The 288,358-nt window shown below is 57.3% G+C and overlaps 1 long non-coding RNA gene across 1 annotated transcript; it reads left to right on the top strand.

Annotated features, from left to right (window-relative positions):
- The first annotated feature begins 82,344 nt into the window (after positions 1-82,344).
- On the top strand, positions 82,345-254,751 carry LOC308199706. The gene is made up of 3 exons (XR_013954882.1): positions 82,345-83,361; positions 96,144-96,406; positions 254,347-254,751. It is a non-coding gene; the product is annotated as an uncharacterized lncRNA (long non-coding RNA).
- The last annotated feature ends 33,607 nt before the right edge of the window (positions 254,752-288,358 follow it).

Raw genomic sequence — 288,358 nt, 5'->3', positions numbered from 1 at the left:
CAGTGGTGCCAGTGCACTCTCTGGACTCACTGCAGTGCATCCCCAGTGGTGCCAGTGCACTCTCAGGACTCACTGCACTGCATCCCCAGTGGGGCCAGTGCACTCTCTGGACTCACTGCACTGCATCCCCAGTAGTGACAGTGCACTCTCTGGACTCACTGCACTGCATCCCCAGTGGTGCCAGTGCAGTCTCTGGAGTAACTGCAGTGCATTCCCACTGGTGCCAAAGCACTCTCTGGACTCACTGCACTGCATCCCCAGAGGTGCCAGTGCACTCTCTGGACTCACTGAAGTGCATTCTCAGTGGTGCCAGTGCACTCTCTGGACTCACTGCAGTGCATCCCCAGTGGTGCCAGTACACTCACTGGACTCACTGCACTGCATCCCCAGTGCTGCCAGTGCACTCTCTGGACTCACTAAACTGCATCACCAGTGGTGCCTCTGCACTCTCTGGACTCACTGCACTGCTTCCCCTGTGGTGCCAGTGCACTCACTGGACTCACTGCAGTGCATCCCCACTGGTGCCAGTGCACTCTCTGGGCTCACTGCAGTGCATCCCCAGTGGTGCCAGTGCACTCTCTGGACTCACTGCACTGCATCCCCAGTGGTGCCTGTGCGCTCTCTGGAGTCACAGCACTGCATCCCCAGTGGTGCCAGTGCAATCTCTGGACTCACTGCACTGCATCCCCAGTGGTGCCAGTGCACTCTCTGGACTCACTGAAGTGCATTCTCAGTGGTGCCAGTGCACTCTCTGGACTCACTGCACTGCATCCCCAGTGGTGCCAGTGCACTCTCTGGACTCACTGCACTGCATCCCCAGTGCTGCCAGTGCACTCTCTGGACTCACTGCACTGCATCCCTAGTGGTGACAGTGCACTCTCTGGACTCACTGCACTGCTTCCCCAGTGGTGCCAGTGCACTCTCTGGACTCACTGCACTGCATCCCCAGTGGTGCCAGTGCACTCACTGGACTCACTGCAGTGCATCCCCACTGGTGCCAGTGCACTCTCTGGACTCACTGCACTGCATCCCCAGTGGTGCCAGTGCACTCTCTGGACTCACTGCACTGCATCCCCAGTGGTTCCAGCGCACTCTCTGGACTCACTGCACTGCATCCCCAGTGGTGCCAGTACACTCTCTGGACTCACTGCAGTGCATCCCCAGTGGTGCCAGTGCACTCTCTGGACTCACTGCAGTGCATCCCCAGTGCAGCCAGTGCACTCTCTGGACTCACTGCAGTGCATCCGCAGTGGTGCCAGTGCACTCTCTGGACTCACTGCACTGCATCTCCAGTGGTGCCAGTGCACTCTCTGGACTCACTGCACTGCATCCCCAGTGGTGCCAGTGCACTCTCTTGAGACACTGCACTGCATCCCCTGTGGTGCAAGAGCACTCTCTGGACTCACAGCAGTGCATCACCAGTGGTGCCAGTGCACTCTCTGGACTCACTGCACTGCATCCCCAGTGGTGCCAGTGCACTCTCTGGACTCACTGAAGTGCATCCCCAGTGGTGCCTGTGCGCTCTCTGGAGTCACAGCACTGCATCCCAAGTAGTGCCAGTGCACTCTCTGGACTCACTGCACTGCATCCCCAGTGGTGCCAGTGCACTCTCTGGACTCACTGAAGTGCATTCTCAGTGGTGCCAGTGCACTCTCTGGACTCACTGCACTGCATCCCCAGTGGTGCCAGTGCACTCTCAGGACTCACTGAACTGCATCACCAGTGGTGCCAGTGCACTCTCTGGACTCACTGCACTGCATCCCCACTGCTGCCAGTGCACTCTCTGGACTCACTGCACTGCATCCCTAGTGGTGCCACTGCACTCTCTGGACTCACTGCACCGCTTCCCCAGTGGTGCCAGTGCACTCTCTGGACTCACTGCACTGCATCCCCAGTGGTGCCAGTGCACTCACTGGACTCACTGCAGTGCATCCCCACTGGTGCCAGTGCACTCTGTGGACTCACTGCAGTGCATCCCCAGTGGTGCCAGTGCACTCTCTGGACTCACTGAAGTGCATTCTCAGTGGTGCCAGTGCACTATCGGGACACACTTCAGTGCATCCCCAGTGGTGCCAGTACACTCTCTGGACTCACTGCAGTGCATCCCCAGTGGTGCCAGTGCACTCTCTGGACTCACTGCAGTGCATCCCCAGTGCAGCCAGTGCACTCTCTGGAGTAACTGCAGTGCATCCGCAGTGGTGCCATTGCACTCTCTGGACTCACTGCACTGCATCTCCAGTGGTGCCAGTGCACTCTCTGGACTCACTGCACTGCATCCCCAGTGCTGCCAGTGCACTCTCTTGAGTCACTGCACTGCATCCCCTGTGGTGCAAGAGCACTCTCTGGACTCACAGCAGTGCATCACCAGTGGTGCCAGTGCACTCTCTGGACTCACTGCACTGCATCCCCAGTGCTGCCAGTGCACTCTCTGGACTCACTGCACTGCATCCCTAGTGGTGCCACTGCACTCTCTGGACTCACTGCACCGCTTCCCCAGTGGTGCCAGTGCACTCTCTGGACTCACTGCACTGCATCCCCAGTGGTGCCAGTGCACTCAATGGACTCACTGCAGTGCATCCCCACTGGTGCCAGTGCACTCTGTGGACTCACTGCACTGCATCCCCAGTGGTGCCAGTGCACTCTCTGGACTCACTGAAGTGCATTCTCAGTGGTGCCAGTGCACTATCGGGACACACTTCAGTGCATCACCAGTGGTGCCAGTCCACTCTCTGGACTCACTGCAGTGCATCCAGTGTGGTGCCAGTGCACTCTCTGGACTCACTGCAGTGCATCCCCAGTGCAGCCAGTGCACTCTCTGGAGTAACTGCAGTGCATCCGCAGTGGTGCCATTGCACTCTCTGGACTCACTGCACTGCATCTCCAGTGGTGCCAGTGCACTCTCTGGACTCACTGCACTGCATCCCCAGTGCTGCCAGTGCACTCTCTTGAGTCACTGCACTGCATCCCCAGTGGTGCCAGTGCACTCTCAGGACTCACTGCACTGCATCCCCAGTGGGGCCAGTGCACTCTCTGGACTTACTGCACTGCATTCCCAGTAGTGACAGTGCACTCTCTGGACTCACTGCAGTGCATCCCCAGTGGTGCCAGTGCACTCTCTGGACTCACTGCACTGCATCCCCAGTAGTGCCAGTGCACTCTCTGGACTCACTGCACTGCATCCCCAGTGGTGCCACTGCACTCTCTGGACTCACTAAACTGCATCACCAGTGGTGCCTCTGCACTCTCTGGACTCACTGCACTGCTTCCCCAGTGGTGCCAGCGCACTCACTGGACTCACTGCAGTGCATCCCCACTGGTGCCAATGCACTCTCTGGGCTCACTGCAGTGCATCCCCAGTGGTGCCAGTGCACTCTCTGGACTCACTGCACTGCATCCCCAGTGGTGCCTGTGCGCTCTCTGGAGTCACAGCCCTGCATCCCCAGTGGTGCCAGTGCACTCTCTGGACTCACTGCAGTGCATCCCCAGTGGTGCCAGTGCACTCTCTGGACTCACTGAAGTGCATTCTCAGTGGTGCCAGTGCACTCTCTGGACTCACTGCACTGCATCCCCAGTGGTGCCAGTGCACTCTCTGGACTCACTGCACTGCATCCCCAGTGGTGCCAGTGCACTCTCTGGACTCACTGCAGTGCATCCCCAGTGCTGCCAGTGCACTCTCTGGACTCACTGCACTGCATCCCTAGTGGTGCCACTGCACTCTCTGGACTCACTGCACTGCTTCCCCAGTGGTGCCAGTGCACTCTCTGGACTCACTGCACTGCATCCCCAGTGGTGCCAGTGCACTCACTGGACTCACTGCAGTGCATCCCCACTGGTGCCAGTGCACTCTCTGGACTCACTGCACTGCATCCCCAGTGGTGCCAGTGCACTCTCTGGACTCACTGCACTGCATCCCCAGTGGATCCAGCGCACTCTCTGGACTCACTGCACTGCATCCCCAGTGGTGCTAGTGCACTCTGTGGACTCACTGCAGTGCATCCCCAGTGGTGCCAGTGCACTCTCTGGACTCACTGCAGTGCATCCCCAGTGCAGCCAGTGCACTCTCTCGACTCACTGCAGTGCATCCGCAGTGGTGCCATTGCACTCTCTGGACTCACTGCACTGCATCTCCAGTGGTGCCAGTGCACTCTCTGGACTCACTGCACTGCATCCCCAGTGCTGCCAGTGCACTCTCTTGAGTCACTGCACTGCATCCCCAGTGGTGCAAATGCACTCTCTGGACTCACAGCAGTGCATCACCAGTGGTGCCAGTGCACTCACTGGATTCACTGCACTGCATCCCCAGTGGTGCCAGTGCACTCTCTGGACTCACTGCACTGCATCCCCAGTGGTGCCAGTGCACTCTGTGGACTCACTGTACTGCATCCCCAGTGGTGACAGTGCACTCTCTGGACTCACTGCAGTGCATCCCCAGTGGTGCCAGTGCACTCTCTGGACTCACTGCAGTGCATCCCCAATGGTGCCAGTGCACTCTCTGGACTCACTGCAGTGCATCCCCAGTGGTGCCAGTGCAGTCTCTGGAGTAACTGGCGTGCATCCCCACTGGTGCCAAAGCACTCTCTGGACTCACTGCAGTGCATCCCCAGTGGTGCCACTGCACTCTCTGGACTCACTGCAGTGCATCCCCAGTGGTGCCAGTGCACTCTCTGGACTCATTGAAGTGCATTCTCAGTGGTGCCAGTGCACTCTCTGGACTCACTGCAGTGCATCCCCAGTGGTGCCAGTACACTCACTGGACTCACTGCACTGCATCCCCAGTGGTGCCAGTGCACTCTCTGGACTCACTAAACTGCATCCCCAGTGGTGCCACTGCACTCTCTGGACTCACTGCACTGCTTCCCCAGTGGTGCCAGTGCACTCACTGGACTCACTGCAGTGCATCCCCACTGGTGCCAGTGCACTCTCTGGGCTCACTGCAGTGCATCCCCAGTGGTGCCAGTGCACTCTCTGGACTCACTGCACTGCATCCCCAGTGGTGCCAGTTCAATCTCTGGACTCACTGCAGTGCATCCCCAGTGGTGCCAGTGCACTCTCTGGACTCACTGCACTGCATCCCCGGTGGTGCCAGTGCAGTCTCTGGAGTAACTGCACTGCATCCCCAGTGGTGCCAAAGCACTCTCTGGACTCCCAGCACCGCATCCCCAGTGGTGCCAGTGCACTCTCTGGACTCACTGCACTGCATCACCAGTGGTGCCACTGCACTCTCTGGACTCACTGCACTGCTTCCCCAGTGGTGCCAGTGCACTCTCTGGACTCACTGCACTGCATCCCCAGTGGTGCCTATGCGCTCTCTGGAGTCACAGCACTGCATCCCCAGTTGTGCCAGTGCACTCTCTGGACTCACTGCACTGCATCCCCAGTGGTGCCAGTGCACTCTCTGGACTCACTGAACTGCATCCCCAGTGGTGCCAGTGCACTCTCTGGACTCACTGCACTGCATCCCCTGTGCTGCCAGTGCACTCTCTGGACTCACTGCACTGCATCCCCAGTGGTGCCACTGCACTCTCTGGACTCACTGCACTGCTTCCCCAGTGGTGCCAGTGCACTCTCTGGACTCACTGCACTGCATCCCCAGTGGTGCCAGTGCACTCACTGGACTCACTGCAGTGCATCCCCAGTGGTGCCAGTGCACTCTCTGGAGTCACTGCACTGCATCCCCAGTGGTGCCAGTGCACTCTCTGGACTCACTGCACTGCATCCCCAGTGGTGCCAGTGCACTCTCTGGACTCAATGCACTGCATCCCCAGTGGTGCTAGTGCACTGTGTGGACTCACTGTACTGCATCCCCAGTGGTGCCAGTGCAATCTCTGGACTCACTGCAGTGCATCCCCAGTGGTGCCAGTGCACTCTCAGGACTCACTGCACTGCATCCCCAGTGGGGCCAGTGCACTCTCTGGACTCACTGCACTGCATCCCCCGTAGTGACAGTGCACTCTCTGGACTCACTGTAGTGCATCCCCAGTGGTGCCAGTGCACTCTCTGGACTCACTGCACGGCATCCCCAGTAGTGCCAGTGCACTCTCTGGACTCACTGCACTGCTTCCCCAGTGGTGCCAGTGCACTCTCTGGACTCACTGCAGTGCATCCCCAGTGGTGCCAGTGCACTCTCTGGAGTCACTGCACTGCATCCCCAGTGGTGCCAGTGCACTCTCTGGACTCACTGCACTGCATCCCCAGTGGTTCCAGCGCACTCTCTGGACTCACTGCACTGCATCCCCAGTAGTGCTAGTGCACTCTGTGGACTCACTGCACTGCATCCCCAGTGGTTCCAGTGCACTCTCTGGACTCACTGAAGTGCATTCTCAGTGGTGCCAGTGCACTCTCTGGACTCACTTCAGTGCATCGCCAGTGGTTCCAGCGCACTCTCTGGACTCACTGCACTGCATCCCCAGTGGTGCTAGTGCACTCTGTGGACTCACTGCAGTGCATCCCCAGTGGTGCCAGTGCACTCTCTGGACTCACTTCAGTGCATCCCCAGTGGTGCCAGTACACTCTCTGGACTCACTGCAGTGCATCCCCAGTGCAGCCAGTGCACTCTCTGGACTCACTGCAGTGCATCCGCAGTGGTGCTAGTGCACTCTCTGGACTCACTGCACTGCATCTCCAGTGGTGCCAGTGCACTCTCTGACTCACTGCACTGCATCCCCAGTGCTGCCAGTGCACTCTCTTGAGTCACTGCACTGCATCCCCTGTGGTGCAAGAGCACTCTCTGGACTCACTGCAGTGCATCACCAGTGGTGCCAGTGCACTCTCTGGACTCACTGCACTGCATCCCCAGTGGTGCCAGTGCACTCTCTGGACTCAATGCACTGCATCCCCAGTGGTGCTAGTGCACTGTGTGGACTCACTGTACTGCATCCCCAGTGGTGCCAGTGCAATCTCTGGACTCACTGCAGTGCATCCCCAGTGGTGCCAGTGCACTCTCAGGACTCACTGCACTGCATCCCCAGTGGGGCCAGTGCACTCTCTGGACTCACTGCACTGCATCCCCCGTAGTGACAGTGCACTCTCTGGACTCACTGCAGTGCATCCCCAGTGGTGCCAGTGCACTCTCTGGACTCACTGCACTGCATCCCCAGTGGTGCCAGTGCACTCTCTGGACTCACTGCAGGGCATCCCCAGTGGTGCCAGTGCACTCTCTGGACTCACTGCACTGCATCCCCAGTGGTGCCACTGCACTCTCTGGACTCACTGCACTGCATCCCCAGTGGTGCCAGTGCACTCTCTGGACTCACTGCACTGCATCCCCAGTGGTGCCAGTGCACTCACTGGACTCACTGCAGTGCATCCCCACTGGTGCCAGTGCACTCTCTGGACTCACTGCACTGCATCCCCAGTGGATCCAGCGCACTCTCTGGACTCACTGCACTGCATCCCCAGTGGATCCAGCGCACTCTCTGGACTCACTGCACTGCATCCCCAGTGGTGCTAGTGCACTCTGTGGACTCACTGCAGTGCATCCCCAGTGGTGCCAGTGCACTCTCTGGACTCACTGCAGTGCATCCCCAGTGCAGCCAGTGCACTCTCTCGACTCACTGCAGTGCATCCGCAGTGGTGCCATTGCACTCTCTGGACTCACTGCACTGCATCTCCAGTGGTGCCAGTGCACTCTCTGGACTCACTGCACTGCATCCCCAGTGCTGCCAGTGCACTCTCTTGAGTCACTGCACTGCATCCCCAGTGGTGCAAATGCACTCTCTGGACTCACAGCAGTGCATCACCAGTGGTGCCAGTGCACTCACTGGATTCACTGCACTGCATCCCCAGTGGTGCCAGTGCACTCTCTGGACTCACTGCACTGCATCCCCAGTGGTGCCAGTGCACTCTGTGGACTCACTGTACTGCATCCCCAGTGGTGACAGTGCACTCTCTGGACTCACTGCAGTGCATCCCCAGTGGTGCCAGTGCACTCTCTGGACTCACTGCAGTGCATCCCCAATGGTGCCAGTGCACTCTCTGGACTCACTGCAGTGCATCCCCAGTGGTGCCAGTGCAGTCTCTGGAGTAACTGGCGTGCATCCCCACTGGTGCCAAAGCACTCTCTGGACTCACTGCAGTGCATCCCCAGTGGTGCCACTGCACTCTCTGGACTCACTGCAGTGCATCCCCAGTGGTGCCAGTGCACTCTCTGGACTCATTGAAGTGCATTCTCAGTGGTGCCAGTGCACTCTCTGGACTCACTGCAGTGCATCCCCAGTGGTGCCAGTACACTCACTGGACTCACTGCACTGCATCCCCAGTGGTGCCAGTGCACTCTCTGGACTCACTAAACTGCATCCCCAGTGGTGCCACTGCACTCTCTGGACTCACTGCACTGCTTCCCCAGTGGTGCCAGTGCACTCACTGGACTCACTGCAGTGCATCCCCACTGGTGCCAGTGCACTCTCTGGGCTCACTGCAGTGCATCCCCAGTGGTGCCAGTGCACTCTCTGGACTCACTGCACTGCATCCCCAGTGGTGCCAGTTCAATCTCTGGACTCACTGCAGTGCATCCCCAGTGGTGCCAGTGCACTCTCTGGACTCACTGCACTGCATCCCCGGTGGTGCCAGTGCAGTCTCTGGAGTAACTGCACTGCATCCCCAGTGGTGCCAAAGCACTCTCTGGACTCCCAGCACCGCATCCCCAGTGGTGCCAGTGCACTCTCTGGACTCACTGCACTGCATCCCCAGTGGTGCCTATGCGCTCTCTGGAGTCACAGCACTGCATCCCCAGTTGTGCCAGTGCACTCTCTGGACTCACTGCACTGCATCCCCAGTGGTGCCAGTGCACTCTCTGGACTCACTGAACTGCATCCCCAGTGGTGCCAGTGCACTCTCTGGACTCACTGCACTGCATCCCCTGTGCTGCCAGTGCACTCTCTGGACTCACTGCACTGCATCCCCAGTGGTGCCACTGCACTCTCTGGACTCACTGCACTGCTTCCCCAGTGGTGCCAGTGCACTCTCTGGACTCACTGCACTGCATCCCCAGTGGTGCCAGTGCACTCACTGGACTCACTGCAGTGCATCCCCAGTGGTGCCAGTGCATTCTCTGGAGTCACTGCACTGCATCCCCAGTGGTGCCAGTGCACTCTCTGGACTCACTGCACTGCATCCCCAGTGGTGCCAGTGCACTCTCTGGACTCAATGCACTGCATCCCCAGTGGTGCTAGTGCACTGTGTGGACTCACTGTACTGCATCCCCAGTGGTGCCAGTGCAATCTCTGGACTCACTGCAGTGCATCCCCAGTGGTGCCAGTGCACTCTCAGGACTCACTGCACTGCATCCCCAGTGGGGCCAGTGCACTCTCTGGACTCACTGCACTGCATCCCCCGTAGTGACAGTGCACTCTCTGGACTCACTGTAGTGCATCCCCAGTGGTGCCAGTGCACTCTCTGGACTCACTGCACGGCATCCCCAGTAGTGCCAGTGCACTCTCTGGACTCACTGCACTGCTTCCCCAGTGGTGCCAGTGCACTCTCTGGACTCACTGCAGTGCATCCCCAGTGGTGCCAGTGCACTCTCTGGAGTCACTGCACTGCATCCCCAGTGGTGCCAGTGCACTCTCTGGACTCACTGCACTGCATCCCCAGTGGTTCCAGCGCACTCTCTGGACTCACTGCACTGCATCCCCAGTAGTGCTAGTGCACTCTGTGGACTCACTGCACTGCATCCCCAGTGGTTCCAGTGCACTCTCTGGACTCACTGAAGTGCATTCTCAGTGGTGCCAGTGCACTCTCTGGACTCACTTCAGTGCATCGCCAGTGGTTCCAGCGCACTCTCTGGACTCACTGCACTGCATCCCCAGTGGTGCTAGTGCACTCTGTGGACTCACTGCAGTGCATCCCCAGTGGTGCCAGTGCACTCTCTGGACTCACTTCAGTGCATCCCCAGTGGTGCCAGTACACTCTCTGGACTCACTGCAGTGCATCCCCAGTGCAGCCAGTGCACTCTCTGGACTCACTGCAGTGCATCCGCAGTGGTGCTAGTGCACTCTCTGGACTCACTGCACTGCATCTCCAGTGGTGCCAGTGCACTCTCTGACTCACTGCACTGCATCCCCAGTGCTGCCAGTGCACTCTCTTGAGTCACTGCACTGCATCCCCTGTGGTGCAAGAGCACTCTCTGGACTCACTGCAGTGCATCACCAGTGGTGCCAGTGCACTCTCTGGACTCACTGCACTGCATCCCCAGTGGTGCCAGTGCACTCTCTGGACTCAATGCACTGCATCCCCAGTGGTGCTAGTGCACTGTGTGGACTCACTGTACTGCATCCCCAGTGGTGCCAGTGCAATCTCTGGACTCACTGCAGTGCATCCCCAGTGGTGCCAGTGCACTCTCAGGACTCACTGCACTGCATCCCCAGTGGGGCCAGTGCACTCTCTGGACTCACTGCACTGCATCCCCCGTAGTGACAGTGCACTCTCTGGACTCACTGCAGTGCATCCCCAGTGGTGCCAGTGCACTCTCTGGACTCACTGCACTGCATCCCCAGTGGTGCCAGTGCACTCTCTGGACTCACTGACGTGCATCCCCAGTGGTGCCAGTGCACTCTCTGGACTCACTGCACTGCATCCCCAGTCCTGCCAGTGCACTCTCTGGACTCACTGCACTGCATCCCCAGTGGTGCCAGTGCACTCTCTGGACTCACTGCACTGCATCCCCAGTGGTGCCAGTGCACTCTCTGGACTCACTGCAGTGCATCCCCAGTAGTGCCATTGCACTCTCTGCACTCACTTCACTGCATCGCCAGTGGTGCCAGTGCACTCTCTGGACTCACTGCACTGCATTCCCAGTGGTTACAGTGAAGTCTTTGGACTCACTGCACTCCATCCCCACTGGTGCCTTTGCACTCCCTGGACTCACTGCACTGCTCCAGCCGCGGCAGCCGCTCCAGCCGCGGTAGCCCTCCAGCCGTGGCAGCCGCTCCACTCGGTAGCGGCTGGAGCGGCTGCCGCGCCTGGAGCGGCTGGAGCGGCTGCCGCGGCTGGAGCGGCTGCCGCGGTTGGAGCGGCTGCCGCGGCTGGAGCGGCTGGAGCAGATGCCGCGGCTGGAGCGGCTGGAGCGGCTGCCGCGGCTGGAGCGGCTGGCGCGGCTGGAGGAGCTACCGCGGCTGGAGCGGTTAACGCGGCTGGAGCGGATGCCGAGGCTGGAGCGGATGCCGCGGCTGGTGCGGCTGGAGAGGCTGCCGCGGCTGGAGCAGTGCAGTGAGTCCAGAGAGTGCACTGGCACCACTGGGGATGCCCTGCAGTGAGTCCAGAGAGTGCACTGGCACCACTGGGGATGCAGTGCAGTGAGTCCAGAGAGTGCACTGGCAGCACTGGGGATGCACTGCAGTGAGTCCAGAGAGTGCACTGGCACCACAGGTGATGCACTCCAGTGAGTCCAGAGAGTGCACTTGCACCACGGGGGATGCACTGCAGTGAGTCCAGAGAGCGCACTGGCACCACTGGGGATGCACTGCAGTGAGTCCAGAGAGTGCACTGGCACCACTGGGGATGCACTGCAGTGAGTCCACAGAGTGCACTGGCACCACTGGGGATGCACTGCAGTGAGTCCAGAGAGTGCACTGGCACCACTGGGGATGCAGTGCAGTGAGTCCAGAGAGTGCACTGGCACCACTGAAAATGCACTTCAGTGTGTCCAGAGAGTGCACTGGCACCACTGGGGATGCAGTGCAGTGAGTCCAGAGAGTGCACTGGCAGCACTGGGGATGCAGTGCAGTGAGTCCAGAGAGTGCACTGGCACCACTGGGGATGCCCTGCAGTGAGTCCAGAGAGCGCACTGGCACCACTGGGGATGCCCTGCAGTGAGTCCAGAGAGTGCACTGGCACCACTGGGGATGCAGTGCGGTGAGTCCAGAGAGTGCACTGGCAGCACTGGGGATGCACTGCAGTGAGTCCAGAGAGTGCACTGGCACCACAGGTGATGCACTCCAGTGAGTCCAGAGAGTGCACTTGCACCACGGGGGATGCACTGCAGTGAGTCCAGAGAGCGCACTGGCACCACTGGGGATGCACTGCAGTGAGTCCAGAGAGTGCACTGGCACCACTGGGGATGCACTGCAGTGAGTCCACAGAGTGCACTGGCACCACTGGGGATGCACTGCAGTGAGTCCAGAGAGTGCACTGGCACCACTGAAAATGCACTTCAGTGTGTCCAGAGAGTGCACTGGCACCAGTGGGGATGCACTGCAGTGAGTCCAGAGAGTGCACTAGCGCCACTGGGGATGCAGTGCAGTGAGTCCAGAGAGTGCACTGGCACCACTGGGGATGCAGTGCAGTGAGTCCAGTGAGTGCACTGGCACCACTGGTGATGCAGTGCAGTGAGTCCAGAGAGTGCACTGGCACCACTGGTGATGCAGTGCAGTGAGTCCAGAGAGTGGCGCTCCAGCCTCGGTTTCCGATCCAGCCTCGTCAACCGCTCCAGCCGCGGTAGCACCTCCAGCCGCGGCAGACGCTCTAGACGCTCCAACCGCGTCAGCCTCTCAAGCCGCGTTAGCCCCTCCAGCCGCGGCAGCCGCTCCAGCCGCGGCAGCCGCTCCAGCCGCTCCAGCCGCGGTAACCGCTCCAAACGCGGCAGGAGCTCCAGCCGCTACCGAGTGGAGCGGCTGCCACGGCTGGAGCGGTTGCCGCGGTTGGAGCGCCTGCCGCGTTTGGAGCGGCTGCCGCGTGTGCCGCGGACGGAGCGGCTGCCGCGGCTGGAGCGGCTACCGCGGCTGCCGCGGCTGCCGAGGCTGGAGGGCTACCGCGGCTGGAGCGACTGCCGCGGCTGGAGTAGTGCAGTGAGTCCAGAGAGTGCACTGGCACCACTGGGGATGCACTGCAGTGAGTCCAGAGAGTGCACTGTCACCTTTGGAGATGAACTGCAGTGTCTGCAGAGAGTGCCCTGGCACCACTAGGGATGCAGTGCAGTGAGTCCAGAGAGTGCACTGGCACCACTGGGGATGCAGTGCAGTGAGTCCAGAGAGTTCACTGGCACCACTGGAGATGCACTTCAGTGAGTGTAGAGACTGCACTGGCACCACTGGGGATGCAGTGCAGTGAGTCCAGTGAGTGTACTGGCACCACTGGGGATGCAGTGCAGTGAGTCCAGAGAGTGCACTGGCACCACTGGTGATGCACTGCAGTGAGTCCAGTGAGTGCACTGGCACCACTGTGGATGCAGTGCAGTGGGTCCAGAGAGCGCACTGGCACCACTGGGGATGCACTGCAGTGAGTCCAGAGAGTGCACTGGCACCACTGGGGATGCACTGCAGTGAGTCCACAGAGTGCACTGGCACCACTGGGGATGCACTGCAGTGAGTCCAGAGAGTGCACTGGCACCACTGGGGATGCAGTGCAGTGAGTCCAGAGAGTGCACTGGCACCACTGAAAATGCACTTCAGTGTGTCCAGAGAGTGCACTGGCACCAGTGGGGATGCACTGCAGTGAGTCCAGAGAGTGCACTAGCGCCACTGGGGATGCAGTGCAGTGAGTCCAGAGAGTGCACTGGCACCACTGGGGATGCAGTGCAGTGAGTCCAGTGAGTGCACTGGCACCACTGGTGATGCAGTGCAGTGAGTCCAGAGAGTGCACTGGCACCACTGGTGATGCAGTGCAGTGAGTCCAGAGAGTGGCGCTCCAGCCTCGGTTTCCGATCCAGCCGCGTCAACCGCTCCAGCCGCGGTAGCACCTCCAGCCTCGGCAGACGCTCTAGACGCTCCAACCGCGTCAGCCTCTCCAGCCGCGTTAGCCCCTCCAGCCGCGGCAGCCGCTCCAGCCGCGGCAGCCGCTCCAGCCGCTCCAGCCGCGGTAACCGCTCCAAACGCGGCAGGAGCTCCAGCCGCTACCGAGTGGAGCGGCTGCCACGGCTGGAGCGGTTGCCGCGGTTGGAGCGCCTGCCGCGTTTGGAGCGGCTGCCGCGTGTGCCGCGGCTGCCGAGGCTGGAGGGCTACCGCGGCTGGAGCGACTGCCGCGGCTGGAGTAGTGCAGTGAGTCCAGAGAGTGCACTGGCACCACTGGGGATGCACTGCAGTGAGTCCAGAGAGTGCACTGTCACCTTTGGGGATGAACTGCAGTGTCTGCAGAGAGTGCCCTGGCACCACTAGGGATGCAGTGCAGTGAGTCCAGAGAGTGCACTCGCACCACTGGGGATGCAGTGCAGTGAGTCCAGAGAGTTCACTGGCACCACTGGAGATGCACTTCAGTGAGTGTAGAGACTGCACTGGCACCACTGGGGATGCAGTGCAGTGAGTCCAGTGAGTGTACTGGCACCACTGGGGATGCAGTGCAGTGAGTCCAGAGAGTGCACTGGCACCACTGAGAATGCACTTCAGTGTGTCCAGAGAGTGCACTGGCACCACTGGTGATGCACTGCAGTGAGTCCAGTGAGTGCACTGGCACCACTGTGGATGCAGTGCAGTGGGTCCAGAGAGAGCACTGGCAGCACTGGGGATGCAGTGCAGTGAGTCCAGAGAGTGCACTGGCACCACTAGGGTTGCACTGCAGTGAGTCCAGAGAGTGCACTGGCACCACTCGGAGTGCAGTGCAGTGAGTCCAGAGAGTGCATTAGCACCACTGGGGATGCATTGACGCGAGTCCAGAGAGTGCTCTGGCACCACTGGGGATGCACTGCAGTCACTCCAGAGAGTGCACTGGCACCACCGGGGATGCGGTGCACTGAGTCCAGAGAGTGCACTGGCACCACTGGGGATGCAGTGCAGTGAGTCCAGAGAGTGAACTGGAACCACTGGGGATGCACTTCAGTGAGTCCAGAGAGTGCTTTGGCACCACTGGGGATGCAGTACAGTGAGTCCAGAGAGTGCACTGGCACCACTGGGGATGCAGTGCAGTGACTCTAGAGAGTGCACTGGCACCACTGGGGATGCGGTGCAGTGAGTCCAGAGAGTGCACTGGCACCACTCAGGGTGCAGTGCGGTGAGTCCAGAGAGTGCACTGGCACCACTGGGGATGCAGTATAGTGAGTCCAGAGAGTGCACTGGCACCACTGGGGATGCAGTGCAGTGAGTCCAGAGAGTGCACTGGCACCACTGGGGATGCACTGCAGTGAGTCCAGAGTGCACTAGCACCACTGGGCATGCACTGCAGTGAGTCCAGAGAGTGCACTGGCACCACCGGGAATACACTGCAGTGAGTCCAGAGAGTGCACTGGCACCACTGGGGATGCAGTACAGTGAGTCCAGAGAGTGCACTGGCACCACTGCGGATGCAGAGACGCGAGTCCAGAGAGTGCACTGGCTCCACTGGGGATGCAATGACGCGAGTCCAGAGAGTGCACTGGCACCACTGGGGATGCACTGCAGTCACTCCAGAGAGTGCACTGGCACCACTGGGGATGCACTGCAGTGAGTCCAGAGAGTGCACTGGCACAACTGGGGATGCAGCGCAGTGACTCTAGAGAGTGCACAGGCACCACTGCGGATGCGGTGCAGTGAGTCCAGAGAGTGCACTGGCACCACAGGTGATGCAGTGCAGTGAGTCCAGAGAGTGCACTGGCAGCTCTGGGGATGCAGTGCAGTGAGTCCAGAGAGTGCACTGGCACCACAGGTGATGCACTCCAGTGAGTCCAGAGAGTGCACTTGCACCACGGGGGATGCAGTGCAGTGACGCCAGAGAGTGCACTGGCACCACTGGGGATGCAGTGCAGTGAGTCCAGAGAGTGCACTGGCACCACTGGGGTTGCACTACAGTGAGTCCTGAGAGTACACTGGCTCCACCGGGGATGCCCTGCAGTGAGTCCAGAGAGTGCACTGGCAGCACTGGGGATGCAGTGCAGTGAGTCCAGAGAGTGCACTGGCACCACTGGGGATGCAGCGCAGTGAGTCCAAAGAGTGCACTGGCACCACTGGGGATGCCCTGCAGTGAGTCCAGAGAGTGCACTGGCACCACTGGGGTTGCACTACAGTGAGTCCAGGGGTAGCACTGGCACCACTGGGGATGCAGTGCAGTGAGTCCATAGAGTGCTCTGGCACCACTGGGGATGCACTTCAGTGAGTCCAGAGAGTGCACTGGCACCACTGGGGATGCACTGCAGTGAGTCGAGAGAGTGCACTGGCACCATTGGAGATGCAGTGCAGTGAGTCCAGAGAGTGCACTGGCACCACTGGGGATGCAGTGCAGTGAGTCCAGAGAGTGCACTGGCACCACTGGGGATGCAGTGCAGTGAGTCCAGAGACTGCACTGGCACCACTGGGGATGCAGTGCAGTGAGTCCAGTGAGTGTACTGGCACCACTGGGGATGCACTGCAGTGAGTCCAGAGAGTGCATTGGCACCACTTGGGATGCACTGCAGTGAGTCCAGAGAGTGCACTTGCACCACTGGGGATGCAGTGCAGTGAGTCCAGAGAGTGCACTGGCACCACTGGGGATGCACTGCAGTGAGTCCAGAGAGTGCACTGGCACCAATGGGGATGCACTTCAGTGAGTCCACAGAGTGCACTGGCACCACTGGGGATGCAGTGCAGTGAGTCCAGAGAGTGCACTGGCACCATTGGAAATGCAGTGCAGTGAGTCCAGAGAGTGCACTGGCACCACTGGGGATGCACTGCAGTGAGTCCAGAGAGTGCACTGGCACCACTGGGGATGCAGTGCAGTGAGTCCAGAGAGTGCACTGGCACCACTGGGGATGCACTGCAGTGAGTGCAGAGAGTTCACTGGCACCACTGGGGATGCACAGCAGTGAGTCCACAGAGTGCACTGGCACCACTGGGGATGCAGTACAGTGAGTCCAGAGAGTGCACTGGCACCACTGGGGATGCACTGCAGTGAGTCCAGAGAGTGCACTGGCACCACTGGCGATGCAGTGCAGTGAGTCCAGAGAGTGCACTAGCACCACTGGGGATGCAGTGCAGTCAGTCCAGTGAGTGTACTGGCACCACTGGGGATGCACTGCAGTGAGTCCAGAGAGTGCACTGGCACCACTGAGAATGCACTTCAGTGAGTCCAGAGAGTGCACTGGCACCACTGGGGATGCAGTGCAGTGAGTCCACAGAGTGCACTGGCACCACTGGGGATGCAGTGCAGTGAGTCTAGAGAGTGCACTGGCACCACTGGGGATGCACTTCACTGAGTCCAGAGAGTGCACGGGCTCCACTGGGATGCAGTGCAGTGAGTCCACAGAGTGCACTGGCACCACTGGGGATGCAGTGCAGTGAGTCCAGAGAGTGCACTGGCTCCACTGGGGATGCAGTGCAGTGAGTCCAGAGAGTGCTCTGGCACCACTGGGGATGCAGTGCAGTGAGTCCACAGAGTGCACTAGCACCACTGGGGATGCAGTGCAGTGAGTCCAGAGAGTGCACTGGCAACACTGGGGATGCACTGCAGTGAGTCCAGAGAGTGCACTGGCACCACTGGGGATGCAGTGCAGTGAGTCCAGAGTGTGCACTGGCACCACTGGGAATGCAGTGCAGTGAGTCCAGAGATCGCACTGGCACCACGGGGGATGCACTTCAGTGAGTCCAGAGAGTGCACTGGCACCACTGGGGATGCACTGCAGTGAGTCCAGAGAGTGCACTGGCACCACTGGGGATGCACTGCAGTGAGTCCAGAGAGTGCACTGGCACCACTGGGGATGCAGTGCAGTGAGTCCAGAGAGTGCACTGGCACCAGAGGGAATGCACTGCAGTGAGTCCAGTGAGTGCACTGGCACCACTGGGGATGCAGTGCAGTGAGTGCAGGGAGTGCACTGGCACCACTGGGGATGCAGTGCAGTGAGTCCAGAGAGTGCAGTGGCACCACTGGGGATGCAGTGCAGTGAGTCCAGACAGTGCACAGGCAGCACTGGGGATGCAGTGCAGTGAGTCCACAGAGTGCTCTGGCACCACTGGAGATGCAGTGCAGTGAGTCCAGAGAGTGCACTAGCACCACTGGGGATGCACTGCAGTGAGTCCAGAGAGTGCACTGGCACCACTGGGGATGCGGTGCGGTGAGTCCAGAGAGTGCACTGGCTCCACTGGTGATGCACTGCAGTGAGTCCAGAGAGTGCACTGGCACCACTGAGAATGCCCTTCAGTGAGTCCAGAGAGTGCACTGGCACCACTGGGGATGCACTGCAGTGAGTCCACAGAGTGCACTAGCACCACTGGGGATGCATTGACGCGAGTCCAGAGAGTGCACTGGCACCACTGGGGATGCACTGCAGTCACTCCAGAGAGTGCACTGGCACCAACGGGGATGCGGTGCACTGAGTCCAGAGAGTGCACTGGCACCAGTGGGGATGCAGTGCAGTGAGTCCAGAGAGTGAACGGGAACCACTGGGGATGCGGTGGCGGGAGTCCAGAGAGTGCTTTGGCACCACTGGGGATGCAGTACAGTGAGTCCAGAGAGTGCACTGGCACCACTGGGGATGCAGTGCAGTGACTCTAGAGAGTGCACTGGCACCACTGGGGATGCGGTGCAGTGAGTCCAGAGAGTGCACTGGCACCACTCAGGGTGCAGTGCGGTGAGTCCAGAGAGTGCACTGGCACCACTGGGGATGCAGTATAGTGAGTCCAGAGAGTGCACTGGCACCACTGGGGATGCAGTGCAGTGAGTCCAGAGAGTGCACTGGCACCACTGGGGATGCACTGCAGTGAGTCCAGAGTGCACTAGCACCACTGGGCATGCACTGCAGTGAGTCCAGAGAGTGCACTGGCACCACCGGGAATACACTGCAGTGAGTCCAGAGAGTGCACTGGCACCACTGGGGATGCAGTACAGTGAGTCCAGAGAGTGCACTGGCACCACTGCGGATGCAGTGACGCGAGTCCAGAGAGTGCACTGGCTCCACTGGGGATGCAGTGACGCGAGTCCAGAGAGTGCACTGGCACCACTGGGGATGCACTGCAGTCACTCCAGAGAGTGCACTGGCACCACTGGGGATGCACTGCAGTGAGTCCAGAGAGTGCACTGGCACAACTGGGGATGCAGCGCAGTGACTCTAGAGAGTGCACAGGCACCACTGCGGATGCGGTGCAGTGAGTCCAGAGAGTGCACTGGCACCACAGGTGATGCAGTGCAGTGAGTCCAGAGAGTGCACTGGCAGCTCTGGGGATGCAGTGCAGTGAGTCCAGAGAGTGCACTGGCACCACAGGTGATGCACTCCAGTGAGTCCAGAGAGTGCACTTGCACCACGGGGGATGCAGTGCAGTGACGCCAGAGAGTGCACTGGCACCACTGGGGATGCAGTGCAGTGAGTCCAGAGAGTGCACTGGCACCACTGGGGTTGCACTACAGTGAGTCCTGAGAGTACACTGGCTCCACCGGGGATGCCCTGCAGTGAGTCCAGAGAGTGCACTGGCAGCACTGGGGATGCAGTGCAGTGAGTCCAGAGAGTGCACTGGCACCACTGGGGATGCAGCGCAGTGAGTCCAAAGAGTGCACTGGCACCACTGGGGATGCCCTGCAGTGAGTCCAGAGAGTGCACTGGCACCACTGGGGTTGCACTACAGTGAGTCCAGGGGTAGCACTGGCACCACTGGGGATGCAGTGCAGTGAGTCCATAGAGTGCTCTGGCACCACTGGGGATGCACTTCAGTGAGTCCAGAGAGTGCACTGGCACCACTGGGGATGCACTGCAGTGAGTCCAGAGAGTGCACTGGCACCATTGGAGATGCAGTGCAGTGAGTCCAGAGAGTGCACTGGCACCACTGGGGATGCAGTGCAGTGAGTCCAGAGAGTGCACTGGCACCACTGGGGATGCAGTGCAGTGAGTCCAGAGACTGCACTGGCACCACTGGGGATGCAGTGCAGTGAGTCCAGTGAGTGTACTGGCACCACTGGGGATGCACTGCAGTGAGTCCAGAGAGTGCATTGGCACCACTTGGGATGCACTGCAGTGAGTCCAGAGAGTGCACTTGCACCACTGGGGATGCAGTGCAGTGAGTCCAGAGAGTGCACTGGCACCACTGGGGATGCACTGCAGTGAGTCCAGAGAGTGCACTGGCACCAATGGGGATGCACTTCAGTGAGTCCACAGAGTGCACTGGCACCACTGGGGATGCAGTGCAGTGAGTCCAGAGAGTGCACTGGCACCATTGGAGATGCAGTGCAGTGAGTCCAGAGAGTGCACTGGCACCACTGGGGATGCACTGCAGTGAGTCCAGAGAGTGCACTGGCACCACTGGGGATGCAGTGCAGTGAGTCCAGAGAGTGCACTGGCACCACTGGGGATGCACTGCAGTGAGTGCAGAGAGTTCACTGGCACCACTGGGGATGCACTTCAGTGAGAGCAGAGACTGCACTGGCACCACTGGGGATGCAGTGCAGTGAGTCCAGTGAGTGTACTGGCACCACTGGGGATGCAGTGCAGTGAGTCCAGAGAGTGCACTGGCACCACTTGGGATGCACTGCAGTGAGTCCACAGAGTGCACTGGCACCAATGGGGATGCACAGCAGTGAGTCCACAGAGTGCACTGGCACCACTGGGGATGCAGTACAGTGAGTCCAGAGAGTGCACTGGCACCACTGGGGATGCACTGCAGTGAGTCCAGAGAGTGCACTGGCACCACTGGCGATGCAGTGCAGTGAGTCCAGAGAGTGCACTAGCACCACTGGGGATGCAGTGCAGTCAGTCCAGTGAGTGTACTGGCACCACTGGGGATGCACTGCAGTGAGTCCAGAGAGTGCACTGGCACCACTGAGAATGCACTTCAGTGAGTCCAGAGAGTGCACTGGCACCACTGGGGATGCACTGCAGTGAGTCCACAGAGTGCACTGGCACCACTGGGGATGCAGTGCAGTGAGTCTAGAGAGTGCACTGGCACCACTGGGGATGCACTTCACTGAGTCCAGAGAGTGCACGGGCTCCACTGGGATGCAGTGCAGTGAGTCCACAGAGTGCACTGGCACCACTGGGGATGCAGTGCAGTGAGTCCAGAGAGTGCACTGGCTCCACTGGGGATGCAGTGCAGTGAGTCCAGAGAGTGCTCTGGCACCACTGGGGATGCAGTGCAGTGAGTCCACAGAGTGCACTAGCACCACTGGGGATGCAGTGCAGTGAGTCCAGAGAGTGCACTGGCAACACTGGGGATGCACTGCAGTGAGTCCAGAGAGTGCACTGGCACCACTGGGGATGCAGTGCAGTGAGTCCAGAGTGTGCACTGGCACCACTGGGAATGCAGTGCAGTGAGTCCAGAGATCGCACTGGCACCACGGGGGATGCACTTCAGTGAGTCCAGAGAGTGCACTGGCACCACTGGGGATGCACTGCAGTGAGTCCAGAGAGTGCACTGGCACCACTGGGGATGCACTGCAGTGAGTCCAGAGAGTGCACTGGCACCACTGGGGATGCAGTGCAGTGAGTCCAGAGAGTGCACTGGCACCAGAGGGAATGCACTGCAGTGAGTCCAGTGAGTGCACTGGCACCACTGGGGATGCAGTGCAGTGAGTGCAGGGAGTGCACTGGCACCACTGGGGATGCAGTGCAGTGAGTCCAGAGAGTGCAGTGGCACCACTGGGGATGCAGTGCAGTGAGTCCAGACAGTGCACAGGCAGCACTGGGGATGCAGTGCAGTGAGTCCACAGAGTGCTCTGGCACCACTGGAGATGCAGTGCAGTGAGTCCAAAGAGTGCACTAGCACCACTGGGGATGCACTGCAGTGAGTCCAGAGAGTGCACTGGCACCACTGGGGATGCGGTGCGGTGAGTCCAGAGAGTGCACTGGCTCCACTGGTGATGCACTGCAGTGAGTCCAGAGAGTGCACTGGCACCACTGAGAATGCCCTTCAGTGAGTCCAGAGAGTGCACTGGCACCACTGGGGATGCACTGCAGTGAGTCCACAGAGTGCACTAGCACCACTGGGGATGCATTGACGCGAGTCCAGAGAGTGCACTGGCACCACTGGGGATGCACTGCAGTCACTCCAGAGAGTGCACTGGCACCACTGGGGATGCGGTGCACTGAGTCCAGAGAGTGCACTGGCACCAGTGGGGATGCAGTGCAGTGAGTCCAGAGAGTGAACTGGAACCACTGGGGATGCGGTGGCGGGAGTCCAGAGAGTGCTTTGGCACCACTGGGGATGCAGTACAGTGAGTCCAGAGAGTGCACTGGCACCACTGGGGATGCAGTGCAGTGACTCTAGAGAGTGCACTGGCACCACTGGGGATGCGGTGCAGTGAGTCCAGAGAGTGCACTGGCACCACTCAGGGTGCAGTGCGGTGAGTCCAGAGAGTGCACTGGCACCACTGGGGATGCAGTATAGTGAGTCCAGAGAGTGCACTGGCACCACTGGGGATGCAGTGCAGTGAGTCCAGAGAGTGCACTGGCACCACTGGGGATGCACTGCAGTGAGTCCAGAGTGCACTAGCACCACTGGGGATGCACTGCAGTGAGTCCAGAGAGTGCACTGGCACCACCGGGAATACACTGCAGTGAGTCCAGAGAGTGCACTGGCACCACTGGGGATGCACTTCAGTGAGTCCAGAGAGTGCACTGGCACCACTGCGGATGCAGTGACGCGAGTCCAGAGAGTGCACTGGCTCCACTGGGGATGCAGTGACGCGAGTCCAGAGAGTGCACTGGCACCACTGAGGATGCACTGCAGTCACTCCAGAGAGTGCACTGGCACCACTGGGGATGCACTGCAGTGAGTCCAGAGAGTGCACTGGCACAACTGGGGATGCAGCGCAGTGACTCTAGAGAGTGCACAGGCACCACTGCGGATGCGGTGCAGTGAGTCCAGAGAGTGCACTGGCACCACAGGTGATGCAGTGCAGTGAGTCCAGAGAGTGCACTGGCAGCACTGGGGATGCAGTGCAGTGAGTCCAGAGAGTGCACTGGCACCACAGGTGATGCACTCCAGTGAGTCCAGAGAGTGCACTTGCACCACGGGGGATGCAGTGCAGTGACGCCAGAGAGTGCACTGGCACCACTGGGGATGCAGTGCAGTGAGTCCAGAGAGTGCACTGGCACCACTGGGGTTGCACTACAGTGAGTCCTGAGAGTACACTGGCTCCACCGGAGATGCCCTGCAGTGAGTCCAGAGAGTGCACTGGCACCACTGGGGATGCAGTGCAGTGAGTCCAGAGAGTGCACTGGCACCACTGGGGATGCAGTGCAGTGAGTCCAGAGAGTGCACTGGCACCAGAGGGAATGCACTGCAGTGAGTCCAGTGAGTGCACTGGCACCACTGGGGATGCAGTGCAGTGAGTGCAGGGAGTGCACTGGCACCACTGGGGATGCAGTGCAGTGAGTCCAGAGAGTGCAGTGGCACCACTGGGGATGCAGTGCAGTGAGTCCAGACAGTGCACAGGCAGCACTGGGGATGCAGTGCAGTGAGTCCACAGAGTGCTCTGGCACCACTGGAGATGCAGTGCAGTGAGTCCAGAGAGTGCACTAGCACCACTGGGGATGCACTGCAGTGAGTCCAGAGAGTGCACTGGCACCACTGGGGATGCACTGCAGTGAGTCCAGAGAGTGCACTGTCACCTTTGGGGATGAACTGCAGTGTCTGCAGAGAGTGCCCTGGCACCACTAGGGATGCAGTGCAGTGAGTCCAGAGAGTGCACTCGCACCACTGGGGATGCAGTGCAGTGAGTCCAGAGAGTTCACTGGCACCACTGGAGATGCACTTCAGTGAGTGTAGAGACTGCACTGGCACCACTGGGGATGCAGTGCAGTGAGTCCAGTGAGTGTACTGGCACCACTGGGGATGCAGTGCAGTGAGTCCAGAGAGTGCACTGGCACCACTGAGAATGCACTTCAGTGTGTCCAGAGAGTGCACTGGCACCACTGGTGATGCACTGCAGTGAGTCCAGTGAGTGCACTGGCACCACTGTGGATGCAGTGCAGTGGGTCCAGAGAGAGCACTGGCAGCACTGGGGATGCAGTGCAGTGAGTCCAGAGAGTGCACTGGCACCACTAGGGTTGCACTGCAGTGAGTCCAGAGAGTGCACTGGCACCACTCGGAGTGCAGTGCAGTGAGTCCAGAGAGTGCATTAGCACCACTGGGGATGCATTGACGCGAGTCCAGAGAGTGCTCTGGCACCACTGGGGATGCACTGCAGTCACTCCAGAGAGTGCACTGGCACCACCGGGGATGCGGTGCACTGAGTCCAGAGAGTGCACTGGCACCACTGGGGATGCAGTGCAGTGAGTCCAGAGAGTGAACTGGAACCACTGGGGATGCACTTCAGTGAGTCCAGAGAGTGCTTTGGCACCACTGGGGATGCAGTACAGTGAGTCCAGAGAGTGCACTGGCACCACTGGGGATGCAGTGCAGTGACTCTAGAGAGTGCACTGGCACCACTGGGGATGCGGTGCAGTGAGTCCAGAGAGTGCACTGGCACCACTCAGGGTGCAGTGCGGTGAGTCCAGAGAGTGCACTGGCACCACTGGGGATGCAGTATAGTGAGTCCAGAGAGTGCACTGGCACCACTGGGGATGCAGTGCAGTGAGTCCAGAGAGTGCACTGGCACCACTGGGGATGCACTGCAGTGAGTCCAGAGTGCACTAGCACCACTGGGCATGCACTGCAGTGAGTCCAGAGAGTGCACTGGCACCACCGGGAATACACTGCAGTGAGTCCAGAGAGTGCACTGGCACCACTGGGGATGCAGTACAGTGAGTCCAGAGAGTGCACTGGCACCACTGCGGATGCAGAGACGCGAGTCCAGAGAGTGCACTGGCTCCACTGGGGATGCAATGACGCGAGTCCAGAGAGTGCACTGGCACCACTGGGGATGCACTGCAGTCACTCCAGAGAGTGCACTGGCACCACTGGGGATGCACTGCAGTGAGTCCAGAGAGTGCACTGGCACAACTGGGGATGCAGCGCAGTGACTCTAGAGAGTGCACAGGCACCACTGCGGATGCGGTGCAGTGAGTCCAGAGAGTGCACTGGCACCACAGGTGATGCAGTGCAGTGAGTCCAGAGAGTGCACTGGCAGCTCTGGGGATGCAGTGCAGTGAGTCCAGAGAGTGCACTGGCACCACAGGTGATGCACTCCAGTGAGTCCAGAGAGTGCACTTGCACCACGGGGGATGCAGTGCAGTGACGCCAGAGAGTGCACTGGCACCACTGGGGATGCAGTGCAGTGAGTCCAGAGAGTGCACTGGCACCACTGGGGTTGCACTACAGTGAGTCCTGAGAGTACACTGGCTCCACCGGGGATGCCCTGCAGTGAGTCCAGAGAGTGCACTGGCAGCACTGGGGATGCAGTGCAGTGAGTCCAGAGAGTGCACTGGCACCACTGGGGATGCAGCGCAGTGAGTCCAAAGAGTGCACTGGCACCACTGGGGATGCCCTGCAGTGAGTCCAGAGAGTGCACTGGCACCACTGGGGTTGCACTACAGTGAGTCCAGGGGTAGCACTGGCACCACTGGGGATGCAGTGCAGTGAGTCCATAGAGTGCTCTGGCACCACTGGGGATGCACTTCAGTGAGTCCAGAGAGTGCACTGGCACCACTGGGGATGCACTGCAGTGAGTCGAGAGAGTGCACTGGCACCATTGGAGATGCAGTGCAGTGAGTCCAGAGAGTGCACTGGCACCACTGGGGATGCAGTGCAGTGAGTCCAGAGAGTGCACTGGCACCACTGGGGATGCAGTGCAGTGAGTCCAGAGACTGCACTGGCACCACTGGGGATGCAGTGCAGTGAGTCCAGTGAGTGTACTGGCACCACTGGGGATGCACTGCAGTGAGTCCAGAGAGTGCATTGGCACCACTTGGGATGCACTGCAGTGAGTCCAGAGAGTGCACTTGCACCACTGGGGATGCAGTGCAGTGAGTCCAGAGAGTGCACTGGCACCACTGGGGATGCACTGCAGTGAGTCCAGAGAGTGCACTGGCACCAATGGGGATGCACTTCAGTGAGTCCACAGAGTGCACTGGCACCACTGGGGATGCAGTGCAGTGAGTCCAGAGAGTGCACTGGCACCATTGGAAATGCAGTGCAGTGAGTCCAGAGAGTGCACTGGCACCACTGGGGATGCACTGCAGTGAGTCCAGAGAGTGCACTGGCACCACTGGGGATGCAGTGCAGTGAGTCCAGAGAGTGCACTGGCACCACTGGGGATGCACTGCAGTGAGTGCAGAGAGTTCACTGGCACCACTGGGGATGCACAGCAGTGAGTCCACAGAGTGCACTGGCACCACTGGGGATGCAGTACAGTGAGTCCAGAGAGTGCACTGGCACCACTGGGGATGCACTGCAGTGAGTCCAGAGAGTGCACTGGCACCACTGGCGATGCAGTGCAGTGAGTCCAGAGAGTGCACTAGCACCACTGGGGATGCAGTGCAGTCAGTCCAGTGAGTGTACTGGCACCACTGGGGATGCACTGCAGTGAGTCCAGAGAGTGCACTGGCACCACTGAGAATGCACTTCAGTGAGTCCAGAGAGTGCACTGGCACCACTGGGGATGCAGTGCAGTGAGTCCACAGAGTGCACTGGCACCACTGGGGATGCAGTGCAGTGAGTCTAGAGAGTGCACTGGCACCACTGGGGATGCACTTCACTGAGTCCAGAGAGTGCACGGGCTCCACTGGGATGCAGTGCAGTGAGTCCACAGAGTGCACTGGCACCACTGGGGATGCAGTGCAGTGAGTCCAGAGAGTGCACTGGCTCCACTGGGGATGCAGTGCAGTGAGTCCAGAGAGTGCTCTGGCACCACTGGGGATGCAGTGCAGTGAGTCCACAGAGTGCACTAGCACCACTGGGGATGCAGTGCAGTGAGTCCAGAGAGTGCACTGGCAACACTGGGGATGCACTGCAGTGAGTCCAGAGAGTGCACTGGCACCACTGGGGATGCAGTGCAGTGAGTCCAGAGTGTGCACTGGCACCACTGGGAATGCAGTGCAGTGAGTCCAGAGATCGCACTGGCACCACGGGGGATGCACTTCAGTGAGTCCAGAGAGTGCACTGGCACCACTGGGGATGCACTGCAGTGAGTCCAGAGAGTGCACTGGCACCACTGGGGATGCACTGCAGTGAGTCCAGAGAGTGCACTGGCACCACTGGGGATGCAGTGCAGTGAGTCCAGAGAGTGCACTGGCACCAGAGGGAATGCACTGCAGTGAGTCCAGTGAGTGCACTGGCACCACTGGGGATGCAGTGCAGTGAGTGCAGGGAGTGCACTGGCACCACTGGGGATGCAGTGCAGTGAGTCCAGAGAGTGCAGTGGCACCACTGGGGATGCAGTGCAGTGAGTCCAGACAGTGCACAGGCAGCACTGGGGATGCAGTGCAGTGAGTCCACAGAGTGCTCTGGCACCACTGGAGATGCAGTGCAGTGAGTCCAGAGAGTGCACTAGCACCACTGGGGATGCACTGCAGTGAGTCCAGAGAGTGCACTGGCACCACTGGGGATGCGGTGCGGTGAGTCCAGAGAGTGCACTGGCTCCACTGGTGATGCACTGCAGTGAGTCCAGAGAGTGCACTGGCACCACTGAGAATGCCCTTCAGTGAGTCCAGAGAGTGCACTGGCACCACTGGGGATGCACTGCAGTGAGTCCACAGAGTGCACTAGCACCACTGGGGATGCATTGACGCGAGTCCAGAGAGTGCACTGGCACCACTGGGGATGCACTGCAGTCACTCCAGAGAGTGCACTGGCACCAACGGGGATGCGGTGCACTGAGTCCAGAGAGTGCACTGGCACCAGTGGGGATGCAGTGCAGTGAGTCCAGAGAGTGAACGGGAACCACTGGGGATGCGGTGGCGGGAGTCCAGAGAGTGCTTTGGCACCACTGGGGATGCAGTACAGTGAGTCCAGAGAGTGCACTGGCACCACTGGGGATGCAGTGCAGTGACTCTAGAGAGTGCACTGGCACCACTGGGGATGCGGTGCAGTGAGTCCAGAGAGTGCACTGGCACCACTCAGGGTGCAGTGCGGTGAGTCCAGAGAGTGCACTGGCACCACTGGGGATGCAGTATAGTGAGTCCAGAGAGTGCACTGGCACCACTGGGGATGCAGTGCAGTGAGTCCAGAGAGTGCACTGGCACCACTGGGGATGCACTGCAGTGAGTCCAGAGTGCACTAGCACCACTGGGCATGCACTGCAGTGAGTCCAGAGAGTGCACTGGCACCACCGGGAATACACTGCAGTGAGTCCAGAGAGTGCACTGGCACCACTGGGGATGCAGTACAGTGAGTCCAGAGAGTGCACTGGCACCACTGCGGATGCAGTGACGCGAGTCCAGAGAGTGCACTGGCTCCACTGGGGATGCAGTGACGCGAGTCCAGAGAGTGCACTGGCACCACTGGGGATGCACTGCAGTCACTCCAGAGAGTGCACTGGCACCACTGGGGATGCACTGCAGTGAGTCCAGAGAGTGCACTGGCACAACTGGGGATGCAGCGCAGTGACTCTAGAGAGTGCACAGGCACCACTGCGGATGCGGTGCAGTGAGTCCAGAGAGTGCACTGGCACCACAGGTGATGCAGTGCAGTGAGTCCAGAGAGTGCACTGGCAGCTCTGGGGATGCAGTGCAGTGAGTCCAGAGAGTGCACTGGCACCACAGGTGATGCACTCCAGTGAGTCCAGAGAGTGCACTTGCACCACGGGGGATGCAGTGCAGTGACGCCAGAGAGTGCACTGGCACCACTGGGGATGCAGTGCAGTGAGTCCAGAGAGTGCACTGGCACCACTGGGGTTGCACTACAGTGAGTCCTGAGAGTACACTGGCTCCACCGGGGATGCCCTGCAGTGAGTCCAGAGAGTGCACTGGCAGCACTGGGGATGCAGTGCAGTGAGTCCAGAGAGTGCACTGGCACCACTGGGGATGCAGCGCAGTGAGTCCAAAGAGTGCACTGGCACCACTGGGGATGCCCTGCAGTGAGTCCAGAGAGTGCACTGGCACCACTGGGGTTGCACTACAGTGAGTCCAGGGGTAGCACTGGCACCACTGGGGATGCAGTGCAGTGAGTCCATAGAGTGCTCTGGCACCACTGGGGATGCACTTCAGTGAGTCCAGAGAGTGCACTGGCACCACTGGGGATGCACTGCAGTGAGTCCAGAGAGTGCACTGGCACCATTGGAGATGCAGTGCAGTGAGTCCAGAGAGTGCACTGGCACCACTGGGGATGCAGTGCAGTGAGTCCAGAGAGTGCACTGGCACCACTGGGGATGCAGTGCAGTGAGTCCAGAGACTGCACTGGCACCACTGGGGATGCAGTGCAGTGAGTCCAGTGAGTGTACTGGCACCACTGGGGATGCACTGCAGTGAGTCCAGAGAGTGCATTGGCACCACTTGGGATGCACTGCAGTGAGTCCAGAGAGTGCACTTGCACCACTGGGGATGCAGTGCAGTGAGTCCAGAGAGTGCACTGGCACCACTGGGGATGCACTGCAGTGAGTCCAGAGAGTGCACTGGCACCAATGGGGATGCACTTCAGTGAGTCCACAGAGTGCACTGGCACCACTGGGGATGCAGTGCAGTGAGTCCAGAGAGTGCACTGGCACCATTGGAGATGCAGTGCAGTGAGTCCAGAGAGTGCACTGGCACCACTGGGGATGCACTGCAGTGAGTCCAGAGAGTGCACTGGCACCACTGGGGATGCAGTGCAGTGAGTCCAGAGAGTGCACTGGCACCACTGGGGATGCACTGCAGTGAGTGCAGAGAGTTCACTGGCACCACTGGGGATGCACTTCAGTGAGAGCAGAGACTGCACTGGCACCACTGGGGATGCAGTGCAGTGAGTCCAGTGAGTGTACTGGCACCACTGGGGATGCAGTGCAGTGAGTCCAGAGAGTGCACTGGCACCACTTGGGATGCACTGCAGTGAGTCCACAGAGTGCACTGGCACCAATGGGGATGCACAGCAGTGAGTCCACAGAGTGCACTGGCACCACTGGGGATGCAGTACAGTGAGTCCAGAGAGTGCACTGGCACCACTGGGGATGCACTGCAGTGAGTCCAGAGAGTGCACTGGCACCACTGGCGATGCAGTGCAGTGAGTCCAGAGAGTGCACTAGCACCACTGGGGATGCAGTGCAGTCAGTCCAGTGAGTGTACTGGCACCACTGGGGATGCACTGCAGTGAGTCCAGAGAGTGCACTGGCACCACTGAGAATGCACTTCAGTGAGTCCAGAGAGTGCACTGGCACCACTGGGGATGCACTGCAGTGAGTCCACAGAGTGCACTGGCACCACTGGGGATGCAGTGCAGTGAGTCTAGAGAGTGCACTGGCACCACTGGGGATGCACTTCACTGAGTCCAGAGAGTGCACGGGCTCCACTGGGATGCAGTGCAGTGAGTCCACAGAGTGCACTGGCACCACTGGGGATGCAGTGCAGTGAGTCCAGAGAGTGCACTGGCTCCACTGGGGATGCAGTGCAGTGAGTCCAGAGAGTGCTCTGGCACCACTGGGGATGCAGTGCAGTGAGTCCACAGAGTGCACTAGCACCACTGGGGATGCAGTGCAGTGAGTCCAGAGAGTGCACTGGCAACACTGGGGATGCACTGCAGTGAGTCCAGAGAGTGCACTGGCACCACTGGGGATGCAGTGCAGTGAGTCCAGAGTGTGCACTGGCACCACTGGGAATGCAGTGCAGTGAGTCCAGAGATCGCACTGGCACCACGGGGGATGCACTTCAGTGAGTCCAGAGAGTGCACTGGCACCACTGGGGATGCACTGCAGTGAGTCCAGAGAGTGCACTGGCACCACTGGGGATGCACTGCAGTGAGTCCAGAGAGTGCACTGGCACCACTGGGGATGCAGTGCAGTGAGTCCAGAGAGTGCACTGGCACCAGAGGGAATGCACTGCAGTGAGTCCAGTGAGTGCACTGGCACCACTGGGGATGCAGTGCAGTGAGTGCAGGGAGTGCACTGGCACCACTGGGGATGCAGTGCAGTGAGTCCAGAGAGTGCAGTGGCACCACTGGGGATGCAGTGCAGTGAGTCCAGACAGTGCACAGGCAGCACTGGGGATGCAGTGCAGTGAGTCCACAGAGTGCTCTGGCACCACTGGAGATGCAGTGCAGTGAGTCCAAAGAGTGCACTAGCACCACTGGGGATGCACTGCAGTGAGTCCAGAGAGTGCACTGGCACCACTGGGGATGCGGTGCGGTGAGTCCAGAGAGTGCACTGGCTCCACTGGTGATGCACTGCAGTGAGTCCAGAGAGTGCACTGGCACCACTGAGAATGCCCTTCAGTGAGTCCAGAGAGTGCACTGGCACCACTGGGGATGCACTGCAGTGAGTCCACAGAGTGCACTAGCACCACTGGGGATGCATTGACGCGAGTCCAGAGAGTGCACTGGCACCACTGGGGATGCACTGCAGTCACTCCAGAGAGTGCACTGGCACCACTGGGGATGCGGTGCACTGAGTCCAGAGAGTGCACTGGCACCAGTGGGGATGCAGTGCAGTGAGTCCAGAGAGTGAACTGGAACCACTGGGGATGCGGTGGCGGGAGTCCAGAGAGTGCTTTGGCACCACTGGGGATGCAGTACAGTGAGTCCAGAGAGTGCACTGGCACCACTGGGGATGCAGTGCAGTGACTCTAGAGAGTGCACTGGCACCACTGGGGATGCGGTGCAGTGAGTCCAGAGAGTGCACTGGCACCACTCAGGGTGCAGTGCGGTGAGTCCAGAGAGTGCACTGGCACCACTGGGGATGCAGTATAGTGAGTCCAGAGAGTGCACTGGCACCACTGGGGATGCAGTGCAGTGAGTCCAGAGAGTGCACTGGCACCACTGGGGATGCACTGCAGTGAGTCCAGAGTGCACTAGCACCACTGGGGATGCACTGCAGTGAGTCCAGAGAGTGCACTGGCACCACCGGGAATACACTGCAGTGAGTCCAGAGAGTGCACTGGCACCACTGGGGATGCACTTCAGTGAGTCCAGAGAGTGCACTGGCACCACTGCGGATGCAGTGACGCGAGTCCAGAGAGTGCACTGGCTCCACTGGGGATGCAGTGACGCGAGTCCAGAGAGTGCACTGGCACCACTGAGGATGCACTGCAGTCACTCCAGAGAGTGCACTGGCACCACTGGGGATGCACTGCAGTGAGTCCAGAGAGTGCACTGGCACAACTGGGGATGCAGCGCAGTGACTCTAGAGAGTGCACAGGCACCACTGCGGATGCGGTGCAGTGAGTCCAGAGAGTGCACTGGCACCACAGGTGATGCAGTGCAGTGAGTCCAGAGAGTGCACTGGCAGCACTGGGGATGCAGTGCAGTGAGTCCAGAGAGTGCACTGGCACCACAGGTGATGCACTCCAGTGAGTCCAGAGAGTGCACTTGCACCACGGGGGATGCAGTGCAGTGACGCCAGAGAGTGCACTGGCACCACTGGGGATGCAGTGCAGTGAGTCCAGAGAGTGCACTGGCACCACTGGGGTTGCACTACAGTGAGTCCTGAGAGTACACTGGCTCCACCGGAGATGCCCTGCAGTGAGTCCAGAGAGTGCACTGGCACCACTGGGGATGCAGTGCAGTGAGTCCAGAGAGTGCACTGGCACCACTGGGGATGCAGTGCAGTGAGTCCAGAGAGTGCACTGGCACCAGAGGGAATGCACTGCAGTGAGTCCAGTGAGTGCACTGGCACCACTGGGGATGCAGTGCAGTGAGTGCAGGGAGTGCACTGGCACCACTGGGGATGCAGTGCAGTGAGTCCAGAGAGTGCAGTGGCACCACTGGGGATGCAGTGCAGTGAGTCCAGACAGTGCACAGGCAGCACTGGGGATGCAGTGCAGTGAGTCCACAGAGTGCTCTGGCACCACTGGAGATGCAGTGCAGTGAGTCCAGAGAGTGCACTAGCACCACTGGGGATGCACTGCAGTGAGTCCAGAGAGTGCACTGGCACCACTGGGGATGCGGTGCGGTGAGTCCAGAGAGTGCACTGGCACCACTGGTGATGCACTGCAGTGAGTCCAGAGAGTGCACTGGCACCACTGAGAATGCCCTTCAGTGAGTCCAGAGAGTGCACTGGCACCACTGGGGATGCACTGCAGTGAGTCCACAGAGTGCACTAGCACCACTGGGGATGCATTGACGCGAGTCCAGAGAGTGCACTGGCACCACTGGGGATGCACTGCAGTCACTCCAGAGAGTGCACTGGCACCACCGGGGATGCGGTGCACTGAGTCCAGAGAGTGCACTGGCACCAGTGGGGATGCAGTGCAGTGAGTCCAGAGAGTGCACTGGCACCACTGGGGATGCAGTGCAGTGAGTCCAGAGAGTGCACTGGCACCACTGGGGATGCACTGCAGTGAGTCCAGAGAGTTCACTGGCACCACTGGAGATGCACTTCAGTGAGTGCAGAGACTGCACTGGCACCACTGGGGATGCAGTGCAGTGAGTCCAGTGAGTGTACTGGCACCACTGGGGATTCACTGCAGTGAGTCCAGAGAGTGCATTGGCACCACTTGGGATGCACTGCAGTGAGTCCAGAGAGTGCACTTGCACCACTGGGGATGCAGTGCAGTGAGTCCAGAGAGTGCACTGGCACCACTGGGGATGCACTGCAGTGAGTCCAGAGAGTGCACTGGCACCAATGGGGATGCACTTCAGTGAGTCCACAGAGTGCACTGGCACCACTGGGGATGCAGTGCAGTGAGTCCAGAGAGTGCACTGGCACCATTGGAGATGCAGTGCAGTGAGTCCAGAGAGTGCACTGGCACCACTGGGGATGCAGTGCAGTGAGTCCAGAGAGTGCACTGGCACCACTGGGGATGCAGTGCAGTGAGTCCAGAGAGTGCACTGGCACCACTGGGGATGCACTGCAGTGAGTCCAGAGAGTTCACTGGCACCACGGGGGATGCACTTCAGTGAGAGCAGAGACTGCACTGGCACCACTGGGGATGCACTGCAGTGAGTCCACAGAGTGCACTGGCACCACTGGGGATGCAGTGCAGTGAGTCTAGAGAGTGCACTGGCACCACTGGGGATGCACTTCACTGAGTCCAGAGAGTGCACGGGCTCCACTGGGGATGCACTGCAGTGAGTCCACAGAGTGCACTGGCACCACTGGGGATGCAGTGCAGTGAGTCCAGAGAGTGCACTGGCTCCACTGGGGATGCAGTGCAGTGAGTCCAGAGAGTGCTCTGGCACCACTGGGGATGCAGTGCAGTGAGTCCACAGAGTGCACTAGCACCACTGGGGATGCAGTGCAGTGAGTCCAGAGAGTGCACTGGCAACACTGGGGATGCACTGCAGTGAGTCCAGAGAGTGCACTGGCACCACTGGGGATGCAGTGCAGTGAGTCCAGAGTGTGCACTGGCACCACTGGGAATGCAGTGCAGTGAGTCCAGAGATCGCACTGGCACCACGGGGGATGCACTTCAGTGAGTCCAGAGAGTGCACTGGCACCACTGGGGATGCACTGCAGTGAGTCCAGAGAGTGCACTGGCACCACTGGGGATGCACTGCAGTGAGTCCAGAGAGTGCACTGGCACCACTGGGGATGCAGTGCAGTGAGTCCAGAGAGTGCACTGGCACCACTGGGGATGCACTTCAGTGAGTCCAGAGAGTGCACGCGCTCCACTGGGGATGCAGTACAGTGAGTACAGAGAGTGCACTGGCACCACTGGGGATGCAGTGCAGTGAGTCCAGAGAGTGCTCTGGCAGCACAGAGGATGCAGTGCAGTGAGTCCAGAGAGTGCTCTGGCACCACTGGGGATGCAGTGCAGTGAGTCCAGAGAGTGCACTGGCACCACTGGGGATGCAGTGCAGTGAGTCCAGAGAGTGCACTGGCACCACTGGGGATGCACTTCAGTGAGTCCAGAGAGTGCACTGGCACCACTGGTGATGCACTGCAGTGAGTCCAGAGAGTGCACTGGCACCACTGGGGATGCACTGCAGTGAGTCCAGAGAGTGCACTGCCACCACTCGGGATGCACTGCAGTGAGTCCAGAGAGTGCACTGGCTCCAGAGGGAATGCACTGCAGTGAGTCCAGTGAGTGCACTGGCACCACTGGGGATGCAGTGCAGTGAGTGCAGAGAGTGCACTGGCACCACTGGACGTGCAGTGCAGTGAGTCCAGAGAGTGCAGTGGCACCACTGGGGATGCAGTGCAGTGAGTCCAGAGAGTGCACTGGCAGCACTGGGGATGCAGTGCAGTGAGTCCAGAGAGTGCACTGGCAATACTGGGGATGCAGTGCAGTGAGTCCAGAGAGTGCACTGGCACCACTGGGGATGCAGTGCAGTGAGTCCAGAGAGTGCACTGGCACCACTGGGGATGCAGTGCAGTGAGTCCAGAGAGTGCTCTGGCACCACTGGGGATGCACTGAAGTGAGTCCAGAGAGTGCACTGGCACCACTGGGGATGCAGTGCAGTGAGTCCAGAGAGTGTACGGGCACCACTGGGGTTGCAGTGCAGTGAGTCCAGAGAGTGCACTGGCACCACTGGGGATGCAGTGCAGTGAGTCCAGAGAGTGCACTGGCACCACTGGGGATGCAGTGCAGTGAGTCCAGAGATTGCACTGGCACCACTGGGGATGCACTTCAGTGAGTCCAGAGAGTGCACTGGCACCACAGGTGATGCACTGCAGTGAGTCCAGAGAGTGCACTGGCACCACTGGGGATGCAGTGCAGTGAGTCCAGAGAGTGCACTGGCACCACTGGGGATGCACTGCAGTGAGTCCAGAGAGTGCACAGGCACCAGAGGGAATGCACTCCAGTGAGTCCAGTGAGTGCACTGGCACCACTGGGTATGCAGTGCAGTGAGTGCAGAGAGTGCACTGGCACCACTGGGGATGCAGTGCAGTGAGTCCAGAGAGTGCAGTGACACCACTGGGGATGCACTGCAGTGAGTCCAGAGAGTGCACAGGCAGCACTGGGGATGCAGTGCAGTGAGTCCAGAGAGTGCACTGGCACCACTGGGGATGCAGTGCAGTGAGTCCAGAGAGTGCACTGGCACCACTGGGGATGCAGTGCAGTGAGTCCAGTGAGTGTACTGGCACCACTGGGGATGCACTGCAGTGAGTCCAGAGAGTGCACTGGCACCACTGAGAATGCACTTCAGTGAGTCCAGAGAGTGCCCTGGCACCACTGGGGATGCAGTGCAGTGAGTCCAGAGAGTGCACAGGCACCACTGAGAATGCACTTCAGTGAGTCCAAAGAGTGCACTGGCACCACTGGGGATGCAGTACAGTGAGTCCAGAGAGTGCAGTGGCACCACTGGGGATGCACTGCAGTGAGTCCAGAGAGTGCACTGGCACCACTGGGGATGTAGTGCAGTGACTCGAGAGAGTGCACTGGCACCACTGGGGATGCAGTGCAGTGAGTCCAGAGAGTGCACTGGTACCACTTGGGATGCAGTGCAGTGAGTCCAGTGAGTGCACTGGCACCACTGGGGATGCAGTGCAGTGAGTCCAGAGAGTGCATTGGCACCACTGGGGATGCAGTGCAGTGAGTCCAGAGAGTGCACTGGCACCACTGGGGATGCAGTGCAGTCACTCCAGAGAGTGCACTGGCACCACTGGGGATGCGGTGCAGTGAGTCCAGAGAGTGCACTGGCACCACTGGGGATGCAGTGCAGTGAGTACAGAGAGTGCACTGGCACCATTGGAGATGCAGTGCAGTGAGTCCAGAGAGTGCATTGGCACCACTGGGGATGCAGTGCAGTGAGTACAGAGAGTGCACTGGCACCATTGGAGATGCAGTGCAGTGAGTCCAGAGAGTGCACTGGCACCACTGGGGATGCAGTGCAGTGAGTGCAGAGACTGCACTGGCACCACTGGGGATGCAGTGCAGTGAGTCCAGTGAGTGTACTGGCACCACTGGGGATGCACTGCAGTGAGTCCAGAGAGTGCATTGGCACCACTGGGGATGCACTGCAGTGAGTCCACAGAGTGCACTTGCACCACTGGGGATGCAGTGCAGTGAGTCCAGAGAGTGCACTGACACCACTGGGGATGCAGTGCAGTGAGTCCAGAGAGTGCACTGGCACCAATGGGGATGCACAGCAGTGAGTCCAGAGAGTGCACTGGCACCACTGGGGATGCAGTGCAGTGAGTCCAGAGAGTGCACTGGCACCACTGGGGATGCAGTACAGTGAGTCCAGAGAGTGCACAGGCACCACTGGGGATGCACAGCAGTGAGTCCAGAGAGTGCATTGGCACCACTGGGGATGCAGTGCAGTGAGTCCAGAGAGTGCACTGGCACCATTGGAGATGCAGTGCAGTGAGTCCAGAGAGTGCCCTGGCACCACTGGGGATGCAGTGCAGTGAGTCCAGAGAGTGCACTGGCACCACTGGGGCTGCTGTGCAGTGAGTCCAGAGAGTGCACTGGCACCACTGGGGATGCACTGCAGTGAGTCCAGAGAGTTCACTGGCACCACTGGAGATGCACTTCAGTGAGTGCAGAGAGTGCACTGGCACCACTGGGGATGCAGTGCAGTGAGTCCAGTGAGTGTACTGGCACCACTGGGGATGCACTGCAGTGAGTCCAGAGAGTGCATTGGCACCACTTGGGATGCACTGCAGTGAGTCCAGAGAGTGCACTTGCACCACTGGGGATGCAGTGCAGTGAGTCCAGAGAGCGCACTGGCACCACTGGGGATGCAGTGCAGTGAGTCCAGAGAGTGCACTGGCACCAATCGGGATGCACTTCAGTGAGTCCACAGAGTGCACTGGCACCACTGGGGATGCAGTGCAGTGAGTCCAGAGAGTGCACTGGCACCATTGGAGATGCAGTGCAGTGAGTCCAGAGAGTGCACTGGCACCACTGGGGATGCAGTGCAGTGAGTCCAGAGAGTGCACTGGCACCACTGGGTATGCAGTGCAGTGAGTCCAGTGAGTGTACTGGCACCACTGAGGATGCACTGCAGTGAGTCCAGAGAGTGCACTGGCACCACTGAGAATGCACTTCAGTGAGTCCAGAGAGTGCCCTGGCACCACTGGGGATGCAGTGCAGTGAGTCCAGAGAGTGCACAGGCACCACTGAGAATGCACTTCAGTGAGTCCAAAGAGTGCACTGGCACCACTGGGGATGCACTAGAGTGAGTCAAGAGAGTGCACTAGCACCACTGGGAATGCAGTACATTGAGTCCAGTGAGTGCACTGGCACCACTGGGGATGTAGTGCAGTGACTCGAGAGAGTGCACTGGCACCACTGGGGATGCAGTGCAGTGAGTCCAGAGAGTGCACTGGTACCACTTGGGATGCAGTGCAGTGAGACCAGTGAGTGCACTGGCACCACTGGGGATGCAGTGCAGTGAGTCCAGAGAGTGCATTGGCACCACTGGGGATGCAGTGCAGTGAGTCCAGAGAGTGCACTGGCACCACTGGGGATGCAGTGCAGTCACTCCAGAGAGTGCACTGGCACCACTGGGGATGCGGTGCAGTGAGTCCAGAGAGTGCACTGGCACCACTGGGGATGCAGTACAGTGAGTCCAGAGAGTGCACTGGCACCACTGGGGATGCACAGCAGTGAGTCCAGAGAGTGCATTGGCACCACTGGGGATGCAGTGCAGTGAGTACAGAGAGTGCACTGGCACCATTGGAGATGCAGTGCAGTGAGTCCAGAGAGTGCACTGGCACCACTGGGGATGCAGTGCAGTGAGTCCAGAGAGTGCACTGGCACCACTGGGGATGCAGTGCAGTGAGTCCAGAGAGTGCACTGGCACCACTGGGGATGCACTGCAGTGAGTCCAGAGAGTTCACTGGCACCACTGGAGATGCACTTCAGTGAGTGCAGAGACTGCACTGGCACCACTGGGGATGCACTTCAGTGAGTCCAGTGAGTGTACTGGCACCACTGGGGATGCACTGCAGTGAGTCCAGAGAGTGCATTGGCACCACTGGGGATGCACTGCAGTGAGTCCAGAGAGTGCACTTGCACCACTGGGGATGCAGTGCAGTGAGTCCAGAGAGTGCACTGACACCACTGGGGATGCAGTGCAGTGAGTCCAGAGAGTGCACTGGCACCAATGGGGATGCACAGCAGTGAGTCCACAGAGTGCACTGGCACCACTGGGGATGCAGTGCAGTGAGTCCAGAGAGTGCACTGGCACCACTGGGGATGCAGTACAGTGAGTCCAGAGAGTGCACTGGCACCACTGGGGATGCAGTGCAGTGAGTCCAGAGAGTGCATTGGCACCACTGGGGATGCAGTGCAGTGAGTCCAGAGAGTGCACTGGCACCATTGGAGATGCAGTGCAGTGAGTCCAGATAGTGCCCTGGCACCACTGGGGATGCAGTGCAGTGAGTCCAGAGAGTGCACTGGCAACACTGGGGCTGCAGTGCAGTGAGTCCAGAGAGTGCACTGGCACCACTGGGGATGCACTGCAGTGAGTCCAGAGAGTTCACTGGCACCACTGGAGATGCACTTCAGTGAGTGCAGAGAGTGCACTGGCACCACTGGGGATGCAGTGCAGTGAGTCCAGTGAGTGTACTGGCACCACTGGGGATACAGTGCAGTGACTCCAGAGAGTGCATTGGCACCACTTGGGATGCACTGCAGTGAGTCCAGAGAGTGCACTTGCACCACTGGGGATGCAGTGCAGTGAGTCCAGAGAGTGCACTGGCACCACTGGGGATGCAGTGCAGTGAGTCCAGAGAGTGCACTGCCACCAATCGGGATGCACTTCAGTGAGTCCACAGAGTGCACTGGCACCACTGGGGATGCAGTGCAGTGAGTCCAGAGAGTGCACTGGCACCATTGGAGATGCAGTGCAGTGAGTCCAGAGAGTGCACTGGCACCACTGGGGATGCAGTGCAGTGAGTCCAGAGAGTGCACTGGCACCACTGGGGATGCAGTGCAGTGAGTCCAGAGAGTGCACTGGCACCACTGGGGATGCACTGCAGTGAGTCCAGAGAGTTCACTGGCACCACTGGGGATGCACTTCAGTGAGTGCAGAGACTGCACTGGCACCACTGGGGATGCAGTGCAGTGAGTCCAGTGAGTGTACTGGCACCACTGGGGATGCACTGCAGTGAGTCCAGAGAGTGCATTGGCACCACTTGGGATGCACTGCAGTGAGTCCAGAGAGTGCACTTGCACCACTGGGGATGCAGTGCAGTGAGTCCAGAGAGTGCACTGGCACCACTGGGGATGCAGTGCAGTGAGTCCAGAGAGTGCACTGGCACCAATGGGGATGCACAGCAGTGAGTCCACAGAGTGCACTGGCACCACTGGTGATGCAATACAGTGAGTCCAGAGAGTGCACTGGCACCACTGGGGATGCACTGCAGTGAGTCCAGAGAGTGCTCTTGCACCACTGGCGATGCAGTGCAGTGAGTCCAGAGAGTGCACTAGCACCACTGGGGATGCAGTGCAGTCAGTCCAGTGAGTGTACTGGCACCACTGGGGATGCACTGCAGTGAGTCCAGAGAGTGCACTGGCACCACTGAGAATGCACTTCAGTGAGTCCAGAGAGTGCACTGGCACCACTGGGGATGCAGTGCAGTGAGTCCAGAGAGTGCACTGGCACCACTGGGGATGCAGTGCAGTGAGTCCAGAGAGTGCACTGGCACCATTGGAGATGCAGTGCAGTGAGTCCAGAGAGTGCCCTGGCACCACTGGGGATGCAGTGCAGTGAGTCCAGAGAGTGCACTGGCACCACTGGGGATGCAGTGCTGTGAGTCCAGAGAGTGCACTGGCACCAATCGGGATGCACATCAGTGAGTCCACAGAGTGCACTGGCACCACTGGGGATGCAGTGCAGTGAGTCCAGAGAGTGCACTGGCACCATTGGAGATGCAGTGCAGTGAGTCCAGAGAGTGCACTGGCACCACTGGGGATGCAGTGCAGTGAGTCCAGAGAGTGCACTGGCACCACTGGGGATGCAGTGCAGTGAGTCCAGAGAGTGCACTGGCACCACTGGGGATGCACTGCAGTGAGTCCAGAGAGTTCACTGGCACCACTGGGGATGCACTTCAGTGAGTGCAGAGACTGCACTGGCACCACTGGGGATGTAGTGCAGTGAGTCCAGTGAGTGTACTGGCACCACTGGGGATGCACTGCAGTGAGTCCAGAGAGTGCATTGGCACCACTTGGGATGCACTGCAGTGAGTCCAGAGAGTGCACTTGCACCACTGGGGATGCATTGCAGTGAGTCCAGAGAGTGCACTGGCACCACTGGGGATGCAGTGCAGTGAGTCCAGAGAGTGCACTGGCACCAATGGGGATGCACAGCAGTGAGTCCACAGAGTGCACTGGCACCACTGGGGATGCAGTACAGTGAGTCCAGAGAGTGCACTGGCACCACTGGGGATGCACTGCAGTGAGTCCAGAGAGTGCTCTTGCACCACTGGCGATGCAGTGCAGTGAGTCCAGAGAGTGCACTTGCACCACTGGGGATGCAGTGCAGTCAGTCCAGTGAGTGTACTGGCACCACTGGGGATGCACTGCAGTGAGTCCAGAGAGTGCACTGGCTCCACTGAGAATGCACTTCAGTGAGTCCAGAGAGTGCACTGGCACCACTGGGGATGCAGTGCAGTGAGTCCAGAGAGTGCACTGGCACCACTGGGGATGCAGTGCAGTGAGTCCAGAGAGTGCACTGGCACCATTGGAGATGCAGTGCAGTGAGTCCAGAGAGTGCCCTGGCACCACTGGGGATGCAGTGCAGTGAGTCCAGAGAGTGCACTGGCACCACTGGGGATGCAGTGCAGTGAGTCCAGAGAGTGCACTGGCACCACTGGGGATGCACTGCAGTGAGTCCAGAGAGTTCACTGGCACCACTGGAGATGCACTTCAGTGAGTGCAGAGACTGCACTGGCACCACTGGGGATGCAGTGCAGTGAGTCCAGAGAGTGCACTGGCACCAATCGGGATGCACTTCAGTGAGTCCACAGAGTGCACTGGCACCACTGGGTATGCAGTGCAGTGAGTCCAGAGAATGCACTGGCACCACTGGGGATGCAGTGCAGTGAGTCCAGAGAGTGCACTGGCACCAATCGGGATGCACTTCAGTGAGTCCACAGAGTGCACTGGCACCACTGGGTATGCAGTGCAGTGAGTCCAGAGAGTGCACTGGCACCATTGGAGATGCAGTGCAGTGAGTCCAGAGAGTGCACTGGCACCACTGGGGATGCAGTGCAGTGAGTCCAGAGAGTGCACTGGCACCACTGGGGATGCAGTGCAGTGAGTCCAGAGAGTGCACTGGCACCACTGGGGATGCACTGCAGTGAGTCCAGAGAGTTCACTGGCACCACTGGGGATGCACTTCAGTGAGTGCAGAGACTGTACTGGCACCACTGGGGATGCAGTGCAGTGAGTCCAGTGAGTGTACTGGCACCACTGGGGATGCACTGCAGTGAGTCCAGAGAGTGCATTGGCACCACTTGGGATGCACTGCAGTGAGTCCAGAGAGTGCACTTGCACCACTGGGGATGCAGTGCAGTGAGTCCAGAGAGTGCACTGGCACCACTGGGGATGCACTGCAGTGAGTCCAGAGAGTGCACTGGCACCAATGGGGATGCACAGCAGTGAGTCCACAGAGTGCACTGGCACCACTGGGGATGCAGTACAGTGAGTCCAGAGAGTGCACTGGCACCACTGGGGATGCACTGCAGTGAGTCCAGAGAGTGCTCTTGCACCACTGGCGATGCAGTGCAGTGAGTCCAGAGAGTGCACTAGCACCACTGGGGATGCAGTGCAGTGAGTCCAGAGTGTGCACTGGCACCACTGGGAATGCAGTGCAGTGAGTCCAGAGATCGCACTGGCACCACGGGGGATGCACTTCAGTGAGTCCAGAGAGCGCACTGGCAGCACTGGGGATGCAGTGCAGTGAGTCCAGAGAGTGCACTGGCACGACTGGGGATGCACTGCAGTGAGTCCAGAGAGTGCACTGGCACCACTGGGGATGCAGTGCAGTGAGTCCAGAGAGTGCACTGGCACCAGAGGGAATGCACTGCAGTGAGTCCAGTGAGTGCACTGGCACCACTGGGGATGCAGTGCAGTGAGTGCCGGGAGTGCACTGGCACCACTGGGGATGCAGTGCAGTGAGTCCAGAGAGTGCTCTGGCACCACTGGAGATGCAGTGCAGTGAGTCCAGAGAGTGCACTGGCACCACTGGGGATGCATTGCAGTTACTCCAGAGAGTGCACTGGCACCACTGGGGATGCGGTGCGGTGAGTCCAGAGAGTGCAGTGACACCACTGGAGATGCAGTGCAGTGAGTCCAGAGAGTGCACTGGCACCACTGAGAATGCCCTTCAGTGAGTCCAGAGAGTGCACTGGCACCACTGGGGATGCACTGCAGTGAGTCCACAGAGTGCACTAGCACCACTGGGGATGCAGTGCAGTGAGTCCAGAGAGTGTACTGGCACCACTGAGAATGCACTTCAGTGAATCCAGTGAGTGCACTGGCACTAGTGGGGATGCAATGCAGTGAGTCCAGAGAGTGCACTGGCACCACTGGGGATGCACTGCAGTGAGCCCAGAGAGTGCACTGGCACCACTGGAGATGCAGTACAGTGAGTCCAGTGAATGCACTGTCACCACTGGGGATGCAGTGCAGTGAGTCCAGAGAGTGCACTGGCACCACTGGTGATGCAGTATAGTGAGTCCAGAGAGTGCACTGGCACCACTGGGGATGCAGTGCAGTGAGTCCAGAGAGTGCACTGCCACCACTGGGGATGCACTGCAGTGAGTCCAGAGAGTGCACTGGCACCACTGATGATGCAGTACAGTGAGTCCAGAGAGTGCACTGGCACCACTGGGGATGTAGTGCAGTGACTCGAGAGAGTGCACTGGCACCACTGGGGATGCAGTGCAGTGACTCCAGAGAGTGCACTGGCACCACTGGGGATGCAGTGCAGTGAGTCCAGAGAGTGCACTGGCACCACTGGGGATGCAGTGCAGTGAGTCCAGAGAGTGCATTGGCACCACTGGGGATGCAGTGCAGTGAGTCCAGAGAGTGCACTGACACCACTGGGGATGCAGTGCAGTGAGTCCAGAGAGTGCACTGGCACCACTGGGGATGCAGTGCAGTGAGTCCAGAGAGTGCACTGGCACCATTGGAGATGCAGTGCAGTGAGTCCAGATAGTGCCCTGGCACCACTGGGGATGCAGTGCAGTGAGTCCAGAGAGTGCACTGGCAACACTGGGGCTGCAGTGCAGTGAGTCCAGAGAGTGCACTGGCACCACTGGGGATGCACTGCAGTGAGTCCAGAGAGTTCACTGGCACCACTGGAGATGCACTTCAGTGAGTGCAGAGAGTGCACTGGCACCACTGGGGATGCAGTGCAGTGAGTCCAGTGAGTGTACTGGCACCACTGGGGATGCAGTGCAGTGAGTCCAGAGAGTGCATTGGCACCACTTGGGATGCACTGCAGTGAGTCCAGAGAGTGCACTTGCACCACTGGGGATGCAGTGCAGTGAGTCCAGAGAGTGCACTGGCACCACTGGGGATGCAGTGCAGTGAGTCCAGAGAGTGCACTGCCACCAATCGGGATGCACTTCAGTGAGTCCACAGAGTGCACTGGCACCACTGGGGATGCAGTGCAGTGAGTCCAGAGAGTGCACTGGCACCATTGGAGATGCAGTGCAGTGAGTCCAGAGAGTGCACTGGCACCACTGGGGATGCAGTGCAGTGAGTCCAGAGAGTGCACTGGCACCACTGGGGATGCAGTGCAGTGAGTCCAGAGAGTGCACTGGCACCACTGGGGATGCACTGCAGTGAGTCCAGAGAGTTCACTGGCACCACTGGGGATGCACTTCAGTGAGTGCAGAGACTGCACTGGCACCACTGGGGATGCAGTGCAGTGAGTCCAGTGAGTGTACTGGCACCACTGGGGATGCACTGCAGTGAGTCCAGAGAGTGCATTGGCACCACTTGGGATGCACTGCAGTGAGTCCAGAGAGTGCACTTGCACCACTGGGGATGCAGTGCAGTGAGTCCAGAGAGTGCACTGGCACCACTGGGGATGCAGTGCAGTGAGTCCAGAGAGTGCACTGGCACCAATGGGGATGCACAGCAGTGAGTCCACAGAGTGCACTGGCACCACTGGTGATGCAATACAGTGAGTCCAGAGAGTGCACTGGCACCACTGGGGATGCACTGCAGTGAGTCCAGAGAGTGCTCTTGCACCACTGGCGATGCAGTGCAGTGAGTCCAGAGAGTGCACTAGCACCACTGGGGATGCAGTGCAGTCAGTCCAGTGAGTGTACTGGCACCACTGGGGATGCACTGCAGTGAGTCCAGAGAGTGCACTGGCACCACTGAGAATGCACATCAGTGAGTCCAGAGAGTGCACTGGCACCACTGGGGATGCAGTGCAGTGAGTCCAGAGAGTGCACTGGCACCACTGGGGATGCAGTGCAGTGAGTCCAGAGAGTGCACTGGCACCATTGGAGATGCAGTGCAGTGAGTCCAGAGAGTGCCCTGGCACCACTGGGGATGCAGTGCAGTGAGTCCAGAGAGTGCACTGGCACCACTGGGGATGCAGTGCTGTGAGTCCAGAGAGTGCACTGGCACCAATCGGGATGCACATCAGTGAGTCCACAGAGTGCACTGGCACCACTGGGGATGCAGTGCAGTGAGTCCAGAGAGTGCACTGGCACCATTGGAGATGCAGTGCAGTGAGTCCAGAGAGTGCACTGGCACCACTGGGGATGCAGTGCAGTGAGTCCAGAGAGTGCACTGGCACCACTGGGGATGCAGTGCAGTGAGTCCAGAGAGTGCACTGGCACCACTGGGGATGCACTGCAGTGAGTCCAGAGAGTTCACTGGCACCACTGGGGATGCACTTCAGTGAGTGCAGAGACTGCACTGGCACCACTGGGGATGCAGTGCAGTGAGTCCAGTGAGTGTACTGGCACCACTGGGGATGCACTGCAGTGAGTCCAGAGAGTGCATTGGCACCACTTGGGATGCACTGCAGTGAGTCCAGAGAGTGCACTTGCACCACTGGGGATGCAGTGCAGTGAGTCCAGAGAGTGCACTGGCACCACTGGGGATGCAGTGCAGTGAGTCCAGAGAGTGCACTGGCACCAATGGGGATGCACAGCAGTGAGTCCACAGAGTGCACTGGCACCACTGGGGATGCAGTACAGTGAGTCCAGAGAGTGCACTGGCACCACTGGGGATGCACTGCAGTGAGTCCAGAGAGTGCTCTTGCACCACTGGCGATGCAGTGCAGTGAGTCCAGAGAGTGCACTAGCACCACTGGGGATGCAGTGCAGTCAGTCCAGTGAGTGTACTGGCACCACTGGGGATGCACTGCAGTGAGTCCAGAGAGTGCACTGGCTCCACTGAGAATGCACTTCAGTGAGTCCAGAGAGTGCACTGGCACCACTGGGGATGCAGTGCAGTGAGTCCAGAGAGTGCACTGGCACCACTGGGGATGCAGTGCAGTGAGTCCAGAGAGTGCACTGGCACCATTGGAGATGCAGTGCAGTGAGTCCAGAGAGTGCCCTGGCACCACTGGGGATGCAGTGCAGTGAGTCCAGAGAGTGCACTGGCACCACTGGGGATGCAGTGCAGTGAGTCCAGAGAGTGCACTGGCACCACTGGGGATGCACTGCAGTGAGTCCAGAGAGTTCACTGGCACCACTGGAGATGCACTTCAGTGAGTGCAGAGACTGCACTGGCACCACTGGGGATGCAGTGCAGTGAGTCCAGAGAGTGCACTGGCACCAATCGGGATGCACTTCAGTGAGTCCACAGAGTGCACTGGCACCACTGGGTATGCAGTGCAGTGAGTCCAGAGAATGCACTGGCACCACTGGGGATGCAGTGCAGTGAGTCCAGAGAGTGCACTGGCACCAATCGGGATGCACTTCAGTGAGTCCACAGAGTGCACTGGCACCACTGGGTATGCAGTGCAGTGAGTCCAGAGAGTGCACTGGCACCATTGGAGATGCAGTGCAGTGAGTCCAGAGAGTGCACTGGCACCACTGGGGATGCAGTGCAGTGAGTCCAGAGAGTGCACTGGCACCACTGGGGATGCAGTGCAGTGAGTCCAGAGAGTGCACTGGCACCACTGGGGATGCACTGCAGTGAGTCCAGAGAGTTCACTGGCACCACTGGGGATGCACTTCAGTGAGTGCAGAGACTGTACTGGCACCACTGGGGATGCAGTGCAGTGAGTCCAGTGAGTGTACTGGCACCACTGGGGATGCACTGCAGTGAGTCCAGAGAGTGCATTGGCACCACTTGGGATGCACTGCAGTGAGTCCAGAGAGTGCACTTGCACCACTGGGGATGCAGTGCAGTGAGTCCAGAGAGTGCACTGGCACCACTGGGGATGCACTGCAGTGAGTCCAGAGAGTGCACTGGCACCAATGGGGATGCACAGCAGTGAGTCCACAGAGTGCACTGGCACCACTGGGGATGCAGTACAGTGAGTCCAGAGAGTGCACTGGCACCACTGGGGATGCACTGCAGTGAGTCGAGAGAGTGCTCTTGCACCACTGGCGATGCAGTGCAGTGAGTCCAGAGAGTGCACTAGCACCACTGGGGATGCAGTGCAGTGAGTCCAGAGTGTGCACTGGCACCACTGGGAATGCAGTGCAGTGAGTCCAGAGATCGCACTGGCACCACGGGGGATGCACTTCAGTGAGTCCAGAGAGTGCACTGGCACCACTGGGAATGCACTGCAGTGAGTCCAGAGAGTGCACTGGCACGACTGGGGATGCACTGCAGTGAGTCCAGAGAGTGCACTGGCACCACTGGGGATGCAGTGCAGTGAGTCCAGAGAGTGCACTGGCACCAGAGGGAATGCACTGCAGTGAGTCCAGTGAGTGCACTGGCACCACTGGGGATGCAGTGCAGTGAGTGCCGGGAGTGCACTGGCACCACTGGGGATGCAGTGCAGTGAGTCCAGAGAGTGCTCTGGCACCACTGGAGATGCAGTGCAGTGAGTCCAGAGAGTGCACTGGCACCACTTGGGATGCATTGCAGTTACTCCAGAGAGTGCACTGGCACCACTGGGGATGCGGTGCGGTGAGTCCAGAGAGTGCAGTGACACCACTGGGGATGCAGTGCAGTGAGTCCAGAGAGTGCACTGGCACCACTGAGAATGCCCTTCAGTGAGTCCAGAGAGTGCACTGGCACCACTGGGGATGCACTGCAGTGAGTCCACAGAGTGCACTAGCACCACTGGGGATGCAGTGCAGTGAGTCCAGAGAGTGTACTGGCACCACTGAGAATGCACTTCAGTGAATCCAGTGAGTGCACTGGCACTAGTGGGGATGCAATGCAGTGAGTCCAGAGAGTGCACTGGCACCACTGGGGATGCACTGCAGTGAGCCCAGAGAGTGCACTGGCACCACTGGGGATGCAGTACAGTGAGTCCAGTGAATGCACTGGCAACACTGGGGATGCAGTGCAGTGAGTCCAGAGAGTGCACTGGCACCACTGGTGATGCAGTATAGTGAGTCCAGAGAGTGCACTGGCACCACTGGGGATGCAGTGCAGTGAGTCCAGAGAGTGCACTGCCACCACTGGGGATGCACTGCAGTGAGTCCAGAGAGTGCACTGGCACCACTGATGATGCAGTACAGTGAGTCCAGTGTGTGCACTGGCACCACTGGGGATGTAGTGCAGTGACTCGAGAGAGTGCACTGGCACCACTGGGGATGCAGTGCAGTGACTCCAGAGAGTGCACTGGCACCACTGGGGATGCAGTGCAGTGAGTCCAGAGAGTGCACTGGCACCACTGGGGATGCAGTGCAGTGAGTCCAGAGAGTGCATTGGCACCACATGGGGATGCAGTGCAGTGAGTCCAGAGAGTGCACTGACACCACTGGGGATGCAGTGCAGTGAGTCCAGAGAGTGCATTGGCACCACTTGGGATGCACTGCTGTGAGTCCAGAGAGTGCACTTGCACCACTGGGGATGCAGTGCAGTGAGTCCAGAGAGTGCACTGGCACCACTGGGGATGCAGTGCAGTGAGTCCAGAGAGTGCACTGGCACCAATGGGGATGCACTTCAGTGAGTCCACAGAGTGCACTGGCACCACTGGGGATGCAGTGCAGTGAGTCCAGAGAGTGCACTGGCACCATTGGAGATGCAGTGCAGTGAGTCCAGAGAGTGCACTGGCACCACTGGGGATGCAGTGCAGTGAGTCCAGAGAGTGCACTGGCACCACTGGGGATGCAGTACAGTGAGTCCAGAGAGTGCAGTGGCACCACTGGGGATGCACTGCAGTGAGTCCAGAGAGTGCTCTTGCACCACTGGCGATGCAGTGCAGTGAGTCCAGAGAGTGCACTAGCACCACTGGGGATGCAGTGCAGTCAGTCCAGTGAGTGTACTGGCACCACTGGGGATGCACTGCAGTGAGTCCAGAGAGTGCACTGGCACCACTGAGAATGCACTTCAGTGAGTCCAGAGAGTGCACTGGCACCACTGGGGATGCACTGCAGTGAGTCCACAGAGTGCTCTGGCAGCACTGGGGATGCAGTGCAGTGAGTCCAGAGAGTGCACTGGCACCACTGGGGATGCACTTCACTGATTCCAGAGAGTGCACGGGCTCCACTGGGGATGCACTGCAGTGAGTCCAGAGAGTGCACTGGCACCACTGGGGATGCAGTGCAGTGAGTCCAGAGAGTGCACTGGCTCCACTGGGGATGCAGTGCAGTGAGTCCAGAGAGTGCTCTGGCACCACTGGGGATGCAGTGCAGTGAGTCCACAGAGTGCACTAGCACCACTGGGGATGCAGTGCAGTGAGTCCAGAGAGTGCACTGGCAACACTGGGGATGCACTGCAGTGAGTCCAGAGAGTGCACTGGCACCACTGGGGATGCAGTGCAGTGAGTCCAGAGTGTGCACTGGCACCACTGGGAATGCAGTGCAGTGAGTCCAGAGATCGCACTGGCACCACGGGGGATGCAGTGCAGTGAGTCCAGAGAGTGCACTGGCACCACTGGGGATGCACTGCAGTGAGTCCAGAGAGTGCACTGGCACCACTGGGGATGCACTGCAGTGAGTCCAGAGAGTGCACTGGCACCACTGGGGATGCAGTGCAGTGAGTCCAGAGAGTGCACTGGCACCACCGGGAATGCACTGCAGTGAGTCCAGTGAGTGCACTGGCACCACTGGGGATGCAGTGCAGTGAGTGCAGGGAGTGCACTGGCACCACTGGGGATGCAGTGCAGTTAGTCCAGAGAGTGCAGTGGCACCACTGGGGATGCAGTGCAGTGAGTCCAGACAGTGCACAGGCAGCACTGGGGATGCAGTGCAGTGAGTCCAGAGAGTGCTCTGGCACCACTGGAGATGCAGTGCAGTGAGTCCAGAGAGTGCACTAGCACCACTGGGGATGCAGTGCAGTGAGTCCAGAGAGCGCACTGGCACCACTGGTGATGCACTGCAGTTACTCCAGAGAGTGCACTGGCACCACTGGGGATGCGGTGCGGTGAGTCCAGAGAGTGCACTGGCACCACTGGTGATGCACTGCAGTGAGTCCAGAGAGTGCACTGGCACCACTGAGAACGCCCTTCAGTGAGTCCAGAGAGTGCACTGGCACCACTGGGGATGCACTGCAGTGAGTCCACAGAGTGCACTAGCACCACTGGGGATGCAGTGCAGTGAGTCCAGAGAGTGTACTGGCACCACTGGGGATGCACTTCAGTGAGTCCAGAGAGCGCACTGGCACCACTGGCGATGCAGTGCAGTGAGTCCAGAGAGTGCACTGGCACCACTGAGAATGCACTTCAGTGAGTCCAAAGAGTGCACTGGCACCACGGGGGATGCACTGCAGTGAGTCCAGAGAGTGCACTAGCACCACTGGGAATGTAGTGCAGTGAATCCAGTGAGTGCACTGGCACCAGTGTGGATGCAGTGCAGTGAGTCCAGAGAGTGCACTGGCACCACTGGGGATGCACTGCAGTGAGCCCAGAGAGTGCACTGGCACCACTGGAGATGCAGTACAGTGAGTCCAGTGAATGCACTGGCAACACTGGGGATGCAGTGCAGTGAGTCCAGAGAGTGCACTGGCACCACTGGTGATGCAGTATAGTGAGTCCAGTGAGTGCACTGGCACCACTGGGGATGCAGTGCAGTGAGTCCAGAGAGTGCACTGCCACCACTGGGGATGCACTGCAGTGAGTCCAGAGAGTGCACTGGCACCACTGATGATGCAGTACAGTGAGTCCAGTGAGTGCACTGGCACCACTGGGGATGTAGTGCAGTGACTCGAGAGAGTGCACTGGCACCACTGGGGATGCAGTGCAGTGAGTCCAGAGAGTGCACTGGCACCACTTGGGATGCAGTGCAGTGAGTCCAGAGAGTGCACTGGCACCACTGGGGATGCAGTGCAGTGAGTCCAGAGAGTGCATTGGCACCACTGGGGATGCAGTGCAGTGAGTCCAGAGAGTGCACTGGCACCACTGGGGATGCACTGCAGTGAGTCCACAGACTGCACTGGTACCACTGGGGATGCAGTGCAGTGAGTCCAGAGAGTGCACTGGCACCACTGGGGATGCACTGCAGTGAGTCCAGAGAGTGCACTGGCACCACTGGGGATGCACTGCAGTGAGTCCAGAGAGTGCACTGGCACCACTGGGGATGCAGTGCAGTGAGTCCAGAGAGTGCACTGGCAGCACTGGGGATGCAGTGCAGTGAGTCCAGAGAGTGCACTGGCACCACTGGGGATGCACTGCAGTGAGTCCAGAGAGCGCACTGGCACCACTGGGGATGCACTGCAGTGAGTCCACAGAGTGCATTGGCACCACTGAGAATGCACTTCAGTGAGTCCAGAGAGTGCACTGGTACCACTGGGGATGCACTGCAGTGAGTCCAGAGAGTGCACTAGCACCACTGGGGATGCAGTGCAGTGAATCCAGTGAGTGCACTGGCACCACTGGGGATGCAGTGCAGTGAGTCAAGAGAGTGCACTGGCACCACTGGGGATGCACTGCAGTGAGCCCAGAGAGTGCACTGGCACCACTGGGGATGCGGTGCCGGGAGTCCAGAGAGTGCACTGGCACCACTGGGGATGCAGTGTAGTGAGTGCAGGGAGTGCACTGGCACCACTGGGGATGCAGTGCAGTGAGTCCAGAGAGTGCACTGGCACCACTGGGCATGCAATGCAGTGAGTCCAGAGAGTGCTCTGGCACCACTGGGGATGCACTGCAGTGAGTCCAGAGAGTGCACTGGCACCACTGGTGATGCATTGCAGTGAGTCCAGAGAGTGCACTGGCACCACTGGTGATGCACTGTAGTTACTCCAGAGAGTGCACTGGCACCACTGGGGTTGCGGTGCGGTGAGTCCAGAGAGTGCACTGGCACCACTGGGGATGCAGTGCAGTCAGTCTAGTGAGTGTACTGGCACCACTGGGGATGCACTGCAGTGAGTCCAGAGAGTGCACTGGCACCACTGAGAATGCCCTTCAGTGAGTCCAGAGAGTGCACTGGCACCACTGGGGATGCACTGCAGTGAGTCCACAGAGTGCACTAGCACCACTGGGGATGCAGTGCAGTGACTCCAGAGAGTGCATTGGCACCACTGGGGATGCAGTGCAGTGAGTGCAGAGAGTGCACTGGCACCACTGGGGATGCACTGCAGTGAGTCCACAGAGTGCACTGGTACCACTGGGGATGCACTGCAGTGAGTCCACAGAGTGCACTAGCACCACTGGGGATGCAGTGCAGTGAGTCCAGAGAGTGCACTGGCACCACTGGGGATGCAGTGCAGTGAGTCCAGAGAGTGCACTGGCACCACTGGGGATGCACTTCAGTGAGTCCAGAGAGTGCACTGGCACCACTGGTGATGCACTGCAGTGAGTCCAGAGAGTGCACTGGCACCACTGGGGATGCACTTCAGTGAGTCCAGAGAGTGCACTGGCACCACTGGGGATGCAGTGCAGTGAGTCCAGAGAGTGCATTGGCACCACTGGGGATGCAGTGCAGTGAGTCCAGAGAGTGCACTGGCACCACTGGGGATGCACTGCAGTGAGTCCACAGAGTGCACTCGTACCACTGGGGATGCAGTGCAGTGAGTCCAGAGAGTGCACTGGCACCACTGGGGATGCACTGCAGTGAGTCCAGAGAGTGCACTGGCACCACTGGGGATGCACTGCAGTGAGTCCAGAGAGTGCACTGGCAGCACTGGGGATGCAGTGCAGTGAGTCCAGAGAGTGCACTGGCACCACTGGGGATGCACTGCAGTGAGTCCAGAGAGTGCACTGGCACCACTGGGGATGCACTGCAGTGAGTCCAGAGAGCGCACTGGCAGCACTGGGGATGCAGTGCAGTGAGTCCAGAGAGTGCACTGGCATCACTGGGGATGCACTGCAGTGAGTCCAGAGAGCGCACTGGCGCCACTGGGGATGCACTGCAGTGAGTCCACAGAGTGCACTGGCACCACTGAGAATGCACTTCAGTGAGTCCAGAGAGTGCACTGGTACCACTGGGGATGCACTGCAGTGAGTCCAGAGAGTGCACTAGCACCACTGGGGATGTAGTGTAGTGAATCCAGTGAGTGCACTGGCACCACTGGGGATGCAGTGCAGTGAGTCCAGAGAGTGCACTGGCACCACTGGGGATGCACTGCAGTGAGCCCAGAGAGTGCACTGGCACCACTGGGGATGCGGTGCCGGGAGTCAAGATAGTGCACTGGCACCACTGGGGATGCACTGCAGTGAGTCCAGAGAGTGCACTGGCACCACTGGGGATGCAGTGCAGTGAGTCCAGAGAGTGCACTGGCACCACTGGGGATGCACTGCAGTGAGTCCAGAGAGTGCTCTGGCACCACTGGGGCTGCAGTGCGGTGAGTCCAGAGAGTGCACTGGCACCACTGGGGATGCAGTGCAGTCAGTCCAGTGAGTGTACTGGCACCACTGGGGAAACACTGCAGTGAGTCCAGAGAGTGCACTGGCACCACTGAGAATGCCCTTCAGTGAGTCCAGAGAGTGCACTGGCACCACTGGGGATGCACTGCAGTGAGTCCAAAGAGTGCACTAGCACCACTGGGGATGCAGTGCAGTGAGTCCAGAGAGTGCACTGGCACCACTGGGGATGCACTTCAGTGAGTCCAGAGAGTGCACGCGCTCCACTGGGGATGCAGTACAGTGAGTACAGAGAGTGCACTGGCACCACTGGGGATGCAGTGCAGTGAGTCCAGAGAGTGCACTGGCAGCACAGAGGATGCAGTGCAGTGAGTCCGGAGAGTGCTCTGGCACCACTGGGGATGCACTTCAGTGAGTCCAGAGAGTGCACTGGCACCACTGGTGATGCACTGCAGTGAGTCCAGAGAGTGCACTGGCACCACTGGGGATGCACTGCAGTGAGTCCAGAGAGTGCACTGCCACCACTCGGGATGCACTGCAGTGAGTCCAGAGAGTGCACTGGCTCCAGAGGGAATGCACTGCAGTGAGTCCAGTGAGTGCACTGGCACCACTGGGGATGCAGTGCAGTGAGTGCAGAGAGTACACTGGCACCACTGGACATGCAGTGCAGTGAGTCCAGAGAGTGCAGTGGCACCACTGGGGATGCAGTGCAGTGAGTCCAGAGAGTGCACTGATAGCACTGGGGATGCACTGCAGTGAGTCCAGAGAGTGCACTGGCAATACTGGGGATGCAGTGCAGTGAGTCCAGAGTGTGCACTGGCACGACTGGGAATGCAGTGCAGTGAGTCCAGAGAGTGCACTGGCACCACTGGGGATGCACTTCAGTGAGTCCAGAGAGTGCACTGGCACCACAGGTGATGCACTGCAGTGAGTCCAGAGAGTGCACTGGCACCACTGGGGATGCAGTGCAGTGAGTCCAGAGAGTGCACTGGCACCACTGGGGATGCACTGCAGTGAGTCCAGAGAGTGCACTGGCACCAGAGGGAATGCACTGCAGTGAGTCCAGTGAGTGCACTGGCACCACTGGGTACGCAGTGCAGTGAGTCCAGAGAGTGCACTGGCACAACTGGGGATGCAGTGCAGTGAGTCCAGAGAGTGCAGTGACACCACTGGGGATGCAGTGCAGTTACTCGAGAGAGTGCACTGGCACCACTGGGGATGCAGTGCAGTGAGTCCAGAGAGTGCACTGGTACCACTTGGGATGCAGTGCAGTGAGTCCAGTGAGTGCACTGGCACCACTGGGGATGCAGTGCAGTGAGTCCAGAGAGTGCATTGGCACCACTGGAGATGCAGTGCAGTGAGTCCAGAGAGTGCACTGGCACCACTGGGGATGCACTGCAGTCACTCCAGAGAGTGCACTGGCACCACTGATGATGCAGTACAGTGAGTCCAGTGAGCGCACTGGCACCACTGGGGATGTAGTGCAGTGACTCGAGAGAGTGCACTGGCACCACTGGGGATGCAGTGCAGTGAGTCCAGAGAGTGCACTGGCTCCACTTGGGATGCAGTGCAGTGAGTCCAGAGAGTGCACTGGCACCACTGGGGATGCAGTGCAGTGAGTCCAGAGAGTGCATTGGCACCACTGGGGATGCAGTGCAGTGAGTCCAGAGAGTGCACTGGCACCACTGGGGATGCACTGCTGTGAGTCCAGAGAGTGCACTGGCAGCAGTGGGGATGCACTGCAGTGAGTCCAGAGAGTGCACTGGCACCACTGGGGATGTACTGCAGTGAGTCCAGAGAGTGCAGTGGCACCACTGGGGATGCAGTGCAGTGAGTTCAGAGAGTGCACTGGCACCACTGGGGATGCACTGCAGTGAGTCCAGAGAGTGCACTGGCACCACTGGGGATGCAGTGCAGTGAGTCCAGAGAGTGCACTGGCAGCACTGGGGATGCAGTGCAGTGAGTCCAGAGAGTGCACTGGCACCACTGGGGATGCACTGCAGTGAGTCCAGAGAGCGCACTGGCACCACTGGGGATGCACTGCAGTGAGTCCACAGAGTGCACTGGAACCACTGAGAATGCACTGCAGTGAGTCCAGAGAGTGCACTAACACCACTGGGGAATGCAGTGCAGTGAGTCCAGTGAGTACACTGGCACCACTGCGGATGCAGTGCAGTGAGTCAAGAGAGTGCACTGGCACCACTGGGGATGCACTGCAGTGAGCCCAGAGAGTGCACTGGCACCACTGGGGATGCGGTGCCGGGAGTCCAGAGAGTGCTTTGGCACCACTGGGGATGCACTGCAGTTACTCCAGAGAGTGCACTGGCAACACTGGGGATGCAGTACAGTGAGTCCAGAGAGTGCACGGGCTCCACTGGGGATGCAGTGCAGTGAGTCCAGAGAGTGCACTGGCACCAGTGGGGATGGAGTGCAGTGAGTCCAGAGAGTGCACTGACACCACTGGGGATGCAGTGCAGTGAGTCCACAGAGTGCACTGGCACCACTGGGTATGCAGTGCAGTGAGTCCAGAGAGTGCACTGGCACCACTGGGGATGCAGTGTAGTGAGTGCAGAGAGTGCACTGTGAACACTGGGGATGCAGTGCAGTGAGTCCAGAGAGTGCACTGGCACCACTGGGGATGCAGTGCAGTGAGTCCAGAGTGTGCACTGGCACCACTGGGGATGCACTGCAGTGAGTCCAGAGATTGCACTGGCACCACTGGGGATGCACTGCAGTGAGTCCAGAGAATGCACTGGCACCACTGGGGATGCAGTGCAGTGAGTCCAGAGAGTGCACTGGCACCACTGGGGATGCAGAGCAGTGAGTCCAGAGAGTGCACTGGCACCAGAGGGAATGCACTGCAGTGAGTCCAGTGAGTGCACTGGCACCACTGTGGATTCACTGCAGTGAGTCCAGAGAGTGCACTGTCACCACTGGGGATGCACTTCAGTGACTCCAGAGAGTGCACTGGCACCACTGGGGATGCAGTGCAGTGAGTCCAAAGACTTCACTGGCAAAACTGGAGATGCAGTGCAGTGAGTCCAGAGAGTGCACTGGCACCACTGGGGATGCACTGCAGTGAGTCCAGAGAGTGCACTGGCACCACTGGGGATGCAGTGCAGTGAGTCCAGAGAGTGCACTGGCACCACTGGGGATGCACTGCAGTGAGTCCAGAGAGTGCACTGGCACCAGAGGGAATGCACTGCAGTGAGTCCAGTGAGTGCACTGGCACCACTGGGTATGCAGTGCAGTCAGTGCAGAGAGTGCACTGGCACAACTGGGGATGCAGTGCAGTGAGTCCAGAGAGTGCAGTGACACCACTGGGCATGCAGTGCAGTGAGTCCAGAGAGTGCACAGGCAGCACTGGGGATGCAGTGCAGTGAGTCCAGAGAGTGCACTGGCACCACTGGGGATGCAGTGCAGTGAGTCCAGAGAGTGCACTGGCACCACTGGGGATGCAGTGCAGTGAGTCCAGTGAGTGTACTGGCACCACTGGGGATGCACTGCAGTGAGTCCAGAGAGTGCACTGGCACCACTGAGAATGCACTTCAGTGAGTCCAGAGAGTGCACTGGCACCACTGGGGATGCAGTGCAGTGAGTCCAGAGAGTGCACAGGCACCACTGAGAATGCACTTCAGTGAGTCCAAAGAGTGCACTGGCACCACTGGGGATGCACTGCAGTGAGTCCAGAGAGTGCACTAGCACCACTGGGAATGCAGTACAGTGAGTCCAGTGAGTGCACTGGCACCACTGGGGATGTAGTGCAGTGACTCGAGAGAGTGCACTGGCACCACTGGGGATGCAGTGCAGTGAGTCCAGAGAGTGCACTGGTACCACTTGGGATGCAGTGCAGTGAGTCCAGTGAGTGCACTGGCACCACTGGGGATGCAGTGCAGTGAGTGCAGAGAGTGCACTGGCACCACTGGGGATGCAGTGCAGTGAGTCCAGAGAGTGCTCTGGCACCACTGGGGCTGCAGTGCAGTGAGTCCAGAGAGTGCACTGGCACCACTGGGGATGCACTGCAGTTACTCCAGAGAGTGCACTGGCACCACTGGGGATGCGGTGCGGTGAGTCCAGAGAGTGCACTGGCACCACTGGGGCTGCACTGCAGTGAGTCCAGTGAGTGTACTGGCACCACTGGGGAAACACTGCAGTGAGTCCAGAGACTGCACTGGCACCACAGAGAATGCCCTTCAGTGAGTCCAGAGAGTGCACTGGCACCACTGGGGATGCACTGCAGTGAGTCCACAGAGTGCACTAGCACCACTGGGGATGCAGTGCAGTGAGTCCAGAGAGTGCACTGGCACCACTGGGGATGCACTTCAGTGAGTCCAGAGAGTGCACGCGCTCCACTGGGGATGCAGTACAGTGAGTACAGAGAGTGCACTGGCACCACTGGGGATGCAGTGCAGTGACTCGAGAGAGTGCACTGGCACCACTTTGGATGCAGTGCAGTGAGTCCAGAGAGTGCACTGGCACTACTGGGGATGCAGTGCAGTGAGTCCAGAGAGTGCACTGGCACCACTGGGGATGCAGTGCAGTGAGTCCAGAGAGTGCACTGGCACCACTGGGGATGCAGTGCAGTGAGTCCAGAGAGTGCATTGGCACCACTGGAGATGCAGTGCAGTGAGTCCTGAGAGTGCACTGGCACCACTGGGGATGCACTGCTGTGAGTCCAGAGAGTGCACTGGCAGCAGTGGGGATGCACTGCAGTGAGTCCAGAGAGTGCACTGGCACCACTGGGGATGCACTGCAGTGAGTCCAGAGAGTGCAGTGGCACCACTGGGGATGCAGTGCAGTGAGTCCAGAGAGTGCACTGGCACCAGTGGGGATGCACTGCAGTGAGTCCAGAGAGTGCACTGGCACCACTGGGGATGCAGTGCAGTGAGTCCAGAGAGTGCACTGGCACCACTGGGGATGCAGTGTAGTGAGTGCAGAGAGTGCACTGTGAACACTGGGGATACAGTGCAGTGAGTCCAGAGAGTGCACTGGCACCACTGGGGATGCAGTGCAGTGAGTCCAGAGTGTGCACTGGCACCACTGGGGATGCAGTGCAGTGAGTCCAGAGAGTGCACTGGCACCACTGGGGATGCACTGCAGTGAGTCCAGAGAGTGCACTGGCACCAGAGGGAATGCACTGCAGTGAGTCCAGTGAGTGCACTGGCACCACTGGGTATGCAGTGCAGTGAGTGCAGAGAGTGCACTGGCACAACTGGGGATGCAGTGCAGTGAGTCCAGAGAGTGCAGTGACACCACTGGGGATGCAGTGCAGTGAGTCCAGAGAGTGCACAGGCAGCACTGGGGATGCAGTGCAGTGAGTCCAGAGAGTGCACTGGCACCACTGGGGATGCAGTGCAGTGAGTCCAGAGAGTGCACTGGCACCACTGGGGATGCAGTGCAGTGAGTCCAGTGAGTGTACTGGCACCACTGGGGATGCACTGCAGTGAGTCCAGAGAGTGCACTGGCACCACTGAGAATGCACTTCAGTGAGTCCAGAGAGTGCACTGGCACCACTGGGGATGCAGTGCAGTGAGTCCAGTGAGTGCACTGGCACCACTGAGAATGCACTTCAGTGAGTCCAAAGAGTGCACTGGCACCACTGGGGATGCACTGCAGTGAGTCCAGAGAGTGCACTAGCACCACTGGGAATGCAGTGCAGTGAGTCCAGTGAGTGCATTGGCACCACTGGGGATGCAGTGCAGTGAGTCCAGACAGTGCACTGGCACCACTGGGGATGCAGTGCAGTCACTCCAGAGAGTGCACTGGCACCACTGATGATGCAGTACAGTGAGTCCAGTGAGCGCACTGGCACCACTGGGGATGTAGTGCAGTGACTCGAGAGAGTGCACTGGCACCACTGGGGATGCAGGGCAGTGAGTCCAGAGAGTGCACTGGCACCACTTGGGATGCAGTGCAGTGAGTCCAGAGAGTGTACTGGCACCACTGGGGATGCAGTGCAGTGAGTCCAGAGAGTGCATTGGCACCACTGGGGATGCAGTGCAGTAAGTCCAGAGAGTGCACTGGCACCACTGGGGATGCACTGCTGTGAGTCCAGAGAGTGCACTGGCAGCAGTGGGGATGCACTGCAGTGAGTCAAGAGAGTGCACTGGCACCACTGGGGATGCACTGCAGTGAGTCCAGAGAGTGCAGTGGCACCACTGGGGATGCAGTGCAGTGAGTCCAGAGAGTGCACTGGCACCACTGGGGATGCACTGCAGTGAGTGCAGAGAGTGCACTGGCACCACTGGGGATGCAGTGCATTGAGTCCAGAGAGTGCACTGGCACCACTGGGGATGCACTGCAGTGAGTCCAGAGAGTGCACTAACACCACTGGGGAATGCAGTGCAGTGAGTCCAGTGAGTACACTGGCACCACTGGGGATGCAGTGCAGTGAGTCAAGAGAGTGCACTGGCACCACTGGGGATTCACTGCAGTGAGCCCAGAGAGTGCACTGGCACCACTGGGGATGCGGTGCCGGGAGTCCAGAGAGTGCTTTGGCACCACTGGGGATGCACTGCAGTTACTCCAGAGAGTGCACTGGCAACACTGGGGATGCGGTGCAGTGAGTCCAGAGAGTGCACGGGCTCCACTGGGGATGCAGTGCAGTGAGTCCAGAGAGTGCACTGGCACCACTGGGGATGCAGTGCAGTGAGTCCAGAGAGTGCACTGGCACCAATGGGGATGCAGTGCAGTGAGTCCACAGAGTGCACTGGCACCACTGGGGATGCAGTGCAGTGAGTCCAGAGAGTGCACTGGCACCACTGGGGATGCAGTGCAGTGAGTCCAGAGAGTGCACTGGCACCACTGGGGATGCAGTGCAGTGAGTCCAGAGTGTGCACTGGCACCACTGGGGATGCAGTGCAGTGAGTCCAGAGAGTGCACTGGCACCACTAGGGATGCACTGCAGTGAGTCCAGAGAGTGCACTGGCACCAGAGGGAATGCACTGCAGTGAGTCCAGTGAGTGCACTGGCACCACTGGGTGTGCAGTGCAGTGAGTGCAGAGAGTGCACTGGCACAACTGGGGATGCAGTGCAGTGAGTCCAGAGAGTGCAGTGACACCACTGGGGATGCAGTGCAGTGAGTCCAGAGAGTGCACAGGCAGCACTGGGGATGCAGTGCAGTGAGTCCAGAGAGTGCACTGGCACCACTGGGGATGCAGTGCAGTGAGTCCAGAGAGTGCACTGGCACCACTGGGGATGCAGTGCAGTGAGTCCAGTGAGTGTACTGGCACCACTGGGGATGCACTGCAGTGAGTCCAGAGAGTGCACTGGCACCACTGAGAATGCACTTCAGTGAGTCCAGAGAGTGCACTGGCACCACTGGGGATGCAGTGCAGTGAGTCCAGAGAGTGCACTGGCACCACTGAGAATGCACTTCAGTGAGTCCAAAGAGTGCACTGGCACCACTGGGGATGCACTGCAGTGAGTCCAGAGAGTGCACTAGCACCACTGGGAATGCAGTGCAGTGAGTCCAGTGAGTGCATTGGCACCACTGGGGATGCAGTGCAGTGAGTCCAGACAGTGCACTGGCACCACTGGGGATGCAGTGCAGTCACTCCAGAGAGTGCACTGGCACCACTGATGATGCAGTACAGTGAGTCCAGTGAGCGCACTGGCACCACTGGGGATGTAGTGCAGTGACTCGAGAGAGTGCACTGGCACCACTGGGGATGCAGGGCAGTGAGTCCAGAGAGTGCACTGGCACCACTTGGGATGCAGTGCAGTGAGTCCAGAGAGTGTACTGGCACCACTGGGGATGCAGTGCAGTGAGTCCAGAGAGTGCATTGGCACCACTGGGGATGCAGTGCAGTAAGTCCAGAGAGTGCACTGGCAGCAGTGGGGATGCACTGCAGTGAGTCAAGAGAGTGCACTGGCACCACTGGGGATGCACTGCAGTGAGTCCAGAGAGTGCAGTGGCACCACTGGGGATGCAGTGCAGTGAGTCCAGAGAGTGCACTAACACCACTGGGGAATGCAGTGCAGTGAGTCCAGTGAGTACACTGGCACCACTGGGGATGCAGTGCAGTGAGTCAAGAGAGTGCACTGGCACCACTGGGGATTCACTGCAGTGAGCCCAGAGAGTGCACTGGCACCACTGGGGATGCGGTGCCGGGAGTCCAGAGAGTGCTTTGGCACCACTGGGGATGCACTGCAGTTACTCCAGAGAGTGCACTGGCAACACTGGGGATGCAGTACAGTGAGTCCAGAGAGTGCACGGGCTCCACTGGGGATGCAGTGCAGTGAGTCCAGAGAGTGCACTGGCACCACTGGGGATGCAGTGCAGTGAGTCCAGAGAGTGCACTGGCACCAATGGGGATGCAGTGCAGTGAGTCCACAGAGTGCACTGGCACCACTGGGGATGCAGTGCAGTGAGTCCAGAGAGTGCACTGGCACCACTGGGGATGCAGTGTAGTGAGTGCAGAGAGTGCACTGTGAACACTGGGGATGCAGTGCAGTGAGTCCAGAGAGTGCACTGGCACCACTGGGGATGCAGTGCAGTGAGTCCAGAGTGTGCACTGGCACCACTGGGGATGCACTGCAGTGAGTCCAGAGATTGCACTGGCACCACTGGGGATGCACTGCAGTGAGTCCAGAGAATGCACTGGCACCACTGGGGATGCAGTGCAGTGAGTCCAGAGAGTGCACTGGCACCAGAGGGAATGCACTGCAGTGAGTCCAGTGAGTGCACTGGCACCACTGTGGTTGCACTGCAGTGAGTCCAGAGAGTGCACTGTCACCACTGGGGATGCAGTACAGTGAGTCCATAGAGTGCACTGGTACCAGTGGGGATGCAGTACAGTGAGTCCAGAGAGTGCACTGGCACCACTGGGCATGCAGTGCAGTGAGTCCAGAGAGTGCACTGGCACCACTGGGGATGCACTTCAGTGACTCCAGAGAGTGCACTGGCACCACTGGGGATGCAGTGCAGTGAGTCCAAAGACTTCACTGGCACCACTGGGGATGCAGTGCAGTGAGTCCAGAGAGTGCACTGGCACCACTGGGGATGCACTGCAGTGAGTCCAGAGAGTGCACTGGCACCAGAGGGAATGCACTGCAGTGAGTCCAGAGAGTGCACGGGCTCCACTGGGGATGCACTGCAGTGAGTCCACAGAGTGCACTGGCACCACTGGGGATGCAGTGCAGTGAGTCCAGAGAGTGCTCTGGCACCACTGGGGATGCAGTGCAGTGAGTCCAGAGAGTGCACTGGCACCACTGGGGATGCAGTGCAGTGAGTCCAGAGAGTGCACTGGCAACACTGGGGATGCACTGCAGTGAGTCCAGAGAGTGCACTGGCACCACTGGGGATGCAGTGCAATGAGTCCAGAGTGTGCACTGACACCACTTGGAATGCAGTGCAGTGAGTCCAGAGATCGCACTGGCACCACGGGGGATGCACTTCAGTGAGTCCAGAGAGTGCACTGGCACCACTGGGGATGCACTGCAGTGAGTCCAGAGAGTGCACTGGCACCACTGGGGATGCACTGCAGTGAGTCCACAGAGTGCACTGGCACCACTGGGGATGCAGTGCAGTGAGTGCAGGGAGTGCACTGGCACCACTGGGGATGCAGTGCAGTGAGTCCAGAGAGTGCAGTGGCACCACTGGGGATGCAGTGCAGTGAGTCCAGAGAGTGCACAGGCAGCACTGGGGATGCAGTGCAGTGAGTCCAGAGAGTGCTCTGGCACCACTGGAGATGCAGTGCAGTGAGTCCAGAGAGTGCACTAGCACCACTGGGGATGCAGTGCAGTGAGTCCAGAGAGTGCACTGGCACCACTGGTGATGCACTGCAGTTACTCCAGAGAGTGCACTGGCACCACTGGGGATGCGGTGCAGTGAGTCCAGAGAGTGCACTGGCACCACTGGTGATGCACTGCAGTGAGTCCAGAGAGTGCACTGGCACCACTGAGAATGCCCTTCAGTGAGTCCAGAGAGCGCACTGGCACCACTGGGGATGCAGTGCAGTGAGTCCAGACAGTGCACTGGCACCACTGGGGATGCACTGCAGTCACTCCAGAGAGTGCACTGGCACCACTGATGATGCAGTACAGTGAGTCCAGTGAGCGCACTGGCACCACTGGGGATGCAGTGCAGTGAGTCAAGAGAATGCACTGGCACCACTGGGGATTCACTGCAGTGAGCCCAGAGAGTGCACTGGCACCACTGGGGATGCGGTGCCGGGAGTCCAGAGAGTTCTTTGGCACCACTGGGGATGCACTGCAGTTACTCCAGAGAGTGCACTGGCAACACTGGGGATGCGGTGCAGTGAGTCCAGAGAGTGCACGGGCTCCACTGGGGATGCAGTGCAGTGAGTCCAGAGAGTGCACTGGCACCACTGGGGATGCAGTGCAGTGAGTCCAGAGAGTGCACTGGCACCAATGGGGATGCAGTGCAGTGAGTCCACAGAGTGCACTGGCACCACTGGGGATGCAGTGCAGTGAGTCCAGAGAGTGCACTGGCACCACTGGGGATGCAGTGCAGTGAGTCCAGAGAGTGCACTGGCACCACTGGGGATGCAGTGCAGTGAGTCCAGAGTGTGCACTGGCACCACTGGGGATGCAGTGCAGTGAGTCCAGAGAGTGCACTGGCACCACTGGGGATGCACTGCAGTGAGTCCAGAGAGTGCACTGGCACCAGAGGGAATGCACTGCAGTGAGTCCAGTGAGTGCACTGGCACCACTGGGTATGCAGTGCAGTGAGTGCAGAGAGTGCACTGGCACAACTGGGGATGCAGTGCAGTGAGTCCAGAGAGTGCAGTGACACCACTGGGGATGCAGTGCAGTGAGTCCAGAGAGTGCACAGGCAGCACTGGGGATGCAGTGCAGTGAGTCCAGAGAGTGCACTGGCACCACTGGGGATGCAGTGCAGTGAGTCCAGAGAGTGCACTGGCACCACTGGGGATGCAGTGCAGTGAGTCCAGTGAGTGTACTGGCACCACTGGGGATGCACTGCAGTGAGTCCAGAGAGTGCACTGGCACCACTGAGAATGCACTGCAGTGAGTCCAGAGAGTGCACTGGCACCACTGGGGATGCAGTGCAGTGAGTCCAGAGAGTGCACTGGCACCACTGAGAATGCACTTCAGTGAGTCCAAAGAGTGCACTGGCACCACTGGGGATGCACTGCAGTGAGTCCAGAGAGTGCACTAGCACCACTGGGAATGCAGTGCAGTGAGTCCAGACAGTGCACTGGCACCACTGGGGATGCAGTGCAGTCACTCCAGAGAGTGCACTGGCACCACTGATGATGCAGTACAGTGAGTCCAGTGAGCGCACTGGCACCACTGGGGATGTAGTGCAGTGACTCGAGAGAGTGCACTGGCACCACTGGGGATGCAGGGCAGTGAGTCCAGAGAGTGCACTGGCACCACTTGGGATGCAGTGCAGTGAGTCCAGAGAGTGTACTGGCACCACTGGGGATGCAGTGCAGTGAGTCCAGAGAGTGCATTGGCACCACTGGGGATGCAGTGCAGTAAGTCCAGAGAGTGCACTGGCACCACTGGGGATGCACTGCTGTGAGTCCAGAGAGTGCACTGGCAGCAGTGGGGATGCACTGCAGTGCGTCAAGAGAGTGCACTGTCACCACTGGGGATGCACTGCAGTGAGTCCAGAGAGTGCAGTGGCACCACTGGGGATGCAGTGCAGTGAGTCCAGAGAGTGCACTGGCACCACTGGGGATGCACTGCAGTGAGTGCAGAGAGTGCACTGGCACCACTGGGGATGCAGTGCATTGAGTCCAGAGAGTGCACTGGCACCACTGGGGATGCACTGCAGTGAGTCCAGAGAGTGCACTAACACCACTGGGGAATGCAGTGCAGTGAGTCCAGTGAGTACACTGGCACCACTGGGGATGCAGTGCAGTGAGTCAAGAGAGTGCACTGGCACCACTGGGGATTCACTGCAGTGAGCCCAGAGAGTGCACTGGCACCACTGGGGATGCGGTGCCGGGAGTCCAGAGAGTGCTTTGGCACCACTGGGGATGCACTGCAGTTACTCCAGAGAGTGCACTGGCAACACTGGGGATGCAGTACAGTGAGTCCAGAGAGTGCACGGGCTCCACTGGGGATGCAGTGCAGTGAGTCCAGAGAGTGCACTGGCACCACTGGGGATGCAGTGCAGTGAGTCCAGAGAGTGCACTGGCACCAATGGGGATGCAGTGCAGTGAGTCCACAGAGTGCACTGGCACCACTGGGGATGCAGTGCAGTGAGTCCAGAGAGTGCACTGGCACCACTGGGGATGCAGTGCAGTGAGTGCAGAGAGTGCACTGTGAACACTGGGGATGCAGTGCAGTGAGTCCAGAGAGTGCACTGGCACCACTGGGGATGCAGTGCAGTGAGTCCAGAGTGTGCACTGGCACCACTGGGGATGCACTGCAGTGAGTCCAGAGATTGCACTGGCACCACTGGGGATGCACTGCAGTGAGTCCAGAGAATGCACTGGCACCACTGGGGATGCAGTGCAGTGAGTCCAGAGAGTGCACTGGCACCAGAGGGAATGCACTGCAGTGAGTCCAGTGAGTGCACTGGCACCACTGTGGTTGCACTGCAGTGAGTCCAGAGAGTGCACTGTCACCACTGGGGATGCAGTACAGTGAGTCCATAGAGTGCACTGGTACCAGTGGGGATGCAGTACAGTGAGTCCAGAGAGTGCACTGGCACCACTGGGCATGCAGTGCAGTGAGTCCAGAGAGTGCACTGGCACCACTGGGGATGCACTTCAGTGACTCCAGAGAGTGCACTGGCACCACTGGGGATGCAGTGCAGTGAGTCCAAAGACTTCACTGGCACCACTGGGGATGCACTGCAGTGAGTCCAGAGAGTGCACTGGCACCAGAGGGAATGCACTGCAGTGAGTCCAGAGAGTGCACGGGCTCCACTGGGGATGCACTGCAGTGAGTCCACAGAGTGCACTGGCACCACTGGGGATGCAGTGCAGTGAGTCCAGAGAGTGCACTGGCTCCACTGGGGATGCAGTGCAGTGAGTCCAGAGAGTGCTCTGGCACCACTGGGGATGCAGTGCAGTGAGTCCAGAGAGTGCACTGGCACCACTGGGGATGCAGTGCAGTGAGTCCAGAGAGTGCACTGGCAACACTGGGGATGCACTGCAGTGAGTCCAGAGAGTGCACTGGCACCACTGGGGATGCAGTGCAATGAGTCCAGAGTGTGCACTGACACCACTGGGAATGCAGTGCAGTGAGTCCAGAGATCGCACTGGCACCACGGGGGATGCACTTCAGTGAGTCCAGAGAGTGCACTGGCACCACTGGGGATGCAGTGCAATGAGTCCAGAGTGTGCACTGACACCACTGGGAATGCAGTGCAGTGAGTCCACAGAGTGCACTGGCACCACTGGGGATGCAGTGCAGTGAGTGCAGGGAGTGCACTGGCACCACTGGGGATGCAGTGCAGTGAGTCCAGAGAGTGCAGTGGCACCACTGCGGATGCAGTGCAGTGAGTCCAGACAGTGCACAGGCAGCACTGGGGATGCAGTGCAGTGAGTCCAGAGAGTGCTCTGGCACCACTGGAGATGCAGTGCAGTGAGTCCAGAGAGTGCACTAGCACCACTGGGGATGCAGTGCAGTGAGTCCAGAGAGTGCACTGGCACCACTGGTGATGCACTGCAGTTACTCCAGAGAGTGCACTGGCACCACTGGGGATGCGGTGCGGTGAGTCCAGAGAGTGCACTGGCACCACTGGTGATGCACTGCAGTGAGTCCAGAGAGTGCACTGGCACCACTGAGAATGCCCTTCAGTGAGTCCAGAGAGCGCACTGGCACCACTGGGGATGCAGTGCAGTGAGTCCAGAGAGTGCACTGGCACCACTGGGGATGCACTGCAGTCACTCCAGAGAGTGCACTGGCACCACTGATGATGCAGTACAGTGAGTCCAGTGAGCGCACTGGCACCACTGGGGATGTAGTGCAGTGACTCGAGAGAGTGCACTGGCACCACTGGGGATGCAGGGCAGTGAGTCCAGAGAGTGCACTGGCACCACTTGGGATGCAGTGCAGTGAGTCCAGAGAGTGTACTGGCACCACTGGGGATGCAGTGCAGTGAGTCCAGAGAGTGCATTGGCACCACTGGGGATGCAGTGCAGTAAGTCCAGAGAGTGCACTGGCACCACTGGGGATGCACTGCTGTGAGTCCAGAGAGTGCACTGGCAGCAGTGGGGATGCACTGCAGTGAGTCAAGAGAGTGCACTGGCACCACTGGGGATGCACTGCAGTGAGTCCAGAGAGTGCAGTGGCACCACTGGGGATGCAGTGCAGTGAGTCCAGAGAGTGCACTGGCACCACTGGGGATGCACTGCAGTGAGTGCAGAGAGTGCACTGGCACCACTGGGGATGCAGTGCAGTGAGTCCAGAGAGTGCACTGGCAGCACTGGGGATGCAGTGCAGTGAGTCCAGAGAGTGCACTGGCACCACTGGGGATGCACTGCAGTGAGTCCAGAGAGTGCACTAACACCACTGGGGAATGCAGTGCAGTGAGTCCAGTGAGTACACTGGCACCAGTGGGGATGCAGTGCAGTGAGTCAAGAGAGTGCACTGGCACCACTGGGGATGCACTGCAGTGAGCCCAGAGAGTGCACTGGCACCACTGGGGATGCGGTGCCGGGAGTCCAGAGAGTGCTTTGGCACCACTGGGGATGCACTGCAGTTACTCCAGAGAGTGCACTGGCAACACTGGGGATGCAGTACAGTGAGTCCAGAGAGTGCACGGGCTCCACTGGGGATGCAGTGCAGTGAGTCCAGAGAGTGTACTGGCACCACTGGGGATGCAGTGCAGTGAGTCCAGAGAGTGCACTGGCACCAATGGGGATGCAGTGCAGTGAGTCCACAGAGTGCACTGGCACCACTGGGGATGCAGTGCAGTGAGTCCAGAGAGTGCACTGGCACCACTGGGGATGCAGTGTAGTGAGTGCAGAGAGTGCACTGTGAACACTGGGGATGCAGTGCAGTGAGTCCAGAGAGTGCACTGGCACCACTGGGGATGCAGTGCAGTGAGTCCAGAGTGTGCACTGGCACCACTGGGGATGCACTGCAGTGAGTCCAGAGATTGCACTGGCACCACTGGGGATGCACTGCAGTGAGTCCAGAGAATGCACTGGCACCACTGGGGATGCAGTGCAGTGAGTCCAGAGAGTGCACTGGCACCACTGGGGATGCAGTGCAGTGAGTCCAGAGAGTGCACTGGCACCAGAGGGAATGCACTGCAGTGAGTCCAGTGAGTGCACTGGCACCACTGGGGATGCAGTACAGTGAGTCCATAGACTGCACTAGTACCAGTGGGGATGCAGTACAGTGAGTCCAGAGAGTGCACTGGCACCAGAGGGAATGCACTGCAGTGAGTCCAGAGAGTGTACGGGCACCACTGGGGATGCACTGAAGTGAGTCCAGAGAGTGCACTGGCACCACTGGGGATGCAGTGCAGTGAGTCCAGAGAGTGCACTGGCACCACGGGGGATGCACTTCAGTGAGTCCAGAGAGTGCACTGGCACCACTGGGGATGCACTGCAGTGAGTCCAGAGAGTGCACTGGCACCACTGGGGATGCACTGCAGTGAGTCCACAGAGTGCACTGGCACCACTGGGGATGCAGTGCAGTGAGTGCAGGGAGTGCACTGGCACCACTGGGGATGCAGTGCAGTGAGTCCAGAGAGTGCAGTGGCACCACTGGGGATGCAGTGCAGTGAGTCCAGACAGTGCACAGGCAGCACTGGGGATGCAGTGCAGTGAGTCCAGAGAGTGCTCTGGCACCACTGGAGATGCAGTGCAGTGAGTCCAGAGAGTGCACTAGCACCACTGGGGATGCAGTGCAGTGAGTCCAGAGAGTGCACTGGCACCACTGGTGATGCACTGCAGTTACTCCAGAGAGTGCACTGGCACCACTGGGGATGCGGTGCGGTGAGTCCAGAGAGTGCACTGGCACCACTGGTGATGCACTGCAGTGAGTCCAGAGAGTGCACTGGCACCACTGAGAATGCCCTTCAGTGAGTCCAGAGAGCGCACTGGCACCACTGGGGATGCAGTGCAGTGAGTCCAGAGAGTGCACTGGCACCACTGGGGATGCACTGCAGTCACTCCAGAGAGTGCACTGGCACCACTGATGATGCAGTACAGTGAGTCCAGTGAGCGCACTGGCACCACTGGGGATGTAGTGCAGTGACTCGAGAGAGTGCACTGGCACCACTGGGGATGCAGGGCAGTGAGTCCAGAGAGTGCACTGGCACCACTTGGGATGCAGTGCAGTGAGTCCAGAGAGTGTACTGGCACCACTGGGGATGCAGTGCAGTGAGTCCAGAGAGTGCATTGGCACCACTGGGGATGCAGTGCAGTAAGTCCAGAGAGTGCACTGGCACCACTGGGGATGCACTGCTGTGAGTCCAGAGAGTGCACTGGCAGCAGTGGGGATGCACTGCAGTGAGTCAAGAGAGTGCACTGGCACCACTGGGGATGCACTGCAGTGAGTCCAGAGAGTGCAGTGGCACCACTGGGGATGCAGTGCAGTGAGTCCAGAGAGTGCACTGGCACCACTGGGGATGCACTGCAGTGAGTGCAGAGAGTGCACTGGCACCACTGGGGATGCAGTGCAGTGAGTCCAGAGAGTGCACTGGCAGCACTGGGGATGCAGTGCAGTGAGTCCAGAGAGTGCACTGGCACCACTGGGGATGCACTGCAGTGAGTCCAGAGAGTGCACTAACACCAATGGGGAATGCAGTGCAGTGAGTCCAGTGAGTACACTGGCACCAGTGGGGATGCAGTGCAGTGAGTCAAGAGAGTGCACTGGCACCACTGGGGATGCACTGCAGTGAGCCCAGAGAGTGCACTGGCACCACTGGGGATGCGGTGCCGGGAGTCCAGAGAGTGCTTTGGCACCACTGGGGATGCACTGCAGTTACTCCAGAGAGTGCACTGGCAACACTGGGGATGCAGTACAGTGAGTCCAGAGAGTGCACGGGCTCCACTGGGGATGCAGTGCAGTGAGTCCAGAGAGTGTACTGGCACCACTGGGGATGCAGTGCAGTGAGTCCAGAGAGTGCACTGGCACCAATGGGGATGCAGTGCAGTGAGTCCACAGAGTGCACTGGCACCACTGGGGATGCAGTGCAGTGAGTCCAGAGAGTGCACTGGCACCACTGGGGATGCAGTGTAGTGAGTGCAGAGAGTGCACTGTGAACACTGGGGATGCAGTGCAGTGAGTCCAGAGAGTGCACTGGCACCACTGGGGATGCAGTGAAGTGAGTCCAGAGTGTGCACTGGCACCACTGGGGATGCACTGCAGTGAGTCCAGAGATTGCACTGGCACCACTGGGGATGCACTGCAGTGAGTCCAGAGAATGCACTGGCACCACTGGTGATGCAGTGCAGTGAGTCCAGAGAGTGCACTGGCACCACTGGGGATGCAGTGCAGTGAGTCCAGAGAGTGCACTGGCACCAGAGGGAATGCACTGCAGTGAGTCCAGTGAGTGCACTGGCACCACTGTGGTTGCACTGCAGTGAGTCCAGAGAGTGCACTGTCACCACTGGGGATGCAGTACAGTGAGTCCATAGAGTGCACTGGTACCAGTGGGGATGCAGTACAGTGAGTCCAGAGAGTGCACTGGCACCAGAGGGAATGCACTGCAGTGAGTCCAGAGAGTGCACGGGCTCCACTGGGGATGCACTACAGTGAGTCCACAGAGTGCACTGGCACCACTGGGGATGCAGTGCAGTGAGTCCAGAGAGTGCACTGGCTCCACTGGGGATGCAGTGCAGTGAGTCCAGAGAGTGCTCTGGCACCACTGGGGATGCAGTGCAGTGAGTCCAGAGAGTGCACTGGCACCACAGGGGATGCAGTGCAGTGAGTCCAGAGAGTGCACTGGCAACACTGGGGATGCACTGCAGTGAGTCCAGAGAGTGCACTGGCACCACTGGGGATGCAGTGCAATGAGTCCAGAGTGTGCACTGACACCACTGGGAATGCAGTGCAGTGAGTCCAGAGATCGCACTGGCTCCACGGGGGATGCACTTCAGTGAGTCCAGAGAGTGCACTGGCACCACTGGGGATGCACTGCAGTGAGTCCAGAGAGTGCACTGGCACCACTGGGGATGCACTGCAGTGAGTCCAGAGAGTGCACTGGCACCAGAGTGAATGCACTGCAGTGAGTCCACAGAGTGCACTGGCACCACTGGGGATGCAGTGCAGTGAGTGCAGGGAGTGCACTGGCACCACTGGGGATGCAGTGCAGTGAGTCCAGAGAGTGCAGTGGCTCCACTGGGGATGCAGTGCAGTGAGTCCAGACAGTGCACAGGCAGCACTGGGGATGCAGTGCAGTGAGTCCAGAGAGTGCTCTGGCACCACTGGAGATGCAGTGCAGTGAGTCCAGAGAGTGCACTAGCACCACTGGGGATGCAGTGCAGTGAGTCCAGAGAGTGCACTGGCACCACTGGTGATGCACTGCAGTTACTCCAGAGAGTGCACTGGCACCACTGGGGATGCGGTGCGGTGAGTCCAGAGAGTGCACTGGCACCACTGGTGATGCACTGCAGTGAGTCCAGAGAGTGCACTGGCACCACTGAGAATGCCCTTCAGTGAGTCCAGAGAGCGCACTGGCACCACTGGGGATGCAGTGCAGTGAGTCCAGAGAGTGCACTGGCACCACTGAGAATGCACTTCAGTGAGTCCAAAGAGTGCACTGGCACCACTGGGGATGCACTGCAGTGAGTCCAGAGAGTGCACTAGCACCACTGGGAATGTAGTGCAGTGAATCCATTGAGTGCACTGGCACCAGTGGGGATGCACTGCAGTGAGTCCAGAGAGTGCACTGGCACCACTGGGGATGCACTGCAGTGAGCCCAGAGAGTGCACTGGCACCACTGGAGATGCAGTACAGTGAGTCCAGTGAATGCACTGGCAACACTGGGGATGCAGTGCAGTGAGTCCAGAGAGTGCACTGGCACCACTGGTGATGCAGTATAGTGAGTCCAGTGAGTGCACTGGCACCACTGGGGATGCAGTGCAGTGAGTCCAGAGAGTGCACTGCCACCACTGGGGATGCACTGCAGTGAGTCCAGAGAGTGCACTGGCACCACTGATGATGCAGTACAGTGAGTCCAGTGAGTGCACTGGCACCACTGGGGATGTAGTGCAGTGACTCGAGAGAGTGCACTGGCACCACTGGGGATGCAGTGCAGTGACTCCAGAGAGTGCACTGGCACCACTTGGGATGCAGTGCAGTGAGTCCAGAGAGTGCACTGTCACCACTGGGGATGCAGTGCAGTGAGTCCAGAGAGTGCATTGGCACCACTGGGGATGCAGTGCAGTGAGTCAAGAGAGTGCACTGGCACCACTGGGGATGCACTGCAGTGAGCCCAGAGAGTACACTGGCACCACTGGGGATGCGGTGCCGGGAGTCCGGAGAGTGTACTGGCACCACTGGGGATGCAGTGCAGTGAGTCCAGAGAGTGCACTGGCACCACTGGGGATGCAGTGCAGTGAGTCCAGAGAGTGCACTGGCACCACTGGGGATGCACTGCAGTGAGTCCAGAGAGTGCTCTGGCACCACTGGAGATGCACTGCAGTGAGTCCACAGAGTGCACTAGCACCACTGGGGATGCAGTGCAGTGACTCCAGAGAGTGCACTGGCACCACTGGGGATGCACTTCAGTGAGTCCAGAGAGTGCACTGGCACCACTGGGGATGCAGTGCAGTGAGTCCAGAGAGTGCATTGGCACCACTGGGGATGCAGTGCAGTGAGTCCAGAGAGTGCACTGGCACCACTGGGGATGCACTGCAGTGAGTCCACAGAGTGCACTGGTACCACTGGGGATGCACTGCAGTGAGTCCACAGAGTGCACTAGCACCACTGGGGATGCAGTGCAGTGAGTCCAGAGAGTGCACTGGCACCACTGGGGATGCAGTGCAGTGAGTCCAGAGAGTGCACTGGCACCACTGGGGATGCACTTCAGTGAGTCCAGAGAGTGCACTGGCACCACTGGGGATGCAGTGCAGTGAGTCCAGAGAGTGCACTGGAGGCACAGAGGATGCAGTGTAGTGAGTCCAGAGAGTGCTCTGGCACCACTGGGGATGCAGTGCAGTGAGTCCAGAGAGTGCACTGGCACCACTGGGGATGCAGTGCAGTGAGTCCACAGAGTGCACTGCCACCACTGGGGATGCACTGCAGTGAGTCCAGAGAGTGCACGCGCTCCACTGGGGATGCAGTACAGTGAGTACAGAGAGTGCACTGGCACCACTGGGGATGCAGTGCAGTGAGTCCAGAGAGTGCACTGGCACCACTGGGGATGCAGTGCAGTGAGTCCAGAGAGTGCACTGGCAGCACTGGGGATGCAGTGCAGTGAGTCCAGAGAGTGCACTGGCAATACTGGGGATGCAGTGCAGTGAGCCCAGAGAGTGCACTGGCACCACTGGGGCTGCAGTGCAGTGAGTCCAGAGAGTGCACTGGCACCACTGGGGATGCAGTGCAGTGAGTCCAGAGAGTGCTCTGGCACCACTGGGGATGCACTGAAGTGAGTCCAGAGAGTGCACTGGCACCACTGGGGATGCAGTGCAGTGAGTCCAGAGAGTGCACTGGCAACACTGGGGTTGCAGTGCAGTGAGTCCAGAGAGTGCACTGGCACCACTGGGGATGCGGTGCAGTGAGTCCAGAGTGTGCACTGGCACGACTGGGAATGCAGTGCAGTGAGTCCCGAGATTGCACTGGCACCACTGGGGATGCACTTCAGTGAGTCCAGAGAGTGCACTGTCACCACAGGTGATGCACTGCAGTGAGTCCAGAGAGTGCACTGGCACCACTGGGGATGCAGTGCAGTGAGTCCAGAGAGTGCACTGGCACCACTGGGGATGCACTGCAGTGAGTCCAGAGAGTGCACTGGCACCAGAGGGAATGCACTGCAGTGAGTCCAGTGAGTGCACTGGCACCACTGGGGATGTAGTGCAGTGACTCGAGAGAGTGCACTGGCACCACTGGGGATGCAGTGCAGTGAGTCCAGAGAGTGCACTGGTACCACTTGGGATGCAGTGCAGTGAGTCCAGTGAGTGCACTGGCACCACTGGGGATGCAGTGCAGTGAGTCCAGAGAGTGCATTGGCACCACTGGGGATGCAGTGCAGTGAGTCCAGAGGGTGCACTGGCACCACTGGGGATGCACTGCAGTCACTCCAGAGAGTGCACTGGCACCACTGATGATGCAGTACAGTGAGTCCAGTGAGCGCACTGGCACCACTGGGGATGTAGTGCAGTGACTCGAGAGAGTGCACTGGCACCACTGGGGATGCAGTGCAGTGAGTCCAGAGAGTGCACTGGCACCACTTGGGATGCAGTGCAGTGAGTCCAGAGAGTGCACTGGCACCACTGGGGATGCAGTGCAGTGAGTCCAGAGAGTGCATTGGCACCACTGGGGATGCAGTGCAGTGAGTCCAGAGAGTGCACTGGCACCACTGGGGATGCACTGCTGTGAGTCCAGAGAGTGCACTGGCAGCAGTGGGGATGCACTGCAGTGAGTCCAGAGAGTGCACTGGCACCACTGGGGATGCACTGCAGTGAGTCCAGAGAGTGCAGTGGCACCACTGGGGATGCAGTGCAGTGAGTCCAGAGAGTGCACTGGCACCACTGGGAATGCACTGCAGTGAGTCCAGAGAGTGCACTGGCACCACTGGGGATGCAGTGCAGTGAGTCCAGAGAGTGCACTGGCAGCACTGGGGATGCAGTGCAGTGAGTCCAGAGAGTGCACTGGCACCACTGGGGATGCACTGCAGTGAGTCCAGAGAGCGCACTGGCACCACTGGGGATGCACTGCAGTGAGTCCACACAGTGCACTGGAACCACTGAGAATGCACTTCAGTGAGTCCAGAGAGTGCACTGGCACCACTGGGGATGCACTGCAGTGAGTCCAGAGAGTGCACTAACACCACTGGGGAATGCAGTGCAGTGAGTCCAGTGAGTACACTGGCACCACTGGGGATGCAGTGCAGTGTCAAGAGAGTGCACAGGCACCACTGGGGATGCACTGCAGTGAGCCCAGAGAGTGCACTGGCACCACTAGGGATGCGGTGCCGGGAGTCCAGAGAGTGCTTTGGCACCACTGGGGATGCAGTGCAGTGAGTCCAGAGAGTGCACTGGCAACACTGGGGATGCAGTACAGTGAGTCCAGAGAGTGCACTGGCACCACTGGGGATGCAGTGCAGTGAGTCCAGAGAGTGCACTGACACCACTGGGGATGCAGTGCAGTGAGTCCACAGAGTGCACTGGCACCACTGGGGATGCAGTGCAGTGAGTCCAGAGAGTGCACTGGCACCACTGGGGATGCAGTGTAGTGAGTGCAGAGAGTGCACTGTGAACACTGGGGATGCAGTGCAGTGAGTCCAGAGAGTGCACTGGCACCACTGGGGATGCAGTGCAGTGAGTCCAGAGTGTGCACTGGCACCACTGGGGATGCACTGCAGTGAGTCCAGAGATTGCAGTGGCACCACTGGGGATGCACTGCAGTGAGTCCAGAGAATGCACTGGCACCACTTGGGATGCAGTGCAGTGAGTCCAGAGAGTGCACTGGCACCACTGGGGATGCAGTGCAGTGAGTCCAGAGAGTGCACTGGCACCAGAGGGAATGCACTGCAGTGAGTCCAGTGAGTGCATTGGCACCACTGGGGATGCACTGCAGTGAGTCCAGAGAGTGCACTGTCACCACTGGGGATGCAGTGCAGTGAGTCCAGAGAGTGCACTGGGACCACTGGGGATGCAGTGCAGTGAGTCCAGAGAGTGCTCTGGCACCACTGGGGATGCACTGCAGTGAGTCCAGAGAGTACACTGGCACCACTGGGGATGCAGTGCAGTGAGTCCAGAGAGTTCACTGGCACCACTGGGGATGCAGTCCACTGAGTCCAGTGAGTGCACTGGCACCACACGGGATGCAGTGCAGTGAGTGCAGAGAGTACACTGGCACCACCGGGGATTCACTGCAGTGAGTCCAGAGAGTGCACTGGCACCACCTGTGATGCAGTGCAGTGAGTCCAGTGAGTGCACTGGCACCACTGGGGATGCAGTGCTGTGACTCCAGAGAGCGCACTGGCACCACTGGGGATGCAGTGCAGTCAGTCCAGTGAGTGCACTGGCACCACTGGGGGTGCAGTACAGTGAGTCCAGAGAGTGCACTGACACCACTGGGGATGCACTGCAGTGAGTCCAGACAGTGCACTGGCACCACTGGGGATGCACTGCAGTTAGTCCAGAGAGTGCACTGGCACCACTGGGGATGCACTGCAGTTAGTCCAGAGAGTGCACTGTCACCACTGGGGATGCAGTACAGTGAGTCCAGAGAGTGCACTGGCACCAGTGGGGATGCAGTACAGTGAGTCCAGAGAGTGCACTGGCACCACTGGACATGCAGTGCAGTGAGTCCAGAGAGTGCACTGGCACCACTGGGGATGCACTTGAGTGACTCCACAGAGTGCACTGGCAACACTGGGGATGCAGTGCAGTGAGTCCAAAGACTTCACTGGCACCACTGTGGATGCAGTGCAGAGAGTCCAGAGAGTGCACTGGCACCACTGGGGATGCAGTGAAGTGAGTGCAGAGAGTGCACTGGCACCACTGGGGATGCACTGCAGTGAGTCCAGAGAGTGCACTGGCACCACTGGGGATGCACTACAGTGAGTCCAGAGAGTGCACTGGCACCACTGAGAATGCACTTCAATGAGTCCAGAGAGTGCACTGGCACCACTGGGGATGCAGTGCAGTGAGTCCAGTGAGTGTACTGGCACCACTGGGGATGCGCTTCAGTGAGCCCAGAGAGTGCACTGGCACCACTGAGAATGCACTTCAGTGAGTCCAGAGAGTGCACTGGCACCACTGGGGATGCACTGCAGTGAGTCCAGAGAGTGCACTAGCACCACTGGGGATGCAGTGCAGTGAATCCTGTGAGTACACTGGCACCACTGGGGATGCAGAGCAGTGAGTCCAGAGAGCTCACTGGCACCACTGGGGATGCAGTGCAGTGAGTCCAGTGAGTGCACTGGCACCACTGGAGATGCAGTACAGTGAGTCCAGTGAATGCACTGGAACCACTGGGGATGCAGTGCAGTGAGTCCAGAGAGTGCACTGGCACCACTGGTGATGCAGTACAGTGAGTCCAGTGAGTGCACTGGTACCACTGGGCCTGCAGTGCAGTGAGTCCAGAGAGTGCACTGGCACCACTGGGGATGCAGTGAAGTGAGTCCAGAGAGTGCACTGGCACCACCAATGATGCAGTACAGTGAGTCCAGTGAGTGCACTGGCACTACTGGGGTTGTAGTGCAGTGACTCGAGAGAGTGCACTGGCACCACTGGGGATGCAGTGCAGTGAGTCCAGAGACTTCACTGGCACCACTGGGAATGCAGTGCATTGAGTGCAGAGAGTGCACTGGCACCACTGGGGATGCAGTGCAGTGAGTCCAGAGAGTGCACTGGCACCACTGGGGATGCAGTGCAGTGAGTCCAGAGAGTGCACTGGCACCACTGGGGATGCACTGCAGTGAGTCCAGAGAGTGCACTGGCACCACTGGGGATGCACTACAGTGAGTCCAGAGATTGCACTGGCACCACTGGGGATGCAGTGCAGTGAGTCCAGAGAGTGCACTGGCACCACTGGTGATGCAGTTTAGTGAGTTCAGAGAGTGCACTGGCACCACTGGGGATGCACTTCAGTGAGTCCAGAGAGTGTACTGACACCACTGGGGATGCGGTGCAGTGAGTCCAGAGAGTGTACTGGCACCACTGGGGATGCAGTGCAGTGAGTCCAGAGAGTGCTCTGGCACCACTGGGGATGCACTGCACTTAGTCCAGAGAGTGCACTGGCACCACTGGGGATGCAGTGCAGTGAGTCCAGAGAGTGCACTGGCACCACTGGGGATGCAGTGCAGTGAGTCCAGAGAGTGCACTGGCACCACTGGTGATGCAGTCCAGTGAGTCCAGTGAATGTACTGGCACCACTGGGGATGCTGTGCAGTGAGTGCAGAGAGTGCACTGGCACCACCTGTGATGCAGTACAGTGTGTCCAGTGAGTGCACTGGCACCACTGGGGGTGCAGTGCTGTGACTCCGGAGAGCGCACTGGCACCACTGGGGATGCAGTGCAGTCAGTCCAGTGAGTGCACTGGCACCACTGGGTATGCAGTGCAGTGAGTGCAGAGAGTGCAATGGCACCAATGGGGATGCACTTCAGTGAGTCCAGAGAGTGCACTGGCACCACTGGGGATGCACTTCAGTGAGTCCAGAGAGTGCACTGGCACCACTGGGGATGCAGTGCAGTGAGTCCAGAGAGTGCACTGGCACCACTGGGGATGCAGTGCTGTGACTCCAGAGAGTGCACTGGCACCAGTGGGGATGGAGTGCAGTGAGTCCAGAGAGTGCACTGGCACCACTGGGTATGCACTGCAGTGAGTCCAGAGAGTGCACTGGCACCACTGGGGCTGCAGTGCAGTGAGTCCAGAGAGTGCACTGGCACCACTGGGGATGCACTGCAGTGAGTCCAGAGATTGCACTGGCACCACTGGGGATGCAGTGCAGTGAGTGCAGAGAGTGCACTGGCACCACTGGGGATGCACTTCAGTGAGTTCAGAGAGTGCACTTGCACCACTGGGGATGGGTTTCAAGCCAACTGCATTAACCGCTCATGCTTCTTTCTTATGAGACGTTAGTAAACCAATTACATAGCCTTGTCAAGACTAAATCACAGGTAAAAATCCTGTACATCTCATGTGGCCAACCACTCCCAACTAGGATTCCAAGAACCAGGAGGTTCGGTGAAAATAGGGCTAGTGCTATTAGAGGGGTGATTATTAGGGTAAGCCCTAAGCTGTCTTTAATGGAGAAGTATGGGTGGAATGGGATTTTGTCGCAGTCTGATACGATTCCTAGTGGGTTATTTGAGCCTGATTCGTGTAGGAAGGTTAGGTGGACTAGGGTGATTCCTGCAATTAGGAAGGGCAGTAGGAAGTGGATGGCGAAGAATCGGGTTAAGGTTGGATTGTCTACTGAGAATCCTCCTCAGGCTCATTCTACTAGAGTTTGCCCAATGTACGGGATGGCTGAGAATAGGTTGGTGATTACGGTGGCCCCTCAGAATGACATTTGTCCTCATGGTAGGACATACCCTACGAAGGCAGTTGCTATTAGGGTGAGTAGGAGGATTACTCCTGTGTTTCAGGTTTCTTTGTATAGGTAGGAGCCGTAGTAGAGGCCTCGTCCGATGTGTAAGTAGATGCAGATAAAGAAGAGCGAAGCACCGTTGGCGTGGAGGTTGCGGATGAGCCATCCGTACTGGACGTCTCGGCATGTGTGAGCTACTGAGGAGAAGGCGAGTGAAGTGTCTGCGGTGTAGTGTATGGCTAGTAGCAGGCCTGTTAGGATTTGTGTGGCTAAGCAGATGGCTAGAAGGGAGCCGAAGTTTCATCAGGCAGAGATGTTGGAGGGGGCGGGTAGGTCGATTAGGGAGTTGTTGATTATTTTTAGTAGGGGATGGGATTTGCGGATGTTAGGGGCCATTAGTGAGTCTGTGTGTTATTAGGATTATTACCAGGATGGAGAGGGCGAAGGATCCTAGGTAGGCCTTAATTAGCCCTGTGTGTATTGAGGTTGCGGCTTTGCTTGCGGCTACTTGTAGTTCAGCAAGGCCCTCTGGCCCTATTTTTTTGAGTCAGGAGAGGTCGATCAAGTGTAGGGCAATGTTTTGTCCCTTTTCTAGTAGGTTTTTGGAGAAGAATCGGTGTACTAGGGGGTTGAAGTACCCTAATGCAGAGGAGAAGTTTATGAGGGGGTTTGGTTTGGGGTGAGTGAGGGTGTGTGTTATGTTCGATAGTTCTAGGGCTAGGATGATTCCTAGGATTGTTATGAGGATGGCAGCGGTTTTGGTGATAAGGGGTATGGTTATTGGGGGGGTTTTGGTTGGTGTGATGAAAGAGGTAATGATTATTCCTGCTGTAATGCTGCCTAGGGCGAGTCGGGTTAGGGGGGCGGTGATTAGTGGGTTGTTTTCGTTTATTGATACTATTGGGGGGATTCGGGTTTGTCCAGCTTGGACTAGGATGGTTATGCGGATGCTGTAGGTTGCGGTGAATGCTGTGGCTATAAGGGTTAGGAGTAGGGCTCAAGTATTTAGGTATGATGTGTTTAAGCTTTCGATGATGAGGTCTTTTGAGTAGAATCCGGCTAGGAATGGGGTTCCTATCAGCGCCAGGTTTCCGATGGTTAGGCAGGAAGTAGTGACTGGGAGTATTTTCTGTAGGCCTCCTATCTTTCGGATATCTTGTTCTCCGTTTAGGTTGTGGATGATAGACCCTGAGCATAGGAATAGTATGGCTTTAAAGAAGGCATGGGTTGAGATGTGTAGGAAGGCTAGTTGTGGGAGGTTTAGTCCGATAGTGACTATTATTAGTCCTAGTTGGCCGGATGTTGAGAAAGCAATGATTTTTTTGATGTCATTTTGGGTTAGGGCGCATGTGGCAGCGAATAGGGTTGATAGAGCACCTAGGCATAGGCAGGCAGTTAGGGCTGTCTGGTTGGTGGCTAGCAGGGGGTGCATGCGGATGAGCAGGAAGATTCCGGCTACTACTATGGTACTGGAGTGCAGTAGGGCTGATACTGGGGTGGGGCCTTCTATTGCTGCGGGCAGTCATGGGTGGAGTCCAAATTGGGCGGATTTTCCTGCGGCTGCGAGGATTAATCCTATGAGGGGGAGGATTGGGGTTTGGTGGGGGTGTACGGCTTGTTGGATCTCTCAGGTGTTGAATGTTGAAGCTAGTCATGCTATGCTCAGGATCAGTCCGACGTCTCCGATTCGGTTGTAGATTACGGCTCGTAGGGCGGCGGTGTTGGCATCTGCTCGGCCTTGTCATCAGCCGATGAGAAGGAAGGACATGATTCGTACTCCTTCCCAGCCTACGAATAGGAGGAATATGTTGTTTGCGGTTGTTAGGAGGAGTATGGCGACTAGGAATGTCAGTAGGTAGGTGAAAAATTTTGTTACGTATGGCTCTGAGGCCATGTATCATATGGCGAATTGTAGGATTGATCATGTTACAAATAGGGCGATTGGAAGAAATGTTATTGAGTATTGGTCTATTTTTAGGCTCAGGGGGATTTTAAAGTTTATAATGAATTTTCACTCCCAGTGGCAGGTGACAGATTCTACTCCCGAGTAGATGAATGCGGTTGTAGGGGCTAGGCTAATTAGGAATGCGGTTTTAACAGCGCGGGTGGTGGCTTGTGGGGTGTTTTTAAAGTTTTTAAATAGAAATGGCAGGATGATTGGGGTTAGGAGGATTGTCAGCGTGAGTAGTGTGAGGGAGTTGATTAGTAGTGTGGGGTTCACTCCTTTTACTTGGATTTGCACCAAGATGGGTGGTTCCTAAGACCAGTGGATTGCTGTTATCCTTTAAAAGTAAGGGGGCTGAGGTTTTAGGCTCAGATGTAAGAGTTAGCAGCTCTTGTTGGTTAAACCCTCCCCTCGGCAGGTAAGAAGGTTTGAACTTCTATTCTTAGAATCACAGTCTAATGTTTGGTTTAAACTATACTTGCATGAGGGGATTCCGGAGATCAGTTCGGGTTTGAGGATTAGGAGGAATATTGGGATAATGTGGAGTGTTATGAGCAGGTGTTCTCGCGTGGTTGAGTTTTGCATAGATGTGATGTGGGAGGGGATTGAGCCTCGTTGGGTCATTAGTAGTATGAATAAGGTGTAGGAGGCGGTTAGTAGGGTTGCGATTCCTGTTAGGATGATCGTGAAGGCAGATCAGTTGAATAAGGTGATTATAATGGTTAGCTCTGCTATGAGGTTTGTTGTTGGGGCTATGTTTGTTAGATTGGCCAGCAATCATCAGGTAGCTATGAGTGGTAGGAGAGGTTGTAGGCCTCGTGTGAGTAGTAGAATTCGGCTGTGCGTACGTTCATAGTTTGTGTTGGCTAGGCAGAATAGTATGGAGGAAGTTAGTCCATGGGAAATTATTAGGATCATTGCCCCTGAGAATGATCAGTGGGTTTGGATTATTCCTGCGGCGATAACTAGGCCTATGTGGCTAACGGATGAATAAGCGATTAGTGATTTTAGGTCTGTCTGTCGTAGGCAGATTGAGCTAGTCATTAGGGCGCCTCATAGGGCCAGGGTTAGGAAGGGGTAGTGCAGGAGGTTGGACAGTGGGCCCATAAATAGAGTGACTCGTATAATTCCGTATCCTCCTAGCTTTAGTAGTAGGGCGGCGAGGAGTATTGAGCCTGCGATGGGTGCTTCTACGTGGGCTTTTGGCAGTCAGAGGTGTAGGCCGTATAGTGGGGCTTTTACTATGAATGCTATGAGCAGTGCTAGACCTGATAGTATTCCTGTCCATGAGGTGGATAGGGTTGGGTGGGTTAGTTGTAGGGTTGGCAGGTGCAGGGTGCCAATTTTCACGTATAGGTGTATGATTGTGATTAGCAGGGGTAGAGAGCTTACTAGCGTGTAGAATAGCAGGTAGATGCCAGCGCTTAGGCGTTCTGGTTGGTTCCCCCATCGGGTGATTAAGATTAGGGTGGGAATGAGGGTTGCTTCAAATGAGATGTAAAATAGTGCTAGTTCTGTGGTGGAAAAGGCTAGTAGGATGAATGGCTGGACTGCGACTAAGGTTGAGATAAAGATTCGTTTGCGTTGTAGGGGTTCTTGTTGCAGGTGGTTTTGGCTTGCTATGATTATGAGTGGGAGTAGTCAGCAGGATAGTACTAGGAGGGGGGATGAGATTTGGTCAATTCCTGTTCAGTTGGATAAAAATTTGTAGGGGTAGTAGGTTGGGATTAATCACTGTAGGCTTAGGGCAGCGATTAGGAGGCTGTATAAGGTGGTGTTAGTCCATAGAAATTTTGGTGGAGACAGCAGGGCTGTTGGAAGAAGTATGATTGTGGGTAGGATGATTTTTAGCATTGCAGGAGGTTTAGGTTGTGTAGATGGTCGGAGCCATGTGTGCGGGTGGAGGCTACTAGGATGGCCAGGCCTGTGCCCGCCTCACACGCTGAGAAGGTTAGCATGAGAATTGGTACCATGGTGAATGAGGAGACTTGGTTTTCGATGGATCATATTGATAGGCCTACGAATATCGATAATATTATGCTTTCAAGGCATAGTAGGGCGGATACTAGGTGGGTTCGGTGGAAGGCTAGTCCTAGTCCGCTGAAAATGAAGGCTGAGTAGAAGCTTAAATGTAGGGGCGACATAAGAAAGTTACAGGGTTGGCTGTAATCTGCTGGGTCGAAACCAGCTATCTTTTTGGTTAGACTAACTTTCTGTTATTCTGCTCATTCTAGGCCCCCTTGAATTCACTCGTAGGCCAGTCCGAGTGTTAGGAGAAGGAGGATCACTACAGTTCAGGTGAGGGTCATTAGGGGGGATTGGAGTTGGACGGCTCATGGCAGGGGGAGTAGGAGGGCGATTTCTAGGTCGAATAGGATGAACAGGATGGCTACTGAGGAAGAATCGGACTGAGAATGGTAATCGAGCAGATCCAAGTGGGTCGAATCCACATTCGTACAGTGAGAGTTTCTCTGAGTCGGGGTTTATTTGGGCGAGTCAGAAGTTTAATGCGGTTAGGGCGGCGCTTAGGATTGATGATAGGGCGAATATGAACATGAGTGCGTTCATTGCTCTCCTCTGGGTTTATACCAGATTCTAGAGATTGGAAGTCAATTGTAATTAATATACTAGAAGAGCAAGATCCTCATCAGTAGATGGTTATGTAGAGGAATAGTCAGATGACGTCTACGAAGTGTCAGTATCAGGCTGCTGCCTCGAATCCGAAGTGGTGGTCTGATGTAAAGTGGAACTTGATCAGTCGGAAGAGGCAGACGGTCAGGAAGGAGGATCCGATGATTACGTGGAGTCCGTGGAATCCAGTGGCAACGAAGAAGGTAGATCCGTAGACGCTATCGGCGATTGAGAATGGGGCTTCGTGGTATTCTATTGCTTGTAGGGCTGTGAAGTAGAATCCCAGGAGGATCGTTAGGGTTAGGGCGTGGATGGCGTGTTTTCGGTTTCCTTCTGTGATGCTGTGATGGGCTCACGTTACGGTAACGCCTGAGGCTAGTAGGATGGCTGTGTTTAGTAGGGGGACTTCTATCGGGTTGAGTGGTTTAATTCCTGTTGGGGGTCATTGGCCTCCTAGTTCTGGGGTTGGGGCCAGGCTCGAGTGGAAGAACGCTCAGAAGAACCCTAAGAAGAAGAATGCTTCGGATGTGATGAAAAGGATTATGCCGTATCGTAGGCCTTTTTGGACTGTGGGAGTGTGATGGCCTTGGAAGGTGCTTTCTCGTACAATGTCTCGTCATCATTGGAGTATTACTAGGAGTATTGAGATGAGGCCTAGGGTTAGTAGTATGGATGAGTTGTAGTGGAATCACATGATTAATCCTGAGGTTGTGAGTAGGGCGGCGGCTGCCCCGAAGATTGGTCAAGGGCTTGGGTCAACTATGTGGTATGAGTGTGCTTGGTGTGCCATTAGATGTTTTCTTGTAAGTATAGGCTTAGAAGGAGCACGAAGACGTAGGCCTGGATTATGGCTACTGCTACTTCTAGGATGGTTAGGAGTAGTAGGATGATTATTGTTAGGATGGATACTGCAGGAAGGGTGGGTATTAATGCAATGGAGGCTGTAGAGATGAGTTGGATGAGTAAGTGTCCTGCTGTAAGGTTGGCTGTAAGGCGGACTCCGAGGGCTAGGGGGCGGATTAGTAGGCTGGTTGTTTCGATCAGGATTAGTGCGGGGATTAGGGGTGTAGGGGTACCTTCGGGTAATAGGTGGGCTAAAGAGGCTGATGGTTGGTTTCGTAGGCCTGTTAGTAGTGTGGCGAGCCATAGTGGGAAGGCTAGGGCTATGTTCATAGATAGTTGGGTGGTTGGGGTGAATGTATATGGAAGGAGGCCTAGAAGGTTGATTGTAAGAAGTATGATTATTAGGGATGTAAATATTATGGCTCATTTGTGGCCATTTTTGTTGAGTGGGACTATTAGTTGTTTTGTGATTAGGTGAAGGAGTCATGTTTGGATAGTAGAAAGGCGGTTGTTGATTCATCGGTTGTTTGGGGACGGGAATAGTAGGGCTGGGAAGAGTAGGGATAGTAGGATTAAGGGGATGCCAAATAGATTGGGGCTGGAAAATTGGTCAAAGAAGCTTAGGTTCATGGTCAGGATCATGGTGTGGGTTTGGTAGTGAGGGAGGTCTTATTTGATGGGGGGTTGGTTGTGGTGAAGGCTAGTAGTTTTGGTTGGATGAGGAGTGCTAGGGTTAATCAGGTTATAATTATGATTGAAAATCATGGTGCGGGGTTAAGCTGTGGCATATCATTAAGGAGGGGGAAGTCCCTCTTTGGCTAGCTTAAAAGGCTAGTGCTGTTGCATAGCTTCTTAATGATTAGGATGATGATAGAAGGGACGATCAGGCCTCGAAATGTGGGAGTGGGGTTGATTCTACTACAATGGGTATGTAGCTGTGATTAGCCCCGCAAATTTCTGAGCATTGTCCGTAAAAAATCCCAGGCCGGGTGGTAATGAATGAAGTTTGGTTTAGTCGGCCTGGGATTGCGTCTGTTTTAACTCCGAGCGTTGGGACTGCTCAGGAGTGGAGTACGTCTCCTGCAGTAATGATCACGCGGATGGGGGATTCTATTGGGATAACTACGCGGTGGTCAACTTCTAGCAGTCGGAAGTGGCCGTTGGGTAAGTCTGGGGTGGGCACTATGTAGGAGTCGAATGATAGGTCTTTGAAGTCTGTGTATTCGTAGCTTCAGTATCATTGGTGGCCGATGGCTTTTAGGGTGAGGTCTGGTTCGTCGATTTTGTCCATTATGTAGAGGATTTGTAGGGATGGGAGGGCGAGGAGTACCAGGACGATAGCAGGTAGGATTGTCCAGATCAGCTCTACTTCTTGGGCGTCTACAGCATTGGACGAGAGTTTTTCTGTTAGTATGTGGGCTAAAAGGTAGAGAACTAGGCTGCAGATAGCTAGGGCAACGATTAGGGCGTGGTCGTGGAATTCAACGAGTTCTTCTATGATGGGTGATGAGGCGTCTTGGAATCCTAGTTGGGAGTGGTTGGCCACATGAGATGTACAGGATTTTTACCTGTGATTTAGTCTTGACAAGGCTATGTAATTGGTTTACTAACGTCTCATAAGAAAGAAGCATGAGCGGTTAATGCAGTTGGCTTGAAACCAGCATGTGAGGGTTCGATTCCTTCCTTTCTTGTACTTGGACGAAGGCCGGTTCCTCGAAAGTATGGTATGGGGGAGGGCAGCCGTGGATTCATTCAACGTTTGTGGTAGTTAGTTCTGGTTGTAGGACTTTTCGTTTGGCCGGAAAGGCTTCTCAGATGATGAATATTAGTATGATTACGGCTACTATTGAGATTAGGGAGCCGATGGAGGAAATGGTGTTTCATAGTGTGTAGGCGTCGGGATAGTCCGAGTATCGTCGGGGTATTCCTGCTAGGCCTAGGAAGTGCTGGGGGAAGAACGTTAGGTTTACTCTTGTAAATATTACCCCGAAGTGGGCTTTTGCTCATGTTTGGTGTAGGGTAAACCCAGTGAGTAGTGGGAATCAGTGAGTAAATCCTGCTAGAATGGCAAAGACGGCGCCTATGGATAGGACGTAGTGGAAGTGGGCAACTACGTAGTACGTGTCGTGCAGGGCGATGTCTAGGGAAGAGTTTGCAAGAACGATTCCTGTTAATCCTCCGATGGTAAATAGGAAGATAAATCCTAGAGCTCATAGTATTGGGGGGGTCTCACTTGATTGTTCCTCCGTGCAGGGTGGCTAGTCAGCTAAATACTTTGATTCCGGTAGGGATGGCAATGATTATAGTGGCTGATGTAAAGTAGGCTCGGGTATCAACGTCTATTCCTACTGTAAACATGTGGTGAGCTCAGACGATGAATCCTAGGAAGCCGATGGATAGTATGGCTCAGACTATTCCCATGTAGCCGAAGGGCTCCTTTTTGCCTGAGTAGTACGTGACTACGTGTGAGATGATTCCGAACCCCGGTAGGATCAGAATATAGACTTCTGGGTGTCCGAAGAATCAGAATAGGTGTTGGTACAGGATTGGGTCTCCTCCTCCAGCGGGGTCGAAGAATGTGTTGTTTAGGTTTCGATCAGTTAGTAATATTGTAATAACGGCGGCGAGTACGGGGAGTGATAGAAGGAGTAGGATGGCGGTAATTAGTACGGATCAGACAAATAGTGGGGTTTGGTATTGTGAGAGTGCGGGGGGTTTTATGTTGATGGCTGTGGTGATAAAGTTGATGGCCCCAAGGATGGAGGAGATACCGGCTAAGTGGAGTGAGAAGATAGCCAGGTCTACTGAAGCTCCGGCGTGGGCAAGGTTACCTGCTAGGGGAGGGTAGACAGTTCAGCCTGTGCCGGCGCCAGCTTCTACAGTGGATGAGACTAGTAGTAGGAGGAATGATGGGGGGAGGAGTCAAAAGCTTATGTTGTTTATTCGCGGGAATGCTATGTCGGGGGCACCGATTATGAGGGGGACTAATCAGTTGCCGAATCCTCCGATCATGAGCGGATGCAGTGCAGTGAGTCCAGAGAGTGCACTGGCACCACAGGGCATGCAGTGCAGTGAGTCCAGAGAGTGCACTGGCACCACTGGGGATGCACTTCAGTGACTCCAGAGAGTGCACTGGCACCACTGGGGATGCAGTGCAGTGAGTCCAAAGACTTCACTGGCAAAACTGGGGATGCAGTGCAGTGAGTCCAGAGAGTGCACTGGCACCACTGGGGATGCACTGCAGTGAGTCCAGAGAGTGCACTGGCACCACTGGTGATGCAGTACAGTGAGTCCAGAGAGTGCACTGGCACCACTGGGGATGCACTGCAGTGAGTCCAGAGAGTGCACTGGCACCACTGGGGATGCACTACAGTGAGTCCAGAGATTGCACTGGCACCACTGGGGATGCAGTGCATTGAGTCCAGAGAGTGCACTGGCACAACTGGGGATGCACTTCAGTGAGTCCAGAGAGTGCACTGACATGACTGGGGATGCAGTGCAGTGAGTCCAGAGAGTGCACTGGCACCACTGGGGAAACACTGCAGTGAGTCCAGAGAGTGCTCTGGCACCACTGGGGATGCAGTGCAGTGAGTCCAGAGAGTGCACTGGCACCACTGGGGATGCAGTGCAGTGAGTCCAGAGAGTGCACTGGCACCACTGGGGATGCAGTCCAGTGAGTCCAGTGAGTGCACTGGCACCACTGGGGATGCAGCGCAGTGACTGCAGAGAGTACACTGGCACCACCGGGGATTCACTGCAGTGAGTCCAGAGAGTGCACTGACACCACCTGTGATGCAGTGCAGTGAGTCCAGTGAGTGCACTGGCACCACTGGGGATGCAGTGCTGTGATTCCAGAGAGCGCACTGGCACCACTGGGGATGCAGTGCAGTCAGTCCAGTGAGGGCACTGGCACCACTGGGGGTGCAGTACAGTAAGTCCAGAGAGTGCACTGACACCACTGGGGATGCAGTGCAGTGAGTCCAGACAGTGCACTGGCACCACTGGGGATGCAGTGCAGTGAGTCCAGAGAGTGCACTGGCACCACTGGGGCTTCAGTGCAGTGAGACCAGAGAGTGCACTGGCACCACTGGGGATGCAGTGCAGTGAGTCCAGAGAGTGCACTGGCACCACTGGGGATGCACTGCAGTTAGTCCAGAGAGTACACTGTCACCACTGGGGATGCAGTACAGTGAGTCCAGAGAGTGCACTGGCACCAGTGGGGATGCAGTACAGTGAGTCCACAGAGTGCACTGGCACCACTGGACATGCAGTGCAGTGAGTCCAGAGAGTGCACTGGCACCACTGGGGATGCACATCAGTGACTCCAGAGAGTGCACTGGCACCACTGGGGATGCAGTGCAGTGAGTCCAAAGACTTCACTGGCACCACTGGGGATGCAGTGCAGTGAGTCCAGTGAGTGTACTGGCACCACTGGGGATGCACTTCAATGAGCCCAGAGAGTGCACTGGCACCACTGAGAATGCACTTCGTCAGTCCAGAGAGTGCACTGGCACCACTGGGGATGCACTGCAGTGAGTCCAGAGAGTGCACTAGCACCACTGGGGATGCAGTGCAGTGAATCCTGTGAGTACACTGGCACCACTGGGGATGCAGTGCAGTGAGTCCAGAGAGCTCACTGGCACCACTGGGGATGCAGTGCAGTGAGTCCAGAGAGTGCACTGGCACCACTGGAGATGCAGTACAGTGAGTCCAGAGACTTCACTGGCACCACTGGGGATGCAGTGCAGTGAGTCCAGAGAGTGCACTGGCACCACTGGGGATGCAGTGCAGTGAGTCCAGAGACTTCACTGGCACCACTGGGGATGCAGTGCAGTGAGTCCAGAGAGTGCATTGGCTCCACTGGGGATGCAGTGCAGTGAGTCCAGAGAGTGCACTGGCACCACTGGGGATGCACTGCTGTGAGTCCAGAGAGTGCACTGGCACCACTGGTGATGCAGTACAGTGAGTCCAGAGAGTGCACTGGCACCACTGGGGATGCACTGCAGTGAGTCCAGAGAGTGCACTGACACCACTGGGGATGCACTACAGTGAGTCCAGAGATTGCACTGGCACCACTGGGGATGCAGTGCAGTGAGTCCAGAGAGTGCACTGGCACCACTGGGGATGCACTGCAGTGAGTCCAGAGAGTGCACTGGCACCACTGGGGATGCACTTCAGTGAGTACAGAGAGTGCACTGACACCACTGCGGATACAGTGCAGTGAGTCCAGAGAGTGCACTGGCACCACTGGGGATGCAGTGCAGTGAGTCCAGAGAGTGCTCTGGCACCACTGGGGATGCAGTGCAGTGAGTCCAGAGAGTACACTGGCACCACTGGGGATGCAGTGCAGTGAGTCCAGAGAGTGCACTGGCACCACAGGGGATGTAGTGCATTGAGTCCAGAGAGTGCACTGGCACCACTGGTGATGCAGTCCAGTGAGTCCAGTGAATGCACTGGCACCACTGGGGATGCTGTGCAGTGAGTGCAGAGAGTGCACTGGCACCACCTGTGTTGCAGTACAGTGTGTCCAGTGAGTGCACTGGCACCACTGGGGATGCAGTGCTGTGACTCCGGAGAGCGTACTGGCACCACTGGGGATGCAGTGCAGTCAGTCCAAAGAGTGCACTGGCACCACTGGGGATGCAGTGCAGTGAGTGCAGAGAGTGCAATGGCACCACTGGTGATGCACTTCAGTGAGTCCAGAGAGTGCACTGGCACCACTGGGGATGCAGTGCAGTGAGTCCAGAGATTGCACTGGCACCACTGGGGATGCAGTGCTGTGACTCCAGAGAGCGCACTGGCACCACTGTGGATGCAGTGCAGTGAGTGCAGAGAGTGCACTGGCACCACTGGGGATGCACTTCAGTGAGTCCAGAGAGTGCACTGGCACCACTGGGGATGCAGTGCAGTGAGTCCAGAGAGTGCACTGGCACCACTGGGGATGCAGTGCAGTGAGTCCAGAGAGTGCACTGGCACCACTGGTGATGCAGTGCAGTGAGTCCAGAGAGTGCACTGGCACCACTGGGGATGCACTGCAGTGAGTCCAGCGAGTGCACTGGCACCACTGGGGATGCAGTGCAGTGAGTCCAGTGAATGCACTGGCACCACTGGGGATGCTGTGCAGTGAGTGCAGAGAGTGCACTGGCACCACCTGTGTTGCAGTGCAGTGAGTCCAGAGAGTGCACTGGCACCACTGGGGATGCACTGCATTGAGTCCAGAGAGTGCACTGGCACCACTGGTGATGCAGTCCAGTGAGTCCAGTGAATGCACTGGCACCACTGGGGATGCTGTGCAGTGAGTGCAGAGAGTGCACTGGCACCACCTGTGTTGCAGTACAGTGTGTCCAGTGAGTGCACTGGCACCACTGGGGATGCAGTGCTGTGACTCCGGAGAGCGCACTGGCACCACTGGGGATGCAGTGCAGTCAGTCCAAAGAGTGCACTGGCACCACTGGGGATGCAGTGCAGTGAGTGCAGAGAGTGCAATGGCACCACTGGTGATGCACTTCAGTGAGTCCAGAGAGTGCACTGGCACCACTGGGGATGCAGTGCAGTGAGTCCAGAGATTGCACTGGCACCACTTGGGATGCAGTGCTGTGACTCCAGAGAGCGCACTGGCACCACTGTGGATGCAGTGCAGTGAGTGCAGAGAGTGCACTGGCACCACTGGGGATGCACTTCAGTGAGTCCAGAGAGTGCACTGGCACCACTGGGGATGCACTGCAGTGAGTCCAGAGAGTGCACTGGCACCACTGGGGATGCAGTGCAGTGAGTCCAGAGAGTGCACTGGCACCACTGGGGATGCAGTGCAGTGAGTCCAGAGAGTGCACTGGCACCACTGGGGATGCACTGCAGTGAGTCCAGAGATTGCACTGGCACCACTGGGGATGCAGTGCTGTGACTCCAGAGAGCGCACTGGCACCACTGGGGATGCAGTGCAGTGAGTGCAGAGAGTGCACTGGCACCACTGGGGATGCACTTCAGTGAGTTCAGAGAGTGCACTGGCACCACTGGGGATGGGTTTCAAGCCAACTGCATTAACCGCTCATGCTTCTTTCTTATGAGACGTTAGTAAACCAATTACATAGCCTTGTCAAGACTAAATCACAGGTAAAAATCCTGTACATCTCATGTGGCCAACCACTCCCAACTAGGATTCCAAGAACCAGGAGGTTCGGTGAAAATAGGGCTAGTGCTATTAGAGGGGTGATTATTAGGGTAAGCCCTAAGCTGTCTTTAATGGAGAAGTATGGGTGGAATGGGATTTTGTCGCAGTCTGATACGATTCCTAGTGGGTTATTTGAGCCTGATTCGTGTAGGAAGGTTAGGTGGACTAGGGTGATTCCTGCAATTAGGAAGGGCAGTAGGAAGTGGATGGCGAAGAATCGGGTTAAGGTTGGATTGTCTACTGAGAATCCTCCTCAGGCTCATTCTACTAGAGTTTGCCCAATGTACGGGATGGCTGAGAATAGGTTGGTGATTACGGTGGCCCCTCAGAATGACATTTGTCCTCATGGTAGGACATACCCTACGAAGGCAGTTGCTATTAGGGTGAGTAGGAGGATTACTCCTGTGTTTCAGGTTTCTTTGTATAGGTAGGAGCCGTAGTAGAGGCCTCGTCCGATGTGTAAGTAGATGCAGATAAAGAAGAGCGAAGCACCGTTGGCGTGGAGGTTGCGGATGAGCCATCCGTACTGGACGTCTCGGCATGTGTGAGCTACTGAGGAGAAGGCGAGTGAAGTGTCTGCGGTGTAGTGTATGGCTAGTAGCAGGCCTGTTAGGATTTGTGTGGCTAAGCAGATGGCTAGAAGGGAGCCGAAGTTTCATCAGGCAGAGATGTTGGAGGGGGCGGGTAGGTCGATTAGGGAGTTGTTGATTATTTTTAGTAGGGGATGGGATTTGCGGATGTTAGGGGCCATTAGTGAGTCTGTGTGTTATTAGGATTATTACCAGGATGGAGAGGGCGAAGGATCCTAGGTAGGCCTTAATTAGCCCTGTGTGTATTGAGGTTGCGGCTTTGCTTGCGGCTACTTGTAGTTCAGCAAGGCCCTCTGGCCCTATTTTTTTGAGTCAGGAGAGGTCGATCAAGTGTAGGGCAATGTTTTGTCCCTTTTCTAGTAGGTTTTTGGAGAAGAATCGGTGTACTAGGGGGTTGAAGTACCCTAATGCAGAGGAGAAGTTTATGAGGGGGTTTGGTTTGGGGTGAGTGAGGGTGTGTGTTATGTTCGATAGTTCTAGGGCTAGGATGATTCCTAGGATTGTTATGAGGATGGCAGCGGTTTTGGTGATAAGGGGTATGGTTATTGGGGGGGTTTTGGTTGGTGTGATGAAAGAGGTAATGATTATTCCTGCTGTAATGCTGCCTAGGGCGAGTCGGGTTAGGGGGGCGGTGATTAGTGGGTTGTTTTCGTTTATTGATACTATTGGGGGGATTCGGGTTTGTCCAGCTTGGACTAGGATGGTTATGCGGATGCTGTAGGTTGCGGTGAATGCTGTGGCTATAAGGGTTAGGAGTAGGGCTCAAGTATTTAGGTATGATGTGTTTAAGCTTTCGATGATGAGGTCTTTTGAGTAGAATCCGGCTAGGAATGGGGTTCCTATCAGCGCCAGGTTTCCGATGGTTAGGCAGGAAGTAGTGACTGGGAGTATTTTCTGTAGGCCTCCTATCTTTCGGATATCTTGTTCTCCGTTTAGGTTGTGGATGATAGACCCTGAGCATAGGAATAGTATGGCTTTAAAGAAGGCATGGGTTGAGATGTGTAGGAAGGCTAGTTGTGGGAGGTTTAGTCCGATAGTGACTATTATTAGTCCTAGTTGGCCGGATGTTGAGAAAGCAATGATTTTTTTGATGTCATTTTGGGTTAGGGCGCATGTGGCAGCGAATAGGGTTGATAGAGCACCTAGGCATAGGCAGGCAGTTAGGGCTGTCTGGTTGGTGGCTAGCAGGGGGTGCATGCGGATGAGCAGGAAGATTCCGGCTACTACTATGGTACTGGAGTGCAGTAGGGCTGATACTGGGGTGGGGCCTTCTATTGCTGCGGGCAGTCATGGGTGGAGTCCAAATTGGGCGGATTTTCCTGCGGCTGCGAGGATTAATCCTATGAGGGGGAGGATTGGGGTTTGGTGGGGGTGTACGGCTTGTTGGATCTCTCAGGTGTTGAATGTTGAAGCTAGTCATGCTATGCTCAGGATCAGTCCGACGTCTCCGATTCGGTTGTAGATTACGGCTCGTAGGGCGGCGGTGTTGGCATCTGCTCGGCCTTGTCATCAGCCGATGAGAAGGAAGGACATGATTCGTACTCCTTCCCAGCCTACGAATAGGAGGAATATGTTGTTTGCGGTTGTTAGGAGGAGTATGGCGACTAGGAATGTCAGTAGGTAGGTGAAAAATTTTGTTACGTATGGCTCTGAGGCCATGTATCATATGGCGAATTGTAGGATTGATCATGTTACAAATAGGGCGATTGGAAGAAATGTTATTGAGTATTGGTCTATTTTTAGGCTCAGGGGGATTTTAAAGTTTATAATGAATTTTCACTCCCAGTGGCAGGTGACAGATTCTACTCCCGAGTAGATGAATGCGGTTGTAGGGGCTAGGCTAATTAGGAATGCGGTTTTAACAGCGCGGGTGGTGGCTTGTGGGGTGTTTTTAAAGTTTTTAAATAGAAATGGCAGGATGATTGGGGTTAGGAGGATTGTCAGCGTGAGTAGTGTGAGGGAGTTGATTAGTAGTGTGGGGTTCACTCCTTTTACTTGGATTTGCACCAAGATGGGTGGTTCCTAAGACCAGTGGATTGCTGTTATCCTTTAAAAGTAAGGGGGCTGAGGTTTTAGGCTCAGATGTAAGAGTTAGCAGCTCTTGTTGGTTAAACCCTCCCCTCGGCAGGTAAGAAGGTTTGAACTTCTATTCTTAGAATCACAGTCTAATGTTTGGTTTAAACTATACTTGCATGAGGGGATTCCGGAGATCAGTTCGGGTTTGAGGATTAGGAGGAATATTGGGATAATGTGGAGTGTTATGAGCAGGTGTTCTCGCGTGGTTGAGTTTTGCATAGATGTGATGTGGGAGGGGATTGAGCCTCGTTGGGTCATTAGTAGTATGAATAAGGTGTAGGAGGCGGTTAGTAGGGTTGCGATTCCTGTTAGGATGATCGTGAAGGCAGATCAGTTGAATAAGGTGATTATAATGGTTAGCTCTGCTATGAGGTTTGTTGTTGGGGGTAAGGCTATGTTTGTTAGATTGGCCAGCAATCATCAGGTAGCTATGAGTGGTAGGAGAGGTTGTAGGCCTCGTGTGAGTAGTAGAATTCGGCTGTGCGTACGTTCATAGTTTGTGTTGGCTAGGCAGAATAGTATGGAGGAAGTTAGTCCATGGGAAATTATTAGGATCATTGCCCCTGAGAATGATCAGTGGGTTTGGATTATTCCTGCGGCGATAACTAGGCCTATGTGGCTAACGGATGAATAAGCGATTAGTGATTTTAGGTCTGTCTGTCGTAGGCAGATTGAGCTAGTCATTAGGGCGCCTCATAGGGCCAGGGTTAGGAAGGGGTAGTGCAGGAGGTTGGACAGTGGGCCCATAAATAGAGTGACTCGTATAATTCCGTATCCTCCTAGCTTTAGTAGTAGGGCGGCGAGGAGTATTGAGCCTGCGATGGGTGCTTCTACGTGGGCTTTTGGCAGTCAGAGGTGTAGGCCGTATAGTGGGGCTTTTACTATGAATGCTATGAGCAGTGCTAGACCTGATAGTATTCCTGTCCATGAGGTGGATAGGGTTGGGTGGGTTAGTTGTAGGGTTGGCAGGTGCAGGGTGCCAATTTTCACGTATAGGTGTATGATTGTGATTAGCAGGGGTAGAGAGCTTACTGGCGTGTAGAATAGCAGGTAGATGCCAGCGCTTAGGCGTTCTGGTTGGTTCCCCCATCGGGTGATTAAGATTAGGGTGGGAATGAGGGTTGCTTCAAATGAGATGTAAAATAGTGCTAGTTCTGTGGTGGAAAAGGCTAGTAGGATGAATGGCTGGACTGCGACTAAGGTTGAGATAAAGATTCGTTTGCGTTGTAGGGGTTCTTGTTGCAGGTGGTTTTGGCTTGCTATGATTATGAGTGGGAGTAGTCAGCAGGATAGTACTAGGAGGGGGGATGAGATTTGGTCAATTCCTGTTCAGTTGGATAAAAATTTGTAGGGGTAGTAGGTTGGGATTAATCACTGTAGGCTTAGGGCAGCGATTAGGAGGCTGTATAAGGTGGTGTTAGTCCATAGAAATTTTGGTGGAGACAGCAGGGCTGTTGGAAGAAGTATGATTGTGGGTAGGATGATTTTTAGCATTGCAGGAGGTTTAGGTTGTGTAGATGGTCGGAGCCATGTGTGCGGGTGGAGGCTACTAGGATGGCCAGGCCTGTGCCCGCCTCACACGCTGAGAAGGTTAGCATGAGAATTGGTACCATGGTGAATGAGGAGACTTGGTTTTCGATGGATCATATTGATAGGCCTACGAATATCGATAATATTATGCTTTCAAGGCATAGTAGGGCGGATACTAGGTGGGTTCGGTGGAAGGCTAGTCCTAGTCCGCTGAAAATGAAGGCTGAGTAGAAGCTTAAATGTAGGGGCGACATAAGAAAGTTACAGGGTTGGCTGTAATCTGCTGGGTCGAAACCAGCTATCTTTTTGGTTAGACTAACTTTCTGTTATTCTGCTCATTCTAGGCCCCCTTGAATTCACTCGTAGGCCAGTCCGAGTGTTAGGAGAAGGAGGATCGCTACAGTTCAGGTGAGGGTCATTAGGGGGGATTGGAGTTGGACGGCTCATGGCAGGGGGAGTAGGAGGGCGATTTCTAGGTCGAATAGGATGAACAGGATGGCTACTGAGGAAGAATCGGACTGAGAATGGTAATCGAGCAGATCCAAGTGGGTCGAATCCACATTCGTACGGTGAGAGTTTCTCTGAGTCGGGGTTTATTTGGGCGAGTCAGAAGTTTAATGCGGTTAGGGCGGCGCTTAGGATTGATGATAGGGCGAATATGAACATGAGTGCGTTCATTGCTCTCCTCTGGGTTTATACCAGATTCTAGAGATTGGAAGTCAATTGTAATTAATATACTAGAAGAGCAAGATCCTCATCAGTAGATGGTTATGTAGAGGAATAGTCAGATGACGTCTACGAAGTGTCAGTATCAGGCTGCTGCCTCGAATCCGAAGTGGTGGTCTGATGTAAAGTGGAACTTGATCAGTCGGAAGAGGCAGACGGTCAGGAAGGAGGATCCGATGATTACGTGGAGTCCGTGGAATCCAGTGGCAACGAAGAAGGTAGATCCGTAGACGCTATCGGCGATTGAGAATGGGGCTTCGTGGTATTCTATTGCTTGTAGGGCTGTGAAGTAGAATCCCAGGAGGATCGTTAGGGTTAGGGCGTGGATGGCGTGTTTTCGGTTTCCTTCTGTGATGCTGTGATGGGCTCACGTTACGGTAACGCCTGAGGCTAGTAGGATGGCTGTGTTTAGTAGGGGGACTTCTATCGGGTTGAGTGGTTTAATTCCTGTTGGGGGTCATTGGCCTCCTAGTTCTGGGGTTGGGGCCAGGCTCGAGTGGAAGAACGCTCAGAAGAACCCTAAGAAGAAGAATGCTTCGGATGTGATGAAAAGGATGATGCCGTATCGTAGGCCTTTTTGGACTGTGGGAGTGTGATGGCCTTGGAAGGTGCTTTCTCGTACAATGTCTCGTCATCATTGGAGTATTACTAGGAGTATTGAGATGAGGCCTAGGGTTAGTAGTATGGATGAGTTGTAGTGGAATCACATGATTAATCCTGAGGTTGTGAGTAGGGCGGCGGCTGCCCCGAAGATTGGTCAAGGGCTTGGGTCAACTATGTGGTATGAGTGTGCTTGGTGTGCCATTAGATGTTTTCTTGTAAGTATAGGCTTAGAAGGAGCACGAAGACGTAGGCCTGGATTATGGCTACTGCTACTTCTAGGATGGTTAGGAGTAGTAGGATGATTATTGTTAGGATGGATACTGCAGGAAGGGTGGGTATTAATGCAATGGAGGCTGTAGAGATGAGTTGGATGAGTAAGTGTCCTGCTGTAAGGTTGGCTGTAAGGCGGACTCCGAGGGCTAGGGGGCGGATTAGTAGGCTGGTTGTTTCGATCAGGATTAGTGCGGGGATTAGGGGTGTAGGGGTACCTTCGGGTAATAGGTGGGCTAAAGAGGCTGATGGTTGGTTTCGTAGGCCTGTTAGTAGTGTGGCGAGCCATAGTGGGAAGGCTAGGGCTATGTTCATAGATAGTTGGGTGGTTGGGGTGAATGTATATGGAAGGAGGCCTAGAAGGTTGATTGTAAGAAGTATGATTATTAGGGATGTAAATATTATGGCTCATTTGTGGCCATTTTTGTTGAGTGGGACTATTAGTTGTTTTGTGATTAGGTGAAGGAGTCATGTTTGGATAGTAGAAAGGCGGTTGTTGATTCATCGGTTGTTTGGGGACGGGAATAGTAGGGCTGGGAAGAGTAGGGATAGTAGGATTAAGGGGATGCCAAATAGATTGGGGCTGGAAAATTGGTCAAAGAAGCTTAGGTTCATGGTCAGGATCATGGTGTGGGTTTGGTAGTGAGGGAGGTCTTATTTGATGGGGGGTTGGTTGTGGTGAAGGCTAGTAGTTTTGGTTGGATGAGGAGTGCTAGGGTTAATCAGGTTATAATTATGATTGAAAATCATGGTGCGGGGTTAAGCTGTGGCATATCATTAAGGAGGGGGAAGTCCCTCTTTGGCTAGCTTAAAAGGCTAGTGCTGTTGCATAGCTTCTTAATGATTAGGATGATGATAGAAGGGACGATCAGGCCTCGAAATGTGGGAGTGGGGTTGATTCTACTACAATGGGTATGTAGCTGTGATTAGCCCCGCAAATTTCTGAGCATTGTCCGTAAAAAATCCCAGGCCGGGTGGTAATGAATGAAGTTTGGTTTAGTCGGCCTGGGATTGCGTCTGTTTTAACTCCGAGCGTTGGGACTGCTCAGGAGTGGAGTACGTCTCCTGCAGTAATGATCACGCGGATGGGGGATTCTATTGGGATAACTACGCGGTGGTCAACTTCTAGCAGTCGGAAGTGGCCGTTGGGTAAGTCTGGGGTGGGCACTATGTAGGAGTCGAATGATAGGTCTTTGAAGTCTGTGTATTCGTAGCTTCAGTATCATTGGTGGCCGATGGCTTTTAGGGTGAGGTCTGGTTCATCGATTTTGTCCATTATGTAGAGGATTTGTAGGGATGGGAGGGCGAGGAGTACCAGGACGATAGCAGGTAGGATTGTCCAGATCAGCTCTACTTCTTGGGCGTCTACAGCATTGGACGAGAGTTTTTCTGTTAGTATGTGGGCTAAAAGGTAGAGAACTAGGCTGCAGATAGCTAGGGCAACGATTAGGGCGTGGTCGTGGAATTCAACGAGTTCTTCTATGATGGGTGATGAGGCGTCTTGGAATCCTAGTTGGGAGTGGTTGGCCACATGAGATGTACAGGATTTTTACCTGTGATTTAGTCTTGACAAGGCTATGTAATTGGTTTACTAACGTCTCATAAGAAAGAAGCATGAGCGGTTAATGCAGTTGGCTTGAAACCAGCATGTGAGGGTTCGATTCCTTCCTTTCTTGTACTTGGACGAAGGCCGGTTCCTCGAAAGTATGGTATGGGGGAGGGCAGCCGTGGATTCATTCAACGTTTGTGGTAGTTAGTTCTGGTTGTAGGACTTTTCGTTTGGCCGGAAAGGCTTCTCAGATGATGAATATTAGTATGATTACGGCTACTATTGAGATTAGGGAGCCGATGGAGGAAATGGTGTTTCATAGTGTGTAGGCGTCGGGATAGTCCGAGTATCGTCGGGGTATTCCTGCTAGGCCTAGGAAGTGCTGGGGGAAGAACGTTAGGTTTACTCCTGTAAATATTACCCCGAAGTGGGCTTTTGCTCATGTTTGGTGTAGGGTAAACCCAGTGAGTAGTGGGAATCAGTGAGTAAATCCTGCTAGAATGGCAAAGACGGCGCCTATGGATAGGACGTAGTGGAAGTGGGCAACTACGTAGTACGTGTCGTGCAGGGCGATGTCTAGGGAAGAGTTTGCAAGAACGATTCCTGTTAATCCTCCGATGGTAAATAGGAAGATAAATCCTAGAGCTCATAGTATTGGGGGGGTCTCATTTGATTGTTCCTCCGTGCAGGGTGGCTAGTCAGCTAAATACTTTGATTCCGGTAGGGATGGCAATGATTATAGTGGCTGATGTAAAGTAGGCTCGGGTATCAACGTCTATTCCTACTGTAAACATGTGGTGAGCTCAGACGATGAATCCTAGGAAGCCGATGGATAGTATGGCTCAGACTATTCCCATGTAGCCGAAGGGCTCCTTTTTGCCTGAGTAGTACGTGACTACGTGTGAGATGATTCCGAACCCCGGTAGGATCAGAATATAGACTTCTGGGTGTCCGAAGAATCAGAATAGGTGTTGGTACAGGATTGGGTCTCCTCCTCCAGCGGGGTCGAAGAATGTGGTGTTTAGGTTTCGATCAGTTAGTAATATTGTAATACCGGTGGCGAGTACGGGGAGTGATAGAAGGAGTAGGATGGCGGTAATTAGTACGGATCAGACAAATAGTGTCCACTTCCACTACGTCCTATCCATAGGCGCCGTCTTTGCCATTCTAGCAGGATTTACTCACTGATTCCCACTACTCACTGGGTTTACCCTACACCAAACATGAGCAAAAGCCCACTTCGGGGTAATATTTACAGGAGTAAACCTAACGTTCTTCCCCCAGCACTTCCTAGGCCTAGCAGGAATACCCCGACGATACTCAGACTATCCCGACGCCTACACACTATGAAACACCATTTCCTCCTAGTCCTAGGACTTAGAGAAACTCCAGTACTAAAAATAGTAAACACAAGCAATAATTTCATATACTTCACTCTCACTCACCACTCAACTATCAGCTAACCACACCCCCGTCCACATAGCTTAACACAAAGCATGGCACTGAAGTTGCCAAGATGGCATAAAACATGCCTGCGGACAAAAGACTTAGTCCTAACCTTACGGTTGGTTTTTGCTAAATATATACATGCAAGTATCCGCGCCCCAGTGTAAACGCCCTCGACCACCTACCCCCATACAGGCCTTGAGGAGCGGGTATCAGGCACACCCAAGTAGTAGCCCAAGACGCCTCGCTAAGCCACGCCCCCACGGGTATTCAGCAGTAATTAACATTAAGCAATGAGTGCAAACTTGACTTAGTTATAGCAACAGCCTAACTTCAAGGGTTGGTAAATCTTGTGCCAGCCACCGCGGTCATACAAGAAACCCAAATCAACCGTCCTATTGACACGGCGTAAAGAGTGGTAAAATGCCTATCCTAGCTAACTAAGATCAAAATGCAACTGAGCTGTCATAAGCCCAAGATGCACCTAAACACACCATTAAGATGATCTTAGGAACTAACGACTGATTTAAACCCACGAAAGCCAGGGCCCAAACTGGGATTAGATACCCCACTATGCCTGGCCCTAAATCTTGATACTTACTTTACCGAAGTATCCGCCAGAGAACTACGAGCACAAACACTTAAAACTCTAAGGACTTGGCGGTGCCCCAAACCCACCTAGAGGAGCCTGTTCTACAATCGATAATCCCCGATTAACCCAACCACCCCTTGCCAACACAGCCTACATACCGCCGTCGCCAGCCCACCTCGAATGAGAGCACAACAGTGGACACAATAGCACCCCGCTAATAAGACAGGTCAAGGTATAGCCTATGGAGTGGAAGAAATGGGCTACATTCCCTATTCATAGGGCACACGGAAAGAAGCGTGAAACCACTTCTGGAAGGCGGATTTAGCAGTAAAGTGGGACAATAGAGCCTACTTTAAGCCGGCCCTGGGGCACGTACATACCGCCCGTCACCCTCCTCAAAAGCCACATCCCACATAACTAATACCATAAATACGCTGAAGATGAGGTAAGTCGTAACAAGGTAAGTGTACCGGAAGGTGTACTTAGAATATCAAGACGTAGCTATAACACCAAAGCACTCAGCTTACACCTGAAAGATATCTACTAGACCGGATCGTCTTGAAGCCCCCCCTCTAGCTCAACCACACAAATAGTACACCAAAACTAAAGAATTTACTAAACTAATTAAACTAAAGCATTTTACAGTCTTAGTATAGGCGATAGAAAAGACACTTAGACGCGATAGAGACCCCAGTACCGTAAGGGAAAGATGAAATAGCAGTGAAACAATCAAAGCGACAGACAGCAAAGATCAACCCTTGTACCTTTTGCATCATGGTTTAGCGAGAACAACCAAGCAAAGTGAACTAAAGTTTGCCCCCCCGAAACCCAAGCGAGCTACTTTCAAGCAGTTAAAGAGAGCGAACCCGTCTCTGTTGCAAAAGAGTGGGATGACTTGTCAGTAGAGGTGAAAAGCCAACCGAGCTGGGTGATAGCTGGTTACCTGTGAAACGAATCTAAGTTCCCCCTTAATCCTCCCTACCGGACATCCTGAACCCTAATGAGATGATTAAGAGCTATTTAATGGAGGGAAAGCTCCATTAAAAAAGGACACAACCTCGACTAGCGGATAATTCTTACTACTGATCCTACCGTGGGCCCTAAAGCAGCCATCAAAAAAGAGTGCGTCAAAGCTCCACCACCTAAAAATACCAAAATAAGATGATTCCCTTATCACAAACAGGTCAACCTATGAATATAGGAGAATTAATGCTAAAATAAGTAACTCAGGGCCACACCCCTCTAACGGCGCAAGCTTACATAGAAACATTATTAACAGACCTAGACAGATACAAAAACCCCTACAAGACCACGTATTAACTAACCCTGTTAACCCGACTCAGGAGCGCCTATAAGAGCGATTAAAATCTGTGAAAGGAACTCGGCAAATTAATAAGGCCCGACTGTTTACCAAAAACATAGCCTTCAGCAAATTAAACAAGTATTGAAGGTGATGCCTGCCCGGTGACTTAGGTTTAACGGCCGCGGTATCCTAACCGTGCAAAGGTAGCGCAATCAATTGTCCCATAAATCGAGACTTGTATGAATGGCTAAACGAGGTCTTAACTGTCTCTCACAGATAATCAGTGAAATTGATCTCCCCGTGCAAAAGCGGGGATGTGAACATAAGACGAGAAGACCCTGTGGAACTTAAAAATCAACGACCACCGCGAATCCTCAATCAACCCCACTGGGGCCACTACCATCACAGAGCCTGGTCGATATTTTTCGGTTGGGGCGACCTTGGAGGAGAACAAATCCTCCAAAAACAAGACCATACCTCTTTACCTAGAGCTACCCCTCAAAGTGCTAACAGTGACCAGACCCAATATAATTGATTAATGGACCAAGCTACCCCAGGGATAACAGCGCAATCCCCCTCAAGAGCCCATATCGACAGGGGGGTTTACGACCTCGATGTTGGATCAGGACATCCTAATGGTGCAGCCGCTATTAAGGGTTCGTTTGTTCAACGATTAACAGTCCTACGTGATCTGAGTTCAGACCGGAGCAATCCAGGTCGGTTTCTATCTATGACACACTCTCCCCAGTACGAAAGGACCGGGAAAGTGGGGCCAATACCACAAGCACGCCCCCCCCCTCTAAGCAGTGAAACCAACTAAACCGTGAAGAGGGCCTTCCCCCACCACTTTCAATCCTAGAAAAGGACCAGCTAGAGTGGCAGAGCCCGGCAAGTGCAGAAGGCTTAAGCCCTTTCCCCAGAGGTTCAAATCCTCTCCCTAGCTTCACCCATGATTCAAATAACAACACTAAGCTGCCTCGTTATATCCCTCCTATACATCATCCCAATCCTGATTGCCGTAGCCTTCCTAACCCTAGTAGAACGGAAAATCCTAAGCTACATACAATCCCGCAAAGGCCCTAACGTTGTCGGGCCTTTTGGCCTACTTCAACCATTTGCGGACGGACTGAAACTATTTACCAAAGAGCCCATCCGACCCTCTACCTCTTCCCCACTTCTATTCATTCTGATACCAATACTAGCCCTTGTCCTAGCCCTCACCACTTGAGCACCACTACCACTCCCATTTCCCCTAGCAGATCTAAACCTCGGAGTTCTCTTCCTAATAGCCATGTCAAGCCTAGCCGTCTACTCAGTCCTATGATCAGGCTGAGCCTCGAACTCAAAATACGCACTAATCGGAGCCCTACGGGCAGTAGCACAGACCATTTCATACGAAGTGACACTGGCCATAATCCTGCTATCAATAATCATACTAAGCGGAAGCTACACACTCAGCTCCTTTGCCGTCGCACAGGAGCCTCTATACTTCATTTTCTCCTCATGACCCCTAGCAATAATATGATACGTATCCACCCTAGCAGAGACAAACCGAGCTCCTTTTGACCTCACAGAGGGTGAATCTGAGCTAGTCTCACGGTTTAACGTTGAATACGCCGCAGGACCCTTCGCCTTATTCTTCCTAGCTGAATATGCGAACATTATGCTAATAAATACACTTACAGCCATCATATTCCTAAACCCAAGCGCCCTAGGGCCACCCACAGAACTATTCCCCGTCATCCTAGCCACAAAAGTCCTCCTACTATCTTCTGGTTTCTTATGGGTCCGAGCTTCATACCCACGATTCCGATATGACCAACTAATGCACCTACTATGAAAAAACTTCCTACCCCTCACACTAGCTCTGTGCCTCTGACACATCAGCATACCTATCTGCTATGCAGGCCTACCTCCTTACATAAGGAAATGTGCCTGAACTACAAAGGGTCACTATGATAAAGTGAACATAGAGGTATAACAGCCCTCTCATTTCCTGTTGACCTTAGAAAAGTAGGAATTGAACCCACACAAGAGAAATCAAAATTCTCCATACTTCCCTTATATTCTTTTCTAGTAGAGTCAGCTAATCAAGCTATCGGGCCCATACCCCGAAAATGATGGTTTAACCCCCTCCTCTACTAATGAACCCTTACGCGACCCCAATCATAACCTTCAGCCTCATCTTGGGCACCACAATCACAATTTCCAGCAACCACTGAGTTCTGGCCTGGACAGGACTGGAGATCAACGCACTAGCCATCATTCCCCTAATTGCCAAATCCCACCACCCACGAGCAGTAGAAGCCGCAACGAAATACTTCCTAACCCAAGCAGCTGCTTCCGCCCTGGTCCTATTCTCTAGCATAACCAATGCCTGAGTCACCGGCCAATGAGACATCACACAAATAAACCACCCAACCTCCTGTCTACTACTGACAGCAGCAATCGCTATTAAACTGGGCCTAGTGCCATTTCACTTCTGATTCCCAGAAGTACTACAAGGATCGCCACTAATAACAGCCCTGCTACTCTCGACCCTCATAAAATTCCCCCCACTAACCCTGCTCCTACTAACATCCAAATCCCTCGACCCAGCTCTACTCACCGCCATGGCCCTAGCCTCAACAGCACTAGGAGGCTGAATAGGACTGAACCAAACACAAACACGCAAAATCCTAGCCTTCTCGTCCATCTCCCACTTAGGCTGAATCGCCATCATCCTAGTTTACAGCCCCAAATTGGCCTTACTTACCTTCTACCTATACACAATCATAACATCAGCCGTATTCCTAGCCCTTAACAAAATCAAAGCCCTTAACCTATCCATGATCACAACCTCATGAACAAAAACCCCAGTGCTAAACGCCACCCTAATACTAGTACTTTTATCCCTAGCAGGCCTCCCCCCATTAACAGGCTTTATACCAAAGTGACTTATCATCCAAGAACTAACTAAACAGGAAATAACACCAGCAGCCATGGCAATTGCCATGCTATCACTGCTCAGCCTCTTCTTCTACCTACGCCTCGCATACCACTCAACAATTACCCTTCCCCCCAACTCCTCTAACCACATAAAACAATGATACACTAGCAAAGCCCCAAGCACACCTACTGCGGTCCTTGCCTCACTATCAATCCTCTTACTTCCCCTGTCCCCAATAATACATGCCATTGTCTAGAAACTTAGGATAACACCCCAAACCGAAGGCCTTCAAAGCCTTAAATAAGAGTTAAACCCTCTTAGTTTCTGCACATTAAGACTTACAGAATATTAACCTGTATCTTCTGAATGCAAGTCAGACGCTTTAATTAAGCTAAAGCCTCCCTAGACAGATGGGCTTCGATCCCACAAAACTCTAGTTAACAGCTAAATGCCTAAACCAATTGGCTTCTGCCTACAAAGACCCTGACGCACCCTAGTGCGCATCGATGAGCTTGCAACTCAACATGAATTTCACTACAGAGCCGATAAGAAGAGGAATTAAACCTCTGTAAAAAGGACTACAGCCTAACGCTTCAACACTCAGCCATCTTACCCGTCACCTTCATCAACCGATGACTATTTTCCACTAACCATAAGGATATTGGCACCCTGTACCTCATCTTCGGGGCATGAGCAGGAATAGTCGGCACCGCACTCAGCCTATTAATCCGCACAGAACTAGGACAACCAGGAACTCTCCTAGGCGACGACCAAATTTACAATGTAATCGTTACCGCTCACGCCTTTGTAATAAGCTTCTTTATAGTCATACCCATCATGATCGGAGGATTCGGCAACTGATTAGTCCCCCTCATAATCGGTGCCCCCGACATAGCATTCCCGCGAATAAACAACATAAGCTTTTGACTCCTCCCCCCATCATTCCTCCTCCTACTAGCCTCATCCACTGTAGAAGCTGGCGCCGGCACAGGCTGAACTGTCTACCCTCCCCTAGCAGGTGACCTTGCCCACGCCGGAGCTTCAGTAGACCTGGCTATCTTCTCACTCCACTTAGCCGGTATCTCCTCCATCCTTGGGGCCATCAACTTTATCACCACAGCCATCAACATAAAACCCCCCGCACTCTCACAATACCAAACCCCACTATTTGTCTGATCCGTACTAATTACCGCCATCCTACTCCTTCTATCACTCCCCGTACTCGCCGCCGGTATTACAATATTACTAACTGATCGAAACCTAAACACCACATTCTTCGACCCCGCTGGAGGAGGAGACCCAATCCTGTACCAACACCTATTCTGATTCTTCAGACACCCAGAAGTCTATATTCTGATCCTACCGGGGTTCGGAATCATCTCACACGTAGTCACGTACTACTCAGGCAAAAAGGAGCCCTTCGGCTACATGGGAATAGTCTGAGCCATACTATCCATCGGCTTCCTAGGATTCATCGTCTGAGCTCACCACATGTTTACAGTAGGAATAGACGTTGATACCCGAGCCTACTTTACATCAGCCACTATAATCATTGCCATCCCTACCGGAATCAAAGTATTTAGCTGACTAGCCACCCTGCACGGAGGAACAATCAAATGAGACCCCCCCCCAATACTATGAGCTCTAGGATTTATCTTCCTATTTACCATCGGAGGATTAACAGGAATCGTTCTTGCAAACTCTTCCCTAGACATCGCCCTGCACGACACGTACTACGTAGTTGCCCACTTCCACTACGTCCTATCCATAGGCGCCGTCTTTGCCATTCTAGCAGGATTTACTCACTGATTCCCACTACTCACTGGGTTTACCCTACACCAAACATGAGCAAAAGCCCACTTCGGGGTAATATTTACAGCAGTAAACCTAACGTTCTTCCCCCAGCACTTCCTAGGCCTAGCAGGAATACCCCGACGATACTCGGACTATCCCGACGCCTACACACTATGAAACACCATTTCCTCCATCGGCTCCCTAATCTCAATAGTAGCCGTAATCATACTAATATTCATCATCTGAGAAGCCTTTCCGGCCAAACGAAAAGTCCTACAACCAGAACTAACTACCACAAACGTTGAATGAATCCACGGCTGCCCTCCCCCATACCATACTTTCGAGGAACCGGCCTTCGTCCAAGTACAAGAAAGGAAGGAATCGAACCCTCACATGCTGGTTTCAAGCCAACTGCATTAACCGCTCATGCTTCTTTCTTATGAGACGTTAGTAAACCAATTACATAGCCTTGTCAAGACTAAATCACAGGTAAAAATCCTGTACATCTCATGTGGCCAACCACTCCCAACTAGGATTCCAAGACGCCTCATCACCCATCATAGAAGAACTCGTTGAATTCCACGACCACGCCCTAATCGTTGCCCTAGCTATCTGCAGCCTAGTTCTCTACCTTTTAGCCCACATACTAACAGAAAAACTCTCGTCCAATGCTGTAGACGCCCAAGAAGTAGAGCTGATCTGGACAATCCTACCTGCTATCGTCCTGGTACTCCTCGCCCTCCCATCCCTACAAATCCTCTACATAATGGACAAAATCGATGAACCAGACCTCACCCTAAAAGCCATCGGCCACCAATGATACTGAAGCTACGAATACACAGACTTCAAAGACCTATCATTCGACTCCTACATAGTGCCCACCCCAGACTTACCCAACGGCCACTTCCGACTGCTAGAAGTTGACCACCGCGTAGTTATCCCAATAGAATCCCCCATCCGCGTGATCATTACTGCAGGAGACGTACTCCACTCCTGAGCAGTCCCAACGCTCGGAGTTAAAACAGACGCAATCCCAGGCCGACTAAACCAAACTTCATTCATTACCACCCGGCCTGGGATTTTTTACGGACAATGCTCAGAAATTTGCGGGGCTAATCACAGCTACATACCCATTGTAGTAGAATCAACCCCACTCCCACATTTCGAGGCCTGATCGTCCCTTCTATCATCATCCTAATCATTAAGAAGCTATGCAACAGCACTAGCCTTTTAAGCTAGCCAAAGAGGGACTTCCCCCTCCTTAATGATATGCCACAGCTTAACCCCGCACCATGATTTTCAATCATAATTATAACCTGATTAACCCTAGCACTCCTCATCCAACCAAAACTACTAGCCTTCACCACAACCAACCCCCCATCAAATAAGACCTCCCTCACTACCAAACCCACACCATGATCCTGACCATGAACCTAAGCTTCTTTGACCAATTTTCCAGCCCCAATCTATTCGGCATCCCCTTAATCCTACTATCCCTACTCTTCCCAGCCCTACTATTCCCGTCCCCAAACAACCGATGAATCAACAACCGCCTTTCTACTATCCAAACATGACTCCTTCACCTAATCACAAAACAACTAATAGTCCCACTCAACAAAAATGGCCACAAATGAGCCATAATATTTACATCCCTAATAATCATACTTCTTACAATCAACCTTCTAGGCCTCCTTCCATATACATTCACCCCAACCACCCAACTATCTATGAACATAGCCCTAGCCTTCCCACTATGGCTCGCCACACTACTAACAGGCCTACGAAACCAACCATCAGCCTCTTTAGCCCACCTATTACCCGAAGGTACCCCTACACCCCTAATCCCCGCACTAATCCTGATCGAAACAACCAGCCTACTAATCCGCCCCCTAGCCCTCGGAGTCCGCCTTACAGCCAACCTTACAGCAGGACACTTACTCATCCAACTCATCTCTACAGCCTCCATTGCATTAATACCCACCCTTCCTGCAGTATCCATCCTAACAATAATCATCCTACTACTCCTAACCATCCTAGAAGTAGCAGTAGCCATAATCCAGGCCTACGTCTTCGTGCTCCTTCTAAGCCTATACTTACAAGAAAACATCTAATGGCACACCAAGCACACTCATACCACATAGTTGACCCAAGCCCTTGACCAATCTTCGGGGCAGCCGCCGCCCTACTCACAACCTCAGGATTAATCATGTGATTCCACTACAACTCATCCATACTACTAACCCTAGGCCTCATCTCAATACTCCTAGTAATACTCCAATGATGACGAGACATTGTACGAGAAAGCACCTTCCAAGGCCATCACACTCCCACAGTCCAAAAAGGCCTACGATACGGCATAATCCTTTTCATCACATCCGAAGCATTCTTCTTCTTAGGGTTCTTCTGAGCGTTCTTCCACTCGAGCCTGGCCCCAACCCCAGAACTAGGAGGCCAATGACCCCCAACAGGAATTAAACCACTCAACCCGATAGAAGTCCCCCTACTAAACACAGCCATCCTACTAGCCTCAGGCGTTACCGTAACGTGAGCCCATCACAGCATCACAGAAGGAAACCGAAAACACGCCATCCACGCCCTAACCCTAACGATCCTCCTGGGATTCTACTTCACAGCCCTACAAGCAATAGAATACCACGAAGCCCCATTCTCAATCGCCGATAGCGTCTACGGATCTACCTTCTTCGTTGCCACTGGATTCCACGGACTCCACGTAATCATCGGATCCTCCTTCCTGACCGTCTGCCTCTTCCGACTGATCAAGTTCCACTTTACATCAGACCACCACTTCGGATTCGAGGCAGCAGCCTGATACTGACACTTCGTAGACGTCATCTGACTATTCCTCTACATAACCATCTACTGATGAGGATCTTGCTCTTCTAGTATATTAATTACAATTGACTTCCAATCTCTAGAATCTGGTATAAACCCAGAGGAGAGCAATGAACGCACTCATGTTCATATTCGCCCTATCATCAATCCTAAGCGCCGCCCTAACCGCATTAAACTTCTGACTCGCCCAAATAAACCCCGACTCAGAGAAACTCTCACCGTACGAATGTGGATTCGACCCACTTGGATCTGCTCGATTACCATTCTCAGTCCGATTCTTCCTCAGTAGCCATCCTGTTCATCCTATTCGACCTAGAAATCGCCCTCCTACTCCCCCTGCCATGAGCCGTCCAACTCCAATCCCCCCTAATGACCCTCACCTGAACTGTAGCGATCCTCCTTCTCCTAACACTCGGACTGGCCTACGAGTGAATTCAAGGGGGCCTAGAATGAGCAGAATAACAGAAAGTTAGTCTAACCAAAAAGATAGCTGGTTTCGACCCAGCAGATTACAGCCAACCCTGTAACTTTCTTATGTCGCCCCTACATTTAAGCTTCTACTCAGCCTTCATTTTCAGCGGACTAGGACTAGCCTTCCACCGAACCCACCTAGTATCCGCCCTACTATGCCTTGAAAGCATAATATTATCGATATTCGTAGGCCTATCAATATGATCCATCGAAAACCAAGTCTCCTCATTCACCATGGTACCAATTCTCATGCTAACCTTCTCAGCGTGTGAGGCGGGCACAGGCCTGGCCATCCTAGTAGCCTCCACCCGCACACATGGCTCCGACCATCTACACAACCTAAACCTCCTGCAATGCTAAAAATCATCCTACCCACAATCATACTTCTTCCAACAGCCCTGCTGTCTCCACCAAAATTTCTATGGACTAACACCACCTTATACAGCCTCCTAATCGCTGCCCTAAGCCTACAGTGATTAATCCCAACCTACTACCCCTACAAATTTTTATCCAACTGAACAGGAATTGACCAAATCTCATCCCCCCTCCTAGTACTATCCTGCTGACTACTCCCACTCATAATCATAGCAAGCCAAAACCACCTGCAACAAGAACCCCTACAATGCAAACGAATCTTTATCTCAACCTTAGTTGCAGTCCAGCCATTCATCCTACTAGCCTTTTCCACCACAGAACTAGCACTATTTTACATCTCATTTGAAGCAACCCTCATTCCCACCCTAATCTTAATCACCCGATGGGGGAACCAACCAGAACGCCTAAGCGCTGGCATCTACCTGCTATTCTACACGCCAGTAAGCTCTCTACCCCTGCTAATCACAATCATACACCTATACGTGAAAATTGGCACCCTGCACCTGCCAACCCTACAACTAACCCACCCAACCCTATCCACCTCATGGACAGGAATACTATCAGGTCTAGCACTGCTCATAGCATTCATAGTAAAAGCCCCACTATACGGCCTACACCTCTGACTGCCAAAAGCCCACGTAGAAGCACCCATCGCAGGCTCAATACTCCTCGCCGCCCTACTACTAAAGCTAGGAGGATACGGAATTATACGAGTCACTCTATTTATGGGCCCACTGTCCAACCTCCTGCACTACCCCTTCCTAACCCTGGCCCTATGAGGCGCCCTAATGACTAGCTCAATCTGCCTACGACAGACAGACCTAAAATCACTAATCGCTTATTCATCCGTTAGCCACATAGGCCTAGTTATCGCCGCAGGAATAATGCAAACCCACTGATCATTCTCAGGGGCAATGATCCTAATAATTTCCCATGGACTAACTTCCTCCATACTATTCTGCCTAGCCAACACAAACTATGAACGTACGCACAGCCGAATTCTACTACTCACACGAGGCCTACAACCTCTCCTACCACTCATAGCTACCTGATGATTGCTGGCCAATCTAACAAACATAGCCTTACCCCCAACAACAAACCTCATAGCAGAGCTAACCATTATAATCACCTTATTCAACTGATCTGCCTTCACGATCATCCTAACAGGAATCGCAACCCTACTAACCGCCTCCTACACCTTATTCATACTACTAATGACCCAACGAGGCTCAATCCCCTCCCACATCACATCTATGCAAAACTCAACCACGCGAGAACACCTGCTCATAACACTCCACATTATCCCAATATTCCTCCTAATCCTCAAACCCGAACTGATCTCCGGAATCCCCTCATGCAAGTATAGTTTAAACCAAACATTAGACTGTGATTCTAAGAATAGAAGTTCAAACCTTCTTACCTGCCGAGGGGAGGGTTTAACCAACAAGAGCTGCTAACTCTTACATCTGAGCCTAAAACCTCAGCCCCCTTACTTTTAAAGGATAACAGCAATCCACTGGTCTTAGGAACCACCCATCTTGGTGCAAATCCAAGTAAAAGGAGTGAACCCCACACTACTAATCAACTCCCTCACACTACTCACGCTGACAATCCTCCTAACCCCAATCATCCTGCCATTTCTATTTAAAAACTTTAAAAACACCCCACAAGCCACCACCCGCGCTGTTAAAACCGCATTCCTAATTAGCCTAGCCCCTACAACCGCATTCATCTACTCGGGAGTAGAATCTGTCACCTGCCACTGGGAGTGAAAATTCATTATAAACTTTAAAATCCCCCTGAGCCTAAAAATAGACCAATACTCAATAACATTTCTTCCAATCGCCCTATTTGTAACATGATCAATCCTACAATTCGCCATATGATACATGGCCTCAGAGCCATACGTAACAAAATTTTTCACCTACCTACTGACATTCCTAGTCGCCATACTCCTCCTAACAACCGCAAACAACATATTCCTCCTATTCGTAGGCTGGGAAGGAGTACGAATCATGTCCTTCCTTCTCATCGGCTGATGACAAGGCCGAGCAGATGCCAACACCGCCGCCCTACAAGCCGTAATCTACAACCGAATCGGAGACATCGGACTGATCCTGAGCATAGCATGACTAGCTTCAACATTCAACACCTGAGAGATCCAACAAGCCGTACACCCCCACCAAACCCCAATCCTCCCCCTCATAGGATTAATCCTCGCAGCCGCAGGAAAATCCGCCCAATTTGGACTCCACCCATGACTGCCCGCAGCAATAGAAGGCCCCACCCCAGTATCAGCCCTACTGCACTCCAGTACCATAGTAGTAGCCGGAATCTTCCTGCTCATCCGCATGCACCCCCTGCTAGCCACCAACCAGACAGCCCTAACTGCCTGCCTATGCCTAGGTGCTCTATCAACCCTATTCGCTGCCACATGCGCCCTAACCCAAAATGACATCAAAAAAATCATTGCTTTCTCAACATCCAGCCAACTAGGACTAATAATAGTCACTATCGGACTAAACCTCCCACAACTAGCCTTCCTACACATCTCAACCCATGCCTTCTTTAAAGCCATACTATTCCTATGCTCAGGGTCTATCATCCACAACCTAAACGGAGAACAAGATATCCGAAAGATAGGAGGCCTACAGAAAATACTCCCAGTCACTACTTCCTGCCTAACCATCGGAAACCTGGCGCTGATAGGAACCCCATTCCTAGCCGGATTCTACTCAAAAGACCTCATCATCGAAAGCTTAAACACATCATACCTAAATACTTGAGCCCTACTCCTAACCCTTATAGCCACAGCATTCACCGCAACCTACAGCATCCGCATAACCATCCTAGTCCAAGCTGGACAAACCCGAATCCCCCCAATAGTATCAATAAACGAAAACAACCCACTAATCACCGCCCCCCTAACCCGACTCGCCCTAGGCAGCATTACAGCAGGAATAATCATTACCTCTTTCATCACACCAACCAAAACCCCCCCAATAACCATACCCCTTATCACCAAAACCGCTGCCATCCTCATAACAATCCTAGGAATCATCCTAGCCCTAGAACTATCGAACATAACACACACCCTCACTCACCCCAAACCAAACCCCCTCATAAACTTCTCCTCTGCATTAGGGTACTTCAACCCCCTAGTACACCGATTCTTCTCCAAAAACCTACTAGAAAAGGGACAAAACATTGCCCTACACTTGATCGACCTCTCCTGACTCAAAAAAATAGGGCCAGAGGGCCTTGCTGAACTACAAGTAGCCGCAAGCAAAGCCGCAACCTCAATACACACAGGGCTAATTAAGGCCTACCTAGGATCCTTCGCCCTCTCCATCCTGGTAATAATCCTAATAACACACAGACTCACTAATGGCCCCTAACATCCGCAAATCCCATCCCCTACTAAAAATAATCAACAACTCCCTAATCGACCTACCCGCCCCCTCCAACATCTCTGCCTGATGAAACTTCGGCTCCCTTCTAGCCATCTGCTTAGCCACACAAATCCTAACAGGCCTGCTACTAGCCATACACTACACCGCAGACACTTCACTCGCCTTCTCCTCAGTAGCTCACACATGCCGAGACGTCCAGTACGGATGGCTCATCCGCAACCTCCACGCCAAAGGTGCTTCGCTCTTCTTTATCTGCATCTACTTACACATCGGACGAGGCCTCTACTACGGCTCCTACCTATACAAAGAAACCTGAAACACAGGAGTAATCCTCCTACTCACCCTAATAGCAACTGCCTTCGTAGGGTATGTCCTACCATGAGGACAAATGTCATTCTGAGGGGCCACCGTAATCACCAACCTATTCTCAGCCATCCCGTACATTGGGCAAACTCTAGTAGAATGAGCCTGAGGAGGATTCTCAGTAGACAATCCAACCTTAACCCGATTCTTCGCCATCCACTTCCTACTGCCCTTCCTAATTGCAGGAATCACCCTAGTCCACCTAACCTTCCTACACGAATCAGGCTCAAATAACCCACTAGGAATCGTATCAGACTGCGACAAAATCCCATTCCACCCATACTTCTCCATTAAAGACAGCTTAGGGCTTACCCTAATAATCACCCCTCTAATAGCACTAGCCCTATTTTCACCGAACCTCCTGGTTCTTGGAATCCTAGTTGGGAGTGGTTGGCCACATGAGATGTACAGGATTTTTACCTGTGATTTAGTCTTGACAAGGCTATATAATTGGTTTACTAACGTCTCATAAGAAAGAAGCATGAGCGGTTAATGCAGTTGGCTTGAAACCCATCCCCAGTGGTGCAAGTGCACTCTCTGAACTCACTGAAGTGCATCCCCAGTGGTGCCAGTGCACTCTCTGCACTCACTGCACTGCATCCCCAGTGGTGCCAGTGCAATCTCTGGACTCACTGCAGAGCATCCCCAGTAGTGCCAGTGCACTCTGTGGACTCACTGCACTGCATCCCCAGTGGTGCCAGTGCAATCTCTGGACTCACTGCAGTGCATCCCCAGTGGTGCCAGTGCACTCTCTGGACTCACTGCACTGCAGCCCCAGTGGTGCCAGTGCACTCTCTGGACTCACTGCAGTGCATCCCCAGTGGTGCCAGTGCACTCTCTGGACTCACTGCACTGCATCCCCAGTGGTGCCAGTGTGCTCTCTGGAGTCACAGCACTGCATCCCAAGTGGTGCCAGTGCGCTCTCTGGACTCACTGCACTGCATCCCCAGTGGTGCCAGTGCACTCTCTGGACTGACTGCACTGCATCCCCAGTGGTGCCAGTGCGCTCTCCGGAGTCACAGCACTGCATCCCCAGTGGTGCCAGTGCACTCACTGGACACACTGTACTGCATCACAGGTGGTGCCAGTGCACTCTCTGCACTCACTGCACAGCATCCCCAGTGGTGCCAGTGCATTCACTGGACTCACTGCACTGCATCACCAGTGGTGCCAGTGCACTCTCTGGACTCACTGCACTGCATCCCCAGTGGTGCCAGTGCACTCTCTGGACTCACTGCACTGCATCCCCAGTGGTGCCAGTGCAGTCTCTGGACTCACTGCAGTGCATCCCCAGTGGTGCCAGAGCACTCTCTGGACTCACTGCACTGCATCCCCAGTGGTGCCAGTGCACTCTCTGGACTCACTGCACTGCATCCCCAGTGGTGTCAGTACACTCTCTGGACTCACTGAAGTGCATCCCCAGTGGTGCCAGTGCACTCTCTGGACTCACTAAACTGCATCCCCAGTGGTGCCAGTGCAGTCTCTGGACTCACTGCACTGCATCCCCAGTGCTGCCAGTGCAATCTCTGGACTCACTGTAGTGCATCCCCAGTGGTGCCAGTGCACTCTCTGGACTCACCGCAGTGCATCCCCAGTGGTGCCAGTGCACTCTCTGGAGTCACCGCAGTGCATCCCCAGTGGTGCCAGTGCACTCTCTGGACTCACTGCACTGCATCCCCAGTGGTGCCAGTGCACTCTCTGCACTCACTGCACTGCATTCCCAGTGGTGCCAGTGAAGTCTCTGGACTCACTGCACTGCATCCCCAGTGGTGCCAGTGCACTCTCTGGACTCACTGCACTGCATCCCCAGTGCTGCCAGTGCACTCTCTGGACTCACTGCAGTGCATCCCCAGTGGTGCCAGTGCACTCTCTGGACTCACTGCATTGCATCCCCAGTGGTGCCAGTGCACTCTCTCGAGTCACTGCACTACATCCCCAGTGGTGCCAGTGCACTCACTGGACTCACTGTACTGCATCATCGGTGGTGCCAGTGCACTCTCTGGACTCACTTCACTGCATCCCCAGTGGTGCCAGTGCACTCTCTGGACTCACTGCACTGCAGGCCCAGTGGTACCAGTGCACTCACTGGACTCACTGTACTGCATCACCAGTGGTGCCAGTGCACTCTCTGGACTCACTGCACTGCATCCCCAGTGGTTCCAGTGCATTCACTGGACTCACTGTACTGCATCTCCAGTGGTGCCAGTGCACTCTCTGGACTCACTGCACTGCATCCCCAGTGGTGCCAGTGAGCTCTCTGGACTCACTGCTCTGCATCCCCAGTGGTGCCAGTGTACTCACAGGATTCACTGCACTGCATCCCCAGTGGTGCTAGTGCACTCTCTGGACTCACTGCACTGCATCCCCAGTGGTGCCAGTGCACTCTCTGGACTCACTGAAGTGCATTCTCAGTGGTGCCAGTGCACTCTCTGGGCTCACTGAAGTGCATCTCCAGTGGTGCCAGTACACTCACTGGACTCACTGCACTGCATCCCCAGTGGTGCCAGTGCACTCTCTGGACTCACTGCACTGCCTCCCCAGTGGTGCCAGTGCACTCTCTGGACTCACTGTAGTGCATCCCCAGTGGTGCCAGTGCACTCTCTGGACTCACTGCAGTGCATCCCCAGTGGTGCCAGTGCACTCTCTGCACTCACTTCACTGCATCCCCAGTGGTGCCAGTGCACTCTCTGGACTCACTGCACTGCATCCCCAGTGGTGCCAGTGAAGTCTTTGGACTCACTGCACTGCATCCCCAGTGTTGCCAGTGCACTCTGTGGAGTCACTCAAGTGCATCCCCAGTGCTGCCAGTGCACTCTCTGGACTCACTGCACTGCATGTCCAGTGGTGCCAGTGCACTCTCTGGACTCACTGTACTGCATCCCCACTGGTGCCAGTGCACTATGTGGACTCACTGTACTGCATCCCCAGTGGTGACAGTGCACTCTCTGGACTAACTGCAGTGCATCCCCAGTGGTGCCAGTGCACTCTCTGGACTCACTGCAGTGCATCCCCTGTGGTGCCAGTGCACTCTCTGGTCTCACTGCACTGCATCCCCAGTGGTGCCAGTGCAGTCTCTGGACTCACTGCACTGCATCCACAGTGGTGCCAGTGCACTGTCTGGACTCACTGCAGTGCATCCCCAGTGGTGTCAGTGCACTCTCTGGACTCACTGTACTGCACCCCCAGTGGTGCCAGTGCACTCACTGGACTGACTGCACTGCATCCCCAGTGGTGCCAGTGCGCTCTCTGGAGTCACAGCACTGCATCCCCAGTGGTGCCAGTGCACTCACTGGACTCACTGCACTGCATCACAGGTGGTGCCAGTGCACTCTCTGGACTCACTGCAGTGAATCCCCGGTGGTGCCAGTGTACTCTCTGCAGTCACTGCACTGCATCCCCAGTGGTGCCAGTGCACTCACTGGACTCACTGCACTGCATCCCCAGTGGTGCCAGTGAACTCTCTGGACTCACTGCACTGCATCCCCAGTGGTGCCAGTGTACTCTCTGGACTCACTGCAGTGCATCCCCAGTGGTGCCAGAGCACTCCCTGAACTCACTGCACTGCATCCCCAGTGGTGCCAGTGCACTCTCTGGACTCAGTGCACTGCATCCCCAGTGGTGCCAGTGCAATCTCTGGACTCACTGTAGTGCATCCCCAGAGGTGCCAGTGCACTCTCTGGACTCACTGCAGTGCATCCCCAGTGGTGCCAGTGCACTCTCTGGACTCACTGTACTGCATCACCAGTGGTGCCAGTGCACTCTCTGGACTCACTGCAGTGCATCCCCAGTGGTGCCAGTGCACTCTCTGGACTCACTGCACTGCAGCCCCGGTGGTGCCAGTGCAATCTCTGGACTCACTGCACTGCATCCCCAGTGGTGCCAGTGCACTCTCTGGACTCACTGCACTGCATCTCCAGTTTTGCCAGTGAAGTCTTTGGACTCACTGCACTGCATCCCCAGTGGTGCCAGTGCACTCTCTGGAGTCACTGAAGTGCATCCCCAGTGTTGCCAGTGCACTCTCTGGACTCACTGCACTGCATGCCCAGTGGTGCCACTGCACTCTCTGGACTCACTGTACTGCATCCCCACTGGTACCAGTGCACTCTGTGGACTCACTGTACTGCATCCCCAGTGGTGACAGTGCACTCTCTGGACTCACTGCACTGCATCCCCAGTGGTGCCAGTGCACTCTCTGGACTCACTGCTGTGCATTCCCAGTGGTGCCAGTGCACTCTCTGGACTCACTGCACTGCATCCCCAGTGGTGCCAGTGCACTCTCTGGACTCACTGCAATGCATCCACAGTGGTGCCAGTGCACTCACTAGACTCACTGCAGTGCATTCCCTCTGGTGCCAGTGCACTCTCTGGACTCACTGCACTGCATCCCCAGTGGTGCCAGTGCACTCTCTGGACTCACTGCACTGCATCCCCAGTGGTGCCAGTGCATTCTCTGGACTCACTGCAGTGCATCACCAGTGGTGCCAGTGCACTCTCTGGACTCACTGAGGTGCATCCCCAGTGGTGCCAGTGCAATCTCTGGACTCACTGCAGTGCATCCCCAGTGGTGCCAGTGCACACTCTGGACTCACTGCACTGCATCCCCAGTGGTGCCAGTGCACTCTCTGGACTCACTGCACTGCATACCCAGTGTTCACAGTGCACTCTCTGCACTCACTACACTGCATCCCCAGTGGTGCCAGTGCACTCTCTGGACTCACTGCAGTGCATCCCCAGTGGTGCCAGTGCACTCTTTGGACTCACTGAAGTGCATTCTCAGAGGTGCCAGTGCACTCTCTGGACTCACTGCACTGCATCCCCAGTGGTGCCAGTGCACTCTCTGGACTCACTGAAGTGCATTCTCAGTGGTGCCAGTGCACTCTCTGGACTCACTGCACTGCATCCCCAGTGGTGCCAGTACACTCACTGGACTCACTGCACTGCATCCCCAGTGGTGCCAGTGCACTCTCTGGACTCACTGCACTGCATCCCCAGTGGTGCCAGTGCACTCTCTGGACTCACTGCACTGCAGCCCCAGTGCTGCCTGTGCACTCTCGGACTCACTGCACTGCATCCCCACTGGTGTCACTGCACTCTCTGGACTCACTGCACTGCATCCCCAGTTGTGCCAGTGCACTCTCTGGACTCACTGCACTGCATCCCCAGTGGTGCCAGTGCACTCTCTGGACTCACTGCAGTGCATCCCCAGTGGTGCCAGTGCACTCTCTGGACTCACTGCAGTGCATCCCCAGTGGTGCCAGTGCAGTCTCTGGACTCACTGCACTGCATCCCCAGTGCTGCCAGTGCACTGTCTGGACTCACTGCAGTGCATCCCCAGTGGTGTCAGTGCACTCTCTGGACTCACTGTACTGCACCCCCAGTGGTGCCAGTGCACTCACTGGACTGACTGCAGTGCATCCCCAGTGGTGCCAGTGCGCTCTCTGGCGTCACAGCACTGCATCCCCAGTGGTGCCAGTGCACTCACTGGACTCACTGCACTGCATCACAGGTGGTGCCAGTGCACTCTCTGGACTCACTGCAGTGAATCCCCGGTGGTGCCAGTGTACTCTCTGCAGTCACTGCACTGCATCCCCAGTGGTGCCAGTGCACTCACTGGACTCACTGGACTGCATCCCCAGTGCTGCCAGTGAACTCTCTGGACTCACTGCACTGCATCCCCAGTGGTGTCAGTGTACTCTCTGGACTCACTGCAGTGCATCCCCAGTGGTGCCAGAGCACTCTCTGGACTCAGTGCACTGCATCCCCAGTGGTGCCAGTGCAATCTCTGGATTCACTGTAGTGCATCCCCAGAGGTGCCAGTGCACTCTCTGGACTCACTGCAGTGCATCCCCAGTGGTGCCAGTGCACTCTCTGGACTCACTGTACTGCATCACCAGTGGTGCCAGTGCACTCTCTGGACTCACTGCAGTGCATCCCCAGTGGTGCCAGTGCACTCTCTGGACTCACTGCACTGTAGCCCCGGTGGTGCCAGTGCAATCTCTGGACTCACTGAACTGCATCCCCAGTGGTGCCAGTGCACTCTCTGGACTCACTGCACTGCATCTCCAGTTTTGCCAGTGAAGTCTTTGGACTCACTGCACTGCATTCCCCAGTGGTGCCAGTGCACTCTCTGGAGTCACTGAAGTGCATCCCCAGTGGTGCCAGTGCACTCTCTGGACTCACTGCACTGCATCCCCAGTGGTGCCACTGCACTCTCTGGACTCACTGTACTGCATCCCCACTGGTACCAGTGCACTCTGTGGACCCACTGTACTGCATCCCCAGTGGTGACAGTGCACTCTCTGGACTCACTGCACTGCATCCCCAGTGGTGCCAGTGCACTCTCTGGACTCACTGCAGTGCATCCCCAGTGGTGCCAGTGCACTCTCTGGACTCACTGCACTGCATCACCAGTGGTTCCAGTGCACTCTCTGGACTCACTGCAGTGCATCCACAGTGGTGCCAGTGCACTCACTGGACTCACTGCAGTGCATTCCCTCTGGTGCCAGTGCACTCTCTGGACTCACTGCACTGCATCCCCAGTGGTGCCAGTGCACTCTCTGGACTCACTGCACTGCATCCCCAGTGGTGCCAGTGCATTCTCTGGACTCACTGCAGTGCATCACCAGTGGTGCCAGTGCACTCTCTGGACTCACTGAGGTGCATCCCCAATGGTGCCAGTGCAATCTCTGGACTCACTGCAGTGCATCCCCAGTGGTGCCAGTGCACACTCTGGACTCACTGCACTGCATCCCCAGAGGTGCCAGTGCACTCTCTGGACTCACTGCACTGCATCCCCAGTGTTCACAGTGCACTCTCTGCACTCACTACACTGCATCCCCAGTGGTGCCAGTGCACTCTCTGGACTCACTGCACTGCATCCCCAGTGGTGCCAGTGCACTCTCTGGACTCACTGCACTGCATCCCCAGTGGTGCCAGTGCACTCTCTGGACTCACTGCAGTGCATCCCCAGTGGTGCCAGTGCACTCTCTGGACTCACTGAAGTGCATTCTCAGTGGTGCCAGTGCACTCTCTGGACTCACTGCACTGCATCCCCAGTGGTGCCAGTACACTCACAGGACTGACTGCACTGCATCCCCAGTGGAGCCAGTGCGCTCTCTGGACTCACTGCACTGCATCCCCATTGGTGCCAGTGCATTCTCTGGACTCACCGCACTGCACCCTGAGTGGTGCCAGTGCACTCTCTGGACTCACTGCAGTGCATCCCCAGTGGTGCCAGTGCACTCTCTGGACTCACTGTACTGCATCCCAGTGTTGCCAGTGCACTCTCTGGAGTAACTGCAGTGCATCCCCAGTGGTGCCAAAGCACTCTCTGGACTCCCGGCACCGCATCCCCAGTTGTGCCAGTGCACTCTCTGGGCTCACTGCAGTGCATCCCCAGTGGTGCCAGTGCACTCTCTTGACATACTGCACTGCATCCCCAGTGGTGCCAGTGTACTCACTGGACTCACTGCACTGCATTCCCCAGTGGTGCTAGTGCACTCTCTGGACTCACTGCAGTGCATCCCCAGTGGTGCCAGTGCACTCTCTGGACTCACTGAAGTGTATTCTCAGTGGTTCCAGTGCACTCTGTGGACTCACTGCAGTGCATCCCCAGTGGTGCCAGTGCGCTCTCTGGACTCACTGCAGTGCATCCCCAGTGGTGCCAGTGCACTCTCTGGACTCACTGCACTGCATCCCCAGTGCTGCCAGTGCACTCTCTGGACTCACTGCACTGCATCCCCAGTGGTGCCAGTGCACTCTCTGGACTCACTGCAGTGCATCCCCAGTGGTGCCAGTGCACTCTCTGGACTCACTGCACTGCATCCCCAGTGGTGCCACTGCACTCTCTGGACTCACTGCAGTGCATCCCCAGTGGTGCCAGTGCACTCTCTGGACTCACTGCAGTGCATCCCCACTGCTGCCAGTGCACTCTCTGGACTCACTGCACTGCATCCCCAGTGGTGCCAGTGCACTCTCTGGACTCACTGCACTACATCGCCAGTGGTGCCAGTGCGCTCACTGGACTCACTGTACTGCATCATCAGTGGTGCCAGTGCACTCTCTGGAGTGACTGCAGTGCATCCCCAGTGGTGCCAGTGCACTCTCTGGACTCACTGCACTGCATCCCCAGTGGTGCCAATGCACTCTCTGGACTCACTGCAGTGCATCCCCAGTGGTGCCAGTGCACTCACTGGACTCACTGCACTGCATCCCCAGTTGATCCAGTGCACTCTCTGGACTCACTGCAGTGCATCCCCAGTGGTGCCAGTGCACTCTCTGGACTCACTGAAGTGCATTCTCAGTGGTGCCAGTGCACTCTCTGGACTCACTGCACTGCATCCCCAGTGGTGCCAGTACACTCACTGGACTCACTGCACTGCATCCCCAGTGGTGCCAGTGCACTCACTGGACTCACTGCACTGCATCCCAAGTGGTACCAGTGCACTCTCTGGACTCACTGCACTGCATCCCCAGTGGTGCCAGTGCACTCTCTGGACTCACTGAAGTGCATTCTCAGTGGTGCCAGTGCACTCTCTGGACTCACTGCACTGCATCCCCAGTGGTGCCAGTACACTCACTGGACTCACTGCACTGCATCCCAAGTGGTGCCAGTGCACTCTCTGGACTCACTGCACTGCATCCCCAGTGGTGCCAGTGCACTCTCTGGACTCACTGCACTGCATCCCCAGTGCTGCCTGTGCACTCTCTGGACTCACTGCACTGCATCCCCAGTGGTGTCACTGCACTCTCTGGACTCACTGCACTGCATCCCCAGTTGTGCCAGTGCACTCTCTGGACTCACTGCACTGCATCCCCAGTGGTGCCAGTGCACTCTCTGGACTCACTGCAGTGCATCCCCAGTGGTGCCAGTGCACTCTCTGGACTCACTGCACTGTAGCCCCGGTGGTGCCAGTGCAATCTCTGGACTCACTGCACTGCATCCCCAGTGGTGCCAGTGCACTCTCTGGACTCACTGCACTGCATCCCCAGTGGTTCCAGTGCACTCTCTGGACTCACTCCAGTGCATCCACAGTGGTGCCAGTGCACTGACTGGACTCACTGCAGTGCATTCCCTCTAGTGCCAGTGCACTCTCTGGACTCACTGCACTGCATCCCCAGTGGTGCCAGTGCACTCTCTGGACTCACTGAAGTGCATCCCCAGTGGTGCCAGTGCATTCTCTGGACTCACTGCAGTGCATCACCAGTGGTGCCAGTGCACTCTCTGGACTCACTGAGGTGCATCCCCAGTGGTGCCAGTGCAATCTCTGGACTCACTGCACTGCATCCCCAGAGGTGCCAGTGCACTCTCTGGACTCACTGCACTGCATCCCCAGTGTTCACAGTGCACTCTCTGCACTCACTACACTGCTTCCCCAGTGGTGCCAGTGCACTCTCTGGACTCACTGCACTGCATCCCCAGTGGTGCCAGTGCACTCTCTGGACTCACTGCAGTGCATCCCCGTTGGTGCCAGTGCACTCTCTGGACTCACTGCAGTGCATCCCCAGTGGTGCCAGTGCACTCTCTGGACTCACTGAAGTGCATTCTCAGTGGTGCCAGTGCACTCTCTGGACTCACTGCACTGCATCCCCAGTGGTGCCAGTACACTCACAGGACTGACTGCACTGCATCCCCAGTGGAGCCAGTGCGCTCTCTGGACTCACTGCACTGCATCCCCATTGGTGCCAGTGCATTCTCTGGACTCACCGCACTGCACCCTGAGTGGTGCCAGTGCACTCTCTGGACTCACTGCAGTGCATCCCCAGTGGTGCCAGTGCACTCTCTGGACTCACTGTACTGCATCCCCAGTGTTGCCAGTGCACTCTCTGGAGTAACTGCAGTGCATCCCCAGTGGTGCCAAAGCACTCTCTGGACTCCCGGCACCGCATCCCCAGTGGTGCCAGTGCACTCTCTGGGCTCACTGCAGTGCATCGCCAGTGGTGCCAGTGCACTCTCTTGACATACTGCACTGCATCCCCAGTGGTGCCAGTGTACTCACTGGACTCACTGCACTGCATTCCCCAGTGGTGTTAGTGCACTCTCTGGACTCACTGCAGTGCATCCCCAGTGGTGCCAGTGCACTCTCTGGACTCACTGAAGTGCATTCTCAGTGGTTCCAGTGCACTCTGTGGACTCACTGCAGTGCATCCCCAGTGGTGCCAGTGCGCTCTCTGGACTCACTGCAGTGCATCCCCAGTGGTGCCAGTGCACTCTCTGGACTCACTGCAGTGCATTCTTTCTGGTGCCAGGGCACTCTCTGGACTCACTGCACTGCATCCCCAGTGGTGCCAGTGCACTCACTGGACTCACTGCAGTGCATTCTTTCTGGTGCCAGGGCACTCTCTGGACTCACTGCACTGCATCCCCAGTGGTGCCAGTGCACTCACTGGACTCACTGCAGTGCATTCTTTCTGGTGCCAGGGCACTCTCTGGACTCACTGCACTGCATCCCCAGTGGTGCCAGTGCACTCTCTGGACTCACTGCACTGCATCCCCAGTGGTGCCAGTGCACTCTCTGGACTCACTGCACTGCAACCCCAGTGGTGCCAGTGCACTCACTGGACTCACTGCAGTGCATTCTTTCTGGTGCCAGGGCACTCTCTGGACTCACTGCACTGCAACCCCAGTGTTGCCAGTGCACTCTCTTGACATACTGCACTGCATCCCCAGTGGTGCCAGTGTACTCACTGGACTCACTGCACTGCATTCCCCAGTGGTGTTAGTGCACTCTCTGGACTCACTGCACTGCATACCCAGTGGTGCCAGTGCACTCACTGGACTCACTGCAGTGCATTCTTTCTGGTGCCAGGGCACTCTCTGGACTCACTGCACTGCATCCCCAGTGGTGCCAGTGCACTCACTGGACTCACTGCAGTGCATTCTTTCTGGTGCCAGGGCACTCTCTGGACTCACTGCACTGCAACCCCAGTGTTGCCAGTGCACTCTCTTGACATACTGCACTGCATCCCCAGTGGTGCCAGTGTACTCACTGGACTCACTGCACTGCATTCCCCAGTGGTGTTAGTGCACTCTCTGGACTCACTGCAGTGCATTCTTTCAGGTGCCAGGGCACTCTCTGGACTCACTGCACTGCATCCCCAGTGGTGCCAGTGCACTCACTGGACTCACTGCAGTGCATTCTTTCTGGTGCCAGGGCACTCTCTGGACTCACTGCACTGCATCCCCAGTGGTGCCAGTGCACTCTCTGGACTCACTGCACTGCATCCCCAGTGGTGCCAGTGCACTCTCTGGACTCACTGCACTGCAACCACAGTGGTGCCAGTGCACTCACTGGACTCACTGCAGTGCATTCTTTCTGGTGCCAGGGCACTCTCTGGACTCACTGCACTGCAACCCCAGTGTTGCCAGTGCACTCTCTTGACATACTGCACTGCATCCCCAGTGGTGCCAGTGTACTCACTGGACTCACTGCACTGCATCCCCAGTGGTGCTAATGCACTCTCTGCACTCACTGCACTGCATACCCAGTGGTGCCAGTGCACTCACTGGACTCACTGCAGTGCATTCTTTCTGGTGCCAGGGCACTCTCTGGACTCACTGCACTGCATCCCCAGTGGTGCCAGTGCACTCACTGGACTCACTGCAGTGCATTCTTTCTGGTGCCAGGGCACTCTCTGGACTCACTGCACTGCAACCCCAGTGTTGCCAGTGCACTCTCTTGACATACTGCACTGCATCCCCAGTGGTGCCAGTGTACTCACTGGACTCACTGCACTGCATTCCCCAGTGGTGTTAGTGCACTCTCTGGACTCACTGCAGTGCATCCCCAGTGGTGCCAGTGCACTCTCTGGACTCACTGCACTGCATACCCAGTGGTGCCAGTGCACTCACTGGACTCACTGCAGTGCATCCCCCGTTGTGCCAGTGCACTCTCTGCACTCACTGCACTGCATACCCAGTGGTGCCAGTGCACTCACTGGACTCACTGCACTGCATCCCCAGTGCTGCCAGTGCACTCTCTGGACTCACTGCAGTGCATCCCCAGTGGTGCCAGTGCACTCTCTGGACTCACTGCAGTGCATCCCCACTGCTGCCAGTGCACTCTCTGGACTCACAGCAGTGCATCTCCAGTGGTGCCAGTGCACTCTCTGGACTCACTGCACTGCATCCCCAGTGGTGCTAATGCACTCTCTGGACTCACTGCACTGCATCCCCAGTGGTGCCAGTGCACTCTCTGGACTCACTGCACTGCATCCCAAGTGGTGCCAGTGCACTCTCTGGACTCACTGCACTGCATCCCCAGTGGTGCCAGTGCACTCTCTCGAGTCACTGCACTACATCGCCAGTGGTGCCAGTGCGCTCACTGGACTCACTGTACTGCATCATCAGTGGTGCCAGTGCACTCTCTGGAGTGACTGCAGTGCAACCCCAGTGGTGCCAGTGCACTCTCTGGACTCACTGCACTGCATCCCCAGTGGTGCCAATGCACTCTCTGGACTCACTGCACTGCATCCCCAGTGGTGCCAGTGCAATCACTGGACTCACTGCACTGCATCCCAAGTGGTACCAGTGCACTCTCTGGACTCACTGCACTGCATCCCCAGTGGTGCCAGTGCACTCTCTGGACTCACTGAAGTGCATTCTCAGTGGTGCCAGTGCACTCTCTGGACTCACTGCACTGCATCCCCAGTGGTGCCAGTACACTCACTGGACTCACTGCACTGCATCCCCAGTGGTGCCAGTGCACTCACTGGACTCACTGCACTGCATCCCAAGTGGTACCAGTGCACTCTCTGGACTCACTGCACTGCATCCCCAGTGGTGCCAGTGCACTCTCTGGACTCACTGAAGTGCATTCTCAGTGGTGCCAGTGCACTCTCTGGACTCACTGCACTGCATCCCCAGTGGTGCCAGTACACTCACTGGACTCACTGCACTGCATCCCCAGTGGTGCCAGTGCACTCTCTGGACTCACTGCACTGCATCCCCAGTGGTGCCAGTGCACTCTCTGGACTCACTGCACTACATCCCCAGTGCTGCCTGTGCACTCTCTGGACTCACTGCACTGCATCCCCAGTGGTGTCACTGCACTCTCTGGACTCACTGCACTGCATCCCCAGTTGTGCCAGTGCACTCTCTGGACTCACTGCACTGCATCCCCAGTGGTGCCAGTGCTTTCTCTGGACTCACTGCAGTGCATCCCCAGTGGTGCCAGTGCACTCTCTGGACTCACTGCAGTGCATCACCTGTGGTGCCAGTGCACTCTCTGGAGTGACTGCAGTGCATCCCCAGTGGTGCCAGTGCAATCTCTGGACTCACTGCACTGCATTCCCAGTCGTGCCAGTGCACACTCTGGACTCACTGCACTGCATCCCCAGTGGTGCCAGTGCACTCTCTGGACTCACTGCACTGCAACCCCAGTGTTGCCAGTGCACTCTCTGGACTCACTGCACTGCATCCCCAGTGGTGCCAGTGCACTCTCTGGACTCACTGTACTGCATCCCCAGTGGTGCCAGAGCACTCTCTGGACTCACTGCACTGCATCCCCAGTGGTGCCAGTGCACTCTCTGGACTCACTGCACTGCAGCCCCAGTGGTGCCAGTGCACTCTCTGGACTCACTGCACTGCATCCCCAGTATTGCCAGTGCACTCTCTGGACTCACTGCACTGCATCCCCAGTCCTGCCAGTGCACTCTGTGGACTCACTGCACTGCATCCCCAGTGGTGCCACTGCACTCTCTGGACTCACTGCACTGCATCCCCAGTGGTGTCAGTGCACTCTCTGGACTCACTGCAGTGCATCCCCAGTGGTGCCAGTGCACTCTCTGGACTCACTGCAGTGCATCACCAGTGGTGCCAGTGCACTCTCTGGACTCACTGAAGTGCATCCCCAGTGGTGCCAGTGCACTCTCTGAACTCACTGCACTGCATCCCCAGTGGTGCCAGTGCACTCTCTGGACTCACTGCACTGCATCCCCAGTGGTGCCAGAGCACTCTCTAGACTCACTGCACTGCATCCTCTCTGCTGCCAGTGCACTCTCTGGACTCACAGCACTGCATCCCCTGTGGTGCCAGTGCACTCTCTGGTCTCACTGTACTGCATCCCCAGTGGTGCCAGTGCACTCTCTGGACTCACTGAAGTGCATCCCCAGTGGTGCCAGTGCACTCTCTGGACTCACTGAACTGCATCCCCTGTGGTGCTAGTGCACTCTGTGGACTCACTACAGTGCATCCCCAGTGGTGCCAGTGCACTCTCTGGACTCACTGAAGGGCATTCTCAGTGGTGCCAGTGCACTCTCTGGACTCACTGCACTGCATCCCCAGTGGTGCCAGTGCACTCTCTGGACTCACCGCACTGCATCCCCAGTGGTGCCAGCGCACTCTCTGGAGTAACTGCAGTGCATCACCAGTGGTGCCAGTGCACTCTCTGGACTCACTGCACTGCATCGCCAGTGGTGCCAGTGCACTCTCTGGACTCACTGCACTGCATCCCCAGTGGTGCCAGAGCACTCTCTGGACTCACTGCAGTGCATCCCCAGTGGAGCCAGTGCACTCTCTGGACTCACTGCACTGCATCCCCAGTGGTGCCAGTGCACTCTCTGGACTCACTGCACTGCATCCCCAGTGGTGTCACTGCACTCTCTGGACTCACTGCACTGCATCCCCCGTTGTGCCCGTGCACTCTCTGCACTCACTGCACTGCATACCCAGTGGTGCCAGTGCACTCACTGGACTCACTGCAGTGCATTCTTTCTGGTGCCAGGGCACTCTCTGGACTCACTGCACTGCATCCCCAGTGGTGCCAGTGCACTCACTGGACTCACTGCAGTGCATTCTTTCTGGTGCCAGGGCACTCTCTGGACTCACTGCACTGCATCCCCAGTGGTGCCAGTGCACTCTCTGGACTCACTGCACTGCATCCCCAGTGGTGCCAGTGCACTCTCTGGACTCACTGCACTGCAACCCCAGTGGTGCCAGTGCACTCACTGGACTCACTGCACTGCATCCCCAGTGGTGCCAGTGCACTCTCTGGACTCACTTCAGTGCATCCCCAGTGGTGCCAGAGCACTCTCTGGACTCACTGCACTGCATCCACAGTGGTGCCAGTGCACTCTCTGGACTCACTGCACTGCAGCCCCAGTGGTGCCAGTGCACTCTCTGGACTCACTGCACTGCATCCCCAGTATTGCCAGTGCACTCTCTGAACTCACTGCACTGCATCCCCAGTGCTGCCAGTGCACTCTCTGTACTCACTGCACTGCATCCCCAGTGGTGCCACTGCACTCTCTGGACTCACTGCACTGCATCCCCAGTGGTGCCAGTGCACTCTGTGGACTCACTGCAGTGCATCCCCAGTGGTGCCAGTGCACTCACTGGACTCACTGAAAAGCATTCCCTCTGGTGCCAGTGCACTCTCTGGACTCACTGCACTGCATCCCCAGTGGTGCCAGTGCACTCTCTGGACTCACTGATGTGCATCCCCAGTGGTGCCAGTGCACTCTCTGGACTCACTGAAGTGCATCCCCAGTGGTGCCAGTGCACTCTCTGGACTCACTGCACTGCATCCCCAGGGGTGCCAGTGCACTCTCTGGACTCACTGCACTGCATCCCCAGTGGTGCCAGAGCACTCTCTGGACTCACTGCACTGCATCCTCTGTGCTGCCAGTGCACTCTCTGGACTCACTGCACTGCATCCCCAGTGGTGCCAGTGCACTCTCTGGACTCACTGTACTGCATCCCCAGTGGAGCGCGTGCACTCTCTGGACTCACTGAAGTGCATCCCCAGTGGTGCCAGTGCACTCTCTGGACTCACTGCAGTGTTTCCCCAGTGGTGCCAGTACACTCACTGGACTGACTGCACTGCATCCCCAGTGGTGCCAGTGCACTCTCTGGACTCACCGCACCGCATCCCCAATGGTGCCAGTGCACTCTCTGGAGTAACTGCAGTGCATCACCAGTGGTGCCAGTGCACTCTCTGGACTCACTGCACTGCATCGCCAGTGGTGCCAGTGCACTCTCTGGACTCACTGCACTGCATCCCCGGTGGTGCCAGAGCACTCTCTGGACTCACTGCAGTGCATCCCCAGTGGTGCCAGTGCACTCTCTGGACTCACTACACTGCATCCCCAGTGGTGCCAGTGCACTCTCTGGACTCACTGCACGGCATCCCCAGTGGTGCCAGTGCACTCTCTGGACTCCCGGCACCGCATCCCCAGTGGTGCCAGTGCACTCTCTGGGCTCACTGCAGTGCATCCCCAGTGGTGCCAGTGCACTCTCTTGACTCACTGCACTGCATCCCCAGTGGTGCCAGTGCACTCACTGGATTCACTGCACTGCATCCCCAGTGGTGCTAGTGCACTCTCTGGACTCACTGCAGTGCATCCCCAGTGGTACCAGTGCACTCTCTGGACTCACTGAAGTGCATTCTCAGTGGTGCCAGTGCACTCTGTGGACTCACTGCAGTGCATCCCCAGTGGTGCCAGTGCACTCTCTGGAGTCACTGCACTGCATCCCCAGTGGTGCCAGTGCACTCTCTGGACTCACTGCACTGCATCCCCAGTGCTGCCAGTGCACTCTCTGGACTCTGCAGTGCATCCCCAGTGGTGCCAGTGCACTCTCTGGACTCACTGCACTGCATCCCCAGTGGTGCCAGTGCACTCTCTGGACTCACTGCAGTGCATCCCCAGTGGTGCCAGTGCACTCTCTGGACTCACTGCACTGCATCCCCAGTGGTACCAGTGCACTCTGTGGACTCACTGCAGTGCATCCCCAGTGGTGCCAGTGCACTCTCTGGACTCACTGCACTGCATCCCCAGTGGTGGCAATGCACTCTCTGGACTCACTGCAGTGCATCCCCAGTGGTGCCAGTGCACTCTCTGGACTCACTGCACTGCATCCCAAGTGGTGCCAGTGCACTCTCTGGAGTCACTGCACTGCATCCCCAGTGGTGCCAGTGCACTCTCTCGAGTCACTGCACTACATCCCCAGTGGTGCCAGTGCACTCACTGGACTCACTGTACTGCATCATCAGTGGTGCCAGTGCACTCTCTGGACTCACTGCACTGCATCCCCAGTGTTGCCAGTGCATTCACTGGACTCACTGTACTGTATCTCCAGTGGTGCCAGTGCACTCTCTGGGCTCACTGCAGTGCATCCCCAGTGCTGCCAGTGCACTCTCTGGACTCACTGCAGTGCATCCCCACTGGTGCCAGTGCACTCACTGGATTCACTACACTACATTCCCAGTGGTGCTAGTGCACTCTCTGGACTCACTGCAGTGCATCCCCAGTGGTGCCAGTGCACTCTCTGGACTCACTGAAGTGCATTCTCATTGGTGCCAGTGCACTCTCTGGACTCACTGCACTGCATCCCCAGTGGTGCCAGTGCGCTCTCTGGACTCACTGAAGTGTATTCTCAGTGGTGCCAGTGCACTCTCTGGACTCACTGCACTGCATCCCCAGTGGTGCCACTGCACTCTCTGGACTCACTGCACTGCATCCCCAGTGGTGCCAGTGCACTCTGTGGACTCACTGCAGTGCATCCCCAGTGGTGCCAGTGCACTCACTGGACTCACTGAAAAGCATTCCCTCTGGTGCCAGTGCACTCTCTGGACTCACTGCACTGCATCCCCAGTGGTGCCAGTGCACTCTCTGGACTCACTGATGTGCATCCCCAGTGGTGCCAGTGCACTCTCTGGACTCACTGAAGTGCATCCCCAGTGGTGCCAGTGCACTCTCTGGACTCACTGCACTGCATCCCCAGGGGTGCCAGTGCACTCTCTGGACTCACTGCACTGCATCCCCAGTGGTGCCAGAGCACTCTCTGGACTCACTGCACTGCATCCTCTGTGCTGCCAGTGCACTCTCTGGACTCACTGCACTGCATCCCCAGTGGTGCCAGTGCACTCTCTGGACTCACTGTACTGCATCCCCAGTGGAGCGCGTGCACTCTCTGGACTCACTGAAGTGCATCCCCAGTGGTGCCAGTGCACTCTCTGGACTCACTGCAGTGTTTCCCCAGTGGTGCCAGTACACTCACTGGACTGACTGCACTGCATCCCCAGTGGTGCCAGTGCACTCTCTGGACTCACCGCACCGCATCCCCAATGGTGCCAGTGCACTCTCTGGAGTAACTGCAGTGCATCACCAGTGGTGCCAGTGCACTCTCTGGACTCACTGCACTGCATCGCCAGTGGTGCCAGTGCACTCTCTGGACTCACTGCACTGCATCCCCGGTGGTGCCAGAGCACTCTCTGGACTCACTGCAGTGCATCCCCAGTGGAGCCAGTGCACTCTCTGGACTCACTACACTGCATCCCCAGTGGTGCCAGTGCACTCTCTGGACTCACTGCACGGCATCCCCAGTGGTGCCAGTGCACTCTCTGGACTCCCGGCACCGCATCCCCAGTGGTGCCAGTGCACTCTCTGGGCTCACTGCAGTGCATCCCCAGTGGTGCCAGTGCACTCTCTTGACTCACTGCACTGCATCCCCAGTGGTGCCAGTGCACTCACTGGATTCACTGCACTGCATCCCCAGTGGTGCTAGTGCACTCTCTGGACTCACTGCAGTGCATCCCCAGTGGTACCAGTGCACTCTCTGGACTCACTGAAGTGCATTCTCAGTGGTGCCAGTGCACTCTGTGGACTCACTGCAGTGCATCCCCAGTGGTGCCAGTGCACTCTCTGGAGTCACTGCACTGCATCCCCAGTGGTGCCAGTGCACTCTCTGGACTCACTGCACTGCATCCCCAGTGCTGCCAGTGCACTCTCTGGACTCTGCAGTGCATCCCCAGTGGTGCCAGTGCACTCTCTGGACTCACTGCACTGCATCCCCAGTGGTGCCAGTGCACTCTCTGGACTCACTGCAGTGCATCCCCAGTGGTGCCAGTGCACTCTCTGGACTCACTGCACTGCATCCCCAGTGGTACCAGTGCACTCTGTGGACTCACTGCAGTGCATCCCCAGTGGTGCCAGTGCACTCTCTGGACTCACTGCACTGCATCCCCAGTGGTGGCAATGCACTCTCTGGACTCACTGCAGTGCATCCCCAGTGGTGCCAGTGCACTCTCTGGACTCACTGCACTGCATCCCAAGTGGTGCCAGTGCACTCTCTGGAGTCACTGCACTGCATCCCCAGTGGTGCCAGTGCACTCTCTCGAGTCACTGCACTACATCCCCAGTGGTGCCAGTGCACTCACTGGACTCACTGTACTGCATCATCAGTGGTGCCAGTGCACTCTCTGGACTCACTGCACTGCATCCCCAGTGTTGCCAGTGCATTCACTGGACTCACTGTACTGTATCTCCAGTGGTGCCAGTGCACTCTCTGGGCTCACTGCAGTGCATCCCCAGTGCTGCCAGTGCACTCTCTGGACTCACTGCAGTGCATCCCCACTGGTGCCAGTGCACTCACTGGATTCACTACACTACATTCCCAGTGGTGCTAGTGCACTCTCTGGACTCACTGCAGTGCATCCCCAGTGGTGCCAGTGCACTCTCTGGACTCACTGAAGTGCATTCTCATTGGTGCCAGTGCACTCTCTGGACTCACTGCACTGCATCCCCAGTGGTGCCAGTGCGCTCTCTGGACTCACTGAAGTGTATTCTCAGTGGTGCCAGTGCACTCTCTGGACTCACTTCAGTGCATCCCCAGTGGTGCCAGTACACTCTCTGGACTCACTGCACTGCATCCCCAGTGGTGCTAGTGCACTCTGTGGACTCACTGCAGTGCATGCCCAGTGGTGCCAGTGCACTCTCTGGACTCACTGAAGGGCATTCTCAGTGGTGCCAGTGCACTCTCTGGACTCACTGCACTGCATCCCCAGTGGTGCCAGTGCACTCTCTGGACTCACCGCACCGCATCCCCAGTGGTGCCAGTGCACTCTCTGGAGTAACTGCAGTGCATCACCAGTGGTGCCAGTGCACTCTCTGGACTCACTGCACTGCATCCCCAGTGGTGCCAGTGCACTCTCTGGACTCACTGCACTGCATCACCAGTGGTGCCAGAGCACTCTCTGGACTCACTGCACTGCATCCCCAGTGCTGCCTGTGCACTCTCTGGACTCACTGCACTGCATCCCCAGTGGTGCCAGGGCACTCTCTGGACTCACTGCACTGCATCCCCAGTGGTGCCAGTGCACTCCCTGCACTCACTGCACTGCATCCCCAGTGGTGCCAGTGCACTCTCTGGACTCACTGCAGTGCATTCCCTCTGGTGCCAGTGCACTCTCTGGACTCACTGCACTGCATCCCCAGTGCTGCCAGTGCACTCTCTGGACTCAATGCAGTGCATGCCCAGTGGTGCCAGTGCACTCTCTGGACTCACTGCAGTGCATCCCCAGTGGTGCCAGTGCACTCTCTGGACTCACTGAAGTGCATCCCCCGTGGTGCCAGTGCGATCTCTGGACTCACTGCACTGCATTCCCAGTGGTGCCAGTGCACACTCTGGACTCACTGCACTGCATCCCCAGTGGTGCCAGTGCACTCTCTGGACTCACTGCAGTGCATCCCCAGTGTTGCCAGTGCACTCTCTGGACTCACTGCACTGCATCCACAGTGGTGCCAGTGCACTCTCTGGACTCACTTCAGTGCATCACCAGTGGTGCCAGTACACTCTCTGGACACACTGAAGTGCATTCTCAGTGGTGCCAGTGCACTCTCTGGACTCACTGCGCTGCATCCCCAGTGGTGCCAGTACACTCACTGGACTCACTGCACTGCATCCCCAGTGGTGCCAGTGCAGTCTCTGCACTCACTGAAGTGCATCTCCAGTGGTGCCAGTGAACTCTCTGGACTCACTGCAGTGCATCCCCAGTGGTGCCAGTGCACTCTCTGGACTCACTGCACTGCATCCCCAGTGGTGCCAGTGCACTCTCTGGACTCACTGCACTGCATCCCCAGTGGTGTCAGTGCACTCTCTGGACTCACTGCACTGCATCTCCAAGGGTGCCAGTGCACTCTCTGGACTCACTGCACTGCATCCCCAGTGGTGCCAATGCACTCTCTGGACTCACTGCTGTGCATCCCCAGTGGTGCCAGTGCACTCTCTGGACTCACTGTACTGCATCCCCAGTGGTGCCAGTGCACTCTCTGGACTCACTGCAGTGCATCCCCAGTGGTGCCAGTGCACTCTGTGGACTCACTGCTGTGCATCCCCATTGGTGCCAGTGCACTCTCTGGACTCACTGCACTGCATCCCCAGTGGTGTCAGTGCACTCTCTGGACTCACTGCACTGCATCCCCAGTGGTGCAAGTGCACTCTCTGGACTCACTGCAGTGCATCCCAAGTGGTGCCAATGCACTCTCTGGACTCACTGCAGTGCATCCGCAGTGGTGCCAGTACACTCACTGGACTCACTGCAGTGCATCCCCAGTGGTGCCAGTGCACTCCCTGCACTCACTGCACTGCATCCCCAGTGGTGCCAGTGCACTCTCTGGACTCACTGCAGTGCATTCCCTCTGGTGTCAGTGCACTCTCTGGACTCACTGCACTGCATCCCCAGTGCTGCCAGTGCACTCTCTGGACTCAATGCAGTGCATCCCCAGTGGTGCCAGTGCACTCTCTTGACTCACTGCAGTGCATCCCCAGTGGTGCCAGTGCACTCTCTGGACTCACTGAAGTGCATCCCCCGTGGTGCCAGTGCGATCTCTGGACTCACTGCACTGCATTCCCAGTGGTGCCAGTGCACACTCTGGACTCACTGCACTGCATCCCCAGTGGTGCCAGTGCACTCTCTGGACTCACTGCAGTGCATCCCCAGTGTTGCCAGTGCACTCTCTGGACTCACTGCACTGCATCCCCAGTGGTGCCAGTGCACTCTCTGGACTCACTGCAGTGCATCACCAGTGGTGCCAGTACACTCTCTGGACACACTGAAGTGCATTCTCAGTGGTGCCAGTGCACTCTCTGGACTCACTGCGCTGCATCCCCAGTGGTGCCAGTACACTCACTGGACTCACTGCACTGCATCCCCAGTGGTGCCAGTGCACTCTCTGCACTCACTGAAGTGCATCTCCAGTGGTGCCAGTGAACTCTCTGGACTCACTGCAGTGCATCCCCACTGGTGCCAGTGCACTCACTGGATTCACTACACTACATTCCCAGTGGTGCTAGTGCACTCTCTGGACTCACTGCAGTGCATCCCCAGTGGTGCCAGTGCACTCTTTGGACTCACTGAAGTGCATTCTCAGTGGTGCCAGTGCACTCTCTGGACTCACTGCACTGCATCCCCAGTGGTGCCAGTGCGCTCTCTGGACTCACTGAAGTGTATTCTCAGTGGTGCCAGTGCACTCTCTGGACTCACTTCAGTGCATCCCCAGTGGTGCCAGTACACTCTCTGGACTCACTGCAGTGCATCCCCAGTGGTGCTAGTGCACTCTGTGGACTCACTGCAGTGCATGCCCAGTGGTGCCAGTGCACTCTCTGGACTCACTGAAGGGCATTCTCAGTGGTGCCAGTGCACTCTCTGGACTCACTGCACTGCATCCCCAGTGGTGCCAGTGCACTCTCTGGACTCACCGCACCGCATCCCCAGTGGTGCCAGTGCACTCTCTGGAGTAACTGCAGTGCATCACCAGTGGTGCCAGTGCACTCTCTGGACTCACTGCACTGCATCCCCAGTGGTGCCAGTGCACTCTCTGGACTCACTGCACTGCATCACCAGTGGTGCCAGAGCACTCTCTGGACTCACTGCACTGCATCCCCAGTGCTGCCTGTGCACTCTCTGGACTCACTGCACTGCATCCCCAGTGGTGCCAGTGCACTCTCTGGACTCACTGCACTGCATCCCCAGTGGTGCCAGTGCACTCCCTGCACTCACTCCACTGCATCCCCAGTGGTGCCAGTGCACTCTCTGGACTCACTGCAGTGCATTCCCTCTGGTGCCAGTGCACTCTCTGGACTCACTGCACTGCATCCCCAGTGCTGCCAGTGCACTCTCTGGACTCAATGCAGTGCATTCCCTCTGGTGCCAGTGCACTCTCTGGACTCACTGCAGTGCATCCCCAGTGGTGCCAGTGCACTCTCTGGACTCACTGAAGTGCATCCCCCGTGGTGCCAGTGCGATCTCTGGACTCACTGCTCTGCATCCCCAGTGGTGCCAGTGCTATCCCTGGACTCACTGTAGTGCATCCCCAGTGGTACCAGTGCACTCTCTGGACTCACTGTAGTGCATCCCCAGTGGTACCAGTGCACTCTCTGGACTCACTGCACTGCATCCCCAGTGGTGCCAGTGCGCTCTCTGGACTCACTGAAGTGCATCCCCAGTGGTGCCAGTACACTCTCTGGACTCACTGCAGTGCATCCCCAGTGGTGCCAGTGCACTCTGTGGACTCACTGCAGTGCATCCCCAGTGGTGCCAGTGCACTCTCTGGACTCACCGCACCGCATCCCCAGTGGTGCCAGTGCACTCTCTGGACTCACTGCAGTGCATCACCAGTGGTGCCACTGCACTCTCTGGACTCACTGCACAGCATCCCCAGTGGTGCCAGTGCACTCTCTGGACTCACTGCACTGCATCCCCAGTGGTGCCAGTGCACTCTGTGGACTCACTGCAGTGCATCCCCAGTGGTGCAAGTGCACTCTCTGGACTCACTGCAGTGCATCCCAAATGGTGCCAATGCACCCTCTGGACTCACTGCAGTGCATCCCCAGTGGTGCCAGTACACTCACTGGACTCACTGCACTGCATCCCCAGTGGTGCCAGTGAACTCTCTGGACTTGCTGCACTGCATCCCCAGTGGTGCCAGTGCACTCTCTGGACTCACTGATGTGCATCCCCAGTGGTGCCTGTGCACTCTCTGGAGTAACTGCAGTGCATCCCCAGCGGTGCCAAAGCACTCTCTGGACTCCCGGCACCGCATACCCAGTGGTGCCAGTGCACTCTCTGGGCTCACTGCAGTGCATCCCCAGTGGTGCCAGTGCACTCTCTGGAGTCACTGCACTGCATCCCCAGTGGTGCCAATGCACTCTCTGGACCTCCGGCACCGCATCCCCAGTGGAGCCAGTGCACTCTCTGGACTCGCGGCACTGCATCCCCAGTGGTTCCAGTGCACTCTCTCGAGTCACTGCACTACATCCCCAGTTGTGCCAGTGCACTCACTGGACTCACTGTACTGCATCATCAGTGGTGCCAGTGCACTCTCTGGACTCACTGCACTGCATCCCCAGTGGTGCCAGTGCACTCTCTGGACTCACTGCACTGCATCCCCAGTGGTGCCAGTGCTATCCCTGGACTCACTGTAGTGCATCCGCAGTGGTGCCAGTGCACTCTCTGGACTCACTGCAGTGCATCCCCAGTGGTGCCAGTACACTCTCTGGACTCACTGAAGTGCATTCTCTGTGGTGCCAGTGCACTCTCTGGACTCACTGCAGTGCATCCCCAGTGGTGCCAGTGCACTCACTGGACTCACTGCACTGCATCCCCAGTGGTGCCAGTGCACTCTCTGGGCTCACTGCAGGGCATCCCCAGTGGTGCCAGAGCACTCTCTGGGCTCACTGCACTGCATCCCCAGTGGTGCCAGTGCTATCCCTGGACTCACTGTAGTGCATCCCCAGTGGTGCCAGTGCACTCTCTGGACTCACTGCAGGGCATCCCCAGTGGTGCCAGTGCACTCTCTGGACTCACTGCGCTGCATCCCTTGTGGTGCCAGTGCTCTCTCTGGACTCACTGCACTGCATCCCCAGTGGTGCCAGTGCACTCTCTGGACTCACTGCAGGGCATCCCCGGTGGAGCCAGTGTACTCTCAGGACTCACTGCAGTGCATCCCCAGTGGTGCCAGTGCACTCTCAGGACTCACTGCAGTGCATCCCCAGTGGTGCCAGTGCACTCTCTGGACTCACTGCACTGCATCCCCAGTGGTGCCAGTGAACTCTCAGGACTCACTGCAGTGCATCCCCAGTGGTGCCAGTGCACTCTCTGGACTCACTGCACTGCATCCCCAGTGGTGCCAGTGCACTCTCTGGCGTCCCTGCACTGCATCCCCCGTGGTGCAAGTGCACTCTCTGGACTCACTGGAGTGCATCACCTGTGGTGCCAGTGCACTCTCTGGACTCACTGCACTGCATCCCCAGTGCTGCCAGTGCACTCTCTGGACTCACTGCACTGCATCGCCAGTGGTGCCAGTGCACTCTGTGGACTCACTGCAGTGCATCCCCAGTGGTGCAAGTGCACTCTCTGGACTCACTGCAGTGCATCCCCAGTGGTGCCAGTGCACTCTCTGGACTCACCGCACCGCATCCCCAGTGGTGCCAGTGCACTCTCTGGAATAACTGCAGTGCATCACCAGTGGTGCCACTGCACTCTCTGGAGTAACTGCACAGCATCCCCAGTGGTGCCAGAGCACTCTCTGGACTCACTGCACTGCATCCCCAGTGGTGTCACTGCACTCTCTGGACTCACTGCACTGCATCCCCAGTGGTGCCAGAGCACTCTCTGGACTCACTGCACTGCATCCCCAGTGGAGCCAGTGCGATCTCTGGACTCACTGCACTGCATCCCCAGTGGTGCCAGTGCACTCTGTGGACTCAATGCAGTGCATCCCCAGTGGAGCCCGTGCACTCTGTGGACTCACTGCAGTGCATCCCCAGTGGTGCCAGTGCACTCTCTGGACTCACTGAAGGGCATCCCCAGTGGTGCCAGTACACTCACTGGACTGACTGCACTGCATCCCCAGTGGTGCTAGTGCACTCTCTGGACTCACTGCACTGCATGCCCAGTGGTGCCAGAGCACTCTCTGGACTCACTGCGCTGCATCCCCAGTGGTGCCAGTGCACTCTGTGGACTCACTGCACTGCATCCCCAGTGGTGCCAGTGCACTCTCTGGACTCACTGCACTGCATCCCCAGTGGTGCCAGTGAACTCTCTGGACTTGCTGCACTGCATCCCCAGTGGTGCCAGTGCACTCTCTGGACTCACTGATGTGCATCCCCAGTGGTGCCTGTGCACTCTCTGGAGTAACTGCAGTGCATCCCCAGCGGTGCCATTGCACTCTCTGGACTCCCGGCACCGCATACCCAGTGGTGCCAGTGCACTCTCTGGGCTCACTGCAGTGCATCCCCAGTGGTGCCAGTGCACTCTCTGGAGTCACTGCACTGCATCCCCAGTGGTGCCAATGCAGTCTCTGGACCTCCGGCACCGCATCCCCAGTGGAGCCAGTGCACTCTCTGGACTCGCGGCACTGCATCCCCAGTGGTTCCAGTGCACTCTCTCGAGTCACTGCACTACATCTCCAGTTGTGCCAGTGCACTCACTGGACTCACTGTACTGCATCATCAGTGGTGCCAGTGCACTCTCTGGACTCACTGCACTGCATCCCCAGTGGTGCCAGTGCACTCTCTGGACTCACTGAAGGGCATCCCCAGTGGTGCCAGTACACTCACTGGACTGACTGCACTGCATCCCCAGTGGTGCTAGTGCACTCTCTGGACTCACTGCACTGCATGCCCAGTGGTGCCAGAGCACTCTCTGGACTCACTGCGCTGCATCCCCAGTGGTGCCAGTGCACTCTGTGGACTCACTGCACTGCATCCCCAGTGGTGCCAGTGCACTCTCTGGACTCACTGCACTGCATCCCCAGTGGTGCCAGTGAACTCTCTGGACTTGCTGCACTGCATCCCCAGTGGTGCCAGTGCACTCTCTGGACTCACTGATGTGCATCCCCAGTGGTGCCTGTGCACTCTCTTGAGTAACTGCAGTGCATCCCCAGCGGTGCCAAAGCACTCTCTGGACTCCCGGCACCGCATACCCAGTGGTGCCAGTGCACTCTCTGGGCTCACTGCAGTGCATCCCCAGTGGTGCCAGTGCACTCTCTGGAGTCACTGCACTGCATCCCCAGTGGTGCCAATGCACTCTCTGGACCTCCGGCACCGCATCCCCAGTGGAGCCAGTGCACTCTCTGGACTCGCGGCACTGCATCCCCAGTGGTTCCAGTGCACTCTCTCGAGTCACTGCACTACATCTCCAGTTGTGCCAGTGCACTCACTGGACTCACTGTACTGCATCATCAGTGGTGCCAGTGCACTCTCTGGACTCACTGCACTGCATCCCCAGTGGTGCCAGTGCACTCTCTGGACTCACTGCTCTGCATCCCCAGTGGTGCCAGTGCTATCCCTGGACTCACTGTAGTGCATCCCCAGTGGTACCAGTGCACTCTCTGGACTCACTGCAGTGCATCCCCAGTGGTGCCAGTGCACTCTTTGGACTCACTGAAGTGCATTCCCAGTGGTGCAAGTGCACTCTCTGGACTCACTGCACTGCATCCCCAGTGGTGCCAGTGCGCTCTCTGGACTCACTGAAGTGCATCCCCAGTGGTGCCAGTACACTCTCTGGACTCACTGCAGTGCATCCCCAGTGGTGCCAGTGCACTCTGTGGACTCACTGCAGTGCATCCCCAGTGGTGCCAGTGCACTCTCTGGACTCACCGCACCGCATCCCCAGTGGTGCCAGTGCACTCTCTGGAGTAACTGCAGTGCATCACCAGTGGTGCCACTGCACTCTCTGGACTCACTGCACAGCATCCCCAGTGGTGCCAGAGCACTCTCTGGACTCACTGCACTGCATCCCCAGTGGTGCCAGTGCACTCTCTGGACTCACTGCACTGCATCCCCAGTGGTGCCAGAGCACTCTCTGGACTCACTGCACTGCATCCCCAGTGGAGCCAGTGCGATCTCTGGACTCACTGCACTGCATCCCCAGTGGTGCCAGTGCACTCTGTGGACTCACTGCAGTGCATCCCCAGTGGTGCCAGAGCACTCTCTGGACTCACTGAAGGGCATCCCCAGTGGTGCCAGTACACTCACTGGACTGACTGCACTGCATCCCCAGTGGTGCTAGTGCACTCTCTGGACTCACTGCACTGCATCTCCAGTGGTGCCAGAGCACTCTCTGGACTCACTGCGCTGCATCCCCAGTGGTGCCAGTGCACTCTGTGGACTCATTGCACTGCATCCCCAGTGGTGCCAGTGCACTCTCTGGACTCACTGCACTGCATCCCCAGTGGTGCCAGTGCACTCTGTGGACTCACTGCAGTGCATCCCCAGTGGTGCAAGTGCACTCTCTGGACTCACTGCAGTGCATCCCAAATGGTGCCAATGCACCCTCTGGACTCACTGCAGTGCATCCCCAGTGGTGCCAGTACACTCACTGGACTCACTGCACTGCATCCCCAGTGGTGCCAGTGAACTCTCTGGACTTGCTGCACTGCATCCCCAGTGGTGCCAGTGCACTCTCTGGACTCACTGATGTGCATCCCCAGTGGTGCCTGTGCACTCTCTGGAGTAACTGCAGTGCATCCCCAGCGGTGCCAAAGCACTCTCTGGACTCCCGGCACCGCATACCCAGTGGTGCCAGTGCACTCTCTGGGCTCACTGCAGTGCATCCCCAGTGGTGCCAGTGCACTCTCTGGAGTCACTGCACTGCATCCCCAGTGGTGCCAATGCACTCTCTGGACCTCCGGCACCGCATCCCCAGTGGAGCCAGTGCACTCTCTTAACTCGCGGCACTGCATCCCCAGTGGTTCCAGTGCACTCTCTCGAGTCACTGCACTACATCCCCAGTTGTGCCAGTGCACTCACTGGACTCACTGTACTGCATCATCAGTGGTGCCAGTGCACTCTCTGGACTCACTGCACTGCATCCCCAGTGGTGCCAGTGCACTCTCTGGACTCACTGCACTGCATCCCCAGTGGTGCCAGTGCTATCCCTGGACTCACTGTAGTGCATCCGCAGTGGTGCCAGTGCACTCTCTGGACTCACTGCAGTGCATCCCCAGTGGTGCCAGTACACTCTCTGGACTCACTGAAGTGCATTCTCTGTGGTGCCAGTGCACTCTCTGGACTCACTGCAGTGCATCCCCAGTGGTGCCAGTGCTATCCCTGGACTCACTGCAGGGCATCCCCAGTGGTGCCAGTGCACTCTCTGGACTCACTGCACTGCATCCCCAGTGGTGCCAGTGCACTCTCTGGCGTCCCTGCACTGCATCCCCCGTGGTGCAAGTGCACTCTCTGGACTCACTGGAGTGCATCACCTGTGGTGCCAGTGCACTCTCTGGACTCACTGCACTGCATCCCCAGTGCTGCCAGTGCACTCTCTGGACTCACTGCACTGCATCCCCAGTGGTGCCAGTGCACTCTGTGGACTCACTGCAGTGCATCCCCAGTGGTGCAAGTGCACTCTCTGGACTCACTGATGTGCATCCCCAGTGGTGCCAGTGCACTCTCTGGACTCACTGCACTGCATCCCCAGTGCTGCCAGTGCACTCTCTGGACTCCCGGCACCGCATACCCAGTGGTGCCAGTGCACTCTCTGGGCTCACTGCAGTGCATCCCCAGTGGTGCCAGTGCACTCACTGGAGTCATTGCACTGCATTCCCAGTGGTGCCAATGCACTCTCTGGACCTCCGGCACCGCATCCCCAGTGGAGCCAGTGCACTCTCTGGACTCGCGGCACTGCATCCCCAGTGGTTTCAGTGCACTCTCTCGAGTCACTGCACTACATCCCCAGTTGTGCCAGTGCACTCACTGGACTCACTGTACTGCATCATCAGTGGTGCCAGTGCACTCTCTGGACTCACTGCACTGCATCCCCAGTGGTGCCAGTGCACTCTCTGGACTCACTGCACTGCATCCCCAGTGGTGCCAGTGCACTCTCTGGACGCACTGCACCGCATCCACAGTGGTGCCAGTGCACTCTCTAGAGTCACTGCGCTGCATCCCCAGTGGTGCCAGTGCACTCTCTGGACTCACTGTACTGCATCCCCAGTGGTGCCAAAGCACTCTCTGGACTCCCGCCACCGCATCCCCAGTGGTTCCAGTGCACTCTCTGGACTCACTGCACTGCATCCCCAGTGGTGCCAGTGCACTCTCTGGACTCACTGCACCGCATCCCCAGTGGTGCCAGTGCACTCTCTGGAGTGACTGCAGTGCATCCCCAGTGGGGCCAGTGCACTCTCTGGACTCGCGTCAATGCATCCCCAGTGGTGCTAATGCACTCTCTGGACTCACTGCAGTGCATCCCGAGTGGTGCCAGTGCACTCTCTGGACTCACTGCAGTGCATCCCCAGTGGTGCCAGTGCACTCTCTGGACTCACTGCAGTGCATCCCTAGTGGTGCCAGTGCACTCTCTGGACTCACTGCACTGCATCCCCAGTGCTGCCAGTGCACTCTCTGCACTCAATGCAGTGCATCCCCAGTGGTGCCAGTGCACTCTCTGGACTCACTGCAGTGCATCCCCAGTGGTGCCAGTGCACTCTCTGGACTCACTGCGCTGCATCCCCAGTGTTGCCAGTACACTCACTGGACTCACTGCACTGCATCCCCAGTGGTGCCAGTTCAGTCTCTACACTCACTGAAGTGCATCTCCAGTGGTGCCAGTGAACTCTCTGGACTCACTGCACTGCATCCCCAGTGGTGCTAGTGTACTCTCTGGACTCACTGCACTGCATCCCTAGTGATGCCAGGGCACTCTCTGCAGACATTGCAGTGCATCCCCAAAGGTGACAGTGCACTCTGTGGACTCACTGCAGTGCATCCCCAGTGGTGCCAGTGCACTCTCTGGACTCACTGAAGGGCATCCCCAGTGGTGCCAGTACACTCACTGGACTGACTGCACTGCATCCCCAATGGTGCTAGTGCACTCTCTGGACTCACTGCACTGCATCTCCAGTGGTGCCAGAGCACTCTCTGGACTCACTGCGCTGCATCCCCAGTGGTGCCAGTGCACTCTGTGGACTCATTGCACTGCATCCCCAGTGGTGCCAGTGCACTCTCTGGACTCACTGCACTGCATCCCCAGTGGTGCCAGTGCACTCTGTGGACTCACTGCAGTGCATCCGCAGTGGTGCAAGTGCACTCTCTGGACTCACTGCAGTGCATCCCAAATGGTGCCAATGCACCCTCTGGACTCACTGCAGTGCATCCCCAGTGGTGCCAGTACACTCACTGGACTCACTGCACTGCATCCCCAGTGGTGCCAGTGAACTCTCTGGACTTGCTGCACTGCATCGCCAGTGGTGCCAGTGCACTCTCTGGGCTCACTGCAGTGCATCCCCAGTGGTGCCAGTGCACTCTCTGGAGTCACTGCACTGCATCCCCAGTGGTGCCAGTGCACTCTCTGGCGTCCCTGCACTGCATCCCCCGTGGTGCAAGTGCACTCTCTGGACTCACTGGAGTGCATCACCTGTGGTGCCAGTGCACTCTCTGGACTCACTGCACTGCATCCCCAGTGCTGCCAGTGCACTCTCTGGACTCACTGCACTGCATCCCCAGTGGTGCCAGTGCACTCTGTGGACTCACTGCAGTGCATCCCCAGTGGTGCAAGTGCACTCTCTGGACTCACTGATGTGCATCCCCAGTGGTGCCAGTGCACTCTCTGGACTCACTGCACTGCATCCCCAGTGCTGCCAGTGCACTCTCTGGACTCCCGGCACCGCATACCCAGTGGTGCCAGTGCACTCTCTGGGCTCACTGCAGTGCATCCCCAGTGGTGCCAGTGCACTCACTGGAGTCATTGCACTGCATTCCCAGTGGTGCCAATGCACTCTCTGGACCTCCGGCACCGCATCCCCAGTGGAGCCAGTGCACTCTCTGGACTCGCGGCACTGCATCCCCAGTGGTTTCAGTGCACTCTCTCGAGTCACTGCACTACATCCCCAGTTGTGCCAGTGCACTCACTGGACTCACTGTACTGCATCATCAGTGGTGCCAGTGCACTCTCTGGACTCACTGCACTGCATCCCCAGTGGTGCCAGTGCACTCTCTGGACTCACTGCACTGCATCCCCAGTGGTGCCAGTGCTATCCCTGGACTCACTGCACTGCATCCCCAGTGCTGCCAGTGCACACTCTGGAGTGACTGCAGTGAATCCCCAGTGGTGCCAGTGCACTCTCTGGACTCGCGTCACTGCATCCCCAGGGGTGCCAGTGCACTCTCTGGACTCGCGTCACTGCATCCCCAGTGGTGCCAGTGCACTCTCTGGACTCACTGAAGTGCATCCCCAGTGGTGCCAGTGCACTCTCTGGTCTCACTGCAGTGCATTCCCGGTGGTGCCAGTGCACTCTCTGGACTCACTGCAGTGCACCCCAGTGGTGCCAGTGCACTCTCTGGACTCACTGCACTGCATCCCCAGTGGTGCCAGTGCACTCTCTGGACTCACTGTACTGCATCCCCAGTGGTGCCAGTGCACTCTCTGGACTCACCGCACTGCACCCTGAGTGGTGCCAGTGCACTCTCTGGACGCACTGCACCGCATCCACAGTGGTGCCAGTGCACTCTCTAGAGTCACTGCGCTGCATCCCCAGTGGTGCCAGTGCACTCTCTGGACTCACTGTACTGCATCCCCAGTGGTGCCAAAGCACTCTCTGGACTCCCGCCACCGCATCCCCAGTGGTTCCAGTGCACTCTCTGGACTCACTGCACTGCATCCCCAGTGGTGCCAGTGCACTCTCTGGACTCACTGCACCGCATCCCCAGTGGTGCCAGTGCACTCTCTGGAGTGACTGCAGTGCATCCCCAGTGGGGCCAGTGCACTCTCTGGACTCGCGTCAATGCATCCCCAGTGGTGCTAATGCACTCTCTGGACTCACTGCAGTGCATCCCGAGTGGTGCCAGTGCACTCTCTGGACTCACTGCAGTGCATCCCCAGTGGTGCCAGTGCACTCTCTGGACTCACTGCAGTGCATCCCTAGTGGTGCCAGTGCACTCTCTGGACTCACTGCACTGCATCCCCAGTGGTGCCAGTGCACTCTGTGGACTCAATGCAGTGCATCCCCAGTGGAGCCCGTGCACTCTGTGGACTCACTGCAGTGCATCCCCAGTGGTGCCAGTGCACTCTCTGGACTCACTGCGCTGCATCCCCAGTGTTGCCAGTACACTCACTGGACTCACTGCACTGCATCCCCAGTGGTGCCAGTTCAGTCTCTACACTCACTGAAGTGCATCTCCAGTGGTGCCAGTGAACTCTCTGGACTCACTGCACTGCATCCCCAGTGGTGCTAGTGTACTCTCTGGACTCACTGCACTGCATCCCTAGTGATGCCAGGGCACTCTCTGCAGACATTGCAGTGCATCCCCAAAGGTGACAGTGCACTCTGTGGACTCACTGCAGTGCATCCCCAGTGGTGCCAGTGCACTCTCTGGACTCACTGAAGGGCATCCCCAGTGGTGCCAGTACACTCACTGGACTGACTGCACTGCATCCCCAATGGTGCTAGTGCACTCTCTGGACTCACTGCACTGCATCTCCAGTGGTGCCAGAGCACTCTCTGGACTCACTGCGCTGCATCCCCAGTGGTGCCAGTGCACTCTGTGGACTCATTGCACTGCATCCCCAGTGGTGCCAGTGCACTCTCTGGACTCACTGCACTGCATCCCCAGTGGTGCCAGTGCACTCTGTGGACTCACTGCAGTGCATCCGCAGTGGTGCAAGTGCACTCTCTGGACTCACTGCAGTGCATCCCAAATGGTGCCAATGCACCCTCTGGACTCACTGCAGTGCATCCCCAGTGGTGCCAGTACACTCACTGGACTCACTGCACTGCATCCCCAGTGGTGCCAGTGAACTCTCTGGACTTGCTGCACTGCATCGCCAGTGGTGCCAGTGCACTCTCTGGGCTCACTGCAGTGCATCCCCAGTGGTGCCAGTGCACTCTCTGGAGTCACTGCACTGCATCCCCAGTGGTGCCAATGCACTCTCTGGACCTCCGGCACCGCATCCCCTGTGGAGCCAGTGCACTCTCTGGACTCGCGGCACTGCATCCCCAGTGGTTCCAGTGCACTCTCTCGAGTCACTGCACTACATCCCCAGTTGTGCCAGTGCACTCACTGGACTCACTGTACTGCATCATCAGTGGTGCCAGTGCACTCTCTGGACTCACTGCACTGCATCCCCAGTGGTGCCAGTGCACTCTCTGGACTCACTGCACTGCATCCCCAGTGGTGCCAGTGCTATCCCTGGACTCACTGTAGTGCATCCCCAGTGGTGCCAGTGCACTCTCTGGACTCACTGCAGGGCATCCCCAGTGGTGCCAGAGCACTCTCTGGGCTCACTGCACTGCATCCCCAGTGGTGCCAGTGCTATCCCTGGACTCACTGTAGTGCATCCCCAGTGGTGCCAGTGCACTCTCTGGACTCACTGCAGGGCATCCCCAGTGGTGCCAGTGCTCTCTCTGGACTCACTGCACTGCATCCCCAGTGGTGCCAGTGCACTCTCTGGACTCACTGCAGGGCATCCCCGGTGGAGCCAGTGTACTCTCAGGACTCACTGCAGTGCATCCCCAGTGGTGCCAGTGCACTCTCTGGACTCACTGCACTGCATCCCCAGTGGTGCCAGTGCACTCTCTGGCGTCCCTGCACTGCATCCCCCGTGGTGCAAGTGCACTCTCTGGACTCACTGGAGTGCATCACCTGTGGTGCCAGTGCACTCTCTGGACTCACTGCACTGCATCCCCAGTGCTGCCAGTGCACTCTCTGGACTCACTGCACTGCATCCCCAGTGGTGCCAGTGCACTCTGTGGACTCACTGCAGTGCATCCCCAGTGGTGCAAGTGCACTCTCTGGACTCACTGATGTGCATCCCCAGTGGTGCCTGTGCACTCTCTGGAGTAACTGCAGTGCATCCCCAGCGGTGCCAAAGCACTCTCTGGACTCACTGCACTGCATCCCCAGTGCTGCCAGTGCACTCTCTGGACTCACTGCACTGCATCCCCAGTGGTGCCAGTGCACTCTGTGGACTCACTGCAGTGCATCCCCAGTGGTGCAAGTGCACTCTCTGGACTCACTGATGTGCATACCCAGTGGTGCCAGTGCACTCTCTGGACTTACTGGAGTGCATCACCTGTGGTGCCAGTGCACTCTCTGGACTCACTGCACTGCATCCCCAGTGCTGCCAGTGCACTCTCTGGACTCACTGCACTGCATCACCTGTGGTGCCAGTGCACTCTCTGGACTCACTACACCGCATCCGCAGTGTTGCCAGTGCACTCTCTAGATTCACTGCGCTGCATCCCCAGTTGTGCCAGTGCACTCTCTGGACTCACTGCAGTGCATCCCCAGTGGTGCCAGTGCACACTCTGGAGTGACTGCAGTGAATCCCCAGTGGTGCCAGTGCACTCTCTGGACTCGCGTCACTGCATCCCCAGTGGTGCCAGTGCACTCTCTGGACTCACTGAAGTGCATCCCCAGTGGTGCCAGTGCACTCTCTGGTCTCACTGCAGTGCATTCCCGGTGGTGCCAGTGCACTCTCTGGACTCACTGCACTGCATCCCCAGTGGTGCCAGTGCACTCTCTGGACTCACTGTACTGCATCCCCAGTGGTGCCAGTGCACTCTCTGGACTCACCGCACTGCACCCTGAGTGGTGCCAGTGCACTCTCTGGACTCACTGCACCGCATCCGCAGTGGTGCCAGTGCACTCTCTAGAGTCACTGCGCTGCATCCCCAGTGGTGCCAGTGCACTCTCTGGACTCACTGTACTGCATCCCCAGTGGTGCCAAAGCACTCTCTGGACTCCCGCCACCGCATCCCCAGTGGTTCCAGTGCACTCTCTGGACTCACTGCACTGCATCCCCAGTGGTGCCAGTGCACTCTCTGGACTCACTGAAGTGCATTCTCGTTGGAGCCAGTGCACTCTCTGGACTCACTGCAGTGCATCCCCAGTGGTGCCATTGCACTCTCTGGAGTCACTGCACCGCATTCACACTGGTGTCAGTGTAGTCTGTGGACTCACTGCACTGCATCCCCAGTGGTGCCAAAGCACTCTCTGGACTCACTGCAGTGCATCCCCAGTAGTGCCATTGCACTCTCTGCACTCACTTCACTGCATCGCCAGTGGTGCCAGTGCACTCTCTGGACTCACTGCACTGCATTCCCAGTGGTGACAGTGAAGTCTTTGGACTCACTGCACTCCATCCCCACTGGTGCCTTTGCACTCCCTGGACTCACTGCACTGCTCCAGCCGCGGCAGCCGCTCCAGCCGCGGTAGCCCTCCAGCCGTGGCAGCCGCTCCACTCGGTAGCGGCTGGAGCGGCCTCCGCGGCTGGAGCGGCTGCCGCGGCTGCCGCGGCTGGAGCGGCTGCCGCGGTTGGAGCGGCTGCCGCGGCTGGAGCGGCTGGAGCGGATGCCGCGGCTGGAGCGGCTGGAGCGGCTGCCGCGGCTGGAGCGGCTGGCGCGGCTGGAGCGGTTAACGCGGCTGGAGCGGATGCCGAGGCTGGAGCGGATGCCGCGGCTGGTGCGGCTGGAGAGGCTGCCGCGGATGGAGCAGTGCAGTGAGTCCAGAGAGTGCACTGGCACCTTGGGGATGCAGTGCAGTGAGTAAAGAGAGTGCACTGGCAGCACTGGGGATGCAGTGCAGTGAGTCCAGAGAGTGCACTGGCACCACTGGGGATGCAGTGCAGTGAGTCCAGAGAGTGCACTGGCACCACTGGGGATGCAATGCAGTGAGTCCAGAGAGTGCACTGGCACCACTGGGGATGCACTGCAGTTAGTCCAGAGAGTGCACTGGCACCAGTGGGGACGCAGTGCAGTGAGTCCAGAGAATGCACTGGCAACACTGGGGATACGGTGCCGGGAGTCCAGAGAGTGCACTGACACCACTGGGGATGCGGTGCCTGGAGTCCAGAGAGTGCTTTGGCAGAACTGGGGATGCAGTGCAGTGAGTCCACAGAGTGCACTGAAACCAGTGGGAATGCGGTGCAGTGAGTACCAGAGAGTGCAATGGCACCACTGGGGATGCACTGCAGTGAGTCCAGAGTGCACTAGCACCACTGGGGATGCAGAGCAGTGAGTCCAGAGAGTGCACTGGCACCACTGAGAATGCATTTCAGTGAGTCCAGAGAGAGCCGCTCCAGCCGCGGCAGCCGCTCCAGCCCCTCCAGCCGCGCCAGCCTCTCCATCCGCGGCAGCCGCTCCAGCCGCGGCAGCCGCTCCAGCCGCTCCAGCCGCGGCAGCCGCTCCAGCCGCTACCGAGTGGAGCGGCTGCCACGGCTGGAGGGCTGCCGCGGCTGTAGCAGTGCAGTGAGTCCAGGGAGTGCACTGGCACCACTGGGGATGCAGCGCAGTGACTCCATAGAGTGCACTGACACCACTGGGGATGCAGTGCAGTGAGTCCGGTGAGTGCACTGGCACCACTGGGGATGCAGTGCAGTGAGTCAAGAGAGTGCACTGGCAGGACTGGGGATGCAGTGCAGTGAGTCCAGAGAGTGCACTGGCACCACTGGGGATGCCCTGCAGTGAGCCCAGAGAGTGCACTGGCACCACGGGGGATGCGGTGCCGGGAGTCCAGAGAGTGCTTTGGCACCGCTGGGGATGCACTGCAGTTACTCCAGAGAGTGCACAGGCACCACTGGGGATGCAGTGCAGTGAGTCCAGAGAGCGCACTGGCACCACTGGGGATGCGCTGCAGTGAGTCCACAGAGTGCACTGGCACCACTGGGGATGCAGTGCAGTGAGTCCAGAGAGTGCACTGGCACCACTGGGGATGCAGTGCAGTGAGTCCAGAGAGTGCACTGGCACCACTGGGGATGCAGCGCAGTGAGTCCAGAGAGTGCACTGGCACCACTGAGAATGCACTTCAGTGTGTCCAGAGAGTGTACTGGCACCACTGGTGATGCACTGCAGTGAGTCCAGAGAGTGCACTGGCACCACTGGGGATGCATTGACGCGAGTCCAGAGAGTGCACTGGCACCACTGGGGATGCACTGCAGTCACTCCAGAGAGTGCACTGGCACCACTGGGGATGCAGCGCAGTGATTCTAGAGAGTGCACTGGCAGCACTGGGGATGCAGTGCAGTGAGTGCAGAGAGTGCACTGGCACCACAGGTGATGCAGTGCAGTGAGTCCAGAGAGTGCACTGGCAGCACTGGGGATGCCCTGCAGTGAGTCCAGAGAGCGCACTGGCACCACAGGTGATGCACTCCAGTGAGTCCACAGAGTGCACTGGCACCAAGGCGGATGCAGTGCAGTGAGTCCAGAGAGTGCACTGGCACCACTGGGGATGCGGTGCGGTGAGTCCAGAGAGTGCACTGGCACCACTGGGGATGCGGTTCAGTGAGTCCAGAGAGTGCACTAGCACCACTGGGGATGCAGTGCAGTGAGTCCAGAGAGTGCACTGGCACCACTGGGGATGCAGTGCAGTGAGTCCAGAGAGTGCACTGGCACCACTGGGGATGCAGTGCTGTGACTCCAGAGAGCGCACAGGCACCACTGGGGATGCAGTGCAGTGAGTCCAGAGAGTGCACTGGCACCACTGGGGATGCACTGCAGTGAGTCCAGAGAGTGCACGGGCACCACTGGGGATGCACTGCAGTGAGTCCAGTGAGTGCACTGGCACCACTGGGGAAGCAGTGCAGTGAGTCCAGAGAGTGCAGAGACACCACTGGTGATGCAGTTTATTGAGTCCAGAGAGTGCACTGGCACCACTGGGGATGCAGTGCAGTGAGTCCAGTGAGTGTACTGGCACCACTGGGGATGCACTGCAATGAGTCCAGAGAGTGCACTGGCAACACTGAGAGTGCACTTCAGTGAGTCCAGAGAGTGCACTGGCACCACTGGGGATGCATTTCAGTGAGTCCAGAGAGTGCACTGGCACCACTGGGGATGTAGTGCAGTGAGTCCAGAGAGTGCACTGGCACCACCGGGGATGCGGTGCCGGGAGTCCAGAGAGTGCTTTGGCACCAGCGGGTATGCACTGCAGTTACTCCAGAGACTGCACTGGCACCACTGGGGATGCACTTCAGTGAGTCCAGAGAGTGCACTGGCACCACTGGGGATGCACTGCAGTGAGTCCAGAGAGTGCACTGTCACCACTGGGGATGCAGTGCAGTGAGTCCACAGAGTGCACTGGCACATCTGGGGATGCAGTGCAGTGAGTCCAGAGAGTGCACTGGCACCACTGGGGATGCACTGCAGTGAATCCAGTGAGTGCTATGGCACTACTGGGGATACAGTGCAGTGAGTCCAGAGAGTGCACTGGCACCACTGGGGATGCAGTGCAGTGAGTCCAGAGAGTGCACTGGCACCACTGGGGATGCATTGCAGTGAGTCCAGAGAGTGCACTGGCACCACAGATGATGCAGTACAGTGAGTCCAGTGAGTGCACTGGCACCACTGGGGATGTAGTGCAGTGACACGAGAGAGTGCACTTGCACCACTGGGGATGCATTGCAGTGTGTCCAGAGAGTGCACTGGCACCACTGGGGATGCACTGCAGTGAGTCCAGAGAGTGCACTGGCACCACTGGGGATGCAGTGCAGTGAGTCCAGAGAGTGCACTGGCACCACTGGTGATGCAGTGCAGTGAGTCGAGAGAGTGCACTGGCACCACTGGGGATGCAGTGCAGTGAGTCCAGAGACTTCACGGGCACCACTGGGAATGCAGAGAAGTGAGTGCAGAGAGTGCACTGGCACCACTGGGGATGCAGTGCAGTGAGTCTAGAGAGTGCACTGGCACCACTGGGGATGCAGTGCAGTGAGTCCAGAGAGTGCACTGGCACCACTGGGGATGCAGTGCAGTGAGTCCAGAGAGTGCACTGGCACCAATGGGGCTGCAGTGCAGTGAGTCCAAAGAGTGCAATGGCACCACTGGGAATGCACTGCAGTGAGTCCAGAGAGTGCACTGGCACCACTGGTGATGCAGTACAGTGAGTCCAGAGAGTGCACTGGCACCACTGGGGATGCACTGCAGTGAGTCCAGAGAGTGCACTGGCACCACTGGGGATGCACTACAGTGAGTCAAGAGATTGCACTGGCACCACTGGGGATGCAGTGCAGTGAGTCCAGAGAGTGCACTGGCACCACTGGGGATGCAGTGCATTGAGTCCAGAGAGTGCACTGGCACAACTGGGGATGCACCCCGGTGAGTCCAGAGAGTGCACTGGCACCAGTGGGGATGCAGTGCAGTGAGTCCAGAGAGTGCTCTGGCACCACTGGGGATGCACTGCAGTGAGTCCAGAGAGTACACTGGCACCAGTGGGGATGCAGTGCAGTGAGTCCAGAGAGTGCACTGGCACCACTCTGGATGCAGTGCAGTGAGTCCAGAGAGTGCACTGGCACCACTGGGGATGTGTCCAGTGAGTCCAGTGAGTGCACTGGCACCACTGGGGATGCAGTGCAGTGAGTCCAGAGAGTACACTGGCACCAGTGGGGATGCAGTGCAGTGAGTCCAGAGAGTGCACTGGCACCACTGGGGATGCAGTGCAGTCAGTCCAGTGAGTGCACTGGCACCACTGGGGGTGCAGTACAGTGAGTCCAGAGAGTGCACTGGCACCACTGGGGATGCACTGCAGTGAGTCCAGACAGTGCACTGCCACCACTGGGGATGCCCTGCAGTGAGTCCAGAGAGTGCACTGGCACCAGTGGGGATGCACTGCAGTAAGTCCAGAGAGTGCACTGGCACCACTGGGGATGCGGTGGGGTGAGTCCAGAGAGTGCACTGGCACCAGTGGGTATGCAGTACAGTGAGTTCAGAGAGTGCACTGGCACCACTGGGCATGCAGTGCAGTGAGTCCAGAGAGTGCACTGGCACCACTGGGGATGCGGTGCTGGAAGTCCAGAGAGTGCTTTGGCACCACTGGGGATGCAGTGCAGTTACTCCAGAGACTGCACTGGCACCACTGGGGATGCAGTGCAGTGAGTCCAGAGAGTGCACTGGCACCACTGGGGATGCAGTGCACTGAGTCCAGAGATTGCACTGGCACCACTGGGGATGCAGTGCTGTGACTCCAGAGAGCGCACTGGCACCACTGGGGATGCAGTGCAGTGAGTCCAGAGAGTGCACTGGCACCACTGGGGATGCACTGCAGTGAGCCCAGAGAGTGCACTGGCACCACTGGGGATGCACTGCAGTGAGTCCAGTGAGTGCACTGGCACCACTGGGGAAGCAGTGCAGTGAGTCCAGAGAGTGCAGTGGCACCACAGGTGATGCAGTTTAGTGAGTCCAGAGAGTGCACTGGCACCACTGGGGATGCAGTGCAGTGAGTCCAGTGAGTGTACTGGCACCACTGGGGATGCACTGCAGTGAGTCCAGAGAGTGCACTGGCACCAATGAGAATGCACTTCAATGAGTCCAGAGAGTGCACTGGCACCACTGGGGATGCACTGCAGTGAGTCCAGAGAGTGCAGTGGCACCACTGGAGATGCACTGCAGTGAGTCCAGAGAGTACTTTGGCACCAGTGGGGATGCACTGCAGTTACTCCAGAGACTGCACTGGCACCACTGGGGATGCAGTGCAGTAAGTCCAGAGAGTGCACTGGCACCACTGGGGATGCAGTGCAGTGAGTCCAGAGAGTGCACTGGCACCACTGGGGATGCAGTGCAGTGAGTCCAGAGAGTGCACTGGCACCACTGGGGATGCAGTACAGTGAGTCCACAGAGTGCACTGGCACCACTGGGCATGCAGTGCAGTGAGTCCAGTGAGTGCACTGGCACCACTGGGGATGCGGTGCTGGAAGTCCAGAGAGTGCTTTGGCACCACTGTGGATGCAGTGCAGTTACTCCAGAGACTGCACTGGCACCACCGGGGTTGCAGTGCAGTGAGTCCAGAGAGTGCACTGGCACCACTGGGGATGCAGTGCACTGAGTCCAGAGATTGCACTGGCACCACTGGGGATGCAGTGCTGTGACTCCAGAGAGCGCACTGGCACCACTGGGGATGCAGTGCAGTGAGTCCAGAGAGTGCACTGGCACCACTGGGGATGCACTGCAGTGAGCCCAGAGAGTGCACTGGCACCAGTGGGGATGCACTGCAGTGAGTCCAGTGAGTGCACTGGCACCACTGGGGAAGCAGTGCAGTGAGTCCAGAGAGTGCAGTGGCACCACTGGGGATGCAGTTTAGTGAGTCCAGAGAGTGCACTGGCACCACTGGGGATGCAGTGCAGTGAGTCCAGTGAGTGTACTGGCACCACTGGGGATGCACTGCAGTGAGTCCAGAGAGTGCACTGGCACCACTGAGAATGCACTTCAATGAGTCCAGAGAGTGCACTGGCACCACTGGGGATGCACTGCAGTGAGTCCAGAGAGTGCAGTGGCACCACTGGGGATGCACTGCAGTGAGTCCAGAGAGTGCTTTGGCACCAGTGGGGATGCACTGCACTTACTCCAGAGACTGCACTGGCACCACTGGGGATGCAGTGCAGTAAGTCCAGAGAGTGCACTGGCACCAGTGGGGATGCACAGCAGTAAGTCCAGAGAGTGCACTGGCACCACTGGGGATGCACTGCAGTGAGTCCAGAGAGTGCACTGTCACCACTGGGGATGGAGTACAGTGAGTCCAGAGAGTGCACTGGCACCACTGGGGATGCAGTGCAGTGAGTCCAGAGAGTGCACTGGCACCACTGGGGATGCAGTGCAGTGAATCCAGTGAGTGCACTGGCACCACTGGGGATGCAGTGCCGTGAGTCCAGAGAGTGCACTGTTACTACTGGGGATGCAGTGCAGTGAGTCCAGAGAGTGCACTGGCACCACTGGGGATGCAGTGCAGTGAGTCCTGAGAGTGCACTGGCACCACTGGAGATGCAGTGCAGTGAGTCCAGAGAGTGCAATGGCACCACTGCGGATGCACTGCAGTGAGTCCAGAGAGTGCACTGGCTCCACTGGGGATGCACTGCAGTGAGTCCAGAGAGTGCGCTGGAACCACTGGGGATGCACTGCAGTGAGTCCACAGAGTGCACTGGCACCACTGGGGATGCAGTGCAGTGAGTCCAGTGAGTGCACTGGCACCACTGGGGATGCACTGCAGTGAGTCCAGTGAGTGCACTGGCACCACTGGGGATGCAGTGCAGTGAGTCCAGAGAGTGCACTGGCACCACTGGGGATGCAGTGCAGTGAGTCCAGAGAGTGCACTGGCACCACTGGGGATGCAGTTCAGGGAGTCCAGAGAGTGCACTGGCACCACTGGGGATGCAGTGCAGTGAGTCCAGAGAGTGCACTGGCACCACTGGGGATGCAGTGCAGTGAGTCCAGAGTTTGCACTGGCACCACCGGGAATGCAGTACAGTGAGTCCAGAGAGTGCACTAGCACCACTGGGGATGCAGTGCAGTGAGTCCAGAGAGTGCACTGGCACCACTGAGAATGCACTTCAGTGAGTCCAGAGAGTGCACTGGCACCACTGGGGATGCAGTGCAGTGAGTCCAGAGAGTGCACTGGCACCACTGGGGATGCACTGCAGTGAGTCCAGAGAGTGCACGGGCACCACTGGGGATGCAGTGCAGTGAGTCCAGTGAGTGCACTGGCACCACTGGGGAAACACTGCAGTGAGTCCAGAGAGTGCACTGGCACCACTGGGGATGCAGTTCAGTGAGTCCAGAGAGTGCACTAGCACCACTGGGGATGCAGTGCAGTGAGTCCAGAGAGTGCACTGGCACCACTGAGAATGCACTTCAGTGAGTCCAGAGAGTGCACTGGCACCACTGGGGATGCAGTGCAGTGAGTGCAGAGATTGCACTGGCACCACTGGGGATGCAGTGCTGTGACTCCAGAGAGCGCACAGGCACCACTGGGGATGCAGTGCAGTGAGTCCAGAGAGTGCACTGGCACCACTGGGGATGCACTGCAGTGAGTCCAGAGAGTGCACGGGCACCACTGGGGATGCACTGCAGTGAGTCCAGTGAGTGCACTGGCACCACTGGGGAAGCAGTGCAGTGAGTCCAGAGAGTGCAGAGACACCACTGGTGATGCAGTTTATTGAGTCCAGAGAGTGCACTGGCACCACTGGGGATGCAGTGCAGTGAGTCCAGTGAGTGTACTGGCACCACTGGGGATGCACTGCAGTGAGTCCAGAGAGTGCACTGGCAACACTGAGAGTGCACTTCAGTGAGTCCAGAGAGTGCACTGGCACCACTGGGGATGCACTGCAGTGAGTCCAGAGAGTGCACTGGCACCACCGGGGATGCGGTGCCGGGAGTCCAGAGAGTGCTTTGGCACCAGCGGGTATGCACTGCAGTTACTCCAGAGACTGCACTGGCACCACTGGGGATGCAGTGCAGTGAGTCCAGAGATTGCACTGGCACCACTGGGGATGCACTGCAGTGAGTCCAGAGAGTGCACTGTCACCACTGGGGATGCACTGCAGTGAGTCCAGAGAGTGCACTGGCACAACTGGGGATGCAGTGCAGTGAGTCCACAGAGTGCACTGGCACCACTGGGGATGCAGTGCAGTGAGTCCAGAGAGTGCACTGGCACCACTGGGGATGCACTGCAGTGAATCCAGTGAGTGCTATGGCACTACTGGGGATACAGTGCAGTGAGTCCAGAGAGTGCACTGGCACCACTGGGGATGCAGTGCAGTGAGTCCAGAGAGTGCACTGGCACCACTGGGGATGCATTGCAGTGAGTCCAGAGAGTGCACTGGCACCACAGATGATGCAGTACAGTGAGTCCAGTGAGTGCACTGGCACCACTGGGGATGTAGTGCAGTGACTCGAGAGAGTGCACTTGCACCACTGGGGATGCACTGCAGTGAGTCCAGAGAGTGCACTGGCACCACTGGGGATGCACTGCAGTGAGTCCAGAGAGTGCACTGGCACCACTGGGGATGCAGTGCAGTGAGTCCAGAGAGTGCACTGGCACCACTGGGGATGCAGTGCAGTGAGTCCTGAGAGTGCACTGGCACCACTGGAGATGCAGTGCAGTGAGTCCAGAGAGTGCAATGGCACCACTGCGGATGCACTGCAGTGAGTCCAGAGAGTGCACTGGCTCCACTGGGGATGCACTGCAGTGAGTCCAGAGAGTGCGCTGGAACCACTGGGGATGCACTGCAGTGAGTCCACAGAGTGCACTGGCACCACTGGGGATGCAGTGCAGTGAGTCCAGTGAGTGCACTGGCACCACTGGGGTTGCACTGCAGTGAGTCCAGTGAGTGCACTGGCACCACTGGGGATGCAGTGCAGTGAGTCCAGAGAGTGCACTGGCACCACTGGGGATGCAGTGCAGTGAGTCCAGAGAGTGCACTGGCACCACTGGGGATGCAGTGCCGTGAGTCCAGAGAGTGCACTGGCACCACTGGGGATGCAGTGCAGTGAGTCCAGAGAGTGCACTGGCACCACTGGGGATGCAGTGCAGTGAGTCCAGAGTTTGCACTGGCACCACCGGGAATGCAGTTCAGTGAGTCCAGAGAGTGCACTGGCACCACTGGGGATGCAGTGCAGTGAGTCCAGAGAGTGCACTGGCACCACTGGGGATGAAGTGCAGTGAGTCCAGAGTTTGCACTGGCACCACCGGGAATGCAGTACAGTGAGTCCAGAGAGTGCACTAGCACCACTGGGGATGCAGTGCAGTGAGTCCAGAGAGTGCACTGGCACCACTGAGAATGCACTTCAGTGAGTCCAGAGAGTGCACTGGCACCACTGGGGATGCAGTGCAGTGAGTCCAGAGAGTGCACTGGCACCACTGGGGATGCACTGCAGTGAGTCCAGAGAGTGCACGGGCACCACTGGGGATGCACTGCAGTGAGTCCAGTGAGTGCACTGGCACCACTGGGGAAGCAGTGCAGTGAGTCCAGAGAGTGCACTGGCACCACTGGGGATGCAGTTCAGTGAGTCCAGAGAGTGCACTAGCACCACTGGGGATGCAGTGCAGTGAGTCCAGAGAGTGCACTGGCACCACTGGGGATGCACTTCAGTGAGTCCAGAGAGTGCACTGGCACCACTGGGGATGCAGTGCAGTGAGTCCAGAGATTGCACTGGCACCACTGGGGATGCAGTGCTGTGACTCCAGAGAGCGCACAGGCACCACTGGGGATGTAGTGCAGTGAGTCCAGAGAGTGCACTGGCACCACTGGGGATGCACTGCAGTGAGTCCAGAGAGTGCACGGGCACCACTGGGGATGCACTGCAGTGAGTCCAGTGAGTGCACTGGCACCACTGGGGAAGCAGTGCAGTGAGTCCAGAGAGTGCAGAGACACCACTGGTGATGCAGTTTATTGAGTCCAGAGAGTGCACTGGCACCACTGGGGATGCAGTGCAGTGAGTCCAGTGAGTGTACTGGCACCACTGGGGATGCACTGCAGTGAGTCCAGAGAGTGCACTGGCAACACTGAGAGTGCACTTCAGTGAGTCCAGAGAGTGCACTGGCACCACTGGGGATGCACTTCAGTGAGTCCAGAGAGTGCACTGGCACCACTGGGGATGCAGTGCTGTGACTCCAGAGAGTGCACTGGCACCACTGGGGATGTAGTGCAGTGAGTCCAGAGAGTGCACTGGCACCACCGGGGATGCGGAGCCGGGAGTCCAGAGAGTGCTTTGGCACCAGCGGGTATGCACTGCAGTTACTCCAGAGACTGCACTGGCACCACTGGGGATGCACTTCAGTGAGTCCAGAGAGTGCACTGGCACCACTGGGGATTCACTGCAGTGAGTCCAGAGAGTGCACTGTCACCACTGGGGATGCACTGCAGTGAGTCCAGAGAGTGCACTGTCACCACTGGGGATGCAGTGCAGTGAGTCCACAGAGTGCACTGGCACATCTGGGGATGCAGTGCAGTGAGTCCAGAGAGTGCACTGGCACCACTGGGGATGCACTGCAGTGAATCCAGTGAGTGCTATGGCACTACTGGGGATACAGTGCAGTGAGTCCAGAGAGTGCACTGGCACCACTGGGGATGCAGTGCAGTGAGTCCAGAGAGTGCACTGGCACCACTGGGGATGCATTGCAGTGAGTCCAGAGAGTGCACTGGCACCACAGATGATGCAGCACAGTGAGTCCAGTGAGTGCACTGGCACCACTGGGGATGTAGTGCAGTGACTCGAGAGAGTGCACTTGCACCACTGGGGATGCACTGCAGTGAGTCCAGAGAGTGCACTGGCACCACTGGGGATGCACTGCAGTGAGTCCAGAGAGTGCACTGGCACCACTGGGGATGCAGTGCAGTGAGTCCAGAGAGTGCACTGGCACCACTGGTGATGCAGTGCAGTGAGTCCAGAGAGTGCACTGGCAGCACTGGGGATGCAGTGCAGTGAGTCCAGAGACTTCACGGGCACCACTGGGAATGCAGAGAAGTGAGTGCAGAGAGTGCACTGGCACCACTGGGGATGCAGTGCAGTGAGTCAAGAGAGTGCACTGGCACCACTGGGGATGCAGTGCAGTGAGTCCAGAGAGTGCACTGGCACCACTGGGGATGCAGTGCAGTGAGTCCAGAGAGTGCACTGGCACCAATGGGGCTGCAGTGCAGTGAGTCCAAAGAGTGCAATGGCACCACTGGGAATGCACTGCAGTGAGTCCAGAGAGTGCACTGGCACCACTGGTGATGCAGTACAGTGAGTCCAGAGAGTGCACTGGCACCACTGGGGATGCACTGCAGTGAGTCCAGAGAGTGCACTGGCACCACTGGGGATGCACTACAGTGAGTCAAGAGATTGCACTGGCACCACTGGGGATGCAGTGCAGTGAGTCCAGAGAGTGCACTGGCACCACTGGGGATGCAGTGCATTGAGTCCAGAGAGTGCACTGGCACAACTGGGGATGCACCCCGGTGAGTCCAGAGAGTGCACTGGCACCAGTGGGGATGCAGTGCAGTGAGTCCAGAGAGTGCTCTGGCACCACTGGGGATGCACTGCAGTGAGTCCAGAGAGTACACTGGCACCAGTGGGGATGCAGTGCAGTGAGTCCAGAGAGTGCACTGGCACCACTCTGGATGCAGTGCAGTGAGTCCAGAGAGCGCACAGGCACCACTGGGGATGTAGTGCAGTGAGTCCAGAGAGTGCACTGGCACCACTGGGGATGCACTGCAGTGAGTCCAGAGAGTGCACGGGCACCACTGGGGATGCACTGCAGTGAGTCCAGTGAGTGCACTGGCACCACTGGGGAAGCAGTGCAGTGAGTCCAGAGAGTGCAGAGACACCACTGGTGATGCAGTTTATTGAGTCCAGAGAGTGCACTGGCACCACTGGGGATGCAGTGCAGTGAGTCCAGTGAGTGTACTGGCACCACTGGGGATGCACTGCAGTGAGTCCAGAGAGTGCACTGGCAACACTGAGAGTGCACTTCAGTGAGTCCAGAGAGTGCACTGGCACCACTGGGGATGCACTTCAGTGAGTCCAGAGAGTGCACTGGCACCACTGGGGATGCAGTGCTGTGACTCCAGAGAGTGCACTGGCACCACTGGGGATGCAGTGCAGTGAGTCCAGAGAGTGCACTGGCACCACCGGGGATGCGGAGCCGGGAGTCCAGAGAGTGCTTTGGCACCAGCGGGTATGCACTGCAGTTACTCCAGAGACTGCACTGGCACCACTGGGGATGCACTTCAGTGAGTCCAGAGAGTGCACTGGCACCACTGGGGATTCACTGCAGTGAGTCCAGAGAGTGCACTGTCACCACTGGGGATGCACTGCAGTGAGTCCAGAGAGTGCACTGTCACCACTGGGGATGCAGTGCAGTGAGTCCACAGAGTGCACTGGCACATCTGGGGATGCAGTGCAGTGAGTCCAGAGAGTGCACTGGCACCACTGGGGATGCACTGCAGTGAATCCAGTGAGTGCTATGGCACTACTGGGGATACAGTGCAGTGAGTCCAGAGAGTGCACTGGCACCACTGGGGATGCAGTGCAGTGAGTCCAGAGAGTGCACTGGCACCACTGGGGATGCATTGCAGTGAGTCCAGAGAGTGCACTGGCACCACAGATGATGCAGCACAGTGAGTCCAGTGAGTGCACTGGCACCACTGGGGATGTAGTGCAGTGACTCGAGAGAGTGCACTTGCACCACTGGGGATGCACTGCAGTGAGTCCAGAGAGTGCACTGGCACCACTGGGGATGCACTGCAGTGAGTCCAGAGAGTGCACTGGCACCACTGGGGATGCAGTGCAGTGAGTCCAGAGAGTGCACTGGCACCACTGGGGATGCACTGCAGTGAGTCCAGAGAGTGCACTGGCAGCACTGGGGATGCAGTGCAGTGAGTCCAGAGACTTCACGGGCACCACTGGGAATGCAGAGAAGTGAGTGCAGAGAGTGCACTGGCACCACTGGGGATGCAGTGCAGTGAGTCAAGAGAGTGCACTGGCACCACTGGGGATGCAGTGCAGTGAGTCCAGAGAGTGCACTGGCACCACTGGGGATGCAGTGCAGTGAGTCCAGAGAGTGCACTGGCACCAATGGGGCTGCAGTGCAGTGAGTCCAAAGAGTGCAATGGCACCACTGGGAATGCACTGCAGTGAGTCCAGAGAGTGCACTGGCACCACTGGTGATGCAGTACAGTGAGTCCAGAGAGTGCACTGGCACCACTGGGGATGCACTGCAGTGAGTCCAGAGAGTGCACTGGCACCACTGGGGATGCACTACAGTGAGTCAAGAGATTGCACTGGCACCACTGGGGATGCAGTGCAGTGAGTCCAGAGAGTGCACTGGCACCACTGGGGATGCAGTGCATTGAGTCCAGAGAGTGCACTGGCACAACTGGGGATGCACCCCGGTGAGTCCAGAGAGTGCACTGGCACCAGTGGGGATGCAGTGCAGTGAGTCCAGAGAGTGCTCTGGCACCACTGGGGATGCACTGCAGTGAGTCCAGAGAGTACACTGGCACCAGTGGGGATGCAGTGCAGTGAGTCCAGAGAGTGCACTGGCACCACTCTGGATGCAGTGCAGTGAGTCCAGAGAGTGCACTGGCACCACTGGGGATGTGTCCAGTGAGTCCAGTGAGTGCACTGGCACCACTGGGGATGCAGTGCAGTGAGTCCAGAGAGTGCACTGGCACCACTGGGGATGCAGTGCAGTGAGTCCAGAGAGTGCACTGGCACCACTGGGGGTGCAGTACAGTGAGTCCAGAGAGTGCACTGGCACCACTGGGGATGCACTGCAGTGAGTCCAGACAGTGCACTGGCACCAGTGGGGATGCACTGCAGTGAGTCCAGAGAGTGCACTGGCACCAGTGGGGATGCACTGCAGTAAGTCCAGAGAGTGCACTGGCACCACTGGGGATGCGGTGCTGGAAGTCCAGAGAGTGCTTTGGCACCACTGGGGATGCAGTGCAGTTACTCCAGAGACTGCACTGGCACCACCGGGGATGCAGTGCAGTGAGTCCAGAGAGTGCACTGGCACCACTGGGGATGCAGTGCACTGAGTCCAGAGATTGCACTGGCACCACTGGGGATGCAGTGCTGTGACTCCAGAGAGCGCACTGGCACCACTGGGGATGCAGTGCAGTGAGTCCAGAGAGTGCACTGGCACCACTGGGGATGCACTGCAGTGAGCCCAGAGAGTGCACTGGCACCACTGGGGATGCACTGCAGTGAGTCCAGTGAGTGCACTGGCACCACTGGGGAAGCAGTGCAGTGAGTCCAGAGAGTGCAGTGGCACCACTGGTGATGCAGTTTAGTGAGTCCAGAGAGTGCACTGGCACCACTGGGGATGCAGTGCAGTGAGTCCAGTGAGTGTACTGGCACCACTGGGGATGCAGTGCAGTGAGTCCAGAGAGTGCACTGGCACCAATGAGAATGCACTTCAATGAGTCCAGAGAGTGCACTGGCACCACTGGGGATGCACTGCAGTGAGTCCAGAGAGTGCAGTGGCACCACTGGGGATGCACTGCAGTGAGTCCAGAGAGTGCTTTGGCACCAGTGGGGATGCACTGCAGTTACTCCAGAGACTGCACTGGCACCACTGGGGATGCAGTGCAGTAAGTCCAGAGAGTGCACTGGCACCACTGGGGATGCAGTGCAGTGAGTCCAGAGAGTGCACTGGCACCACTGGGGATGCAGTACAGTGAGTCCACAGAGTGCACTGGCACCACTGGGCATGCAGTGCAGTGAGTCCAGAGAGTGCACTGGCACCACTGGGGATGCGGTGCTGGAAGTCCAGAGAGTGCTTTGGCACCACTGGGGATGCAGTGCAGTTACTCCAGAGACTGCACTGGCACCACCGGGGATGCAGTGCAGTGAGTCCAGAGAGTGCACTGGCACCACTGGGGATGCAGTGCACTGAGTCCAGAGATTGCACTGGCACCACTGGGGATGCAGTGCTGTGACTCCAGAGAGCGCACTGGCACCACTGGGGATGCAGTGCAGTGAGTCCAGAGAGTGCACTGGCACCACTGGGGATGCACTGCAGTGAGCCCAGAGAGTGCACTGGCACCAGTGGGGATGCACTGCAGTGAGTCCAGTGAGTGCACTGGCACCACTGGGGAAGCAGTGCAGTGAGTCCAGAGAGTGCAGTGGCACCACTGGGGATGCAGTTTAGTGAGTCCAGAGAGTGCACTGGCACCACTGGGGATGCAGTGCAGTGAGTCCAGTGAGTGTACTGGCACCACTGGGGATGCACTGCAGTGAGTCCAGAGAGTGCACTGGCACCACTGAGAATGCACTTCAATGAGTCCAGAGAGTGCAGTGGCACCACTGGGGATGCACTGCAGTGAGTCCAGAGAGTGCAGTGGCACCACTGGGGATGCACTGCAGTGAGTCCAGAGAGTGCTTTGGCACCAGTGGGGATGCACTGCAGTTACTCCAGAGACTGCACTGGCACCACTGGGGATGCAGTGCAGTAAGTCCAGAGAGTGCACTGGCACCACTGGGGATGCACTGCAGTGAGTCCAGAGAGTGCACTGTCACCACTGGGGATGGAGTACAGTGAGTCCAGAGAGTGCACTGGCACCACTGGGGATGCACTGCAGTGAGTCCAGAGAGTGCACTGGCACCACTGGGGATGCAGTGCAGTGAGTCCAGTGAGTGCACTGGCACCACTGGGGATGCAGTGCAGTGAGTCCAGAGAGTGCACTGTTACTACTGGGGATGCAGTGCAGTGAGTCCAGAGAGTGCACTGGCACCACTGGGGATGCAGTGCAGTGAGTCCTGAGAGTGCACTGGCACCACTGGAGATGCAGTGCAGTGAGTCCAGAGAGTGCACTGGCACCACTGGGGATGCAGTGCAGTGAGTCCAGAGAGTGCACTGGCTCCACTGGGGATGCACTGCAGTGAGTCCAGAGAGTGCGCTGGAACCACTGGGGATGCACTGCAGTGAGTCCACAGAGTGCACTGGCACCAGTGGGGATGCACTGCAGTTACTCCAGAGACTGCACTGGCACCACTGGGGATGCAGTGCAGTAAGTCCAGAGAGTGCACTGGCACCACTGGGGATGCACTGCAGTGAGTCCAGAGAGTGCACTGGCACCACTGGAGATGCAGTGCAGTGAGTCCAGAGAGTGCACTGGCACCACTGGGGATGCAGTTCAGTGAGTCCAGAGAGTGCACTGGCACCACTGGGGATGCAGTGCAGTGAGTCCAGAGAGTGCACTGGCACCACTGGGGATGCAGTGCAGTGAGTCCAGAGAGTGCACTGGCACCACCGGGAATGCAGTACAGTGAGTCCAGAGAGTGCACTAGCACCACTGGGGATGCAGTGCAGTGAGTCCAGAGAGTGCACTGGCACCACTGAGAATGCACTTCAGTGAGTCCAGAGAGTGCACTGGCACCAATGGGGATGCAGTGCAGTGAGTCCAGAGAGTGCACTGGCACCACTGGGGATGCACTGCAGTGAGTCCAGAGAGTGCACGGGCACCACTGGGGATGCACTGCAGTGAGTCCAGTGAGTGCACTGGCACCACTGGGGAAGCAGTGCAGTGAGTCCAGAGAGTGCACTGGCACCACTGGGGATGCAGTTCAGTGAGTCCAGAGAGTGCACTAGCACCACTGGGGATGCAGTGCAGTGAGTCCAGAGAGTGCACTGGCACCACTGAGAATGCACTTCAGTGAGTCCAGAGAGTGCACTGGCACCACTGGGGATGCAGTGCAGTGAGTCCAGAGATTGCACTGGCACCACTGGGGATGCAGTGCTGTGACTCCAGAGAGCGCACAGGCACCACTGGGGATGCAGTGCAGTGAGTCCAGAGAGTGCACGGGCACCAGTGGGGATGCACTGCAGTGAGTCCAGTGAGTGCACTGGCACCACTGGGGAAGCAGTGCAGTGAGTCCAGAGAGTGCAGAGACACCACTGGTGATGCAGTTTATTGAGTCCAGAGAGTGCACTGGCACCACTGGGGATGCAGTGCAGTGAGTCCAGTGAGTGTACTGGCACCACTGGGGATGCACTGCAGTGAGTCCAGAGAGTGCACTGGCAACACTGAGAGTGCACTTCAGTGAGTCCAGAGAGTGCACTGGCACCACTGGGGATGCACTTCAGTGAGTCCAGAGAGTGCACTGGCACCACTGGGGATGCAGTGCTGTGACTCCAGAGAGTGCACTGGCACCACTGGGGTTGTAGTGCAGTGAGTCCAGAGAGTGCACTGGCACCACAGGGGATGCGTAGCCGGGAGTCCAGAGAGTGCTTTGGCACCAGCGGGTATGCACTGCAGTTACTCCAGAGACTGCACTGGCACCACTGGGGATGCAGTGCAGTGAGTCCAGAGAGTGCACTGGCACCACTGGGGATGCACTGCAGTGAGTCCAGAGAGTGCACTGTCACCACTGGGGATGCACTGCAGTGAGTCCAGAGAGTGCACTGGCACCACTGGGGATGCAGTGCAGTGAGTCCACAGAGTGCACTGGCACATCTGGGGATGCAGTGCAGTGAGTCCAGAGAGTGCACTGGCACCACTGGGGATGCACTGCAGTGAATCCAGTGAGTGCTATGGCACTACTGGGGATACAGTGCAGTGAGTCCAGAGAGTGCACTGGCACCACTGGGGATGCAGTGCAGTGAGTCCAGAGAGTGCACTGGCACCACTGGGGATGCATTGCAGTGAGTCCAGAGAGTGCACTGGCCCCACTGGGGATGTGTCCAGTGAGTCCAGTGAGTGCACTGGCACCACTGGGGATGCAGTGCAGTGAGTCCAGAGAGTACACTGGCACCAGTGGGGATGCAGTGCAGTGAGTCCAGAGAGTGCACTGGCACCACTGGGGATGCAGTGCAGTCAGTCCAGTGAGTGCACTGGCACCACTGGGGGTGCAGTACAGTGAGTCCAGAGAGTGCACTGGCACCACTGGGGATGCACTGCAGTGAGTCCAGACAGTGCACTGGCACCACTGGGGATGCCCTGCAGTGAGTCCAGAGAGTGCACTGGCACCAGTGGGGATGCACTGCAGTAAGTCCAGAGAGTGCACTGGCACCACTGGGGATGCGGTGGGGTGAGTCCAGAGAGTGCACTGGCACCAGTGGGTATGCAGTACAGTGAGTTCAGAGAGTGCACTGGCACCACTGGGTATGCAGTGCAGTGAGTCCAGAGAGTGCACTGGCACCACTGGGGATGCGGTGCTGGAAGTCCAGAGAGTGCTTTGGCACCACTGGGGATGCAGTGCAGTTACTCCAGAGACTGCACTGGCACCACCGGGGATGCAGTGCAGTGAGTCCAGAGAGTGCACTGGCACCACTGGGGATGCAGTGCACTGAGTCCAGAGATTGCACTGGCACCACTGGGGATGCAGTGCTGTGACTCCAGAGAGCGCACTGGCACCACTGGGGATGCAGTGCAGTGAGTCCAGAGAGTGCACTGGCACCACTGGGGATGCACTGCAGTGAGCCCAGAGAGTGCACTGGCACCACTGGGGATGCACTGCAGTGAGTCCAGTGAGTGCACTGGCACCACTGGGGAAGCAGTGTAGTGAGTCCAGAGAGTGCAGTGGCACCACTGGTGATGCAGTTTAGTGAGTCCAGAGAGTGCACTGGCACCACTGGGGATGCAGTGCAGTGAGTCCAGTGAGTGTACTGGCACCACTGGGGATGCACTGCAGTGAGTCCAGAGAGTGCAATGGCACCAATGAGAATGCACTTCAATGAGTCCAGAGAGTGCACTGGCACCACTGGGGATGCACTGCAGTGAGTCCAGAGAGTGCAGTGGCACCACTGGGGATGCACTGCAGTGAGTCCAGAGAGTGCTTTGGCACCAGTGGGGATGCACTGCAGTTACTCCAGAGAGTGCACTGGCACCACTGGGGATGCAGTGCAGTGAGTCCAGAGAGTGCACTGGCACCACTGGGGATGCAGTGCAGTGAGTCCAGAGAGTGCACTGGCACCACTGGGGATGCAGTACAGTGAGTCCACAGAGTGCACTGGCACCACTGGGCATGCAGTGCAGTGAGTCCAGAAAGTGCACTGGCACCACTGGGGATGCGGTGCTGGAAGTCCAGAGAGTGCTTTGGCACCACTGGGGATGCAGTGCAGTTACTCCAGAGACTGCACTGGCACCACCGGGGATGCAGTGCAGTGAGTCCAGAGAGTGCACTGGCACCACTGGGGATGCAGTGCACTGAGTCCAGAGATTGCACTGGCACCACTGGGGATGCAGTGCTGTGACTCAAGAGAGCGCACTGGCACCACTGGGGATGCAGTGCAGTGAGTCCAGAGAGTGCACTGGCACCACTGGGGATGCACTGCAGTGAGCCCAGAGAGTGCACTGGCACCAGTGGGGATGCACTGCAGTGAGTCCAGTGAGTGCACTGGCACCACTGGGGATGCAGTGCAGTGAGTCCAGAGAGTGCAGTGGCACCACTGGTGATGCAGTGCAGTGAGTCCAGTGAGTGTACTGGCACCACTGGGGATGCACTGCAGTGAGTCCAGAGAGTGCACTGGCACCACTGAGAATGCACTTCAATGAGTCCAGAGAGTGCACTGGCACCACTGGGGATGCACTGCAGTGAGTCCAGAGAGTGCAGTGGCACCACTGGGGATGCACTGCAGTGAGTCCAGAGAGTGCTTTGGCACCAGTGGGGATGCACTGCAGTTACTCCAGAGACTGCACTGGCACCACTGGGGATGCAGTGCAGTAAGTCCAGAGAGTGCACTGGCACCAGTGGGGATGCACTGCAGTAAGTCCAGAGAGTGCACTGGCACCACTGGGGATGCACTGCAGTGAGTCCAGAGAGTGCACTGTCACCACTGGGGATGGAGTACAGTGAGTCCAGAGAGTGCACTGGCACCACTGGGGATGCAGTGCAGTGAGTCCAGAGAGTGCACTGGCACCACTGGGGATGCAGTGCAGTGAGTCCAGTGAGTGCACTGGCACCACTGGGGATGCAGTGCAGTGAGTCCAGAGAGTGCACTGTTACTACTGGGGATGCAGTGCAGTGAGTTCAGAGAGTGCACTGGCACCACTGGGGATGCAGTGCAGTGAGTCCTGAGAGTGCACTGGCACCACTGGAGATGCAGTGCAGTGAGTCCAGAGAGTGCAATGGCACCACTGCGGATGCACTGCAGTGAGTCCAGAGAGTGCACTGGCTCCACTGGGGATGCACTGCAGTGAGTCCACAGAGTGCACTGGCACCACTGGGGATGCAGTGCAGTGAGTCCAGTGAGTGCACTGGCACCACTGGGGATGCACTGCAGTGAGTCCAGTGAGTGCACTGGCACCACTGGGGATGCAGTGCAGTGAGTCCAGAGAGTGCACTGGCACCACTGGGGAAGCAGTGCAGTGAGTCCAGAGAGTGCAGTGGCACCACTAGGGATGCACTGCAGTGAGTCCAGAGAGTGCACTGGCAGCACTGGGGATGCAGTGCAGTGAGTCCAGAGAGTGCACTGGCACCACTGGGGATGCAGTGCAGTGAGTCCAGAGAGTGCACTGGCACCACTGGGGATGCACTTCAGTGACTCCAGAGAGTGCACTGGCACCACTGGGGATGCACCTCAGTGAGTCCAGAGAGTGCACTGGCACCACTGGTGATGCAGTGCAGTGAGTCCAGTGAGTGCACTGGCACCACTGGGGATGCAGTGCAGTGAGTCCAGAGAGTGCACTGGCACCACTGGGGATGCAGTGCAGTGAGTCCAGAGAGTGCACTGGCACCAGAGGGAATGCACTGCAGTGAGTCCAGTGAGTGTACTGGCACCACTGTGGATGCACTGCAGTGAGTCCAGAGAGTGCACTGGCACCACTGGGGATGCAGTGCAGTGAGTCCAGAGAGTGCACTGGCACCACTGGGGATGCACTGCAGTGAGTCCAGAGAGTGCACTGGCACCACTGGGGATGCACTGCAGTGAGTCCAGAGAGTGCACTGTCACCACTGGGGATGCAGTACAGTGAGTCCACAGAGTGCACTGGTACCAGTGGGGATGCAGTACAGTGAGTCCAGAGAGTGCACTGGCACCACTGGGGATGCAGTGCAGTGAGTCCAGAGAGTGCACTGGCACCTCTGGGGATGCAGTGCAGTGAGTCCAGAGAGTGCACTGGCACCACTGGGGATGCAGTGCAGTGAGTCCAGAGAGTGCACTGGCACCACTGGGGATGCACTTCAGTGACTCCAGAGAGTGCACTGGCACCACTGGGGATGCAGTGCAGTGAGTCCAGAGAGTGCACTGGCACCACTGGAGATGCAGTGCAGTGAGTCCAGAGAGTGCAATGGCACCACTGTGGATGCACTGCAGTGAGTCCAGAGAGTGCACTTTCTCCACTGGGGATGCACTGCAGTGAGTCCAGAGAGTGCACTGGCACCACTGGGGATGCACTGAAGTGAGTCCAGAGAGTGCACTGGCACCACTGAGAATGCACTTCAGTGAGTCCAGAGAGTGCACTGGCACCACTGGGGATGCACTGCAGTGAGTCCACAGAGTGCACTAGCACCACTGGGGATGCAGTGCAGTGAGTCCAGAGAGTGCGCTGGAACCACTGGGGATGCACTGCAGTCAGTCCACAGAGTGCACTGGCACCACTGGGGATGCAGTGCAGTGAGTCCAGAGAGTGCACTGGCACCACTGGGGATGCAGTGCAGTGAGTCCAGAGAGTGCACTGGCACCACTGGGGAAGCAGTGCAGTGAGTCCAGAGAGTGCAGTGGCACCACTGGGGATGCAGTGCAGTGAGTCCAGAGAGTGCACTGGCAGCACTGGGGATGCAGTGCAGTGAGTCCAGAGAGTGCACTGGCACCACTGGGGATGCAGTGCAGTGAGTCCAGAGAGTGCACTGGCACCACTGGGGATGCACTTCAGTGACTCCAGAGAGTGCACTGGCACCACATGGGGATGCACCTCAGTGAGTCCAGAGAGTGCACTGGCACCACTGGTGATGCACTGCAGTGAGTCCAGAGAATGCACTCGCACCACTGGGGATGCAGTGCAGTGAGTCCAGAGAGTGCACTGGCACCACTGGGGATGCAGTGCAGTGAGTCCAGAGAGTGCACTGGCACCAGAGGGAATGCACTGCCGTGATTTCAGTGAGTGCACTGGCACCACTGTGGATGCACTGCAGTGAGTACAGAGAGTGCACTGGCACCACTGGGGATGCAGTGCAGTGAGTCCAGAGAGTGCACTGGCACCACTGGGGATGCACTGCAGTGAGTCCAGAGAGTGCACTGGCACCACTGGGGATGCACTGCAGTGAGTCCAGAGAGTGCACTGTCACCACTGGGGATGCAGTACAGTGAGTCCACAGAGTGCACTGGTACCAGTGGGGATGCAGTACAGTGAGTCCAGAGAGTGCACTGGCACCACTGGGCATGCAGTGCAGTGAGTCCAGAGAGTGCACTGGCACCACTGGGGATGCAGTGCAGTGAGTCCAGAGAGTGCACTGGCACCACTGGGGATGCAGTCCAGAGAGTGCACTGGCACCACTGGGGATGCAGTGCAGTGAGTCCAAAGACTTCACTGGCAAAACTGGAGATGCAGTGCAGTGAGTCCAGAGAGTGCACTGGCACCACCTGTGATGCAGTGCACTGAGTCCAGAGAGTGCACTGGCACCACTGGGGATGCAGTGCAGTGAGTCCAAAGACTTCACTGGCAAAACTGGAGATGCAGTGCAGTGAGTCCAGAGAGTGCACTGGCACCACCTGTGATGCACTGCAGTGAGTCCAGAGAGTGCACTGGCACCACTGGGGATGCAGTGCAGTGAGTCCAGAGAGTGCACTGGCACCACTGGGGATGCACTGCAGTGAGTCCAGAGAGTGCACTGGCACCACTGGGGATGCACTGCAGTTAGTCCAGAGAGTGCACTGGCACCACTGGGGATGCAGTACAGTGAGTCCACAGAGTGCACTGGTACCAGTGGGGATGCAGTACAGTGAGTCCAGAGAGTGCACTGGCACCACTGGGCATGCAGTGCAGTGAGTCCAGTGAGTGCACTGGCACCACTGGGGATGCAGTGCAGTGAGTCCAGAGAGTGCACTGGCACCACTGGGGATGCAGTCCAGAGAGTGCACTGGCACCACTGGGGATGCAGTGCAGTGAGTCCAAAGACTTCACTGGCAAAACTGGAGATGCAGTGCAGTGAGTCCAGAGAGTGCACTGGCACCACCTGTGATGCAGTGCACTGAGTCCAGAGAGTGCACTGGCACCACTGGGGATGCAGTGCAGTGAGTCCAAAGACTTCACTGGCAAAACTGGAGATGCAGTGCAGTGAGTCCAGAGACTGCACTGGCACCGCTGGGGATGCACTGCAGTGAGACCAGAGAGTACACTGGCACCACTGGGGATGCAGTGCAGTGAGTCCAGAGAGTGCACTGGCACCACTGGGGATGCACTGCAGTTAGTCCAGAGAGTGCACTGTCACCACTGGGGATGCAGTACAGTGAGTCCACATAGTGCACTGGCACCAGTGGGGATGCAGTACAGTGAGTCCAGAGAGTGCACTGGCACCACTGGGCATGCAGTGCAGTGAGTCCAGAGAGTGCACTGGCACCACTGGGGATGCACTTCAGTGACTCCACAGAGTGCACTGACACCAGTGGGGATGCAGTGCAGTGAGTCCAAAGACTTCACTGGCACCACTGGGGATGCAGTGCAGTGAGTCCAGAGAGTGCACTGGCACCACTGGGGATGCACTGCAGTGAGTCCAGAGAGTGCACTGGCACCACTGGGGATGCACTACAGTGAGTCCAGAGAGTGCACTGGCACCACTGGGGATTCAGTGCAGTGAGTCCAGTGAGTGTACTGGCACCACTGGGGATGCACTTCAGTGAGCCCAGAGAGTGCACTGGCACCACTGAGAATGCACTGCAGTGAGTCCAGAGAGTGCACTGGCACCACTGGGGATGCAGTGCAGTGAATCCTGTGAGTACACTGGCACCACTGGGGATGCAGTGCAGTGAGTCCAGAGAGCTCACTGGCACCACTGGGGATGCAGTGCAGTGAGTCCAGAGAGTGCACTGGCACCACTGGTGATGCAGTACAGTGAGTCCAGTGAGTGCACTGGTACCACTGGGCCTGCAGTGCAGTGAGTCCAGAGAGTACACTGGCACCACTGGGGATGCAGTGCAGTGAGTCCAGAGAGTGCACTGGCACCACCGATGATGCAGTACAGTGAGTCCAGTGAAGTGCACTGGCACTACTGGGGATGTAGTGCAGTGACTCGAGAGAGTGCACTGGCACCACTGGGGATGCAGTGCAGTGAGTCCAGAGATTGCACTGGCACCACTGGGGATGCAGTGCAGTGAGTCCAGAGAGTGCACTGGCAGCAGTGGGGATGCAGTGCAGTGAGTCCAGAGAGTGCACTGGCACCACTGGGGATGCAGTGCAGTGAGTCCAGAGACTTCACTGGCACCACTGGGAATGCAGTGCAGTGAGTGCAGAGAGTGCACTGGCACCACTGGGCATGCAGTGCAGTGAGTCCAGAGAGTGCACTGGCGCCACTGGGGATGCACTGCAGTGAGTCCAGAGAGTGCACTGGCACCACTGGGGATGCACTGCAGTGAGTCCAGAGAGTGCACTGTCACCACTGGGGATGCAGTACAGTGAGTCCACATAGTGCACTGGCACCAGTGGGGATGCAGTACAGTGAGTCCAGAGAGTGCACTGGCACCACTGGACATGCAGTGCAGTGAGTCCAGAGAGTGCACTGGCACCACTGGGGATGCAGTGCAGTGAGTCCAAAGACTTCACTGGCACCACTGGGGATGCAGTGCAGTGAGTCCAGAGAGTGCACTGTTACTACTGGGGATGCAGTGCAGTGAGTTCAGAGAGTGCACTGGCACCACTGGGGATGCAGTGCAGTGAGTCCAGAGAGTGCACTGGCACCACTGGGGATGCACTGCAGTGAGTCCAGAGAGTGCACTGGCACCACTGGGGATGCAGTGCAGTGAGTCCAGAGAGTGCACTGTCACCAATGGGGATGCAGTGCAGTGAATCCAGTGAGTGCACTGGCACCACTGGGGATGCAGTGCAGTGAGTCCAGAGAGTGCACTGTTACTACTGGGGATGCAGTGCAGTGAGTTCAGAGAGTGCACTGGCACCACTGGGGATGCAGTGCAGTGAGTCCTGAGAGTGCACTGGCACCACTGGAGATGCAGTGCAGTGAGTCCAGAGAGTGCAATGGCACCACTGCGGATGCACTGCAGTGAGTCCAGAGAGTGCACTGGCTCCACTGGGGATGCACTGCAGTGAGTCCAGAGAGTGCGCTGGAACCACTGGGGATGCACTGCAGTGAGTCCACAGAGTGCACTGGCACCACTGGGGATGCAGTGCAGTGAGTCCAGTGAGTGCACTGGCACCACTGGGGATGCACTGCAGTGAGTCCAGTGAGTGCACTGGCACCACTGGGGATGCAGTGCAGTGAGTCCAGAGAGTGCACTGGCACCACTGGGGAAGCAGTGCAGTGAGTCCAGAGAGTGCAGTGGCACCACTAGGGATGCACTGCAGTGAGTCCAGAGAGTGCACTGGCAGCACTGGGGATGCAGTGCAGTGAGTCCAGAGAGTGCACTGGCACCACTGGGGATGCAGTGCAGTGAGTCCAGAGAGTGCACTGGCACCACTGGGGATGCACTTCAGTGACTCCAGAGAGTGCACTGGCACCACTGGGGATGCACCTCAGTGAGTCCAGAGAGTGCACTGGCACCACTGGTGATGCAGTGCAGTGAGTCCAGAGAATGCACTCGCACCACTGGGGATGCAGTGCAGTCAGTCCAGAGAGTGCACTGGCACCACTGGGGATGCAGTGCAGTGAGTCCAGAGAGTGCACTGGCACCAGAGGGAATGCACTGCAGTGAGTCCAGTGAGTGCACTGGCACCACTGTGGATGCACTGCAGTGAGTCCAGAGAGTGCACTGGCACCACTGGGGATGCAGTGCAGTGAGTCCAGAGAGTGCACTGGCACCACTGGGGATGCACTGCAGTGAGTCCAGAGAGTGCACTGGCACCACTGGGGATGCACTGCAGTGAGTCCAGAGAGTGCAGTGTCACCACTGGGGATGCAGTACAGTGAGTCCACAGAGTGCACTGGTACCAGTGGGGATGCAGTACAGTGAGTCCAGAGAGTGCACTGGCACCACTGGGCATGCAGTGCAGTGAGTCCAGAGAGTGCACTGGCACCACTGGGGATGCAGTGCAGTGAGTCCAGAGAGTGCACTGGCACCTCTGGGGATGCAGTGCAGTGAGTCCAGAGAGTGCACTGGCACCACTGGGGATGCAGTGCAGTGAGTCCAGAGAGTGCACTGGCACCACTGGTGATGCACTTCAGTGACTCCAGAGAGTGCACTGGCACCACTGGGGATGCAGTGCAGTGAGTCCAGAGAGTGCACTGGCACCACTGGAGATGCAGTGCAGTGAGTCCAGAGAGTGCAATGGCACCACTGTGGATGCACTGCAGTGAGTCCAGAGAGTGCACTTTCTCCACTGGGGATGCACTGCAGTGAGTCCAGAGAGTGCACTGGCACCACTGGGGATGCACCTCAGTGAGTCCAGAGAGTGCACTGGCACCACTGAGAATGCACTTCAGTGAGTCCAGAGAGTGCACTGGCACCACTGGGGATGCACTGCAGTGAGTCCACAGAGTGCACTAGCACCACTGGGGATGCAGTGCAGTGAGTCCAGAGAGTGCGCTGGAACCACTGGGGATGCACTGCAGTCAGTCCACAGAGTGCACTGGCACCACTGGGGATGCAGTGCAGTGAGTCCAGAGAGTGCACTGGCACCACTGGGGATGCAGTGCAGTGAGTCCAGAGAGTGCACTGGCACCACTGGGGAAGCAGTGCAGTGAGTCCAGAGAGTGCAGTGGCACCACTAGGGATGCAGTGCAGTGAGTCCAGAGAGTGCACTGGCAGCACTGGGGATGCAGTGCAGTGAGTCCAGAGAGTGCACTGGCACCACTGGGGATGCAGTGCAGTGAGTCCAGAGAGTGCACTGGCACCACTGGGGATGCACTTCAGTGACTCCAGAGAGTGCACTGGCACCACATGGGGATGCACCTCAGTGAGTCCAGAGAGTGCACTGGCACCACTGGTGATGCACTGCAGTGAGTCCAGAGAATGCACTCGCACCACTGGGGATGCAGTGCAGTGAGTCCAGAGAGTGCACTGGCACCACTGGGGATGCAGTGCAGTGAGTCCAGAGAGTGCACTGGCACCAGAGGGAATGCACTGCCGTGATTTCAGTGAGTGCACTGGCACCACTGTGGATGCACTGCAGTGAGTCCAGAGAGTGCACTGGCACCACTGGGGATGCAGTGCAGTGAGTCCAGAGAGTGCACTGGCACCACTGGGGATGCACTGCAGTGAGTCCAGAGAGTGCACTGGCACCACTGGGGATGCACTGCAGTGAGTCCAGAGAGTGCACTGTCACCACTGGGGATGCAGTACAGTGAGTCCACAGAGTGCACTGGTACCAGTGGGGATGCAGTACAGTGAGTCCAGAGAGTGCACTGGCACCACTGGGCATGCAGTGCAGTGAGTCCAGAGAGTGCACTGGCACCACTGGGGATGCAGTGCAGTGAGTCCAGAGAGTGCACTGGCACCACTGGGGATGCAGTCCAGAGAGTGCACTGGCACCACTGGGGATGCAGTGCAGTGAGTCCAAAGACTTCACTGGCAAAACTGGAGATGCAGTGCAGTGAGTCCAGAGAGTGCACTGGCACCACCTGTGATGCAGTGCAGTGAGTCCAGAGAGTGCACTGGCACCACTGGGGATGCAGTGCAGTGAGTCCAAAGACTTCACTGGCAAAACTGGAGATGCAGTGCAGTGAGTCCAGAGAGTGCACTGGCACCACCTGTAATGCACTGCAGTGAGTCCAGAGAGTGCACTGGCACCACTGGGGATGCAGTGCAGTGAGTCCAGAGAGTGCACTGGCACCACTGGGGATGCACTGCAGTGAGTCCAGAGAGTGCACTGGCACCACTGGGGATGCACTGCAGTGAGTCCAGAGAGTGCACTGGCACCACTGGGGATGCAGTACAGTGAGTCCACAGAGTGCACTGGTACCAGTGGGGATGCAGTACAGTGAGTCCAGAGAGTGCACTGGCACCACTGGGCATGCAGTGCAGTGAGTCCAGTGAGTGCACTGGCACCACTGGGGATGCAGTGCAGTGAGTCCAGAGAGTGCACTGGCACCACTGGGGATGCAGTCCAGAGAGTGCACTGGCACCACTGGGGATGCAGTGCAGTGAGTCCAAAGACTTCACTGGCAAAACTGGAGATGCAGTGCAGTGAGTCCAGAGAGTGCACTGGCACCACCTGTGATGCAGTGCACTGAGTCCAGAGAGTGCACTGGCACCACTGGGGATGCAGTGCAGTGAGTCCAAAGACTTCACTGGCAAAACTGGAGATGCAGTGCAGTGAGTCCAGAGACTGCACTGGCACCGCTGGGGATGCACTGCAGTGAGACCAGAGAGTACACTGGCACCACTGGGGATGCAGTGCAGTGAGTCCAGAGAGTGCACTGGCACCACTGGGGATGCACTGCAGTTAGTCCAGAGAGTGCACTGTCACCACTGGGGATGCAGTACAGTGAGTCCACATAGTGCACTGGCACCAGTGGGGATGCAGTACAGTGAGTCCAGAGAGTGCACTGGCACCACTGGGCATGCAGTGCAGTGAGTCCAGAGAGTGCACTGGCACCACTGGGGATGCACTTCAGTGACTCCACAGAGTGCACTGGCACCACTGGGGATGCAGTGCAGTGAGTCCAAAGACTTCACTGGCACCACTGGGGATGCAGTGCAGTGAGTCCAGAGAGTGCACTGGCACCACAGGGGATGCACTGCAGTGAGTCCAGAGAGTGCACTGGCACCACTGGGGATGCACTACAGTGAGTCCAGAGAGTGCACTGGCACCACTGAGGATGCAGTGCAGTGAGTCCAGTGAGTGTACTGGCACCACTGGGGATGCACTTCAGTGAGCCCAGAGAGTGCACTGGCACCACTGAGAATGCACTGCAGTGAGTCCAGAGAGTGCACTGGCACCACTGGGTATGCAGTGCAGTGAATCCTGTGAGTACACTGGCACCACTGGGGATGCAGTGCAGTGAGTCCAGAGAGCTCACTGGCACCTCTGGGGATGCAGTGCAGTGAGTCCAGAGAGTGCACTGGCACCACTGGTGATGCAGTACAGTGAGTCCAGTGAGTGCACTGGTACCACTGGGCCTGCAGTGCAGTGAGTCCAGAGAGTACACTGGCACCACTGGGGATGCAGTGCAGTGAGTCCAGAGAGTGCACTGGCACCACCGATGATGCAGTACAGTGAGTCCAGTGAAGTGCACTGGCACTACTGGGGATGTAGTGCAGTGACTCGAGAGAGTGCACTGGCACCACTGGGGATGCAGTGCAGTGAGTCCAGAGATTGCACTGGCACCACTGGGGATGCAGTGCAGTGAGTCCAGAGAGTGCACTGGCAGCAGTGGGGATGCAGTGCAGTGAGTCCAGAGAGTGCACTGGCACCACTGGGGATGCAGTGCAGTGAGTCCAGAGACTTCACTGGCACCAGTGGGAATGCAGTGCAGTGAGTGCAGAGAGTGCACTGGCACCACTGGGCATGCAGTGCAGTGAGTCCAGAGAGTGCACTGGCGCCACTGGGGATGCACTGCAGTGAGTCCAGAGAGTGCACTGGCACCACTGGGGATGCACTGCAGTGAGTCCAGAGAGTGCACTGTCACCACTGGGGATGCAGTACAGTGAGTCCACATAGTGCACTGGCACCAGTGGGGATGCAGTACAGTGAGTCCAGAGAGTGCACTGGCACCACTGGACATGCAGTGCAGTGAGTCCAGAGAGTGCACTGGCACCACTGGGGATGCACTTCAGTGACTCCACAGAGTGCACTGGCACCACTGGGGATGCAGTGCAGTGAGTCCAAAGACTTCACTGGCACCACTGGGGATGCAGTGCAGTGAGTCCAGAGAGTGCACTGGCACCACTGGGGATGCACTGCAGTGAGTCCAGAGAGTGCACTGGCACCACTGGAGATGCAGTGCAGTGAGTCCAGTGAGTGTACTGGCACCACTGGGGATGCACTTCAGTGAGCCCAGAGAGTGCACTGGCACCACTGAGAATGCACTTCAGTGAGTCCAGAGAGTGCACTGGCACCACTGGGGATGCAGTGCAGTGAGTCCAGAGAGTGCAGTGGCACCACTGGTGATGCAGTTTAGTGAGTCCAGAGAGTGCACTGGCACCACTGGGGATGCAGTGCAGTGAGTCCAGTGAGTGTAATGGCACCACTGGGGATGCACTGCAGTGAGTCCAGAGAGTGCACTGGCACCACTGAGAATGCACTTCAATGAGTCCAGAGAGTGCACTGGCACCACTGGGGATGCACTGCAGTGAGTCCAGAGAGTGCAGTGGCACCACTGGGGATGCACTGCAGTGAGTCCAGAGAGTGCTTTGGCACCAGTGGGGATGCACTGCAGTTACTCCAGAGACTGCACTGGCACCACTGGGGATGCAGTGCAGTAAGTCCAGAGAGTGCACTGGCACCAGTGGGGATGCACTGCAGTAAGTCCAGAGAGTGCACTGGCACCACTGGGGATGCACTGCAGTGAGTCCAGAGAGTGCACTGTCACCACTGGGGATGGAGTACAGTGAGTCCAGAGAGTGCACTGGCACCACTGGGGATGCAGTGCAGTGAGTCCAGAGAGTGCACTGGCACCACTGGGGATGCAGTGCAGTGAGTCCAGTGAGTGCACTGGCACCACTGGGGATGCAGTGCAGTGAGTCCAGAGAGTGCACTGTTACTACTGGGGATGCAGTGCAGTGAGTTCAGAGAGTGCACTGGCACCACTGGGGATGCAGTGCAGTGAGTCCTGAGAGTGCACTGGCACCACTGGAGATGCAGTGCAGTGAGTCCAGAGAGTGCAATGGCACCACTGCGGATGCACTGCAGTGAGTCCAGAGAGTGCACTGGCTCCACTGGGGATGCACTGCAGTGAGTCCACAGAGTGCACTGGCACCACTGGGGATGCAGTGCAGTGAGTCCAGTGAGTGCACTGGCACCACTGGGGATGCACTGCAGTGAGTCCAGTGAGTGCACTGGCACCACTGGGGATGCAGTGCAGTGAGTCCAGAGAGTGCACTGGCACCACTGGGGAAGCAGTGCAGTGAGTCCAGAGAGTGCAGTGGCACCACTAGGGATGCACTGCAGTGAGTCCAGAGAGTGCACTGGCAGCACTGGGGATGCAGTGCAGTGAGTCCAGAGAGTGCACTGGCACCACTGGGGATGCAGTGCAGTGAGTCCAGAGAGTGCACTGGCACCACTGGGGATGCACTTCAGTGACTCCAGAGAGTGCACTGGCACCACTGGGGATGCACCTCAGTGAGTCCAGAGAGTGCACTGGCACCACTGGTGATGCAGTGCAGTGAGTCCAGTGAGTGCACTGGCACCACTGGGGATGCAGTGCAGTGAGTCCAGAGAGTGCACTGGCACCACTGGGGATGCAGTGCAGTGAGTCCAGAGAGTGCACTGGCACCAGAGGGAATGCACTGCAGTGAGTCCAGTGAGTGTACTGGCACCACTGTGGATGCACTGCAGTGAGTCCAGAGAGTGCACTGGCACCACTGGGGATGCAGTGCAGTGAGTCCAGAGAGTGCACTGGCACCACTGGGGATGCACTGCAGTGAGTCCAGAGAGTGCACTGGCACCACTGGGGATGCACTGCAGTGAGTCCAGAGAGTGCACTGTCACCACTGGGGATGCAGTACAGTGAGTCCACAGAGTGCACTGGTACCAGTGGGGATGCAGTATAGTGAGTCCAGAGAGTGCACTGGCACCACTGGGCATGCAGTGCAGTGAGTCCAGAGAGTGCACTGGCACCACTGGGGATGCAGTGCAGTGAGTCCAGAGAGTGCACTGGCACCTCTGGGGATGCAGTGCAGTGAGTCCAGAGAGTGCACTGGCACCACTGGGGATGCAGTGCAGTGAGTCCAGAGAGTGCACTGGCACCACTGGGGATGCACTTCAGTGACTCCAGAGAGTGCACTGGCACCACTGGGGATGCAGTGCAGTGAGTCCAGAGAGTGCACTGGCACCACTGGAGATGCAGTGCAGTGAGTCCAGAGAGTGCACTGGCACCACTGGGGATGCACTGAAGTGAGTCCAGAGAGTGCACTGGCACCACTGAGAATGCACTTCAGTGAGTCCAGAGAGTGCACTGGCACCACTGGGGATGCACTGCAGTGAGTCCACAGAGTGCACTAGCACCACTGGGGATGCAGTGCAGTGAGTCCAGAGAGTGCGCTGGAACCACTGGGGATGCACTGCAGTCAGTCCACAGAGTGCACTGGCACCACTGGGGATGCAGTGCAGTGAGTCCAGAGAGTGCACTGGCACCACTGGGGATGCAGTGCAGTGAGTCCAGAGAGTGCACTGGCACCACTGGGGAAGCAGTGCAGTGAGTCCAGAGAGTGCAGTGGCACCACTAGGGATGCAGTGCAGTGAGTCCAGAGAGTGCACTGGCAGCACTGGGGATGCAGTGCAGTGAGTCCAGAGAGTGCACTGGCAGCACTGGGGATGCACTTCAGTGACTCCAGAGAGTGCACTGGCACCACATGGGGATGCACCTCAGTGAGTCCAGAGAGTGCACTGGCACCACTGGTGATGCACTGCAGTGAGTCCAGAGAATGCACTCGCACCACTGGGGATGCAGTGCAGTGAGTCCAGAGAGTGCACTGGCACCACTGGGGATGCAGTGCAGTGAGTCCAGAGAGTGCACTGGCACCAGAGGGAATGCACTGCCGTGATTTCAGTGAGTGCACTGGCACCACTGTGGATGCACTGCAGTGAGTACAGAGAGTGCACTGGCACCACTGGGGATGCAGTGCAGTGAGTCCAGAGAGTGCACTGGCACCACTGGGGATGCACTGCAGTGAGTCCAGAGAGTGCACTGGCACCACTGGGGATGCACTGCAGTGAGTCCAGAGAGTGCACTGTCACCACTGGGGATGCAGTACAGTGAGTCCACAGAGTGCACTGGTACCAGTGGGGATGCAGTACAGTGAGTCCAGAGAGTGCACTGGCACCACTGGGCATGCAGTGCAGTGAGTCCAGAGAGTGCACTGGCACCACTGGGGATGCAGTGCAGTGAGTCCAGAGAGTGCACTGGCACCACTGGGGATGCAGTCCAGAGAGTGCACTGGCACCACTGGGGATGCAGTGCAGTGAGTCCAAAGACTTCACTGGCAAAACTGGAGATGCAGTGCAGTGAGTCCAGAGAGTGCACTGGCACCACCTGTGATGCAGTGCACTGAGTCCAGAGAGTGCACTGGCACCACTGGGGATGCAGTGCAGTGAGTCCAAAGACTTCACTGGCAAAACTGGAGATGCAGTGCAGTGAGTCCAGAGAGTGCACTGGCACCACCTGTGATGCACTGCAGTGAGTCCAGAGAGTGCACTGGCACCACTGGGGATGCAGTGCAGTGAGTCCAGAGAGTGCACTGGCACCACTGGGGATGCACTGCAGTGAGTCCAGAGAGTGCACTGGCACCACTGGGGATGCACTGCAGTTAGTCCAGAGAGTGCACTGGCACCACTGGGGATGCAGTACAGTGAGTCCACAGAGTGCACTGGTACCAGTGGGGATGCAGTACAGTGAGTCCAGAGAGTGCACTGGCACCACTGGGCATGCAGTGCAGTGAGTCCAGTGAGTGCACTGGCACCACTGGGGATGCAGTGCAGTGAGTCCAGAGAGTGCACTGGCACCACTGGGGATGCAGTCCAGAGAGTGCACTGGCACCACTGGGGATGCAGTGCAGTGAGTCCAAAGACTTCACTGGCAAAACTGGAGATGCAGTGCAGTGAGTCCAGAGAGTGCACTGGCACCACCTGTGATGCAGTGCACTGAGTCCAGAGAGGGCACTGGCACCACTGGGGATGCAGTGCAGTGAGTCCAAAGACTTCACTGGCAAAACTGGAGATGCAGTGCAGTGAGTCCAGAGACTGCACTGGCACCGCTGGGGATGCACTGCAGTGAGACCAGAGAGTACACTGGCACCACTGGGGATGCAGTGCAGTGAGTCCAGAGAGTGCACTGGCACCACTGGGGATGCACTGCAGTTAGTCCAGAGAGTGCACTGTCACCACTGGGGATGCAGTACAGTGAGTCCACATAGTGCACTGGCACCAGTGGGGATGCAGTACAGTGAGTCCAGAGAGTGCACTGGCACCACTGGGCATGCAGTGCAGTGAGTCCAGAGAGTGCACTGGCACCACTGGGGATGCACTTCAGTGACTCCACAGAGTGCACTGGCACCAGTGGGGATGCAGTGCAGTGAGTCCAAAGACTTCACTGGCACCACTGGGGATGCAGTGCAGTGAGTCCAGAGAGTGCACTGGCACCACTGGGGATGCACTGCAGTGAGTCCAGAGAGTGCACTGGCACCACTGGGGATGCACTACAGTGAGTCCAGAGAGTGCACTGGCACCACTGGGGATTCAGTGCAGTGAGTCCAGTGAGTGTACTGGCACCACTGGGGATGCACTTCAGTGAGCCCAGAGAGTGCACTGGCACCACTGAGAATGCACTGCAGTGAGTCCAGAGAGTGCACTGGCACCACTGGGGATGCAGTGCAGTGAATCCTGTGAGTACACTGGCACCACTGGGGATGCAGTGCAGTGAGTCCAGAGAGCTCACTGGCACCACTGGGGATGCAGTGCAGTGAGTCCAGAGAGTGCACTGGCACCACTGGTGATGCAGTACAGTGAGTCCAGTGAGTGCACTGGTACCACTGGGCCTGCAGTGCAGTGAGTCCAGAGAGTACACTGGCACCACTGGGGATGCAGTGCAGTGAGTCCAGAGAGTGCACTGGCACCACCGATGATGCAGTACAGTGAGTCCAGTGAAGTGCCCTGGCACTACTGGGGATGTAGTGCAGTGACTCGAGAGAGTGCACTGGCACCACTGGGGATGCAGTGCAGTGAGTCCAGAGATTGCACTGGCACCACTGGGGATGCAGTGCAGTGAGTCCAGAGAGTGCACTGGCAGCAGTGGGGATGCAGTGCAGTGAGTCCAGAGAGTGCACTGGCACCACTGGGGATGCAGTGCAGTGAGTCCAGAGACTTCACTGGCACCACTGGGAATGCAGTGCAGTGAGTGCAGAGAGTGCACTGGCACCACTGGGCATGCAGTGCAGTGAGTCCAGAGAGTGCACTGGCGCCACTGGGGATGCACTGCAGTGAGTCCAGAGAGTGCACTGGCACCACTGGGGATGCACTGCAGTGAGTCCAGAGAGTGCACTGTCACCACTGGGGATGCAGTACAGTGAGTCCACATAGTGCACTGGCACCAGTGGGGATGCAGTACAGTGAGTCCAGAGAGTGCACTGGCACCACTGGACATGCAGTGCAGTGAGTCCAGAGAGTGCACTGGCACCACTGGGGATGCACTTCAGTGACTCCACAGAGTGCACTGGCACCACTGGGGATGCAGTGCAGTGAGTCCAAAGACTTCACTGGCACCACTGGGGATGCAGTGCAGTGAGTCCAGAGAGTGCACTGGCACCACTGGGGATGCACTGCAGTGAGTCCAGAGAGTGCACTGGCACCACTGGAGATGCAGTGCAGTGAGTCCAGTGAGTGTACTGGCACCACTGGGGATGCACTTCAGTGAGCCCAGAGAGTGCACTGGCACCACTGAGAATGCACTTCAGTGAGTCCAGAGAGTGCACTGGCACCACTGGGGATGCAGTGCAGTGAGTCCAGAGAGTGCAGTGGCACCACTGGTGATGCAGTTTAGTGAGTCCAGAGAGTGCACTGGCACCACTGGGGATGCAGTGCAGTGAGTCCAGTGAGTGTACTGGCACCACTGGGGATGCACTGCAGTGAGTCCAGAGAGTGCACTGGCACCACTGAGAATGCACTTCAATGAGTCCAGAGAGTGCACTGGCACCACTGGGGATGCACTGCAGTGAGTCCAGAGAGTGCAGTGGCACCACTGGGGATGCACTGCAGTGAGTCCAGAGAGTGCTTTGGCACCAGTGGGGATGCACTGCAGTTACTCCAGAGACTGCACTGGCACCACTGGGGATGCAGTGCAGTAAGTCCAGAGAGTGCACTGGCACCAGTGGGGATGCACTGCAGTAAGTCCAGAGAGTGCACTGGCACCACTGGGGATGCACTGCAGTGAGTCCAGAGAGTGCACTGTCACCACTGGGGATGGAGTACAGTGAGTCCAGAGAGTGCACTGGCACCACTGGGGATGCAGTGCAGTGAGTCCAGAGAGTGCACTGGCACCACTGGGGATGCAGTGCAGTGAGTCCAGTGAGTGCACTGGCACCACTGGGGATGCAGTGCAGTGAGTCCAGAGAGTGCACTGTTACTACTGGGGATGCAGTGCAGTGAGTTCAGAGAGTGCACTGGCACCACTGGGGATGCAGTGCAGTGAGTCCTGAGAGTGCACTGGCACCACTGGAGATGCAGTGCAGTGAGTCCAGAGAGTGCAATGGCACCACTGTGGATGCACTGCAGTGAGTCCAGAGAGTGCACTGGCTCCACTGGGGATGCACTGCAGTGAGTCCACAGAGTGCACTGGCACCACTGGGGATGCAGTGCAGTGAGTCCAGTGAGTGCACTGGCACCACTGGGGATGCACTGCAGTGAGTCCAGTGAGTGCACTGGCACCACTGGGGATGCAGTGCAGTGAGTCCAGAGAGTGCACTGGCACCACTGGGGATGCAGTGCAGTGAGTCCAGAGAGTGCAGTGGCACCACTAGGGATGCACTGCAGTGAGTCCAGAGAGTGCACTGGCAGCACTGGGGATGCAGTGCAGTGAGTCCAGAGAGTGCACTGGCACCACTGGGGATGCAGTGCAGTGAGTCCAGAGAGTGCACTGGCACCACTGGGGATGCACTTCAGTGACTCCAGAGAGTGCACTGGCACCACTGGGGATGCACCTCAGTGAGTCCAGAGAGTGCACTGGCACCACTGGTGATGCAGTGCAGTGAGTCCAGTGAGTGCACTGGCACCACTGGGGATGCAGTGCAGTGAGTCCAGAGAGTGCACTGGCACCACTGGGGATGCAGTGCAGTGAGTCCAGAGAGTGCACTGGCACCAGAGGGAATGCACTGCAGTGAGTCCAGTGAGTGTACTGGCACCACTGTGGATGCACTGCAGTGAGTCCAGAGAGTGCACTGGCACCACTGGGGATGCAGTGCAGTGAGTCCAGAGAGTGCACTGGCACCACTGGGGATGCACTGCAGAGAGTCCAGAGAGTGCACTGGCACCACTGGGGATGCACTGCAGTGAGTCCAGAGAGTGCACTGTCACCACTGGGGATGCAGTACAGTGAGTCCACAGAGTGCACTGGTACCAGTGGGGATGCAGTACAGTGAGTCCAGAGAGTGCACTGGCACCACTGGGCATGCAGTGCAGTGAGTCCAGAGAGTGCACTGGCACCACTGGGGATGCAGTGCAGTGAGTCCAGAGAGTGCACTGGCACCTCTGGGGATGCAGTGCAGTGAGTCCAGAGAGTGCACTGGCACCACTGGGGATGCAGTGCAGTGAGTCCAGAGAGTGCACTGGCACCACTGGGGATGCACTTCAGTGACTCCAGAGAGTGCACTGGCACCACTGGGGATGCAGTGCAGTGAGTCCAGAGAGTGCACTGGCACCACTGGAGATGCAGTGCAGTGAGTCCAGAGAGTGCAATGGCACCACTGTGGATGCACTGCAGTGAGTCCAGAGAGTGCACTTTCTCCACTGGGGATGCACTGCAGTGAGTCCAGAGAGTGCACTGGCACCACTGGGGATGCACTGAAGTGAGTCCAGAGAGTGCACTGGCACCACTGAGAATGCACTTCAGTGAGTCCAGAGAGTGCACTGGCACCACTGGGGATGCACTGCAGTGAGTCCACAGAGTGCACTAGCACCACTGGGGATGCAGTGCATTGAGTCCAGAGAGTGCACTGGCACAACTGGTGATGCACTTCAGTGAGTCCAGAGAGTGCACTGACACCACTGGGGATGCAGTGCAGTGAGTCCAGAGAGTGCACTGGCACCACTGGGGATGCAGTGCAGTGAGTCCAGAGAGTGCTCTGGCACCACTGGGGATGCACTTCAGTGAGTCCAGAGAGTACACTGGCACCACTGGGGATGCAGTGCAGTGAGTCCAGAGAGTTCACTGGCACCACTGGGGATGCAGTCCAGTGAGTCCAGTGAGTGCACTGGCACCACTGGGGATGCAGTGCAGTGACTGCAGAGAGTACACTGGCACCACTGGGGATGCAGTACAGTGAGTCCAGTGAGTGCACTGGCACCACTGGGGATGTAGTGCAGTGACTCGAGAGAGTGCACTGGCACCACTGGGGATGCAGTGCAGTGAGTCCAGAGAGTGCACTGGTACCACTGGGGATGCAGTGCAGTGAGTCCAGTGAGTGCACTGGCACCACTGGGGATGCAGTGCAGTGAGTCCAGAGAGTGCATTGGCACCACTGGGGATGCAGTGCAGTGAGTCCAGAGAGTGCACTGGCACCACTGGGGATGCACTGCAGTCACTCCAGAGAGTGCACTGGCACCACTGATGATGCAGTACAGTGAGTCCAGTGAGCGCACTGGCACCACTGGGAATGTAGTGCAGTGACTCGAGAGAGTGCACTGGCAGCACTGGGGATGCAGTGCAGTGAGTCCAGAGAGTGCACTGGCACCACTTGGGATGCAGTGCAGTGAGTCCAGAGAGTGCACTGGCACCACTGGGGATGCAGTGCAGTGAGTCCAGAGAGTGCATTGGCACCACTGGGGATGCAGTGCAGTGAGTCCAGAGAGTGCACTGGCACCACTGGGGATGCACTGCTGTGAGTCCAGAGAGTGCACTGGCAGCAGTGGGGATGCACTGCAGTGAGTCCAGAGAGTGCACTGGCACCACTGGGGATGCACTGCAGTGAGTCCAGAGAGTTCACTGGCACCACTGGGGATGCAGTGCAGTGAGTCCAGAGAGTGCACTGGCACCACTGGGGATGAACTGCAGTGAGTCCATAGAGTGCACTGGCACCACTGGGGATGCAGTGCAGTGAGTCCAGAGAGTGCACTGGCAGCACTGGGGATGCAGTGCAGTGAGTCCAGAGAGTGCACTGGCACCACTGGGGATGCACTGCAGTGAGTCCAGAGAGCGCACTGGCACCACTGGGGATGCACTGCAGTGAGTCCACAGAGTGCACTGGAACCACTGAGAATGCACTTCAGTGAGTCCAGAGAGTGCACTGGCACCACTGGGGATGCACTGCAGTGAGTCCAGAGAGTGCACTAACACCACTGGGGAATGCAGTGCAGTGAGTCCAGTGAGTACACTGGCACCACTGGGGATGCAGTGCAGTGAGTCAAGAGAGTGCACTGGCACCACTGGGTATGCACTGCAGTGAGCCCAGAGAGTGCACTGGCACCACTGGGGATGCGGTGCCGGGTGTCCAGAGAGTGCTTTGGCACCACTGGGGATGCACTGCAGTTACTCCAGAGAGTGCACTGGCAACACTGGGGATGCAGTACAGTGAGTCCAGAGAGTGCACGGGCTCCACTGGGGATGCAGTGCAGTGAGTCCAGAGAGTGCACTGGCACCACTGGGGATGCACTGCAGTGAGTCCAGAGAGTGCACTGACACCACTGGGGATGCAGTGTAGTGAGTGCAGAGAGTGCACTGTGAACACTGGGGATGCAGTGCAGTGAGTCCAGAGAGTGCACTGGCACCACTGGGGATGCAGTGCAGTGAGTCCAGAGTGTGCACTGGCACCACTGGGGATGCACTGCAGTGAGTCCAGAGATTGCACTGGCACCACTGGGGATGCACTGCAGTGAGTCCAGAGAATGCACTGGCACCACTGGGGATGCAGTGCAGTGAGTCCAGAGAGTGCACTGGCACCACTGGGGATGCAGTGCAGTGAGTCCAGAGAGTGCACTGGCACCAGAGGGAATGCACTGCAGTGAGTCCAGTGAGTGCACTGGCACCACTGTGGATGCACTGCAGTGAGTCCAGAGAGTGCACTGTCACCACTGGGGATGCAGTACAGTGAGTCCACAGAGTGCACTGGTACCAGTGGGGATGCAGTACAGTGAGTCCAGAGAGTGCACTGGCACCACTGGGCATGCAGTGCAGTGAGTCCAGAGAGTGCACTGGCACCACTGGGGATGCACTTCAGTGACTCCAGAGAGTGCACTGGCACCACTGGGGATGCAGTGCAGTGAGTCCAAAGACTTCACTGGCAAAACTGGAGATGCAGTGCAGTGAGTCCAGAGAGTGCACTGGCACCACTGGGGATGCAGTGCAGTGAGTCCAGAGATTGCACTGGCACCACCGGGGCTGCAGTGCAGTGAGTCCAGAGAGTGCACTGGCACCACTCGGGATGCACTGCAGTGAGTCCAGAGAGTGCACTGGCACCACTGGTGATGCAGTACAGTGAGTCCAGAGAGTGCACTGGCACCACTGGGGATGCACTGCAGTGAGTCCAGAGAGTGCACTGGCACAACTGGGGAAGCACTACAGTGAGTCCAGAGATTGCACTGGCACCACTGGGGATGCAGTGCACTGAGTCCAGAGAGTGCACTGGCACCACTGGGGATGCAGTGCATTGAGTCCAGAGAGTGCACTGGCACAACTGGGGATGCACTTCAGTGAGTCCAGAGAGTGCACTGACACCACTGGGGATGCAGTGCAGTGAGTCCAGAGAGTGCACTGGCACCACTGGGGATGCAGTGCAGTGAGTCCAGAGAGTGCTCTGGCACCACTGGGGATGCACTTCAGTGAGTCCAGAGAGTACACTGGCACCACTGGGGATGCAGTGCAGTGAGTCCAGAGAGTTCACTGGCACCACTGGGGATGCAGTCCAGTGAGTCCAGTGAGTGCACTGGCACCACTGGGGATGCAGTGCAGTGACTGCAGAGAGTACACTGGCACCACTGGGGATGCAGTGCAGTGAGTCCAGAGAGTGCACTGGCAGCACTGGGGATGCAGTGCAGTGAGTCCAGAGAGTGCACTGGCACCACTGGGGATGCACTGCAGTGAGTCCAGAGAGCGCACTGGCACCACTGGGGATGCACTGCAGTGAGTCCACAGAGTGCACTGGAACCACTGAGAATGCACTTCAGTGAGTCCAGAGAGTGCACTGGCACCACTGGGGATGCACTGCAGTGAGTCCAGAGAGTGCACTAACACCACTGGGGAATGCAGTGCAGTGAGTCCAGTGAGTACACTGGCACCACTGGGGATGCAGTGCAGTGAGTCAAGAGAGTGCACTGGCACCACTGGGGATGCACTGCAGTGAGCCCAGAGAGTGCACTGGCACCACTGGGGATGCGGTGCCGGGAGTCCAGAGAGTGCTTTGGCACCACTGGGGATGCACTGCAGTTACTCCAGAGAGTGCACTGGCAACACTGGGGATGCAGTACAGTGAGTCCAGAGAGTGCACGGGCTCCACTGGGTATGCAGTGCAGTGAGTCCAGAGAGTGCACTGGCACCACTGGGGATGCAGTGCAGTGAGTCCAGAGAGTGCACTGACACCACTGGGGATGCAGTACAGTGAGTCCAGAGAGTGCACTGGCACCACTGGGGATGCACTGCAGTGAGTCCAGAGAGTGCACTGGCACCACTGGGGATGCAGTGTTATGAGTGCAGAGAGTGCACTGTGAACACTGGGGATGCAGTGCAGTGAGTCCAGAGAGTGCACTGGCACCACTGGGGATGCAGTGCAGTGAGTCCAGAGTGTGCACTGGCACCACTGGGGATGCACTGCAGTGAGTCCAGAGATTGCACTGGCACCACCGGGGATGCACTGCAGTGAGTCCAGAGAATGCACTGGCACCACTGGGGATGCAGTGCAGTGAGTCCAGAGAGTGCACTGGCACCACTGGGGATGCAGTGCAGTGAGTCCAGAGAGTGCACTGGCACCAGAGGGAATGCACTGCAGTGAGTCCAGTGAGTGCACTGGCACCACTGTGGATGCACTGCAGTGAGTCCAGAGAGTGCACTGTCACCACTGGGGATGCAGTACAGTGAGTCCACAGAGTGCACTGGTACCAGTGGGGATGCAGTACAGTGAGTCCAGAGAGTGCACTGGCACCACTGGGCATGCAGTGCAGTGAGTCCAGAGAGTACACTGGCACCACTGGGGATGCACTTCAGTGAGTTCAGAGAGTGCACTGTCCCCACTGGGGATGCAGTGCAGTGAGTCCAAAGACTTCACTGGCAAAACTGGAGATGCAGTGCAGTGAGTCCAGAGAGTGCACTGGCACCACTTGGGATGCAGTGCAGTGAGTCCAGAGATTGCACTGGCACCACCGGGGCTGCAGTGCAGTGAGTCCAGAGAGTGCACTGGCACCACTCGGGATGCACTGCAGTGAGTCCAGAGAGTGCACTGGCACCACTGGTGATGCAGTACAGTGAGTCCAGAGAGTGCACTGGCACCACTGGGGATGCACTGCAGTGAGTCCAGAGAGTGCACTGGCACAACTGGGGAAGCACTACAGTGAGTCCAGAGATTGCACTGGCACCACTGGGGATGCAGTGCACTGAGTCCAGAGAGTGCACTGGCACCACTGGGGATGCAGTGCATTGAGTCCAGAGAGTGCACTGGCACAACTGGGGATGCACTTCAGTGAGTCAAAAGAGTGCACTGACACCACTGGGGATGCAGTGCAGTGAGTCCAGAGAGTGCACTGGCACCACTGGGGATGCACTGCAGTGAGTCCACAGAGTGCACTAGCACCACTGGGGATGCAGTGCAGTGAGTCCAGAGAGTGCACGCGCTCCACTGGGGATGCAGTACAGTGAGTACAGAGAGTGCACTGGCACCACTGGGGATGCAGTGCAGTGAGTCCAGAGAATGCACTGGCAGCACAGAGGATGCAGTGCAGTGAGTCCAGAGAGTGCTCTGGCACCACTGGGGTTGCAGTGCAGTGAGTCCAGAGAGTGCACTGGCACCACTGGGGATGCAGTGCAGTGAGTCCACAGAGTGCACTGGCACCACTGGGGATGCACTTCAGTGAGTCCAGAGAGTGCACTGGCACCACTGGTGATGCACTGCAGTGAGTCCAGAGAGTGCACTGGCACCACTGGGGATGCACTGCAGTGAGTCCAGAGAGTGCACTGCCACCACTGGGGATGCACTGCAGTGAGTCCAGAGAGTGCACTGGCTCCAGAGGGAATGCACTGCAGTGAGTCCAGTGAGTGCACTGGCACCACTGGGGATGCAGTGCAGTGAGTGCAGAGAGTGCACTGGCACCACTGGACATGCAGTGCAGTGAGTCCAGAGAGTGCAGTGGCACCACTGGGGATGCAGTGCAGTGAGTCCAGAGAGTGCACTGGCAGCACTGGGGATGCAGTGCAGTGAGTCCAGAGAGTGCCCTGGCAATACTGGGGATGCAGTGCAGTGAGTCCAGAGAGTGCACTGGCACCACTGGGGCTGCAGTGCAGTGAGTCCAGAGAGTGCACTGGCACCACTGGGGATGCAGTGCAGTGAGTCCAGAGAGTGCTCTGGCACCACTGGGGATGCACTGAAGTGAGTCCAGAGAGTGCTCTGGCACCACTGGGGATGCACTGAAGTGAGTCCAGAGAGTGCACTGGCACCACTGGGGATGCAGTGCAGTGAGTCCAGAGAGTGCACTGGCAACACTGGGGTTGCACTGCAGTGAGTCCAGAGAGTGCACTGGCACCAATGGGGATGCGGTGCAGTGAGTCCAGAGAGTGCACTGGCACCACTGGGGATGCACTGCAGTCACTCCAGAGAGTGCACTGGCACCACTGATGAGGCAGTACAGTGAGTCCAGTGAGCGTACTGGCACCACTGGGGATGTAGTGCAGTGACTCGAGAGAGTGCACTGGCACCACTGGGGATGCAGTGCAGTGAGTCCAGAGAGTGCACTGGCACCACTTGGGATGCAGTGCAGTGAGTCCAGAGAGTGCACTGGCACCACTGGGGATGCAGTGCAGTGAGTCCAGAGAGTGCATTGGCACCACTGGGGATGCAGTGCAGTGAGTCCAGAGAGTGCACTGGCACCACTGGGGATACAGTGCAGTGAGTCCAGAGAGTGCACTGGCAGCAGTGGGGATGCAGTGCAGTGAGTCCAGAGAGTGCACTGGCACCACTGGGGATGCACTGCAGTGAGTCCAGAGAGTGCAGTGGCACCACTGGGGATGCAGTGCAGTGAGTCCAGAGAGTGCACTGGCACCACTGGGGATGCACTGCAGTGAGTCCAGAGAGTGCACTGGCACCACTGGGGATGCAGTGCAGTGAGTCCAGAGAGTGCACTGGCAGCACTGGGGATGCAGTGCAGTGAGTCCAGAGAGTGCACTGGCACCACTGGGGATGCACTGCAGTGAGTCCAGAGAGCGCACTGGCACCACTGGGGATGCACTGCAGTGAGTCCACAGAGTGCACTAACACCACTGGGGAATGCAGTGCAGTGAGTCCAGTGAGTACACTGGCACCACTGGGGATGCAGTGCAGTGAGTCAAGAGAGTGCACTGGCACCACTGGGGATGCACTGCAGTGAGTCCAGAGAGTGCACTGGCACCACTGGGGATGCAGTGCAGTGAGTCCAGAGAGTGCACTGGCACCACTGGGGATGCACTTCAGTGAGTCCAGAGAGTGCACTGGCACCACTGGTGATGCACTGCAGTGAGTCCAGAGAGTGCACTGGCACCACTGGGGATGCACTTCAGTGAGTCCAGAGAGTGCACTGGCACCACTGGGGATGCAGTGCAGTGAGTCCAGAGAGTGCATTGGCACCACTGGGGATGCAGTGCAGTGAGTCCAGAGAGTGCACTGGCACCACTGGGGATGCACTGCAGTGAGTCCACAGAGTGCACTGGTACCACTGGGGATGCAGTGCAGTGAGTCCAGAGAGTGCACTGGCACCACTGGGGATGCAGTGCAATGAGTCCAGAGAGTGCACTGGCACCACTGGGGATGCAGTGCAGTGAGTGCAGAGAGTGCACTGGCACCACTGGGGATGCAGTGCAGTGAGTCCAGAGAGTGCACTGGCAGCACTGGGGATGCAGTGCAGTGAGTCCAGAGAGTGCACTGGCACGACTGGGAATGGACTGCAGTGAGTCCAGAGAGCGCACTGGCACCACTGGGGATGCACTGCAGTGAGTCCACAGAGTGCACTGGCACCACTGAGAATGCACTTCAGTGAGTCCAGAGAGTGCACTGGCACCACTGGGGATGCACTGCAGTGAGTCCAGAGAGTGCACTAGCACCACTGGGGATGCAGTGCAGTGAATCCAGTGAGTGCACTGGCACCACTGGGGATGCAGTGCAGTGAGTCCAGAGAGTGCACTGGCACCACTGGGGATGCACTGCAGTGAGCCCAGAGAGTGCACTGGCACCACTGGGGATGCGGTGCCGGGAGTCCAGAGAGTGCACTGGCACCACTGGGGATGCAGTGCAGTGAGTGCAGAGAGTGCACTGGCACCACTGGGGATGCAGTGCAGTGAGTCCAGAGAGTGCACTGGCACCACTGGGGATGCACTGCAGTGAGTCCAGAGAGTGCTCTGGCACCACTGGGGCTGCAGTGCAGTGAGTCCAGAGAGTGCACTGGCACCACTGGGGATGCAGTGCAGTTAGTCCAGAGAGTGCACTGGCACCACTGGGGATGCACTGCAGTTACTCCAGAGAGTGCACTGGCACCACTGGGGATGCGGTGCGGTGAGTCCAGAGAGTGCACTGGCACCACTGGGGATGCAGTGCAGTCAGTCCAGTGAGTGTACTGGCACCACTGGGGAAACACTGCAGTGAGTCCAGAGAGTGCACTGGCACCACTGAGAATGCCCTTCAGTGAGTCCAGAGAGTGCACTGGCACCAGTGGGGATGCACTGCAGTGAGTCCACAGAGTGCACTAGCACCACTGGGGATGCAGTGCAGTGAGTCCAGAGAGTGCACTGGCACCACTGGGGATGCACTTCAGTGAGTCCAGAGAGTGCACGCGCTCCACTGGGGATGCAGTACAGTGAGTACAGAGAGTGCACTGGCACCACTGGGGATGCAGTGCAGTGAGTCCAGAGAGTGCACTGGCAGCACAGAGGATGCAGTGCAGTGAGTCCAGAGAGTGCTCTGGCACCACTGGGGATGCAGTGCAGTGAGTCCAGAGAGTGCACTGGCACCACTGGTGATGCAGTGCAGTGAGTCCACAGAGTGCACTGGCACCACTGGGGATGCACTTCAGTGAGTCCAGAGAGTGCACTGGCACCACTGGTGATGCACTGCAGTGAGTCCAGAGAGTGCACTGGCACCACTGGGGATGCACTGCAGTGAGTCCAGAGAGTGCACTGCCACCACTGGGGATGCACTGCAGTGAGTCCAGAGAGTGCACTGGCTCCAGAGGGAATGCACTGCAGTGAGTCCAGTGAGTGCACTGGCACCACTGGGGATGCAGTGCAGTGAGTGCAGAGAGTGCACTGGCACCACTGGACATGCAGTGCAGTGAGTCCAGAGAGTGCAGTGGCACCACTGGGGATGCAGTGCAGTGAGTCCAGAGAGTGCACTGGCAGCACTGGGGATGCAGTGCAGTGAGTCCAGAGAGTGCACTGGCAATACTGGGGATGCAGTGCAGTGAGTCCAGAGAGTGCACTGGCACCACTGGGGCTGCAGTGCAGTGAGTCCAGAGAGTGCACTGGCACCACTGGGGATGCAGTGCAGTGAGTCCAGAGAGTGCTCTGGCACCACTGGGGATGCACTGAAGTGAGTCCAGAGAGTGCACTGGCACCACTGGGGATGCAGTGCAGTGAGTCCAGAGAGTGCACTGGCAACACTGGGGTTGCAGTGCAGTGAGTCCAGAGAGTGCACTGGCACCACTGGGGATGCAGTCCAGTGAGTCCAGAGTGTGCACTGGCACGACTGGGAATGCAGTGCAGTGAGTCCAGAGATTGCACTGGCACCACTGGGGATGCACTTCAGTGAGTCCAGAGAGTGCACTGGCACCACAGGTGATGCAGTGCAGTGAGTCCAGAGAGTGCACTGGCACCAGAGGGAATGCACTGCAGTGAGTCCAGTGAGTGCACTGGCACCACTGGGTATGCAGTGCAGTGAGTGCAGAGAGTGCACTGGCACAACTGGGGATGCAGTGCAGTGAGTCCAGAGAGTGCACTGGCAGCACTGGGGATGCAGTGCAGTGAGTCCAGAGAGTGCACTGGCACGACTGGGAATGGACTGCAGTGAGTCCAGAGAGCGCACTGGCACCACTGGGGATGCACTGCAGTGAGTCCACAGAGTGCACTGGCACCACTGAGAATGCACTTCAGTGAGTCCAGAGAGTGCACTGGCACCACTGGGGATGCACTGCAGTGAGTCCAGAGAGTGCACTAGCACCACTGGGGATGCAGTGCAGTGAATCCAGTGAGTGCACTGGCACCACTGGGGATGCAGTGCAGTGAGTCCAGAGAGTGCACTGGCACCACTGGGGATGCACTGCAGTGAGCCCAGAGAGTGCACTGGCACCACTGGGGATGCGGTGCCGGGAGTCCAGAGAGTGCACTGGCACCACTGGGGATGCAGTGCAGTGAGTGCAGAGAGTGCACTGGCACCACTGGGGATGCAGTGCAGTGAGTCCAGAGAGTGCACTGGCACCACTGGGGATGCACTGCAGTGAGTCCAGAGAGTGCTCTGGCACCACTGGGGCTGCAGTGCAGTGAGTCCAGAGAGTGCACTGGCACCACTGGGGATGCAGTGCAGTTAGTCCAGAGAGTGCACATGCACCACTGGGGATGCACTGCAGTTACTCCAGAGAGTGCACTGGCACCACTGGGGATGCGGTGCGGTGAGTCCAGAGAGTGCACTGGCACCACTGGGGATGCAGTGCAGTCAGTCCAGTGGGTGTACTGGCACCACTGGGGAAACACTGCAGTGAGTCCAGAGAGTGCACTGGCACCACTGAGAATGCCCTTCAGTGAGTCCAGAGAGTGCACTGGCACCAGTGGGGATGCACTGCAGTGAGTCCACAGAGTGCACTAGCACCACTGGGGATGCAGTGCAGTGAGTCCAGAGAGTGCACTGGCACCACTGGGGATGCACTTCAGTGAGTCCAGAGAGTGCACGCGCTCCACTGGGGATGCAGTACAGTGAGTACAGAGAGTGCACTGGCACCACTGGGGATGCAGTGCAGTGAGTCCAGAGAGTGCACTGGCAGCACAGAGGATGCAGTGCAGTGAGTCCAGAGAGTGCTCTGGCACCACTGGGGATGCAGTGCAGTGAGTCCAGAGAGTGCACTGGCACCACTGGTGATGCAGTGCAGTGAGTCCACAGAGTGCACTGGCACCACTGGGGATGCACTTCAGTGAGTCCAGAGAGTGCACTGGCACCACTGGTGATGCACTGCAGTGAGTCCAGAGAGTGCACTGGCACCACTGGGGATGCACTGCAGTGAGTCCAGAGAGTGCACTGCCACCACTGGGGATGCACTGCAGTGAGTCCAGAGAGTGCACTGGCTCCAGAGGGAATGCACTGCAGTGAGTCCAGTGAGTGCACTGGCACCACTGGGGATGCAGTGCAGTGAGTGCAGAGAGTGCACTGGCACCACTGGACATGCAGTGCAGTGAGTCCAGAGAGTGCAGTGGCACCACTGGGGATGCAGTGCAGTGAGTCCAGAGAGTGCACTGGCAGCACTGGGGATGCAGTGCAGTGAGTCGAGAGAGTGCACTGGCAATACTGGGGATGCAGTGCAGTGAGTCCAGAGAGTGCACTGGCACCACTGGGGCTGCAGTGCAGTGAGTCCAGAGAGTGCACTGGCACCACTGGGGATGCAGTGCAGTGAGTCCAGAGAGTGCTCTGGCACCACTGGGGATGCACTGAAGTGAGTCCAGAGAGTGCACTGGCACCACTGGGGATGCAGTGCAGTGAGTCCAGAGAGTGCACTGGCAACACTGGGGTTGCAGTGCAGTGAGTCCAGAGAGTGCACTGGCACCACTGGGGATGCAGTCCAGTGAGTCCAGAGTGTGCACTGGCACGACTGGGAATGCAGTGCAGTGAGTCCAGAGATTGCACTGGCACCACTGGGGATGCACTTCAGTGAGTCCAGAGAGTGCACTGGCACCACAGGTGATGCAGTGCAGTGAGTCCAGAGAGTGCACTGGCACCAGAGGGAATGCACTGCAGTGAGTCCAGTGAGTGCACTGGCACCACTGGGTATGCAGTGCAGTGAGTGCAGAGAGTGCACTGGCACAACTGGGGATGCAGTGCAGTGAGTCCAGAGAGTGCAGTGACACCACTGGGGATGCAGTGCAGTGAGTGCAGAGAGTGCACAGGCAGCACTGGGGATGCAGTGCAGTGAGTCCAGAGAGTGCACTGGCACCACTGGGGATGCAGTGCAGTGAGTCCAGTGAGTGTACTGGCACCACTGGGGATGCACTGCAGTGAGTCCAGAGAGTGCACTGGCACCACTGAGAATGCACTTCAGTGAGTCCAGAGAGTGCACTGGCACCACTGGGGATGCAGTGCAGTGAGTCCAGAGAGTGCACAGGCACCACTGAGAATGCACTTCAGTGAGTCCAAAGAGTGCACTGGCACCACTGGGGATGCACTGCAGTGAGTCCAGAGAGTGCACTAGCACCACTGGGAATGCAGTACAGTGAGTCCAGTGAGTGCACTGGCACCACTGGGGATGTAGTGCAGTGACTCGAGAGAGTGCACTGGCACCACTGAGGATGCAGTGCAGTGAGTCCAGAGAGTGCACTGGTACCACTTGGGATGCAGTGCAGTGAGTCCAGTGAGTGCACTGGCACCACTGGGGATGCAGTGCAGTGAGTCCAGAGAGTGCATTGGCACCACTGGGGATGCAGTGCAGTGAGTCCAGAGAGTGCACTGGCACCACTGGGGATGCACTGCAGTCACTCCAGAGAGTGCACTGGCACCACTGATGATGCAGTACAGTGAGTCCAGTGAGCGCACTGGCAGCACTGGGAATGTAGTGCAGTGACTCGAGAGAGTGCACTGGCAGCACTGGGGATGCAGTGCAGTGAGTCCAGAGAGTGCACTGGCACCACTTGGGATGCAGTGCAGTGAGTCCAGAGAGTGCACTGGCACCACTGGGGATGCAGTGCAGTGAGTCCAGAGAGTGCATTGGCACCACTGGGGATGCAGTGCAGTGAGTCCAGAGAGTGCACTGGCACCACTGGGGATGCACTGCTGTGAGTCCAGAGAGTGCACTGGCAGCAGTGGGGATGCACTGCAGTGAGTCCAGAGAGTGCAGTGGCACCACTGGGGATGCAGTGCAGTGAGTCCAGAGAGTTCACTGGCACCACTGGGGATGCACTGCAGTGAGTCCATAGAGTGCACTGGCACCACTGGGGATGCAGTGCAGTGAGTCCAGAGAGTGCACTGGCAGCACTGGGGATGCAGTGCAGTGAGTCCAGAGAGTGCACTGGCACCACTGGGGATGCACTGCAGTGAGTCCAGAGAGCGCACTGGCACCACTGGGGATGCACTGCAGTGAGTCCACAGAGTGCACTGGAACCACTGAGAATGCACTTCAGTGAGTCCAGAGAGTGCACTGGCACCACTGGGGATGCACTGCAGTGAGTCCAGAGAGTGCACTAACACCACTGGGGAATGCAGTGCAGTGAGTCCAGTGAGTACACTGGCACCACTGGGGATGCAGTGCAGTGAGTCAAGAGAGTGCACTGGCACCACTGGGGATGCACTGCAGTGAGCCCAGAGAGTGCACTGGCACCACTGGGGATGCGGTGCCGGGAGTCCAGAGAGTGCTTTGGCACCACTGGGGATGCACTGCAGTTACTCCAGAGAGTGCACTGGCAACACTGGGGATGCAGTACAGTGAGTCCAGAGAGTGCACGGGCTCCACTGGGGATGCAGTGCAGTGAGTCCAGAGAGTGCACTGGCACCACTGGGGATGCACTGCAGTGAGTCCAGAGAGTGCACTGACACCACTGGGGATGCAGTGCAGTGAGTCCACAGAGTGCACTGGCACCACTGGGGATGCAGTGCAGTGAGTCCAGAGAGTGCACTGACACCACTGGGGATGCAGTGTAGTGAGTGCAGAGAGTGCACTGTGAACACTGGGGATGCAGTGCAGTGAGTCCAGAGAGTGCACTGGCACCACTGGGGATGCAGTGCAGTGAGTCCAGAGTGTGCACTGGCACCACTGGGGATGCACTGCAGTGAGTCCAGAGATTGCACTGGCACCACTGGGGATGCACTGCAGTGAGTCCAGAGAATGCACTGGCACCACTGGGGATGCAGTGCAGTGAGTCCAGAGAGTGCACTGGCACCACTGGGGATGCAGTGCAGTGAGTCCAGAGAGTGCACTGGCACCAGAGGGAATGCACTGCAGTGAGTCCAGTGAGTGCACTGGCACCACTGTGGATGCACTGCAGTGAGTCCAGAGAGTGCACTGTCACCACTGGGGATGCAGTACAGTGAGTCCACAGAGTGCACTGGTACCAGTGGGGATGCAGTACAGTGAGTCCAGAGAGTGCACTGGCACCACTGGGCATGCAGTGCAGTGAGTCCAGAGAGTGCACTGGCACCACTGGGGATGCACTTCAGTGACTCCAGAGAGTGCACTGGCACCACTGGGGATGCAGTGCAGTGAGTCCAAAGACTTCACTGGCAAAACTGGAGATGCAGTGCAGTGAGTCCAGAGAGTGCACTGGCACCACTGGGGATGCAGTGCAGTGAGTCCAGAGATTGCACTGGCACCACCGGGGCTGCAGTGCAGTGAGTCCAGAGAGTGCACTGGCACCACTGGGGATGCACTGCAGTGAGTCCAGAGAGTGCACTGGCACCACTGGTGATGCAGTACAGTGAGTCCAGAGAGTGCACTGGCACCACTGGGGATGCACTGCAGTGAGTCCAGAGAGTGCACTGGCACAACTGGGGAAGCACTACAGTGAGTCCAGAGATTGCACTGGCACCACTGGGGATGCAGTGCACTGAGTCCAGAGAGTGCACTGGCACCACTGGGGATGCAGTGCATTGAGTCCAGAGAGTGCACTGGCACAACTGGGGATGCACTTCAGTGAGTCCAGAGAGTGCACTGGCACCAGTGGGGATGCACTGCAGTGAGTCCACAGAGTGCACTAGCACCACTGGGGATGCAGTGCAGTGAGTCCAGAGAGTGCACTGGCACCACTGGGGATGCACTTCAGTGAGTCCAGAGAGTGCACGCGCTCCACTGGGGATGCAGTACAGTGAGTACAGAGAGTGCACTGGCACCACTGGGGATGCAGTGCAGTGAGTCCAGAGAGTGCACTGGCAGCACAGAGGATGCAGTGCAGTGAGTCCAGAGAGTGCTCTGGCACCACTGGGGATGCAGTGCAGTGAGTCCAGAGAGTGCACTGGCACCACTGGGGATGCAGTGCAGTGAGTCCACAGAGTGCACTGGCACCACTGGGGATGCACTTCAGTGAGTCCAGAGAGTGCACTGGCACCACTGGTGATGCACTGCAGTGAGTCCAGAGAGTGCACTGGCACCACTGGGGATGCACTGCAGTGAGTCCAGAGAGTGCACTGCCACCACTGGGGATGCACTGCAGTGAGTCCAGAGAGTGCACTGGCTCCAGAGGGAATGCACTGCAGTGAGTCCAGTGAGTGCACTGGCACCACTGGGGATGCAGTGCAGTGAGTGCAGAGAGTGCACTGGCACCACTGGACATGCAGTGCAGTGAGTCCAGAGAGTGCAGTGGCACCACTGGGGATGCGGTGCAGTGAGTCCAGAGAGTGAACTGGCAGCACTGGGGATGCAGTGCAGTGAGTCCAGAGAGTGCACTGGCAATACTGGGGATGCAGTGCAGTGAGTCCAGAGAGTGCACTGGCACCACTGGTGCTGCAGTGCAGTGAGTCCAGAGAGTGCACTGGCACCACTGGGGATGCAGTGCAGTGAGTCCAGAGAGTGCTCTGGCACCACTGGGGATGCACTGAAGTGAGTCCAGAGAGTGCACTGGCACCACTGGGGATGCAGTGCAGTGAGTCCAGAGAGTGCACTGGCAACACTGGGGTTGCAGTGCAGTGAGTCCAGAGAGTGCACTGGCACCACTGGGGATGCAGTCCAGTGAGTCCAGAGTGTGCACTGGCACGACTGGGAATGCAGTGCAGTGAGTCCAGAGATTGCACTGGCACCACTGGGGATGCACTTCAGTGAGTCCAGAGAGTGCACTGGCACCACAGGTGATGCACTGCAGTGAGTCCAGAGAGTGCACTGGCACCACTGGGGATGCGGTGCGGTGAGTCCAGAGAGTGCACTGGCACCACTGGGGATACAGTGCAGTCAGTCCAGTGAGTGTACTGGCACCACTGGGGAAACACTGCAGTGAGTCCAGAGAGTGCACTGGCACCACTGAGAATGCCCTTCAGTGAGTCCAGAGAGTGCACTGGCACCACTGGGGATGCACTGCAGTGAGTCCACAGAGTGCACTAGCACCACTGGGGATGCAGTGCAGTGAGTCCAGAGAGTGCACTGGCACCACTGGGGATGCACTTCAGTGAGTCCAGAGAGTGCACGCGCTCCACTGGGGATGCAGTACAGTGAGTACAGAGAGTGCACTGGCACCACTGGGGATGCAGTGCAGTGAGTCCAGAGAGTGCACTGGCAGCACAGAGGATGCAGTGCAGTGAGTCCAGAGAGTGCTCTGGCACCACTGGGGTTGCAGTGCAGTGAGTCCAGAGAGTGCACTGGCACCACTGGGGATGCAGTGCAGTGAGTCCACAGAGTGCACTGGCACCACTGGGGATGCACTTCAGTGAGTCCAGAGAGTGCACTGGCACCACAGGTGATGCACTGCAGTGAGTCCAGAGAGTGCACTGGCACCACTGGGGATGCAGTGCAGTGAGTCCAGAGAGTGCACTGCCACCACTGGGGATGCACTGCAGTGAGTCCAGAGAGTGCACTGGCTCCAGAGGGAATGCACTGCAGTGAGTCCAGAGAGTGCACTGGCACCACTGGGGATGCAGTGCAGTGAGTGCAGAGAGTGCACTGGCACCACTGGACATGCAGTGCAGTGAGTCCAGAGAGTGCAGTGGCACCACTGGGGATGCAGTGCAGTGAGTCCAGAGAGTGCACTGGCAGCACTGGGGATGCAGTGCAGTGAGTCCAGAGAGTGCACTGGCAATGCTGGGGATGCACTTCAGTGAGTCCAGAGAGTGCACTGGCACCACTGGGGCTGCAGTGCAGTGAGTCCAGAGAATGCACTGGCACCACTGGGGATGCAGTGCACTGAGTCCAGAGAGTGCTCTGGCACCACTGGGGATGCACTGAAGTGAGTCCAGAGAGTGCACTGGCACCACTGGGGATGCAGTGCAGTGAGTCCAGAGAGTGCACTGGCAACACTGGGGTTGCAGTGCAGTGAGTCCAGAGAGTGCACTGGCACCACTGGGGATGCAGTGAAGTGAGTCCAGAGAGTGCACTGGCACCACAGGTGATGCACTGCAGTGAGTCCAGAGAGTGCACTGGCACCACTGGGGATGCAGTGCAGTGAGTCCAGAGAGTGCACTGGCACCACTGGGGATGCACTGCAGTGAGTCCAGAGAGTGCACTGGCACCAGAGGGAATGCACTGCAGTGAGTCTAGTGAGTGCACTGGCACCACTGGGTATGCAGTGCAGTGAGTGCAGAGAGTGCACTGGCACAACTGGGGATGCAGTGCAGTGAGTCCAGAGAGTGCAGTGACACCACTGGGGATGCAGTGCAGTGAGTGCAGAGAGTGCACAGGCAGCACTGGGGATGCAGTGCAGTGAGTCCAGAGAGTGCACTGGCACCACTGGGGATGCAGTGCAGTGAGTCCAGAGAGTGCACTGGCACCACTGGGGATGCAGTGCAGTGAGTCCAGAGAGTGCACTGGCACCACTGGGGATGCACTGCTGTGAGTCCAGAGAGTGCACTGGCAGCAGTGGGGATGCACTGCAGTGAGTCCAGAGAGTGCACTGGCACCACTGGGGATGCACTGCAGTGAGTCCAGAGAGTGCAGTGGCACCACTGGGGATGCAGTGCAGTGAGTCCAGAGAGTTCACTGGCACCACTGGGGATGCACTGCAGTGAGTCCATTGAGTGCACTGGCACCACTGGGGATGCAGTACAGTGAGTACAGAGAGTGCACTGGCACCACTGGGGATGCAGTGCAGTGAGTCCAGAGAGTGCACTGGCAGCACAGAGGATGCAGTGCAGTGAGTCCAGAGAGTGCTCTGGCACCACTGGGGTTGCAGTGCAGTGAGTCCAGAGAGTGCACTGGCACCACTGGGGATGCAGTGCAGTGAGTCCACAGAGTGCACTGGCACCACTGGGGATGCACTTCAGTGAGTCCAGAGAGTGCACTGGCACCACAGGTGATGCACTGCAGTGAGTCCAGAGAGTGCACTGGCACCACTGGGGATGCAGTGCAGTGAGTCCAGAGAGTGCACTGCCACCACTGGGGATGCACTGCAGTGAGTCCAGAGAGTGCACTGGCTCCAGAGGGAATGCACTGCAGTGAGTCCAGAGAGTGCACTGGCACCACTGGGGATGCAGTGCAGTGAGTGCAGAGAGTGCACTGGCACCACTGGACATGCAGTGCAGTGAGTCCAGAGAGTGCAGTGGCACCACTGGGGATGCAGTGCAGTGAGTCCAGAGAGTGCACTGGCAGCACTGGGGATGCAGTGCAGTGAGTCCAGAGAGTGCACTGGCAATGCTGGGGATGCACTTCAGTGAGTCCAGAGAGTGCACTGGCACCACTGGGGCTGCAGTGCAGTGAGTCCAGAGAATGCACTGGCACCACTGGGGATGCAGTGCAGTGAGTCCAGAGAGTGCTCTGGCACCACTGGGGATGCACTGAAGTGAGTCCAGAGAGTGCACTGGCACCACTGGGGATGCAGTGCAGTGAGTGCAGAGAGTGCACTGGCAACACTGGGGTTGCAGTGCAGTGAGTCCAGAGAGTGCACTGGCACCACAGGTGATGCACTGCAGTGAGTCCAGAGAGTGCACTGGCACCACTGGGGATGCAGTGCAGTGAGTCCAGAGAGTGCACTGGCACCACTGGGGATGCACTGCAGTGAGTCCAGAGAGTGCACTGGCACCAGAGGGAATGCACTGCAGTGAGTCTAGTGAGTGCACTGGCACCACTGGGTATGCAGTGCAGTGAGTGCAGAGAGTGCACTGGCACAACTGGGGATGCAGTGCAGTGAGTCCAGAGAGTGCAGTGACACCACTGGGGATGCAGTGCAGTGAGTGCAGAGAGTGCACAGGCAGCACTGGGGATGCAGTGCAGTGAGTCCAGAGAGTGCACTGGCACCACTGGGGATGCAGTGCAGTGAGTCCAGAGAGTGCACTGGCACCACTGGGGATGCAGTGCAGTGAGTCCAGAGAGTGCACTGGCACCACTGGGGATGCACTGCTGTGAGTCCAGAGAGTGCACTGGCAGCAGTGGGGATGCACTGCAGTGAGTCCAGAGAGTGCACTGGCACCACTGGGGATGCACTGCAGTGAGTCCAGAGAGTGCAGTGGCACCACTGGGGATGCAGTGCAGTGAGTCCAGAGAGTTCACTGGCACCACTGGGGATGCACTGCAGTGAGTCCATTGAGTGCACTGGCACCACTGGGGATGCAGTGCAGTGAGTCCAGAGAGTGCACTGGCAGCACTGGGGATGCAGTGCAGTGAGTCCAGAGAGTGCACTGGCACCACTGGGGATGCACTGCAGTGAGTCCAGAGAGTGCACTGGCACCACTGGGGATGCACTGCAGTGAGTCCACAGAGTGCACAGGAACCACTGAGAATGCACTTCAGTGAGTCCAGAGAGTGCACTGGCACCACTGGGGATGTACTGCAGTGAGTCCAGAGAGTGCACTAACACCACTGGGGAATGCAGTGCAGTGAGTCCAGTGAGTACACTGGCACCACTGGGGATGCAGTGCAGTGAGTCAAGAGAGTGCACTGGCACCACTGGGGATGCACTGCAGTGAGCCCAGAGAGTGCACTGGCACCACTGGGGATGCGGTGCCGGGAGTCCAGAGAGTGCTTTGGCACCACTGGGGATGCACTGCAGTTACTCCAGAGAGTGCACTGGCAACACTGGGGATGCAGTACAGTGAGTCCAGAGAGTGCACGGGCTCCACTGGGGATGCAGTGCAGTGAGTCCAGAGTGTGCACTGGCACCACTGGGGATGCACTGCAGTGAGTCCAGAGATTGCACTGGCACCACTGGGGATGCACAGCAGTGAGTCCAGAGAATGCACTGGCACCACTGGGGATGCAGTGCAGTGAGTCCAGAGAGTGCACTGGCACCACTGTGGATGCACTGCAGTGAGTCCAGAGAGTGCACTGTCACCACTGGGGATGCAGTACAGTGAGTCCACAGAGTGCACTGGTACCAGTGGGGATGCAGTACAGTGAGTCCAGAGAGTGCACTGGCACCACTGGGCATGCAGTGCAGTGAATCCAGAGAGTGCACTGGCACCACTGGGGATGCACTTCAGTGACTCCAGAGAGTGCACTGGCACCACTGGGGATGCAGTGCAGTGAGTCCAAAGACTTCACTGGCAAAACTGGAGATGCAGTGCAGTGAGTCCAGAGAGTGCACTGGCACCACTGGGGATGCAGTGCAGTGAGTCCAGAGATTGCACTGGCACCACCGGGGCTGCAGTGCAGTGAGTCCAGAGAGTGCACTGGCACCACTGGGGATGCACTGCAGTGAGTCCAGAGAGTGCACTGGCACCACTGGTGATGCAGTACAGTGAGTCCAGAGAGTGCACTGGCACCACTGGGGATGCACTGCAGTGAGTCCAGAGAGTGCACTGGCACAACTGGGGAAGCACTACAGTGAGTCCAGAGATTGCACTGGCACCACTGGGGATGCAGTGCACTGAGTCCAGAGAGTGCACTGGCACCACTGGGGATGCAGTGCATTGAGTCCAGAGAGTGCACTGGCACAACTGGTGATGCACTTCAGTGAGTCCAGAGAGTGCACTGACACCACTGGGGATGCAGTGCAGTGAGTCCAGAGAGTGCACTGGCACCACTGGGGATGCAGTGCAGTGAGTCCAGAGAGTGCTCTGGCACCACTGGGGATGCACTTCAGTGAGTCCAGAGAGTACACTGGCACCACTGGGGATGCAGTGCAGTGAGTCCAGAGAGTTCACTGGCACCACTGGGGATGCAGTCCAGTGAGTCCAGTGAGTGCACTGGCACCACTGGGGATGCAGTGCAGTGACTGCAGAGAGTACACTGGCACCACTGGGGATGCAGTACAGTGAGTCCAGTGAGTGCACTGGCACCACTGGGGATGTAGTGCAGTGACTCGAGAGAGTGCACTGGCACCACTGGGGATGCAGTGCAGTGAGTCCAGAGAGTGCACTGGTACCACTGGGGATGCAGTGCAGTGAGTCCAGTGAGTGCACTGGCACCACTGGGGATGCAGTGCAGTGAGTCCAGAGAGTGCATTGGCACCACTGGGGATGCAGTGCAGTGAGTCCAGAGAGTGCACTGGCACCACTGGGGATGCACTGCAGTCACTCCAGAGAGTGCACTGGCACCACTGATGATGCAGTACAGTGAGTCCAGTGAGCGCACTGGCACCACTGGGAATGTAGTGCAGTGACTCGAGAGAGTGCACTGGCAGCACTGGGGATGCAGTGCAGTGAGTCCAGAGAGTGCACTGGCACCACTTGGGATGCAGTGCAGTGAGTCCAGAGAGTGCACTGGCACCACTGGGGATGCAGTGCAGTGAGTCCAGAGAGTGCATTGGCACCACTGGGGATGCAGTGCAGTGAGTCCAGAGAGTGCACTGGCACCACTGGGGATGCACTGCTGTGAGTCCAGAGAGTGCACTGGCAGCAGTGGGGATGCACTGCAGTGAGTCCAGAGAGTGCACTGGCACCACTGGGGATGCACTGCAGTGAGTCCAGAGAGTTCACTGGCACCACTGGGGATGCAGTGCAGTGAGTCCAGAGAGTGCACTGGCACCACTGGGGATGAACTGCAGTGAGTCCATAGAGTGCACTGGCACCACTGGGGATGCAGTGCAGTGAGTCCAGAGAGTGCACTGGCAGCACTGGGGATGCAGTGCAGTGAGTCCAGAGAGTGCACTGGCACCACTGGGGATGCACTGCAGTGAGTCCAGAGAGCGCACTGGCACCACTGGGGATGCACTGCAGTGAGTCCACAGAGTGCACTGGAACCACTGAGAATGCACTTCAGTGAGTCCAGAGAGTGCACTGGCACCACTGGGGATGCACTGCAGTGAGTCCAGAGAGTGCACTAACACCACTGGGGAATGCAGTGCAGTGAGTCCAGTGAGTACACTGGCACCACTGGGGATGCAGTGCAGTGAGTCAAGAGAGTGCACTGGCACCACTGGGGATGCACTGCAGTGAGCCCAGAGAGTGCACTGGCACCACTGGGGATGCGGTGCCGGGAGTCCAGAGAGTGCTTTGGCACCACTGGGGATGCACTGCAGTTACTCCAGAGAGTGCACTGGCAACACTGGGGATGCAGTACAGTGAGTCCAGAGAGTGCACGGGCTCCACTGGGTATGCAGTGCAGTGAGTCCAGAGAGTGCACTGGCACCACTGGGGATGCACTGCAGTGAGTCCAGAGAGTGCACTGACACCACTGGGGATGCAGTACAGTGAGTCCAGAGAGTGCACTGGCACCACTGGGGATGCACTGCAGTGAGTCCAGAGAGTGCACTGGCACCACTGGGGATGCAGTGTTATGAGTGCAGAGAGTGCACTGTGAACACTGGGGATGCAGTGCAGTGAGTCCAGAGAGTGCACTGGCACCACTGGGGATGCAGTGCAGTGAGTCCAGAGTGTGCACTGGCACCACTGGGGATGCACTGCAGTGAGTCCAGAGATTGCACTGGCACCACCGGGGATGCACTGCAGTGAGTCCAGAGAATGCACTGGCACCACTGGGGATGCAGTGCAGTGAGTCCAGAGAGTGCACTGGCACCACTGGGGATGCAGTGCAGTGAGTCCAGAGAGTGCACTGGCACCAGAGGGAATGCACTGCAGTGAGTCCAGTGAGTGCACTGGCACCACTGTGGATGCACTGCAGTGAGTCCAGAGAGTGCACTGTCACCACTGGGGATGCAGTACAGTGAGTCCACAGAGTGCACTGGTACCAGTGGGGATGCAGTACAGTGAGTCCAGAGAGTGCACTGGCACCACTGGGCATGCAGTGCAGTGAGTCCAGAGAGTGCACTGGCACCACTGGGGATGCACTTCAGTGAGTTCAGAGAGTGCACTGTCCCCACTGGGGATGCAGTGCAGTGAGTCCAAAGACTTCACTGGCAAAACTGGAGATGCAGTGCAGTGAGTCCAGAGAGTGCACTGGCACCACTTGGGATGCAGTGCAGTGAGTCCAGAGATTGCACTGGCACCACCGGGGCTGCAGTGCAGTGAGTCCAGAGAGTGCACTGGCACCACTCGGAATGCACTGCAGTGAGTCCAGAGAGTGCACTGGCACCACTGGTGATGCAGTACAGTGAGTCCAGAGAGTGCACTGGCACCACTGGGGATGCACTGCAGTGAGTCCAGAGAGTGCACTGGCACAACTGGGGAAGCACTACAGTGAGTCCAGAGATTGCACTGGCACCACTGGGGATGCAGTGCACTGAGTCCAGAGAGTGCACTGGCACCACTGGGGATGCAGTGCATTGAGTCCAGAGAGTGCACTGGCACAACTGGGGATGCACTTCAGTGAGTCCAGAGAGTGCACTGACACCACTGGGGATGCAGTGCAGTGAGTCCAGAGAGTGCACTGGCACCACTGGGGATGCAGTGCAGTGAGTCCAGAGAGTGCTCTGGCACCACTGGGGATGCACTTCAGTGAGTCCAGAGAGTACACTGGCACCACTGGGGATGCAGTGCAGTGAGTCCAGAGAGTTCACTGGCACCACTGGGGATGCAGTCCAGTGAGTCCAGTGAGTGCACTGGCACCACTGGGGATGCAGTGCAGTGACTGCAGAGAGTACACTGGCACCACTGGGGATGCAGTGCAGTGAGTCCAGAGAGTGCACTGGCAGCACTGGGGATGCAGTGCAGTGAGTCCAGAGAGTGCACTGGCACCACTGGGGATGCACTGCAGTGAGTCCAGAGAGCGCACTGGCACCACTGGGGATGCACTGCAGTGAGTCCACAGAGTGCACTGGAACCACTGAGAATGCACTTCAGTGAGTCCAGAGAGTGCACTGGCACCACTGGGGATGCACTGCAGTGAGTCCAGAGAGTGCACTAACACCACTGGGGAATGCAGTGCAGTGAGTCCAGTGAGTACAATGGCACCACTGGGGATGCAGTGCAGTGAGTCAAGAGAGTGCACTGGCACCACTGGGGATGCACTGCAGTGAGCCCAGAGAGTGCACTGGCACCACTGGGGATGCGGTGCCGGGAGTCCAGAGAGTGCTTTGGCACCACTGGGGATGCACTGCAGTTACTCCAGAGAGTGCACTGGCAACACTGGGGATGCAGTACAGTGAGTCCAGAGAGTGCACGGGCTCCACTGGGGATGCAGTGCAGTGAGTCCAGAGAGTGCACTGGCACCACTGGGGATGCAGTGCAGTGAGTCCAGAGAGTGCACTGACACCACTGGGGATGCAGTACAGTGAGTCCAGAGAGTGCACTGGCACCACTGGGGATGCACTGCAGTGAGTCCAGAGAGTGCACTGGCACCACTGGGGATGCAGTGTTATGAGTGCAGAGAGTGCACTGTGAACACTGGGGATGCAGTGCAGTGAGTCCAGAGAGTGCACTGGCACCACTGGGGATGCAGTGCAGTGAGTCCAGAGTGTGCACTGGCACCACTGGGGATGCACTGCAGTGAGTCCAGAGATTGCACTGGCACCACCGGGGATGCACTGCAGTGAGTCCAGAGAATGCACTGGCACCACTGGGGATGCAGTGCAGTGAGTCCAGAGAGTGCACTGGCACCACTGGGGATGCAGTGCAGTGAGTCCAGAGAGTGCACTGGCACCAGAGGGAATGCACTGCAGTGAGTCCAGTGAGTGCACTGGCACCACTGTGGATGCACTGCAGTGAGTCCAGAGAGTGCACTGTCACCACTGGGGATGCAGTACAGTGAGTCCACAGAGTGCACTGGTACCAGTGGGGATGCAGTACAGTGAGTCCAGAGAGTGCACTGGCACCACTGGGCATGCAGTGCAGTGAGTCCAGAGAGTGCACTGGCACCACTGGGGATGCACTTCAGTGACTCCAGAGAGTGCACTGGCACCACTGGGGATGCAGTGCAGTGAGTCCAAAGACTTCACTGGCAAAACTGGAGATGCAGTGCAGTGAGTCCAGAGAGTGCACTGGCACCACTTGGGATGCAGTGCAGTGAGTCCAGAGATTGCACTGGCACCACCGGGGCTGCAGTACAGTGAGTCCAGAGAGTGCACTGGCACCACTGGGGATGCACTGCAGTGAGTCCAGAGAGTGCACTGGCACCACTGGGGATGCAGTACACTGAGTCCAGAGAGTGCACTGGCACCACTGGGGATGCACTGCAGTGAGTCCAGAGAGTGCACTGGCACCACTGGGGAAGCACTACAGTGAGTCCAGAGATTGCACTGGCACCACTGGGGATGCAGTGCACTGAGTCCAGAGAGTGCACTGGCACCACTGGGGATGCAGTGCATTGAGTCCAGAGAGTGCACTGGCACAACTGGGGATGCACTTCAGTAAGTCCAGAGAGTGCACTGACACCACTGGGGATGCAGTGCAGTGAGTCCAGAGAGTGCACTGGCACCACTGGGGATGCAGTGCAGTGAGTCCAGAGAGTGCTCTGGCACCACTGGGGATGCACTTCAGTGAGTCCAGAGAGTACACTGGCACCACTGGGGATGCAGTGCAGTGAGTCCAGAGAGTTCACTGGCACCACTGGGGATGCAGTCCAGTGAGTCCAGTGAGTGCACTGGCACCACTGGGGATGCAGTGCAGTGACTGCAGAGAGTACACTGGCACCACCGGGGATTCACTGCAGTGAGTCCAGAGAGTGCACTGGCACCACCTGTGATGCAGTGCAGTGAGTCCAGTGAGTGCACTGGCACCACTAGGGATGCAGTGCTGTGACTCCAGAGAGCGCACTGGCACCACTGGGGATGCAGTGCAGTCAGTCCAGTGAGTGCACTGGCACCACTGGGGGTGCAGTGCAGTGAGTCCAGAGAGTGCACTGACACCACAGGGGATGCACTGCAGTGAGTCCAGACAGTTCACTGGCACCACTGGGGATGCACTGCAGTTAGTCCAGAGAGTGCACTGGCACCACTGGGGATGCACTGCAGTTAGTCCAGAGAGTGCACTGGCACCACTGGGGATGCAGTACAGTGAGTCCACATAGTGCACTGGCACCAGTGGGGATGCAGTACAGTGAGTCCAGAGAGTGCACTGGCACCACTTGACATGCAGTGCAGTGAGTCCAGAGAGTGCACTGGCACCACTGGGGATGCACTTGAGTGACTCCACAGAGTGCACTGGCAACACTGGGGATGCAGTGCAGTGAGTCCAAAGACTTCACTGGCACCACTGTGGATGCAGTGCAGAGAGTCCAGAGAGTGCACTGGCACCACTGGGGATGCAGTGAAGTGAGTGCAGAGAGTGCACTGGCACCACTGGGGATGCACTGCAGTGAGTCCAGAGAGTGCACTGGCACCACTGGGGATGCACTACAGTGAGTCCAGAGAGTGCACTGGCACCACTGAGAATGCACTTCAATGAGTCCAGAGAGTGCACTGGCACCACTGGGGATGCAGTGCAGTGAGTCCAGTGAGTGTACTGGCACCACTGGGGATGCGCTTCAGTGAGCCCAGAGAGTGCACTGGCACCACTGAGAATGCACTTCAGTGAGTCCAGAGAGTGCACTGGCACCACTGGGGATGCACTGCAGTGAGTCCAGAGAGTGCACTAGCACCACTGGGGATGCAGGGCAGTGAATCCAGTGAGTACACTGGCACCACTGGGGATGCAGAGCAGTGAGTCCAGAGAGCTCACTGGCACCACTGGGGATGCAGTGCAGTGAGTCCAGAGAGTGCACTGGCACCACTGGAGATGCAGTACAGTGAGTCCAGTGAGTGCACTGGTACCACTGGGCCATTAGTGCAGTGAGTCCAGAGAGTGCACTGGCACCACTGGGGATGCAGTGAAGTGAGTCCAGAGAGTGCACTGGCACCACCAATGATGCAGTACAGTGAGTCCAGTGAGTGCACTGGCACTACTGGGGATGTAGTGCAGTGACTCGAGAGAGTGCACTGGCTCCACTGGGGATGCAGTGCAGTGCGTCCAGAGAGTGCACTGGCACCACTGGGGATGCAGTGCAGTGAGTCCAGAGAGTTCACTGGCACCACTGGGGATGCAGTCCAGTGAGTCCAGTGAGTGCACTGGCACCACTGGGGATGCAGTGCAGTGACTGCAGAGAGTACACTGGCACCACTGGGGATGCAGTGCAGTGAGTCCGGAGAGTGCACTGGCACCACTGGGGATGCACTGCAGTGAGTCCAGAGAGCGCACTGGCACCAAAGGGGATGCACTGCAGTGAGTCCACAGAGTGCACTGGAACCACTGAGAATGCACTTCAGTGAGTCCAGAGAGTGCACTGGCACCACTGGGGATGCGGTGCCGGGAGTCCAGAGAGTGCTTTGGCACCACTGGGGATGCACTGCAGTTACTCCAGAGAGTGCACTGGCAACACTGGGGATGCAGTACAGTGAGTCCAGAGAGTGCACGGGCTCCACTGGGGATGCAGTGCAGTGAGTCCAGAGAGTGCACTGGCACCACTGGGGATGCAGTGCATTGAGTCCAGAGAGTGCACTGACACCACTGGGGATGCAGTACAGTGAGTCCAGAGAGTGCACTGGCACCACTGGGGATGCACTGCAGTGAGTCCAGAGAGTGCACTGGCACCACTGGGGATGCAGTGTTATGAGTGCAGAGAGTGCACTGTGAACACTGGGGATGCAGTGCAGTGAGTCCAGAGAGTGCACTGGCACCACTGGGGATGCAGTGCAGTGAGTCCAGAGTGTGCACTGGCACCACTGGGGATGCACTGCAGTGAGTCCAGAGATTGCACTGGCACCACCGGGCATGCACTGCAGTGAGTCCAGAGAATGCACTGGCACCACTGGGGATGCAGTGCAGTGAGTCCAGAGAGTGCACTGGCACCACTGGGGATGCAGTGCAGTGAGTCCAGAGAGTGCACTGGCACCAGAGGGAATGCACTGCAGTGAGTCCAGTGAGTGCACTGGCACCACTGTGGATGCACTGCAGTGAGTCCAGAGAGTGCACTGTCACCACTGGGGATGCAGTACAGTGAGTCCACAGAGTGCACTGGTACCAGTGGGGATGCAGTACAGTGAGTCCAGAGAGTGCACTGGCACCACTGGGCATGCAGTGCAGTGAGTCCAGAGAGTGCACTGGCACCACTGGGGATGCACTTCAGTGACTCCAGAGAGTGCACTGGCACCACTGGGGATGCAGTGCAGTGAGTCCAAAGACTTCACTGGCAAAACTGGAGATGCAGTGCAGTGAGTCCAGAGAGTGCACTGGCACCACTTGGGATGCAGTGCAGTGAGTCCAGAGATTGCACTGGCACCACCGGGGCTGCAGTGCAGTGAGTCCAGAGAGTGCACTGGCACCACTGGGGATGCACTGCAGTGAGTCCAGAGAGTGCACTGGCACCACTGGTGATGCAGTACAGTGAGTCCAGAGAGTGCACTGGCACCACTGGGGATGCACTGCAGTGAGTCCAGAGAGTGCACTGGCACCACTGGGGAAGCACTACAGTGAGTCCAGAGATTGCACTGGCACCACTGGGGATGCAGTGCACTGAGTCCAGAGAGTGCACTGGCACCACTGGGGATGCAGTGCATTGAGTCCAGAGAGTGCACTGGCACAACTGGGGATGCACTTCAGTGAGTCCAGAGAGTGCACTGACACCACTGGGGATGCAGTGCAGTGAGTCCAGAGAGTGCACTGGCACCACTGGGGATGCAGTGCAGTGAGTCCAGAGAGTGCTCTGGCACCACTGGGGATGCACTTCAGTGAGTCCAGAGAGTACACTGGCACCACTGGGGATGCAGTGCAGTGAGTCCAGAGAGTTCACTGGCACCACTGGGGATGCAGTCCAGTGAGTCCAGTGAGTGCACTGGCACCACTGGGGATGCAGTGCAGTGACTGCAGAGAGTACACTGGCACCACCGGGGATTCACTGTAGTGAGTCCAGAGAGTGCACTGGCACCACCTGTGATGCAGTGCAGTGAGTCCAGTGAGTGCACTGGCACCACTGGGGATGCAGTGCTGTGACTCCAGAGAGCGCACAGGCACCACTGGGGATGCAGTGCAGTCAGTCCAGTGAGTGCACTGGAACCACTGCGGGTGCACTGCAGTGAGTCCAGAGAGTGCACTGACACCACTGGGGATGCACTGCAGTGAGTCCAGACAGTGCACTGGCACCACTGGGGATGCACTCCAGTTAGTCCAGAGAGTGCACTGGCACCACTGGGGATGCACTGCAGTTAGTCCAGAGAGTGCACTGGCACCACTGGGGATGCAGTACAGTGAGTCCACATAGTGCACTGGCACCAGTGGGGATGCAGTACAGTGAGTCCAGAGAGTGCACTGGCACCACTTGACATGCAGTGCAGTGAGTCCAGAGAGTGCACTGGCACCACTGGGGATGCACTTGAGTGACTCCACAGAGTGCACTGGCAACACTGGGGATGCAGTGCAGTGAGTCCAAAGACTTCACTGGCACCACTGTGGATGCAGTGCAGAGAGTCCAGAGAGTGCACTGGCACCACTGGGGATGCAGTGAAATGAGTGCAGAGAGTGCACTGGCACCACTGGGGATGCACTGCAGTGAGTCCAGAGAGTGCACTGGCACCACTGGGGATGCACTACAGTGAGTCCAGAGAGTGCACTGGCACCACTGAGAATGCACTTCAATGAGTCCAGAGAGTGCACTGGCACCGCTGGGGATGCAGTGCAGTGAGTCCAGTGAGTGTACTGGCACCACTGGGGATGCGCTTCAGTGAGCCCAGAGAGTGCACTGGCACCACTGAGAATGCACTGCAGTGAGTCCAGAGAGTGCACTGGCACCACTGGGGATGCAGTGCAGTGAGTCCAGAGAGTGCACTAGCACCACTGGGGATGCAGTGCAGTGAATCCTGTGAGTACACTGGCACCACTGGGGATGCAGAGCAGTGAGTCCAGAGAGCTCACTGGCACCACTGGGAATGCAGTGCAGTGAGTCCAGAGAGTGCACTGGCACCACTGGAGATGCAGTACAGTGAGTCCATTGAATGCACTGGAACCACTGGGGATGCAGTGCAGTGAGTCCAGAGAGTGCACTGGCACCACTGGTGATGCAGTACAGTGAGTCCAGTGAGTGCACTGGTACCACTGGGCCATTAGTGCAGTGAGTCCAGAGAGTGCACTGGCACCACTGGGGATGCAGTGAAGTGAGTCCAGAGAGTGCACTGGCACCACCAATGATGCAGTACAGTGAGTCCAGTGAGTGCACTGGCACTACTGGGGATGTAGTGCAGTGACTCGAGAGAGTGCACTGGCACCACTGGGGATGCAGTGCAGTGCGTCCAGAGAGTGCACTGGCACCACTGGGGATGCAGTGCAGTGAGTCCAGAGAGTGCACTGGCACCACTGGGGATGCAGTGCAGTGAGTCCAGAGAGTGCACTGGCACCACTGGGGATGCAGTGCAGTGAGTCCAGAGACTTCACTGGCACCACTGGGAATGCAGTGCATTGAGTGCAGAGAGTGCACTGGCACCACTGGGGATGCAGTGCAGTGAGTCCAGAGAGTGCACTGGCACCACTGGGGATGCACTGCAGTGAGTCCAGAGAGTGCACTGGCACCACTGGGGATGCACTGCAGTGAGTCCAGAGAGTGCACTGGCACCACTGGGGATGCACTACAGTGAGTCCAGAGATTGCACTGGCACCACTGGGGATGCAGTGCAGTGAGTCCAGAGAGTGCACTGGCACCACTGGTGATGCAGTTTAGTGAGTCCAGAGAGTGCACTGGCACCACTGGGGATGCACTTCACTGAGTCCAGAGAGTGTACTGACACCACTGGGGATGCGGTGCAGTGAGTCCAGAGAGTGCACTGGCACCACTGGGGATGCAGTGCAGTGAGTCCAGAGAGTGCTCTGTCACCACTGGGGATGCACTGCAGTGAGTCCAGAGACTGCACTGGCACCACTGGGGATGCAGTGCAGTGAGTCCAGAGAGTGCACTGGCACCACTGGGGATGCAGTGCAGTGAGTCCAGAGAGTGCACTGGCACCACTGGTGATGCAGTCCAGTGAGCCCAGTGAATGCACTGGCACCACTGGGGATGCTGTGCAGTGAGTGCGGAGAGTGCACTGGCACCACCTGTGATGCAGTACAGTGTGTCCAGTGAGTGCACTGGCACCACTGGGGATGCAGTGCTGTGACTCCGGAGAGCGCACTGGCACCACTGGGGATGCAGTGCAGTCAGTCCAGTGAGTGCACTGGCACCACTGGGTATGCAGTGCAGTGAGTGCAGAGAGTGCAATGGCACCAATGGGGATGCACTTCAGTGAGTCCAGAGAGTGCACTGGCACCACTGGGGATGCAGTGCAGTGAGTCCAGAGATTGCACTGGCACCACTGGGGATGCAGTGCTGTGACTCCAGAGAGCGCACTGGCACCACTGGGGATGCAGTGCAGTGAGTCCAGAGAGTGCACTGGCACCAGTGGGGATGGAGTGCAGTGAGTCCAGAGAGTGCACTGGCAGCACTGGGGATGCAGTGCAGTGAGTCCAGAGAGTGCACTGGCACCACTGGGGATGCACTGCAGTGAGTCCAGAGAGCGCACTGGCACCACTGGGGATGCACTGCAGTGAGTCCACAGAGTGCACTGGCACCACTGAGAATGCACTTCAGTGAGTCCAGAGAGTGCACTGGCACCACTGGGGATGCACTGCAGTGAGTCCAGAGAGTGCACTAGCACCACTGGGGATGCAGTGCAGTGAATCCAGTGAGTGCACTGGCACCTCTGGGGATGCAGTGCAGTGAGTCCAGAGAGTGCACTGGCACCACTGTGGATGCACTGCAGTGAGCCCAGAGAGTGCACTGGCACCACTGGGGATGCGGTGCCGGGAGTCCAGAGAGTGCACTGGCACCACTGGGGATGCAGTGCAGTGAGTGCAGAGAGTGCACTGGCACCACTGGGGATGCAGTGCAGTGAGTCCAGAGAGTGCACTGGCACCACTGGGGATGCACTGCAGTGAGTCCAGAGAGTGCTCTGGCACCACTGGGGCTGCAGTGCAGTGAGTCCAGAGAGTGCACTGGCACCACTGGGGATGCAGTGCAGTGAGTCCAGAGAGTGCACTGGCACCACTGGGGATGCACTGCAGTTACTCCAGAGAGTGCACTGGCACCACTGGGGATGCGGTGCGGTGAGTCCAGAGAGTGCACTGGCACCACTGGGGATGCAGTGCAGTCAGTCCAGTGAGTGTACTGGCACCACTGGGGAAACACTGCAGTGAGTCCAGAGAGTGCACTGGCACCACTGAGAATGCCCTTCAGTGAGTCCAGAGAGTGCACTGGCACCAGTGGGGATGCACTGCAGTGAGTCCACAGAGTGCACTAGCACCACTGGGGATGCAGTGCAGTGAGTCCAGAGAGTGCACTGGCACCACTGGGGATGCACTTCAGTGAGTCCAGAGAGTGCACGCGCTCCACTGGGGATGCAGTACAGTGAGTACAGAGAGTGCACTGGCACCACTGGGGATGCAGTGCAGTGAGTCCAGAGAGTGCACTGGCAGCACAGAGGATGCAGTGCAGTGAGTCCAGAGAGTGCTCAGGCACCACTGGGGATGCAGTGCAGTGAGTCCAGAGAGTGCACTGGCACCACTGGGGATGCAGTGCAGTGAGTCCACAGAGTGCACTGGCACCACTGGGGATGCACTTCAGTGAGTCCAGAGAGTGCACTGGCTCCAGAGGGAATGCACTGCAGGGAGTCCAGTGAGTGCACTGGCACCACTGGGGATGCAGTGCAGTGAGTGCAGAGAGTGCACTGGCACCACTGGACATGCAGTGCAGTGAGTCCAGAGAGTGCAGTGGCACCACTGGGGATGCAGTGCAGTGAGTCCAGAGAGTGCACTGGCAGCACTGGGGATGCAGTGCAGTGAGTCCAGAGAGTGCACTGGCAATACTGGGGATGCAGTGCAGTGAGTCCAGAGAGTGCACTGGCACCACTGGGGCTGCAGTGCAGTGAGTCCAGAGAGTGCACTGGCACCACTGGGGCTGCAGTGCAGTGAGTCCAGAGAGTGCTCTGGCACCACTGGGGATGCACTGAAGTGAGTCCAGAGAGTGCACTGGCACCACTGGGGATGCAGTGCTGTGAGTCCAGAGAGTGCACTGGCAACACTGGGGTTGCAGTGCAGTGAGTCCAGAGAGTGCACTGGCACCACTGGGGATGCAGTCCAGTGAGTCCAGAGTGTGCACTGGCACGACTGGGAATGCAGTGCAGTGAGTCCAGAGATTGCACTGGCACCACTGGGGATGCACTTCAGTGAGTCCAGAGAGTGCACTGGCACCACAGGTGATGCACTGCAGTGAGTCCAGAGAGTGCACTGGCACCAGAGGGAATGCACTGCAGTGAGTCCAGTGAGTGCACTGGCACCACTGGGTATGCAGTGCAGTGAGTGCAGAGAGTGCACTGGCACAACTGGGGATGCAGTGCAGTGAGTCCAGAGAGTGCAGTGACACCACTGGGGATGCAGCGCAGTGAGTGCAGAGAGTGCACAGGCAGCAATGGGGATGCAGTGCAGTGAGTCCAGAGAGTGCACTGGCACCACTGGGGATGCAGTGCAGTGAGTCCAGAGAGTGCACTGGCACCACTGGGGATGCAGTGCAGTGAGTCCAGTGAGTGTACTGGCACCACTGGGGATGCACTGCAGTGAGTCCAGAGAGTGCACTGGCACCACTGAGAATGCACTTCAGTGAGTCCAGAGAGTGCACTGGCACCACTGGGGATGCAGTGCAGTGAGTCCAGAGAGTGCACAGGCACCACTGAGAATGCACTTCAGTGAGTCCAAAGAGTGCACTGGCACCACTGGGGATGCACTGCAGTGAGTCCAGAGAGTGCACTAGCACCACTGGGAATGCAGTACAGTGAGTCCAGTGACTGCACTGGCACCACTGGGGATGTAGTGCAGTGACTCGAGAGAGTGCACTGGCACCACTGGGGATGCAGTGCAGTGAGTCCAGAGAGTGCACTGGTACCACTTGGGATGCAGTGCAGTGAGTCCAGAGAGTGCACTGGCACCACTGGGGATGCAGTGCAGTGAGTCCAGAGAGTGCATTGGCACCACTGGGGATGCACTGCAGTGAGTCCAGAGAGTGCACTGGCACCACTGGGGATGCACTGCTGTGAGTCCAGAGAGTGCACTGGCAGCAGTGGGGATGCACTGCAGTGAGTCCAGAGAGTGCACTGGCACCACTGGGGATGCACTGCAGTGAGTCCAGAGAGTGCAGTGGCACCACTGGTGATGCAGTGCAGTGAGTCCAGAGAGTTCACTGGCACCACTGGGGATGCACTGCAGTGAGTCCATAGAGTGCACTGGCACCACTGGGGATGCAGTGCAGTGAGTCCAGAGAGTGCACTGGTAGCACTGGGGATGCAGTGCAGTGAGTCCAGAGAGTGCACTGGCACCACTGGGGATGCACTGCAGTGAGTCCAGAGAGCGCACTGGCACCACTGGGGATGCACTGCAGTGAGTCCACAGAGTGCACTGGAACCACTGAGAATGCACTTCAGTGAGTCCAGAGAGTGCACTGGCACCACTGGGGATGCAGTGCAGTGAGTCCAGAGAGTGCACTAACACCACTGGGGAATGCAGTGCAGTGAGTCCAGTGAGTACACTGGCACCACTGGGGATGCAGTGCAGTGAGTCAAGAGAGTGCACTGGCACCACTGGGGATGCACTGCAGTGAGCCCAGAGAGTGCACTGGCACCACTGGGGATGCACTGCAGTGAGTCCAGAGAGTGCACTGTGAACACTGGGGATGCAGTGCAGTGAGTCCATAGAGTGCACTGGCACCACTGGGGATGCAGTGCAGTGAGTCCAGAGTGTGCACTGGCACCACTGGGGATGCACTGCAGTGAGTCCAGAGAATGCACTGGCACCACTGGGGATGCAGTGCAGTGAGTCCAGAGAGTGCACTGGCACCACTGGGGATGCAGTGCAGTGAGTCCAGAGAGTGCACTGGCACCAGAGGGAATGCACTGCAGTGAGTCCAGTGAGTGCACTGGCACCAGAGGGAATGCACTGCAGTGAGTCCAGAGAGTGCACTGTCACCACTGGGGATGCAGTACAGTGAGTCCACAGAGTGCACTGGTACCAGTGGGGATGCAGTACAGTGAGTCCAGAGAGTGCACTGGCACCACTGGGCATGCAGTGCAGTGAGTCCAGAGAGTGCACTGGCACCACTGGGGATGCACTTCAGTGACTCCAGAGAGTGCACTGGCACCACTGGGGATGCAGTGCAGTGAGTCCAAAGACTTCACTGGCAAAACTGGAGATGCAGTGCAGTGAGTCCAGAGAGTGCACTGGCACCACTGGGGATGCAGTGCAGTGAGTCCAGAGATTGCACTGGCACCACCGGGGCTGCAGTGCAGTGAGTCCAGAGAGTGCACTGGCACCACTGGGGATGCACTGCAGTGAGTCCAGAGAGTGCACTGGCACCACTGGTGATGCAGTACAGTGAGTCCAGAGAGTGCACTGGCACCACTGGGGATGCACTGCAGTGAGTCCAGAGAGTGCACTGGCACAACTGGGGAAGCACTACAGTGAGTCCAGAGATTGCACTGGCACCACTGGGGATGCAGTGCACTGAGTCCAGAGAGTGCACTGGCACCACTGGGGATGCAGTGCATTGAGTCCAGAGAGTGCACTGGCACAACTGGGGATGCACTTCAGTGAGTCCAGAGAGTGCACTGGCACCACTGGGAATGCACTGCAGTGAGTCCACAGAGTGCACTAGCACCACTGGGGATGCAGTGCAGTGAGTCCAGAGAGTGCACTGGCACCACTGGGGATGCACTTCAGTGAGTCCAGAGAGTGCACGCGCTCCACTGGGGATGCAGTACACTGAGTACAGAGAGTGCACTGGCACCACTGGGGATGCAGTGCAGTGAGTCCAGAGAGTGCACTGGCACCACTGGGGATGCAGTGCAGTGAGTCCAGAGAGTGCACTGGCACCACTGGGGATGCAGTGCAGTGAGTCCAGAGAGTGCACTGGCACCACTGGGGATGCACTTCAGTGAGTCCAGAGAGTGCACTGGCACCACTGGTGATGCACTGCAGTGAGTCCAGAGAGTGCACTGGCACCACTGGGGATGCACTGCAGTGAGTCCAGAGAGTGCACTGCCACCACTGGGGATGCACTGCAGTGAGTCCAGAGAGTGCACTGGCTCCAGAGGGAATGCACTGCAGTGAGTCCACAGAGTGCACTGGCACCACTGGGGATGCAGTGCAGTGAGTGCAGAGAGTGCACTGGCACCACTGGACATGCAGTGCAGTGAGTCCAGAGAGTGCAGTGGCACCACTGGGGATGCAGTGCAGTGAGTCCAGAGAGTGCACTGGCAGCACTGGGGATGCAGTGCAGTGAGTCCAGAGAGTGCACTGGCAATACTGGGGACGCAGTGCAGTGAGTCCAGAGAGTGCACTGGCACCACTGGGGCTGCAGTGCAGTGAGTCCAGAGAGTGCACTGGCACCACTGGGGATGCAGTGCAGTGAGTCCAGAGAGTGCTCTGGCACCACTGGGGATGCACTGAAGTGAGTCCAGAGAGTGCACTGGCACCACTGGGGATGCAGTGCAGTGAGTCCAGAGAGTGCACTGGCACCACTGGGGATGCAGTCCAGTGAGTCCAGAGTGTGCACTGGCACGACTGGGAATGCAGTGCAGTGAGTCCAGAGATTGCACTGGCACCACTGGGGATGCACTTCAGTGAGTCCAGAGAGTGCACTGGCACCACAGGTGATGCACTGCAGTGAGTCCAGAGAGTGCACTGGCACCACTGGGGATGCGGTGCGGTGAATCCAGAGAGTGCACTGGCACCACTGGGGATGCAGTGCTGTCAGTCCAGTGAGTGTACTGGCACCACTGGGGAAACACTGCAGTGAGTCCAGAGAGTGCAGTGGCACCACTGGGGATGCAGTGCAGTGAGTCCAGAGAGTTCACTGGCACCACTGGGGATGCACTGCAGTGAGTCCATAGAGTGCACTGGCACCACTGGGGATGCAGTGCAGTGAGTCCAGAGAGTGCACTGGCAGCACTGGGGATGCAGTGCAGTGAGTCCAGAGAGTGCACTGGCACCACTGGGGATGCACTGCAGTGAGTCCAGAGAGCGCACTGGCACCACTGGGGATGCACTGCAGTGAGTCCACAGAGTGCACTGGAACCACTGAGAATGCACTTCAGTGAGTCCAGAGAGTGCACTGGCACCACTGGGGATGCACTGCAGTGAGTCCAGAGAGTGCACTAACACCACTGGGGAATGCAGTGCAGTGAGTCCAGTGAGTACACTGGCACCACTGGGGATGCAGTGCAGTGAGTCAAGAGAGTGCACTGGCACCACTGGGGATGCACTGCAGTGAGTCCAGAGAGTGCTTTGGCACCACTGGGGATGCACTGCAGTTACTCCAGAGAGTGCACTGGCAACACTGGGGATGCAGTGCAGTGAGTCCAGAGAGTGCACGGGCTCCACTGGGGATGCAGTGCAGTGAGTCCACAGAGTGCACTGGCACCACTGGGGATGCAGTGCAGTGAGTCCAGAGAGTGCACTAACACCACTGGGGATGCAGTGTAGTGAGTGCAGAGAGTGCACTGTGAACACTGGGGATGCAGTGCAGTGAGTCCAGAGAGTGCACTGGCACCACTGGGGATGCAGTGCAGTGAGTCCAGAGTGTGCACTGGCACCACTGGGGATGCACTGCAGTGAGTCCAGAGAATGCACTGGCACCACTGGGGATGCAGTGCAGTGAGTCCAGAGAGTGCACTGGCACCACTGGGGATGCAGTGCAGTGAGTCCAGAGAGTGCACTGGCACCAGAGGGAATGCACTGCAGTGAGTCCAGAGAGTGCACTGGCACCACTGGTGATGCAGTACAGTGAGTCCAGAGAGTGCACTGGCACCACTGGGGATGCACTGCAGTGAGTCCAGAGAGTGCACTGGCACAACTGGGGAAGCACTACAGTGAGTCCAGAGATTGCACTGGCACCACTGGGGATGCAGTGCACTGAGTCCAGAGAGTGCACTGGCACCACTGGGGATGCAGTGCATTGAGTCCAGAGAGTGCACTGGCACAACTGGGGATGCACTTCAGTGAGTCCAGAGAGTGCACTGGCACCACTGGGAATGCACTGCAGTGAGTCCACAGAGTGCACTAGCACCACTGGGGATGCAGTGCAGTGAGTCCAGAGAGTGCACTGGCACCACTGGGGATGCACTTCAGTGAGTCCAGAGAGTGCACGCGCTCCACTGGGGATGCAGTACAGTGAGTACAGAGAGTGCACTGGCACCACTGGGGATGCAGTGCAGTGAGTCCAGAGAGTGCACTGGCACCACTGGGGATGCAGTGCAGTGAGTCCAGAGAGTGCACTGGCACCACTGGGGATGCACTTCAGTGAGTCCAGAGAGTGCACTGGCACCACTGGTGATGCACTGCAGTGAGTCCAGAGAGTGCACTGGCACCACTGGGGATGCACTGCAGTGAGTCCAGAGAGTGCACTGCCACCACTGGGGATGCACTGCAGTGAGTCCAGAGAGTGCACTGGCTCCAGAGGGAATGCACTGCAGTGAGTCCACAGAGTGCACTGGCACCACTGGGGATGCAGTGCAGTGAGTGCAGAGAGTGCACTGGCACCACTGGACATGCAGTGCAGTGAGTCCAGAGAGTGCAGTGGCACCACTGGGGATGCAGTGCAGTGAGTCCAGAGAGTGCACTGGCAGCACTGGGGATGCAGTGCAGTGAGTCCAGAGAGTGCACTGGCAATACTGGGGATGCAGTGCAGTGAGTCCAGAGAGTGCACTGGCACCACTGGGGCTGCAGTGCAGTGAGTCCAGAGAGTGCACTGGCACCACTGGGGATGCAGTGCAGTGAGTCCAGAGAGTGCTCTGGCACCACTGGGGATGCACTGAAGTGAGTCCAGAGAGTGCACTGGCACCACTGGGGATGCAGTGCAGTGAGTCCAGAGAGTGCACTGGCAACACTGGGGTTGCAGTGCAGTGAGTCCAGAGAGTGCACTGGCACCACTGGGGATGCAGTCCAGTGAGTCCAGAGTGTGCACTGGCACGACTGGGAATGCAGTGCAGTGAGTCCAGAGATTGCACTGGCACCACTGGGGATGCACTTCAGTGAGTCCAGAGAGTGCACTGGCACCACAGGTGATGCACTGCAGTGAGTCCAGAGAGTGCACTGGCACCACTGGGGATGCGGTGCGGTGAGTCCAGAGAGTGCACTGGCACCACTGGGGATGCACTGCAGTTACTCCAGTGAGTGTACTGGCACCACTGGGGAAACACTGCAGTGAGTCCAGAGAGTGCACTGGCACCACTGAGAATGCCCTTCAGTGAGTCCAGAGAGTGCACTGGCACCACTGGGGATGCACTGCAGTGAGTCCACAGAGTGCACTAGCACCACTGGGGATGCAGTGCAGTGAGTCCAGAGAGTGCACTGGCACCACTGGGGATGCACTTCAGTGAGTCCAGAGAGTGCACGCGCTCCACTGGGGATGCAGTACAGTGAGTACAGAGAGTGCACTGGCACCACTGGGGATGCAGTGCAGTGAGTCCAGAGAGTGCACTGGCAGCACAGAGGATGCAGTGCAGTGAGTCCAGAGAGTGCTCTGGCACCACTGGGGATGCAGTGCAGTGAGTCCAGAGAGTGCACTGGCACCACTGGGGATGCAGTGCAGTGAGTCCACAGAGTGCACTGGCACCACTGGGGATGCACTTCAGTGAGTCCAGAGAGTGCACTGGCACCACTGGTGATGCACTGCAGTGAGTCCAGAGAGTGCACTGGCACCACTGGGGATGCACTGCAGTGAGTCCAGAGAGTGCACTGCCACCACTGGGGATGCACTGCAGTGAGTCCAGAGAGTGCACTGGCTCCAGAGGGAATGCACTGCAGTGAGTCCAGAGAGTGCACTGGCACCACTGGGGATGCAGTGCAGTGAGTGCAGAGAGTGCACTGGCACCACTGGACATGCAGTGCAGTGAGTCCAGAGAGTGCAGTGGCACCACTGGGGATGCAGTGCAGTGAGTCCAGAGAGTGCACTGGCAGCACTGGGGATGCAGTGCAGTGAGTCCAGAGAGTGCACTGGCAATACTGGGGTTGCACTTCAGTGAGTCCAGAGAGTGCACTGGCACCACTGGGGCTGCAGTGCAGTGAGTCCAGAGAGTGCACTGGCACCACTGGGGATGCAGTGCAGTGAGTCCAGAGAGTGCTCTGGCACCACTGGGGATGCACTGAAGTGAGTCCAGAGAGTGCAATGGCACCACTGGGGATGCAGTGCAGTGAGTCCAGAGAGTGCACTGGCAACACTGGGGTTGCAGTGCAGTGAGTCCAGAGAGTGCACTGGCACCACTGGGGATGCACTTCAGTGAGTCCAGAGAGTGCACTGGCACCACAGGTGATGCACTGCAGTGAGTCCAGAGAGTGCACTGGCACCACTGGGGATGCAGTGCAGTGAGTCCAGAGAGTGCACTGGCACCACTGGGGATGCACTGCAGTGAGTCCAGAGAGTGCACTGGCACCAGAGGGAATGCACTGCAGTGAGTCCAGTGAGTGCACTGGCACCACTGGGTATGCAGTGCAGTGAGTGCAGAGAGTGCACTGGCACAACTGGGGATGCAGTGCAGTGAGTCCAGAGAGTGCAGTGACACCACTGGGGATGCAGTGCAGTGAGTGCAGAGAGTGCACAGGCAGCACTGGGGATGCAGTGCAGTGAGTCCAGAGAGTGCACTGGCACCACTGGGGATGCAGTGCAGTGAGTCCAGAGAGTGCACTGGCACCACTGGGGATGCAGTGCAGTGAGTCCAGTGAGTGTGCTGGCACCACTGGGGATGCACTGCAGTGAGTCCAGAGAGTGCACTGGCACCACTGAGAATGCACTTCAGTGAGTCCAGAGAGTGCACTGGCACCACTGGGGATGCAGTGCAGTGAGTCCAGAGAGTGCACAGGCACCACTGAGAATGCACTTCAGTGAGTCCAAAGAGTGCACTGGCACCACTGGGGATGCACTGCAGTGAGTCCAGAGAGTGCACTGGCACCACTGGGGATGCAATGCAGTACAGTGAGTCCAGTGAGTGCACTGGCACCACTGGGGATGTAGTGCAGTGACTCGAGAGAGTGCACTGGCACCACTGGGGATGCAGTGCAGTGAGTCCAGAGAGTGCACTGGTACCACTTGGGATGCAGTGCAGTGAGTCCAGTGAGTGCACTGGCACCACTGGGGATGCAGTGCAGTGAGTCCAGAGAGTGCATTGGCACCACCGGGGATGCAGTGCAGTGAGTCCAGAGAGTGCACTGGCACCACTGGGGATGCACTGCAGTCACTCCAGAGAGTGCACTGGCACCACTGATGATGCAGTACAGTGAGTCCAGTGAGCGCACTGGCAGCACTGGGAATGTAGTACACTGACTCGAGAGAGTGCACTGGCAGCACTGGGGATGCAGTGCAGTGAGTCCAGAGAGTGCACTGGCACCACTTGGGATGCAGTGCAGTGAGTCCAGAGAGTGCACTGGCACCACTGGGGATGCAGTGCAGTGAGTCCAGAGAGTGCATTGGCACCACTGGGGATGCAGTGCAGTGAGTCCAGAGAGTGCACTGGCACCACTGGGGATGCACTGCTGTGAGTCCAGAGAGTGCACTGGCAGCAGTGGGGATGCACTGCAGTGAGTCCAGAGAGTGCACTGGCACCACTGGGGATGCACTGCAGTGAGTCCAGAGAGTGCAGTGGCACCACTGGGGATGCAGTGCAGTGAGTCCAGAGAGTTCACTGGCACCACTGGGGATGCACTGCAGTGAGTCCATAGAGTGCACTGGCACCACTGGGGATGCAGTGCAGTGAGTCCAGAGAGTGCACTGGCAGCACTGGGGATGCAGTGCAGTGAGTCCAGAGAGTGCACTGGCACCACTGGGGATGCACTGCAGTGAGTCCAGAGAGCGCACTGGCACCACTGGGGATGCACTGCAGTGAGTCCACAGAGTGCACAGGAACCACTGAGAATGCACTTCAGTGAGTCCAGAGAGTGCACTGGCACCACTGGGGATGTACTGCAGTGAGTCCAGAGAGTGCACTAACACCACTGGGGAATGCAGTGCAGTGAGTCCAGTGAGTACACTGGCACCACTGGGGATGCAGTGCAGTGAGTCAAGAGAGTGCACTGGCACCACTGGGGATGCACTGCAGTGAGCCCAGAGAGTGCACTGGCACCACTGGGGATGCGGTGCCGGGAGTCCAGAGAGTGCTTTGGCACCACTGGGGATGCACTGCAGTTACTCCAGAGAGTGCACTGGCAACACTGGGGATGCAGTACAGTGAGTCCAGAGAGTGCACGGGCTCCACTGGGGATGCAGTGCAGTGAGTCCAGAGAGTGCACTGGCACCACTGGGGATGCAGTGCAGTGAGTCCAGAGAGTGCACTGACACCACTGGGGATGCAGTGCAGTGAGTCCACAGAGTGCACTGGCACCACTGGGGATGCAGTGCAGTGAGTCCAGAGAGTGCACTGACACCACTGGGGATGCAGTGTAGTGAGTGCAGAGAGTGCACTGTGAACACTGGGGATGCAGTGCAGTGAGTCCAGAGAGTGCACTGGCACCACTGGGGATGCAGTGCAGTGAGTCCAGAGTGTGCACTGGCACCACTGGGGATGCACTGCAGTGAGTCCAGAGATTGCACTGGCACCACTGGGGATGCACTGCAGTGAGTCCAGAGAATGCACTGGCACCACTGGGGATGCAGTGCAGTGAGTCCAGAGAGTGCACTGGCACCACTGGGGATGCAGTGCAGTGAGTGCAGAGAGTGCTCTGGCACCACTGGGGATGCACTGCAGTGAGTCCAGTGAGTGCACTGGCACCACTGTGGATGCACTGCAGTGAGTCCAGAGAGTGCACTGTCACCACTGGGGATGCAGTACAGTGAGTCCACAGAGTGCACTGGTACCAGTGGGGATGCAGTACAGTGAGTCCAGAGAGTGCACTGGCACCACTGGGCATGCAGTGCAGTGAGTCCAGAGAGTGCACTGTGAACACTGGGGATGCAGTGCAGTGAGTCCAGAGAGTGCACTGGCACCACTGGGGATGCAGTGCAGTGAGTCCAAAGACTTCACTGGCAAAACTGGAGATGCAGTGCAGTGAGTCCAGAGAGTGCACTGGCACCACTGGGGATGCAGTGCAGTGAGTCCAGAGATTGCACTGGCACCACTGGGAATGCAGTGCAGTGAGTCCAGAGAGTGCACTGGCACCACTGGGGATGCACTGCAGTGAGTCCAGAGAGTGCACTGGCACCACTGGTGATGCAGTACAGTGAGTCCAGAGAGTGCACTGGCACCACTGGGGATGCACTGCAGTGAGTCCAGAGAGTGCACTGGCACAACTGGGGAAGCACTACAGTGAGTCCAGAGATTGCACTGGCACCACTGGGGATGCAGTGCACTGAGTCCAGAGAGTGCACTGGCACCACTGGGGATGCAGTGCATTGAGTCCAGAGAGTGCACTGGCACAACTGGGGATGCACTTCAGTGAGTCCAGAGAGTGCACTGACACCACTGGGGATGCAGTGCAGTGAGTCCAGAGAGTGCACTGGCACCACTGGGGATGCAGTGCAGTGAGTCCAGAGAGTGCTCTGGCACCACTGGGGATGCACTTCAGTGAGTCCAGAGAGTACACTGGCACCACTGGGGATGCAGTGCAGTGAGTCCAGAGAGTTCACTGGCACCACTGGGGATGCAGTCCAGTGAGTCCAGTGAGTGCACTGGCACCACTGGGGATGCAGTTCAGTGACTGCAGAGAGTACACTGGCACCACTGGGGATGCAGTACAGTGAGTCCAGTGAGTGCACTGGCACCACTGGGGATGTAGTGCAGTGACTCGAGAGAGTGCACTGGCACCACTGGGGATGCAGTGCAGTGAGTCCAGAGAGTGCACTGGTACCACTGGGGATGCAGTGCAGTGAGTCCAGTGAGTGCACTGGCACCACTGGGGATGCAGTGCAGTGAGTCCAGAGAGTGCATTGGCACCACTGGGGATGCACTGCAGTGAGTCCAGAGAGTGCACTGGCACCACTGGGGATGCACTGCAGTCACTCCAGAGAGTGCACTGGCAGCACTGGGGATGCAGTGCAGTGAGTCCAGAGAGTGCACTGGCACCACTTGGGATGCAGTGCAGTGAGTCCAGAGAGTGCACTGGCACCACTGGGGATGCAGTGCAGTGAGTCCAGAGAGTGCATTGGCACCACTGGGGATGCAGTGCAGTGAGTCCAGAGAGTGCACTGGCACCACTGGGGATGCACTGCTGTGAGTCCAGAGAGTGCACTGGCAGCAGTGGGGATGCACTGCAGTGAGTCCAGAGAGTTCACTGGCACCACTGGGGATGCACTGCAGTGAGTCCAGAGAGTGCAGTGGCACCACTGGGGATGCAGTGCAGTGAGTCCAGAGAGTGCACTGGCACCACTGGGGATGCACTGCAGTGAGTCCATAGAGTGCACTGGCACCACTGGGGATGCAGTGCAGTGAGTCCAGAGAGTGCACTGGCAGCACTGGGGATGCAGTGCAGTGAGTCCAGAGAGTGCACTGGCACCACTGGGGATGCACTGCAGTGAGTCCAGAGAGCGCACTGGCACCACTGGGGATGCACTGCAGTGAGTCCACAGAGTGCACTGGAACCACTGAGAATGCACTTCAGTGAGTCCAGAGAGTGCACTGGCACCACTGGGGATGCACTGCAGTGAGTCCAGAGAGTGCACTAACACCACTGGGGAATGCAGTGCAGTGAGTCCAGTGAGTACACTAGCACCACTGGGGATGCAGTGCAGTGAGTCAAGAGAGTGCACTGGCACCACTGGGGATGCACTGCAGTGAGCCCAGAGAGTGCACTGGCACCACTGGGGATGCGGTGCCGGGAGTCCAGAGAGTGCTTTGGCACCACTGGGGATGCACTGCAGTTACTCCAGAGAGTGCACTGGCAACACTGGGGATGCAGTACAGTGAGTCCAGAGAGTGCACGGGCTCCACTGGGGATGCAGTGCAGTGAGTCCAGAGAGTGCACTGGCACCACTGGGGATGCACTGCAGTGAGTCCAGAGAGTGCACTGACACCACTGCGGATACAGTGCAGTGAGTCCACAGAGTGCACTGGCACCACTGGGGATGCAGTGCAGTGAGTCCAGAGAGTGCACTGACACCACTGGGGATGCATAGTAGTGAGTGCAGAGAGAGCACTGTGAACACTGGGGATGCAGTGCAGTGAGTCCAGACAGTGCACTGGCACCACTGGGGATGCAGTGCAGTGAGTCCAGAGTGTGCACTGGCACCACTGGGGATGCACTGCAGTGAGTCCAGAGATTGCACTGGCACCACTGGGGATGCACTGCAGTGAGTCCAGAGAATGCACTGGCACCACTGGGGATGCAGTGCAGTGAGTCCAGAGAGTGCACTGGCACCACTGGGGATGCAGTGCAGTGAGTCCAGAGAGTGCACTGGCACCAGAGGGAATGCACTGCAGTGAGTCCAGTGAGTGCACTGGCACCACTGTGGATGCACTGCAGTGAGTCCAGAGAGTGCACTGTCACCACTGGGGATGCAGTACAGTGAGTCCACAGAGTGCACTGGTACCAGTGGGGATGCAGTACAGTGAGTCCAGAGAGTGCACTGGCACCACTGGGCATGCAGTGCAGTGAGTCCAGAGAGTGCACTGGCACCACTGGGGATGCACTTCAGTGACTCCAGAGAGTGCACTGGCACCACTGGGGATGCAGTGCAGTGAGTCCAGAGAGTGCACTGGCAGCACTGGGGATGCAGTGCAGTGAGTCCAGAGAGTGCACTGGCACCACTGCGGATGCAGTGCAGTGAGTCCAGAGAGTGCACTGGCACCACCGGGGCTGCAGTGCAGTGAGTCCAGAGAGTGCACTGGCACCACTGGGGATGCACTGCAGTGAGTCCAGAGAGTGCACTGGCACCACTGGTGATGCAGTACAGTGAGTCCAGAGAGTGCACTGGCACCACTGGGGATGCACTGCAGTGAGTCCAGAGAGTGCACTGGCACAACTGGGGAAGCACTACAGTGAGTCCAGAGATTGCACTGGCACCACTGGGGATGCAGTGCACTGAGTCCAGAGAGTGCACTGGCACCACTGGGGATGCAGTGCATTGAGTCCAGAGAGTGCACTGGCAGCAGTGGGGATGCACTTCAGTGAGTCCAGAGAGTGCACTGACACCACTGGGGATGAAGTGCAGTGAGTCCAGAGAGTGCACTGGCACCACTGGGGATGCAGTGCAGTGAGTCCAGAGAGTTCACTGGCACCACTGGGGATGCACTGCAGTGAGTCCATAGAGTGCACTGGCACCACTGGGGATGCAGTGCAGTGAGTCCAGAGAGTGCACTGGCAGCACTGGGGATGCAGTGCAGTGAGTCCAGAGAGTGCACTGGCACCACTGGGGATGCACTGCAGTGAGTCCAGAGAGCGCACTGGCACCACTGGGGATGCACTGCAGTGAGTCCACAGAGTGCACAGGAACCACTGAGAATGCACTTCAGTGAGTCCAGAGAGTGCACTGGCACCACTGGGGATGTACTGCAGTGAGTCCAGAGAGTGCACTAACACCACTGGGGAATGCAGTGCAGTGAGTCCAGTGAGTACACTGGCACCACTGGGGATGCAGTGCAGTGAGTCAAGAGAGTGCACTGGCACCACTGGGGATGCACTGCAGTGAGCCCAGAGAGTGCACTGGCACCACTGGGGATGCGGTGCCGGGAGTCCAGAGAGTGCTTTGGCACCACTGGGGATGCACTGCAGTTACTCCAGAGAGTGCACTGGCAACACTGGGGATGCAGTACAGTGAGTCCAGAGAGTGCACGGGCTCCACTGGGGATGCAGTGCAGTGAGTCCAGAGAGTGCACTGGCACCACTGGGGATGCAGTGCAGTGAGTCCAGAGAGTGCACTGATACCACTGGGGATGCAGTGCAGTGAGTCCACAGAGTGCACTGGCACCACTGGGGATGCAGTGCAGTGAGTCCAGAGAGTGCACTGACACCACTGGGGATGCAGTGCACTGAGTCCAGAGAGTGCACTGTGAACACTGGGGATGCAGTGCAGTGAGTCCAGAGAGTGCACTGGCACCACTGGGGATGCAGTGCAGTGAGTCCAGAGTGTGCACTGGCACCACTGGGGATGCACTGCAGTGAGTCCAGAGATTGCACTGGCACCACTGGGGATGCACTGCAGTGAGTCCAGAGAATGCACTGGCACCACTGGGGATGCAGTGCAGTGAGTCCAGAGAGTGCACTGGCACCACTGGGGATGCAGTGCAGTGAGTCCAGAGAGTGCACTGGCACCACTGGTGATGCAGTACAGTGAGTCCAGTGAGTGCACTGGCACCACTGTGGATGCACTGCAGTGAGTCCAGAGAGTGCACTGTCACCACTGGGGATGCAGTACAGTGAGTCCACAGAGTGCACTGGTACCAGTGGGGATGCAGTACAGTGAGTCCAGAGAGTGCACTGGCACCACTGGGCATGCAGTGCAGTGAGTCCAGAGAGTGCACTGGCACCACTGGGGGTGCACTTCAGTGACTCCAGAGAGTGCACTGGCACCACTGGGGATGCAGTGCAGTGAGTCCAAAGACTTCACTGGCAAAACTGGAGATGCAGTGCAGTGAGTCCAGAGAGTGCACTGGCACCACTGGGGATGCAGTGCAGTGAGTCCAGAGATTGCACTGGCACCACTGGGAATGCAGTGCAGTGAGTCCAGAGAGTGCACTGGCACCACTGGGGATGCACTGCAGTGAGTCCAGAGAGTGCACTGGCACCACTGGTGATGCAGTACAGTGAGTCCAGAGAGTGCACTGGCACCACTGGGGATGCACTGCAGTGAGTCCAGAGAGTGCACTGGCACAACTGGGGAAGCACTACAGTGAGTCCAGAGATTGCACTGGCACCACTGGGGATGCAGTGTACTGAGTCCAGAGAGTGCACTGGCACCACTGGGGATGCAGTGCATTGAGTCCAGAGAGTGCACTGGCACAACTGGGGATGCACTTCAGTGAGTCCAGAGAGTGCACTGACACCACTGGGGATGCAGTGCAGTGAGTCCAGAGAGTGCACTGGCACCACTGGGGATGCAGTGCAGTGAGTCCAGAGAGTGCTCTGGCACCACTGGGGATGCACTTCAGTGAGTCCAGAGAGTACACTGGCACCACTGGGGATGCAGTGCAGTGAGTCCAGAGAGTTCACTGGCACCACTGGGGATGCAGTCCAGTGAGTCCAGTGAGTGCACTGGCACCACTGGGGATGCAGTGCAGTGACTGCAGAGAGTACACTGGCACCACTGGGGATGCAGTACAGTGAGTCCAGTGAGTGCACTGGCACCACTGGGGATGTAGTGCAGTGACTCGAGAGAGTGCACTGGCACCACTGGGGATGCAGTGCAGTGAGTCCAGAGAGTGCACTGGTACCACTGGGGATGCAGTGCAGTGAGTCCAGTGAGTGCACTGGCACCACTGGGGATGCAGTGCAGTGAGTCCAGAGAGTGCATTGGCACCACTGGGGATGCACTGCAGTGAGTCCAGAGAGTGCACTGGCACCACTGGGGATGCACTGCAGTCACTCCAGAGAGTGCACTGGCACCACTGATGATGCAGTACAGTGAGTCCAGTGAGCGCACTGGCACCACTGGGAATGTAGTGCAGTGACTCGAGAGAGTGCACTGGCAGCACTGGGGATGCAGTGCAGTGAGTCCAGAGAGTGCACTGGCACCACTTGGGATGCAGTGCAGTGAGTCCAGAGAGTGCACTGGCACCACTGGGGATGCAGTGCAGTGAGTCCAGAGAGTGCATTGGCACCACTGGGGATGCAGTGCAGTGAGTCCAGAGAGTGCACTGGCACCACTGGGGATGCACTGCTGTGAGTCCAGAGAGTGCACTGGCAGCAGTGGGGATGCACTGCAGTGAGTCCAGAGAGTGCACTGGCACCACTGGGGATGCACTGCAGTGAGTCCAGAGAGTGCAGTGGCACCACTGGGGATGCAGTGCAGTGAGTCCAGAGAGTGCACTGGCACCACTGGGGATGCACTGCAGTGAGTCCATAGAGTGCACTGGCACCACTGGGGATGCAGTGCAGTGAGTCCAGAGAGTGCACTGGCAGCACTGGGGATGCAGTGCAGTGAGTCCAGAGAGTGCACTGGCACCACTGGGGATGCACTGCAGTGAGTCCAGAGAGCGCACTGGCACCACTGGGGATGCACTGCAGTGAGTCCACAGAGTGCACTGGAACCACTGAGAATGCACTTCAGTGAGTCCAGAGAGTGCACTGGCACCACTGGGGATGCACTGCAGTGAGTCCAGAGAGTGCACTAACACCACTGGGGAATGCAGTGCAGTGAGTCCAGTGAGTACACTAGCACCACTGGGGATGCAGTGCAGTGAGTCAAGAGAGTGCACTGGCACCACTGGGGATGCACTGCAGTGAGCCCAGAGAGTGCACTGGCACCACTGGGGATGCGGTGCCGGGAGTCCAGAGAGTGCTTTGGCACCACTGGGGATGCACTGCATTTACTCCAGAGAGTGCACTGGCAACACTGGGGATGCAGTACAGTGAGTCCAGAGAGTGCACGGGCTCCACTGGGGATGCAGTGCAGTGAGTCCAGAGAGTGCACTGGCACCACTGGGGATGCACTGCAGTGAGTCCAGAGAGTGCACTGACACCACTGGGGATGCAGTGCAGTGAGTCCACAGAGTGCACTGGCACCACTGGGGATGCAGTGCAGTGAGTCCAGAGAGTGCACTGGCACCACTGGGGATGCAGTGCAGTGAGTCCAGAGAGTGCACTGGCACCAGAGGGAATGCACTGCAGTGAGTCCAGTGAGTGCACTGGCACCACTGTGGATGCACTGCAGTGAGTCCAGAGAGTGCACTGGCACCAGAGGGAATGCACTGCAGATAGTCCAGTGAGTGCACTGGCACCACTGTGGATGCACTGCAGTGAGTCCAGAGAGTGCACTGGCACCACTGGTGATGCAGTACAGTGAGTCCAGAGAGTGCACTGGCACCACTGGGGATGCACTGCAGTGAGTCCAGAGAGTGCACTGGCACAACTGGGGAAGCACTACAGTGAGTCCAGAGATTGCACTGGCACCACTGGGGATGCAGTGCAGTGAGTCCAGAGAGTGCACTGGCACCACTGGGGATGCAGTGCATTGAGTCCAGAGAGTGCACTGGCACAACTGGGGATGCACTTCAGTGAGTCCAGAGAGTGCACTGACACCACTGGGGATGAAGTGCACTTCAGTGAGTCCAGAGAGTGCACTGGCACCACTGGGGATGCAGTGCAGTGAGTCCAGAGAGTGCTCTGGCACCACTGGGGATGCACTTCAGTGAGTCCAGAGAGTACACTGGCACCACTGGGGATGCAGTGCAGTGAGTCCAGAGAGTTCACTGGCACCACTGGGGATGCAGTCCAGTGAGTCCAGTGAGTGCACTGGCACCACTGGGGATGCAGTGCAGTGACTGCAGAGAGTACACTGGCACCACTGGGGATGCAGTGCAGTGAGTCCAGAGAGTGCACTGGCACCACTGGGGATGCACTGCAGTGAGTCCAGAGAGCGCACTGGCACCACTGGGGATGCACTGCAGTGAGTCCACAGAGTGCACTGGAACCACTGAGAATGCACTTCAGTGAGTCCAGAGAGTGCACTGGCACCACTGGGGATGCACTGCAGTGAGTCCAGAGAGTGCACTAACACCACTGGGGAATGCAGTGCAGTGAGTCCAGTGAGTACACTGGCACCACTGGGGATGCAGTGCAGTGAGTCCAGAGAGTGCACTGGCACCACTGGGGATGCAGTGCAGTGAGTCCAGAGAGTGCTCTGGCACCACTGGGGATGCACTTCAGTGAGTCCAGAGAGTACACTGGCACCACTGGGGATGCAGTGCAGTGAGTCCAGAGAGTTCACTGGCACCACTGGGGATGCAGTCCAGTGAGTCCAGTGAGTGCACTGGCACCACTGGGGATGCAGTGCAGTGACTGCAGAGAGTACACTGGCACCACCGGGGATTCACTGCAGTGAGTCCAGAGAGTGCACTGGCACCACCTGTGATGCAGTGCAGTGAGTCCAGTGAGTGCACTGGCACCACTGGGGATGCAGTGCTGTGACTCCAGAGAGCGCACTGGCACCACTGGGGATGCAGTGCAGTCAGTCCAGTGAGTGCACTGGCACCACTGGGGGTGCAGTGCAGTGAGTCCAGAGAGTGCACTGACACCACTGGGGATGCACTGCAGTGAGTCCAGACAGTGCACTAGCACCACTGGGGATGCACTGCAGTTAGTCCAGAGAGTGCACTGGCACCACTGGGGATGCACTGCAGTTAGTCCAGAGAGTGCACTGGCACCACTGGGGATGCAGTACAGTGAGTCCACAGAGTGCACTGGCACCAGTGGGGATGCAGTACAGTGAGTCCAGAGAGTGCACTGGCACCACTTGACATGCAGTGCAGTGAGTCCAGAGAGTGCACTGGCACCACTGGGGATGCACTTGAGTGACTCCACAGAGTGCACTGGCAACACTGGGGATGCAGTGCAGTGAGTCCAAAGACTTCACTGGCACCACTGTGGATGCAGTGCAGAGAGTCCAGAGAGTGCACTGGCACCACTGGGGATGCAGTGAAGTGAGTGCAGAGAGTGCACTGGCACCACTGGGGATGCACTGCAGTGAGTCCAGAGAGTGCACTGGCACCACTGGGGATGCACTACAGTGAGTCCAGAGAGTGCACTGGCACCACTGAGAATGCACTTCAATGAGTCCAGAGAGTGCACTGGCACCACTGGGGATGCAGTGCAGTGAGTCCAGTGAGTGTACTGGCACCACTGGGGATGCGCTTCAGTGAGTCCAGAGAGTGCACTGGCACCACTGGGGATGCACTGCAGTGAGTCCAGAGAGTGCACTAGCACCACTGGGGATGCAGTGCAGTGAATCCTGTGAGTACACTGGCACCACTGGGGATTCAGAGCAGTGAGTCCAGAGAGCTCACTGGCACCACTGGGGATGCAGTGCAGTGAGTCCAGAGAGTGCACTGGCACCACTGGAGATGCAGTACAGTGAGTCCAGTGAATGCACTGGAACCACTGGGGATGCAGTGCAGTGAGTCCAGAGAGTGCACTGGCACCACTGGTTATGCAGTACAGTGAGTCCAGTGAGTGCACTGGTACCACTGGGCCATTAGTGCAGTGAGTCCAGAGAGTGCACTGGCACCACCAATGATGCAGTACAGTGAGTCCAGTGAGTGCACTGGCACTACTGGGGATGTAGTGCAGTGACTCGAGAGAGTGCACTGGCACCACTGGGGATGCAGTGCAGTGCGTCCAGAGAGTGCACTGGCACCACTGGGGATGCAGTGCAGTGAGTCCAGAGAGTTCACTGGCACCACTGGGGATGCAGTCCAGTGAGTCCAGTGAGTGCACTGGCACCACTGGGGATGCAGTGCAGTGACTGCAGAGAGTACACTGGCACCACTGGGGATGCAGTGCAGTGAGTCCAGAGAGTGCACTGGCAGCACTGGAGATGCAGTGCAGTGAGTCCAGAGAGTGCACTGGCACCACTGGGGATGCACTGCAGTGAGTCCAGAGAGCGCACTGGCACCACTGGGGATGCACTGCAGTGAGTCCACAGAGTGCACTGGAACCACTGAGAATGCACTTCAGTGAGTCCAGAGAGTGCACTGGCACCACTGGGGATGCACTGCAGTGAGTCCAGAGAGTGCACTAACACCACTGGGGAATGCAGTGCAGTGAGTCCAGTGAGTACACTGGCACCACTGGGGATGCAGTGCAGTGAGTCAAGAGAGTGCACTGGCACCACTGGGGATGCACTGCAGTGAGCCCAGAGAGTGCACTGGCACCACTGGGGATGCGGTGCCGGGAGTCCAGAGAGTGCTTTGGCACCACTGGGGATGCACTGCAGTTGCTCCAGAGAGTGCACTGGCAACACTGGGGATGCAGTACAGTGAGTCCAGAGAGTGCACGGGCTCCACTGGGGATGCAGTGCAGTGAGTCCAGAGAGTGCACTGGCACCACTGGGGATGCAGTGCAGTGAGTCCAGAGAGTGCACTGACACCACTGGGGATGCAGTACAGTGAGTCCAGAGAGTGCACTGGCACCACTGGGGATGCACTGCAGTGAGTCCAGAGAGTGCACTGGCACCACTGGGGATGCAGTGTTATGAGTGCAGAGAGTGCACTGTGAACACTGGGGATGCAGTGCAGTGAGTCCAGAGAGTGCACTGGCACCACTGGGGATGCAGTGCAGTGAGTCCAGAGTGTGCACTGGCACCACTGGGGATGCACTGCAGTGAGTCCAGAGATTGCACTGGCACCACCGGGGATGCACTGCAGTGAGTCCAGAGAATGCACTGGCACCACTGGGGATGCAGTGCAGTGAGTCCAGAGAGTGCACTGGCACCACTGGGGATGCAGTGCAGTGAGTCCAGAGAGTGCACTGGCACCAGAGGGAATGCACTGCAGTGAGTCCAGTGAGTGCACTGGCACCACTGTGGATGCACTGCAGTGAGTCCAGAGAGTGCACTGTCACCACTGGGGATGCAGTACAGTGAGTCCACAGAGTGCACTGGTACCAGTGGGGATGCAGTACAGTGAGTCCAGAGAGTGCACTGGCACCACTGGGCATGCAGTGCAGTGAGTCCAGAGAGTGCACTGGCACCACTGGGGATGCACTTCAGTGACTCCAGAGAGTGCACTGGCACCACTGGGGATGCAGTGCAGTGAGTCCAAAGACTTCACTGGCAAAACTGGAGATGCAGTGCAGTGAGTCCAGAGAGTGCACTGGCACCACTTGGGATGCAGTGCAGTGAGTCCAGAGATTGCACTGGCACCACCGGGGCTGCAGTGCAGTGAGTCCAGAGAGTGCACTGGCACCACTGGGGATGCACTGCAGTGAGTCCAGAGAGTGCACTGGCACCACTGGTGATGCAGTACAGTGAGTCCAGAGAGTGCACTGGCACCACTGGGGATGCACTGCAGTGAGTCCAGAGAGTGCACTGGCACCACTGGGGAAGCACTACAGTGAGTCCAGAGATTGCACTGGCACCACTGGGGATGCAGTGCACTGAGTCCAGAGAGTGCACTGGCACCACTGGGGATGCAGTGCATTGAGTCCAGAGAGTGCACTGGCACAACTGGGGATGCACTTCAGTGAGTCCAGAGAGTGCACTGACACCACTGGGGATGCAGTGCAGTGAGTCCAGAGAGTACACTGGCACCACTGGGGATGCAGTGCAGTGAGTCCAGAGAGTGCTCTGGCACCACTGGGGATGCACTTCAGTGAGTCCAGAGAGTACACTGGCACCACTGGGGATGCAGTGCAGTGAGTCCAGAGAGTTCACTGGCACCACTGGGGATGCAGTCCAGTGAGTCCAGTGAGTGCACTGGCACCACTGGGGATGCAGTGCAGTGACTGCAGAGAGTACACTGGCACCACCGGGGATTCACTGCAGTGAGTCCAGAGAGTGCACTGGCACCACCTGTGATGCAGTGCAGTGAGTCCAGTGAGTGCACTGGCACCACTGGGGATGCAGTGCTGTGACTCCAGAGAGCGCACTGGCACCACTGGGGATGCAGTGCAGTCAGTCCAGTGAGTGCACTGGCACCACTGGGGGTGCAGTGCAGTGAGTCCAGAGAGTGCACTGACACCACTGGGGATGCACTGCAGTGAGTCCAGACAGTGCACTGGCACCACTGGGGATGCACTGCAGTTAGTCCAGAGAGTGCACTGGCACCACTGGGGATGCACTGCAGTTAGTCCAGAGAGTGCACTGGCACCACTGGGGATGCAGTACAGTGAGTCCACATAGTGCACTGGCACCAGTGGGGATGCAGTACAGTGAGTCCAGAGAGTGCACTGGCACCACTTGACATGCAGTGCAGTGAGTCCAGAGAGTGCACTGGCACCACTGGGGATGCACTTGAGTGACTCCACAGAGTGCACTGGCAACACTGGGGATGCAGTGCAGTGAGTCCAAAGACTTCACTGGCACCACTGTGGATGCAGTGCAGAGAGTCCAGAGAGTGCACTGGCACCACTGGGCATGCAGTGAAGTGAGTGCAGAGAGTGCACTGGCACCACTGGGGATGCACTGCAGTGAGTCCAGAGAGTGCACTGGCACCACTGGGGATGCACTACAGTGAGTCCAGAGAGTGCACTGGCACCACTGAGAATGCACTTCAATGAGTCCAGAGAGTGCACTGGCACCACTGGGGATGCAGTGCAGTGAGTCCAGTGAGTGTACTGGCACCACTGGGGATGCACTGCAGTGAGTCCAGAGATTGCACTGGCACCACCAGGGATGCACTGCAGTGAGTCCAGAGAGTGCACTGGCACCACTGGGGATGCACTGCAGTGAGTCCAGAGAGTGCACTAGCACCACTGGGGATGCAGTGCAGTGAATCCTGTGAGTACACTGGCACCACTGGGGATGCAGAGCAGTGAGTCCAGAGAGCTCACTGGCACCACTGGGGATGCAGTGCAGTGAGTCCAGAGAGTGCACTGGCACCACTGGAGATGCAGTACAGTGAGTCCAGTGAATGCACTGGAACCACTGGGGATGCAGTGCAGTGAGTCCAGAGAGTGCACTGGCACCACTGGTGATGCAGTACAGTGAGTCCAGTGAGTGCACTGGTACCACTGGGCCATTAGTGCAGTGAGTCCAGAGAGTGCACTGGCACCACTGGGGATGCAGTGAAGTGAGTCCAGAGAGTGCACTGGCACCACCAATGATGCAGTACAGTGAGTCCAGTGAGTGCACTGGCACTACTGGGGATGTAGTGCAGTGACTCGAGAGAGTGCACTGGCACCACTGGGGATGCAGTGCAGTGCGTCCAGAGAGTGCACTGGCACCACTGGGGATGCAGTGCAGTGAGTCCAGAGAGTTCACTGGCACCACTGGGGATGCAGTCCAGTGAGTCCAGTGAGTGCACTGGCACCACTGGGGATGCAGTGCAGTGACTGCAGAGAGTACACTGGCACCACTGGGGATGCAGTGCAGTGAGTCCAGAGAGTGCACTGGCAGCACTGGAGATGCAGTGCAGTGAGTCCAGAGAGTGCACTGTCACCACTGGGGATGCACTGCAGTGAGTCCAGGGAGCGCACTGGCACCACTGGGGATGCACTGCAGTGAGTCCACAGAGTGCACTGGAACCACTGAGAATGCACTTCAGTGAGTCCAGAGAGTGCACTGGCACCACTGGGGATGCACTGCAGTGAGTCCAGAGAGTGCACTGGCACCACTGGGGATGCAGTGTTATGAGTGCAGAGAGTGCACTGTGAACACTGGGGATGCAGTGCAGTGAGTCCAGAGAGTGCACTGGCACCACTGGGGATGCAGTGCAGTGAGTCCAGAGTGTGCACTGGCACCACTGGGGATGCACTGCAGTGAGTCCAGAGATTGCACTGGCACCACCGGGGATGCACTGCAGTGAGTCCAGAGAATGCACTGGCACCACTGGGGATGCAGTGCAGTGAGTCCAGAGAGTGCACTGGCACCACTGGGGATGCAGTGCAGTGAGTCCAGAGAGTGCACTGGCACCAGAGGGAATGCACTGCAGTGAGTCCAGTGAGTGCACTGGCACCACTGTGGATGCACTGCAGTGAGTCCAGAGAGTGCACTGTCACCACTGGGGATGCAGTACAGTGAGTCCACAGAGTGCACTGGTACCAGTGGGGATGCAGTACAGTGAGTCCAGAGAGTGCACTGGCACCACTGGGCATGCAGTGCAGTGAGTCCAGAGAGTGCACTGGCACCACTGGGGATGCACTTCAGTGACTCCAGAGAGTGCACTGGCACCACTGGGGATGCAGTGCAGTGAGTCCAAAGACTTCACTGGCAAAACTGGAGATGCAGTGCAGTGAGTCCAGAGAGTGCACTGGCACCACTTGGGATGCAGTGCAGTGAGTCCAGAGATTGCACTGGCACCACCGGGGCTGCAGTGCAGTGAGTCCAGAGAGTGCACTGGCACCACTGGGGATGCACTGCAGTGAGTCCAGAGAGTGCACTGGCACCACTGGTGATGCAGTACAGTGAGTCCAGAGAGTGCACTGGCACCACTGGGGATGCACTGCAGTGAGTCCAGAGAGTGCACTGGCACCACTGGGGAAGCACTACAGTGAGTCCAGAGATTGCACTGGCACCACTGGGGATGCAGTGCACTGAGTCCAGAGAGTGCACTGGCACCACTGGGGATGCAGTGCATTGAGTCCAGAGAGTGCACTGGCACAACTGGGGATGCACTTCAGTGAGTCCAGAGAGTGCACTGACACCACTGGGGATGCAGTGCAGTGAGTCCAGAGAGTGCACTGGCACCACTGGGGATGCAGTGCAGTGAGTCCAGAGAGTGCTCTGGCACCACTGGGGATGCACTTCAGTGAGTCCAGAGAGTACACTGGCACCACTGGGGATGCAGTGCAGTGAGTCCAGAGAGTTCACTGGCACCACTGGGGATGCAGTCCAGTGAGTCCAGTGAGTGCACTGGCACCACTGGGGATGCAGTGCAGTGACTGCAGAGAGTACACTGGCACCACCGGGGATTCACTGCAGTGAGTCCAGAGAGTGCACTGGCACCACCTGTGATGCAGTGCAGTGAGTCCAGTGAGTGCACTGGCACCACTGGGGATGCAGTGCTGTGACTCCAGAGAGCGCACTGGCACCACTGGGGATGCAGTGCAGTCAGTCCAGTGAGTGCACTGGAACCACTGGGGGTGCAGTGCAGTGAGTCCAGAGAGTGCACTGACACCACTGGGGATGCACTGCAGTGAGTCCAGACAGTGCACTGGCACCACTGGGGATGCAGTGCAGTGAGTCCAGAGAGTGCACTGGCACCACTGGGGATGCACTGCAGTTAGTCCAGAGAGTGCACTGGCACCACTGGGGATGCAGTACAGTGAGTCCACATAGTGCACTGGCACCAGTGGGGATGCAGTACAGTGAGTCCAGAGAGTGCACTGGCACCACTTGACATGCAGTGCAGTGAGTCCAGAGAGTGCACTGGCACCACTGGGGATGCACTTGAGTGACTCCTCAGAGTGCACTGGCAACACTGAGGATGCAGTGCAGTGAGTCCAAAGACTTCACTGGCACCACTGTGGATGCAGTGCAGAGAGTCCAGAGAGTGCACTGGCACCACTGGGGATGCAGTGAAGTGAGTGCAGAGAGTGCACTGGCACCACTGGGGATGCACTGCAGTGAGTCCAGAGAGTGCACTGGCACCACTGGGGATGCACTACAGTGAGTCCAGAGAGTGCACTGGCACCACTGAGAATGCACTTCAATGAGTCCAGAGAGTGCACTGGCACCACTGGGGATGCAGTGCAGTGAGTCCAGTGAGTGTACTGGCACCACTGGGGATGCGCTTCAGTGAGCCCAGAGAGTGCACTGGCACCACTGAGAATGCACTGCAGTGAGTCCAGAGAGTGCACTGGCACCACTGGTGAAGCAGTACAGTGAGTCCAGAGAGTGCACTGGCACCACTGGGGATGCACTGCAGTGAGTCCAGAGAGTGCACTGGCACCACTGGGGAAGCACTACAGTGAGTCCAGAGATTGCACTGGCACCACTGGGGATGCAGTGCACTGAGTCCAGAGAGTGCACTGGCACCACTTGGGATGCAGTGCATTGAGTCCAGAGAGTGCACTGGAACCACTGGGGATGCACTTCAGTGAGTCCAGAGAGTGCACTGACACCACTGGGGATGCAGTGCAGTGAGTCCAGAGAGTGCACTGGCACCACTGGGGATGCAGTGCAGTGAGTCCAGAGAGTGCTCTGGCACCACTGGGGATGCATTTCAGTGAGTCCAGAGAGTACACTGGCACCACTGGGGATGCAGTGCAGTGAGTCCAGAGAGTTCACTGGCACCACTGGGGATGCAGTCCAGTGAGTCCAGTGAGTGCACTGGCACCACTGGGGATGCAGTGCAGTGACTGCAGAGAGTACACTGGCACCACCGGGGATTCACTGCAGTGAGTCCAGAGAGTGCACTGGCACCACCTGTGATGCAGTGCAGTGAGTCCAGTGAGTGCACTGGCACCACTGGGGATGCAGTGCTGTGACTCCAGAGAGTGCACTGGCACCACTGGGGATGCAGTGCAGTCAGTCCAGTGAGTGCACTGGAACCACTGGGGGTGCAGTGCAGTGAGTCCAGAGAGTGCACTGACACCACTGGGGATGCACTGCAGTGAGTCCAGACAGTGCACTGGCACCACTGGGGATGCACTCCAGTTAGTCCAGAGAGTGCACTGGCACCACTGGGGATGCACTGCAGTTAGTCCAGAGAGTGCACTGGCACCACTGGGGATGCAGTACAGTGAGTCCACATAGTGCACTGGCACCAGTGGGGATGCAGTACAGTGAGTCCAGAGAGTGCACTGGCACCACTTGACATGCAGTGCAGTGAGTCCAGAGAGTGCACTGGCACCACTGGGGATGCACTTGAGTGACTCCACAGAGTGCACTGGCAACACTGGGGATGCAGTGCAGTGAGTCCAAAGACTTCACTGGCACCACTGTGGATGCAGTGCAGAGAGTCCAGAGAGTGCACTGGCACCACTGGGGATGCAGTGAAGTGAGTGCAGAGAGTGCACTGGCACCACTGGGGATGCACTGCAGTGAGTCCAGAGAGTGCACTGGCACCACTGGGGATGCACTACAGTGAGTCCAGAGAGTGCACTGGCACCACTGAGAATGCACTTCAATGAGTCCAGAGAGTGCACTGGCACCACTGGGGATGCAGTGCAGTGAGTCCAGTGAGTGTACTGGCACCACTGGGGATGCGCTTCAGTGAGCCCAGAGAGTGCACTGGCACCACTGAGAATGCACTGCAGTGAGTCCAGAGAGTGCACTGGCACCACTGGGGATGCACTGCAGTGAGTCCAGAGAGTGCACTAGCACCACTGGGGATGCAGTGCAGTGAATCCTGTGAGTACACTGGCACCACTGGGGATGCAGAGCAGTGAGTCCAGAGAGCTCACTGGCACCACTGGGGATGCAGTGCAGTGAGTCCAGAGAGTGCACTGGCACCACTGGAGATGCAGTACAGTGAGTCCAGTGAATGCACTGGAACCACTGGGGATGCAGTGCAGTGAGTCCAGAGAGTGCACTGGCACCACTGGTGATGCAGTACAGTGAGTCCAGTGAGTGCACTGTTACCACTGTGCCATTAGTGCAGTGAGTCCAGAGAGTGCACTGGCACCACTGGGGATGCAGTGAAGTGAGTCCAGAGAGTGCACTGGCACCACCAATGATGCAGTACAGTGAGTCCAGTGAGTGCACTGGCACTACTGGGGATGTAGTGCAGTGACTCGAGAGAGTGCACTGGCACCACTGGGGATGCAGTGCAGTGCGTCCAGAGAGTGCACTGGCACCACTGGGGATGCAGTGCAGTGAGTCCAGAGAGTGCACTGGCACCACTGGACATGCAGTGCAGTGAGTCCAGAGAGTGCACTGGCACCACTGGGGATGCAGTGCAGTGAGTCCAGAGACTTCACTGGCACCACTGGGAATGCAGTGCATTGAGCGCAGAGAGTGCACTGGCACCACTGGGGATGCAGTGCAGTGAGTCCAGAGAGTGCACTGGCACCACTGGGGATGCACTGCAGTGAGTCCAGAGAGTGCACTGGCACCACTGGGGATGCACTGCAGTGAGTCCAGAGAGTGCACTGGCACCACTGGGGATGCACTACAGTGAGTCCAGAGATTGCACTGGCACCACTGGGGATGCAGTGCAGTGAGTCCAGAGAGTGCACTGGCACCACTGGTGATGCAGTTTAGTGAGTCCAGAGAGTGCACTGGCACCACTGGGGATGCACTTCACTGAGTCCAGAGAGTGTACTGACACCACTGGGGATGCGGTGCAGTGAGTCCAGAGAGTGCACTGGCACCACTGGGGATGCAGTGCAGTGAGTCCAGAGAGTGCTCTGTCACCACTGGGGATGCACTGCAGTGAGTCCAGAGACTGCACTGGCACCACTGGGGATGCAGTGCAGTGAGTCCAGAGAGTGCACTGGCACCACTGGGGATGCAGTGCAGTGAGTCCAGAGTGTGCACTGGCACCACTGGTGATGCAGTCCAGTGAGTCCAGTGAATGCACTGGCACCACTGGGGATGCTGTGCAGTGAGTGCAGAGAGTGCACTGGCACCACCTGTGATGCAGTACAGTGTGTCCAGTGAGTGCACTGGCACCACTGGGGATGCAGTGCTGTGACTCCGGAGAGCGCACTGGCACCACTGGGGATGCAGTGCAGTCAGTCCAGTGAGTGCACTGGCAGCACTGGGTATGCAGTGCAGTGAGTGCAGAGAGTGCAATGGCACCAATGGGGATGCACTTCAGTGAGTCCAGAGAGTGCAGTGGCACCACTGGGGATGCAGTGCAGTGAGTCCAGAGAGTGCACTGGCACCACTGGGGATGCAGTGCTGTGACTCCAGAGAGCGCACTGGCACCACTGGGGATGCAGTGCAGTGAGTCCAGAGAGTGCACTGGCACCAGTGGGAATGGAGTGCAGTGAGTCCAGAGAGTGCACTGGCACCACTGGGTATGCACTGCAGTGAGTCCAGAGAGTGCACTGGCACCACTGGGGCTGCAGTGCAGTGAGTCCAGAGAGTGCACTGGCACCACTGGGGATGCACTGCAGTGAGTCCAGAGATTGCACTGGCACCACTGGGGATGCAGTGCAGTGAGTCCAGAGAGTGCACTGGCACCACTGGGGATGCACTACAGTGAGTCCACAGAGTGCACTGGCACCACTGGGGATGCTCTGCAGTGAGTCCAGAGATTGCACTGGCACCACTGGGGATGCAGTGCAGTGAGTGCAGAGAGTGCACTGGCACCACTGGGGATGCACTTCAGTGAGTTCAGAGAGTGCACTTGCACCACTGGGGATGGGTTTCAAGCCAACTGCATTAACCGCTCATGCTTCTTTCTTATGAGACGTTAGTAAACCAATTACATAGCCTTGTCAAGACTAAATCACAGGTAAAAATCCTGTACATCTCATGTGGCCAACCACTCCCAACTAGGATTCCAAGAACCAGGAGGTTCGGTGAAAATAGGGCTAGTGCTATTAGAGGGGTGATTATTAGGGTAAGCCCTAAGCTGTCTTTAATGGAGAAGTATGGGTGGAATGGGATTTTGTCGCAGTCTGATACGATTCCTAGTGGGTTATTTGAGCCTGATTCGTGTAGGAAGGTTAGGTGGACTAGGGTGATTCCTGCAATTAGGAAGGGCAGTAGGAAGTGGATGGCGAAGAATCGGGTTAAGGTTGGATTGTCTACTGAGAATCCTCCTCAGGCTCATTCTACTAGAGTTTGCCCAATGTACGGGATGGCTGAGAATAGGTTGGTGATTACGGTGGCCCCTCAGAATGACATTTGTCCTCATGGTAGGACATACCCTACGAAGGCAGTTGCTATTAGGGTGAGTAGGAGGATTACTCCTGTGTTTCAGGTTTCTTTGTATAGGTAGGAGCCGTAGTAGAGGCCTCGTCCGATGTGTAAGTAGATGCAGATAAAGAAGAGCGAAGCACCGTTGGCGTGGAGGTTGCGGATGAGCCATCCGTACTGGACGTCTCGGCATGTGTGAGCTACTGAGGAGAAGGCGAGTGAAGTGTCTGCGGTGTAGTGTATGGCTAGTAGCAGGCCTGTTAGGATTTGTGTGGCTAAGCAGATGGCTAGAAGGGAGCCGAAGTTTCATCAGGCAGAGATGTTGGAGGGGGCGGGTAGGTCGATTAGGGAGTTGTTGATTATTTTTAGTAGGGGATGGGATTTGCGGATGTTAGGGGCCATTAGTGAGTCTGTGTGTTATTAGGATTATTACCAGGATGGAGAGGGCGAAGGATCCTAGGTAGGCCTTAATTAGCCCTGTGTGTATTGAGGTTGCGGCTTTGCTTGCGGCTACTTGTAGTTCAGCAAGGCCCTCTGGCCCTATTTTTTTGAGTCAGGAGAGGTCGATCAAGTGTAGGGCAATGTTTTGTCCCTTTTCTAGTAGGTTTTTGGAGAAGAATCGGTGTACTAGGGGGTTGAAGTACCCTAATGCAGAGGAGAAGTTTATGAGGGGGTTTGGTTTGGGGTGAGTGAGGGTGTGTGTTATGTTCGATAGTTCTAGGGCTAGGATGATTCCTAGGATTGTTATGAGGATGGCAGCGGTTTTGGTGATAAGGGGTATGGTTATTGGGGGGGTTTTGGTTGGTGTGATGAAAGAGGTAATGATTATTCCTGCTGTAATGCTGCCTAGGGCGAGTCGGGTTAGGGGGGCGGTGATTAGTGGGTTGTTTTCGTTTATTGATACTATTGGGGGGATTCGGGTTTGTCCAGCTTGGACTAGGATGGTTATGCGGATGCTGTAGGTTGCGGTGAATGCTGTGGCTATAAGGGTTAGGAGTAGGGCTCAAGTATTTAGGTATGATGTGTTTAAGCTTTCGATGATGAGGTCTTTTGAGTAGAATCCGGCTAGGAATGGGGTTCCTATCAGCGCCAGGTTTCCGATGGTTAGGCAGGAAGTAGTGACTGGGAGTATTTTCTGTAGGCCTCCTATCTTTCGGATATCTTGTTCTCCGTTTAGGTTGTGGATGATAGACCCTGAGCATAGGAATAGTATGGCTTTAAAGAAGGCATGGGTTGAGATGTGTAGGAAGGCTAGTTGTGGGAGGTTTAGTCCGATAGTGACTATTATTAGTCCTAGTTGGCCGGATGTTGAGAAAGCAATGATTTTTTTGATGTCATTTTGGGTTAGGGCGCATGTGGCAGCGAATAGGGTTGATAGAGCACCTAGGCATAGGCAGGCAGTTAGGGCTGTCTGGTTGGTGGCTAGCAGGGGGTGCATGCGGATGAGCAGGAAGATTCCGGCTACTACTATGGTACTGGAGTGCAGTAGGGCTGATACTGGGGTGGGGCCTTCTATTGCTGCGGGCAGTCATGGGTGGAGTCCAAATTGGGCGGATTTTCCTGCGGCTGCGAGGATTAATCCTATGAGGGGGAGGATTGGGGTTTGGTGGGGGTGTACGGCTTGTTGGATCTCTCAGGTGTTGAATGTTGAAGCTAGTCATGCTATGCTCAGGATCAGTCCGATGTCTCCGATTCGGTTGTAGATTACGGCTTGTAGGGCGGCGGTGTTGGCATCTGCTCGGCCTTGTCATCAGCCGATGAGAAGGAAGGACATGATTCGTACTCCTTCCCAGCCTACGAATAGGAGGAATATGTTGTTTGCGGTTGTTAGGAGGAGTATGGCGACTAGGAATGTCAGTAGGTAGGTGAAAAATTTTGTTACGTATGGCTCTGAGGCCATGTATCATATGGTGAATTGTAGGATTGATCATGTTACAAATAGGGCGATTGGAAGAAATGTTATTGAGTATTGGTCTATTTTTAGGCTCAAGGGGATTTTAAAGTTTATAATGAATTTTCACTCCCAGTGGCAGGTGACAGATTCTACTCCCGAGTAGATGAATGCGGTTGTAGGGGCTAGGCTAATTAGGAATGCGGTTTTAACAGCGCGGGTGGTGGCTTGTGGGGTGTTTTTAAAGTTTTTAAATAGAAATGGCAGGATGATTGGGGTTAGGAGGATTGTCAGCGTGAGTAGTGTGAGGGAGTTGATTAGTAGTGTGGGGTTCACTCCTTTTACTTGGATTTGCACCAAGATGGGTGGTTCCTAAGACCAGTGGATTGCTGTTATCCTTTAAAAGTAAGGGGGCTGAGGTTTTAGGCTCAGATGTAAGAGTTAGCAGCTCTTGTTGGTTAAACCCTCCCCTCGGCAGGTAAGAAGGTTTGAACTTCTATTCTTAGAATCACAGTCTAATGTTTGGTTTAAACTATACTTGCATGAGGGGATTCCGGAGATCAGTTCGGGTTTGAGGATTAGGAGGAATATTGGGATAATGTGGAGTGTTATGAGCAGGTGTTCTCGCGTGGTTGAGTTTTGCATAGATGTGATGTGGGAGGGGATTGAGCCTCGTTGGGTCATTAGTAGTATGAATAAGGTGTAGGAGGCGGTTAGTAGGGTTGCGATTCCTGTTAGGATGATCGTGAAGGCAGATCAGTTGAATAAGGTGATTATAATGGTTAGCTCTGCTATGAGGTTTGTTGTTGGGGGTAAGGCTATGTTTGTTAGATTGGCCAGCAATCATCAGGTAGCTATGAGTGGTAGGAGAGGTTGTAGGCCTCGTGTGAGTAGTAGAATTCGGCTGTGCGTACGTTCATAGTTTGTGTTGGCTAGGCAGAATAGTATGGAGGAAGTTAGTCCATGGGAAATTATTAGGATCATTGCCCCTGAGAATGATCAGTGGGTTTGGATTATTCCTGCGGCGATAACTAGGCCTATGTGGCTAACGGATGAATAAGCGATTAGTGATTTTAGGTCTGTCTGTCGTAGGCAGATTGAGCTAGTCATTAGGGCGCCTCATAGGGCCAGGGTTAGGAAGGGGTAGTGCAGGAGGTTGGACAGTGGGCCCATAAATAGAGTGACTCGTATAATTCCGTATCCTCCTAGCTTTAGTAGTAGGGCGGCGAGGAGTATTGAGCCTGCGATGGGTGCTTCTACGTGGGCTTTTGGCAGTCAGAGGTGTAGGCCGTATAGTGGGGCTTTTACTATGAATGCTATGAGCAGTGCTAGACCTGATAGTATTCCTGTCCATGAGGTGGATAGGGTTGGGTGGGTTAGTTGTAGGGTTGGCAGGTGCAGGGTGCCAATTTTCACGTATAGGTGTATGATTGTGATTAGCAGGGGTAGAGAGCTTACTGGCGTGTAGAATAGCAGGTAGATGCCAGCGCTTAGGCGTTCTGGTTGGTTCCCCCATCGGGTGATTAAGATTAGGGTGGGAATGAGGGTTGCTTCAAATGAGATGTAAAATAGTGCTAGTTCTGTGGTGGAAAAGGCTAGTAGGATGAATGGCTGGACTGCGACTAAGGTTGAGATAAAGATTCGTTTGCGTTGTAGGGGTTCTTGTTGCAGGTGGTTTTGGCTTGCTATGATTATGAGTGGGAGTAGTCAGCAGGATAGTACTAGGAGGGGGGATGAGATTTGGTCAATTCCTGTTCAGTTGGATAAAAATTTGTAGGGGTAGCAGGTTGGGATTAATCACTGTAGGCTTAGGGCAGCGATTAGGAGGCTGTATAAGGTGGTGTTAGTCCATAGAAATTTTGGTGGAGACAGCAGGGCTGTTGGAAGAAGTATGATTGTGGGTAGGATGATTTTTAGCATTGCAGGAGGTTTAGGTTGTGTAGATGGTCGGAGCCATGTGTGCGGGTGGAGGCTACTAGGATGGCCAGGCCTGTGCCCGCCTCACACGCTGAGAAGGTTAGCATGAGAATTGGTACCATGGTGAATGAGGAGACTTGGTTTTCGATGGATCATATTGATAGGCCTACGAATATCGATAATATTATGCTTTCAAGGCATAGTAGGGCGGATACTAGGTGGGTTCGGTGGAAGGCTAGTCCTAGTCCGCTGAAAATGAAGGCTGAGTAGAAGCTTAAATGTAGGGGCGACATAAGAAAGTTACAGGGTTGGCTGTAATCTGCTGGGTCGAAACCAGCTATCTTTTTGGTTAGACTAACTTTCTGTTATTCTGCTCATTCTAGGCCCCCTTGAATTCACTCGTAGGCCAGTCCGAGTGTTAGGAGAAGGAGGATCGCTACAGTTCAGGTGAGGGTCATTAGGGGGGATTGGAGTTGGACGGCTCATGGCAGGGGGAGTAGGAGGGCGATTTCTAGGTCGAATAGGATGAACAGGATGGCTACTGAGGAAGAATCGGACTGAGAATGGTAATCGAGCAGATCCAAGTGGGTCGAATCCACATTCGTACGGTGAGAGTTTCTCTGAGTCGGGGTTTATTTGGGCGAGTCAGAAGTTTAATGCGGTTAGGGCGGCGCTTAGGATTGATGATAGGGCGAATATGAACATGAGTGCGTTCATTGCTCTCCTCTGGGTTTATACCAGATTCTAGAGATTGGAAGTCAATTGTAATTAATATACTAGAAGAGCAAGATCCTCATCAGTAGATGGTTATGTAGAGGAATAGTCAGATGACGTCTACGAAGTGTCAGTATCAGGCTGCTGCCTCGAATCCGAAGTGGTGGTCTGATGTAAAGTGGAACTTGATCAGTCGGAAGAGGCAGACGGTCAGGAAGGAGGATCCGATGATTACGTGGAGTCCGTGGAATCCAGTGGCAACGAAGAAGGTAGATCCGTAGACGCTATCGGCGATTGAGAATGGGGCTTCGTGGTATTCTATTGCTTGTAGGGCTGTGAAGTAGAATCCCAGGAGGATCGTTAGGGTTAGGGCGTGGATGGCGTGTTTTCGGTTTCCTTCTGTGATGCTGTGATGGGCTCACGTTACGGTAACGCCTGAGGCTAGTAGGATGGCTGTGTTTAGTAGGGGGACTTCTATCGGGTTGAGTGGTTTAATTCCTGTTGGGGGTCATTGGCCTCCTAGTTCTGGGGTTGGGGCCAGGCTCGAGTGGAAGAACGCTCAGAAGAACCCTAAGAAGAAGAATGCTTCGGATGTGATGAAAAGGATTATGCCGTATCGTAGGCCTTTTTGGACTGTGGGAGTGTGATGGCCTTGGAAGGTGCTTTCTCGTACAATGTCTCGTCATCATTGGAGTATTACTAGGAGTATTGAGATGAGGCCTAGGGTTAGTAGTATGGATGAGTTGTAGTGGAATCACATGATTAATCCTGAGGTTGTGAGTAGGGCGGCGGCTGCCCCGAAGATTGGTCAAGGGCTTGGGTCAACTATGTGGTATGAGTGTGCTTGGTGTGCCATTAGATGTTTTCTTGTAAGTATAGGCTTAGAAGGAGCACGAAGACGTAGGCCTGGATTATGGCTACTGCTACTTCTAGGATGGTTAGGAGTAGTAGGATGATTATTGTTAGGATGGATACTGCAGGAAGGGTGGGTGTTAATGCAATGGAGGCTGTAGAGATGAGTTGGATGAGTAAGTGTCCTGCTGTAAGGTTGGCTGTAAGGCGGACTCCGAGGGCTAGGGGGCGGATTAGTAGGCTGGTTGTTTCGATCAGGATTAGTGCGGGGATTAGGGGTGTAGGGGTACCTTCGGGTAATAGGTGGGCTAAAGAGGCTGATGGTTGGTTTCGTAGGCCTGTTAGTAGTGTGGCGAGCCATAGTGGGAAGGCTAGGGCTATGTTCATAGATAGTTGGGTGGTTGGGGTGAATGTATATGGAAGGAGGCCTAGAAGGTTGATTGTAAGAAGTATGATTATTAGGGATGTAAATATTATGGCTCATTTGTGGCCATTTTTGTTGAGTGGGACTATTAGTTGTTTTGTGATTAGGTGAAGGAGTCATGTTTGGATAGTAGAAAGGCGGTTGTTGATTCATCGGTTGTTTGGGGACGGGAATAGTAGGGCTGGGAAGAGTAGGGATAGTAGGATTAAGGGGATGCCGAATAGATTGGGGCTGGAAAATTGGTCAAAGAAGCTTAGGTTCATGGTCAGGATCATGGTGTGGGTTTGGTAGTGAGGGAGGTCTTATTTGATGGGGGGTTGGTTGTGGTGAAGGCTAGTAGTTTTGGTTGGATGAGGAGTGCTAGGGTTAATCAGGTTATAATTCTGATTGAAAATCATGGTGCGGGGTTAAGCTGTGGCATATCATTAAGGAGGGGGAAGTCCCTCTTTGGCTAGCTTAAAAGGCTAGTGCTGTTGCATAGCTTCTTAATGATTAGGATGATGATAGAAGGGACGATCAGGCCTCGAAATGTGGGAGTGGGGTTGATTCTACTACAATGGGTATGTAGCTGTGATTAGCCCCGCAAATTTCTGAGCATTGTCCGTAAAAAATCCCAGGCCGGGTGGTAATGAATGAAGTTTGGTTTAGTCGGCCTGGGATTGCGTCTGTTTTAACTCCGAGCGTTGGGACTGCTCAGGAGTGGAGTACGTCTCCTGCAGTAATGATCACGCGGATGGGGGATTCTATTGGGATAACTACGCGGTGGTCAACTTCTAGCAGTCGGAAGTGGCCGTTGGGTAAGTCTGGGGTGGGCACTATGTAGGAGTCGAATGATAGGTCTTTGAAGTCTGTGTATTCGTAGCTTCAGTATCATTGGTGGCCGATGGCTTTTAGGGTGAGGTCTGGTTCATCGATTTTGTCCATTATGTAGAGGATTTGTAGGGATGGGAGGGCGAGGAGTACCAGGACGATAGCAGGTAGGATTGTCCAGATCAGCTCTACTTCTTGGGCGTCTACAGCATTGGACGAGAGTTTTTCTGTTAGTATGTGGGCTAAAAGGTAGAGAACTAGGCTGCAGATAGCTAGGGCAACGATTAGGGCGTGGTCGTGGAATTCAACGAGTTCTTCTATGATGGGTGATGAGGCGTCTTGGAATCCTAGTTGGGAGTGGTTGGCCACATGAGATGTACAGGATTTTTACCTGTGATTTAGTCTTGACAAGGCTATGTAATTGGTTTACTAACGTCTCATAAGAAAGAAGCATGAGCGGTTAATGCAGTTGGCTTGAAACCAGCATGTGAGGGTTCGATTCCTTCCTTTCTTGTACTTGGACGAAGGCCGGTTCCTCGAAAGTATGGTATGGGGGAGGGCAGCCGTGGATTCATTCAACGTTTGTGGTAGTTAGTTCTGGTTGTAGGACTTTTCGTTTGGCCGGAAAGGCTTCTCAGATGATGAATATTAGTATGATTACGGCTACTATTGAGATTAGGGAGCCGATGGAGGAAATGGTGTTTCATAGTGTGTAGGCGTCGGGATAGTCTGAGTATCGTCGGGGTATTCCTGCTAGGCCTAGGAAGTGCTGGGGGAAGAACGTTAGGTTTACTCTTGTAAATATTACCCCGAAGTGGGCTTTTGCTCATGTTTGGTGTAGGGTAAACCCAGTGAGTAGTGGGAATCAGTGAGTAAATCCTGCTAGAATGGCAAAGATGGCGCCTATGGATAGGACGTAGTGGAAGTGGGCAACTACGTAGTACGTGTCGTGCAGGGCGATGTCTAGGGAAGAGTTTGCAAGAACGATTCCTGTTAATCCTCCGATGGTAAATAGGAAGATAAATCCTAGAGCTCATAGTATTGGGGGGGTCTCATTTGATTGTTCCTCCGTGCAGGGTGGCTAGTCAGCTAAATACTTTGATTCCGGTAGGGATGGCAATGATTATAGTGGCTGATGTAAAGTAGGCTCGGGTATCAACGTCTATTCCTACTGTAAACATGTGGTGAGCTCAGACGATGAATCCTAGGAAGCCGATGGATAGTATGGCTCAGACTATTCCCATGTAGCCGAAGGGCTCCTTTTTGCCTGAGTAGTACGTGACTACGTGTGAGATGATTCCGAACCCCGGTAGGATCAGAATATAGACTTCTGGGTGTCCGAAGAATCAGAATAGGTGTTGGTACAGGATTGGGTCTCCTCCTCCAGCGGGGTCGAAGAATGTGGTGTTTAGGTTTCGATCAGTTAGTAATATTGTAATACCGGCGGCGAGTACGGGGAGTGATAGAAGGAGTAGGATGGCGGTAATTAGTACGGATCAGACAAATAGTGGGGTTTGGTATTGTGAGAGTGCGGGGGGTTTTATGTTGATGGCTGTGGTGATAAAGTTGATGGCCCCAAGGATGGAGGAGATACCGGCTAAGTGGAGTGAGAAGATAGCCAGGTCTACTGAAGCTCCGGCGTGGGCAAGGTTACCTGCTAGGGGAGGGTAGACAGTTCAGCCTGTGCCGGCGCCAGCTTCTACAGTGGATGAGACTAGTAGTAGGAGGAATGATGGGGGGAGGAGTCAAAAGCTTATGTTGTTTATTCGCGGGAATGCTATGTCGGGGGCACCGATTATGAGGGGGACTACTCAGTTGCCGAATCCTCCGATCATGAGCGGATGCAGTGCAGTGAGTCCAGAGAGTGCACTGGCACCACAGGGCATGCAGTGCAGTGAGTCCAGAGAGTGCACTGGCACCACTGGGGATGCACTTCAGTGACTCCAGAGAGTGCACTGGCACCACTGGGGATGCAGTGCAGTGAGTCCAGAGAGTGCACTGGCACCACTGGGGATGCAGTGCATTGAGTCCAGAGAGTGCACTGGCACAACTGGGGATGCACTTCAGTGAGTCCAGAGAGTGCACTGACACGACTGGGGATGCAGTGCAGTGAGTCCAGAGAGTGCACTGGCACCACTGGGGAAACACTGCAGTGAGTCCAGAGAGTGCTCTGGCACCACTGGGGATGCAGTGCAGTGAGTCCAGAGAGTGCACTGGCACCACTTGGGATGCAGTGCAGTGAGTCCAGAGAGTGCACTGGCAACACTGGGGATGCAGTGCAGTGAGTCCAGAGAGTGCACTGGCACCACTGGGGATGCAGTGCAGCGAGTCCAGAGAGTGCACTGGCACCACTGGGGATGCAGTGCAGTGAGTCCAGAGAGTGCACTGGCACCACTGGGGATGCAGTGCAGTGAGTCCAGAGAGTGCACTGGCACCACTGGGGATGCAGTCCAGTGAGTCCAGTGAGTGCACTGGCACCACTGGGGATGCAGCGCAGTGACTGCAGAGAGTACACTGGCACCACCGGGGATTCACTGCAGTGAGTCCAGAGAGTGCACTGGCACCACCTGTGATGCAGTGCAGTGAGTCCAGTGAGTGCACTGGCACCACTGGGGATGCAGTGCTGTGATTCCAGAGAGCGCACTGGCACCACTGGGGATGCAGTGCAGTCAGTCCAGTGAGGGCACTGGCACAACTGGGGGTGCAGTACAGTGAGTCCAGAGAGTGCACTGACACCACTGGGGATGCAGTGCAGTGAGTCCAGACAGTGCACTGGCACCACTGGGGATGCAGTGCAGTGAGTCCAGAGAGTGCACTGGCACCACTGGGGCTTCAGTGCAGTGAGACCAGAGAGTGCACTGGCACCACTGGGGATGCAGTGCAGTGAGTCCAGAGAGTGCACTGGCACCACTGGGGATGCAGTGCAGTTAGTCCAGAGAGTGCACTGTCACCACTGGGGATGCAGTACAGTGAGTCCAGAGAGTGCACTGGCACCAGTGGGGATGCAGTACAGTGAGTCCACAGAGTGCACTGGCACCACTGGACATGCAGTGCAGTGAGTCCAGAGAGTGCACTGGCACCACTGGGGATGCACTTCAGTGACTCCAGAGAGTGCACTGGCACCACTGGGGATGCAGTGCAGTGAGTCCAAAGACTTCACTGGCACCACTGGGGATGCAGTGCAGTGAGTCCAGTGAGTGTACTGGCACCACTGGGGATGCACTTCAATGAGCCCAGAGAGTGCACTGGCACCACTGAGAATGCACTTCGTCAGTCCAGAGAGTGCACTGGCACCAGTGGGGATGCACTGCAGTGAGTCCACAGAGTGCACTAGCACCACTGGGGATGCAGTGCAGTGAATCCTGTGAGTACACTGGCACCACTGGGGATGCAGTGCAGTGAGTCCAGAGAGCTCACTGGCACCACTGGGGATGCAGTGCAGTGAGTCCAGAGAGTGCACTGGCACCACTGGAGATGCAGTACAGTGAGTCCAGAGACTTCACTGGCACCACTGTGGATGCAGTGCAGTGAGTCCAGAGAGTGCACTGGCACCACTGGGGATGCAGTGCAGTGAGTCCAGAGACTTCACTGGCACCACTGGGGATGCAGTGCAGTGAGTCCAGAGAGTGCATTGGCTCCACTGGGGATGCAGTGCAGTGAGTCCAGAGAGTGCACTGGCACCAGAGGGAATGCACTGCAGTGAGTCCAGTGAGTGCACTGGCACCACTGGGGATGCAGTACAGTGAGTCCACAGAGTGCACTGGTACCAGTGGGGATGCAGTACAGTGAGTCCAGAGAGTACACTGGCACCACTGGGCATGCAGTGCAGTGAGTCCAGAGAGTGCACTGGCACCACTGGGGATGCACTTCAGTGACTCCAGAGAGTGCACTGGCACCACTGGGGATGCAGTGCAGTGAGTCCAAAGACTTCACTGGCAAAACTGGAGATGCAGTGCAGTGAGTCCAGAGAGTGCACTGGCACCACTGGGGATGCACTTCAGTGAGTCCAGAGAGTGAACTGGCACCACAGGTGATGCACTGCAGTGAGTCCAGAGAGTGCACTGGCACCACTGGGGATGCAGTGCAGTGAGTCCAGAGAGTGCACTGGCACCACTGGGGATGCACTGCAGTGAGTCCAGAGAGTGCACTGGCACCAGAGGGAATGCACTGCAGTGAGTCCAGTGAGTGCACTGGCACCACTGGGTATGCAGTGCAGTGAGTGCAGAGAGTGCACTGGCACAACTGGGGATGCAGTGCAGTGAGTCCAGAGAGTGCAGTGACACCACTGGGGATGCAGTGGAGTGAGTCCAGAGAGTGCACAGGCAGCACTGGGGATGCAGTGCAGTGAGTCCAGAGAGTGCACTGGCACCACTGGGGATGCAGTGCAGTGAGTCCAGAGAGTGCACTGGCACCACTGGGGATGCAGTGCAGTGAGTCCAGTGAGTGTACTGGCACCACTGGGGATGCACTGCAGTGAGTCCAGAGAGTGCACTGGCACCACTGAGAATGCACTTCAGTGAGTCCAGAGAGTGCACTGGCACCACTGGGGATGCAGTGCAGTGAGTCCAGAGAGTGCACAGGCACCACTGAGAATGCACTTCAGTGAGTCCAAAGAGTGCACTGGCACCACTGGGGATGCACTGCAGTGAGTCCAGAGAGTGCACTAGCACCACTGGGAATGCAGTACAGTGAGTCCAGTGAGTGCACTGGCACCACTGGGGATGTAGTGCAGTGACTCGAGAGAGTGCACTGGCACCACTGGGGATGCAGTGCAGTGAGTCCAGAGAGTGCACTGGTACCACTTGGGATGCAGTGCAGTGAGTCCAGTGAGTGCACTGGCACCACTGGGGATGCAGTGCAGTGAGTGCAGAGAGTGCACTGGCACCACTGGGGATGCACTTCAGTGAGTCCAAAGAGTGCACTGGCACCACTGGGGATGCACTGCAGTGAGTCCAGAGAGTGCTCTGGCACCACTGGGGCTGCAGTGCAGTGAGTCCAGAGAGTGCACTGGCACCACTGGGGATGCAGTGCAGTGAGTCCAGAGAGTGCACTGGCACCACTGGTGATGCACTGCAGTTACTCCAGAGAGTGCACTGGCACCACTGGGGATGCGGTGCGGTGAGTCCAGAGAGTGCACTGGCACCACTGGGGATGCAGTGCAGTCAGTCCAGTGAGTGTACTGGCACCACTGGGGAAACACTGCAGTGAGTCCAGAGAGTGCACTGGCACCACTGAGAATGCCCTTCAGTGAGTCCAGAGAGTGCACTGGCACCACTGGGGATGCACTGCAGTGAGTCCACAGAGTGCACTAGCACCACTGGGGATGCAGTGCAGTGAGTCCAGAGAGTGCACTGGCACCACTGGGGATGCACTTCAGTGAGTCCAGAGAGTGCACGCGCTCCACTGGGGATGCAGTACAGTGAGTACAGAGAGTGCACTGGCACCACTGGGGATGCAGTGCAGTGAGTCCAGAGAGTGCACTGGCAGCACAGAGGATGCAGTGCAGTGAGTCCAGAGAGTGCTCTGGCACCACTGGGGATGCAGTGCAGTGAGTCCAGAGAGTGCACTGGCACCACTGGGGATGCAGTGCAGTGAGTCCAGAGAGTGCACTGGCACCACTGGGGATGCACTTCAGTGAGTCCAGAGAGTGCACTGGCACCACTGGTGATGCACTGCAGTGAGTCCAGAGAGTGCACTGGCACCACTGGGGATGCACTGCAGTGAGTCCAGAGAGTGCACTGCCACCACTCGGGATGCACTGCAGTGAGTCCAGAGAGTGCACTGGCTCCAGAGGGAATGCACTGCAGTGAGTCCAGTGAGTGCACTGGCACCACTGGGGATGCAGTGCAGTGAGTGCAGAGAGTGCACTGGCACCACTGGACATGCAGTGCAGTGAGTCCAGAGAGTGCAGTGGCACCACTGGGGATGCAGTGCAGTGAGTCCAGAGAGTGCACTGGCAGCACTGGGGATGCAGTGCAGTGAGTCCAGAGAGTGCACTGGCAGCACTGGGGATGCAGTGCAGTGAGTCCAGAGAGTGCACTGGCACCACTGGGGATGCAGTACAGTGAGTCCAGTGAGTGCACTGGCACCACTGGGGATGTAGTGCAGTGACTCGAGAGAGTGCACTGGCACCACTGGGGATGCAGTGCAGTGAGTCCAGAGAGTGCACTGGTACCACTTGGGATGCAGTGCAGTGAGTCCAGTGAGTGCACTGGCACCACTGGGGATGCAGTGCAGTGAGTCCAGAGAGTGCATTGGCACCACTGGGGATGCAGTGCAGTGAGTCCAGAGAGTGCACTGGCACCACTGGGGATGCACTGCAGTCACTCCAGAGAGTGCACTGGCACCACTGATGATGCAGTACAGTGAGTCCAGTGAGCGCTCTGGCACCACTGGGGATGTAGTGCAGTGACTCGAGAGAGTGCACTGGCACCACTGGGGATGCAGTGCAGTGAGTCCAGAGAGTGCACTGGCACCACTTGGGATGCAGTGCAGTGAGTCCAGAGAGTGCACTGGCACCACTGGGGATGCAGTGCAGTGAGTCCAGAGAGTGCATTGGCACCACTGGGGATGCAGTGCAGTGAGTCCAGAGAGTGCACTGGCACCACTGGGGATGCACTGCTGTGAGTCCAGAGAGTGCACTGGCAGCAGTGGGGATGCACTGCAGTGAGTCCATAGAGTGCACTGGCACCACTGGGGATGCACTGCAGTGAGTCCAGAGAGTGCAGTGGCACCACTGGGGATGCAGTTCAGTGAGTCCAGAGAGTGCACTGGCACCACTGGGGATGCACTGCAGTGAGTCCAGAGAGTGCACTGGCACCACTGGGGATGCAGTGCAGTGAGTCCAGAGAGTGCACTGGCACCACTGGGGATGCAGTGCAGTGAGTCCAGAGAGTGCACTGGCACCACTGGGGATGCACTGCAGTGAGTCCAGAGAGCGCACTGGCACCACTGGGGATGCACTGCAGTGAGTCCACAGAGTGCACTGGCACCACTGGTGATGCACTGCAGTGAGTCCAGAGAGTGCACTGGCACCACTGGTGATGCACTTCAGTGAGTCCAGAGAGTGCACTGGCACTACTGGGGATGCACTTCAGTGAGTCCAGAGAGTGCACTGGCACCACTGGGGATGCAGTGCAGTGAGTCCAGAGAGTGCACTGGCACCACTGGGGATGCAGTGCAGTGAGTCCAGAGAGTGCATTGGCACCACTGGGGATGCAGTGCAGTGAGTCGAGAGAGTGCACTGGCACCACTGGGGATGCACTGCAGTGAGTCCACAGAGTGCACTGGTACCACTGGGGATGCAGTGCAGTGAGTCCAGAGAGTGCACTGGCACCACTGGGGATGCACTGCAGTGAGTCCAGAGAGTGCACTGGCACCACTGGGGATGCGGTGCAGTGAGTCCAGAGAGTGCACTGGCACCACTGGGGATGCAGTGCAGTGAGTCCAGAGAGTGCACTGGCACCACTGGGGATGCAGTGCAGTGAGTCCAGAGAGTGCACTGGCACCACTGGGGATGCAGTGCAGTGAGTCCAGAGAGCGCACTGGCACCACTGGGGATGCACTGCAGTGAGTCCACAGAGTGCACTGGCACCACTGAGAATGCACTTCAGTGAGTCCAGAGAGTGCACTGGTACCACTGGGGATGCACTGCAGTGAGTCCAGAGAGTGCACTGGCACCACTGGGGATGCAGTGCAGTGAGTCCAGAGAGTGCTCTGGCACCACTGCGGATGCACTGAAGTGAGTCCAGAGAGTGCACTGGCTCCACGGGGAATGCGGTGCAGTGAGTCCAGAGAGTGCACTGGCAACACTGGGGTTGCAGTGCAGTGAGTCCAGAGAGTGCACTGGCACCAATGGGGATGCGGTGCAGTGAGTCCAGAGAGTGCACTGGCACCACTGGGGATGCACTGCAGTCACTCCAGAGAGTGCACTGGCACCACTGATGATGCAGTACAGTGAGTCCAGTGAGCGCACTGGCACCACTGGGGATGTAGTGCAGTGACTCGAGAGAGTGCACTGGCACCACTGGGGATGCAGTGCAGTGAGTCCAGAGAGTGCACTGGCACCACTGGGGATGCAGTGCAGTGAGTCCAGAGAGTGCATTGGCACCACTGGGGATGCAGTGCAGTGAGTCCAGAGAGTGCACTGGCACCACTGGGGATGCACTGCAGTGAGTCCAGAGAGTGCACTGGCACCACTGGGGATGCAGTGCAGTGAGTCCAGAGAGTGCACTGGCACCACTGGGGATGCAGTGCAGTGAGTCCAGAGAGTGCACTGGCACCACTGGGGATGCAGTGCAGTGAGTCCAGAGAGTGCACTGGCACCACTGGGGATGCACTGCAGTGAGTCCAGAGAGCGCACTGGCAACACTGGGGATGCACTGCAGTGAGTCCACAGAGTGCACTGGCACCACTGAGAATGCACTTCAGTGAGTCCAGAGAGTGCACTGGTACCACTGGGGATGCACTGCAGTGAGTCCAGAGAGTGCACTAGCACCACTGGGGATGCAGTGCAGTGAATCCAGTGAGTGCACTGGCACCACTGGGGATGCAGTGCAGTGAGTCCAGAGAGTGCACTGGCACCACTGGGGATGCACTGCAGTGAGCCCAGAGAGTGCACTGGCACCACTGGGGATGCGGTGCCGGGAGTCCAGAGAGTGCACTGGCACCACTGGGGATGCAGTGCAGTGAGTGCATAGAGTGCACTGGCACCACTGGGGATGCAGTGCAGTGAGTCCAGAGAGTGCACTGGCACCACTGGGGATGCACTGCAGTGAGTCCAGAGAGTGCTCTGGCACCACTGGGGCTGCAGTGCAGTGAGTCCAGAGAGTGCACTGGCACCACTGGGGATGCAGTGCAGTGAGTCCAGAGAGTGCACTGGCACCACTGGTGATGCACTGCAGTTACTCCAGAGAGTGCACTGGCACCACTGGGGATGCGGTGCGGTGAGTCCAGAGAGTGCACTGGCACCACTGGCGATGCAGTGCAGTCAGTCCAGTGAGTGTACTGGCACCACTGGGGAAACACTGCAGTGAGTCCAGAGAGTGCACTGGCACCACTGAGAATGCCCTTCAGTGAGTCCAGAGAGTGCACTGGCACCAGTGGGGATGCACTGCAGTGAGTCCACAGAGTGCACTAGCACCACTGGGGATGCAGTGCAGTGAGTCCAGAGAGTGCACGCGCTCCACAGGGGATGCAGTACAGTGAGTACAGAGAGTGCACTGGCACCACTGGGGATGCAGTGCAGTGAGTCCAGAGAGTGCACTGGCAGCACAGAGGATGCAGTGCAGTGAGTCCAGAGAGTGCTCTAGCACCACTGGGGTTGCAGTGCAGTGAGTCCAGAGAGTGCACTGGCACCACTGGGGATGCAGTGCAGTGAGTCCACAGAGTGCACTGGCACCACTGGGGATGCACTTCAGTGAGTCCAGAGAGTGCACTGGCACCACTGGTGATGCACTGCAGTGAGTCCAGAGAGTGCACTGGCACCACTGGGGATGCACTGCAGTGAGTCCAGAGAGTGCACTGCCACCACTGGGGATGCACTGCAGTGAGTCCAGAGAGTGCACTGGCTCCAGAGGGAATGCACTGCAGTGAGTCCAGTGAGTGCACTGGAACCACTGGGGATGCAGTGCAGTGAGTGCAGAGAGTGCACTGGCACCACTGGACATGCAGTGCAGTGAGTCCAGAGAGTGCAGTGGCACCACTGGGGATGCAGTGCAGTGAGTCCAGAGAGTGCACTGGCAGCACTGGGGATGCAGTGCAGTGAGTCCAGAGAGTGCACTGGCAATACTGGGGATGCAGTGCAGTGAGTCCAGAGAGTGCACTGGCACCACTGGGGCTGCAGTGCAGTGAGTCCAGAGAGTGCACTGGCACCACTGGGGATGCAGTGCAGTGAGTCCAGAGAGTGCTCTGGCACCACTGGGGATGCACTGAAGTGAGTCCAGAGAGTGCACTGGCTCCACGGGGAATGCGGTGCAGTGAGTCCAGAGAGTGCACTGGCACCAATGGGGATGCGGTGCAGTGAGTCCAGAGAGTGCACTGGCACCACTGGGGATGCACTGCAGTCACTCCAGAGAGTGCACTGGCACCACTGATGATGCAGTACAGTGAGTCCAGTGAGCGCACTGGCACCACTGGGGATGTAGTGCAGTGACTCGAGAGAGTGCACTGGCACCACTGGGGATGCAGTGCAGTGAGTCCAGAGAGTGCACTGGCACCACTGGGGATGCAGTGCAGTGAGTCCAGAGAGTGCACTGGCACCACTGGGGATGCAGTGCAGTGAGTCCAGAGAGTGCATTGGCACCACTGGGGATGCAGTGCAGTGAGTCCAGAGAGTGCACTGGCACCACTGGGGATGCACTGCTGTGAGTCCAGAGAGTGCACTGGCAGCAGTGGGGATGCACTGCAGTGAGTCCAGAGAGTGCACTGGCACCACTGGGGATGCACTGCAGTGAGTCCAGAGAGTGCAGTGGCACCACTGGGGATGCAGTGCAGTGAGTCCAGAGAGTGCACTGGCACCACTGGGGATGCACTGCAGTGAGTCCAGAGAGTGCACTGGCACCACTGGGGATGCAGTGCAGTGAGTCCAGAGAGTGCACTGGCAGCACTGGGGATGCAGTGCAGTGAGTCCAGAGAGTGCACTGGCACCACTGGGGATGCACTGCAGTGAGTCCAGAGAGCGCACTGGCACCACTGGGGATGCACTGCAGTGAGTCCACAGAGTGCACTAACACCACTGGGGAATGCAGTGCAGTGAGTCCAGTGAGTACACTGGCACCACTGGGGATGCAGTGCAGTGAGTCAAGAGAGTGCACTGGCACCACTGGGGATGCACTGCAGTGAGTCCAGAGAGTGCACTGGCACCACTGGGGATGCAGTGCAGTGAGTCCAGAGAGTGCACTGGCACCACTGGGGATGCACTTCAGTGAGTCCAGAGAGTGCACTGGCACCACTGGTGATGCACTGCAGTGAGTCCAGAGAGTGCACTGGCACCACTGGGGATGCACTGCAGTGAGTCCAGAGAGTGCACTGGCACCACTGGGGATGCACTGCAGTGAGTCCAGAGAGTGCATTGGCACCACTGGGGATGCAGTGCAGTGAGTCCAGAGAGTGCACTGGCAGCACTGGGGATGCACTGCAGTGAGTCCACAGAGTGCACTGGTACCACTGGGGATGCAGTGCAGTGAGTCCAGAGAGTGCACTGGCACCACTGGGGATGCAGTGCAGTGAGTCCAGAGAGTGCACTGGCACCACTGGGGATGCAGTGCAGTGAGTCCAGAGAGTGCACTGGCACCACTGGGGATGCAGTGCAGTGAGTCCAGAGAGTGCACTGGCAGCACTGGGGATGCAGTGCAGTGAGTCCAGAGAGTGCACTGGAACCACTGGGGATGCACTGCAGTGAGTCCAGAGAGCGCACTGGCACCACTGGGGATGCACTGCAGTGAGTCCACAGAGTGCACTGGCACCACTGAGAATGCACTTCAGTGAGTCCAGAGAGTGCACTGGCACCACTGGGGATGCACTGCAGTGAGTCCAGAGAGTGCACTAGCACCACTGGGGATGCAGTGCAGTGAATCCAGTGAGTGCACTGGCACCACTGGGGATGCAGTGCAGTGAGTCTAGAGAGTGCACTGGCACCACTGGGGATGCACTGCAGTGAGCCCAGAGAGTGCACTGGCACCACTGGGGATGCGGTGCCGGGAGTCCAGAGAGTGCACTGGCACCACTGGGGATGCAGTGCAGTGAGTGCAGAGAGTGCACTGGCACCACTGGGGATGCAGTGCAGTGAGTCCAGAGAGTGCACTGGCACCACTGGGGATGCACTGCAGTGAGTCCAGAGAGTGCTCTGGCACCACTGGGGCTGCAGTGCAGTGAGTCCAGAGAGTGCACTGGCACCACTGGGGATGCAGTGCAGTGAGTCCAGAGAGTGCACTGGCACCACTGGGGATGCACTGCAGTTACTCCAGAGAGTGCACTGGCACCACTGGGGCTGCGGTGCGGTGAGTCCAGAGAGTGCACTGGCTCCAGAGGGAATGCACTGCAGTGAGTCCAGTGAGTGCACTGGAACCACTGGGGATGCAGTGCAGTGAGTGCAGAGAGTGCACTGGCACCACTGGACATGCAGTGCAGTGAGTCCAGAGAGTGCAGTGGCACCACTGGGGATGCAGTGCAGTGAGTCCAGAGAGTGCACTGGCAGCACTGGGGATGCAGTGCAGTGAGTCCAGAGAGTGCACTGGCAATACTGGGGATGCAGTGCAGTGAGTCCAGAGAGTGCACTGGCACCACTGGGGCTGCAGTGCAGTGAGTCCAGAGAGTGCACTGGCACCACTGGGGATGCAGTGCAGTGAGTCCAGAGAGTGCTCTGGCACCACTGGGGATGCACTGAAGTGAGTCCAGAGAGTGCACTGGCTCCACGGGGAATGCGGTGCAGTGAGTCCAGAGAGTGCACTGGCACCAATGGGGATGCGGTGCAGTGAGTCCAGAGAGTGCACTGGCACCACTGGGGATGCACTGCAGTCACTCCAGAGAGTGCACTGGCACCACTGATGATGCAGTACAGTGAGTCCAGTGAGCGCACTGGCACCACTGGGGATGTAGTGCAGTGACTCGAGAGAGTGCACTGGCACCACTGGGGATGCAGTGCAGTGAGTCCAGAGAGTGCACTGGCACCACTGGGGATGCAGTGCAGTGAGTCCAGAGAGTGCACTGGCACCACTGGGGATGCAGTGCAGTGAGTCTAGAGAGTGCACTGGCACCACTGGGGATGCACTGCAGTGAGCCCAGAGAGTGCACTGGCACCACTGGGGATGCGGTGCCGGGAGTCCAGAGAGTGCACTGGCACCACTGGGGATGCAGTGCAGTGAGTGCAGAGAGTGCACTGGCACCACTGGGGATGCACTGCAGTGAGTCCAGAGAGTGCAGTGGCACCACTGGGGATGCAGTGCAGTGAGTCCAGAGAGTGCACTGGCACCACTGGGGATGCACTGCAGTGAGTCCAGAGAGTGCACTGGCACCACTGGGGATGCAGTGCAGTGAGTCCAGAGAGTGCACTGGCAGCACTGGGGATGCAGTGCAGTGAGTCCAGAGAGTGCACTGGCACCACTGGGGATGCACTGCAGTGAGTCCAGAGAGCGCACTGGCACCACTGGGGATGCACTGCAGTGAGTCCACAGAGTGCACTAACACCACTGGGGAATGCAGTGCAGTGAGTCCAGTGAGTACACTGGCACCACTGGGGATGCAGTGCAGTGAGTCAAGAGAGTGCACTGGCACCACTGGGGATGCACTGCAGTGAGTCCAGAGAGTGCACTGGCACCACTGGGGATGCAGTGCAGTGAGTCCAGAGAGTGCACTGGCACCACTGGGGATGCACTTCAGTGAGTCCAGAGAGTGCACTGGCACCACTGGTGATGCACTGCAGTGAGTCCAGAGAGTGCACTGGCACCACTGGGGATGCACTTCAGTGAGTCCAGAGAGTGCACTGGCACCACTGGGGATGCACTGCAGTGAGTCCAGAGAGTGCATTGGCACCACTGGGGATGCAGTGCAGTGAGTCCAGAGAGTGCACTGGCACCACTGGGGATGCACTGCAGTGAGTCCACAGAGTGCACTGGTACCACTGGGGATGCAGTGCAGTGAGTCCAGAGAGTGCACTGGCACCACTGGGGATGCAGTGCAGTGAGTCCAGAGAGTGCACTGGCACCACTGGGGATGCACTGCAGTGAGTCCAGAGAGTGCACTGGCACCACTGGGGATGCAGTGCAGTGAGTCCAGAGAGTGCACTGGAACCACTGGGGATGCACTGCAGTGAGTCCAGAGAGCGCACTGGCACCACTGGGGATGCACTGCAGTGAGTCCACAGAGTGCACTGGCACCACTGAGAATGCACTTCAGTGAGTCCAGAGAGTGCACTGGCACCACTGGGGATGCACTGCAGTGAGTCCAGAGAGTGCACTAGCACCACTGGGGATGCAGTGCAGTGAATCCAGTGAGTGCACTGGCACCACTGGGGATGCAGTGCAGTGAGTCTAGAGAGTGCACTGGCACCACTGGGGATGCACTGCAGTGAGCCCAGAGAGTGCACTGGCACCACTGGGGATGCGGTGCCGGGAGTCCAGAGAGTGCACTGGCACCACTGGGGATGCAGTGCAGTGAGTGCAGAGAGTGCACTGGCACCACTGGGGATGCAGTGCAGTGAGTCCAGAGAGTGCACTGGCACCACTGGGGATGCACTGCAGTGAGTCCAGAGAGTGCTCTGGCACCACTGGGGCTGCAGTGCAGTGAGTCCAGAGAGTGCACTGGCACCACTGGGGATGCAGTGCAGTGAGTCCAGAGAGTGCACTGGCACCACTGGGGATGCACTGCAGTTACTCCAGAGAGTGCACTGGCACCACTGGGGCTGCGGTGCGGTGAGTCCAGAGAGTGCACTGGCACCACTGGGGATGCAGTGCAGTCAGTCCAGTGAGTGTACTGGCACCACTGGGGAAACACTGCAGTGAGTCCAGAGAGTGCACTGGCACCACTGAGAATGCCCTTCAGTGAGTCCAGAGAGTGCACTGGCACCAGTGGGGATGCACTGCAGTGAGTCCACAGAGTGCACTAGCACCACTGGGGATGCAGTGCAGTGAGTCCAGAGAGTGCACTGGCACCACTGGGGATGCACTTCAGTGAGTCCAGAGAGTGCACGCGCTCCACTGGGGATGCAGTACAGTGAGTACAGAGAGTGCACTGGCACCACTGGGGATGCAGTGCAGTGAGTCCAGAGAGTGCACTGGCAGCACAGAGGATGCAGTGCAGTGAGTCCAGAGAGTGCTCTGGCACCACTGGGGATGCAGTGCAGTGAGTCCAGAGAGTGCACTGGCACCACTGGGGATGCAGTGCAGTGAGTCCACAGAGTGCACTGGCACCACTGGGGATGCACTTCAGTGAGTCCAGAGAGTGCACTGGCACCACTGGTGATGCACTGCAGTGAGTCCAGAGAGTGCACTGGCACCACTGGGGATGCACTGCAGTGAGTCCAGAGAGTGCACTGCCACCACTGGGGATGCACTGCAGTGAGTCCAGAGAGTGCACTGGCTCCAGAGGGAATGCACTGCAGTGAGTCCAGTGAGTGCACTGGCACCACTGGGGATGCAGTGCAGTGAGTGCAGAGAGTGCACTGGCACCACTGGACATGCAGTGCAGTGAGTCCAGAGAGTGCAGTGGCACCACTGGGGATGCAGTGCAGTGAGTCCAGAGAGTGCACTGGCACCACTGGGGATGCAGTGCAGTGAGTCCAGAGAGTGCACTGGCAATACTGGGGATGCAGTGCAGTGAGTCCAGAGAGTGCACTGGCACCACTGGGGCTGCAGTGCAGTGAGTCCAGAGAGTGCACTGGCACCACTGGGGATGCAGTGCAGTGAGTCCAGAGAGTGCACTGGCACCACTGGGGATGCGGTGCGGTGAGTCCAGAGAGTGCACTGGCACCACTGGGGATGCAGTGCAGTCAGTCCAGTGAGTGTACTGGCACCACTGGGGAAACACTGCAGTGAGTCCAGAGAGTGCACTGGCACCACTGAGAATGCCCTTCAGTAAGTCCAGAGAGTGCACTGGCACCACTGGGGATGCACTGCAGTGAGTCCACAGAGTGCACTAGCACCACTGGGGATGCAGTGCAGTGAGTCCAGAGAGTGCACTGGCACCACTGGGGATGCACTTCAGTGAGTCCAGAGAGTGCACGCGCTCCACTGGGGATGCAGTACAGTGAGTACAGAGAGTGCACTGGCACCACTGGGGATGCAGTGCAGTGAGTCCAGAGAGTGCACTGGCAGCACAGAGGATGCAGTGCAGTGAGTCCAGAGAGTGCTCTGGCACCACTGGGGATGCAGTGCAGTGAGTCCAGAGAGTGCACTGGCACCACTGGGGATGCACTTCAGTGAGTCCAGAGAGTGCACTGGCACCACTGGTGATGCACTGCAGTGAGTCCAGAGAGTGCACTGGCACCACTGGGGATGCACTGCAGTGAGTCCAGAGAGTGCACTGCCACCACTGGGGATGCACTGCAGTGAGTCCAGAGAGTGCACTGGCTCCAGAGGGAATGCACTGCAGTGAGTCCAGTGAGTGCACTGGCACCACTGGGGATGCAGTGCAGTGAGTCCAGAGAGTGCACTGGCACCACTGGACATGCAGTGCAGTGAGTCCAGAGAGTGCAGTGGCACCACTGGGGATGCAGTGCAGTGAGTCCAGAGAGTGCACTGGCAGCACTGGGGATGCAGTGCAGTGAGTCCAGAGAGTGCACTGGTAATACTGGGGATGCACTTCAGTGAGTCCAGAGAGTGCACTGGCACCACTGGGGCTGCAGTGCAGTGAGTCCAGAGAGTGCACTGGCACCACTGGGGATGCAGTGCAGTGAGTCCAGAGAGTGCTCTGGCACCACTGGGGATGCACTGAAGTGAGTCCAGAGAGTGCACTGGCACCACTGGGGATGCAGTGCAGTGAGTCCAGAGAGTGCACTGGCACCACAGGTGATGCACTGCAGTGAGTCCAGAGAGTGCACTGGCACCACTGGGGATGCAGTGCAGTGAGTCCAGAGAGTGCTCTGGCACCACTGGGGATGCACTGCAGTGAGTCCAGAGAGTGCACTGGCACCAGAGGGAATGCACTGCAGTGAGTCCAGTGAGTGCACTGGCACCACTGGGTATGCAGTGCAGTGAGTGCAGAGAGTGCACTGGCACAACTGGGGATGCAGTGCATTGAGTCCAGAGAGTGCAGTGACACCACTGGGGATGCAGTGCAGTGAGTGCAGAGAGTGCACAGGCAGCACTGGGGATGCAGTGCAGTGAGTCCAGAGAGTGCACTGGCACCACTGGGGATGCAGTGCAGTGAGTCCAGAGACTGCACTGGCACCACTGGGGATGCAGTGCAGTGAGTCCAGTGAGTGTACTGGCACCACTGGGGATGCACTGCAGTGAGTCCAGAGAGTGCACTGGCACCACTGAGAATGCACTTCAGTGAGTCCAGAGAGTGCACTGGCACCACTGGGGATGCAGTGCAGTGAGTCCAGAGAGTGCACAGGCACCACTGAGAATGCACTTCAGTGAGTCCAAAGAGTGCACTGGCACCACTGGGGATGCACTGCAGTGAGTCCAGAGAGTGCACTAGCACCACTGGGAATGCAGTACAGTGAGTCCAGTGAGTGCACTGGCACCACTGGGGATGTAGTGCAGTGACTCGAGAGAGTGCACTGGCACCACTGGGGATGCAGTGCAGTGAGTCCAGAGAGTGCACTGGTACCACTTGGGATGCAGTGCAGTGAGTCCAGTGAGTGCACTGGCACCACTGGGGATGCAGTGCAGTGAGTCCAGAGAGTGCATTGGCACCACTGGGGATGCAGTGCAGTGAGTCCAGAGAGTGCACTGGCACCACTGGGGATGCACTGCAGTCACTCCAGAGAGTGCACTGGCACCACTGATGATGCAGTACAGTGAGTCCAGTGAGCGCACTGGCACCACTGGGAATGTAGTGCAGTGACTCGAGAGAGTGCACTGGCAGCACTGGGGATGCAGTGCAGTGAGTACAGAGAGTGCACTAGCACCACTTGGGATGCAGTGCAGTGAGTCCAGAGAGTGCACTGGCACCACTGGGGATGCAGTGCAGTGAGTCCAGAGAGTGCATTGGCACCACTGGGGATGCAGTGCAGTGAGTCCAGAGAGTGCACTGGCACCACTGGGGATGCACTGCTGTGAGTCCAGAGAGTGCACTGGCAGCAGTGGGGATGCACTGCAGTGAGTCCAGAGAGTGCACTGGCACCACTGGGGATGCACTGCAGTGAGTCCAGAGAGTGCAGTGGCACCACTGGGGATGCAGTGCAGTGAGTCCAGAGAGTGCACTGGCACCACTGGGGATGCACTGCAGTGAGTCCATAGAGTGCACTGGCACCACTGGGGATGCAGTGCAGTGAGTCCAGAGAGTGCACTGGCACCACTGGGGATGCAGTGCAGTGAGTCCAGAGAGTGCACTGGCACCACTGGGGATGCACTGCAGTGAGTCCAGAGAGCGCACTGGCACCACTGGGGATGCACTGCAGTGAGTCCACAGAGTGCACTGGAACCACTGAGAATGCACTTCAGTGAGTCCAGAGAGTGCACTGGCACCACTGGGGATGCACTGCAGTGAGTCCAGAGAGTGCACTAACACCACTGGCGAATGCAGTGCAGTGAGTCCAGTGAGTACACTGGCACCACTGGGGATGCAGTGCAGTGAGTCAAGAGAGTGCACTGGCACCACTGGGGATGCACTGCAGTGAGCCCAGAGAGTGCACTGGCACCACTGGGGATGCGGTGCCGGGAGTCCAGAGAGTGCTTTGGCACCACTGGGGATGCACTGCAGTTACTCCAGAGAGTGCACTGGCAACACTGGGGATGCAGTACAGTGAGTCCAGAGAGTGCACGGGCTCCACTGGGGATGCAGTGCAGTGAGTCCAGAGAGTGCACTGGCACCACTGGGGATGCACTGCAGTGAGTCCAGAGAGTGCACTGACACCACTGGAGATGCAGTGCAGTGAGTCCACAGAGTGCACTGGCACCACTGGGGATGCAGTGCAGTGAGTCCAGAGAGTGCACTGACACCACTGGGGATGCAGTGTAGTGAGTGCAGAGAGTGCACTGGCACCACTGGGGATGCACTGCAGTGAGTCCAGAGAGTGCACTGGCACAACTGGGGATGCAGTGCAGTGAGTCCAGAGTGTGCACTGGCACCACTGGGGATGCACTGCAGTGAGTCCAGAGAGTGCACTGGCACCACTGGGGATGCACTGCAGTGAGTCCAGAGAATGCACTGGCACCACTGGGGATGCAGTGCAGTGAGTCCAGAGAGTGCACTGGCACCACTGGGGATGCAGTGCAGTGAGTCCAGAGAGTGAACTGGCACCAGAGGGAATGCACTGCAGTGAGTCCAGTGAGTGCACTGGCACCACTGTGGATGCACTGCAGTGAGTCCAGAGAGTGCACTGTCACCACTGGGGATGCAGTACAGTGAGTCCACAGAGTGCACTGGTACCAGTGGGGATGCAGTACAGTGAGTCCAGAGAGTGCACTGGCACCACTGGGCATGCAGTGCAGTGAGTCCAGAGAGTGCACTGGCACCACTGGGGATGCAGTGCAGTGACTCCAGAGAGTGCACTGGCACCACTGGGGATGCAGTGCAGTGAGTCCAAAGACTTCACTGGCAAAACTGGAGATGCAGTGCAGTGAGTCCAGAGAGTGCACTGGCACCACTGGGGATGCAGTGCAGTGAGTCCAGAGATTGCACTGGCACCACCGGGGCTGCAGTGCAGTGAGTCCAGAGAGTGCACTGGCACCACTGGGGATGCACTGCAGTGAGTCCAGAGAGTGCACTGGCACCACTGGTGATGCAGTACAGTGAGTCCAGAGAGTGCACTGGCACCACTGGGGATGCACTGCAGTGAGTCCAGAGAGTGCACTGGCACAACTGGGGAAGCACTACAGTGAGTCCAGAGATTGCACTGGCACCACTGGGGATGCAGTGCACTGAGTCCAGAGAGTGCACTGGCACCACTGGGGATGCAGTGCATTGAGTCCAGAGAGTGCACTGGCACAACTGGGGATGCACTTCAGTGAGTACAGAGAGTGCACTGACACCACTGGGGATGCAGTGCAGTGAGTCCAGAGAGTGCACTGGCACCACTGGGGATGCAGTGCAGTGAGTCCAGAGAGTGCTCTGGCACCACTGGGGATGCACTTCAGTGAGTCCAGAGAGTGCACTGGCACCACTGGGGATGCAGTGCAGTGAGTCCAGAGAGTTCACTGGCACCACTGGGGATGCAGTCCAGTGAGTCCAGTGAGTGCACTGGCACCACTGGGGATGCAGTGCAGTGACTGCAGAGAGTACACTGGCACCACTGGGGATGCAGTGCAGTGAGTCCAGAGAGTGCACTGGCAGCACTGGGGATGCAGTGCAGTGAGTCCAGAGAGTGCACTGGCACCACTGGGGATGCACTGCAGTGAGTCCAGAGAGCGCACTGGCACCACTGGGGATGCACTGCAGTGAGTCCACAGAGTGCACTGGAACCACTGAGAATGCACTTCAGTGAGTCCAGAGAGTGCACTGGCACCACTGGGGATGCACTGCAGTGAGTCCAGAGAGTGCACTAACACCACTGGGGAATGCAGTGCAGTGAGTCCAGTGAGTACACTGGCACCACTGGGGATGCAGTGCAGTGAGTCAAGAGAGTGCACTGGCACCACTGGGGATGCACTGCAGTGAGCCCAGAGAGTGCACTGGCACCACTGGGGATGCGGTGCCGGGAGTCCAGAGAGTGCTTTGGCACCACTGGGGATGCACTGCAGTTACTCCAGAGAGTGCACTGGCAACACTGGGGATGCAGTACAGTGAGTCCAGAGAGTACACGGGCTCCACTGGGGATGCAGTGCAGTGAGTCCAGAGAGTGCACTGGCACCACTGGGGATGCAGTGCAGTGAGTCCAGAGAGTGCACTGACACCACTGGGGATGCAGTACAGTGAGTCCAGAGAGTGCACTGGCACCACTGGGGATGCACTGCAGTGAGTCCAGAGAGTGCACTGGCACCACTGGGGATGCAGTGTTATGAGTGCAGAGAGTGCACTGTGAACACTGGGGATGCAGTGCAGTGAGTCCAGAGAGTGCACTGGCACCACTGGGGATGCAGTGCAGTGAGTCCAGAGTGTGCACTGGCACCACTGGGGATGCACTGCAGTGAGTCCAGAGATTGCACTGGCACCACCGGGGATGCACTGCAGTGAGTCCAGAGAATGCACTGGCACCACTGGGGATGCAGTGCAGTGAGTCCAGAGAGTGCACTGGCACCACTGGGGATGCAGTGCAGTGAGTCCAGAGAGTGCACTGGCACCAGAGGGAATGCACTGCAGTGAGTCCAGTGAGTGCACTGGCACCACTGTGGATGCACTGCAGTGAGTCCAGAGAGTGCACTGTCACCACTGGGGATGCAGTACAGTGAGTCCACAGAGTGCACTGGTACCAGTGGGGATGCAGTACAGTGAGTCCAGAGAGTGCACTGGCACCACTGGGCATGCAGTGCAGTGAGTCCAGAGAGTGCACTGGCACCACTGGGGATGCACTTCAGTGACTCCAGAGAGTGCACTGGCACCACTGGGGATGCAGTGCAGTGAGTCCAAAGACTTCACTGGCAAAACTGGAGATGCAGTGCAGTGAGTCCAGAGAGTGCACTGGCACCACTTGGGATGCAGTGCAGTGAGTCCAGAGATTGCACTGGCACCACCGGGGCTGCAGTGCAGTGAGTCCAGAGAGTGCACTGGCACCACTGGGGATGCACTGCAGGGAGTCCAGAGAGTGCACTGGCACCACTGGTGATGCACTGCAGTTAGTCCAGAGAGTGCACTGGCACCACTGGGGATGCACTGCAGTGAGTCCAGAGAGTGCACTGGCACCACTGGGGAAGCACTACAGTGAGTCCAGAGATTGCACTGGCACCACTGGGGATGCAGTGCACTGAGTCCAGAGAGTGCACTGGCACCACTGGGGATGCAGTGCATTGAGTCCAGAGAGTGCACTGGCACAACTGGGGATGCACTTCAGTGAGTCCAGAGAGTGCACTGACACCACTGGGGATGCAGTGCAGTGAGTCCAGAGAGTGCACTGGCACCACTGGGGATGCAGTGCAGTGAGTCCAGAGAGTGCTCTGGCACCACTGGGGATGCACTTCAGTGAGTCCAGATAGTACACTGGCACCACTGGGGATGCAGTGCAGTGAGTCCAGAGAGTTCACTGGCACCACTGGGGATGCAGTCCAGTGAGTCCAGTGAGTGCACTGGCACCACTGGGGATGCAGTGCAGTGACTGCAGAGAGTACACTGGCACCACCGGGGATTCACTGCAGTGAGTCCAGAGAGTGCACTGGCACCACCTGTGATGCAGTGCAGTGAGTCCAGTGAGTGCACTGGCACCACTGGGGATGCAGTGCTGTGACTCCAGAGAGCGCACTGGCACCACAGGGGATGCAGTGCAGTCAGTCCAGTGAGTGCACTGGCACCACTGGGGGTGCAGTACAGTGAGTCCAGAGAGTGCACTGACACCACTGGGGATGCACTGCAGTGAGTCCAGACAGTGCACTGGCACCACTGGGGATGCACTGCAGTTAGTCCAGAGAGTGCACTGGCACCACTGGGGATGCACTGCAGTTAGTCCAGAGAGTGCACTGGCACCACTGGGGATGCAGTACAGTGAGTCCACATAGTGCACTGGCACCAGTGGGGATGCAGTACAGTGAGTCCAGAGAGTGCACTGGCACCACTTGACATGCAGTGCAGTGAGTCCAGAGAGTGCACTGGCACCACTGGGGATGCACTTGAGTGACTCCACAGAGTGCACTGGCAACACTGGGGATGCAGTGCAGTGAGTCCAAAGACTTCACTGGCACCACTGTGGATGCAGTGCAGAGAGTCCAGAGAGTGCACTGGCACCACTGGGAATGCAGTCCAGTGAGTCCAGTGAGTGCACTGGCACCACTGGGGATGCAGTGCAGTGACTGCAGAGAGTGCACTGGCACCACTGGGGATGCACTGCAGTCACTCCAGAGAGTGCACTGGCACCACTGATGATGCAGTACAGTGAGTCCAGTGAGCGCACTGGCACCACTGGGAATGTAGTGCAGTGACTCGAGAGAGTGCACTGGCAGCACTGGGGATGCAGTGCAGTGAGTACAGAGAGTGCACTGGCACCGCTTGGGATGCAGTGCAGTGAGTCCAGAGAGTGCACTGGCACCACTGGGGATGCAGTGCAGTGAGTCCAGAGAGTGCATTGGCACCACTGGGGATGCAGTGCAGTGAGTCCAGAGAGTGCACTGGCACCACTGGGGATGCACTGCTGTGAGTCCAGAGAGTGCACTGGCAGCAGTGGGGATGCACTTCAGTGAGTCCAGAGAGTGCACTGGCACCACTGGGGATGCACTGCAGTGAGTCCAGAGAGTGCAGTGGCACCACTGGGGATGCAGTGCAGTGAGTCCAGAGAGTGCACTGGCACCACTGGGGATGCACTGCAGTGAGTCCATAGAGTGCACTGGCACCACTGGGGATGCAGTGCAGTGAGTCCAGAGAGTGCACTGGCACCACTGGGGATGCAGTGCAGTGAGTCCAGAGAGTGCACTGGCACCACTGGGGATGCACTGCAGTGAGTCCAGAGAGCGCACTGGCACCACTGGGGATGCACTGCAGTGAGTCCACAGAGTGCACTGGAACCACTGAGAATGCACTTCAGTGAGTCCAGAGAGTGCACTGGCACCACTGGGAATGCACTGCAGTGAGTCCAGAGAGTGCACTAAGACCACTGGCGAATGCAGTGCAGTGAGTCCAGTGAGTACACTGGCACCACTGGGGATGCAGTGCAGTGAGTCAAGAGAGTGCACTGGCACCACTGGGGATGCACTGCAGTGAGCCCAGAGAGTGCACTGGCACCACTGGGGATGCGGTGCAGTGAGTCCAGAGAGTGCACTGGCACCACTGGGGATGCACTTCAGTGACTCCAGAGAGTGCACTGGCACCACTGGGGATGCAGTGCAGTGAGTCTAAAGACTTCACTGGCAAAACTGGAGATGCAGTGCAGTGAGTCCAGAGAGTGCACTGGCACCACTGGGGATGCAGTGCAGTGAGTCCAGAGATTGCACTGGCACCACCGGGGCTGCAGTGCAGTGAGTCCAGAGAGTGCACTGGCACCACTGGGGATGCACTGCAGTGAGTCCAGAGAGTGCACTGGCACCACTGGTGATGCAGTACAGTGAGTCCAGAGAGTGCACCGGCACCACTGGGGATGCACTGCAGTGAGTCCAGAGAGTGCACTGGCACAACTGGGGAAGCACTACAGTGAGTCCAGAGATTGCACTGGCACCACTGGGGATGCAGTGCACTGAGTCCAGAGAGTGCACTGGCACCACTGGGGATGCAGTGCATTGAGTCCAGAGAGTGCACTGGCACAACTGGGGATGCACTTCAGTGAGTCCAGAGAGTGCACTGACACCACTGGGGATGCAGTGCAGTGAGTCCAGAGAGTGCACTGGCACCACTGGGGATGCAGTGCAGTGAGTCCAGAGAGTGCTCTGGCACCACTGGGGATGCACTTCAGTGAGTCCAGAGAGTACACTGGCACCACTGGGGATGCAGTGCAGTGAGTCCAGAGAGTTCACTGGCACCACTGGGGATGCAGTCCAGTGAGTCCAGTGAGTGCACTGGCACCACTGGGGATGCAGTGCAGTGACTGCAGAGAGTACACTGGCACCACTGGGGATGCAGTGCAGTGAGTCCAGAGAGTGCACTGGCAGCACTGGGGATGCAGTGCAGTGAGTCCAGAGAGTGCACTGGCACCACTGGGGATGCACTGCAGTGAGTCCAGAGAGCGCACTGGCACCACTGGGGATGCCCTGCAGTGAGTCCAGAGAGTGCACTGGCACCACTGGGGATGCAGTGCAGTGAGTCCAGAGAGTGCACTGGCAGCACTGGGGATGCACTTCCGTGAGTCCAGAGAGTGCACTGGCACCACAGGTGATGCACTCCAGTGAGTCCAGAGAGTGCACTTGCACCACGGGGGATGCAGTGCAGTGAGTCCAGAGAGCGCACTGGCACCACTGGGGATGCATTGCAGTGAGTCCACAGAGTGCACTGGCACCACTGGTGATGCACTGCAGTGAGTCCAGACAGTGCACTGGCACCAGTGGGGATGCACTGCAGTGAGTCCAGAGAGTGCACTGGCACCACTGGTGATGCAGTGCAGTGAGTCCAGTGAGTGCACTGGCACCACTGGTGATGCAGTGCAGTGAGTCCAGAGAGTGGCGCTCCAGCCTCGGTTTCCGCTCCAGCCGCGTCAACCGCTCCAGCCGCGGTAGCCCCTCCAGCCGCGGCAGACGCTCTAGACGCTTCAACCGCGTCAGCCTCTCCAGCCGCGTTAGCCCCTCCAGCCGCGGCAGCCGCTCCAGCCGCGGCAGCCGCTCCAGCCGCTCCAGCCGCGGTAACCGCTCCAAACGAGGCAGGAGCTCCAGCCGCGGCAGCTGCTCCAGCCGCTCTAGCGGCGGCATCCGCTCCAGCCGCTACCGAGTGGAGCGGCTGCCACGGCTGGAGCGGTTGCCGCGGTTGGAGCGCCTGCCGCGTTTGGAGCGGCTGCCGCGGCTTCCGCGGCTGGTGCGGCTGCCGCGGTTGGAGAGTCTGCCGCGTATGCCGCGGACGGAGCGGCTGCCGCGGCTGGAGCGGCTGCCGCGGCTGCCGCGGCTGCCGAGGCTGGAGAGCTACCGCGGCTGGAGCGACTGCCGCGGCTGGAGTAGTGCAGTGAGTCCAGAGAGTGCACTGGCACCACTGAGAATGCACTTCAGTGTGTCCAGAGAGTGTACTGGCACCACTGGTGATGCACTGCAGTGAGTCCAGAGAGTGCACTGGCACCACTGTGGATGCAGTGCAGTGAGTCCAGAGAGAGCACTGGCAGCACAGGGGATGCAGTGCAGTGAGTCCAGAGAGTGCACTGGCACCACTGGGGATGCACTGCAGTGAGTCCAGAGAGTGCACTGGCACCACAGGGGATGCAGTGCAGTGAGTCCAGAGAGTGCACTGGCACCACTCGGGATGCAGTGCAGTGAGTCCAGAGTGCATTAGCACCATGGGGATGCATTGACGCGAGTCCAGAGAGTGCACTGGCACCACTGGGGATGCGGTGCAGTGAGTCCAGAGAGTGCACTGGCACCACTGGGGATGCAGTGCAGTGAGTCCAGAGAGTGCACTGGAACCACTGGGGATGCGGTGTCGGGAGTCCAGAGAGTGCTTTGGCACCACTGGGGATGCAGTACAGTGAGTCCAGAGAGTGCACTGGCACCACTGGGGATGCAGCGCAGTGACTCTAGAGAGTGCACTGGCACCACTGGGGATGCGGTGCAGTGAGTCCAGAGAGTGCACTGGCACCACTCAGGGTGCAGTGCGGTGAGTCCAGAGAGTGCACTGGCACCACTGGGGATGCAGTACAGTGACTCTAGAGAGTGCACTGGCACCACTGGGTATGCAGTGCAGTGAGTCCAGAGAGTGCACTGTCACCACTGGGGATGCACTGCAGTGAGTCCAGAGTGCACTAGCACCACTGGGGATGCACTGCAGTGAGTCCAGAGAGTGCACTGGCACCACCGGGAATGCACTGCAGTGAGTCCAGAGAGTGCACTGGCTCCACTGGGGATGCACTTCAGTGAGTCCAGAGAGTGCACTGCCACCACTGGGGATGCAGTGAAGCGAGTCCAGAGAGTGCACTGGCACCACTGGGGATGCAGTGACGCGAGTCCAGAGAGTGCACTGGCACCACTGGGGATGCACTGCATTCACTCCAGAGAGTGCACTGGTACCACTGGGGATGCGCTGCAGTGAGTCCAGAGAGTTCACTGGCACAACTGGGGATTCAGCGCAGTGACTCTAGAGAGTGCACTGTCACTACTGCGTATGAGGTGCAGTGAGTCCAGAGAGTTCACTGGCACCACAGGTGATGCAGTGCAGTGAGTCCAGAGAGTGCACTTGCACCACGGGGGATGCAGTGCAGTGACGCCAGAGAGTGCACTGGCAGCATTGGGGTGCAGTGCAGTGAGTCCAGAGAGTGCACTGGCACCACTGGGGATGCCCTGCAGTGAGTCCAGAGAGCGCACTGGCACCACTGGGGAAGCAGTGCAGTGAGTCCAGAGAGTGCACTGGCACCACTGGGGATGCACTGCAGTGAGTCCAGAGAGTGCACTGTCACTACTGGGGATGCAGTGCAGTGAGTCCAGAGAGTGCACTGACACCACTGAGAATGCACTTCAGTGAGACCAGAGAGTGCACTGGCACCACTGGGGATGCAGTACAGTGAGTCCACACAGTGCACTAGCACCACTGGGGATGCAGTGCAGTGAGTCCAGAGAGTGCACTGGCACCACTGGGGATGCACTGCAGTGAGTCCAGAGATTGCACTGGCCCCACTGGGGATGCACTGCAGTGAGTCCACAGAGTGCACTGGCACCACTGGGGATGCACTGCAGTGAGTCCAGAGAGTGCACTGGCACCACTGGGGATGCACTGCAGTGAGTCCAGAGAGTGCACTGGCACCACTGGGGATGCACTGCAGTGAGTCCAGAGATTGCACTGGCACCACTGGGGATGCAGTTCAGTGACTCCAGAGAGTGCACTGGCACCACTGGGGATGCAGTGCAGTGAGTCCAGAGAGTGCACTGGCAGCACTGGGGATGCACTTCAGTGAGTCCAGAGAGTGCACTGGCACCACTGGGGATGCAGTGCAGTGAGTCCAGAGATTGCACTGGCACCACTGGGGATGCACTGCAGTGAGTCCAGAGAGTGCAGTGGCACCACTGGGGATGCACTGCAGTGAGTCCAGAGAGTGCACTGGCACCACTGGGGATGCAGTGAAGCGAGTCCAGAGAGTGCACTGGCACCACTGGGGATGCAGTGCAGTGAGTCCAGAGAGTGCAATGGCACCACTGGGGATGCACTGCATTCACTCCAGAGAGTGCACTGGCACCAGTGGGGATGCGCTGCAGTGAGTCCAGAGAGTTCACTGGCACAACTGGGGATGCAGCGCAGTGACTCTAGAGAGTGCACTGTCACTACTGCGGATGCGGTGCAGTGAGTCCAGAGAGTGCACTGGCACCACAGGTGATGCAGTGCAGTGAGTCCAGAGAGTGCACTGGCAGCACTGGGGATGCAATGCAGTGAGTCCAGAGAGTGCACTGGCACCACAGGTGATGCACTCCAGTGAGTCCAGAGAGTGCACTTGCACCACGGGGGATGCAGTGCAGTGACGCCAGAGAGTGCACTCGCAGGATTGGGGTGCAGTGCAGTGAGTCCAGAGAGTGCACTGGCCCCACTGGGGATGCACTGCAGTGAGTCCAGAGAGTGCACTGTCACTACTGGGGATGCAGTGCAGTGAGTCCAGAGAGTGCACTGGCACCACTGGGGATGCACTTCAGTGAGTCCAGAGAGTGCACTGGCACCACTGGGGATGCACTGCAGTGAGTCCAGAGATTGCACTGGCACCACCGGGGATTCACTGCAGTGAGTCCAGAGAGTGCACTGGCACCACTGGGGATGCAGTGCAGTGAGTCCAGAGAGTGCACTGGCACGACTGAGAATGCACTTCAGTGAGTCCAGAGAGTGCACTGGCACCACTGGGGATGCAGTGCAGTGAGTCCAGAGATTGCACTGGCACCACTGGGGATGCAGTGCTGTGACTCCAGAGAGCGCACTGGCACCACTGGGGATGCACTGCAGTGAGTCCAGAGAGTGCACTGGCACCACTGGGGATGCAGTGCAGTGAGTCCAGAGAGTGCACTGGCACCACTGGGGATGCACTGCAGTGACTCGAAAGAGTGCACTGGCACCACTGGGGAAGCAGTGCAGTGAGTCCAGAGAGTGCACTGGCACCACTGGGGATGCACTGCAGTGAGTCCAGAGAGTGCACTGTCACTACTGGGGATGCAGTGCAGTGAGTCCAGAGAGTGCACTGACACCACTGAGAATGCACTTCAGTGAGACCAGAGAGTGCACTGGCACCACTGGGGATGCACTGCAGTGAGTCCAGAGATTGCACTGGCACCACTGGGGATGCAGTACAGTGAGTCCACACAGTGCACTAGCACCACTGGGGATGCAGTGCAGTGAGTCCAGAGAGTGCACTGGCACCACTGGGGATGCACTGCAGTGAGTCCAGAGATTGCACTGGCACCACTGGGGATGCAGTACAATGAGTCCACAGAGTGCTCTTGCACCACAGGGGATGCAGTGCAGTGACTCAAGAGAGTGCACTGGCACCACTGGGGATGCACTGCAGTGAGTCCAGTGAGTGCACTGGCACCACTGGGGATGCAGTGCAGTGAGTCCAGTGAGTGCACTGGCACCACTGGGGATGCAGTGCAGTGAGTCCAGAGAGTGCAATGGCACCACTGCGGATGCACTGCAGTGAGTCCAGAGAGTGCACTGGCTCCACTGGGGATGCAGTGCAGTGAGTCCACAGAGTGCACTAGCACTACTGGGGATGCAGTGCAGTGAGTCCAGAGAGTGCGCTGGAACCACTGGGGATGCAGTGCAGTGAGTCCAGAGAGTGCACTGGCACCACTGGGGATGCAGTGCAGTGAGTCCAGAGAGTGCGCTGGAACCACTGGGGATGCAGTGCAGTGAGTCCAGAGAGTGCACTGGCACCACTGGGGATGCAGTGCAGTGAGTCCAGAGAGTGCACTGGCACCACTGGGGATGCACTGCAGTGAGTCCAGTGAGTGCACTGGCACCACTGGGGATGCAGTGCAGTGAGTCCAGAGAGTGCACTGGCACCACTGGGGATGCACTACAGTGAGTCCAGAGAGTGCACTGGCACCACTGGGGATGCAGTGCAGTGAGTCCAGAGAGTGCACTGGCACCACTGGGGATGCAGTGCAGTGAGTCCAGAGAGTGCACTGGCACCACTGGGGATGCAGTTCAGTGAGTCCAGAGAGTGCACTGGCACCACTGGGGATGCAGTGCAGTGAGTCCAGAGAGTGCACTGGCACCACTGAGAATGCAGTGCTGTGACTCCAGAGAGCGCATAGGCACCACTGGGCATGCAGTGCTGGGAGTCCAGAGAGTGCACTGGCACCACTGGGGATGCACTGCAGTGAGCCCAGAGAGTGCACTGGCACCACTGTGGATGCACTGCAGTCAGTCCAGTGAGTGCACTGGCACCACTGGGGAAGCAGTGCAGTGAGTCCAGAGAGTGCAGTGGCACCACTGGTGATGCAGTTTAGTGAGTCCAGAGAGTGCACTGGCACCACTGGGGATGCAGTGCAGTGAGTCCAGTGAGTGTACTGGCACCACTGGGGATGCACTGCAGTGAGTCCAGAGAGTGCACTGGCACCACTGAGAATGCACTTCAGTGAGTCCAGAGAGTGCACTGGCACCACTGGGGATGCACTGCAGTGAGTCCAGAGAGTGCACTGGCACCACTGGGGATGCAGTGCAGTGAGTCCAGAGAGTGCACTGGCACCAGTGTTGATGCACTGCAGTGAGTCCAGAGAGTGCACTGGCACCACTGGGGATGCACTGCAGTGAGTCCAGAGAGTGCTTTGGCACCAGTGGGGATGCAGTGCAGTTACTCCAGAGACTGCACTGGCACCACCGGGGATGCAGTGCAGTGAGTCCAGAGAGTGCACTGGCACCACTGGGGATGCAGTGCAGTGAGTCCAGAGATTGCACTGGCACCACTGGGGATGCAGTGCTGTGACTCCAGAGAGCGCACTGGCACCACTGGGGATGCAGTGCAGTGAGTCCAGAGAGTGCACTGGCACCACTGGGGATGCACTGCAGTGAGTCCAGTGAGTGCACTGGCACCACTGGGGAAGCAGTGCAGTGAGTCCAGAGAGTGCAGTGGCACCACTGGGGATGCAGTTTAGTGAGTCCAGAGAGTGCACTGGCACCACTGAAGATGCAGTGCAGTGAGTCCAGAGATTGCACTGGCACCACTGGGGATGCACTGCAGTGAGTCCAGAGAGTGCACTGGCACCACTGAGAATGCACTTCAATGAGTCCAGAGAGTGCACTGGCACCACTGGGGATGCACTGCAGTGAGTCCAGAGAGTGCAGTGGCACCACTGGGGATGCACTGCAGTGAGTCCAGAGAGTGCTTTGGCACCAGTGGGGATGCACTGCAGTTACTCCAGAGACTGCACTGGCACCACTGGAGATGCACTGCAGTGAGTCCAGAGAGTGCACTGTCACCACTGGGGATGCAGTACAGTGAGTCCACAGAGTGCACTGGCACCACTGGGGATGCAGTGCAGTGAGTCCAGAGAGTTCACTGGCACCACTGGGGATGCAGTGCAGTGAATCCAGTGAGTGCACTGGCAGCACTGGGGATGCAGTGCAGTGAGTCCAGAGAGTGCACTGGCACTACTGGGGATGCAGTGCAGTGAGTCCAGAGAGTGCACTGGCACCACTGGGGATGCACTGCAGTGAGTCCAGAGAGTGCACTGGCACCACTGGGGATGCACTGCAGTGAGTCCAGAGAGTGCACTGGCCCCACTGGGGATGAAGTGCAGTG

This window comes from Anser brachyrhynchus (assembly GCF_964034855.1).
Source record: "Anser brachyrhynchus genome assembly, chromosome: 9".
Lineage (NCBI taxonomy): Eukaryota > Metazoa > Chordata > Aves > Anseriformes > Anatidae > Anser > Anser brachyrhynchus.
This window is presented reverse-complemented; position numbering and strand designations above follow the sequence as displayed.